General features: G+C 37.7%; 2 protein-coding genes and 4 long non-coding RNA genes across 8 annotated transcripts; 1 reads left to right on the top strand and 5 right to left on the bottom strand.

The window, feature by feature from the left end:
* Positions 1-4,798: 4,798 nt before the first annotated feature.
* LOC129450154 (uncharacterized) lies at positions 4,799-8,881 on the top strand. The gene is made up of 4 exons (XR_012368901.1): positions 4,799-5,169; positions 5,899-5,938; positions 6,065-6,212; positions 7,899-8,881. It is a non-coding gene; the product is annotated as an uncharacterized lncRNA (long non-coding RNA).
* Positions 8,882-11,852: 2,971 nt separating this feature from the next.
* LOC141363388 (NLR family CARD domain-containing protein 3-like) lies at positions 11,853-135,562 on the bottom strand. Of its 3 annotated transcripts, XM_073866055.1 has the most exons (10): positions 135,468-135,562; positions 133,886-134,041; positions 131,744-131,851; positions 131,577-131,637; positions 130,962-131,166; positions 128,671-130,432; positions 81,436-81,609; positions 25,532-25,705; positions 12,288-12,461; positions 11,854-12,146 (listed from the first exon to the last, which is right to left on the bottom strand). In XM_073866055.1, the coding sequence occupies exons 2-10, from the start codon at positions 133,939-133,941 to the stop codon at positions 12,140-12,142; spliced, it is 2,721 nt and encodes a 906-aa protein (XP_073722156.1). In that variant the 5' UTR covers positions 133,942-134,041; positions 135,468-135,562; the 3' UTR covers positions 11,854-12,139. The 3 variants fall into 3 exon arrangements, with proteins under 3 accessions (XP_073722158.1, XP_073722156.1, XP_073722157.1); XM_073866056.1 differs by lacking the exon at positions 25,532-25,705; XM_073866057.1 differs by lacking the exons at positions 25,532-25,705; positions 81,436-81,609 and having other exon boundaries at positions 11,853-12,146.
* LOC141363392 (uncharacterized) lies at positions 30,400-40,080 on the bottom strand. Its single transcript, XR_012368899.1, has 6 exons — positions 35,451-40,080; positions 34,803-34,892; positions 34,666-34,712; positions 34,465-34,515; positions 32,427-32,494; positions 30,400-32,299 (listed from the first exon to the last, which is right to left on the bottom strand). It is a non-coding gene; the product is annotated as an uncharacterized lncRNA (long non-coding RNA).
* Positions 135,563-165,735: 30,173 nt separating the features above from the next.
* On the bottom strand, positions 165,736-168,236 carry LOC129437513 (uncharacterized). Its single transcript, XR_012368892.1, has 4 exons — positions 168,151-168,236; positions 167,426-167,589; positions 166,840-166,956; positions 165,736-166,187 (listed from the first exon to the last, which is right to left on the bottom strand). It is a non-coding gene; the product is annotated as an uncharacterized lncRNA (long non-coding RNA).
* Positions 168,237-175,488: 7,252 nt separating this feature from the next.
* Positions 175,489-176,487, bottom strand: LOC141363349 (uncharacterized). The gene is made up of 3 exons (XR_012368866.1): positions 176,441-176,487; positions 176,240-176,260; positions 175,489-175,627 (listed from the first exon to the last, which is right to left on the bottom strand). It is a non-coding gene; the product is annotated as an uncharacterized lncRNA (long non-coding RNA).
* Positions 176,488-206,105: 29,618 nt separating this feature from the next.
* LOC141363402 (uncharacterized) lies at positions 206,106-210,056 on the bottom strand. The gene is made up of 12 exons (XM_073866073.1): positions 210,036-210,056; positions 209,611-209,935; positions 209,210-209,495; positions 209,087-209,110; positions 208,801-209,010; positions 208,417-208,508; positions 208,223-208,327; positions 207,957-208,150; positions 207,654-207,818; positions 207,312-207,555; positions 206,870-206,922; positions 206,106-206,761 (listed from the first exon to the last, which is right to left on the bottom strand). Exons 2-11 carry the CDS (start codon positions 209,932-209,934, stop codon positions 206,911-206,913), a joined length of 1,656 nt encoding a protein of 551 aa, XP_073722174.1. The 5' UTR covers position 209,935; positions 210,036-210,056; the 3' UTR covers positions 206,106-206,761; positions 206,870-206,910.
* Positions 210,057-210,065: the final 9 nt, after the last annotated feature.

Below are 210,065 nucleotides of genomic sequence, written 5' to 3'. Positions count from 1 at the left end.
AGACTTCAGTCGCTCTATAGATCCACTAACCGGCTCCGGCTGATCCATGCGAATCAGCCGGTTAGTGGATCTGTAGAGCGAGTCCCATGGTCTGCGAGTCTGCAATGTTTCCGGCTCTGAGAATCTTGAGTCGCGTGGATCAGCCGGTTACAAGTGGGTCTGTACTGAGTTTCCTTGGCGATTTAGCAATACTGACTCAAGTGATTCAAGTGACTCACACAACCCGGATCACTTTAGTGAGTGACTCACAATAACCCGGATCCTTAAAAGGAGTCGAGTTTGCCAGGCCTAATACAGGGTGTAGCACAATGACTTTACTAACTTTACAGGAATATGTAGATACAAACCCAGAAGTCATAAATAAAATCACTGAACTAAAACGTAAGACAATTATTTGACCCAGTAGTATAAGCTGTTGCCAAAACAACATTGCTGCAGTTTTTAAGATGGTAAAATAGTATTTTTGTAATATCGTTTGTTCTCAGGTTAAGGCTGTTAAAAAAATGGGAATGTTCAATATGTAAAAAAATAACAGTATGTCATTGCTGTTTCTAAATGCATTGTTCAACAAAATTCAACAAAAAAAAGACAAAATCTTTAAGAAATAAATAAGTAAATGTTTTGCTGCACTTCAAAAGTAGTGTACTATGATGACTCTTATTTTATGGTCTTAATAGTTAATATAACTAACAGTTGCATATGTATATGTATACTATGCTATCCTGTGTAATAACTAAAGTAAAAAGCAACACTTTATTTTACAGTCCTGTTTCCAGGCAGTTACCATGGATGTACTAGTGAATGTAACTAGTAGTTAATGCGTATGATAGTCAATGGTTGGGTTTGCCTCACAGTGACATGTATATGATGCTATATCTTAGGTGGTAGGTCCTATATAATAACTGTGTAAAAAGCAACACTTTATTTTACAGTCCTGTTCCATGTAGTTACAATAGACTTACTAGTGAATGTACCCAGTAGTTAATGCGTTACAGTAGTGTTTCTTGTTAGTTACAGTTTACATACACCATATGTGCCGGTCATTAATTTATGACCTACAGGTACCACACACTTATCATGTATATACAATTTGTAAGTTAAGTAGTGTTTGATAATAGTTATCATATATGTACACTATAAATACCTGTCATTTACCCTAACTTGCATGTAAATACTAAATACTTATATTGTACATTCATTTGTAAGTACAGTAATGTTTCTCATTAGTTACAGTATACCTACACTATAAGTATGTATCTGTTATTACCCAGTACTTATCTAGAGTTACATAATTACTACCAAGTAGCCTATGTACTACTGGTAAGTACAGTAATGATACCAATTAATTACCATGTAGATACCTAAAAGTAAGTACCACACATTTGTCAGTAAGTACAACTTATTTACCTTATATGTACACTGTAAGTACACATACTCGGTGGTGTAGTGCAGGGTATACGCAGGTATACGGAGTATACCCACCTCTTTATTTGATGGAATGGGGTATACCCACTTCTACTGGGGGCATACATTAAGAGTATACCCACTTCTCCAGACACCACTACACCACTGCACGTACTATAAAGTAAACCAACGTGTAAAAATCTGATTTGAACTAAACTCATCTGAAACCATCTTGTGTAATAAACTCATGAAGGCAGATTAATGCAGACTCTTGTCATTAGATTTTGTATCTTTACCTTAGACAGGCGTCTGGTTGCAGCGCTCCTGTAGTGTTTAACTTCAGGAGCAATGTGCAGACCAATCAGTGTATGACATCAAAATATCGCGAAAATGTTTAGAACTCAGGGCGTCATTTGAGGAACACACTGCCACCAACTGGATGTGACTAGGAATTACATTTAGTCAAGTTGTATGGGCAATCTGCCAAAATGGCGTTCAGATTTTTCTTTATCCTGCTTAAGATTTTCTCTGTCAAAGACTTTTCGTTCAACGCGACCAAACACACACAAAAAGACACACTAAAATTGCCTAATCACAGGCTTGTACGTTTCTTTTTGCTTTTATAGCAATAGCACAAGCACATTTTTTCCCTCACAACAGACTAAGTACTTAGGGAATGTTAATGTACGTCACCGCAGTGTTGCATTATGGGACGTGGGCGCCATGTTTAGAGGCACCGCCGAGTGCTATGCCATTTAAAGCTATGGTCTACGATTTCAAAGATTGTTCATTATTAATAACCTCGTTTATATGCTGGTTATGGTTCTACAGTAACATCCTAACAATATGAAGAGAAAAAAGAATTTAAAAAATCCATTCAGTCTTTTGGGTGTATGGTAGCAGATAAGTTGACCAATGTAAACTGTCCGGCCGGACAGCTTACATTGGTTAACTGCTCTCATCCAATCCCTGCTACATTTGAAAATTCACCTCGTGCTCGCGTCTCCACCCCATCGCACACCACCCCGCCCCTCTCCTGCCTGCGACATGAAATTTGTGTCAGTGTATGGTAGCTAGCGAAGCAGCAACATCTCACTAATGGAAAAAAAACTAAACGACAGCATCAAGCAGCCCCTGCTTGTCCCTACAGTAAAGGTTGGAAGAAAAAGGAAGTCTGTTGAAGAAAGAGCAGAGGTTAAAAAAATTTGAAAAACGCCGGACTCTAAGTAGAATCAATATATGGTCCGCCATTGACTGTTGGAGGAAGCTTCAGGGAGATTTGGGGCTGAAAACCGACGCCGACACGGCAGACTTTTGTTGAACAGGTACGCATTTATTTATACTTTTATTGTGTGAGGTGTTACATAAATATCTTTTTATGAGTCTGACAGCATGCTGTCGGTCGGCATCGGAATGTTAGCCGTTTAGCATCGCGTATCACGGGTCAAAGTAATTATATTTACAAAGATTGTGTGAGGTGTAACTTATATAGTATTATCAATCTGACTACATGCTGATGCTGCCGGTCGGCATCGGAATGTTAGCCGTTTAGCATCGCGTATCACGGGTCAAAATAATTATATTTACAAAGATTGTGTGAGGTGTTACATAAATATAGTATTATCAATCTGAGAACCTGCCCATGCTGCCGGTCGGCATTGGAATGTTAGCCGTTTAGCATCGCGTATCACGGGTCAAAATAATTATATTTACAAAGATTGTGTGAGGTGTTACATAAATATAGTATTATCAATCTGAGAACATGCTCATGCTGCCGGTCGGCATTGGAATGTTAGCCGTTTAGCATCGCGTATCACGGGTCAAAGTAATTATATTTATAAAGTCATTTCTTGAAGCTCATGAGGGGAAACGTATGCCAAACGTTGTGAAAGTAAATAACGTCAATTACAATCATAATTGTAATTGTTCATTCCTTCAAGCCTTTATGTGTTTACTGCTCTGCAAATCTCTGTTCTGATGTTTACTACCAGTGATCACAGCTTGAATGAGTGACGTTGTTCAGGTGGTTTCCCGGGGGGAGGGATCAGGCAGCACAGAGGGGCGGGATGAGTTTTTTAAAACTTACTAACCGTCTCAGGCTTTCTAGACCGATTTTCAACATCGTAGACTACAGCTTTAATTGTGGGTGTGTTAAGCTAAAACTAGGTAAAATTTAAGAAGAACGGAAGAAATCGAAAAGTTGAAAGAAAAAGAGAAGGGACCCTATCGGGAGAAACTAAATGCTACTGCCAAAAAACGTTATTTGGACGAATAAACAACATAAATCCATATGATTTAGCAGCCCAAACTGGATTACGGATCCAGACGCACTACCTCCGCTTACATATCTGGTAAATTACCTTGTTTTTGCAGGACTTTATTTACACTTTGCAGGAGTTTAAGAGCTATAAATCCCTTCAAGCTTATAGTAAGATGACACTTCTTCTTTTGGAGTCATATGACAGTTGGCAAACCAGCTATTTACTGACAATGTGTTAATACCTACGTATCTTAATGATTCTATAAAAAAAAATATCCGTTGTATTCTGTGCGATGAATCAACACATGTTCATAAGATGGCACTTCTGTTTTGGCCAAGTTATTAAAACAAACAAAATGCTAAATGTTCAGCTAAGGTAATGTTATTTAAAGAGTCACAAGCAGTGGGTTTGAGCAGTTGCATTTAATAAAAAATATGTGTTACAATCGTCAAAATTGTCTAAATATTTATTTTTATAACTCATGTCGTTAGGGTGATCAGAAATGAATAAATGAATCAATCAATAACTTACATTTACAAGTTAGTTTGACAGTGTTAGCATAAAAACAAGACAATTTAAGTGGTTCAGCTTTTATTAATCACAAATTACTGAATGACTGAAAATGCAGCGAACACACTCTCGCTGATGCAGGTTTTTTTTTTTTAAAAGAAAATGTTTTTCTCCTGATTGCAGCAGGCAAACCACGCGATCCGGCGTCTTTTCGTCAGCTCCTGCGCCGGCTTCCCTTGTTTTTTCCACAAATAAAAGCTGAAAAAACGTATTCCGTTGTTCAGTTTCCTCCCTGAACGATCGAGTGACCTGCTTGATCGAGCAGTACTGACCAAACATATCGAAGTTTATTAAAATCTCGACAGAACATACAAAAACCACCTCCAACACATGAACTCAAATACAGCGGGATAGGACGTGATCCTGCAAATATGGCGGATTACCCATAATGCAACACCGCGTGACGTCAACTCCACATTCCCTATACAGTCCATCACCTTAAATCTGCACGGTTCGTGAAGTTTCCTTAAAAACAGTGGTTTTCTCGTGGGTGTTTTTTTAAAACTCTACAACAACAAAACTAACAACAATAAAGTTGACCAAGCCACGTAATATACCGCATTATACACTGAAAAAAATGGACTTAGTGGGTCTTTGAATTTAAATAAAATAAACATGTATATGCAACACAAAATATTTATATTCCTTGTGTAAACATAATTTAATTGATTAGGATTAAAATGTTTTGTTTGAATGTAAAATGAACACATTATTCCCACATTGATTAAAATTGATTGAATTGAATACTTAAAGCAATAAAATTGGGTTTGCACACAAAACGGCACCTCCTGAGCAGCAGGGGCAGTATAGCTCAATGAGAAGGACGTCGATTGCCATAAAAGAAGAATAAAGATCGTTTGTTTTGGGCGCCAAAATGAAGACTCAGCAGCAGTCAGTCAGAAGAACTCTCTCAGACGGACACCACGTTATTAAAGTAAGTTCTATTATTTATTTATGTTCGCTTCATACGTGATATATCTTCACTGGATAGACTATTTTTGTTAACAATATGTAGCCATTGCAATGACTTGCAGTAAATATTAGTTTGGAGGAGGTTGGTGGAGTAAGTTAACAGTCAGTCAAGCTCATAAAGAAAAACACAGCGTTTTAAAAACGTCAGCTGTTTAACGTTATTTCACGTTTGGTAGCTTTATCTGAGTTGAAAACTGTCAGCTTTGAGTTGACTTTTGAGGCACTTTTTACTCAGCTGTTCTATGGAAACGTGTCAGGACAAATAAAACGCTAACCAAAAGTTATTCTGTCCAGAGTAACGTTATACATGTAATTTACCAGATAATATCAATTGACTACATTAATAATGACATTGCGTATTAAACAAACTGTCTGCTTAATCAGATTATCAGACCCGCGTCAGTTATTCGTGACTTCGCTGCGCCACGAGCAACACTTGATTCAATTAGAAAAAGCTTTTTTAAATGTCTCGCGTGACGTCTGGTATATTAACTGAAAAAAATATCGCTTTGAAGTGACCACACCTTAAAGCTGACGTTTTCAGAAGAGAACCTTGTTTTAAGGTCTAATTTTGTCCAACATTGCGTCCTATGACAGATATTATACTTATTTCATTATTGTTCTGTGTATGTGTGACCTTCATCATTTGAGGTTATGTGTTGATTTCTCCTCTGAATATTTCCTCTTATAGGTCTATCATCCTTGCATGCGCTACACACTCAAAAGCATTGGTAAGTCATTTCTTTCACTTTTCTACTGCCGTTAGGAGCTATATCTTATTTTTGTAACTAATATACAATTATTATTCTTTTACTTGCAGTACTCAAATATACAATGGTTGGTTAATTTGTTTTCAGATAAATGCTGAATTTAAAAGAATCACTACTGTCTTATGTTCCTGCGTGTCACCTGGACCTCCAATCCAAAAACCTGATGAAACTCTTCTATCAGAAAGGAGGACAGCTAGCAAAAAGACTTCAAACAATTAATGATCAAATGACAGAAGTAAGTAATATAGATTCATAGACATAAAAATGTGTAAACATTGTTGGAAGTACAGAACGTTTAGTATGTTTTAGTTACATCTTTTGGCACACGGTCATTAAAACACCTGGGAAGATTTAAAGGGGTAGTTCACCCAAAAATAAAAATTCTCATCACTTACTCCCTATCATGTTGTTACAAACCTGTATAAATGTCTTTGTTCTGATGAACACTAAGGAAGATATTTTGAGGAGTGTTTGTAACTAAACCAATCATAAGCCCCATTCACTTCCATAGTGGGGAAAAATAATACTATTGAAGTGAATGGGGCTCATGAACAGTTTGGTTGCAAACATTTCTCAAAATAAATATCTTCCTTCATGTTTATCAGAACAAAGACATTTATACAGGTCTGTAACAACATGAGAGTGAGAAAATGAGAGAATTCACTTTTGATGTGATTGTCAGGTGTGTGGTAGCACACACTCGAAACGTGGCCTCTTTATTTAACTCATTCCAGTGTAGTGAACACTAGGGATGCTCCGATCAGGATTTTTGCAGTCGATACGATCACCGATTTGTAATCTTCGTGATCGGCCGATACCGATTCTGATTTTTTTAAAGCTGATATGCAAGCTCTTTGATGACTGTAACTGTTACATTTTTTCTAGATAAAATAATACCACGGATGTTGCCTTTGTTATATTACTTGCAGTAATTAGGTATATTATTGTTTTAATAGTGACTCAAATAAATAAGCACAACAAATATTTATTCTGCATAGAGAAATTTAATATGGCTTTAAAAAGGCTTATGTCTCCTAATAGTACTGAAAATAAAACACTTCACAGTCTTTACTGTATTAATTAAATATACACGCATTCGTATGAAGTATAAAAGTTCTTTAGTCAAGAGCAGAGAGTGATTTTATTGAGAGATGAATTAGGTTACTTCAGCTTTAAGACGTGAGAGGGAGATCGCTCTGTTCACGTGCACTGATGACAGGCTGCTGTGTGTGTGGGCGGCGGCTGAAAGCAGACAAGCAGCTGTGAGGAAAATAAAAGTTTAAGCGCTCAAAACTTTAAAACGCATGCAAATAATAAACTTTTGGCATGAGGATGCAATTGTCCGTGATAGATATGTGTTGTATACGCTGTTTGATGGGGATGTGAAGACGCCTCGCGCTGTTTACCGGAGCGCGTAGAAAATACGCATATCTCTGTAAAGGCAAAGAGAGACATACAAATCTGCACGCTGCACATGAGCAACAGGTTGTAAAAATGCTCGTGCTACGTAAAAAAAATGTCTTTAATTGCAGCCACATTCAGGATCCTTTTGATGACAAAAGTAAACAGAAAGATCGGTTTATGAGATCGGCAGATTTAGCGAGCACCGATCGAGTCATTTAATGCCATTATCGGCCGATCGATCGGAGCATCCCTAGTGAACACACACACACACACACACACACACACACACACACACACACACACACACACACACACACACACCCAGAGCAGTGGACAGTGCAGCTGCCTTGCTTTGTAACCCATGTATTTGTAACCAATTGTAACATGCTGTGGCAATGCACATGGGTCTGTATACTTACATTTATATTTGTTTGCATTGTACTAATTTCCAATGACACTTTTATTGTAACAGTAACTTTTTTCTGTTTCTTTAACTAAATTGGTCTGTTTTGTACAGGGCATGGATGAAGTCAGCATCAGCGTGGTCATTTGAAGACACCAATGTTGGGATTTGTGCTCTCAAACAACATGCTTCTTGTGATGAAGAAGAGGATCTTTGTATAGTCCTGGAAGGCATGAAGGTGTTGCAACATCTTGCCATGTTGTTTGAGCTGATGTATGCCTTAAACCTGAGCTATCCTGATCTCCGCTTTATTTTTGAGGAAATCCAAAAGATTTTAATGGAACTGCATTGAACTTTAACAAACAGTTTCTTTCAGTGAAAGGATCAGAAAGACTGTGCTGCTCATTTATGTTCTTTTTATTTATCTGTTTTAAGTGTTTTCTCTTATTAATACATTAACAGTTTGCTGCTCAGAGTCTATTTTGGAAATGGTTGTTGTATTTTGTTTTTGATGAATTTTTGATTAACAGTTTATACAAATGCTGTAGCTCTGACTTTCTTAAGGATTGATATTTTCCAGTTTGTAAATCCATTTTAAAAATAATAGTACTTACTGTTTTGCATGTCTCTTTGGAATGCAGTGTTTGTGCTTTAGCACTTCTAAATCTACTGTGATAGTAACTATTTTAAACATTTGGGTCAGTTTCACAGATGGGGCTTTTCCTAGTACCAGACTTTTGCAATGCCATATATCAGTGCCATTGTTTTGTCTAAAGATGTACTCCAGTGTTGTTTTTGTAAGGTAGGTTTGTTTGTAAACTTTATTTTTGTAAAAATATCCTAATATAACTAGGGCCTAGTCATGGATTAATCTACAACCTGTTTGGGAAATTGCCCCTTTATGTATGTACTGCATGTGCTGATTGTTGTAATAGTTATTGACTGTTATTGAATTAATGTGTAGTGATTTAAATGAATTGATGATCTGAAAGCAGTGGTTTGCCTCAATATCACTAAACATTTGTACAAAACTCTTTGCTTTTTATGCCAATGCAAATGTATTTTGTATTTAAAAAAAATAAATAACATTTGGATAATTATGGGTGATTATTCTGGTGCCAGAGACATAATGAAATTGCTTTAGAGTTACATAATCCCATAATATAAGCATTAAAAAAGCATGTTGGAATTACAGATGAAAATCTAGTCCCCTTACATAATAAAATTACTTAAACATTACAAAATAAATGTGTTATAGTAAAGAGAAATATCACTTTGAGTCAACATATTTCTATTAGACTACTTAAAATAATAAAAATGTTTTGGTCTGACACATAAAAATTATTTGAGGAAAATAATTTTGGTTTTAAACAATCGGATCATGTGGGACCGATGTACACATTAAAATTACGTAAATTGAAAGGATTTTTTTTTCAGTGTATATGAGCTCTCGATCTCATTATGTCCACGCAACACAAGCTCAAACGCGCCACAAAATTTCATGTTGTGCACGTCTATCACGCATTCATATAGAGTATAAAATGATAAACAGGCAAAAATATACAAATCGGGACTTACATGATATCCAGCTAGCCAACTCCGTTTGCCATGAGAAGCAGTGGAGCGTACAGACTGCCATCATTTGACTACGTTGGTCGATTTGGTCCAAGCTTCTTAATCCTTTATTAATTCATCAATTAAATACCTTTTATAGGGTGATTTTCATCTCAAAATATTTCTTGCTTTCATTGATCAGTACTGTAGCTATCAGTTAACACAGCAATCTGCAACAAGGTATGAGACTTTGAGAATGGTCAAATCACAGGAGGTAAAAAACATTAAAAACAATATTGATTCACTTACAACATAAGTCGGAGGATTTGGGGTGCACAGTCCTGCGCCCTAGGGTGGATCCGAAACTAGCTCAGCCTCAGGTCACATGTTTTTACCCTTTTTACTGACCTACATAGACACTCATTAGGAGTGCACTCCAGACACACAAACATGACAAACACAACAAACTCAGTTTTGATTTTTTATTTTTTTTATAAATTATAACATGACTAACAGTGAAATAGTATAACTAAACGATTTTATTTTGTAAAAATTTGCACTATATATTTAACTTTTTGGTAACATCTTAAAGTAGCTTTCCTCTCTGGCCAACTTTAAGGGGGTGGCGCCCCCTAGTGACCAGCCGCCACTGCACACTAAACAAACTACACAATCAGAACTCGATACGTATTTCTGAAGGATGGACTTCAAAGAACAAGGAAGACATCAGCCTGTTTTGAGGACAGTGAAAACAGCTCTATACAGATAAGTCAATTGTGTGAAAAATACAGCGTTTTTGTTCCATGTGAAACATGAACACATGTTATATTGCCCACTGACACAATCAAAGCTTCAAAAACACAGAAAGAACGGGAGCTTTAAAGGTTCTTTTTATCACCATGGGGATAGTTCACTTTAAAATGAAAATTCTGTCATCCTTTACTCATCCTCATGTTGTTTTAAACCGTTATGAATTTCTTTTTTCTGATGAACACAAAATAAGATATTTTGAAAAATGATGGTTAACACAGCAGTAAATGACTATACACTTCCATAGTAGGAAAAAATATTTTGGAAGTATTGTGATAAATGACTAAGAAAATGTTTTGATAAATGATGGTAAGCACACAGTTGACGGTAACCATTAAATTACATCATTTTTTTATTCCTACTATGGAAGTGTATGTCACTTACTGCTGTGTGTTTACCATCTTTTCTTAAAATATCTTCTTTTGTGTTCATCAGAAAAAAGAAATTCATACAGGTTTAGAACAACATGAGGATGACTAAATGATGAAAGAATTTTCATTTTGAAGTAAACTATCCCTCTAAGGTTCTATATAGCACTTTTTAGGGCAAGATTCTACACAGAACTGTCTAAAAAGAGTTCTGCTATTGTTGAAGAAACCTTATTTGGTACTATTTAGAACCTTTGTGTTGGATTTACTCAATAGACTGAAAACTTCAGTATATACGCGTTAGCATTGTCTGTTTTATAATCATCTGTATATAAGGTAAATAGAAAAAGTAAACTCGCACAGCCGTGGGGCGCTCCTGAATAAGTGACAATATAATTTGAATTCATATGATTGACTCAGATAAGGGTTAAATCACTTTTGAATCATTTTTGTCAATAGAAGCTCTGGTTGTATGGTATTAAATGCAGAGGTAAAATCTAGAAACAGGGCTCTGATTTAATTGTTTAACTCCTCACATGCTGAACCGTGATCTCAATCCTACTTGACCCCTCTAGTGTAACTGAATTAATAAAAGTCTTGCTCTTATCCAGAATATTCCCTTTATCAAATCTACAAAAAAGTAATTCAGATGATTCACAAACCTCATCTCATTATTCTCTACTATTGGCCTTTGTGTGGTTGATAATCCTGTCATTCCCTTCATAGTCCAGACCTGCTTTGCATTATTACTTTTGAAGGCATCTTCTAGTTTGTATGCCCTTCTTGCAATACATATTTTCCCTTTAACTCCTTATCCAAACACTTAATTTGTTTTGCATACTTCTTCTTAAAGGCACTTTTCCTCAAATTCATTACCTGTTTAACATTTTTAGTTACATATTTCTTGTTATTCAGATAAATCTTTAACTTCTTAGAAGTTATCACTGTCTGCACATAAAAATATATGTAATGTGTTATCACTTTAGAAATCCAGGGAGTCATGATTGAACACCTCCTATAGACCGTTTCAGCAGTAACAACATAAAGAAGCGGCTGTCGCGATCCGCACGTAACTTCTGGTAAAGTCCGCTAAGAATAAATAACAACAAAGTTCTTTAAACGTAGTTCATTTATATAACAAGCAAAAAAAAAAAAACAACAACACATAGATAACATTGAAAACCAAAACATATGTTATTTTCGATGAGGCATTTGCTCAAGAGATCAGTTTAGCAACAAGTCAGACCATTAAAAAAACGAAACCGGGAGTACGGTTCGGATCCAGACCTGTATCACGTGCGTCCGATGAAACCGTCTAAAGTAAAACATGCTTTAAGTTCGCAGCTGTGCCGCACACCGTGTGCTGATACAACATCAATTAATTATTAATTAACAAAAAGAGAAACCAACAAAAAATTAGGGTAAGACTCTGAAAGCACATACAGTAGATATATTCAAGTAATTTCTATCTGTGTTCATATAAAAGAAATCTTTAGCTTGTAAATGGATTAATATAAATGTGCTTGTTCAGGTGATCGTGTTGTTCAGGACACACAAAAGATATTTTGATTCACCAGCTGAAGGTCTTGGAGTTTTCACCAGTGAGTGTCTGACTGTTAGACATCAAATACTGAAATATTAAAGAGAAAGATCAGACATAATAGACCATCACTGATCTGTTGTAAAATGAAACTCACTTTGTTCACTGCATGATAAAAAAATAAAATAAAAACATAACTAACTAAATGATGAAAGAGTTTTAAAAACTTACTATAATTTCTCCAGTTTACAATTTGGATCCATTTTGAGATCAGAGAGCATGTTCACTTCTGAATCTCCTGCTTTATTATAGCTCAGATCCAGATATCTGATATGTGAGGGGTTTGAACTCAGAGCTGAAGCCAAAGCAACAAAACCTTCATCTGTAATACCACAACTGGAAAGACTGAAGAAAAGAGAAAACCCCTTAGCTGAAACACTAATAAATTAAACATAAAAATTTCATTTCTATGTTTAGCTTTATTTTCTAGTCCTTGTTGATGGTTAGGTTTTAGGGTAACACTTTACAGTAAGGTTCATTAGTTAACATTAGTTAATTACATTAGTTAACATGATCTAATAATGAACTGCACTTAAACAGCATTTATTAATCTTTGTTAATGTTAGTTTCAACAATTTCTAATGCTTTATTAAAATCTTGTTAACGTTAGTTAATGCACTGTGAACTAACATGAACAAACAATTAAAAGCTTTATTTCCATTAACTAACATTAACAAAGATTAAAAAATACACTGTAAAAAATAATATGCCCTATCTTCTCAATAAAATTGTGGCAACATATTACAAGCAATATCATTCATTACATTCAACAAATAAAAATTGAGTTAGATTTATTCAGTAAACTCCTTAATATTAACCTTTTCAAAAAGACAAACTGCAATTTGCAATTAAAACATTTATTAAAATGTAAACAAAAAAATTAGTATACTAGACAAAGAACTAGCACTATAAAATAAAAAATATTATGCCATATCTACTCAATAAAAGTGTGGCAACAGATTACAAGCAATATCATTAATTAAATTCAACAAATCAAAATTGATTTAGATTTACTCTATAAACTCCTTAATAGTAACCCATTCAAAAAGGTAAGCTGCAATTTGCAATTAGAAATTAAATTTAAACAAAATATTGGGTATACAGGACAAAGACCTAGCACTATACTGTCATGGTCTTGTCAGACTTCTGTGCTAGATTTAGGTCTGAGTGCATCTGACAGGACCATGGCAGTATTATGTTCTGTGTGGGTACATGTGGAGTCATATTGTGTGTGTGGCTTCCACGTGTTCCCAGTGTCTTGTCGCTGTCGTGATCTTGCCAGACCTTAGTATAGGTTCAGGTCTATGTTCTGAGGGCAAGGTCAGGGCAGCATTGTGGTTTATTCTGGGGACACGTGTTTTTTCACATCATGTATGTGTGACACGTGTTCCCAGTGTCTTGTCACTTTTACCCTACTCCTTTATGTACTCGTGTCTTACGTAATTAATTATGTTCACCTGTTCCCCATTGATGTGGTGTCTTTATTATGCCCTCTCGTTCTCTGTCGTGTGCGCGTTCGTTGTCGAAGTTGTTATTGCTCTGTGTTCATGTGCTTCGTGTTAAAGAGCTGTTCCTGTTGTTCCTGTGTTTTGGTTTGTGTTTTACCACAGTGTTTAGTTTATCTTCTGTTTTACCCCCACGTGGGTGTTTCTGTTCTGTTTTAATAAAATCATAGTTTATTTTTGTATATCTTGTCTGCGTTTGGGTTCTCCTTTAGTTTTCCTTTTTCGGTGTTAAACACACCGTGACAGATACAATAAATACTATTCAATTATACTATTTTCATTTCACATTATGATTTAAAATTTAGCCATTAATATTATTATTAATAATAATGAGTATTATATCTGATTTTAGAAAGACAGACAAAGATTAATCAATTCTTATTTTATTGCAGTCAAAAGAACAGGAAAGCATCTCATTTTAATGGTGTATTTGAACAGTGTAAACTTCTAAAAGTATTTTATAGTCTTTAAAGAAAACCGTCCACATTTCCCGACTACGAAAGGTTCCATGTTTGTGTTCTGCTACATTGATTCACACCCAGAACATCAGACAGCAGTTTAGACTTACTGTACTGTAATCAGTTTATATTTGAAGAATCCAGCTCCAAGAAAAGTTTCTGAAACACCTGAAAAGATGCCTGGGATACTGGAGATTCAATGCATAGATCCAATCCAATCCAGTGAGGATAAAGCCTGCCCTGGGCACACTTTTAAGGCCTCAATAACAATCCCAGCATCCTTTGGGCTGTCACACCTAGAAGATCCATTCTTTACAATTACAGCCATCACAAGCTGCTAAAGTCCCGCCTCTTCATCTTTATCCTGCAACATTAAACGGCAAATATGTCTTAAAACCTTTATAAATGTATACAGCTTGAATATTGAACACACAATTTACAACCCCAAAACAGAAAAAGTTGGGACATAGAAGAAATTGTGAGTAAAAAAGAAATGAAATAATTTACAAATCTCATAAACTTATATTTTATTCACAGTAGAATATAGATAACATATCAAATGTTGAAAGTAAGATATTTTGAAATGTCATGCCAAATATTGGCTCATTTTGGATTTCATGAGAGCTACACATTCCAAAAAAAGTTGAGACAGGTAGCAATAAGAGGCCGGAAAATTTAAATGTACATATAAAGGAACAGCTGGAGGAGGACCAATGTTTAGAAATAGGAATGTTGTCCCATTCTTGTCTATTACAGGCTTCTAGCTGCTCAACTGTCTTAGGTCTTCTTTGTCGCATCTTCCTCTTTATGATGCACCAAATCTTTTCTTTGGGTGAAAGATCTGGGCTGCAGGCTGGCCATTTCAGTACTCAGATCCTTCTTCTACGCAGTCTTGATGTTGTAATTGATGCAGTATGTGGTCTGGCACTGTCATGTTGGAAAATGCAAGGTCTTCCCTGAAAGAGACGACGTCTGAATGGGATCATATGTATCTAGAACTTGGATAAACCTTTCAGCATTGATGGTACCTTTCCAGATGTGTAAGCTGCTCATGCCACACACACTCATGCAACCCCATACCATCAGAGATGCAGGCTTCTGAAAAGAGCGCTAATAACAACTTGGTTTGTCATTGTCCTCTTTGGTCCGGATGAAATGGCGTCCCAGTTTTCCAAAAAAGAACTTCAAATTTTGATTCGTTGGACCACAGAACAGTTTTTCACTTTGCCAAAGTCCATTTTAAATGAGCCTTGGCCCAGGGAAAACGCCTGTGCTTCTGGATCATGTTAAGATATGGCTTCTTTTTTGACCTACAGAGTTTTAGCTGGCAACAGCTAATGACACGGTGGATTGTGTTCACTGACAATGTTTTCTGGAAGTATTCCAGAGCCCATGTTGTGATTTCCATTACAGTAGCATTCCTGTATGTGATGCAGTGCTGTTTAAGGGCCCGAAGATCATGGGCATCCGGTATGGTTTTCCGGTCTTGACCCTTATGCACAGAGATTGTTCCAGATTCTCTGAATCTTTGGATGATATTATGCACTGTAGATGATGATAACTTCAATCTCATTGCAATTTTTCTCTGAGAAACTCAGAAAACTATTTTTCTCCGCAGCATTGGGGGAATTGGTGATTCTCTGCCCATCTTGACCTCTGAGAGACACTGCCACTCTGAGAGGCTCTTTTTATAGCCAATCATGTTGCCAATTGACCTAATAAGTTGCAAATTGGTCTTTCAACTGTTCCTTATATGTACATTTACATTTTCTGGCCTCTTATTGCTACCGGTCCCAATTTTTTTTGGAATGTGTAGCTCTCATGAAATCCAAAATGAGCCAATATTTGGCATGACATTTCAAAATATCTTACTTTCAACATTTGATATGTTATCTATATTCTACTGTGAATAAAATATAAGTTTATGAGATTAGTAAATTATTCCATTCCTTTTTTACTCACAATTTCTACAGTGTCTCAACTTTTTCTGTTTTGGGGTTGTAGTTAATAGGTCGCGGAATTAATAATGTTAATTTTACATTATGTAGAAAGCTTAAACATTTAAAAAAATAACTTATACATTTAATATCTTCCTCACCTTTTGTGGAATTAAATGAATAACGTTACATTTCCACTCAGTAATCCTTCAAGTTTTGGTGGGCAGCAGAAAACTCCAGTAAGAGGCCTTTGTCAAACAATTCAGTCAGCAATGGATCATGTTTCCGCGGAAAAAATTCAACACAGGGCGTCGCAATTGAGCACACAATTAATTTAAAGCGGGGAATATAGTTTTACATTACCATTTTAATCGAATAATTTGTGGATATAACTAGTGCTGCCACTAACGACTAATTTTCTAACGACTAATCTTTCGACTAATTTTTCGAATAGTCGACTATTCTAAACGACTAATTAAAAAAAACTCAAGTGTTTGTTATTTCATTGTGTCCATTTTATTTTGAACCCACCGGTGTCATAAACAATATGAATAACTTAAATGTTACCAAATAAAAAATTACAATGTAAACAATATAAATAATAATAAAAACTTCCAGTGCAAAGTAGATGCTTAACAGAAATATGAAATGTTTCACTTCTACTCTTTGATCTTATATTGCATTTTAACACAACTGAATGCTATTTTACATATTATCTGTTCTGTTGTAGCCTATAAAATAGTGACTAAACATGACCCATCACCTCGTTTTTTATCCAACCAGCTGTTCCTTTAACTGCTGCTAAAATCCTGATTTAGATATGCAAAAATCACCATACATTTACATTGTAGCTTTACTGCTGTTGCTCTTCTCATAATTGTTATTGTGTTTTGAGCCATTTCTTGATTTTAAATGCGAGTGATATAGCGCAGACAATTCGGCGCAAATTCAGAAATATAAGAGAATACACTGTTGTTGTTACATAGACTACAGAACACGGCATACAGCATCATAGGGAGGGAGAAAGCTCGCACACAGACTCACACTACTGCTAATCTTTCTTCAAGTCATGTTAACTCGATCAGTCGTCTTTGTCAGAGACATCTGTGAATGTTGACGTTTACGCAAAAAAGAAAGTACATTAAAAACACTGCCACCTTTTCACTGTCACGTAAGAGAGAGGCGCGCGCGGTCGAGGTGCTGCAAGCAACATGAGTGATAGAGAGAGAGAGAGAGAGAGAGAGAGAGAGAGAGAGAGAGAGACGCGCTGAACACTCGCAACAATGAATTGAGCCGTTTAAAATAGTAAAATAAAAATGTAAATGGGAATCATGAAAAATCTATTTGTTGCGTCCAGTGTTGATTCCGTGGCGGAATCACGAGCAAACACTGATAGCCTTTAACATCCAAAGACAGAGTCATTGTACTTCTCAAAAGAGTTAATAAAACAGTACTGACTAGCTCGCCGTTTCATTAATAATCATATAACAGTTACTTACGTTGTCCTATTCTCTGTGGGTGTATCGTCAATAACTCCCGAGTGTTTTCGTTTGAGATGCTCGTGCATTGTCGTTGTGCTCCCGTGATAAGCCAGCGAAGTTTGGCACGGTGTAACAGACCACTCTTTTATCACAACTTGGCTTAAAATACTTTCATACTTCGGAAGCTTTCCGACTCATAATTCCATAGACTCACCTGCCACCGCCAATTTTTCAAAATTAAAGCAGTGAAGGCAGGGGGAGAGGGAAGAAAGATGATAGCGTAGCAGATTAACCAGCAGGGCGCGCACAGCGCACAGACTGGTGTGGAGGTGAATTACATTGAGCCATTTGAGACATGAGACAGAATTACAGTGGGCCGTTTGAGACGGAAAAAAATAAATATGCGACTCCTCGACTAAAAAAATTGCCGTCGACAAATTTTCATCGTCGATTACGTCGACTACGTCGACTATTCGCGGCAGCACTAGATATAACTAACACAAAACTAAATAAACCGAAAAAGACTGCAGTAAAGTCACATTTATCTTTTAAAACACGAACCTCAGAGCGAGCGAGCGAGCGGAATTTGTCATAATAGATACATACATATCTATGAAAGTTAGTAATAAGAGAACCCACTCATTCAGAGGAACAGTATGATTGGTCAGTTTTTCTGTCACTCAAAAAGAGTTACAGCTGGACCACCAATCGCAGGCCGTTTCTGAATCCGAAGGGTGCAGACTGCGGAGGTCACATATGCAGACTGCATACGCCATTAAGCCTGGTTTGTTTAAGTTAACTAAGTATTACATTCGCAAGTCATACGCATATTACAACAATTTACGATTAACTAAGAATAAAAGTCAACTTGTTAAAGGAATAGTCTACTCATTTTCAATATTAAAATATGTTATTACCTTAACTAAGAAGAGTTGATACATCCCTCTAATATCTTAGTGCGTGCACGTAAGTGCTGGAGCGCACTGCTACACTTCGATAGCATTTAGCTTAGCCCCATTCATTCAATGGTACCACTCAGAGATAAAGTTAGAAGTGACCAAACACATCAACGTTTTTCCTATTTAAGACGAGTAGTTATACGAAAAAGTTTGGTGGTACAAAATAAAACTTAGCGCTTTTCTAAGCGGATTTAAAAGAGGAACTATATTTTATGGCGTAATAGCACTTTTGGGAGTACTTCGACTCGGCGCAGTAACACTCTCCATCTCCCATTATGAGAGGGAGAAGGGGAGCGGATTTTTCAGGCGAGTTGAAGTACTCCCAAAAGTGCTATTACGCCATACAATATAGTTCCTCTTTTAAATCCACTTAGAAAAGCGCTACGTTTTATTTTGTACCACCAAACTTTTTCGTATAACTACTCGTCTTAAATAGGAAAAACGTTGATGTGTTTGGTCACTTCTAACTTTATCTCTGAGTTGTACCATTGAATGAATGGGGCTAAGCTAAATGCTATCGAAGTGTAGCAGCGCGCTCCAGCACTTACGTGCATGCACTAAGATGATAGAGGGATGTATCAACGCTTCTTAGTTAAGGTAGTAACATATTTTAATATTGAAAATGATGACGAATGCAACCTCCTAAGGTCCTAAAGCTGAAGTTACGTCCAAACCCAGTTCATATTAATCCTTATTGTAATTAATATTTACAAATTACAAACAAATTATACAAAGAAACATTGCTTATAGACTTATAAGACCAAAGATTGCCCATTAAAATTACCTGAAATGAATTTTATCCACAGTTTAAACACTACATTGACGTCACAGCCAGCATTGATTTTCAGCAAGACTGGCCGAGGGAAGGCCCCGTTGTCCGGTATATATAAGCACGGAGCACCCGCTGATTATCTGGAGCTCCCATCGCCAAAAACTCGAAGGAAATGTTAAAATAGGCGATATCTTTATGAACCTACTGCAAATTCTTGATTTAAAAAAAATACATTCTCGACTGAAATGCTTTCAAAACTTTGAATTTTGGCACAATAACAGAAATATTTCCTAAATCCGTCTGCTCAGCGCTCAAGACCTGCATATTAACCTGAAATGTTTTTTTAATTTAAAACAGCTGATTTGTATTACGTTGGATTTATTCAGTATTCGCTCCTTTGCAGATACACAATAAGAAAAGCTAAATCCTTCACAAAAACAATAAGTTGTTTTTATTCCAGTCATTTTTAAAGAATTTTAACACAAAAAAAATTACCAAACTACATGAAATTAATTTTATGAAATAAAGTTTACATATTCAATTTCATCAAATCTACAAGCCTGCAGAATGACTTTTTACAGTGTACTCTAACAAATGTATTGCTCATGGTTTGTTCATGTTCAGTAATACATAATCTAATGTACTAAACGAATGAACCTTATTGTAAAGTGTTACAGGTTTTAGTTTTATAATCTCATCAAATTAATAAATTAAAATCTTTTAAGTTTTAGGATCTTTGAGATGAAACTTGAGTGCAGCTGAATGTTTAATTCTGACCACTGTGTTTTGCTACTCAATGAATGCTGCATTAGACTTCCAAGGTGTTTTTCAAATGTCAAGGAAGGATCCTCGGAAGCCAGAATTTCGAGGATGCTACGTCATCGATATCTGTCAAAGGACTGTTCCAATGTCGAGGATCCTCAGAATTTTAACCAAGGACTGAGTCCTTGAAGTATTGACATTGAGAAACACCTCCAGACTAAGGTGACCAGATGAGATTGACTGAAATTCGGGACGGGATGGGGGGCAGACGTTACGAGGGGGGATAGGTTGCGGATCATCCAATACTAGTTTCATTTATTTATTTTATTTAATATTAAAAGATAATGAATTTCAAACTGAACCAATCTTATTAATATAAGTACACACTGTAAAAATCCAATTAATGAAATGTTGGAAGGGCAAAAATATATAAGTTAAACCAATTTTCTTGTTTGGGCTTAGTTGAGTAAACATATTATTTCAGAATGGCTATGTTGACTGAACTAATTAAGACAAATCTGGTCAATATGTGGACTTATGACAGCTATGTTTCCTGACAACAAAATGCTCATAATATTACTGTTATTTGGTAACAAAATGTAATTTTAAGAGTTATTCAGGCGTGAATGTATGTGCTTTAAGTTTAAATATGCGGTCGGTTAATATAGATAGCGTCTATTTAAAAATGTGCTCGGACACTTTCGGAGTCGGACGGAGAAGAGCTCCAGATGAGCTCCAGAAAATCACAGACACTTAAAGGATTAGTCCATTTTCTTAAAATAAAAATCCAGATAATTTACTCACCACCATGTCATCCAAAATGTTGATGTCTTTCTTTGTTCAGTCGAGAAGAAATTATGTTTTTTGAAGAAAACATTGCAGAATTTTTCTCATTTTAATGGACTTTAATAGAACCCAACATTTAATACTTAACTCAACACTTAACAGTTTTTTTCAACGGAGTTTCAAAGGACTATAAACGATCCCAAACGAGGCATAAGGGTCTTATCTAGCGAAACGATTGTCATTTTTGACAAGAAAAATAAAAAATATATACTTTTAAACCACAACTTTTCGTCAAGGTCCAGTCCAGCGCGATCTAACGTAAATGCGTAATGACGTAGGGAGGTCACGTGTTACATATCTAAAACGCACATTTGCGGACCATTTTAAACAATAAACTGCCACAAAGACATTAATTAGTATCAGTTTACATACAACAATGTAGGAACGGTCCTCTTTCTCAACACATGTAAACACTGGGGCGGAGATTCGCGTTCGTCCACTGTGACCTCTTGACGTGATGACGTATTGCGGTGACGTAGTGGGGTCAGCTGGCGCATCACGACCGGATCTACACGACGAGAAGTTGTGCTTTAAAAGTGTATATTTGTTATTTTTCTTGTCAAAAATGACAATCGTTTCGCTAGACAAGACCCTTATGCCTCGTTTGGGATTGTTTATAGTCCTTTGAAACTCCGTTGAAAAAAACTGTTAAGTGTTGAATTAAGTATTAAATGTTGGGTTCTATTAAAGTCCATTAAAATGAGAAAAATTCTGCAATGTTTTCTTCAAAAAACATAATTTCTTCTCGACTGAACAAAGAAAGACATCAATATTTTGGATGACATGGTGGTGAGTAAATTATCTGGATTTTTCTTTTAAGAAAATGGAATATTCCTTTAAGCGCTCACACCCCGCCCAGCGCAGCCTCGCCTCGGCAAGCCCATCAGAAATCGACTGCTGGCTCTGATATCTCTGTGGCGTTTAAACATGCGATTTAATTCATTTTAATTTCTTATACTTAATAATAAAAGGTTTACCGGTATGTTTTAAATCATATTTTAGGATTGCACTTAAATGATATCGCTGTTGAATTATATTTCATATCTTTCACATTTGTTATAACTGGGCTGCGTACTGCCTGCGAATTTGAACTTCAGAGCTGAAGGTGCGAGTGGAGAAATAGTCCCAATATCATAACAATCTTAAAACTTCTAAATATACCCGTGTGTGTACCCGTGTGCGTGCGTGTGCGCGCGTACTCGCGCGTGTGTACGTATGTATGTATGCGCGTGCGTCTGTGTATTTTGAATTTAAAATGTTATAACTCGGAAGGATCTGGATCACAGGTCATTTCATCTGAGATCAATCCGCACGCAACAGCTGGAATCACTTACTGATTCACACAAGGAAGGACACAAGTCAGCCGTTTCCTCAAGTTCACGTCAGGTAAGTGTTTGTAATTAAATGTTAATTTTAGAATATATTAATTGGCAAAGACGCAAATACTCGACGTTTTTGTAATGATATTTTTGTAAAGATATATTAGAAGTGTGTTATGTTGTGTCCGAAGTAAAGTGGAGCTATTTTAGTTAAGATAGCCTGGATATAGGGTTGGTTTACCGGACAGAGTTTAGAACTCGGTCTTTATTATAATTGGGACATTTTTACAAACAAACCTTATATAATACAATACTGGCGTGCATTTTGAGACAAAACAATAGCACTCATATGTTAAGAGATGTCAGTAAGTTATTTTAGTCAGTGAAAAGCCCTGTCCGAGAAAACCGCCCAATAGTGTTTAATTATGTGTGATGGCTGAGGGAAATTTGGCCTAACATTAACGTTATTAAGGGAATAAAGTCTTTCACCGTCAAACTTTATTATATTAAACATGTTATTTATGTATGTGTGTGTGTTTATATTCCTCTGTTTATCAAACCAGAGCGGAGATGATGTGAGAGAGGCAGACCAGAAGGATACATAGCGAGACAGTCTCCGCTTGGACTGGCTGAGGAAAGTCTCCTACTAAATGGCCCTGGAGATGTTCTGACTGACTTTGGAGGCTTTTTGGACTGTTTTATGCCCTCTATTTAAAGAAGACTTGATTCTGTATGTTCAGTCTGTATGATAAGTGAATAAGTGAATAAAAAGCTTTTGCTTTTATGTGACTGAAGTTAATTATTTTGTTTACAACACCAGCATAAATTATTTGGTAAATCATTTAAAAATGTTATTAAAAAAATCCCAAATAATAAATATTAATTGAAGTAACACATAAAACATTGAGTAAATACTTAAATTTTAATTGACAGAGTCTTTGCTGTAAGTTTTTAAAGATTCAACTGATTAAAACATTTTAGCTGAATGAACTATAAAGCTAATTGAGCCAACATACTTTTTTATATTTGAGTCAAATTTGGGCCAACTAAAAAACATCAATCCAGGTAACACTTTGGAGACAGAAATTGAGTGAACGTAAAATTTCTGTGGAACTAGTTACTAAAAAATAATTCATTGAGCCAACAATTTATTTTTTACAGTGCATAATGATATAAATAAATTGATATAATACATAGGCTATATAAGTATTATACTTTATACAATAATAGTTAGATCATCCAATGTTTTTTTATTTAATTAAATTATAAAAGACAATGAATTTTAAACTGAAGTTACTGAAACAATCATATTTTTATAAATATACGTAAGTAGATATGCATATAAATTTATATAATAGCCTACGTATTGAAGCATTTTTTTGAACACAGTGCCTTGCCCTCAACCAATCTGACTTCACGCGACTGTCACTGCCTGCACTGTTATGATCATATAGGCATTTTTATCTTCATAATGTTTTACATTGTAATCCTTTCATTTGTAATATTTGTGCTCTCCTGAGCGTCTCTCTGTGTGTAAGCGTGTTAAGGAGCTTGCATAGCAGGTATGAGAAGTGCAGCGCCACGTGTAGGACAACTCGCAGGTATCGCATACAAGACGTGCACATTAAATAGCCCGATCTGAGTCAGACGGTGTCTACTTCCAGATGCGAAGTATGCATTAGCAGCTTATGTCAATTGTTAACAATTGTGGACCAATAAGATGTTATTTAATGTTAAACTATGTGAATGGTGCGGCAGGAATTTGAACAGCATCCAGAGTCACAGCCGCTGTAAGGAGCCCCCGGTGTGTGTGTACATAAATAGAAAAGTAATTGTTCAATTTACAGATACATGGAGCAACACTGCGCTGTGCTGTGCTTCTCGCCCAGGGTGCGACCCACTTTAAAGTTTCTGCACATTGTGAACTCGCCTACTGTATAGGCGCATATCACGAATATAGCCTTTAAATAAAGAAAAAATACTGCAGTTTAACAACACGCCAGCAATGTGCCTGAACACACCACATTTTCTGGCCAGCACATCCATAGGCAAACAGATGGGCACAAGTGCATTAAGGAGCGTGGTGTTGGAAGTGAAAATAACTGTTTCCATCCACCTATTTTTATGTGCATTTCTGGGGTATCGCATAAAAAATGTTGGATGGAAACGCCAAGATGTGCATAAATTAAAAAAAATTGAGTCTGATAAATTTCTAATGCGATAAGAAAAAATGCACATAAACTACGGTGGAAACACTTTAAACAAATAAATCCCTATGTGCGCATGTTTTTTAACACGTATGTATTAGCCTACAAATGAACTAATCAAATATTTTTTAAATAATATTTTGTGTTCAGTTATTTACTCATAGCAATCAGCTGAAGCGGGATAATGTTCATCCAACCGACTGTTATACAAGTCCTGATCATCCTGTCAGCGTTTATTCAGTGATAATAACCGGCTGGATGTACATTTCCCCTTACTTAATATTTGGATTAAATTAAAGAAACTGATCTTAGACCTGAATTTCAAGCAGAAATTGCATAAGCACTCAATGTACTGAAAACATAAAATAATGTGATGAGTAATTTTTGTTTAATGTATTTAATTATTTTCTAATAATGGCTTAGTTAACATATAATTATTAACATTAACTCTTTCCCCGCCATTGATGAGATATCTCGTCAATCAAGAGAAAACGCTTCTCCGCCAATGACGAGTATTTCCGTCTTTCCGCAATACCACTTTTACCCACTAGGTGGCCGCAACTTTTAAAACCGGAAGCATTGTCCTATGGCAAGCTGCTCCATGTCCATGTCTGTTTTAAAGATCGCTCTGAATGGGATCTCTATGAAAAGTCCGTCACAAAAATTGAATTATCTCTGCTTTTTGCTCAAAATGTGGTGTTTTGCAGAAACCTACCCATATTGAAAAGCTGATTACTTAAGAACTACTGAAGGTAGGATGAAACATTTTTTTTTGTTTGAAAGCAGGGGGTCTGTTCTTACATTTGGTATATTGTATGTTTATATATTTGAAGAAGAACATTTTCTGGAAGGCATTAAACGTTTGTGAAAATCATGAAAAATGGCGCTGGCTGGCAACTTTTTAAAAAAACGCTGGCGGGGAAAGAGTTGAGTGTTTCCTGCATCACTTTTCAGTAGATAACAAAAGTTATTATGTATTATTTTTTATGTATGTATTATTATTTATGTTTTTTAATCTATAAACTAAATTAAATCATTGAATCAGTTAAAGCTTTTATTGAAAAAATTATTAATGTAGTTAAGAAATAATCATCTTAAATCAGTATTATCACTGACAGATTTATTGTCCTCACAAACACTTGAAAAATCATTTAAATAATAACACTTACTCTAGTTTCTCCAGTTTACAGCGTGAATCTTTCAGTACATCAGAGAGCAGCTTCACTCCTGAATCTCCTGGTTTATTAAAGCTCAGATTCAGATGTCTCAGATGTGAGGGGTTTGATCTCAGAGCTGAAGCCAAAGCAATAAAACCTTCATCTGTAATACTGCAGTCCCACAGCCTACAGAGAGTGAAGAACATGAATGATCTCTCGGATTTCTGTCTAAATTTCAGGATGAGTGTTTATGTGGTCTGAGGAAAAACTATCAACTTGTTTCTATGAGCATTACTTTGTATTTACATTATTCATTGTATATCAGTAGGAAAAAGAAAAATTATAAATAAATCATTATATAAATTATTCACGAGTTTGCAAATGCTTGAGCATAAGGTTTAAAAAGCTAAATCAAGGGTCTGACCAGGAGGACTGTCACAGCATCTGATGCAGTCAAACTTAAATGCTCGAGTATGAGGTTTAAAAAAGCTAAACATTTGGTGACCAACCGGGAGAACCCTCGCAGCGTCCAAAGGGAGCTTTAGCTGAGGTGCTCGCAGTATCAGACGGGTAGGTCCGTGCTCGGTAAAGTGTGACAATGCGTGAAAATAAACTGGGTATAAATATACGAATATACATACACATTCTCAAAAGTATAAACACACAGACAGATATATACACATACAATTATTTATTTATTTCAATGAGTGTGCATGTGAAGCAAATAAACAAACTAGAGATACATGAGCTTTTCTGATATGAAAGTGGTTGAATCTAATGTAGGATTTGAATGCTTCTGACAACCAGCGACTGAAGTAGTTTATTTTAATCCAAATATGTGTATCATGAGTTCACAATTATAATCCAGCTATGCATCTACCCCATAGTTTAATGTGAGTTTATACATGAGTTTACTATTATAAACCAGCTGTGCATACACCACATAGTTTTATGTCAAAGGTCACAGAGGGTCTTAGTATAATGTATAGATGAGGGTCAAATAGGTCATGGGAAAGAGACACTGGTCTGAGGAACAATGACCTATGGTGACCCTTACAAAAGTGATGTCATGTGGTTTTTCATATTACAAAGCCTGAATAGTAACATATTGTTTAAAGCATGGAGGGGAGGAAACCAAAACATACATATATATATATATCAGCTATATATATCAGCTATGGTACAAGGAGAAGCCAGTAGATCTTGCAAGATCTCCTCGCGGCTTTACTTCGCTAACAATAAAGTCCATCTTTGAAATCAAAACCTTCATTTGAGGAAAAAGGGGACCTCATCATTCTTGGTGCCAAACCCGGGATTAGAATAAAAGCTGGACAGTTGAACCCTCTGGGCGTACCTGACGAACAACACCCCAGATAGCAATTTTACGGAGCCCTTCTGATGACATGGTAAAATTTTTTTTTAAATCGTGGCCACGAATTAGCAATTCGTTCCCACGAATTATTAAATCGTGCGCACGTTTTAGTAATTCGTTCCCTCGTTTAAGCTAAATCGTGCGCACGATTTAGTAATTCGTTCCCTCGTTTAAGCTAAATCATGCGCACGATTTAGTAATTCGTTCCCTCATTTAAGCTAAATCGTGCGCACATTTTAGTAATTCGTTCCCTCGTTTAAGCTAAATCGTGCCCACGTTTTATTAACTCGTTCCCTCGATTAAGTTAAATCGTGGCCACGTTTTATGAATTAGTGCCCAGAACTTCATTTAAACCATCTGGACATTAACACAACGCTAACAAGATCAAATTCACTCTAGCCATTATTAATGACGCATACTTAATGCAGTTTTATAAATTCCTGCCAAGAATTTCATTAAAATCATCGGAATAGTGACGCTTATTGCAGCTCAATGCATTAATACATTGCTATTAAGTATAAAATTCATACACCTTATGGCTTCTGTATAAATACAGTTTATTAACTCCTTCACAGAATTTCATAAAATATATTGGGACATAACGTGAGCTAACGCATTGATACAGTGCTATATAAGGATCAAATTCATACATCTTGGGTCTTAAACCGTTTTATTCATTCCTGCCCGGAATAATAAAAAAAACAATAATCGGGAAATTAACATGACCCTTAACGCATAAATAAAGTGCTATTTAAAGATCAAGATTAATCTATATACCTTATTAATGAGCCATACTTCATATACAGTTTTATTAATTCCTGTGCAGAATAAAAAAAACCTTAACACAACCTTTAGGACATTAACATGACGCTTAATGCATGCTAATGCATTAAATACAGTGCTTTTAAGATCAAAATCACTTTATTAATAAGTCACATATTCCTGCACAGAATTAAAAAACATATTGGGACATTAACGTGAGGCAGTAATTAATTTTGTCATTTATTTTGGTTTGTCCAACTAAAAAAATCACCCAAGTGACATAAAGAGATTTTATTAAGTTATTTTATTTTAGTGATATTTAAGCCCCTGAATTATTTAGTTTAATTAATTCCTGCGTCACGGTAATGTCCCAATATGTTGGGACAATATATGGGCAGGAATAAATAAAACAGAATATGTATATGACTTATTAATACTGATTTTGATCTTTTACTGTATTTAATGCATTAGCATGCATTAGCATCGCTGGTCAAACTTTGCAGCGTCTTTGCTTAACATAAAAGTGCTCAACCTGTTCGGCAGGTCCAACCATAGGGATTTTTAAAAATATATGGGGATCATTGAACTGTCGGCCTTTGATGTAAAAAGCTGCGCCGCTCAATGCATGTTTATTGCAGTACATATGCGGTCGGATTGATCCATCAAGCAGATAGACTATTTGATAGAAAGTGTGGATTAAGGATGTTTAAAATCTCTAGCTTGGTGGTCAGTACATGAATGGATCAAATCAGCACATTTGCAAAGGTTTGTCTCCATATGGCTATATAATAAATACAAATAAGAAGGATAACTTTGCAGTATCACATTATATATTTTCTACTAAGTGATTTTCATATTATAAACGAGAGTATTTAACTGCAATATGGCAATATCCTCACAACATTATTATTTCTCAAAACTTTGACAAAAATTATTTTCAAAGGAACTGTATTATTGCAGTTATTCAAAGATGCACACATTATTCCGCAATGATTTAAATATTAGTCGAGAGTATATAACAGCAATGAACGTCTTATATGGCAATAAATATCCACATAACTTCAAATAACAACATAATGAAATTAATAAAAAGACAAGGAAGCAGGATTGGCATGTAAATTGTATTATTATTACCGGAAAAACAGCAAAATAACTGAAATAAACTCTGAGGTAAATGAGCAATAACAGTGGAAAAAACGTTATTATCTATCAAAACTTTATATGACAAAAATTATATTTAAAGTTATTCAAAGATGCACACATTATTCATGAACACGTTCATCTCTGGCCTGGCTCTGTTATGTAATAGCTGATTGACAGGTGCGCAACTCCGTCTTTCGAACAGGTATAATTTTGTATAGTTACTCATTTAGGAAAATTATCCATGATTTAATGATTTTATTATTATTATGAAAATGTTTTTTTTTTTTTTTTGCAGATTGATTACGATTTTTATACCCTAGTTTAAATACAAGACCTTTTTTTTACCACGGAGGGCCGGTGGTATACGGAATTTCCCGATAGATTTTTTGGTCCCACTCCGCCCCTGACTGTATTAATGCGTTAGGCGTCACATTAATGTCCCTACTTTTTAATGGCCTACTGGGCAAGAAATAAATAAAACTGTATAAGACCCAAGGTGTATGAATTTGATCCTTATAGCACTGTATCATGAGCCAGCTCACGTTAATGTCCCAATATGTTTTTTAATTCTGTGCAGGAATAAATAAAACGGACTATGTGACTTATTAATAAAGTGATTTTGCATTAAGCGTCATGTTAATGTCGGTTGTGTTAAGTTTTTTTTTATTCTGCACAGGAATTAATAAAACTGTATATGAAATATGGCTCATTAATAAGGTATATAGATCAATCTTGATCTTTACATACTGTATTTATGCGTTAAGCGTCATGTTAATGTTTATTTAGGTTTATTTTTTATTATTCCGGGCAGGAATGAATAAAACGGTTTAAGACCCAAGATGTATGAATTTGATTCTTATATAGCACTGTATCAATGCGTTAGCTCACGTTATGTCCCAATATATTTTATGAAATTCTGGGAAGGAATAAAACTGTATATATACACGAGCCTAAAGTGTATGAATTTTATACTTAATAGCAATGTATTAATGCATTGAGCTGCGATAAGCGTCACTATTCCGATGGTTTAAATAAAATTCTGGGCACTTATTCATAAAACGTGGGCACGATTTAACTTAATCGAGGGAACGAGTTAATAAAATGTGGGCACGATTTAACTTAATCGAGGGAACGAATTACTAAATTGTGCGCACGATTTAGCTTAAACGAGGGAACGAATTACTAAAACGTGCGCACGATTTAATAATTCGTGGGAACGAATTGCTAATTCGTGGCCATGATTTAAAAAAAAAGTTTTACCATGTCATCAGAAGGGCTCCGTACAATTTTGTTCCGGCCCACACAACCAGTTTTTCCTCGGCCCACATACAACGAAGAATGACGGCCCTACAGTGGCCCAGTTCTGAATTACAGACAAGGCCCACAGATGGGCCATAACTGGCAGATGTCTCTGCCAGATAATAGCCCATAATCGGCCCAAACCTGGGCCAGACCAGGTTCTCACATCGGTACCAGTTCTCAGCCATAGGTCAACCATATTAAAACCAGCATTTAACCAGAACTTCCATAACTGAGCCATAACTCAGCCTAATCTTTCCAAAATTATATTAATAAATAAATCACACAAAAAATTATTTTCAAATTGTTTGCCTTTTTATTAATCAATAGCACACAAATCAATAACACTACAACATTGTATGTGTTAAAACTCTTCTAGTATACACTGCCAGCAATAAACAAAAATACTAGTTTGTTCAAATACAATATTGGAATGAATCTAACACCAACAACTTAAATTACAAAGCAATTTCATCCTCAGTAAACAAACAAAAGTTTAGAACAAACTGATAATAAAAAAAAAACTTTGTGACAGTTACATTGATGTGTGAAATGTAGTTTGCCCAAATTACCAGCTATACACAAATACAGAAGTTTTCATTGAAATTAATACATTAGCATGAATTGAAATTTAAATGAATTACCATGGGTAAATACAAGTTTAAACCAAACTGAACTTAAAAGTTAGTTAAAGCTATGGTCTACGATTTCAAAGATTGTTCATTATTAATAACCTCGTTTATATGCTGGTTATGGTTCTACAGTAACATCCTAACAATATGAAGAGAAAAAAGAATTTTAAAAATCCATTCAGTCTATTGGGTGTATGGTAGCAGATAAGTTGACCAATGTAAACTGTCCGGCCGGACAGCTTACATTGGTTAACTGCTCTCATCCAATCCCTGCTACATTTGAAAATCCACCTCGTGCTCGCGTCTCCACCCCATCGCACACCACCCCGCCCCTCTCCTGCCTGCGACATGAAATTTGTGTCAGTGTATGGTAGCTAGCGAAGCAGCAACATCTCACTAATGGAAAAAAAAACTAAACGACAGCATCAAGCAGCCCCTGCTTGTCCCTACAGTAAAGGTTGGAAGAAAAAGGAAGTCTGTTGAAGAAAGAGCAGAGGTTAAAAAAATTTGAAAAACGCCGGACTCTAAGTAGAATCAATATATGGTCCGCCATTGACCGTTGGAGGAAGCTTCAGGGAGATTTGGGGCTGAAAACCGACGCCGACACGGCAGACTTTTGTTGAACAGGTACGCATTTATTTATACTTTTATTGTGTGAGGTGTTACATAAATATCTTTTTATGAGTCTGACAACATGCTTGCGGTCGGCATCGGAATGTTAGCCGTTTAGCATCGCGTATCACGGGTCAAAGTAATTATATTTACAAAGATTGTGTGAGGTGTAACTTATATATTATTATCAATCTGACAACATGCTCATGCTGCCGGTCGGCATCGGAATGTTAGCCGTTTAGCATTGCGTATCACGGGTCAAAATAATTATATTTACAAAGATTGTGTGAGGTGTTACATAAATATAGTATTATAATCTGACTACATGCTGATGCTGCCGGTCGGCATCGGAATGTTAGCCGTTTAGCATCGCGTATCACGGTTCAAAATAATTATATTTATAAAGTCATTTCTTGAAGCTCAGGAGGGGAAACGTATCCCAAACGTTGTTGTGAAAGTAAATAACGTCAATTACAATCATAATTGTAATTGTTCATTCCTTCAAGCCTTTATGTGTTTACTGCTCGGTAAATATCTGTTCTGATGTTGACTACCAGTGATCACAGCTTGAATTAGTGACGTTGTTCAGGTGGTTTCCCGGTGGGAGGGATCAGGTAGCACAGAGGGGCGGGATGAGTTTTTTAAAACTTACTAACCGTCTCAGGCTTTCTCTACCGATTTTCAACATTGTAGACTACAGCTTCAATTAGAAACAGCCAGCAAAGATACAAGTTTCAGTTAAAGTATTAGCATGAATCTAACTTAGGTAATTTCAAATAAAATGAAAAATTAAAACAATACAATTAATAAAAAATGAAAAAAAAATCAAACACTAATAATAATCTAGGTGTATGAGAAAGTGTTCCCATTCAGAATTTTCCTCAACAAGAAGTACTGCTTTCCAGCGTCTCTTTTCTTCTCAGCTCCTCTTTCCATAGATGTAAACATTACAGCAGCCCACTGTTATATAAAAGAAAACAGATGCAAATCAATAATTGTTATAAAGCAAAAGCCATATAATAAAGTAATTAAAAGCATAATGAAATACTTTTAAACAGACAGTTAGATAGAGAATTAGAAGATTAACCTTTAAGGATGAACTGCTGCTGTTTTCTTCCTCAAGTTGCTTTGGATGAAAATGTCTGCGCTGAATGTCTAAATAAAATGAAACATAGCTTAGACCTTAATAGGGTTGCCAACCGTTCCGTATAATACGGAATTGTCCCGTATTTGACACATAAAATTCTTGTTCCGTATTGAACTGATACGGGACGCAGTTTGTTCCGTATTTTATGAAAATTAATTCAGTGCAAATACATGACAGACACATAGCTTATAATATGTCAGCCATGAACGAAGACCGCGTCATTTGTATAAGAAAACCCTGACGGTGCGGTAATTTCTCCCTCTGTTTGTCTATCAGCGTATAGCGTTTTAACATCTTGCAGCCCCATCAGGGAATGCCCTTTTAATTGGTCGTTTCAGTCATTGTGATGTCACGTATCATAGCAACGATGACGACAAGTGACAACAGCGGGAAATGTAAAAATGACTGCATCCGAGCAGCCGGCGAAAAAGAAACAAGCACAAAAATATAGAATTGAATGGGAAAATGACTACCCGTGGCTGAAATGCGTGAGGGACAATGAATACAAGGCCAATTGTACCATATGCCGTCGCGTTTTTTCTGTTTGTCACGGCGGAGTGTGTGATATTAAGCAGCACGCACGAGGAGATAATCACAAGAGGAGCGAGAGGCTGCGGGCACAGGATGGAGCAATGTCAAGGTTCATTGTCCGTCAGTCGTCTCCAGAGGCTCATATGGTATGTAATTATGTGGATTTTTAAAACTCAAATATAGTTGATAAGAAAGTGATTATAATTAAAAGAGATAGTACAGGTTTAGCCTAACATATATATCCACATATATATCTCTCCAGTGCTCTCCCTCTGTTCCTGTGTCCCGCTCCCTCCCGTCTCATAATGTGTCAATCATTTCTGATGGGTTTCTTATTAAATAATTATGGATTTAGATAGCTCAAGGTTTAAAAAAGGGGTGGGGTCTTTGAAGAGGGTGTATTATAAACTTAAATAAAACCATGGTGTTGGCAAAATGATCATGATAGCCTTTATATTTCACATCTATGTGGTTCAGTCTTGTATACTTATTAGGCATACTTTGCTATTCATTAAATATTTAGGCCTAAGAAGTTGTATGAAATATATTTATCTAAATGTATAAATTAGTTTCCACTATTTTCACCAGAACTCTTTATTTCAGGGGTTATTTTTTTCAAAATTCTACTCCGTGGGGGCATGTCAGGCAAACCCCCCTGATTAATGACTGATGATCAGTTTTGTTTGCGTGACAGAGAGAGAAGAGCCGCGCGCGCACGCTTTCTGTCACCCTGCTTTTATTACTCAAAACAAAACTGACTCGATGGCGAAAGGTCGGAAGACCAAATCATATCCACCGAGGAAATGTTTTTCGTGTTGTTACAGTAACACTTTGTTTACAGTTTTGCGCTGCTCAGCCTGGATTACAACACAGTGCGTCCGATTCGCGAACTGACTCCTTTGAACGGATTCGTTTGAATGAACGGTTGAAACAACAGATCTGTCCCAACACTAAACTCACAAGACGTCACTGTCAGCACAATCATTCACTTATAGCGTCTCAGAAATGAGAATGTAAATGTGTTTAGAAAGATTTGCCCTAAATAACAGTCTCAACTAAAAAACATAGACATTTACTATGTTAACTTTATGACAAATAAACATTTTATCAGGTCTACCAAATAAGGATTTTATCCTACAAAGCAATAAAAGCCATGGTAAAAAACTGATCAAAGATGATGACAGCAGAGTGTCAGGTAATATCTGTGTCTGATAAATGCATGGTGCAGAGGAGGTTGTAAAACTCTTCAGAAAGACCAGTCATTTTTTTTAAATACTTTGACTTAAATAGTGACATTTTTACATTTAAAATATCTGCTAATGATGAGAACATTTTGATTATTATGTACATATAGAAAATCGGCCAAACATATCGGCTGCCCTGATTTCTAAAAATCGGCATCAGCCAGAGAAAAGCATAGGCTATCGGTCGACCTCTAGTCACTAACCTGAATGTCACCTCCTCCTGTCCTGTCAGCATCATTGTCCCACCTCTTTACCTGAAGCAAACACAGCAGATGATTAACAGAAAATAATTTCACAGTATTCCATATATTCAAAATATTTGTATTTTTACCATTTTCCTTTGTATTCAACAATGCAATTCAGGTAACTAAAGTAATGTTAGGCTATTGTCAGTTCTTACTCACCTAATGAATGAAACCACTGTCCAGCCCTCTGTATTTATCAGCTTTCACTGAAATCACAATGTGACTATTAAGCCATATAGAGCAATCTTTTAATATAAACACAAAGATGCAAACATGAGCCTCAATATTTAATTTACCTTAATGTGTCTATTGGAATATACACCCCATCATCCTTCTTTTGTCCCACTCCAGAGTCTTCAGGTCTTGATGAACACAGACCTGATACACTTTCACAAAAAATAAAATTAAACATTACAGAAATACATTTTTAAATAAATATTATTTTTTAAATAAATGTTCTAACATCAGGAAGACAAGATAACCAAGTTCGATTACTTCATTATAATATGATCACAGTAATTCTTAAATTGATATTAAATTAGCTGTTTTCTATAAGGTTATGTCACACGGACAATATAACGCATTACATTACACATGAATCACGTAAACGTTTGCATCCCTTTATACGTTTGTTAGACATTTAGGGGCGGTTTCCCGGACCAGGATTAGCTTAATCCAGGACTAGGCCTTAGTTTAATTAGGAAATATAACTAGTTTTAACAAACATGCCTTACTAAAAACATTACCTGTGTGCATTTTGAGGTAAAACAAAGGGCACTGATGTATTTTAAGATATGTCAGTGCAAGAATTTGTTATTTAGTTTGGAGAGCTCTTAAAAGTGTTTAAGTCTAGGTCTAGTCTAATCCCTGTCCGGGAAACCGCACCATAAACAAAAAAAAATTTATGATTGAAAAAGTTTAAATATTTAAGTTCAGGTACTTACTAGTTATCTTTCATCCTTCTGCCTTTGAAATCTGTGTCCGTTATGATTGATTGACGCGGCGTAACTGTTTCTCCTGTCCTGACGGTAACCCTGCCTATTGGTTAATTTGATTGGCCGCCGCTCGGCTTGCGTTAACAGGAAAGCTCGTCTGCTGTTTTGTGATTGGCCAGTGGCATTTGCATTTTTTAATTTGATTGGCCATCTCAATCATTTCTGACAAGGTGTTTAAAGAAATGCTGCGTTGCAGGAACTGACAAACGGATGACTTTAAAATACCGCGAGAGCGATTTAAAATCAGAATCCTGCCCATGATCATTCCATTCGCTCTCGCAGTACTTTGATGTCATCCGCGTGTAGGTTCTTGTTGCACTGCATAAATAAACTGTGCATCCTAAACGTAACGCGAAGGTTAACTGGCACAAAGATTTGATCTTTTTTAACCCTTCGGCAGGCAAAAGCACAGTGAAACATATTGTGTGAAAACATACACAATGAAAATCGCGCAAAAGCAAGTCGAATCGATCCATTGTGCTTCTCAAAGCAACGTTATCAAAACTTTTAAATTCAGAAAAAAATCTTCTGGAAGTTCAGGGTCATTTGAACAAAATAATCTTGACCCATGATCTGAAGGCATGGTTATGTGATTAAAATGTAGACAAACATTATTTTTTCCAATATTAACTTCTTTTAATACAAAACTAACATTTTATTTAATGAAGGTTAAATTAACATTAAAATTAAGATAGCCTGAAAATCCTTCAATTAGTATAATTATTTATTATAAAACACAGTATTTCAAATGTGGCTTACAATCACTAGACTGATCTGGGCCACAATCACTACACTGATCTGGGCCACATACCTCCCACCCACAACTGGCCCAAATGTTATCTGCCATCATGGATCCAGTGCCATCATTGCCACACCTGGCCCATACTTGGCTGACATGTTGCATGCCGTTGCCGGCAGCACGCCAGCAGTGCCATCATGAGGCCACATTCGGGTCGAGTCCGTCTGCTGTCTGGGACAAACAGAAAATGGCCATATACTAAGGTAAGCACTTTTTGCTTATTAATTAGGTTTGTGTTGTTTGCCAAAATTTGCTCAAAGTGGTGAGACATTTAAGCTCTTCTAAATTTAAGAACCACATTTGTGAAATGGGGTTTTGATTTCAAGGGTACAATCTAACTAAGGCATGCATGCATGAATCTGTATTAACTTACTGATGAGTTGGCTTTGATGAGACCACAGTGAATTGAAACAGATTTTAAGTGAAAGAGAACGCGTAAGAGTTTGTATGCAGGGTTGCATATGTCTATGTCTGTCGGGGAAGTGAATGACATAGAGAGGCCTATGTCTGTTGGGGAAGTGAATGACATAGGTCAATGTCGTGTTGGGGAAGTGTTTATCGATATTGACGGTATACCGCGTTAAAGTGGTATACTTTATTTTATTTTTTGACCATGTGGTTGGAGGTGCAATGATCACTTTGTTTTGGTATATAAGTTAATACCGTGTTTTTTTATTGGAACTATGAGTATGTTTGCAGCTGCAGTGTGTGAGTGAGTGAGAGAAATATGAACTTGCATCTGGTAAGCAGGGAGAGAGTTTCCCTTGGGCAGTCTCTGCAGGCTGCAAAGGGGGGTGTAATTGGTGTCTTGCGGGTGTAGGGTGAAATGACTGTCTATAAGCCCTGGAGATAAAGGGTTAGAGTGTGCAAGAATGAGCCCTAAAAATAAAGGGAGCCCAAATAAATAAAGGGATTGACATGAATGCTTTTTTGATTTTTGGTTAACAATTTGGTTTATAGGTTATCAAGCATACATTTGAAATTAAAGGTTTGGTCAAAACAATTGACACCAGATGGGACATCAAAAAGAGCACAGAACCAGAGACCACAGCCAGCTTTTTCAATGGGCAATGCAATCAGTTGGCCACCTCAAAGAGATAAGCAGATTTGGTTGTTTAAAGATTGTATTGTTCACCTGAGATTGTTCACCACGCCGCAAACTCTTTATTTTTCAATCACTCCACAAAGAGACTGAGATAACTCTGCTGATTTTGGACATACAGATATGATTTATACATCATTTAAAACGTTAAAGTGTCTAGTTTTTTTTCTGTCCACTCCCAATAAAAACAGAATTTTGATATTTTCGCAAAATTAAGAAAATAAACATGATGCACGTTTTGTTCTCTCTCCCTCAGTGAAGTCATTTCAGAAACGCGTCAGAAAATTAACTGTAACTTCACAAATTCATGTCATAGAAACAAAAGATAAATGTCTACATAATGCTTGGAATGTCAGCTTTTAAATGATGTAAGTGAGATCGAAAACATATATTGTCATTCGATGTAAACTGTATGAGAAGTAGGAGAGGGACCGTCTCTCTAATGTTATCTGATTATCTATAATGAGATGAGATCGCCACACCCCCGCGCCATTGAAGTGAATGAGCAGAGACATCCATATGCATAACTTGAGCCTCCTGGAGTCAATGGATACGCAATCCACAACACAGTCTCTCCATTCCTTGTTGTTTCATCCGATTGCACCAAAACATGACATCCAAATCCTTCTTTACTTGCGTATGTGTGTCAGTATCTCCAGACGCGAGTGTTTCTTTGTTCTTCCGTCAAACATTTCACGCGAGGGGAAATGCACATACACAAACACACGAGTCAGGAAACTCGACGCGCTTTTTGGTACTCTTATAAAATACACGATTGCAAACAATACAATTTACTTGCGTATGTGTGTCACTATCTCCAGACGCGAGTGTTTTCTTTGTCTTCCATTAAACACTTTATGCGATGGGAAATGCACATACACAAACACACGAGTCAGGAAATCGACGCGGTTTATGGTATTCTTATAAAATTGTACTGCAAAAATTGTACTGCAAACAGTACAATCCTTATTTAGTTGCGTCTAAGTGTATATCTCCGCACACCGGTTTATTAAACACAGGATCACTCGCGTGCGCAAACATTCCTTTGTTACTGCTTTCATGATCAACACGTGAGGTAATGGCGGCGGCTGTTAACAAACATTGATAAGTTTATCACGCTTGTCCCTTGTTGTGTTTCTACTATAATGATTACAAAAACACAATTAAGAGTCCAAACAACGATAGGCAGTTGTTCTTTTTAGCTTTTTACTGCACAAAAGTAAACCTCTCGCTGGCCAACCAAACACAAACCCTGTGTTCACTTTACGATGGCCAAACAGTACCTTTACCATGATTAGGCTACTATGGTTTTTAAAAGGTAACTTATACTTGTGAAATTAATATAATATCAATATATATATATATATATATATATATAATGTGTGTGTATTTACATTATATTGAAAAGTAAACCTTATCATGGTTTTACTACAGAGAAAGTTACATTCCTGTTGAACATCCCCACAAGGCTCATTATGTGGCTTATTATGCAACCCTTTTGTCTCTCAGCTGTCAATCACTGATTATTCAGGAGCTTTCCCGCCTCCACGCATACAGCCTTTCCCAGGAAAAAGTGTCTTAGAAATTGTAAATCAATATCTTGCTTTATGTGAATGAGTAGGCCGAATGATTTTCACATCATTTTGAAGAAAAAACTCTAGACTACTAGATCCTGTTTTAAAAAGTCTTGGGAAAACATGTTTAGAATTAGTTTTGTGGACTTATATCAGTGACTTAAAATTGTTGCTTTTTCAAAAACCACGCATAAACATTTTTCTCTCAAAAATACAAACATGTACATACATGTTGATTATATGATATTGTAGCCCAGTTTGTGATGAACACAGTGTTATGAGACTTTTGCCATTAATATGTTTTTAAGCAACTGAAAAAAGCACAAGTGTCAGTGCATGTCAGAACTTCCCCAGGGCCCTAAAACCCCTTAGACCCCAGAGGGTTAATTGGCCGATTTTTGGCATATTTAAAAAATCGTCTTTGGCCGATTTAGCTGCAAAATTAGGCTGATTAATATGCAGGCGCATCTGCGGGCACCTAAGCGCTGTTGTAGAACTCGTGACGCTGCCTCTTGCTGCAAGCAGATCGCTCCCTTGTGTGTGCAGCCGTGCCTTGTTCACAAACAGCTTTAGTAAACGATTGCGCGAATTAAGCAGCCAGGGGCCCGTTTCAGAAAAGTGGTTAAGTGAAAACTCTGAGTTTGTTAACCCTGAAATGAGGGAAACTCTGAGTTTTCTGTTTCAAAAAGAGAGGTAGGTTAAACCTGAGACAGCGGGGTAAGTCAAGCCTGTTTCAGAAGGAGAGGTAACTTATACTCAGAGTCTGTTTCCTGGGTAACTTACTCTGTGAATCTAACCTGGTCGGGAGCAGGTTTTATCCTGTAAACTATGAGTTTCTTGTGGTCTCCTCCCCTTTTCTAAAGGAGTAGCGGTGTTTAATCTTGTTAGTTGCTTTAGTACATTCATTCATTGCGCACATTTTTATTATGTACACTGTAAAATATTTTTAGCTGTCTTTAAGTTATAATTAAATTGCCAGTGCAAACCATTTTAACTTACTTATATTTTTATATATTACACTAAACTTTCAACTAAAAAATTAAAACAGTAAATTGAAATGACTTGTAAAGCTATGATATACTTAGGTGCATAGATCGTCTTAGTGACTAAAACAGGCGCGGAGCTATGGGCGGGCCTGGGCGGGCCTGGGCCCGCCCAGATTGACAGCTGGCCCGCCCAATCAGAAATGTAAAAAATACTACTCTGTATAGTTAGACATGTATACTACTTTATGTGGTGTAATTTATCTATTGCATGTTATGTTAAAAACAGTAAAATTATAAGTAAGCCTGATAACTATTTAAAAACTATTAAAGCAGTTGAATGTTGCGTTATAATGAAATATTCCCGAGCAGCTTTCAGCCATGATCACTTTGAGAACTTTTTTTGCAAGCAAGTAGAAAACGTATTTTGAATAACAACACGTTATAAATATGTGCTGCGCGCTTTCCTCTCAATAACATAAACACACAACAAATATGACAGCGGGGTAAAAAATAGAAAGAAAACATCTGATCATAGTGATGTTGTTTGATATAGCGATATAGCAGCACTATAAGTCACGCCACGTTTATTGCTACACTTTATACAATATAGCCTATTGCTTTTAAGCAACAAATAGCCTATCATAACAACATATAAGCCTGCTGTGTAATTGAGACATTAATTTAAGAAATGCATTAAAGCAGAAAGACGTAGGCTGCGGAAATATAGTGGGTTCACTTCAATCCACACCACAGACGTTCTTGGTTTGCTTCTTATTTATTAAATCGAGGCAATTGTTTGATCAAACATTGATTAATATTAACGTCCATTACGGGCTATGGCGAATTCCTGTCGGGCTAAAAAAAAATGATTCGCCTTGGCCGTCGGGCGGAGGAAAAAATATTGTAATGTGTTTGCATTCTCTCAGATTTAGTTAGGTAATTATGTTGTATGTAATTCGGCGTCATCTTGTTAGCCATTACTATCCTCACTAACAAGTGAAACTGTCAGAAAATGAAGTAAAAGCATTAAATCCATTATTCCTTTCGTTCACGTCTGATATGCGCGCTCCTCGGCTCCGCTCTTCACGAGTAGGCTTGCTCTTGTGCTCATCAAAAAGTATATTAAATGTTTATTTATTTGTTATTTCGTTTAACCCCAGAGTCTAACATTATTCTAGCAATTCCCTTTTTCTTTCTTTATTTAGTAAGTTAACCTAAATATGTGAGAACGAAAATATATTTTTAGTGATTTGCATGAAGAGAATATGATGTTAGAAGCTTCATTTTAAGCATTTAGTAGCCGTATTTATTTAAACACTTTAATAGGTTATTTAAAAAAGTATAAGGTTTTTTTGGGTTCATTTATATTTCCTGTCACTGTGTGCATGCAGGTTCTTTTTTGTAGGCTATGAGAGCCCAATATTTTTTTTTACCAAAAAGGCTTAATAAATGTCACGTTGCATTACAATTTAAAGTATCAATAATGTCAAAAATGTGACGTGCAGTTCGGGTGTGTGTGTATGCTGTTTAAATTAGTGTTCTGAAGTTTTGACGAATTTTATAGACTTGTTATAGTTTCTTATTCAAAAGTGACACCCATAGATTCAGGCCCACCCGGACTTAATCCATGCCCACCCATATGTCACGTTCTGCATCCGCCACTGGACTAAAATGTCAAGTACTTTTATAGAGAATCCTGTAGATGATGATGATGTTGCATTCATTTGTAGAAAGTTAGATTTATGTCGCGAGAGGATTTTGAGACCCCGAGTGGTTTTTTTGTCATATCCACTTACATTTATGTGAGCGAAATTATTATATTTTGCAGTCATTTTAGTGAGTGCAGTGATTAGGGCAGATGTATTGTCGACGTTTGGAGTTCGAATCCCGACTCTGCGAATTTTAGTTTTATTCATTACAAACATTTGTAAGGTTCGTAGCCTTATATGACAAAGTATTATGCTTAATTTCATTTTTAGCTGAGCTGCTGTCATCTTATTGTCCATGGGATTGCATGTAAATGTAAATGAATATAATAACGTACAGTCCTCAGTTTATTTACTTCGGATATTTTAACTGTGATGAAAAATTAAATGTACGCATTTACTAGAGTAGCAATTTATAAACATCTCTTTTTTAAATATATGCTCGTAGTTGCTGTACACTTGCAGTAACACTTTCAGTTGTAAAAATGATTAAGACCTCTTTGTCACGTGCTGTTGCCATGATAAATCGTAATATCTGATCTCCATTGATGATGGCTTTTCATTGTGGCTGTGCACGCGCTTAACTCAGAGTCAACCTACTCAGAGTCGATTGAACTAACTCAGATCAGCTTTTCTGTAACCGAAAACTCAGAGTTTACTATCTCAGAGTAAATCAACTCAGAGTTCAAGTTTAAACTCAGAGTTGGTTGAACTTCCTTATTGAAACGGGCCCCAGTAAAAGCGCGACGGTCTTATGTCTCGCGGTGCACTGTCCGTTCAAAGATTAGGCTCATTTCATGTGATTAATGAGTGATGATGATCTTTGTTTGCGTGATAGAGAGAGCAGAGCTGCGCGCTGTCTCCCTGCTTTTATTACTCAAAACAAAACTGACTCGATGGCGAAAGGTCGGAAGACCAAATCATATCCACAGAGGAAATGTTTTTCGTGTTGTTACAGTAACAGTTTGTTTACATTTTTGTGCTGCTCAGCCTGGATTACACCACCACGCATCCGATTCGCGAACCGACTCCTTTGAACGGATTCGTTTGAATGAACGGTTGAAACAACAGATCTGTCCCAACACTAAACTCACAAGACGTCACTGTCAGCACAATTAGTAATTTAGAGCGCCTCAGAAATGAGTATGTAAATGTGTTTAGAAAGAATTTGCCCTAAATAACAGTCTCAACTAAAAAAATATAGACATTTACTAAGTTAACTTTATGATGAATAAATAATTTATCAGGTCTATCAAATAAGGATTTTATCCTAAAGCAATAAAAGCCATGGTAAAAAACTGATCATAGATGATGACAGCAGAGTGTCAGGTAATATCTGTGTCTGATAAATGCATGGTGCAGAGGAGGTTGTAAAACTCTTCAGAAAGACCAGTCATCATTTTTTTAAATACTTTGACTTAAATAGTGACATTTTTACATTTAAAATATCTGCTAATGATGAGAACATTTTGATTATTATGTACATATAGAAAATTGGCCAAACATATCGGTCGCCCTGATTTCTAAATATCGGCATCGGCCAGATAAAAAGCCATATCGGTCTACCTTTACCTGAGATGGCTCGTGGTGGTAAGATCACAAATGCTCTTCCACATTTCAGAATAAAAAGACTAAATTAAAGACTATTAGACTAAATGATAAGAACAAAGGGTTTCATTTTCAAAAGAAATGTGTGCTAAGACAGATGATGGTTTATTGTGTGAGTTTTTATTTTTACATTGAGTGGCTTTGATGAAGATTTAATGTTAAGTTGAGAAAACGCGTAAGTTTCACGCAAGAGGCGTAAGGAACCTGAGAGTTACTGTGTCTAGGCAGACACGTTGGGGTTCCGAGAGAAGAGTACTCAAATGCTGTAGGTCAGGTGGCTGTAGGTATATGTGTTTGAGCCACGCCCCTCCCTAAGTTCCACCTCGAGGAGGTCCCCAAAGATACCCCAATGACCAAACACATGAGAGGATAAGTAAAATTTAAAACAATCTTTATTTAAGTTAGTTAAAATTAAGGTGGGAAAGGGAAAGGGGAATCTAAAATAATGATTTCTCTCTAGTTCCTTCTCTTGCAGCAGAGGAAGGGGCCAGGCACCAGGTGTAAGAGCACCCACAGGGGGAGAGAGAGACGGAGCTCCTTCGTTCCTATGGTCGGTAAGTATTTCCTCCTGGGGGATCCTTGATCCTCCGCCTTGTGGTTTGTTGACACGTGGTACCCTCCTCTTCACCTTGTTCCTCTGTTTTCCTCTTTCCACAGGATGCTTGGATGACGTCTCTCTGTCCGTGGACCCGAGGTCCTCACAGCTCGACACGGAGGCCCCTACAATCACAGGTAAAGGACAAAATAAACGTAGGCTTGTAACTTGGGCTGATAATGCTCTTCACCAGTACTGGGCGTTCTGTCCTAGGTTTGCAGGACTGATAGAATAAGTATGACTTTTTGTGTCGTTTCAGGGTGCTTTAGGCCATCGTGGGGTCACGCTGGGCTGGACTTACGGGGTTGTAAAGTAAGTATAACTTTTAACTCGATTCAGATAACCCTCTGTATCTCACTAGGGCGTGCTGTTCTGGGCTTACAGGACTTTCCAGGTAAGTATAGCTCTTGGCTCGGTTTAGGCAACACTCAGTGTCTCGCTGTTCTGGACTTACAGGACTTTCAAGGTAAGTATAGCTCTTAGCTCAGTTTGGGCAACACTCTGTGTCTCGCTGGGGTGTGCTGTTCTGGGCTTACAGGGCTTTCAGGTAAGCATAGCCTTTAGCTCAGTTTAGGTAACACTCTGTATCTCGCTGGGGCGTGCTGTTCTGGGCTTACAGGGCTTTCAAGGTAAGTATAGCTTTTAGCTCGGTTTAGTTAACACTCGAAGGTTCCACAGCCAGGTATTTCGCACATGGATAAGAAAACCATACGTCCCCTTGGCTTTGTTCAAGGGCTAGGGAGGGCGGTCTTTACCCTCTTCCAACTGCTACTCGTTGGACCGAGTATGGCCGATATCGTCCCGGGAGAGGGGCGTAGATGGAACCGCAACACTGAGTCCGTGCGGTCAGCTGGACAGGTCCGCTTCCCGTTCCTTTCACAGGCCAGACGGGCACCTTAATCAGTGGGGCAGGCAGCTGGACTTTCTCCACAATACAGGACATACACACGGACGGTTAGACTGGTTTGTAACAGTTTCACCACTCCCCTTATTACAGTATGGTCTTTCCCACAATACCTCACTCGATGTACTCACTCACTTCCTTCAAACCTGGGCACAAGGGCGGGGGTTGTAGATAGATAAATACAAGATGGTGGTCGCCGCCACGGCAGCTCACGTAACACCCACAGTGACTTGCTTGACCTAGAAGCGGGTATAGGCAACAGGAGACACGGCACAGCACTGCAATACTTCAGGTGCACACACGTCAAAAAGCACACTCACCCACTGCAATTCACACACTTTAGTGACTGGTAAGGCCAATACTCCGCGCTAAGTCAAGACCCACCCTGAGGGAAATGTTGAGATCGCTGCCACGGGCAGTGGTATTGGTGTTTCGAGTCCCCACACAGCGATATGCATTGCCCTTCGATCCTCTGGCTCACCCACCCGCTTTGTTCTCCACGGTGGGGCCACTAAACAATGACAATACTCCACACGAGGAATTAGTCTCCGTTTTCTGGTGTCTCAATGAAAGTAAAACAAACCGCTGTACTCACACTCTCCGTCACGTTTGTCCTTCTTCCTCCTTGTTGCTCTTTCTTCTCCAACGGCCCTCCAGAAAGCCAATAATAGTGTAGTATTTCCGTCCAGAGATCGCCTCTCTATTCAGCCTTCAACATAGCATACACACATAGGTAAGTATTCAATTCTTCAAATGTAGTTTCCTTCAAACCTGTTTCGATGGTTCATATCCAAATACTTCATCCGATTTAGCGAATCCTCTCAGTTGCCTTTGCCTGTTTGCCTCATCTCTGCAACAACACACACACAGCCTCGCCCGCAGTGTTTCCTTCCAACCATGCACAACACACTTCCTGTATCTTACACGCTTCCTTTATACTCCTTACAGTGTGCGAGCTGCCCAGTCAGCAAGTGCCACATCATCGCACACACCTGTTATCCATTGCCTTTGATTTGGTTGCCCGGGGTTACCCGGAAGTGACGGGTGTTCGCTCAATTCAGTCCGGGTGGAACTTTACCTCACATTTTCGGTTCCGCCCTCGAAGTCACTCGTGACATGTTAGTTGTCTTGTTGTTTTGAAAGGCCCGGGCTGATGAGAGATATTGTTTTAGATTTATTTGTCATGTCGGATTGGTAAATTGTGTGAGTCTTTTTCATGTTGATGGAAGTGAAGTGGAAAGACGGACTTGGCCAGGTATTCTAGGTAGAGTTGTTTTATTTGATTTGTGTGAGAGTGTAATGTGTCTGTGATAGCATGAGTCTGTGTGAGCATGTCTGAGATGGAAAGCGTGTGGGCTGAGTGAGGAGTGGGTGTGTTTCCCTTCTGTGGCACTGGACAGAGAGGTGTTGTTTTACACTAGAGGAGTAAATGATTGTTTAAGACTATAGAAAAGGGGATAAAGTTTTAAAAAATGAATGCGAATATGAGTAAGAATATGAGTATGAATAAGAGACAGGTATAAATGCTGAGTATTAAAGATGAAATTTGAAGATATTGTGGTTATGAGTTATTGTAGCTAACAATATTTAATATTATAGTGAAGTACACAGCTACTTCTAGAAATTGAATAACTCATTTAAATGATTGATGAAAAAAAACGTGCTCAATAGGAAGTTTGCTTGTCCAAAAAAGGACAAATGTTGGTGATGGTATTTGACATTATTTGACAAAATATTACAAAATATTCTAAAGGAAATCTTATTTTAAAGACACATTGGGAATCTGAGTAACTATTTGCAGAATATAATTGGAAAAATAAAAAACAATACGTTTGTGAAGTGGTTAAGATTAGAAACAATTACAAGATAAGATCTTGGCAGTCACATTAATGGAAGAATAAGGATTGAACAATTACTGTGTGGAGAATTAGTAAATAGGATGCTTGGATGTTCAAATGAGAAAACATTTGATGTGGCATTGTGAGAAGAAATATTACTAAAAAAATATAAACTTAAAGAAAGAAAAAGAAGAGTTAAGAAACAGACAAAGAAATGCTTGAAGAGAGAGAGAGAGAGAAAGAGAGAGACAGACGGTCACCGGATTTGACATGTAAAGGTCAATTTTTATTGCTTGAGGGAATTGTAGTTTTAAGGCAAAATCTAGCAGAAAGACAGAGGTGAAACTATGAAAGAGAAACAGTATGTTAGAAGGAAAAGAGTAGAGGCCAAGTTATTAACCCTCTGGGGTCTAAGGGGTTTTTAGGGCCCTGGGGAAGTTTTGACATGCACTGACATTTGTGCTTTTTTCAGTTGCTTAAACACATATTAATGGCAAAAGTCTCATAACACTGCGTTCAGCACAAACTGGGCTACAATATTATATAATTTACATGTATGTACATGTTTGTATTTTTGAGAGAAAAATGTTTATGCGTGGTTTTTGAAAAAGCAAAAATTTTAAGTCACTGATATAAGTCCACAAAACTAATTCTAAACATGTTTTCCCAAGACTTTCCAAAACAGGATCTAGTAGTCTAGAGTTTTTTCTTCAAAATGATGTGAAAATCATTCGGCCTACTCGTTCACATAAAGCAAGATATTGATTTACAATTTCTAAGACACTTTTGCTTGGGAAAGGCTGTATGCGGGGAGGCGGGAAAGCTCCTGAATAATCAGTGATTGACAGCTGAGAGACAAAAGGGTTGCATAATGAGCCACATGAGCCTTGTGGGGATGTTCAACAGGAATGTAACTTTCTCTGTAGTAAACCATGATGGTTTACTTTTTCATTTAAATGTAAATACACACACAATATATATATATATATATATATATATATATATATATATATATATATATATATATATATATATATATTACATTAATTTCACATGTAGGCTATAAGTTACCTTTTAAAAACCATAGTAGCCTAATCAAAGTGAACACAGGGTTTGTGTGCAGCAAAAAGCTCAAAAGAACAACTGCCTATCGTTGTTTGGACTCTTAGTTGTGTTTTTGTAATCATTATATCATTATAGTAGAAACACAACAAGGGACAAGCATGATAAACTTGCACGATAAACTTGCTCAATGTTTGTTTACAGCCGCCGCCATTACCTCACGTGTTGCTCATGAAAGCAGTCGGCTTGTTCGACTTCATGTGGCGCTGCAAAGATCGACAGCCGGGTGACGTCAAACTACCGCGAGAGTGATCCGCGAAATCATATGGAAGAGTTTGCTTTTAAATCGCTCTCGCGAAACTCTGACGTCATTCGGCTGCCGGTTCTTGTGGCGCCGCATTAAGTCGAACAAGCCTATTAACAATGTGTGCACATGCGAGTGATCCTGTGTTTAATAAACGTGCTGTGCGGAGATATATGCTTAGACGCAACTAAATAATGATTGTACTGTTTGCAGTCGCGTATTTTATAAGAATACCAAAAACCGCGTTGATTTCCTGACTCGCGTGTTTGTGCATGCGTTTCCCATCGCGTGAACTGTTTGACGGAAGACAAAGAAAACACTCGCGTCTGGAGATAGTGACACACATACGCAAGTAAATAAGGATTGTACTGTTTTCAATCGCGTATTTTATAAGAATACCAAAAACCGCGTCGAGTTTCATGACTCGTGTGTCTGTTTATGTGTGTTCCCCTCGCGTGAAATGTTTGACGGAAGAACAATGAAAACACTCGCGTCTGGAGATACTGACACACATACGCAAGTAAATAAGGATTTAGATGTCATGTTTTGGTGCAATCGGATGAAACGACAAGGAATGGAGAGACTTGGTTGTGGATTGCGTATCCATTGACTGCAGGAGGCACAAGTTATGCATATGCATGTCTCTGCTCATTCACTTCAATGGCGCGGGGGCGTGGCGATCTCTTCTCATTACAGATAATCAGGTAACATTAGAAAGACGGTCCCTCTCCTACTTCTCATACAGTTTACACCGAATGACAATATATGTTTTCGATCTAACTTACATCATTTAAAAGCTGACATTCCAATCATTATGTAGACATTTATCTTTTGTTTATATGACATGTATTCGTGAATTTAGAGTTAATTTTCTGACGCGTTTCTGAAATGGCTTCACTGAGGGAGAGAGAACAAAACGCGCATCATGTTTATTTTCTTAATTTTGCGAAAAGCACAACATTCTGTTTTTATTGGGAGTGGACAGAAAAAAACTAGACACTTTAACGTTTTAAATGATGTATAAATCATATCTGTATGTCCAAAATCAGCAGAGTTATCTAAGTCTCTTTACGGAGTGATTGAAAAATAAAGAGTTGGCGGCGCCCGCGCCGCAGTCGACCCCAGAGTGTTAAAGGTGGAAATAAAGAGAAAAATTTAAAAGGACAGAAATTATTAAAAGGTAAATGACACAGATAAATTATACAAAGATAAAGCAGACTATTACAAAATGAAGAGGAATCTTCATCTGATGATTGAAGGTGGTCACAAAATAAATTTTATTTTAAATCAAAGGGCAATATTTTGCATGGATCAAGCTAGAGACCCGCACTCCCGCGGGAGTACCGCGGGACCCGCGGGACCCAATGCAACCAAGTGCGGCGCGGGACAAGATTTGATGGGTAAATGCGGGTGCAGGCGGTAACAACGTCATATGTGTGCGGGTTGCGGGACAATACATTTATTTGCAGGACTCCCGCAAAATGAAATATCTCAAAAAAATTAAATTACTAACAACAAATACGCTGTTATTTATTTATAATTTATTTACTGCACGAAAGCAACAAGAACTAAAATAAAATAGATTTACAGAAACAAGGTCGGGAGGTTAACTATCACGTGGTTAATGCGCGCAACGCAAACTATAGTACACCGACCAGAGGAAAAATGTCTGACTCTGAACCGCATGACACAGCTGGATCACTTAGTGCTACAGATGTTAGTGCATTATTGAAGAAAGGAACATACAAAACTACCAAACCAAGTAAAGGAAAATCTGATATTTGGAAATGTTTTTCGGTAGTATGCGACAAAGATGGAAACCGCCTTCCTTTTGCGAGCTGCGACAAATGCAACAAAATACTCACATATAGTGGGCACAAGTCTGGAACCTCAGGTCTGAAGCGACATGTGTGCACAATTTTGAAAGGCCAAACATCCCTGACGTTTATGCCAAGTCAGACGAAAGTGTCGAGTGCGCTAAAAAGTGAAACGATCGATAAATGTGTTAACCTTGTCTGTGCCGACCTAAGGCCTTATGACATCGTCTCTGGTCATGGATTCATTAAACTAGCGCAACACCTCGTTGACACAGCAGCCAAAATTGGAAAATTCGATGTGAAGGACATTTTGCCTCATCCAACGACATTGTCAAGAAATCTGAGTGAAAGGGCACAAGCACAAAGAAGAGTTGTTGTCAGTGACATGACCGATACAATTCTGAAATATGGTTGTGCAGTGACAACTGACATCTGGACCGAAAACTATCGGAAAACATCCTTCCTATCAGCCACAATACACTACACAGATGCAAATTATGACTTGGTGTCAAGGGTGCTCTTTGCAACACCATTCGATGCAGGTGCGTCAAAAACTGGCGAGAACATTCGAGCATTACTATTTCAAAATCTCAGAGTATTTGGAATAGACAGTTCAGAGGCAAAGAAACTTGTCTTCGTCACTGACAGAGGAGCAAACATGGTCGCAGCTCTCCGTGGCTTCACAAGACTAAACTGCAGTGCGCACATACTCAATACCATTCTTTCGCATGCATTCTCGTCTGCTGTGATGGACAAAACACCCGAAGTTGGCCAACTTTTGAAAGACGTGAAAAAACTAGTCACCTACTTTAAACATTCTGGCCTGCAAGTGAAACTAAGTACGTCTCTAAAGCAGTCGGTTGAAACAAGATGGAATTCTAATTTCGAAATGCTTGATTCCGTGTTTCAACAATATGACGACATTGCAGCAATCCTGTTGGAAAATAAACAGTATGATAAAGTAGGATGCATCAACAAAAATATTCTTAAAACCCTGGTGACTTTTTTAAAGCCGTTTAAAGATGCAACCAACGATTTGGAGTCAGACAATACAGCCTTGAGTGCATCTCTAGTTCTACCCTGGGCCGTAAAACTAAGAAACCACTGCGAGGCAGCCACGACTGACAGCATTCTCACTGAAATTGCATCGACTTGTGTGCGACGCCTGGATGAACTAATGTCGCCGAAATGTTTGGCACAAAATGGAATTCACATGCTCTACAAAATAGCCACTTTCCTCACTCCCAAACTGCGTCACTTAAAGATGATTGATGACAATGAAAGACAGGCGGTTATCAATGCCGTCAAAGCGCTAGTTGAAGAGTTGGGGTTTGATGAAAACACAGAAGAAAACCCACCGCCACCAGCAAAAAAGGCTTCTTTTCAGGACTTCGCGGAATGGGAGGACGCTGATGATACCATGGACAGCGACGTGTCCATTGATTCCGAAATAGCAGGATATGTAAAGGTCAAGTTGGATGGATCAGAAACACACGGGCCCAAGCAGGTCCTCCACTGGTGGAAAAGTCGATGTCAGGAATTTCCGAGACTAAGCAAATTAACACGCCATGTACTTTCCATTCCGGCTTCCAGCGCACCGTCGGAGAGAGCTTTCAGTATTTGCGGACGCATTCTCGAGCAGAGACGCATTAATCTGAAGCCCTCATCGGTGAATGACATGTTATTCCTGCATGGACACTTTAAGTAGGCCAACCTTTTTTTATTTAAGTTAATTTTTATTTATTCTATTTTTATCGAGGAATAAGGCTATTTTCAGTTTAATGTTTAGGTAGCCTATTAAAAAGAAAAGGCTAAAACAAATGTTTTTCTGTTTCTGTTTGAAAGCCTGAGAAACGCGGATTTATATTATTTTTCATTGCAAATTTTTTATTAGCCTATTTTCAACCTTTTTTTTATTTAAGTTAATTTTTATTTCTTCTATTATTTTCGAGAAATAAGGCTATTTTCAGTTTAATGTTTAGGTAGCCTATTAAAGAGAAAAGGCTAAAACATAAATGTTTTTCTGTTTGAAAGCGTGAGAAACGCGGATTTATATTATATATTTTTTAATTGCAAACTTTTTATTAGCCTATTGTCAACCTTTTTTTATTTAAGTTAATTTTTATTTATTCTATTTTTATCGAGGAATAAGGCTATTTTCAGTTTAATGTTTAAGTAGCCTATTAAAAAGAAAAGGCTAAAAGATAAATGTTTTTCTGTTTGAAAGCCTATGAAACGCGGATTTATATTATATATTTTTTCATTGCAAATTTTTTATTAGCCTATTTTCAACCTTTTTTTATTTAAGTTAATTTTTATTTATTTTATTATTTTCGAGAAATAAGGCTTTTTTCAGTTTAATGTTTAGGTAGCCTATTAAAGAGAAAAGGCTAAAACATAAATGTTTTTCTGTTTGAAAGCGTGAGAAACGCGGATTTATATTATATATTTTTTCATTGCAAACTTTTTATAAGCCTATTTTCAACCTTTTTTTATTTAAGTTAATTTTATGTATTCTATTTTTATCGAGGAATAAGGCTATTTTCAGTTTATTGTTTAGGTAGCCTATTAAAGAGAAAAGGCTAAAACATAAATGTTTTTCTGTTTGAAAGCGTGAGAAACGCGGTTTTGTATTATATATTTTTAATGCAAAAATGTTATTAGCCTATTTTTGACTGTTCTGATTGTATTTCTAAAAAGTTCCTTGATCATTTCATCATTGAAATAAAACGAAACATGTTTGTGTATTTTCAGTTTCTTTTTTATTTATATTCAAAATTGATACAGCTGGAATTAGTAGTCAGTACACTTAAATATTAACTTTTATGTAACCTGTGGGATTTTGCGGGCGGGAGCGGGACAAAACATGAATATTGCGGGCGGGAGCGGGAGAATATAACATGCATTTTAGCGGTAACGGGCGGGAGCGGGACTAAATCTTGCGGGACTGGACGGGAGCGGGACTGAAAAATATGTCCCGCGCAGGTCTCTAGATCAAGCTGAACCTTGTTAGGCTGAACACTCACATCCTCTGACATTCAAGAAAGTAAATAAAAAAGCTGGCAAGAAACAGACAATGTCAAAACTGTTTGTGGCATCAAAGTGTTTGAGTGGCTGAAAGAAGAGCAACTCTGGATAGAGGACTCGACTATGATCTCAAGCAGTGAGGGGGCACTGCAAGCATGCTGTGTAAACACAAGACAGACACAGAGAATCCAGTTGTATTCAAAGACAATTACAAAGACAAACACCAGAGAGACTGAGTGGAATCCAGAAGGAGACCCACAAAGACAATAATGGTCTTGGAGACAAGAGAAAAACTGGACATCTTTATACAAGCCTTTGAGTGAAAGAGGAGAAAAGTGAAACAGCCATTCAATGTTTAGTTCAATTCAATTCAATTTTATTTATATAGTGCTTTTCACAAGTGTTAATTGTTGCAAAGCAGCTTTACATGAGAAGATGTAGAGGAGAACACAGAAAATCAATAGATAATATAAGAAGTAGAGATAGCGGTTAAACCGTACAAGCGAGCATATTAATAATGTAACGTATACAGTAAAGTGCTAAGTTAAGCCAAAGTTGGCTGACTCTCCCTGGGACGAAAAAACCCCCTAGGAAAAAAACCCAATGGGAAAAACTCCTAGAAGGACAAAAACCCTTGGGAGGAATTAATATATATTTATATATATATATATATATATATATATATATATATATATATATATTTATATATATATATATATATATATATATATATATATATATATATATATATATATATATAGATAGATACGGTAGGGATAGGAGGCGGGTAAGCGAATAAAACTGGTTTAGCCGGTGGTCGTTGGTCGGGCATCGGCTGGTCATCACGTTGAAGGACAGCCAGTGGATCAGTGATGCGATGATCTTCACAGCAACAGGAACTGGGTCTGTTTGTCTCATTGTCCTCGTGGTGGAGGACGAGACAGGGAGAGAAAAACAGAATTTCTATTAGCGTAGGGGCCGTCGCATGTAATGCAAGTGTCAAACATTATAGTGGTTCAAGTCAGCTCGGTTCCAGACAGGCTAACTATTGCGGCAATAGTGTATTACCCATATGAGGTATGTGAGTGCTTTGTTCTAGACAAACTAACTACTGCAGGAAAAGTACATTTACTGGACATTTTATGTGAATGCTTTGTTAAAGAAGAATGTCTTAAGTTTAGATTTAAATTGATCGACTGTGTCTGATACTCGAACATTATTTGGTAAATCATTCCAGAGCTTAGGGGCTAAGTAGGAAAAGGATCTACCACCTTTAGACACTTTTGATATTCTAGGGATAATTAAGTGACCAGAATTTTGTGAGCGCAGTTTACGTGATGGATTGTATTCTGATAGTAGTTCTTTAATATACGAGGGCGCTAGGCCATTTAAGGCTTTGTAGGTGATTAGTAATATTTTAAATTGTATGCGATATTTAACTGGTAGCCAATGTAAAGATGCCAGAATTGGACTGATGTGGTCATACTTTTTAGATCGAGTAAGCACTCTTGCGGCTGCGTTTTGAACCAGCTGTAGCTTATTTACCTGATTTGCATGGCATCCCCCGAGTAACGAGTTACAATAGTCTATTCTAGAGGTCATAAAAGCATGGATAAGGTTTTCTGCATCTGATGCAGACAGCATATGGCGTATTTTTGAGATATTTCTAAGATGGAAGAATGCTGTGCAGCAGACGTTGGCGATATGACTATCGAAAGATAGATTGCTGTCGAACATTACGCCTAAATTCTTAACCGTGGAAGATGGCACCACTGTGCAGCCATCTATGGGCAACTTGTAATCTGACATATTATGTTTGTAGCGATTCGGTTCAATAATAAGTATCTCTGTCTTATTGGAGTTTAGCATAAGAAAGTTATGTGCCATCCAGTCCCTAATATCACTAATGCAGTCTGTTAGCTTAGAAAACGGGTGGGTTTCGCTAGGATGCGACGAGATGTAAAGCTGGGTATCATCCGCATAGCAGTGAAAACTTATGTTATGTTTCCTGATAATGTCTCCTAGAGGTAACATATATAACGAGAATAGGATAGGGCCTAGAACTGATCCCTGAGGTACGCTGTATTTAACGGGGGAGTGATATGACTCTTCCTCATTTACATAAACAAAGTGATATCGATTGGTTAGATACGATCTGAACTAGGCTAACGCCTGACCACTGATGCCAACATAGTTTTCTAGTCTATTGAGTAAGATTGTGTGATCTATTGTGTCAAAGGCTGCACAAGGTCTAGTAATATAAGGATTGAGATTTCACCACGATCGGATGTTAATAGGAGGTCATTTGTAACTCTAAGCAGCGCTGTCTCTGTGCTATGGTGGGGCCTGAATCCTGATTGGAACTTTTCATATGTATTATTATTTTCTACGAATGTGCGTAGCTGGCTTGCCACTACTTTTTCTAATATTTTAGAAAGAAAAGGTAGATTTGAGATTGTTCTAAAGTTATTAAGATCTCCCTGGTCAAGGTTTGGTTTCATAATGAGCGGTCTAATAACTGCTAGTTTGAAAGCTGTTGGAACGTATCCTAATTCTAGAGATGAGTTAAAGATATTAAGTACCGTGTCTGACACTACATGAAATACCTCTTATAGTAATTTTGTGGGAATGGGGTCTAGTATACAGGACGATGATTTGGATGATGTTACTAGTTTAGAGAGCTCTTCTATTGTAGTAGGATTAAATGACTCAAGATGTTCGTTTGGTAATCTAGTGGAAAATGTACTACTGGGTAGAGTGGTGGCTGCTTGCGTAGTTTCCATGTTTTCCCTAATAAACATAATTTTGTTAGTAAAGAAGTTCATGAAGTCATCACTATTGTGCTGGAGTTTACTATTGGTTTCTGTTTGTTCTTTGTTTCTAGTCAGTTTCGCAACTGTGCTAAATAGGAAACGAGGGTTGTTATGATTTTCTTTAATAAGCGTACTGGGATAGGTAGATCTGGCAGTTTTAATAGCCTGTCTGTAGTGTTGAACACTCTCTTTCCATGCTGAACGCCATACCTCTAACTTTGTGCTTCGGTAGTTTCTTTCCATTTTTCTAGATACTTTTTTAAGGGCTGCAGTATGATGGTCATACCATGGAGCTGGCGGTTTTTCTTTGATTCTCTTTTTTCGAATGGGAGCAACGGCATCCAACGTGCTAGAGCAGACGTTGTTCAGGTTTTCTATTATAATATCTAGATCTTCACGGTTATCTGCTACATGTTTCATTTGAGACAGGTCTGGAAGAGTGCTAATAAAGCTATCTTTAGTGGTGGAAATTATTGTTCTGGCTAATCTGTAGCATGTTGTAGACCGAGCGGTCCTATCTAGAAGTATTGTGTATGACAGAAGGCAATGGTCTGAAACGGCATCGCTCTGGGGTGATATTTCGATGTCATTAATATTGAGTCCGAGTGACAGAATTAAGTCTAGTGTGTGATTACGAGTATGCGTGGGCCCCGACACGTTTTGTTTAATGCCGAGAGAATTTAGAACATCCATAAACGCACGTCCTAATGCATCTTTTGGATTATCCACATGGATATTAAAATCACCAATGATAAGAGCTTTATCTACAGTGACTGTTAGCTCAGATAGGAAGTCTGCTATTTCTTTAAGAAAATCTGTGTGGTGGACCGGAGGCCTATATATGGTAGCTAAAATGAACGAAAGCCGTTTGTTGTTGCGATCAGTTATTTTCATATTTAACAGTATTATTTCGAACGAATTAAATTTTAGGTTGGATTTATGGTTTACTTTGAATATTTTATTGTATATTGTGAAGTAGTTTATTTTAATCCAAATATGTGCATCATGAATTTACTAATATAATCCAACTAAGCAGTAGTCTAAAGAACCATCTGGACCAGCTGTGTGTATTCAGGTTTCATGGTAGTTTAAAGAGCCATCTGGACAGGCACAAAGGGTTTTAGTATTAGCAAATAGCCCAGGGTCAAATAGGTCATGGGAAGGAGACACTGGTCTGAGGACTGTCATGTGATTCTTCAGGTTACAAGCCTGAACAGAAACATATTGTTTGAACCATGAGGGGAGGGAACAAAAGACCCATATATTTACCAAGGCCGGGCTCAGAGGGTCAGTCTGATTTGGGGGATCCTCCCAGGACTGCAGACTGGTTCTGGGAGGATTCACCAGGGCGGCCTCGGCTTCTTATTTTGTCCGGAAAATAAAAGTCTATCTCTTGAAATTAAAACCTAAGACTGAAGAGTGTTTCATTGGAGGAAAAGGAAAACCACAACATTTGGTGCCGAAACCGGGGATAGAAAAGAGCTGGACAGTCACACCACCTGGGCGAACCTGACGAGCAACACAAACAGCATATGGCCATAAGGTAGGCACATTTTGCTTATTAATTAGGTTTGTGTTGTTTGCCAGAAATTTGCTCCAAGTGGTGAGAAATTTAAGCTCTTCTAAATTTAAGAACTATATAAGTGAACTGGGTTTTGATTTCAGGGGTACAGGAATATCTAATTAAGGCATGCATGCAGGAATCTGTATTAAGTTACTTTGGCTTTGATGATCAAGGTGAATTGAAACAGATTTTAAGTGAAGAGAACGCGTAAGAGTTGCCTGCATGTATGATACAGAAGTCTATACCAGTGGTCGGAGGTGCATGGTATAGAGGTCAATGTCGTGTGGTTGGAAGTGTTTATCGATATTGACAGTATACCGTGTAAAAGTGGTATATTTTATTGTTTTAGTTAACGACCGGGTTGATGGAGGTGTACTGGTCATTCGATTTGGGTATATAAGGTGATATCAAGAGGTGGCATACAATGTTTTATGTATGAAAATATTTGTACTCTGTGTGTTTGAATTTTGAGTGTGTATGCAGCTGCATTGTGGGAGTGAGAGAAATGTGAACTTGCATCTGGCAAGCAGGGAGAGAGTTTCCCTTGGGCAGTCTCTGCGGGCTGTTAAGGGGGGTGTAAGTGCGGTCCTGTGAGTGTAGGGTGAATGACTACTGTGTTAGAGTGTGGAAGAATGAGCCCTAAAAAATAAATAAATAAATAAATAAATGCTAATTGGTTATTACTGAAAAATGGTTCGATTAACAATTTGGTTTATAGGTTATCAAACATACATTTGAAATTTAAGGTTTGGTAAAAACAATTGACACCAGATGGGACATCAAAAAGAACACAGAACCAGAGACCACAGCTGGCGTTCTTAATGGACAATGCAATCAGGTGGCCACCTAAAGAGATGAGTTTTGCTTGTTAAAAGATTGTATTGTTCACCTGAGAGGGCTCGGGGTGATCAAATCTCAAATGCTCTTCCAAATTTAAGAATAAAAAGGGGAAATTAAAGATTACTAGATTAAATGATAAGAATAAAGGGTTTCATTTTCAAAAGGAATGTGTGCTAGGACAGATAATGGTTTATTGTGTGAATGAGTTTTATTTTTTGTCGTTGAGTGGCGTGGATAAAGATTTAATGTTAAGTTGAGAAAATGCCTAAGAAGTTTCGCGAAAGAGTCATGAGGAACCTGAGTGTTACCGTGTCGGGGCAGACACGTTGGGGTTCGAAGAGAAGAGTACTCAAATCCTGTAGGTCAGGAGGGTCTATGTGTTATTTGTCTTGTTGTTTTGAAAGGCCCGGGCTGATGAGAGATATTGTTTTTGTTTTATTTGTCATGTCGGATTGGTAAATTGTGTAAGTGAATCTTTTCCACGTTGATGGAAGTGTAGTGGAAAGATGAACTTGGCCAGGTAGTCTAGATAGAGTTGTTTTATTTTATTTGTGTGAGAATGTAATGTGTCTGTGATATAGTGAGTCTGTGTGAGCAGCTCTGAGATGGAAAGAGTGGGGGCTGAGTGAGCAGTGGGTGTGTCTTTCTCCTGTGGCTCTAAAGAGCCCACAGAGAGGTGTTGTGTTACAGGAGTGAAGATTGTTTAAAACTATAAAAAAGGGAATAAAGTTTTAAGGATGAGAATATGAGTATGGATAAGAGACAGTTATAAATGCTGGGTATTAAAGATTAGATTTGAAGACATTGTGGTTCTGAGGTATTGTAGCCAAAAATATTAGTTATTACAGTGAAGTATACAGCTACTTCTAGAAATAAAATAATTCGTTTAAATGATTGATTAAAATAAAAAAATTGTGCTCAATAGGAAAAGATTGCTTGTCCAAAAAAAGGACAGATGTTGGTGATGGTATTTGACATTATTTGACAAAATATTACAAAATATTCTAAAGGAAATCTTATTAACTATTGGAAATCTAAGTAACTATTTGGAGAATATATAAATTGGACAAATAAAAACAATAAGTTTGTGAAGTGGTTAAATGAGAAATAATTATAAAAAATGAGGTGTGTTATATTGCAAAGAAAATATTATGGCAGTCACATTAATTGAAAAATAAGGATTAAACAATTGTTGTGTGGAGAATTAGAAAATAGAATAATTGGATGTTCAAATGAGGAAACATTTGGTGTGGCATGGTGTGAGGAGAAATACAACTAAATAAAAATGTAAACTAATGAAAGATAAGAACAGATAATTAACAGACAAAGAAATGCTCAAAGGGAGAAAGAGAGAGAGAGAGAGAAAGGGAGTGGGTTTTAAATTGTCACCAGATTTGACCTGTAAAGGTCAACTCCCATAGCTCGAGGGAATTGTGGGATCAAACAAAATCTAGCAAAAAAACAGAGGTAAAGCTTTGAAAGAGAAAGAACAAATTAGAATTAGAGAAAAAAGAGTAGAGACCAAGTTATTAAAGGTGGAAATAAAGATGAAAAATTAAAAAGGACAGAAAAATTATTAAAAGGTGAATGACACAGATAAATTATATAAAGGAAAAAAAGATTTACCAAAATGAAGAGGAGTCTTCATCTGATGATTGAAGGTGGTCACAAAATAAATTTTATTTTAAATTGAAAGGCAATATTTTGCAATGGGTTAAGTTAAACCTTGAAAGGCTGAAAGCTCTGATCCTTTGACATTCAAGAAAGTGAATAAAAGCTGGCGATGCAAAGACAATGGCAAAAACTGTGTGACATCAAAGTGTTGGAGTTGCAAAAAGAGGAGAACTCATAAACTAAGCCGTGGACACATCCTACTGTACATGAATGGGACTATAACTGATTTCAAGCAGTGAAGGGGGCACTGCGCATATGTTCAGAGACAATTACAAACAAACAACAAAAAGACTGAGTGGAATCCAGAAGGAGACCCACAAAGACAATATTGTTCTTGGAGACAAGAGAAAAACTGGACTATACTTTTGCTTCTTCATACAAGCCTTTGGGTGAAAAGGGAAAGAGTGAAACAGCCATCATTCAATGTTTAGCTAGGACCTTATCAGCTAGACAAATTTAAAGGCTGATCAAGAACTTATGTTGTTAGGTGTGACTACCTGTTCTGAAATCAAATCAGACTCCTATTAATCTGACAGGAAGAAATGCATAATGAAAATTGGGTTTTTTTTAATTTGGTATCTACAGAGGAAGTTAGAACTCCAGTGATGGTACTAAGCTAAAAAGCAAATATAAATGGCATAGAACAGCTATGGCAGAAAGGAAAATAAAATAGATAAAAGAAATAAATTGAAAAAAAAAACACCATAGGATACTATAAAAGGTAAACAAGAAAAAGCTGTGAGAATAAAAAAAAGAAATAACTAATTCTTATAACAAACTTAGGATTTAAGGAAATAAATCTAAATTGTATCTAGTCACGATATAAGAGCAATTAATGGCAAGAAAAGATTGATGATCCAAAAAAACACATACTTTGCTTACAAGTGTTTCTCCATTTGATAAACATTTTTACTGTGAATTATGATTTGCATAAGAAGTAGATACTTGCATTTACGTATTTAATTATAAGGGAAAATATTATACAGGTTTAGAATGGATGAACTACTATTCCAACATGCGGAAAGTTAATTTGGTTGATTAATGCTAAAAAGTTGATAAAATGATTGGTTGTCATTGAGTTATAGGGACAAAGGAGAACAGTTGATTTTGCCAGCATGGGCAAACCGATGTGGAAGCTAAAAAGGGCCTCAGAGTGTCAGGAGATCTTTTTAGATTGTATAGAAGTGAAAAATCTCAGTCATAAATATTATTATCATAGATGTACATGGGGCAAATAAATGAATGAAAATAAATAATTTGATTGATGAGAAGAATAAAGATTTTGAGTTAAGATAAAAAGGGAAAAACTGATGTGACGGATAGGGATGTAACGATTCAATCACGATTCAATCGTGGTCCTCATTAAAAATGCCTGTCTGAAATCGATTCTGAATCGCAAGGCTGCGATTCTTTGTTTTATGCACAGCTTGTGCCTGTATTACGGCATTTGGTCAGTAGGAAGTCCTTATCAATCTAAAATCATTATGAGTCGGAGTCGTTTATACTGTGCATTTAAAAAAGCAACACTCGTTAAACAAAATCATTCAAAATATTTTTTATTATCATGAAAATACCTGAAACAATTTGAAGAACAGCGTATAAATATTCATGTGTAGACATTTCCTGGAATAGCGTTTGTAATGCTACTTCTTGTGTGGCACAAAGGGAGTTTCTGCACGGGAGCGCCCCCTGGTGTTCGGATGTGCCTGGATTTCACCGTAATTCATTCAAATTCATTCATTGAGAAAACGCGCATTTGCACGATGAATCGTTACACCCCTAGTGACGGATAAGAGAGAAGAAAAATTTGACTATCATCTATAATCACAAAGGATGGTAGATAAAAAGGTATAGAAAAGGAATAATCATCAAAGCCATACTTAACAAAATGTGTGAAAATACTAATCGTAACAGAAGTTATGTTTTACCTTGTATTAATGAGCATGTAAACTAACAAACGTACACCTTTAACACTGCATGAAATATTCGCCGACAGACCTATGCGTATTGTAAAAATATCTGGAATTAAGTGTTATATGAAGAAACTAATTGTCTATGTATTGAGTTATTTGTGTACAGAAAAAGCTGAAAGGAGTTGAGGAGGAGATGAGACAACATGACTCATTGTGCGAGATGATCTAGCTTATCTGAGGGTCGAGAGGTCGGGGGAGCCTAAACACGGCCACAGGGGGCCTAACTGAAGGATGAGACCAGCCCCAGAAATGTCCAAAGTGGGAGGAGCAGCCAATATAGCAGAGCTCGTAGGAAGGAGAGAAGGAAAAAGAATGTCATGATATGAAAGAAGAAACATCAAAACCAAATCAAAGTAAAAGCAATTCAAGTATACCGACGGATGGAGAGCAAAGTTGAGCACTGAGAGGAAGAAGTGAAAAAGAGAAATTGTCAAAAGAAATTGAATTGAAAAGAACGAAACTGATTACTACAGAAGATTTGCATTGCTACAGTCAATTAAAGAACGAAGCCGATTACTACAGAAGATTTGCATTGCTAGAGTCAATTAAACTTCCTGGCGATGGACTTTTAAACGAGGCCCAGTGAAAGATCTGCAATAATAATACGCTACATAGCTATAATGATAACTGTAAGCGCAGAACCAATTGCGCACAAACTGTTTAGGGCTTAAGTTCTTTTACTTTTACATTCAAGACAAAATGAGAATGCAAAGACGTTTGTTCTTAATGTCCATAGTTCGAAGTGCTGTGGCATAATTGGGTAATTGGTAATGTATAGTGGCTTTCTTTAGCCACAAGATAGTAGTAATAAGGGAGATACTGAATTATGAAACAGCACTCCGGATTAAAATAAATAAACAGGAAAACTGAGGCTAGGTAAGCCTCAGAGCGGGGATTATGAAGTAGTTTATTTTAATCCAAGTATGTGCATCATGAGTTTACTAATATAATCCAACTAAGCAGTAGTCTAAAGAACCATCTGGACCAGCTGTGTGTATTCAGGTTTCATGGTAGTTTAAAGAGCCATCTGGACAGGCACAAAGGATTTTAGTATTAGCAAATAGCCCAGGATCAAATAGGTCATGGGAAGGAGACACTGGTCTGAGGACTGTCATGTGATTCTTCAGGTTACAAGCCTGAACAGAAACATATTGTTTGAACCATGAGGGGAGGGAACAAAAGACCCATATATTTACCAAGGCCAGGCTCAGAGGGTCAGTCTGATTTGGGGGATCCTCCCAGGACTGCAGACTGGTTCTGGGAGGATTCACCAGGGCGGCCTCGGCTTCTTATTTTGTCCGGAAAATAAAAGTCTATCTCTTGAAATCAAAACCTAAGACTGAAGAGTGTTTCATTGGAGGAAAAGGAAAACCACAACATTAGTAAGGACCTTGGTAACTATAGGAACACAGACAATCTTTATAAGAAAATAACTTATGTTGTTAGGTGTAACTACCTGTTCTGAAATCAAATCAGACTCCTATTAATCTGATAGAAAGAAATGCATGATGAAATTTTTTTTTTTTTTTAATTTGGTATTCTACAGAGGAAGTTAGAACTCCAGTGATGGTATTAAGCTAAAAAGCAAATATATATGGCATAGAACAGCTATGGCAGAAAGGAAAATAAAATGGATAAAAGAAATAAATTGAAATAACACCATAGGATATTGTAATAGGTAAACAAGAAATAGCTGTGATAATAGAGGAAAGAAATAACTAATTATTGTAACATACTTAGCATTACCATAACTCAAGCAAATCAATCTAAATTGTATCTAGCCTTATGATTTGAGAGCAATTAATGACATACAGCTATAGAAGATTGACGTTCCAAAACCACATACTTTGCTTACAGGTGTTTCTCCATTTGATAATATTTTTTACTGTGAATTCTGATTTGCTAAAGAAGTAGATACTTGTTTGCGTTTACGTATTTACCTATGAGCAGGCACGTGCAGAGGGGGGGCGGCGGGTGCCCAAGCACCTGCCCCTTTACCCCTGGATGACTAAAGTGCCCTTTTTGTCAAGGCATTTTTTTGTAATTAAACGCCCTTTTGTAAAGGCCTGCCCAATCTAACTATTAGTAAAATTAATAAAAAATAATTTAGCCGTAAATAAAATTAGTCACATGATGACGTATTGACCTTTCATTGGACAATCTCTTTAGGGACGATCACTAGTTCACAGCGCTAGCGGCGCGCCCACACATGCACGACAAGGTGCGCAGAACAGGGAGGATCCCCCTCCAGCCGGCATTGAACCGAAGCGGTATGCTTAATGTTAACCTTACTTATTATTATTATTTTACAAGAATGACGTGAGGAGAGCATGCATAGCTTTTGTTTATTGCTGTCTGTGTGTATTAACATCTTTAGAACGTTAGATGCAAACAGGGCTCTCAAGTCTAACGCATTCGGCGTGAGACACACGCATTTCAGCCAGTTCACACGCCACACCTTGTATTTCCACGCTGAAAATAAAACATTCTTCCCATATAAAAACAATGGATGAGGCAAAGGTAGGGACGTTCTCTCAACTTCACGCAGCAATGCAAGAACCGAAACGCACATGACATCAAAGTACCGCGAGAAATATTCGGGAAATCATACGGAGGAGTTTGATTTCAAAACGCTCTCGCGCTGTTCTAATGTCATCCACCTGTCACGCGGAGTTTGTTGGAAGAGCAAGATCCGATAAATACGGTAAAAAACACTTAATTTTTGTATCATATTGAATTTACGATTCCTGGACTCGCCTTTGATAATAGACAATGTGAGCTGATGTTGGGTAATATAGCCATACATGTGCTAAATGATAAACTCAGTCAAAAACTCTCCAGCTTTGCAACCAGTTAGTTTAGCTGAAAATAAAGAAAGTACTAGAGGCTTCATGAAATGAATGAAAGGTGAGATGAATGTCATTATTTTATTTCCCTGTCATCAAGGCATCAAAGTGTGCAAAAACACAACACAAACACGATTCAAAAGCTAAAATATGTAGACTACTCTCTTTGTATACAAATTTCGAACAGGATTAGAATATAATTATATTTTAAATATGACAACAAAAACACAAGCCTGTAAACGTAATAATATCTTAACTGCATATACTGTTGACACACACAAACACAAAATGTAATGCACTGTAGGTCGCTTTGAATAAAAGCGGTTGCCAAATGCATAAACATATAGATATAAAACTCTGTATATATAGATTTTTCTGTCTCACTCTATTTGCAAGGAAAACAAAGTAAAACATTAGACTTAAAATCGTCTTTCTATTCTGTATTACTTTATTATTTGTTTCAGTTGTGTGCTTGCGTATCAGCGAGCAAAGTGCCCTTTTTATTCTTTGACCTGCCCCTCCAATGGTCTCTGCATGGCCCTGCCTCTGAGGGAAAACATTCAGCATGTTGGAATGGTGTTTTATCCATTCTAAACCTGTATAAAGGTTAGTCTGGTTAATTACTGCTAAAAGGTTGATATAGTTGATAATTGGTTGTCATTGAATATAGGCTTACAGGAGAAAAGTTGATTTTGCCAGCATGGGCAAACAGATGTGGAAGCTTACAAGGGCCTCAGAGTGTCCGGAAATCTTATTAGATCGTATAGAAGTGAAAAATCTCAGTCATGGGGCAAATAAGTAGAATGAAAATGTATTATTTAATTCGTGATAAGAATGAAGATTTTGAGTTGTGATAAGAACAAAAAAATAGATTTGACTGATAAGAGTGAAGAAAAGTTTGACTATCATCTACAATCACAAGGGATGGTAGATAAAAAGGTATAGAAAAGAAATTATCCTCAAAGCCCTACTTAACAAAATGTGTGAAAATACTAATCCTAACCGGATTGATGTTTTACCTTGAATTAATGAGCATGTAAACTACCATAAAGTACACCTTTAACACGGCATGAAATGTTCGCCGATCGACCTATGCGTATTGGAGAAACCATGTTTTTATTTTTATTTTTTTATTTGACCTTTATTTAATCAGGAAAATCTCTCTGAGATTCAAAATCTCTTTCACAGGAGAGTCCTGAAATTAATGTGAAATTAAGTGTTATATGAAGAAACTAATTGTCTATCAATTGAGCTATTTGTGTACAGAAAATAAAAAGGAGCAGAGGAGGAGACGAGACAACATTCCTTATTGTGCCAGAGGATCTAACTTATCTGAGGGCCGATAGTAGGCTTGTTGCGATAGTCTGTGAAACGGTGCTTAGGGATCGACCGATATGGATTTTTCAGTGCCGATGCCGATTTTTGTTTCATCAGCCTTAAGTGCGATTTATAGTCGTGCGTAGGTCCTACGGCGTAGCTACGGCGTAGGCTATCCGTAGCCTGTGCGTAGCTCTGCGTAGCCTGACGCGCACCTCACAAATTTTCTAACAGCGCGTCGGCTCTACGCGGACCGTAAGCGCTGTGATTGGTCCACCAGAACCCCTCCCGTCAGGTAAAAAAACTGCGTCATAGGTATTTCCGTTTGAGACGGTGAAAACAAAGACGAGCCAAGTTGAGAAGTGATTTAACTCAAACTGAAACATAAGTCGCTGTTTATTTACTTCCATCATTGCTGTTCTTCTCAAATTATACACAACAAGTTGCTATTTCTTCTTCGTTTGTGGGTTTACTTGCTTAGCTTCTTCTTCTGTGACGACTTCTGCTGCTACTGTGGTTACACGCGTGATTACTGCCAACCAGCGGTTTCGCGTGTGTTTGCACGTCGACGCGGACGGCGACGCACAAGTATAAATGAAAACCGACGCGGAACCTACGCCGTCGCTGCTACGCCGTAGGACCTACGCACGACTATAAATCGCCCTTTAGCCGGGCTTACAGGCTGCTGATTTTCTTGAGCTGATATTTAGAGCCGATACTGCTTTTGCTCACTCAGTTTACATCATAAAAATTCAACAATGATTGTGCCAAATGTTACAAGTCTCAATTAGTAGTCTCTTAAAAAAGTAACATTTATTGAACTTTAAAAAAATTATATTTAACAAATAGTAAAAACAGGTGAGGGTGCTATGGAACCATGAACTGCACTCTCCACAATGATGAGGAACAATCAGCAAAGGATATTGATTTCTAGCACTTTACTACTAGAAATATATATAGGGGTGGTTTCCCAGTCAGGAATTATCTTAAACTAGGACTAGAGCAAAGTTTAATTAGGAAATATAACTAGTTTTAACAAACATGCCTTACTAAAACATTACCTGTGTCCATTTTGAGGCAAAACACAGGGCACTGATGTATTTTAAGATATGCTAAATAGAGATGTTTTAAGTTTGGACAGTTCTTACATTTATTTTAGTCTAGGACTAGTCTAATCCCTGTCCAGAAAAACCGCCCCATAGAGATGAGAAATAAAATCCGCTTTGACCAGCTATGATCAGCTGTTAGGCCGAGCTTTCGATGTTGTCATGGAAAGGTTAGTTGTTTTTAGTCACATGACCTGCATCGCTTGCGGCTTCCAGCACTCTGTCTGTAAATAATGTCGGAAAAAATTGCCGAACACGGCAGCCACGTATCAGCCAATGCCGATACACATAAAAGTCACAAATATTGGCCGGATATCTCGGCCGGCCGATATATCGGTCTATCACTAACAGTGATTACCGGTGCTTCAGCCTCTCACCAGTTATATCACTTGCCCACCGCAACACATTTTAAACCGTCATTTTGATATTTTTTTTATATTTTGCAGTTGCTTTTTTATGCTTTAAACTAAACCAGCTTTTAATAAGGTAATAACATTTTCAAGTCCTCATATATGATAAGGGTAATAAATTCAAGAATTCTTATGGATAAGAGAAAAAGTTAAAGGCGGAGTCCACGATGTTTGAAAAACGCGTTGGAAAAGGAGACGGGCCGACTACCAAAACACACTTATAGCCAATCAGCAGCAAGGAGCGTGTCTACTAACCGACATCCTTGCCGGGTTGCGTATGTGTGGGGCGGGTCTATTAACAGAAGGTCCAGATTCTATTGGGGTAGGGGCGTGTTTGTTTAGGTGATTTCAAATATCAACATTGGCTTTCAAACATCGTGGACTCCGCCTTTAAGGTCAACTTATCTGGATAATATTTAGGTCTTTTGGGAAATTCTGGGTTTAAAATACATTTTGCAGGCCACAATTTGGAAATTTGTGTCAATGGTAGTATAATAACAAAGCATTAAAAATAGAAAAATGAAGGATAGAGATTTCAAAATGATACAGTAAGAAAATGTCAACCTTATGAAATTATAGACTTAGGAAAATTCAATAGGAAATGCTTTATAATAGGAAGCTTGAACGAATCAACTATAAAAAACCTATCTATCATGAAGACATCAAATAGTCTATCTTAAGTGTAAAAGTGAGAAGAGAAAGGATATTAGAAGAATATTATAATCAAATCATAGCAACATATACAATGAAGATATTTGAAGATCAGACAATATCGTATGGAGAACTATTTTGGATTTGTAGAAAAAGAAAAAGTTTCACCTCGTTATCATTAGGATGGAGAGAAAAGGTACTTAAATATGACGGAGACAGGAAATCACTACAATAGAAGGGAATTTATAATCCTAATTAAAGGATGAACAAAACAATTAATCATAAAATTATATGTAGATTCTGTTGATCAAAAAATGTATACCAAATTAGATTAAGGCATGGGATTAAGCTAAATAAGGAATTTAATAAAATTTTGTCAGAATAAAAATACAGAATAGATATTTATGTACAGTAATACAATCAAAATGTATTATTAAGTATACCAATAAGGCGTCAATTTCTCTTAGGAGAAAAACTAGATGCAGCCAATAGAAATACATAACAACATATACTAAATCAATTTTAAATATAGCTGCAAGCAGCAATTCCGGGGTCAAGCCAAAAAGGGCACAGAAGGATGTAAAGTTGCGTTTGGATAAGCAGACTAAAGAACCTAGGTAAACGTAATGATTTCAGATGAAAAAATGCAAAAGTAATCAACAAAAATAATCTATGTTCTTGTCTACTGCAATCGTCCTTCTGTTATTGACAATCATGGAACATTAGAGCACTAAAGGACATGTATGTGATGTTTGCAGTGGCAAAACATGGGTCACAACATGTTACAACAAGTTAAATTAGTCAAAAGAGACCATCCCCATGTCTCTACGATTTTCTGATGCAGAGAAAAAGCTCTTGCAAAAACGGTTGATAAGGTATTCTCATTGGTTGCTAGAGAGTAAATTGACATCCACCAGTGATTATACTCCAAGCCATGAAAGGAAAAATCTATGATGACTCATGATTTAAGACGTACTGCTGCAGTAGTTTTAGGCAAAATAACCATTTTCTATCTCAAAACCACTAGGGGGCGCAATGACAAAATTGTGCCTGCACCCTCAGTTCCTGACTGGCATCACAAGTACCAAGTGTCGTGTCAATAGGCCTTAGTTTAACGAAGATACAGCCTAAAATCTGTTTTTTTTTGCACTCTACGTAAAATTCGTTAAGGCGGTATACAACAAGGGATTGCTGTATCGACATTTTTTTGATAACTTTTTGCCATGAGTGTGTCTAGATGATACATACCAATTTTCGTGGCAATCGGACAAAATATCTAGGACGAGTTCGAAAAAGTAGGTTTTACGAATATTTCAAAATGGCGGAAAATTTTTCATGACGGAAAATGACGTCATAGGGTCCAATCGAATCGTCTTGAGCCATGGAATCAGATGTAGTGAGTTATATGATTGAATGGGGTTCAGCAAATTGAAAATAGACAGTGTCATTTCCTAAATTGGAAAGTCTTACTTTGTCTGATAAAAAAAATTAGGTCATGTCGGCCCACACATGAAGGATCATTATCTCCAGCTAAACCTTGCTAAGACAGAACTGCTTGTCATACCATCTGACCCTAAGATTCAAGACAATCTTTCAGTTCAACTAAGGTTCTTCGGCCATTACGTCTTCAAGAACAGCCAGAAACCTGGGAGTGGTCATTGATAATGAGCTCAGTTTCACGGATCATGTCACCAGCACCGCCCGCTCTTGTAGATTTATCCACTACAACAGGGGTGTCTAATACAATGGTTTTCAAACTGGGGGCCGGGACCCCCAGGGGGGCCGCAAGATGGTGCCGGGGGGCCCCAGTTTTATGACATTTTATAAAATACAATAATTTATCATGAATTCTGTGTAATTAAACCTAAAAAATAATAAGCCAACTAACGTCTCGGTTACGTATGTAACCCTCGTTCTTTGAAGGAAGGGAACGGAGACGTCACGTCGTGACCGACGAATTGGGAACCGCTTCGCGGGTGACTTATCTACTTCGAGAAACTATGAAAACGCCAATGAACTTGGCATGCAGGTATTTGCATAATGCCGGCGCCGCCCCGCCAGGTGCGTATATAAGCCGCAGGTGCACAATACCAAATCAGCTATATTATTGCTGAGAAGCCGAGCAACAGTGCCCGGCCTGAAAACAGCAATGGAACAGCAAACTGTAATGGTGCAAATGTGCAGCACCAAAATAGAGGCTCCAAGCCGACACACGAGCCGACCCTCTGTGTTCTTAACTAGTTAACAGAAAGAACCCGAGTGGATACTGGCTCGACACGAACACAATAGTATCTTGTGAACGTATTAGGTGTCGCCCAGCCTGCAGCTCTACAAATATCCGTTAGCGAGGAACCACGAGCCAGTGCCCAAGATGATGCCACACTGCGTGTATAGTGAGCACGTAAATTAAATGGACGTCTAGATTAAAGGCACGTCTTGCTTTTGATATGCAAGGGCTATAGTATCCACAATCCAACAGGACATCCTCTGCTTGGTGACAGCTTTCCCTTTCTGCTGACCACCGTAACAAACAAAGAGCTGATCTGAGGTCCTAAAGCTTTGCGTCCTGTCTATATACACACGTAGTGCACTAACAGGGCACAACCAAGCCATGGCTGGGTCTGCCTCCTCCAAAGGCAGCGCTTGCAGGTTCACCACCTGATCTCTGAAAGGAGTGGTGGGAACTTTGGGCACGAAGCCGGGCCGGGGTCTCAGTGTTACGCTGGATGCAGCTGGCCCGAACTGAAGGCACGAATCATCGACCGAAAATTCATGAATATCCCCTATCCTCTTAACAGAAGCCAAAGCAAGGAGAGTTAAAGTCTTCATAGTAAGAAATTTAACACTCACAGTATGCAGAGGCTCAAATGGGGCTTCCTGGAGTGATTTCAGCACCAAGGACAGGTCCCAAGGAGGAATAGAGGGAGGACGCGAAGGATTCAGCCTTCGAGCGCCTCTGAGAAATCTAATGACCAGGTCGTGCTGACCCACTGTCCTACCGTTTACGGGTGAATGATGAGCTGATATCGCAGCGATATCGACCTTAATAGTGGATGGTGACAGCCTATTCTCCAAGCGACGCTGGAGATACAAAAGCACAACACTAATCGGGCATTCTCGGGGGTTCTCACATTGGGAAGAACACCAGTCGACAAACCGGTTCCATTTAAGCGCGTAAGCCTGTTTCGTAGACGGCGCTCGCGCTGCAGCAATAGTGTTAGAAACCTTTTGCGATAAATCACTCATGTCCTCTGTGCCCCGTCCAGAGACCACACATGGAGGTTCCACAGGTCAGGGCGCGGGTGCCATAATGTTCCCTCTTGTTGAGAAAGAAGGTCCTTCCTCAGGGGAATCTTCCAAGGAGGGGGTGTCGCGAGGAGAGAGAGTTCTGGAAACCAACTCCTGGTTGTCCAATATGGTGCCACCAACAGCACGCTTTCCTCGTCCTCCCGGATCTTGCATAGGGTTTGCGCAATGAGGCTCACTGGAGGGAACGCGTATTTGCGCATGTTTCGTGGCCAGCTGTGTGCCAATGCATCCACGCCGAGCGAGTCGTCGGCTAGTGAATAGAACAGGCGACAATGGGCCGTCTCTGGGGAAGCAAACAGATCTATCTGCGCTCTGCCAAAACGTCTCCAAATCTGCTGAACCGTTATGGGGTGGAGCCGCCATTCGTCGGGACGCGCAGCCCGAGAGAGCACATCCGCCTCTACATTGAGCATGCCCGGAATGTAAATGGCATGAAGAGACCTCAAATTATTCTGACTCCAAGTGAGGTGGTGACGGGCGAGATGTGACAGGTGACGCGAGCGTAAACCGCCTTGGCGATTGATGTACACAACGGTTGCAGTATTGTCTGTGCGAACTAATACGTCTTTGACCCGTAACTCATTGCTGAAACAGACGAGCGCAAGATATAGAACCCACATTTCTCTGCAATTTATGTGCCAATGCAGCTGGGGTGCCGTCCAGACCCCCGAAGCCGCAAGCCCATCGTAAGTGGCCCCCCACCCCGTGTCCGAAGCATCTGTGCATACATTGCATGCCTGTAAACCTGTCTCAGAGGCAAACCGGCTCGGAGAAATGCACGGTCTGACCACGAAGTGAAAGTGCGACGACACACAGATGTAATGATAACACGGTGAATGCCGCGCAGCCACGCTCTCCTCGGGACTCGGTCGTGAAGCCAATGCTGAAGCGGTCGCATATGAAGCAGCCCGAGTGGTGTCACAGCCGCAGCTGCTGCCATATGCCCCAGGAGCTTCTGAATTGTTTCAGCGGGACCGCGCTCTTGCTCTTGAATGTATTCAGGCAAGTCAGAATCGACTGTACACGCGCTTCTGTTAGACGAGCTGTCAAATCGACCGAGTCCAGTTTCATCCCGAGAAAAGAGATTCTCTGCACGGGGCAAAGCTTGCTCTTTTCCAGTTGACCCGAAGACCCTAACTAGTGAGGTGTTTTAGAGTTAAATCTCTGTGATCGCACAGCGTCTGACGTGTTTGAGCTATTATGAGCCAATTGTCTAGATACGCGAGAATGCACACACCTTTCTCTCTCAGGGGTTTTAAAGCCCCCTCCACTACTTTGGTGAATATACGGGGTGACAGAGAAAGCCCGAATGGGAGGACTTTGTACTGGTATGCTCGCCCCTCAAACGCAAAGCGGAGAAACGGCCTGTGCCGGGGGAGAATCGATACGTGGAAGTACGCGTCCTTCAGGTCGATAGATGCGGACCAATCGTTTGGACGAATGCATGGAAATATGGGTTTGGACGTCAGCATCTTGAACGGCATTCTGTGAAGTGCACGGTTCAGCGAACGCAGGTGAAGGATTGGTCGCAAGCCGCCGCTTTTCTTGGGTACAATGAAGTAAGGGCTGTAAAACCCCGACCTCATCTCAGCTGGAGGGACCGGCTCGATCGTGTCCTTCGCCAATAAGACAGCGACCTCCGCACGAAGGGACGTGCGCATCGGCAGCTCTCACCGCAGTGAAACGAAAGCCGGAGAATTTGGGGGAACGCCGGGATAATTGGATCGCATAGCCGAGACGAATTGTGCGTAAAAGCCAATGCCACGGGCTCGGCAGCTGTTCCCACGCCCCCAGATACCGTGCGAGGGGGACTAAAGGCACGATCGGTGTACCTGCGGCGGGCGCAACGAAGGTGATCGCCGTTGTGTGCGTATTGGCCGCACAGACAGCAGTGTTGTGTATGGTAACACTCATCTGAGTCCGCTGCTGGGTGGGTGAGTAAGGGAGGCTCTGCTGAAGACACCTCACGCCACTCGATGCACCCTCTGGCGAAGGAGGAGGAGGAAGACGATGGGTTATGAGCCTGTAATTGTCTCCTACCGCCTGAGAAGTTGGAAAGCACGGTGGGGTTATGAGCCTGTGCGTTGCTCTCGTACTTCTCTGATGAATCGGAGAACAATAGGGGGTTATGAGCCCGCTCGTGTCTCTGGCGTTCATCTGAAGACCTAGAGATGGAAGTGGAATTCGCTCTTTCTGTGATTGTGTGGGTGCCGACTAAAAAGTCGGCGGAACAGAAAAATGAAACAAAGGATTCCCCAACCGGCCCTCCTCCGGTGGGGGGAGTGGTGCCTTCACCATCTCCCGAAGAGCGATCCCCTCCATCTCTAGGTCGCCCGTCTCAGGGCCGCTTCGACTTCCTTTTTCCACCCTTTGAAGCGGGCTGAGCAGGCGGGGCGGACTGCTGATGACCGGTTCCTCGCTTCTTAGAAGAGCCCCGGGGAGGAACGGGGGCGGCCGCCGCAGGATGCCCTCGGCGAGGAGCAGGCTGAGGCGCCGACGTAGACGGGGCAGGCGCAGGACGCTTCCGACGTGGCATGATCTGAGCGATTGCCTCAGTCTGCTTCTTGGCCGCGGAGAATTGCTGCGCAAACTCCTCAACCGTCTCGCCGAACAGGCCGGCCTGGGAAACCGGAGCATTCAGGAGCCGGGTCTTATCAGCATCCTTCTTGTCCGCCAGGCACAGCCAGAGATGGCGTTCCTGGACTAACAGGGTAGACATTGCACGCCCGACGGCCCGTGCGGTGACCTTGGTCACACGAAGCACCAGATCAGAGAACTCCGCCAAATCATGACCTCCCGCGTGCAGGTGTCTCAGAGCAGACCGACCCAGCACCGCAAGTCTGGTAGCTGCGCCCTTAGCAGCACCAGATTTGGAAGGCGGGGGCCGTTGCCGGAGGAACGACACCCGTCCTCGCAAATCCGCCATAGTCATGCCCTCGCAGATGGAGCATGAACTATCACGCAATGCTGTCTCTGCGTGCTGGAGCCCCAGACACGAAAAACAATGCTCGTGGCCATCCCGGCGGGCGATGAACACACCGCATCCAGAAACTGAGCACGGACGGAAATCCATCTTTAAAAAGACGATCCCGACCGGGACACGAATTAATGGCTGTCTTTAAAAAGACACAAAGCTCAAACGTGCTGCTCTTTAAGGGAAATCACTCTTTTGTGCGAGCTGGTGAAACACACAGGGAGAGGCAACGCACTCACTCGAACTCAAGTCCTAAATTAAAGAGAGAGAGAGAGAGAGAGAGAGAGAAAGGGTGGAGAAAAAACACTGCGAGCCTCTGCTGAGGTGTCTTTGCCCAACCAACTTCGGCAAGCTGAGAATATTTTCCCTTCAGATAAAGGATCTACAAAGATCAGTAAGCTTCTCGTGACCAGATATCTGCCGGCTTCGAAGCAATAAAGCCGATTTGGTATTGTGCACCTGCGGCTTATATACGCACCTGGCGGGCCGGCACCGGCATTATGCAAATACCTGCATGCCAAGTTCATTGGCGTTTTCATAGTTTCTCGAAATAGATAGGTCACCCGCGAAGTGGTTCCCAATTCGTCGGTCACAACGTGACGTCGTAGTGACCGACTGAAAGGGAACCAACAGCGCTACTACGTATAATTTTATGTTTTGTTTAATTAAAATATTAAATGTTTTTGTCATAAATTTTCTTTCGGGAGGCCGCGAAAAAATGCACTGTACACAAGGGGGGCCGCACGCTGAAAAAGTTTATGAACCACTGGTCTAATACATCGATCGCGATCGACCAGTCGATAGCAAAGGCAATGCCAGTAGATCGCACATAAGTTAGCTGCTCCACGTGTGAAATTGGCATTATGGTCTTAGAGTAATTGTGAAACACGCAAGTCTTTTTGAGTTGCTGCGTATATTTTCTCAAATGTGTTTTTATAAATCTTATGACAGGCTGCTGCAGCTCACAGCAATCTAACTTCCGAAATTTACCAGGACGCGCATTCTTGCCTTCACACAGGAGCCGATTCACCCGCATGGTGTGTGTGTAAGTGCACGAAAGAGAGAGAGAGAGAGAGGGCGAGCGAGCGAGCGAAGCAGCGTAGTACTGAGCTACATGCTTCTGATACTGTTGTTTTTTCTAGTTTGTTTCCGCAATCTCCGCTATTTTAAGGAGTATTCGACATGTACTCAAGGATTTTGTTTAACTCCTAAAAAAGAATAGAGTATAATGGTGACAGCCCTAAATTCAATGTAGATATATATGCAGCATAGTTCTAACAAGCATTAAAAGTGTTATAAAAAAATTAACAGTGTTTAGCAGGTAGATCTTGCCGGCTTTATCATTTTCAAAGTAGACCACCACACAAAAAAGTCTGGACACCCCTGCTCTACAACATTAGGAAAAATAGACCTTTCCTATCTGAGCATGCTACACAAGTCCTAGTTCAGGCTCTTGTCCTGTCCAGACTGGACTATTGCAGGGTAGCCAACTCTCACGCATCTGGCGTGACAGTCACGCATACAGCCTCAATCTCACGCTCTCACGCTCAAAAAAGAAATCTAACGCTAAAATAGACATTCTTCTCTGCTGTATTTTTTTCACTCATGTGCATGGTCGTACCCACCATTGATGTCTTCGTCTTATTTAACCCAACGTTCAGCGCTCGTTTAGCTTCTTGCGGCACTGTACAGACCGATCGGCATGTGATGTCTTAGCACCACAAGACCGATTCAACAGTAAATGACTCTGTATGCTTTTAAATCGATCTCGCGGTAGTGTGATGTCAAAAGCCAATAGATCTTCGCTGCGCCCCATTAAGTAAGATAAAGTCAAAATGATTCCAGATGACAAATCAAATCACAGACAGAGGTGCAACTCAAAGGAGGACAGCTGTGCGATTCCTCAGAAAATGAAAGTACAAGAAAGATGTAAGTATTCAAACGCTAACTATTATACAGCTGTATAATGATTAGATTGACAGCCTTGAACTTGTAAATCCGACGCATCATGAGTGGCACAATGCTTCATCCACCGGTAGCACGCATGCACATAGTTTAAATGTTAACATTTTATTGCATTCTGTCTAAACCCTGCCTAATAAACAGTATACCTGTTGAAGTCATTAAAGTTAAACAAAAGAAGAGAAAATCACTCACTGGTCTTGACTGTAACTTTGTAAAAAAGGATTAATCCATATTAACTTTTAAATAAATTACTTTTTTGCCAAAAATTCTTAGTGTTGAGCTATTCTGTTGAAGTAAGTATAAGGTTTATTATGGAATTTTGATTTCCTGAACAACTTTTACTAAAATTACTTCTTCATTAACAGACAGTAAATCAAATGTGAAAAGTTTAAAATTTAGCATTGCATTGTCTCTTACAGCAGGTAAGCTCAAAGATAATTATTTGTTACACCTGATCTAGAAAATAAACATGTGAATATTAGCCAAAGCAAATTTCTTATGACAGACAGGAGGGTAATGGACCATTGTAAGGGCCCAATATATAGTAATTTCCTGAATATAAGCACCATGTGTTGTTTTATTTACCGTCTTTTATGCAAACAAAAAACTGTTTACTAACACAACCTATTAAATCAGATCATTAGTTGACGATAAAGTAGAATAAATTTGAAACTCCAACAGATGATCACAAATTCTGCTGCAAAAGTGGCCTTCAATAAGCCAAAGAGGGTGCACATCACTCCTCTCTTCGTCAGGTTACACTGGCTTCCTATAGCGGCTCACATCAAATTCAAAGCTCTTCTCCTGGCTTTTAAAACCACCACTGGGTCAGCCCCCCCTACCTTCAATTGCTTTTACAGACTTATGTACTATTCGCACGGGATTAGTATTATCTGGGGACCTGTGTGATTTAGAAATTACATCCCTACGTCTGAGTTTCGTGTGGCCGGTTCGCACGGAATAAGCAAAGCCTGTGATTTCACTTAAATTTACTGACTTATCTCCAGATATACTGTTGAAGCTTTGCATAACACTATTTACGCAACACCGCGACATGCTGTAAAAGGTACCTAACCAAATCATATTTCGTTAAATCATACAGTGAGTGAACGTGTGGGGAAAAAAGTGAAACTGGGATGACAGAATTAGCGTCATCTAAATGCAGTTTTAAAGATTTAAAATTACTTTAATCTTACTGATCAACACAAATACATAAGGCATCAAAATATAACTGATTGTTTACCAGCATTAAATAAAACCCTTTATCAAGATAGACGAGAGGACGTTTGAAATCTGAAATATAGGTACTAATAAAGCCCTCAAGTTTCCCCATGAAAGCAAATTAAAAATCGGTATCTTGTATAGTGTCTCTGTATGTGCGCACAGGTAACAAATGCTGGCCAAATTACAGAGATGCCAATTCCCACGCGGCTAAAATTATCAGAGGAGCTCGTGTTTCGGCGAAATATGGTAGGTGATTTGCGGAGGAATTTTTACTTTACAAATTAAAGACATGGCCGCTTCGCACGGGATTAAGATCACAGACAACCTCCGCAATTATTACAAATCACTAGAGGTCATCAGGTAATACTAATCCGGTGCGAATAGGGCTTTATACGCCTTCTAGATCCCTGCGCTCTGCCACAGATCGACGGCTTCTTTGGAGAGGAAACCAATTTCATTTGTCATTACAGCAAATAGGAACTTCTAAAACATACAATTACTATTGTTACAAAAATTATCTTCATAATTTTTTACATTGTAATCCTTTTATTTGTAATATTTGTGCTTCTGAGCATCTCTCCTTTGTAAGCGTGTTAAGGAGTTTGCATACCAGGTGAGAAGTGCAGCGCCGCATGTAGGACAACTCACAGGTATCGCACACCGCACAACATTTTTGGACAAACAAGATGTTATTTAAAGGAACAGTATGTAGGATTGTGGCCAAAACCGGTATTGCAATCACAAAATTTGTGGCTAAAACTGGTACTGCAATCACACAACTGGTGGCCAATACACAAAATGACAACATAAACATCAGTTGAGGGCTGCAACTCCACTTTTTACATGACAATATCCTGGCCAGACCACTGTTGTGAGTGATATAAGTATTTGAAATGAAGATGGTTTCTTAATGTCTAGTGACATATCAGGGCCATTTTATGATTAATTAATATAAATTTCTTACGTACTGTTTCTTTAATGTTAAACTATGTGAATGGTGCGCCAGGGATTTGAGCAGCATCCAGAGTCACAGCCGCTGTAAGGTGCCGCCGGTGTGTGTGTACATTAGGGGTGTCCACGACTAAGGATTTACATATTCAAATCAGAATTGTCGAATCTTTCCATAGTCGACCGATAGTCGAATCATCTATGTGTGTGTGTGCATGGGTTGGGAGGGGGCCAGACCAGGTACAAATTGGTAACTTTTATTTTCTTTCACAAGCAGCACACATAAACAACTTTCTGATAAAGTGACCAAAAACTGTCTTTCAAGTGATGAACGAAGACAAAACAGACGATACATTTATATATATAATTTAAGGTAAAATGTTAGGCAACATTTGTTTAATTATTCCTCATAACATTTTAAACCCACGATCTACAGAACATCACACACACAAAAAAAAATTTTGATAACTAAACCTAAAAAAATAACAAAGGTGATCCTGCCTTGGAAACCCCGGCTACAATTTAGTATTTTTATTTCATTTGGAGATTAAGCGCATCAAAGCCATGACCAAAAAAAGACAAATGTCAAATAATGTGTGATTGTTACTGTAAATGATAAAAGCTAAGCTTTATATACAATTCATTAAACGTTAATTTATAACAAGAAAATCACTGAAATTAATGATTTTATAGACACTATGCATTATTATTTAGCACAGAAATACCTGCTTGCTTGCTTTGACATTGATCATCTCAGTATTCACTTTAGATACAGAAAGACCTGATGATATTATTTATTTCAGTAATCTCTTTTCTATCATTTGAAAGTGAACACCGACCATAATATTAAATCACAAGAAAGACAGTCGTGTCAGGCATAAATATAGTTTCGGTGCAGATATTTCCGTGTAACATCACTGAAATCTAAAAAACGGCTTACCTGTTTTGTAGTTTAACTTTTGACAAGATAACCACTCTGTTTTAAATACATTTTAAAACTAATACCCGTCGAAAAACATCAGTCTTTTAATGTTTAGTTTGACAAACTTCAAAATATGAGATGCAGAGCACCTAGCACGTTCGGCTAAATTGCATGCGCAAACATGGCCAGAACGCAATAGCGCAACATCGATAGAACAAAAAACAATCCAAAATGTACAGACTTAAATTATATCAGAATTTACGTTTATAATAAATACTTTTTTTAATAAAATAAGTTCAGAAGTAACAAAGTGCAGAACAAATGTGCAAAATGCCTCAAGTTCAAGGAAACAAAACACAAGCCAAATAGATAAATCAGATAACCCCGAGTGATTTATAAATAAAATAAAGAAATTAATAAAAAACGAAAGTATTGCCAGAATTGCCAGCTTTGTCTTTTAAATGTAGAAACAAAGATTCAATGGTTTATTAACACAGAAACCTCTTATGGACGTGTAGCCCCAACACAGGGGTTGTTAGTTGGATTTAACACATTTTAAAAATATTTATTGAAAGCTGCTACATCACATATTATTTTCAGCATTATAATAATATGCTGTATATTAATATATTGGGAGAAAGCTGTTATATGTGAAATCAGATCATGTGTGCACCCATATACGGCCAAAATTGAATGATCCTCATTTCATAACACATCTGCGACGATTCGACTGTGAGATTGGTAGTCGAATCAGGCTTCTCCTATCGATGCATCGAATCTTCGACTATTCGGGGTCACCCCTAGTGTACATTAATAGAAAATAATGTGTTCAATTTGCAGATACATGAAGCGACACTGCGCTGTGCTTCTCGCCCAGTGTACCACCCAGTTTAGAGTTTATGCACGTTGTGCACTCGCCTATAGGCGCATATTGCTAATATAGCCTTTAAATAAAAAAACAGCAGTTTTCAATTGCCTCAAAATAACAACACGCCAGCAATGTGCATAAAAGAGTGTGGTGCTGGAAGTGAAAATAACTGTTTCCATCCACCTATTTTTATGTGCATTTCTGGGGTATCGCATAAAAAATGATGGATGGAAATGGCAAAATGTGCATAAATTAAAAAAAAAATATTGAGTCTGATAAATTTCTTATGCGATAAGAAAAAAATGCACATAAACTACGGTGGAAACACTTTAAACAAATGAAGAGTTTCGTTGCAAAACGAGATAAATTTATGTTTTAACATTTTTGTCAAAACATGTTTATTATTATGTTATCATGTTATTATTTTGTTTTATGGTGCTACTTAGCTGTATTTTTGAAGTTATGAAGGTTTAAATCAAAACAAACCAACTGCAGTTGCATTGAAATTAATTGGAATGCACAACCAAAAAATGAGATTTCTGAACAATTAAAAAAAACGGTGGTTCTCTTGTTTTGCAACGAAACTCTTCAAATACATCCCTAGGTGTGCATGTTTTTACACATGTATGTATTAGCCTACAAATGAACTAATAAAATATTTTTTAAATAATATTTTGTGTCCAGTTATTTATTATAGCAATCAGCTAAAGCAGGATAATATTCATCCAACCGACTGTTATACAAGTCCTGATCATCCTGTCAGCGTTTATTCAGTGATAATAACTGGCTGGATGTACATTTTCACTTACTTAATATTTGGATTAAATTAAAGAAACTGATCCTAGACCTGATTTTCAAGCAGAAATTGCACAAAGCACTCAATGTACTGAAAACATAAAATAATGTGATGAGTAATTTTTGTTTAATGTATTCAATTGTTTTCTAATAATGGCTTAGTTAACATATAGTTATTAACATTAAGTGTTTCCCGCATCACATTTCAGTAGATAACAAAAGTTATTATGTATTTTATTATTTTTCATTATGTTTTTTAATCTATCAATTAAATGAAGTCACTGAATCAGTTAAAGCTTTTATTAAAGAAATTATTTGTGTAGTTAAGAAATATTAATCTTAAATAGTATTATCACTGACAGATTTATTGTCCTCACAAACACTTGAAAAATCATTTAAATAATAACACTTACTGTAGTATCTCCAGTTTACAGCGTGAATCCTTCAGTACATCAGAGAGCAGCTTCACTCCTGAATCTCCTGGATTATTACAGCTCAGATTCAGATGTCTCAGATGTGAGGGGTTTGATCTCAGAGCTGAAGCCAAAGCAACAAAACCTTCATCTGTAATACTGCAGTTATTCAGCCTACAGAGAGTGAAGAACATGAATGATTTCAGTCTAAACTTCAGGATGAGTGTTTGTGTGATCTGAGAAAAAATATCTAAATCTCATGTTGTGTATGTTACCATTCAGGGCCGGCACCACGAGGGGGCGTCGCCACGAGGGTGCGTCGCCCCCTCACCGGCACTATCCCGCCGCTCAGATCACCATTAATGTTGAATGGGATTTTAATGATAATATTTTATTTAAAAATCACATTTGCCTTGTGTATTGTCTTCCTAAAGTGAATTTCATAGTCTAATTATTTAACAAAACAAAAAAATTAAGTGTGCATGTATTCTACCGTGGCTTGTTACACTTCAAGCGGCGCCACTAGAACTGTGAGGCGATGACTTCAAAGCGCCGCGAGAGCGAGACGAAATTACACTTTGCATGATTTCTCGAATCGTTCTCGCGGTACTTTGACGTCATCCGGCTGTCGGTTCTTGCAGCGCCACATAGTTGAACAAGCCTTTTGTGTTGACGGCTTGACGCACATCGACAATGAGCTCGCGTTCTCAGTCTCAGTGGGAAATCAAGATGTCGAAGTGCGAAAGTATATCAAAAGTTACAGAAAGGAGTGGGAGAGTGACCCGGGCCTGCCCTGTAGCAATGGATATATGTAAAATAGCACTGCAAATTCTGCAAACCGGACTCCGGATTATCACACATAAATAATGCCGTGGCGTAGATTATTATCGGAGCATTTCAGGTGCACAGATCCAAATGTTCGGCTGTCATGTCAATTCTGGCACCATGAACTTCAGCAAGACTGTACATAGTTTTAAAAAGTTCAGATGTTTATGTTCTTCAGCATCCTTGCAAGTTAAAATACAACCACCTATTATTGTTCTGGATTTAACATTAAAGGTAAGCATTCGATCTCTCTCTAACACACACCTGTTTATCAAAAGTAAAATCGCTTAGGTTACTCACGTAACCCCGGTTCCCTGAAATAACGGGAACGAAGCATTGCGTCAGTTGCTGACGCTATGGGGGAAACTCCTGTTTACTTTGTGATTGAAGCCTATCGGTTAACGTCTATACAAAGTACAGACCAATGACGTTTGAACCCGTGCGCGGGATGCACACGTCCTTATATAAGCGCGGTTCAATCGTCAAGAGCTCATTATTATTCGACTGAAGCGCGTAGCCGAATAACACTCGCTGCGTAGACGTTTGTAGCACGGCAAGAGACGCAATGTTTCGTTCCCGTTATTTCAGGGAACCGGGGTTACGTGAGTAACCTAAGCGTTCCCTTTCAATACGGTTCACTTCGCATTGCGGCAGTTGCTGACGCTATGGGGGAGCGTAATCCCATCACGCCGTGCATACACAACGTACTGAAGTGCCTTACCGGAGAGACACTGCGTGTGGCCCTATACCTGGCATATTCACAGCTTTAAGCAAAGTGTAAGCACCATATAAAATGTTGACGCGCATACAGTGGGGTTTTAAACGCACCGGGGGCACATAACATAGCACAAGACGGCAAGATACCGAGCGTGCCGCGGGTGTGCGAGATAAGTAAATTCAGAGTCACGTTGGTGAGCTCGCTGAGCGCACCATGGTGTACACATAAAACGCATGAGCGTGCATGATTGAGCCGAGAGAACCTGCGCTCGTAGGGCAGGGAGGTCTAAGCTGTACAATCTGACAAACGTAGACGGCGAAGACCAGCCGGCCGTGTAGCAGATATCAAATATAGATACCCCTGTAGACCAAGTCCATGATAAAGCCAAACTCGCACAGAGTGGGCTCTAACCTATAGGAAATAGCTCATAGAGGGGCGTGAGCCAGTGCGATGGTTTCAACGATCCATCTAAATAACCACTGTAAGCAACAGACATACACAGTGAGTGATCTGCGAAGCTCACGAACAGCCGATCTGACTATAATATGCGGCAGAACGGTTCGTAGCGTGGGATTATACAGATACCACAATAGTGTGAACCCAGGTGCGCCCTCGAGCGCATCGGGATGCACATAGGTAGTGTTATAGTGCACAGATCGGTGAGCTTTCCAAGCGCGCCGTAATGTGTATTGACTATAAATTGCATGGGCACAGGTGAGCACTTGAGTACATCGTGAATGCATATAGATGAGTGTTATGCCGTCATGTGTCCTGATAATAAATTGTGCGCACACGGGTGAACCCTTCAGTGCACCGTGAATGCGTATAGATAAATCAGTGCACAGAACGCGCCGTGAATGTGTACAGATATGATTGATGAACGTAACGGTGGGCACCCAACGCACCGTGAACGTACACAAATGAACAACAATGTATGTATGTATGTGTCACAGCCGTGTATACAGATGAGCTTTCCCGAGCGCATCTTTAGTGTATACCGAAATGTTATAGCGTGCATATGTGAGCTTCTCTAAGCGCACGGTGGACGCATATAATTAAAACCCATATCGTGCATACAGGTGAGCTTACGGGCACACCTTTAATGCAACAAACCTCAGTAGTGCGCGAAGCAGGGATGTCGAAGCTGTAAACTGACAACATGGATGGCGGGGACCAGCCGGCCGTGTCACAAATGTCAAATGAGAAACCTCTAAGACCATGCCCGAGGATCTAATCCATACATGGAGTAAACTAACCACAAGTGAGCATCATTGTCACGGGAGGTGATAACGTCAACGATCCACAAATAACCTGTATTGACAGGTGCGCTAGTGAGTGATCTGTGATGCAGATGAACAGCTGATCGTCTGATGTACGTCAGACGTATCTGTCATACAGGACCTTGGACAGTTCCAGAGCGCTGCGCCTCAAACACCGTCCGCATCTGAGAAATGACAGGCTTATGAATAAAGTGAATGGCCTGTAGTAAGAGCGTGGTTCGCTGTTATCACCACCAAATAGATAGGTAGGGGGCAGGGCCGGAGTGGGACTCATTTTCAGCCCTGGAGTTTCATGCCTTAGACCGGCCCACTTTAGTTCACGACTGAGTATTAAAATAATATCTTTAAACCCTCAGTAGTATAAGTCTGCAGTAGTGCACTGTTCTCTGCAGCCTTGCAATTCACTGTATTTTTCAAATATATAATTTCATATTCCGTGCAAATGCAGTAAACAATTATAATTTTTGCCATAATTATGCAGCCCTACCATAAGACCATATATTACTAAAGTAAACTTATTCAAAAACTAAAGGAAACAAACGTGTTTGTATTTTCCTCTATATTTCTATTTCTAAAAAATGGTGAGTCTTGAGATTAACTGTTGGGTTGATAACGTTTGGAAACCCCTGATATACAATACACAAGCAAGATTTATCAAGTATGCATTGGAAACAAATGGAAATAATCTGTATCTTTTTTTTAGTACTTAGATCATGTCTATTGCTAAATAACGTAGGCCTACATTGTGTTAAAAAAAGAAAACGTCATGGATATACTTTTGAAACTAATGAGTTTTGCATCAAATAGATTTTTGTTCCTCTTGCAATAAACGATGAATAATGACTATTCATAGAGAATTCATCTATGACTTGGATAAAAAAAATACGTTTAGAGGCCAGCCCGTTTGTATTAAGACGCGCTCAAGTTTATTTAAAATATAATAGACGCGCGGCCGGCATGCGCACTCAAAAGACGCGACGCGCTCAAGTTTATTTTAAATATAGACGCGCGGCTGGCAAGCGCACTCAATATAGACGCGTCTGAAACAAAACTCGTGTTCAAGTAAGCGCTTTGAAAACCAGAAGACAGCAGCACGTCCTGCGTTTCCCATGCGTTTTAGATGTCAATGAACCCTAATGCAAGAATTCTTCCAATAAGTGGTCGGGACACAATCAACTTGTGCATAAAGCGGCGGGGACATCTCTCACCCGCAAATACGCGTCATCCCGGTGGCATGACAACACCGGCCCTCGTGGCCAAAAAAACAGACCGGCCCACCGGGAATCCTCCCGGTTCTCCCTATGGCCAATCCGGGCCTGGTAGGGGGAGAGACTTTGCATAAGGACGCCTCACGAAAGGGGTCCTAGCAGCTCGTGTCAACGTGTCATAAGGCACGTAATGTAGGTCGTGTCCCACGGATGCAATCTCCGCACGCCCATCGTAACGGGTTAATATGTCTGCATCTTGGTAGTTTAAACACAAGATGCGTATCACTCTGATTGAACATAGCTTATAAAGCGATGCAATGAGTTTATAAAGGAGATGACTCGCCAGCTTGTACAGGGGGCGAAATCTCAGTCTGGTTCCGTAAATAGTGAAACCACCGTAGTTTGCCCGACCGCATTATTACAATAACACGGTCGAGAGTGCTGCAGTGCTAAAATAATCCCCTTAATGGACCGTATGTACAGTACAAGGTGATTGATATGTGACAAACGGGCATTCCACGCGCCGAAGGCTGATTGCCGTCGTAAAACGTGTTCAACCCACAGCAGATGCTGGCAAACTCGTAATGGTAGCACTTCATGCAGCCGTGTTTAACTTAAGCATAAGCTTCCCGGCCGTCAGCTCGGGGTGGGACCTTTGCTTAGTCAAACTGAAGTGGTCTTATGAACAGAATGCCACGATATTCAGCTTTCTGGGGCTCGTTAGAGGGGTACGTGAGCCCGTCTTAAACGAGATGCTGCGCGTCTGACTGTGCGCGCTCTTTGAGCGTGCTTTCCGAGCGTCATAAACGAAACTTATTGTGGCGGGTAGCAAGCTCACTTGAGGTTGATATTACCCTTAATATCTCAGAGTATTGGAGCGGAGCGGGGGTGTGAGCGTCTTCGGATCCGCTGATATAAATCAGCTATATGGCCAAAAAACGTCATAAACCGCTTGGCTGTAAGCCTTTGAGTGGCCGTCCGGAGAGGGCACGATTCAAACGCTTGGAGCCATGAAAAGTCTGAGGCTGCCGTCTCTCTAGGAAGAGAAAATAACAGCCGTAAGACCGTGCTCGTTTGCGCCGTCAGCATCGTAGCGGAGAAACTGAGGTGGGCTGCGAGCGAATTTGGCAGAAAGGTGTTAGAGACACCGTACAGCCGTGGGGTGTCAATACACAGTACATGGCCAAACCGGGGTTTTTTTCGACAAGCGTTGATAGAATTATGGACAGCTGGCCGTGTGTGCGTATTACTGATTGCTTGTCAGTAAGGCGAAAAAGTGTTTAGAGACACCGTTCAACCGTGGGGTGTCAATACACAGTATAGTAAGCACGGAAATTACTCTTTTTAGAGGAATTCAATACCGTTCGCCACTATAGTGAGGTCGCATAACTGACAGTATTACACAGTATGTTTTTTGGATAAACAGCACACAGAAAACATTTTAGGGCAGTCCAGCCGAGGCGCGACTTAACCCCTCTTCCCCCAGACAGTTCGTCGGGGAGTGATGGTGACCCAAACGGCTCACGGAGCAGAGCAGTATATCTAGGTGGTTTAATGTCAGACTGGACCCATCACAGAGAGGAAGTCTGCCGTGAGGCCCGCGGTTTTGCCGTTTATTAAAAAGGCAGAAAAAACGGGTATATAAGAATGTACCAATATTCAGCGCACTGATATAGGACGGGACTGAATAAAGGGAGGTATTCGGGCCTCAGTATATTATAAACAAATTCGTTCTGCCTCTGATTCCATCTAAACCAGAGAGAAATGACCGGGCAGACGAATAGTGAGCTCCCTGAAGTGAGATAGACTCAGGCCGGTTAAGCTCTATAATAAGTGTTCTTGGTGCTCCAATAGAGGCGTGTCCGCCTTATCGAGCAGATGAATGAGATCGCGCCGCTTCGGGGGGGAGGGGCATGAAGCTCTGTAATCGTTGAACACTAGACAGCTGCATTTAGAGGCAGCGAGCCATAAGACCGCGTGCTAACTCTAAAAAGCCGTTAAGAGACCTCACCACTGCGGGGAAAGAAGCGAGGGACTCCGCGAGCGTGGAGCACGAGTGGCTGTGCTATGACAGGGAACAGGGGCAGACCTGCCCGTGTTTGCTTGTTGTATGCATCTATCTAGTTCTACGGTTCCCCGCTTGTTCCTCTCAACAAGAGAGGAACGGCAGAGGGGAGCAGCAACACAGACAGAACAGCCATGCGTCATATGAACGGTATCACACGATGCACTCGGGGGATTCATATATGTGCCAGAGATCTCGCCACGGTTGCGATGTGACAGAACACAGGTTGGGTTAGTCCGTGTGTACTTGTCTATTGATCCATCTAGTCTCATGGCTCGCCGTGTGTTCAGGGGGAGCACGAAACATGGATATGGCAACCGATGAATATAAGCGCGATCCTGGCGTGGGAGGTGCCAGACCGGTGACGCGCTTGGGGAATTCATAGCAGAGAGGCTCACAAGCCGCCGTGCTGGACGCTATTACAACAGCGCCTGCTCTTTTAGCTTATAGCTTTATATTAAAAATATTGATCTTAGCAGACGTTAACCAATAGGCTTCAATCACGGAGTAAACAGGAGTTTCCCCCATAGCATCAGCAACTGACGCAATGCGAAGTGAACCGTATTTGAAAGGGAAACGTGTATTATTATTAATATTAATAGATAAAAAACAGACATTGAATTTATAATTAACGAATTGGTATTTGAATTAGCCTATCCTAAAGCATAGCTAAATGTGTAAACGAGTTATTGTCATTTTGCTATTGTGGTTCTCTATCTGCTGGTGTTTAATCGCTAGCTTATGGTGCATTACTTGTGGCAGTTAAAATAACTACGTTAAATGATCAAATTGAACCAAAATGTTGATAAAATGTTGCGTTTGGACCGTTTTTGCGCTAGAAACCATTTGCAAACACTGTCCCCCACCATTACGTAAAAATTATTTGCACTACGGAAAGCAAACACGAAGTACGAACATTTCATAATTTCAGGGTATTATATTGCATTAACTAATTTCACAATGGACAGTCGAAATGGATTAAAAAGTAACTACCTCTGGGTCTGAACTTCAAATGAGCAGTGTTGTGCTGTTAAGTAACATTATGTATGCTTTTTTGTTGTTGTCTATAGTAAAAGTGTTCAGATCATGTACGTAGCTCACTATAGCTTTAGTTTTTGTGGTTGTATTACAGAGATGTTTGTTTATAACACGTTAAAGCTTAAGGGACGTACCAAAGCTTTGTATTTTCTAGCTTGGTGAATTAAATGCATTTTGTGTGATCGCCCCCTCTGGTATTTAAGACGCCCCCTCATCAGCGCTCGGCTGGCGCCGGCACTGTACCATTATGTACTATTATGTGAAAACTTTTCGAATCTAAGCTATACTTGATAAATTTAACATTTCATTGTGTTGGATGAAAACAGATTAAGATTATTAATGACTCATTTTCCACTACACAAACTTTTATTCAAACAAGTGCTGTATAGAGTGAGACGACTCTGTCAATGATCAGAAAATAACAAATCCTGATTCATGACTACATAACTACAGTTAAATTCATGAAGTTTCTGACAATGTCTGTGATTTTCAAGTAATCCTGAAGATCTTCATCAGGTTTAGTCGTGTTTTATTATTGTTAAAGGGGCCCTTCCACATAAAACCGTTTTTACTTGTATTTTTTAAAATATGTGTTAGGTCCATATGTGTTTGTGTTGTGTCGTGAATGTGAAAATTTACTTCTACACTGTAAAAAATAATATGCCCCATCTACTCAATAAAGTTGTGGCAACAGATTACAAGCAATATCATTAATTACATTTAACAAATCAAAATTGATTTAGATTTACTCTATAAACTCCTTAATATTAACATATTCAAAAAGCCAAACTGCAATTTGCAATTAAATTTTTTATTAAAATTTAAACAAAAATATTGGGTATACTAGACAAAGATCTAGCACTATAAAATAAAAAATATTATGGCATATCTACTCAATAAAAGTGTGGCAACAGATTACAAGCAATATCATTAATTAAATTCAACAAATAAAAATTGAGTTAGAATCACTCCATAAACTCTTTAATAGTAACCCATTCAAAAAGGTAATCTGCAATATGCAATTAGAAATTAATTTAAATTTAAACAAAATATTGGGTATACAAGACAAAGACCTAGCACTATACAATAAATACTATTCAATTATACTATTTTAATTTAACATCATGATTTAAAATGTATCCATTAATATTTTTATTAGTAATGAGTATTATATCTGATTTCAGAATAACAGACAAAGATGAATCAATTCTTATTTTATTGCAGTCAAAAGAACAGGAAAGCATCTCATTTTTAATGGTGTATTTGTAACAGTGTAAACTTCAAAAAGTATTTTACAGTCTTTAAAGAAAACCGTCCACATTTCCCGACGAAAGGTTCCATGTTTGTGTTCTGTTACATTGATTCACACCCAGAAAATCAGACAGCAGTTTAGACTTACTGTACTGTAATCAGTTTATATTTGAAGAATCCAGCTCCAAGAAAAGTTTCTGAAACACCTGAAAAGATGCCTGGGATACTGGAGATCCAATCCAAGGAGGATAAAGCATGCCCTGGGAACACCTTTAAGGCCTTGATAACAATTCCAGCATCCCTTGGGCTGCCACTCCTAGAAGATCCATTCTTTACAATTACAGCCATCACAAGCTGCTCAAGTCCTGCCTCTTCATCATTATCCTGCAACATTAAACAGCAATTATGTCTTAAAACCTTTATAAATGTATACAGCTTGAATATTGAAATAATCCACACATTAAACTTGTATATTAAAATGTTTTAAAGAAAACTGGAAGATATGTGCAATGGAGTTCATCTGAGTTTGTGGCTTATTAGGTGTGTTTGAAATATGCAGTAATATTGAAAACTGATAATAAATTCTCATTGGAATTACAAATAATATCAAAAAATGTTTGAAAAGATATATAATCTATATTTATAATTAGGGCAAATCTTTTCCCTACATTTTTTTCTGTCACACGATAGGATACAGTCACATTTATTTGTTAACCAAGTTACTCACATGTGTATATACACACACACACATACACTATATACACAATATAATATGTACAATATATTTATTTAATAATATTCCTCACCTTTTGTTGTGAATAAAGTTCTCCCTCAGCAATGTTTCACGTTGCCTGCAGGAAGCTGCAGTACGTTACAGGCCTTCATGAACACTCAATTTAGATAATAGGTCGCGAAATTAATAATAATAATAATAAATGTTCAATTTACATTATGTAGAAAGCTTAAACATTTTAACTTGATAACCTGCGCGAGGACGTGGATGTACTGAAGAGCTATTTATTTACATAATTTAAATTTCTGTTAGTTTAAATGTACTTACATTAAACAACTATACATCATTAAAAAGTGTTTTGATTTAAGATTTAGTTTTTGACCTTTATTTTAATCTGAGAATCCTAGTAACAGTAATTTCTTCATTTTTGTCAGGCGTTATGAAAATGAAAAACGGTACATACCTTTAATTTGAAATATAACCCTCAGCCGCACTCATTGATAAAAATACTCCTCCGTGATCGTCATGAAAGCACTCGATAAAACAACATCTATCGGGGCTTTTAATTCAAAGTATGCATATTTGGAGAAATATTACTTAAATTTTATATGTTTACTTCAAATTTCTGCAGTGGGGGTAATATTTCACCCATTTTTATTCAAAACATGGCGATATGAGCAAGCTGGAGTCCTGTAAGCATTCACACTCAGTTTGTTTCATTCATACGTGAAGCCGGAGGGCGCTAAAGTCTGAAACTCTTTCATAAACTTTCATAGAAAGAATAAGACGTCAGTCAGCTCAGCAGCAGCAGCTGTCAGTCAGACGTGAACTTGAACAGTGACCTGCAACGAGCGATCGCTGTTTTTATAATAACATGTAAATAAAGATGTTTTGATGTTTTAAAACCATGGAGACAATAAACACGATTAAGATTATATATGGTTTGTCTGTATTTTTAACGCTATGTCTATTATTTTTATAACAGTACTGTATATTATAATGCTATGCTAAGCTAACAGCATAAATAACATAAAATTGTTTATTTTCGGTCTTATTTTATGATCCAAAGCCACATCAGATCACGCATGATTGTTTAAGCACTCGACTTTTGATGTTATAATGTGAGTTTTATTATAAATGCTTTTATTTGTAGTGTTTTGATGGTATGCTAAGCTAACGTATAGCTGTTCTGTAAACATCTGCTGTCTGGAGATATGAGATATATGTTTCTAGGAATAATTTTGACTGGTAAAGCTTCTTTAAGGTAAGTTTCTTTTTGTAAGAAAGGACTTTAATAAAAAGAAAGTGAATTGAGACAAAAGGAGGAAATAAAACACTAAATAGAAATTATGAGCAATTATTATATTGTTTATAATAATAAAATAAACATTTAGACAGCCATATCCCGGATTAAAAGTTGTTAATGACTCATCCGGATGCTTATTTAATGAGTCTGTTTAAAACACGGAGCAATAGGACAATAAACTGAAAGGATGTTGTTGAGATATAAATAAACAAACATTAGCTTAGCATTTTTGCTGTTTTCTCTAAATAAATTTACATGACATGGGTCTAAAAAACATTTCATAAAATACAGAGTTTTAGAGGTATCATCTTCAGATTTAAAACAGAACATGGTCAGACCTGTGGCTTTAACTGCAGAGCATTTCTAGATTGCTCCAAGGCCAATTTCATTTAGATTTTCATAACAATATTTCATACATGTTTGGTGGAGTTTATAAAAAAGAATAATTTAAGCTCTCTATAACAACTTTTTTCATTATGAAAGTAACTAATGTTCACCTCTTAATAAACTTCCAAGTGTCTGCTTTCAAATGAGACCAAACTTATGCTTTTAGTGCAAAGACTTTATAAACTGTATCTATTTTAGTTTGGCTATGACAGTTTTTGTGGGGGGGTTCGGAAAATGGAATGAGGGCTAACAGGTTAAAAAGACAACTTATACATCTAATATCTTACTCACCTTTTGTGGAATTAAATGAATAATGTTATATTTCCCCTCAGTAATGATACTGTACTCCAGTAAGAGGCCTTTGTCAAACAATTCAGTCAGAAATGGTTCAACTTTTCCGCAGGAAAATTCAACACAGGGCGTCACAATTGAGCACACAATTAATTTACAGCGAAGAATAGTTTTACATTACCAATTTATTCGAATACTTTGTGGATATAACTAACACAAAACTAAATAAAGCGAAAAAGACCGCAGTAAAGTCACATTTATCTTTAAAACACGAACCGAGCGAGCGAGCAGAATTTGTCATAATAGATACATACATAATACATATCTATGAGAGTTAGTGATAAGAGAACCCACCCATTCAGAGGAACAGTATGATTGGTCAGTTTTTCTGTCACTCAAAATGAGTTGCATCTGGACCACCAATCGCAGCATGCGAATTAACGAATGCATCCTAGATATGCTACCTCCTAGGTCCTTAAGCTGAAGTTACGTCCAAACCCAGTTCATATTAATCCTTATTGTTATTAATATTTACAAATTACAAACAAATTATACAAAGAAACCCTGCTTATAGACTTATAAGACCAAAGATTGCCTGTTAAATTTACCCGAAATGAATTTTATCCACAGTTTAAACACTACATTGACGTCACAGCCAGCGGAGATTTTCAGAGAGACTGGCCGAGGTGAGGCGCCGTTGTCCGGTATATATAAGCACGGAGCACCCGCTGATTATCTGGAGCTCCCATCGCCAAAAACTCTACAGAAATGTTTGAATAGGCGATATCTTTATGAACAGGGGCGTCATGCACCAATTTTTTTTAAGGGGGCACAGTGTCAACAGCTCACAGAAATTTGTGCATACACAGACATCAAACGAAATATAGAGCTTTCAGTCTTTTCCATGGCACTTACATTTCTAACAATCTGAAAACACCTGCTTTCATGCAAAAAACTTTAACTTTGACTTTAATATCAAATACTATTCAATCGTAATAATGACACATTTGCATCATATTTACATCTGAAACGGCATGTTTTATTTTATTTAATGGCTTGTTTAATTGTGTCATTAATGCATTTTGCACAACAACTACATTATCATATAAAATTAATGTAATTTTAAATCCATAAAGTATATTAACAACGAAAATGACATAAGCTATACCCACGTGATTGATTTTAATGTTCAATAATGATTTTAAAAAATATGTTTAGATAAAATTATTAGAGGAACGGATTTTTGCATAAAATTTTACCTCATGTGAGCATGTGAGATTCCGCGCCCGCGTGAACTCTGGCGAACTTTGGCGTTGTGCCAAGAAGATGAATCTCTACTAATATAACGTTGAGACGGTCACATTTAAAACCATACATATTCTACACAGAGGAGGTTAACTGCACATGACCGTACTGGGGTTTGGAAATGTTGTGAGCGTTTCTAACATGTTTAAATTCCTCAGATAGCCAAATGCAGCAGCAAGCCAGCAACAGCATAGAGCTCGTGAGCGCGCCCAGACGCTGATGACGTCTGCGACTGCGCTCTGACTGCAGCGCCAGCTGCCGCCAGAATAAAAGTAATGTAACATGATCAAAACACTATCAAAACGGCGAAAATCTCCGAAAAGTGACAAGGATGCATCACAGAATGTATAATATTGTGCATATTAAACAGATTAAAAGTCAAATAACAGATTAATGGACGCTTATTTGATTTTGAGGTTGGATGCAAAATCCATTGGCTCAAAAAAAAAACCAAGGGGGCAGGTGCCCCCTCAGTTTGAATGGGCATGACGCCTCTGTTTATGAACCTACTGCAGATTTTTGTTTAAAAAGCATACATTCTCGACTGAAATGCTTTCAAAACTTTGAATTTTGGCACAATAACAGAAATATTTCCTAAATCTGTCTGCTCAGCGCTCAAGACCTGCATATCAACCCGGAATGGTTTTTGATTTAAAAGAGCTGATTTGTATTACATTAGATTTATTCAGTATTCGCTACATTCGCAGATACACAATAAGAATAGCTAAATCCTTCACAAAAACAATAAGTTGTTTTTATTCCAGTCATTTTTAAAGAGTTTTAACACAAAAAAATACCAAACTACATGAAATTAATTTTATTAAATAAAGTTAACATATTCAATTTCATCAAATCTACAAGCCTGCAGAATGACTTTTTACAGTGTACCTCCTCTGTCAGCTCTAGCCAATGAAAAGAAATAAGCGGAGAAATCAGGTCAGTTAGTGGGCAAATTACCCAAATGTAAATAAAATCTCTTATTTTAATTTCAAACTTTTAAATTGTTACCTAAATTTTAAATTGAGATTTGTCTTACCTTAAAGGATAATTCCGGTATTTAACACTTTGAGTCTCATTTCTGGTTTGTTTTGGATGAACTACAGTGATGGACACAGAAATTTTGACAATGGGTCGTGTCTTGAGTTTTTGACTCATTTAGAAGCGTCTCTTGACTGCTTCAGAATGGAAGTCAATGGCCATGCACAAACATGTCATTAAAACAACACTTAACTTTCATTTTTAAAACTGTCCTACTCACCGAGTGGTTTGTGGTGTTCGTTGATGATTAAAAACAAGTTGTGTAGCGAAATACAGTTTCTGTCGTGTTTTATTTGGCATTTTGTAAAATTCCATTGACTTCTCTTGGAAGACTCATTGCTCGCTGATATATCACTCCGCCGCCGGGAAACAGAAAAGGGTCCGTTTACATGTGGTTGTTGTTTTTTCGATCGGTTTCTCTCAGAAGAAATTTTCCCCATATTTGTAGGGCTGGACCAGAATATTCGAATATTCATTCTGTGTTGACATTCGATTTTCAGTTTTGAGATTCGAATATATATATATATATATAAATATTTTACAGCGTTAATGCAGAGCTTTTGCCAAGCAGGAAGTGCGCTTCACGCTCCCGCTCTATAGGTGGCGCAGAGAGACCAACATCCATAGCCAACAGCCACGTTCATTTTCAAAACTGTACTTTTCACCGAGTGGTTCATGGTGTTCGTTGATGATTAAAAACAAATATATTGGCGCAATGTATGATTTCAATCCGTGTTATTTGCTATAGTGGAACTATTTTTTCAGATACCTCACAACCGCATATATACTTCCGCTCTATATTTGAGTCTGAAGCATGAATGAACATAGTCCAACAAACTGTAATAAAACGGTAGCATACTTTCAAAATCAAGTTTATTTATAACACTTACACCATCCAATATGTTTTTTTCATCGGCAGAACAATAAAGAAGATATTTTGCAGAAACCCCAGTGCTCCGTCATGCAAGTCAACAGATCCGCACACTTTAAGAGCTAAAGCATATATATCTAATACAACAGTAATCCCCCATAACTCCGTGTGACATATTGACGTCTTGTGAAGCAAATCAATCAGTTTTTGCAAGAAACTGAATGTTATTTACAACATTATTAGCGTGAATGTCAAAGCAGGAAGCGCGTTTTCCGTTTGAGGCGATCTCTTCCACTGGTGTGCGTTTGGTGGCTGTTGGCTATGGATGTTGGTCTCTCTGCGCCACCTATAGAGCGGGAGCCTGAAGCGCACTTCCTGCTTGGCAAAAGCTCTGCATTAACGCTGTAAAATATTTATATATATATATTCGAACCCCAAAACTGAAATACGGAACGAATATTCGAATATTCTGGTCCAGCCCTACAAATATGGGAAAAATTTATTCTGAGAGAAACCGAGCGTAAAAACAACAACCACATGTAAACAGTCCCTTTTCCTTTTCCAGCGGCGGCGGAGTGATATATCAGCGAGCAATAGTCTTCCAGAGAAGTCAATGGAATTTTACAAAATGCCAAATAAAACACGACAGAAACTGTATTTCGCTACACAACTTGTTTTTAATCATCAACGAACACCACAAACCACTCGGTGAGTAGCACAGTTTTGAAAATGAACGTTAAGTGTTGTTTTAATGACATGTTTGTGCATGGCCATTGACTTCCATTCTAAAGCAGTCAAGAGACGCTTCTAAACGAGTCAAAAACTCAAGACACGACCCATTGTCAAAATTTCTGTGTCTATCACTGTAGTTCATCCAAAACAAACCAGAAATGAGACTCAAAGTGTTAAATACCGGAATTATCCTTTAAAAAAGACATTATATAACCGTGAGACCGAGGGTTATAGTTGAACACCGTCATTAGATAACCGCCAAAACCGTGTTATTAAAATATATATATATTTTATTTTTTTAATAAGAATTTTTAAATACTTAATAAAAACAACAGTCTGTGTTACACGCCCCCTCACGTTCTCACACCTTGAAAAATACAGAGCGGAGCAGACACTGACAACGCGCTGACATACATGACAAAGCAGGTTACTTCTCGGTTACTTTTGAGATTAAACATATTAAACAAAGTCTCACCTTTCAAATCATCTCTTCCTCCTAGTTAATTTAAAGCATCGAATAAACATGAATGACCATGAGAAGGAATGTTGTTTTGACCGCGGGAAGGCGTCAGTACACTCTGCTTTTCAAGTTCAAATCCTCCCATGCTAATCTACTAACTCTCTTGAATGCACATTCACTGCTAGTTGTCTTGCTGTTAATTTTAAAGAAACGTAGAGCAAGTAGCTAATCAGTGTCTAGTTTATTCAAACGCCGGGTGAGCACTGTGCAGCGCGTCTGCGGAGAGCGTTTGCTGCGCGTGGCCATTGTGCTTTTACACCGGCTGCGTTTAATAACAATCTCAATTTCACATTACTTTCTTTTACCTGCATTTATGAGCAAAACCTCTTCAATACGCTTTTAATCCACATTGTTTTCGTGCTGTTCTGGTCCGTGTAATGACAGATATAGACACAATTACAGACATAAAAAGCCCAAATGCACAAATCTGTTTCTCTGAAGATTATTAACTCATTCACCGCCATTGACGAGTTATCTCGTCAATTATGAGTTAATATTTAACTTATAAATAGGCCTTTCTGGACGAATTTCAAAGTGAAAGTGTAATACCGCTTTTATCCACTTGATGGCGCCAAACCGAATTTATCAAAAACGGAAGTTAAAAAGGTTTAATGATTGATTTTAAATGCCTTTATGTTTGATAGTCATTCTGAGTCTGATCTGAACATAAATTCCTTTACAAAAACGCAATTTTTTAAGCTTTTTGCTCAAAATGTTGTATTTTTGAAGAGAAATATCCATATTTCAGTGGTTAATTAAGTGGAAAAAGTAAATATATAATGAAACGTTTTTCCCCATGTTGTTTATTTGTTTGTTTGTTTATTGTTTGTTTGAAAGCAGAGGGTGTGTTCTTTAATTTGATATAATTTGTATGTTTATATATTTATAGAAGATAATTTTTCCTGCAAGGAATTTTGTGAAACTTTTGTTAAAATCACAAAAATGCAGGTGGGCAACTTTTCTCAAAAAGGCTGGCGGTGAATGAGTTAAAATAGATGATAGATGAGAGAGTGACAGCGCAGTCTTCTGGCAACAGTGTTTTTTTTTATATTTCATTGCTTTCTGTTAAATTGTTCAAAGTTATTACTGTTTAAAACACACTTGGCATCACATTAGTGATTTTATGGTAAAATGACACTTTCCCGTCAATCCACGAGCATTTAAACGAGCAAAACGCCCCCCACAGACGGTTATGTTACAAACCGTCACATTTGACTCACTTCATAACCGTCATCACCAATTCTGAAACCGGCACACTTCTAGGTGGAGCCATACCTGGATATCACCAGCTTCAGGAACATTACCTGAAAGCAGTATATCAGAAAGAAAAAGAGCAACTTAAAACACTTATAGCTAAAAAGCCTGTTGCTGTGATTTTTGACAAAACTCTAGACGTAGAGTGCAAATGTGTTCTAAACATCCTAATTGCACCGCTGGAGAAGGATGATTCGGAGAGAATATTGGCATACCTTGCAGACACAGTGTTCCTTGAGGAGTGTAAACAACCCACAGTGTCTATGGCGGTTGTCAAGTGTCTACAAGAATACAACATAGACAACGATGATGTTGTGGTGTTCAACACTGACAACGCGGCCTATATGAAAAAGGCCTACAAAGCTGCGTTGCAGTCCTTATTCCCAAACTCAATTCATGTGACATGCTTGGCTCATATAATGAACCTGATAGGTACTGCTTTCCGGAGACCTTTTTACCAATTGAATGCATTCATGCTGTGTTTCTCACAAATGTTCTACCAAACTGGCAAGATATATTCATATATATATATATATATATATCAGGGTGTATTTTATAAACTATAGGCTATTGTTTTACCACTGCTTATGTGTATTTAAATGTCTGAAATCTAAAATAAACATTATGAAGTTGAAAACACTCAATAGTGTTGATATATAGTATGACACCGTTGAGCTCATCCTTCTGGCTCAGCGCCAAACAACGCGAAAGACGTTTGAATCTGGCAGTAATGTCACGTCATTGAACATTTTAAATCCCATATGGGGATAAGGTTAAATTATTATTTAACTCAAAAGGATGAAAATTTTATTTGTAACCAGGAATATAAAAATAAAACAGAGGGGGCACAAATTAGATCTGAGGGGGCAATGCCCCCTTTTGCCCCCTCGTGGCGCCGGGCCTGTGCTCATGGTTGCATGACGCAACAAACACATTTTAAAAATATAAGCACACGACACTCCGAAAACTTATTTTGAATTTGCATCCCTCGGATGAGCAGTCATGAGCCGCCACTGCTACATTACATTGTACTGCTTTAAACGTAGTTTTCATTGTTTCTTACATTTTGTTATATTTTACTCTTATATTGCTTTATCTGTCTGTATCAGTTTAAGAAGTATTGTTTATGTATGCAACTTTTGATATTTGTGTATAAAATATTGTTTTGTGATTTTGACAATTGTGGATTGTTCAGTTATTTTTTTTTATTAAAGGTATAGCGGAAGATTTTCGTTTTCCGTGTGGATCACCACTGTTATTGGTCATCCCAGATGTCAATCATTCTGATTATATGTTGACGTGTAACCGTCGTACGCGCTCGCCTCTAGGTTCGCTTTCTGCACATGCGCACTTTCACGTGTATGTGTGTTGTGCTACGGTTTTAACCATTCGTTGCAGGTAATAGTGTGACAGGAGGTAGTAGAATCTTACAGTCAATGTTTCTTGACGAAATAACTGAAACTGAAATCTTAGACATTGTGAGGAAGTGTAAAACTAAAACCTCTTGTGATGGGGATGGAATAGATATGACCATTGTAAAAAAAACAATAGATTGTATACTCCAACCTTTAACTTATATCTTTAATCTTTCCTTTAGTTCAGGTGTTTTTCCTCAAAAGATGAAGACTGCGAAGATAATACCTATTTTTAAGAAGGGTGACAAACACGAGTTTAATAATTATCGACCTGTTTCAATACTTTCACAGTTTTCAAAAATAATAGAAAAATGGTTTATTTATAAATTGGATTTATTTTTGGAAAAAAATAATTTACTTTTTGAGTATCAATACGGATTTCGTTCTAATAGATCTACCGCTGTTGCATTAATTCATTTAACAGATGAAATTCTAGCTGCAATGGATAAAAAGCAGTATCTTGTAAGTATATTCCTGGACTTACAGAAAGCGTTTGATACTGTCAACCATAATTTATTGTTGTCAAAATTACAACAATATGGATTAAGGGGTCCGGTATATAAATGGCTTGAAAGTTATTTAAGTAATAGAAGTCAGTATCTACAATTTAAAAACTATAATTCAAATCATAAAACTGTGGTATGTGGAATTCCTCAGGTTCGGTAATTGGTCCTAAGCTTTTTATATTGTTTATTAATGATATATTTGAGGCCTCCAGAGACATGAATTTTTTTTTGTTTGCAGATGACACAACAGTGTTTAAGACAGGGGCAGATTTAAATACATTAATGGTTACTATTGAAAGAGAAATGACAAAATTAAAGAAATGGTTTGATTATAACAAATTGTTTTTGAATTGGGATAAGACAAATTATATGGTTTTTGGAAATAAGGGAAAACAAGAATGTACAAATTTAGTTATTCAAGATGTAAACATTGAACGTGTTTCAGAAATCAAATTCTTAGGGGTTATTTTAGACAGTAAACTAAGTTGGAAGTCTCATATAGATCATATCAAAAGTAAAATAAGTAAAAACATTGGTATTCTTTATAGAGTTAAATATATACTGGATGAAGCCTCATTAAAGCTTTTATATTTAACTTTAATTGTCCCATATTTAACATATTGTACTGAGGTGTGGGGTAATGCATGCACCAGTTTTACAGAAAGGTTGTGCTTACTCCAGAAGAAAGCAATAAGAATTGTGACGCACAAAGGTGTTTGGGACCACACTAATAAATTGTTTATCAAATTGCAGACCTTGAAATTTTATGAGTTGGTCAAATTTAAAATATTGCAAATTATGTGGAGAGTGAAAAATAATATGGTGCCAATACATATTCAAAATAAATTTAAGTTAATTATAGATAGTAAAAATAGAAGAAAAGGCAACTTTTGTGTACCATATTCACGTACCTCAAAAAAACAAAAAGGGTTTATGGTAATTGGGATCAATTTATGGAACTCTTTGGATAATGAGGAAAGATCATGCTATACGATTGTTCAATTTAAAAAAATATATATAAAAAAGGTATTTCGAAAATATGAAGAAAGTGAAATATAAGAATCAATTTTTGATAAATATGGAATTGTTAAAGGGATACTTTACCAATTTAGCATTCAGCTTTGTATCTGTAGAAACCCGGCAGTATTACTGAATGACCATGTTTCCCTCCATCATTTCCCCCTGAGAGGAGAGATATCTGCATTTTGGTTCTGCAAAAAAGTCCTCCGATGATGCAAAAATCGTCATATTACATCATCGGAGGACTTTTTTGCAGAACCAAAATGCAGATATCTCTCCTCTCAGGGGGAAATGAGCGAGGGAAACATGGTCATTCAGTAATACTGCCGGGTTTCTACAGATACAAAGCTGAATGCTAAATCGGTGAAGTATCCCTTTAATTATATACATGTGAAGTAAAATTGCACTTTGATATAGAGAATGGGAGCAATACGAGCTATATATTCTGTGCTAGACTAGATATTTGGGAAAAGGGGCATTTATAAGACGATGTCTTCCTCATGCTCCTATTCAGCATTGGAAGATATTATTTAGTTGTGTATGAGATTATTTTGTGTTTGTAACAATATGATGGCTGAATAAAAGAATTTGATTGATTGATTGATTGATGACGCAACAAACACATTTTAAAAATATAAGCACACATGACACTCCGAAAACTTATTTTGAATTTGCATCCCTCGGATGAGCAGTCATGAGCCGCCACTGCTACATTACATTGTACTGCTTTAAACGTAGTTTTCATTGTTTCTTACATTTTGTTTTATTTTACTCTTATATTGCTTTATCTGTCTGTATCAGTTATTGTTTATGTATGCAACTTTTGATATTTGTGTATAAAATATTGTTTTGTGATTTTGACAATTGTGGATTGTTCAGTTATTTTTTTAATTAAAGGTATAGCGGAAGATTTTCGTTTTCCGGGTGGATCACCACTGTTATTGGTCATCCCAGATGTCAATCATTCTGATTATATGTTGACGTATAACCGCCGTACGCACTCGCCTCTAGGTTCGCTTTCTGCACATGCGCACTTTCACGTGTATGTGTGTTGTGCTACGGTTTCAACCATTCGTTGAAGGTCGCGTTCTCACTGTGTTTTTTTCAAAATGTCTGAGGGTCGCAAGAGAAAAAGTGTCTACGAATTGTGTGACAAGAAGAGAAAGGACTATAAAGAAAGAAACAAGACCAGAGTGTTTATGGGAGACTATTTCACACGCTGGCGTGAGCTAAAAGGACAGGTTGGGCTTCCCACGCGAAGTTTCTACTGGAAAGGTACATTTTGTCATGCTATTTGGAGAAATCCATTTAAAAACACTGCTAGTAAAAGTTGATGTAAGCTATGATTAGCGATGCTAGCCCTGGCACAAGTCACGAACCGCACAGACACGATAAACATGCCGACAGCAACTTGTAAACAGAGCGAAGAGAAGAACTGAGCTCCTGCATGATCTCTCTCTGTCTCTGTCTCGTGCACGCGTTTAACAGGCGTTCCCTCTCGGGAGGAGGGAGGGAGAGTGTTGCATGTGCATTTTTTTAAAAATATCGAGGGGCGGTTCTTTTAAATAATACGGGAAAATCTTCCGCTATACCTTTAAATAAACATTTCAGAGTAAATTCAATTTTTTTTTTTTAAGGGTTTTGGGGGTGTATAGTAGTATATAGTGTGGGGGGGAGCGATGTAGTCTATCTGCTTATTAGGCAAATAACCAATCAATTCACTAAGCTATGAGGGCTTGCGTTGGGCTAAATAAAAAGTGTAACCAATGAAATCATCTCAACAGGAAAGTTTCAAAGTAGTGTCCCAATAGTTGTCAGAGTTTTGGAAGGGTTTTTTTAAAGCCACCAATCAGTGTTGAGATTACACACCAATGGGGACACCAGAATTGCGCAAAGGTGCGAAATTCCAGTACCTCTGTAGGTGTGAAAGTGGCCCTTGCCAAAATCTTCAATGGGATTATTTGCCATGGCAACAAATGGCTGCATATACCACGGGAATATCCTTTCAGCAAAATACATCCGAATTGGTATCATTACGGGAGTATCCTAACTTGGTGGAATTAGAAGTGGAACTAGTAGATAGGCTACTTCTGAAAATCAGTGGTGTATACAGGAATTTACGGATACACCTCTTTTCATGCAGTGTGTTTTGTGATTACACTTGTCTGTCTGTTATGCTTTTTATTTCTAATAGTACATGATTTTAATAAACTGTTTTGGGTAGGATGTAGGCTATTAGCGGTTAAAAATATCTTTTAAATTAAATATTGTTACTAATATTTTCTCTGGTTCACAAAATGTATTTTTAAGATAAGTTCAGGCGAGAATATATGTATAATGTTCAAATTTGCAGTCAATTTGTAAAGAGAGCGCCAATTTTAAAATTTAATTACACAGTCGGAATGTTCCAGGCGTGAACACCGGGTGTCAGTGTTGTTCTTTCCCAGAGAGAACTCCTCCCATCCCCCCACACAGACGCGTCAGCTGAACTCCTGCTTCTCACTGCAACGTTACCTGACGCGGGAGTTTATCCCCTCAGGATTTATGAACGGTTTTTCATCGACTTATCTTTGATTTATTTGAAGGAACAAGGTTTGTATCATTGTTTTTAATCATTTAAACTATTTCTGAATGCAAAAGTATGGTTCACATGACTGTTATTAAACTAGTTTTATTCGCTTCCGTTGACTAGTCTGTAATGTCCAGTAAATCTAAACTATGTTTATGCTTGCTTTTAAATGATTTAAATATTTCGTTTGATCAAACGTTTTATGAAATATGTCTCATGGCTTGTTTTAATAGAAACGTAATTTTAGATAAAGTTAGAAGGTAACGTTAACGTATTCTAATGGTTTAGAAATCCAGTTTAAAACAGATAACGTTAATATGAGGAAGAAACGTGTACGTTTTAAATAAATAATCATTTGTTGTAAAAGTTAAAATCAAACTGATGTTTTTAATCTCATGTTTAGATTATGAAACTTTAACCTTGAGTTAACAGACACGGTCACATATTGTGAAGTCTCATTTGGTCTGTGTAAGTAACAGACATTTTTGTCTTTTTCAGATGTTTTTATTTCTGAGAAATGGTGCCCACTTAAGTCACAGTTCTAGCTCTTTTTCCACAGACCCTGTAGAGACGGATAAAAGATGGATAATTTTGTCCTGGAGAAGCTTAAACAATGGAATGTGGAGGTTATGATACCAGCTTTTACCAAGTTCTTTACAGGTAACATGAAAATGCATTTGTTTGTCTTTTACTATTCAAAGTTATATGTTGATATTACAATGAGGCATATCAAAGCATTTCTTTATTAAGAATCCCTGATTATTTTGCTGTGAGGAGTATGCCATTTTCAAAAGTGGCATGTAAGGTTGCACAATTAAAGGCATAGTTTGGCCAAAAATGAAACCCATGATTTACTCACGCCCAAGCCATCCACGAGGCATATGTCCATAATTTTTTAGACAAACTAATTTTCAGTTATTTTAGAAAATGTCTTAGATCTTTTATTTAATCAAATGGAAAGTTACGGTGTCCACTCCTTCAAGTTAAAAAAATGTGCATCCATCCTTCACAAAAGAAATCCACACGGCTCCACGATGATAAACAAAAGGGCTTCTGAGGGTAATCCGCGCCGTTTTGTTGTAGAAATATCCACATTTAAAACTTTATAAATGAAAATAACTACCTTCCGGTAACACCGTCATCTTAGATTTGGACGCAACCAAGATGGCGGCGTTACCGTAACTTTACATTTGATTAAGTCTCAAGTCTCAATTTATTTATAAAGCACGATTAAAAACAACTCCAGTTGACCAATGTGCTGTACAATGAGATAATGACTAATTAAAAAAACAGAAATATACAAACCACATCAACATCAGACAACAAATATCATCACGAGTCATAGGCCTTAGTAAAAAAGTATGTTTTTAACTTTGATTTAAAAATATGTAATGTTGGGGATATTCTTATATGAAGCGGTAAAGTGTTCCAAAGTTTAGGTGCGGCTATGGCAAAAGCTCGATCACCCCTAGATTTTAATTTGGACTTTGGAACAGTTAACAGATTCTGGTTGGCAGACCGAAGAGTTCTTTCTGGACGATATTCACACAACAAATCCGAGAGGTAGAGGGGCGCGAGTCCATTTAACGATTTAAAAACGAGCAAAAGCACTTTAAAATCAATTCTACACTGTACCGGAAGCCAATGTAAAGACATTAGCACAGGAGAAATATGTTCGTATTTACGAACGCCGGTTAACAGCCGCGCAGCGGAATTTTGAACCATTTGTAATCTCGCTATTAACGAGCTATTTATTCCCAAATACAGCGCATTACAATAATCAATTCTGGACGAAATAAAAGCGTGGGTTGCAATTTCTAAGTGTTTAAAAGAAAGAAAGGTCTTTACTTTAGCCAGCATGCGTAATTGGTAAAAACTCGCTTTTACAACTGCATTTATTTGCCTATCAAATTTTAGTGCACTATCGAAAAATACACCTAAGTTTTTTACACTTGATTTGATCGAAGAAGATAAAATACCAGAATTTCCAAAAGAATTTTCCAGAACATCAGGCGAGCCAAACACAATGATCTCCGTTTTCTTCTCATTCAGATTTAAAAAATTCAAGGACATCCAGGCTTTAACATCAGAGAGACAGGCACTGAGGGAGTCTATACCATTTTTTTTCTTTAAAGGCAAATAAAGTTGTGTATCATCTGCATAGCAGTGATAGTATAAGCCATACTTTGCAAAAATAGACGCTAAAGGAAGCATATATAGAGAAAACAATAACGGTGCTAAAATAGAACCTTGGGGGACCCCACACGTCAGGGGAAACACCCCAGAGAAATTACCTCCAATATTGACTGAAAAACTTCTATTTTTAAGATATGATCGAACCCAGCTTAATACTGTTCCACTGAGGCCTACAACTCGTTCTAGCCGGGCAATCAAGACCTCATGGTCCACTGTATCAAATGCCGCACTTAAATCTAATAATACCAGCACAACAGAGTCGCCTGAATCAGTAGCCATTAAAATATCATTTAAAACTTTTACCAGTGCTGTCTCTGTAGAATGAAACTTTCTAAAACCTGATTGGAAAACATCAAAAATCTTGTTATCATTCAAAAACTTCTGCAGTTGCTGAAAGACCACTTTCTCCAAAATTTTGGAGCAAAAGGAAATATTAGAGACAGGCCTAAAATTAGATAAAATTAAAGGATCCAAATTTGGACTTTTTAAGAGTGGTTTCACAATTGCATGCTTCAAACAATCAGGTACCATTCCTGATTCTAGACACTTATTAATAAAAACCAGGAAGACAGGACCCACCACATCAAAAACTTCTTTAAAAAGACGAGGAGACATAACATCACCAGGAGACCCAAATGGTTTTAACTGCTTCACAATGTCCTGAAGACAAGAAAATGAAACTGGACTAAACTGGCTAAAAATGGCTTTGGGATTATAATACACAGCAGGATCATAATTAGCAGGACTAATATTCTGCCTAATTTCCCTTATCTTCTCTACAAAAAAAAGACCAAACCTCTCACACATTTCAGTCGTTTCAAAAAGGTCCTTATAAACAGGTGGATTCACCACAGCATTTATAGTATTAAAAATCATTCTTGGTTTATGAACATTCTTCTCAATGAGCTCCGACAAATACATTGACTTAGCCAGTCTTACGGCTTTCTGATATTGAGATAGCGCCGACCTTAAGATTTCAAATGAAATCTGGAGCTTATCCTTCTTCCACCTTCTTTCTGCTTTTCTAAGTCTGTCTCAGGGCACGTGTAGCATCATTAAACCATGGTACAGACCTAGATTTAGATTTTCTAAGCTGCTTAGGAGCTACACAGTCCAGGATATTAGTGCAAACATCATTAAAACAGTGTATAAGCTCATCAGCACTTTGATCAGATGGAAAAGAGCCACGTGGTTGAGAAAACTCATTAAACATTAATGAAAAGGTCTCAGATGTAGTGGAAGATATCATACGAGTCATATAGGCTGGTTTACATGATTTAACAGCAGGAGAAGACAGTGAGAGAGTAAATAAAACAGGCTTATGATCTGAAAAACTGCATTCACCTACTTCAATGTCCAGCACTGAAAAGCCGCGGCAGAGCACAAGGTCAAGTGTATGGCCATGTGAATGAGTAGGACTGTTCACTAGTTGCAGCAGATCAAATGAGTCTAAAAGACTAATAAAATCCTTTGCCAACACATTGGTGGGACAGCACACATGAATATTAAAATCCCCAAGGATTAAAAGTCTATCAAAAGTAAGGATGATACCACTTAAAAACGCAGAGAAATCCACCAGAAAGTCTTTATGAGGTTTTGGGGGTCGATAAATCAATGCAATTACCAATGGATTTACAGAGCCCAGTACCAGGAGTTGAAGTTCAAAACTATTATATGCATCCGTCTTTAAGACCCGACTAGAGAAGTTTTCTTTGAAAATGGTTGCCAAACCACCTCCCCTTCTCGCCGTTCGCGGGGAATTAAAAAATGTACAGTTGTCGGGTAATAGTTCGGAAAATGGACTCACATCCCCAGCCGTAAACCAGGTTTCCGTCACAAATAAAAAGTCCAGCGAATTTGAAGTGAAGAAATCATTAAGGATGAAAGTCTTATTCACCGCTGATCTTGCATTTACTAACGCCATTCTTACCTGCACCGAACCATCCGCCGCTTGTGTTGTCCGACATAGCGAGCGGAGATTGTGTGAACGTACACCGCCCCGCCGAAGCCGAGGTGGACGTGGCCGAGATAGCTGGGCAGAGGTCGTCGGTAAAACTGGTATAATCCCGGAACAAACAGGATCCGATGGACGCCATATGACAGAGCGTCTATAATCCACACCATGATGATTTAAAACATCCAAACAGGATCTAGAGTCTCTTTTTGCTAACAGTAAGAATTTAATCTTTATAGCTACGCCTCCTCGTTTTCCTCGTCTTTTCCGGCGTCTTTTTACAGGTAAAAAGCACGACGTTCGGCGTAAATTTGCCGGTAGAGATGTTAGCCAAGGGGGAGGGGAATAATATGGACCTCTTTGACCCTGTGTAAAAACTGCGTCCGTAGAGATTCGCAAATTTAAAAGGGTTTCACGATCATACACTAATAGTGGTGAAACAACTTGAAATAAAAGCCAGAGACACAGTAACATAGACAAACTCAGAGACACAGACGGGAGCAGACGGCAAGCCACACACAACGGCGCCATCTTGCTTTAACTGAAAGATCTAAGACATTTTCTAAAATAACTGAAAATATGTTAGTCTGAAAAATGATGGACATATGCATCTCGGATGGCTTTGAGGTGAGTAAATCCGGGGTTTCATATAATTTTTGCCAAGCGCATCTCATTGGTAAAGCCGGTTCTGTGATTAGTAGTAAATTGCCATCATCTGAAAACAGGTGAAGCACCATTTACTACACGCAGCCGTAGTTCACTGACAAGCTAAGCCATAGGCCTATAGCGTTCATTAGTGCATAAATTAACATTAAAGTTTTATTGAAAATGAATGCATGATTTGTCATTTTCAGAGTTCACAAGACTTCTCTGTGTTATTTCCTGACCATGCCGAAAAGCTATTTGAAACTTGGGCACTGCATTTTACAGACAGAATCCTGCAACTTCCCATCCAGGAACATCAACAAATCACCTCCAGGTAAACTTGATAATACAAAGTTGTTTGCTGAGTATTATGACAATGAAGTTACTAATTTAACCTAAACATTTTTCTCTACAGAACCCCATGATGATATTCCAACTCCTGTCTACAAAAGTGGGAAGAAAATCTTAAATCTACATGTACGTAATGGAAGTATTACACACCTTGCTTTGAAAGCAACCTAAAACACTTTTTTTTGTAAACTAGCAAGTAGACATGTTTACAAGTAAGAATAGAGTTAAAGGATAATTCCGGTATTTAACACTTTGAGTCTCATTTCTGGTTTGTTTTGAATGAACTACAGTGATGGACACAGAAATTTTGACAATGGGTCGTGTCTTGACTTTTCAACTCATTTAGAAGCGTCTCTTGACTGCTTCAGAATGGAAGTCAATGGCCATGCACAAACATGTCATTAAAACAACACTTAACGTTCATTTTCAAAACTGTACTACTCACCGAGTGGTTCGTGGTGTTCGTTGATGATTAAAAACAAATATATTGGCGCAATGTATGATTTCAATCCGTGTTATTTGCTATAGTGGAACAATTTTTTCAGATACCTCACAACCGCGTATATACTTCCGCTCTATATTTGAGTCTGAAGCATGAATGAACGTTGTTCAACAAACTGTAATAAAACGGTAGCATACTTTCAAAATCAAGTTTATTTATAACACTTACACCATCCAATATGTTTTTTTTCATCAGCAGAACAATAAAGAAGATATTTTGCAGAAACCCCAGTGCTCCGTCATGCAAGTCAACAGATCCGCACACTTTAAGAGCTAAAGCATATACAGTATTGTTCAAAATAATAGCAGTACAATGTGACTAACCAGAATAATCAAGGTTTTTAGTATATTTTTTATTGCTATGTGGCCAACAAGTTACCAGTAGGTTCAGTAGATTCTCAGAAAACAAACAAGACCCAGCATTCATGAAATGCACGCTCTTAAGGCTGTGCAATTGGGCAATTAGTTGAAAGGGGTGTGTTAAAAAAAATAGCAGTGTCTACCTTTGACTGTACAAACTCAAAACTATTTTGTACAAACATTTTTTTTCTGGGATTTAGCAATCCTGTGAATCACTAAACTAATATTTAGTTGTATGACCACAGTTTTTTAAAACTGCTTGACATCTGTGTGGCATGGAGTCAACCAACTTGTGGCACCTCTCAGCTGTTATTCCACTCCATGATTCTTTAACAACATTCCACAATTCATTCACATTTCTTGGTTTTGCTTCAGAAACAGCATTTTTGATATCACCCCACAAGTTCTCAATTGGATTAAGGTCTGGAGATTGGGCTGGCCACTCCATAACATTAATTTTGTTGGTTTGGAACCAAGACTTTGCCCGTTTACTAGTGTGTTTTGGGTCATTGTCTTGTTGAAACAACCATTTCAAGGGCATGTCCTCTTCAGCATAGGGCAACATGACCTCTTCAAGTATTTTAACATAAGCAAACTGATCCATGATCCCTGGTATGCGATAAATAGGCCCAACACCATAGTAGGAGAAACATGCCCATATCATGATGTTTGCACCTCCATGCTTCACTGTCTTCACTGTGTACTGTGGCTTGAATTCAGAGTTTGGGGGTCGTCTCACAAACTGCCTGTGGCCCTTGGACCCAAAAAGAACAATTTTACTCTCATCAGTCCACAAAATGTTCCTCCATTTCTCTTTAGGCCAGTTGATGTGTTCTTTGGCAAATTGTAACCTCTTCTGCACATGCCTTTTTTTAACAGAGGGACTTTGCGGGGATTCTTGAAAATAGATTAGCTTCACACAGACGTCTTCTAACTGTCACAGTACTTACAGGTAACTCCAGACTGTCTTTGATCATCCTGGAGGTGATCATTGGCTGAGCCTTTGCCATTCTGGTTATTCTTCTATCCATTTTGATGGTTGTCTTCCGTTTTCTTCCACGTCTCTCTGGTTTTGCTCTCCATTTTAAGGCATTGGAGATCATTTTAGCTGAACAGCCTATCAATTTTTGGCACCTCTTTATAGGTTTTCCCCTCTCCAATCAACTTTTTAATCAAAGTACGCTGTTCTTCTGAACAATGTCTTGAACGACCCATTTTCCTCAGCTTTCAAATGCATGTTCAACAAGTGTTGGCTTCATCCTTAAATAGGGGCCACCTGATTCACACCTGTTTCTTCACAAAATTGATGACCTCAGTGATTGAATGCCACACTGCTATTTTTTTGAACACACCCCTTTCAACTAATTCAACTAATTGCCCAATTGCACAGCCTTAAGAGCGTGCATATCATGAATGCTGGGTCTCATTTGTTTTCTGAGAATCTACTGAACCTACTGGTAACTTGTTTGCCACATAGCAATAAATAAATATACTAAAAACCTTGATTATTCTGGTTAGTCACATTGTACTGCTATATCCAATACAACAGTAATCCCCCATAACTCCGTGTGACATATTGACGTCTTGTGAAGCAAATCAATCAGTTTTTGCAAGAAACTGGCATTCACGCTAATTGTGTTGTAAATAACGTTCAAAGCAGGAAGCGTGCTTTACGTTCGAGGAGATCTCTTCCACTGGTGCCGTTTGGTGGCTGTTGGCTATGGATGTTGGTCTCTCTGCGCCACCTATAGAGCGGGAGCGTGAAGCGCACTTCCTGCTTGGCAAAAGCTCTGCATTAACGCTGTAAAATATTTATATATATATATATATATTCGAATCTCAAAACTGAAAATCGAATGTCAACACAGAATGAATATTCGAATATTCTGGTCCAGCCCTACAAATATGGGGAAAATTTCTTCTGAGAGAAACCGATCGAAAAAACAACAACCACATGTAAACGGACCCTTTTCTGTTTCCCGGCGGCGGAGTGATATATCAGCGAGCAATGAGTCTTCCAAGAGAAGTCAATGGAATTTTACAAAATGCCAAATAAAACACGACAGAAACTGTATTTCGCTACACAACTTGTTTTTAATCATCAACGAACACCACAAACCACTCGGTGAGTAGGACAGTTTTAAAAATGAAAGTTAAGTGTTGTTTTAATGACATGTTTGTGCATGGCCATTGACTTCCATTCTGAAGCAGTCAAGAGACGCTTCTAAATGAGTCAAAAACTCAAGACACGACCCATTGTCAAAATTTCTGTGTCCATCACTGTAGTTCATCCAAAACAAACCAGAAATGAGACTCAAAGTGTTAAATACCCGAATTATCCTTTAAAACTTGGACAAGAAAAAATGTCTTACACTTCTACATCTTAAACATTAACTTTAGGGACAAACTTTAATGTCCAGCCCTGTATTTGTTACATAATATATGCTAATAAAGTGTTGGCTATATTAAGTCATGGGCGTCGGAACCATTATACGTGGGTGGGACAGGACCCACCCACTTTTTAAGACCAATGATAATGGACCCACCCACTTTTTCTCTAATTTAGCACATTTGTTTGTTCACTTATCAAAGCGCTGTTAGTCAAAATCCATTCCACTAGAGCAGGGATCCCTAACCTTTGATTTTTTTTACACCACAGACTAGGGATGTCCCAATCCGATCACGTGATTGGAAATCGGCCCAGATCACGTGGTTTCAGACTCGATCTGAATCGGACGTTACCTCCCGATCAGGACTCGGATACATATGCAGGGTTTAAAATTCATCAAGGTCTCGCTCTGCTCCGCGCCAGTGTACGCGCTGCGCTGGTGCGTGTGAACTGAGGGGAAGAGAATAGGCTTGTTCGACACAAGAACCGGCAGCCGAATGATGTCAAAGTTCTGCGAGAGCGATTTAAAAGCAAACTCCTCCGTATGATTTCGCGGATCACTCTCGCGGTAGTTTGACATCACCCGGCTGTCAATTGTTGCAGCACTGCATGAAGTCGAACAAGCCTGTTGACGTGTTTTCATTTATAGGCTTCACACTGGTGCGTGCAAGGAACCCACGACAAAACCGGGTTTTTACCGCTTATTTAAACGACGCGTTGATCGTTTTTGTCACCATGTGCTCAGACGCAGCTCCGCGTTTCACTCAGAACCTCAAGAATGCGCATTCGCGCAGAATCATTTCTGTAGAGATGAGAGATAGAGAGAGAGGTAAGAATGGTGCACACGTCGAAAAAACTTAATAGAAGTCTGGAAACAAAGTATTAAAGTATGTATAGCCATGTCACTCATCTCATTACAATATGTTAACTAAATAACTGGATACAACTTATGGTATAGTTTATTAAAGGGACACCATGAAACTTTTGGCCACTAGGGGGTGCTAGACACGTATTTTTCACTTCTAGCGCCCCTAGAGCCCACAAGCGCCGCAGCACTGTCGCAAAGGAAAGGAACTGGCCAACCTTAAAACTAAACTAAAAACTAAACATTTAAAATGCTAAACGATCAACATTTTGAGACAACAGGGAGAAACGCAGTCATGTTACAACTTTCTGATGAGGAACTCGTCGTGGCAGAAGCCATTTCTCAATCTGAAGGTTGCAGCCTCCGGATGTCGTATTTCTAATACGTCATCAAGACTGTCTTATTTCACAATATTAACAATTACAAAGTTGAATATTATACTTAGTTAATCGTAAATTGTTGCAGTATGCTTATGACTTGCGAATGTAATGCTCAGTTTACCTTAATAACCCAGGCTTGATGACGTGTGCAGCCTGCATATTTGACCTCCGGAGGCTGCAGCCTTCCAATTCAGAAACGACCAGACGTATTTCCTTGCCTTTTTCCAAACAAATATTGTTGCATCCTCTCTCTCTCCCTCGCCACCAGGATTTTCCGCAATGGCGCTCGTTATTCCTCTTTTTTGTGTGAAAATCGCTCCAAATCCAAGTAAACCGATGCGTTTAGGTCTGCCGCTTTGTAATACGTCACGCGAGTGACAGCGGAACGCAGCAAATGAGGAAGAGAGAAGAGAGAAACGCTCGGATCTGATTGGTGAATGAATAGGGTTTGGTTTTACACTGTGAGCAAGTTTGAGTGCTATAGCATCCTGGATTGTAATGTAAATATCATAGACACAGTAAAAAGAAAGGTAAATACGTGAACACAGCATCTGAATACAGGGAACTATATGCAATATAATCGCCGTAATTTATAAAGAACATCGCATTTATGTATGAATCAACACTTTATATAAAAAATTGCCTTAAAGGGGAATCGAACCCGGGTCGCCCGTGTCATAGGTCCGTGACACTAAAGACTGTGCCACAGAGTCATATAATAGAAGTTGCTCTTTACACTCCTTAAGTAGCCTCCAGCAAAATTCACGTTAAAAACAAATTGTGTGGAGGAAGTGACGTATGCCGTAAAGCAGTCGAATTTTGTAGTTTTTTTTGTGCTCTGGTTACTACCACAAACCCTAAGTTTTAAAATACGAGTAAAAGTGATACAGACCCCGTCAGGCTATGGTAGACATGTCATTCAACCTATTTAAAGTCGATGTACTATCACAAGGGTCTTGAAAATGTATTATGAAGGTTGAAAAATTACATGGTATCACTTTAAAATAATGTATTTTGATTATGCAAATTAACTACAACCTTACTATAGGTATTTTTTAACTAACTGCTGACCAGCTTAGGGAATATTGCTGAATCAGTATGTTGTTTTTCTTGTTAATTGAGTCTTTTTGGTAGCCTATCTTATGCCTAGAATTAGTCAAGGAGGTTGATTCTTAAAACTTCCTTAAAAGTTTGATCAATTGTGCATAATGACATGTGCAACAAATGCATATAGTGTGTCAGACTCATAGATTTGCATAATTTAAAATTCAGGTTTTAAAGTTTGGGTCAACCTGTGGCAAAGCTTTAAAACTGAAACTTATAAAATCCTATCAGAGGTACAAAATGTCATTGAAACATACCAGTGGCTTTGCTGTCATCAGGATTAAACATGTTACCCCTCGAACTCTCCCTCCCAACAGAGCATCCCCACAAAACAAACCCCAATTTAACCCCTGTACATATACTATATATATTCTCATTATTTTTTAACACATCTATAGTTATGCGCTGGCACAGAGTTAGACTCTTTTGACTCCACACAGAAACGGCAACACGTGCTGCATGACATAAGGAACATCCTGGTTCTGTTTTTTCGCTCTTCTTTATTCTTTTTTTATGTATTATAGAAGTATCGGATAGGGACTCTGTATCGGCAGATACTCAAAATCAAATGACTCGGACTCCGACTCGAAGGCAAAAAAACCTGATCGGGACATCCCTACCACAGACCCGTTTCAGCTTTTACACATAATTCGTGGGGGTGAGTGGTCGCTGAGTTGCTGTTCGAACAAAGTGCTGACAATCCTCCTTTGCCAAATGTATAACGTTTTAAACAGAAGTAAAGGTCAAACAACCATGCATTAGGAAAATTAATAACTGCTTTATTTATAGTATATTTTCTATAGACGTGTAAAACCAAACATATTATAGCGGATTGTTTTACTTTCATTGTTTCACGAGTGCTCATTTAGTCTTAATAATTAACGGTAAACGAACTTAGCTTGCTGTTCTTAAAGGCAGCTCGAACCTTAGGTCGGACTTGAGCCCCAAGTTCAAGACACAGAAGAAAAAAGGAGGAGATATGAGGAGGAGAGATGCCAGAAGAATTGCGTCTGTGCGCAGAGGCACGGAGACTCACGTTTTGCTTTTAATGATAATTGACACAGCACTAAATGTGGTTCCTTTCATACGTTAAAAGTGTAGGCTACTCGCTAAAATATTATTACTGCAGTAAAATAGTTTATTTTGATTATGGTGTACGATCGCTGGATAATTGTAAAGTTTTTTTACAGAAGCCTGCGATTACTTTTCATTTGCGATATCACAGAGTTGAACGTCTTCACGTATTGACATTATTTGCGAGGTACATTTGCAAATAATTCATAAAGTCATACCTCTGTTTGATTGATTGTGTTTTAGAAGTTCACATGCTCAAACTCTTATGACAGCATTGTTTCCCGACGGATACCATTAAATAAATTGATCTCATTTCCAGAATCTCACATTTAGATTTCTCTAAGAGAAAGTGAGATTGGGTATAACAAATAAAAAAGGTTTACCTTCATTCGTTTTTCTTACCTTTTATTTCCTCAAAATAAAACATTGTAGCCTACTGTCAGCAGAGTAGAGAAAAAAATGTCACAAAGAAAGATAAATGAAACATGACATCTGTCATTATTTGCTAAATATTTAAAGGGCATATTACCAGAATTCCGACCGCAATAGATTACTGTCTTTTATTTAATAAACGCAAATGTTCAGGCTAATTAAAAGGAAACATGAAAATTGTATAGACCCCTTCACGGTTCACGTCACAGGCTGTTCCCACTGCGCATGTCGGGGTCAGAAAAGTCATTACAGCAGATTCAGTTGCGTATTATTCGGTATCGTCAAAAATGCCTACTTACGTCGTGGGCTGTGAAAATCGCACCAGGTCTTCCGTTAAGTTTTCGCGAGTCATGCAGAATCTCAAAAACAAAAAAATACAACATCTGCGTCTGCAAGCAATTAACGTGCAGACTGGGACAATGCAAAGATCAAAGAGGCTTGTGTTTGTAGTGCTCACTTCATTTGAGGTAAGTCATCATTTTTCAGCACTGTTAGATTAAATTATAAAGCCTAAATGGTATGAACAGTTCGACCCCGTGCTGCGCGCGCACCCGATAGTCATTCAATGTTTACAAACCTTGAAGGGGTCTATATATTGCAGTAAATGTCATTTTCGGGGTGGGGGGGTTACGTGGGGACCCACCCACTTTTCATTTGCTTCTGACGCCCATGTATTAAGTAATAATGGCAAGGATGCAGGTTGTTGTGAAATCTGAAAATTGGGCTTACTGCCAGGTAAAGTGACGTGGCAGTATCTGAAATTACTGTGAATCTGAGTTAATGGCGTGAACAAAGAGTATATTGCAAGGTTATTGAAATAAAACATAAATTTATACATTTCATTACAATTAAACTAGATGGTACATTTGTGTGTATGAAATATGAATTGTTTGGTTTTGTATAATAATGCTGCATCATGCATTTAGAGTCTTTGCTTGCATTCTAACAAGTGTTTGTCTGTTTTCAACAGTTGGGACCAACATGGTTGCATTCTTGTGAGAGGCTGAGGTGACAAAACCATTCCCTTTTGTCCTTGGCCTGGAAGATGACGATCTCTGCCATCAAGCCTTCGTTGTTTTTGACAGACAGTCACTCCAGCAATACGCCCTCCTTGGTGATGTTGACATGTTTTAAACTTTTTTTATGTTTTGGACATTTAATGTTTTGGAAGCAGTGCACATCAGTGTGGGTGTTTTTGCAGACCGTTGTTTACAAACTCCCAAGAACGGAATTCCCTTTTGTAAGAAGTCTGTGTAGTTATTTGTCATACTAAGATCATATGTTGACTGTTTGTGCAACTTTGTGTTGATCTTATTTGTTACATTAACTATTTCTTATTACATGGTTCTCTAAAATGCTAGATTCTGATTGTTCAGTCGTGACATTCTACTACTGCTAAAAACTCAGATGCCGCAAATCATTTTGACAGGTACAGTTTAATATTAAACAAAAATTAAATGTCAATTTCTATTAATAACATATCCGACATTAAATTTACAAATGATTAAACCAATGTGTTCGTGATAGTTGTCCTGAAGAAACTGTTGGGGCTTTTTTGTGATAACCTGCTGCCAATACATTATCCCTTACTTGTACAACTTTTTACTTGATCTAATTGTAATGTTAACTGGGTATCTGTCATTTAAGATTATGAGATATGAAATATACAATTTTTTTATCAGAAAATTGATTGTTTGTGTTCGGCTATGTACTCTTCTATTGTTCATGGGCAATAAATATGCTTTTTTAATGAAATCTATGCTTTGTTATTTATAGACACCACAATGAAAGGTATGAAAGCAATTTAAACCACCAAAATTTCAGCTTTAAACACATTAACCAAACATTGGGTTGTTTCATAGTCTAGAGTTTTTTCTTTAAAATGATGTGAAAATCATCCTGCCTACTCATTAACATAAACCAATATTTTGATTTAGAAATGGTAAGACACTTTTTGTTTAGAGGGGCCGTATGTGAGAAGGATTGATTGACAGCTAGCAAACAAAGGCTCGCATAATGAGCTGCATAATGAGGCAGGAGGGAACTACAGTAAAGAATGTGAGGACAAATGTATACATGTTTGTTTGAGGTTTATTAAGAAGTTAACAATATAATCAAAATAGAAATGAAGGTCAGTAGGACATTTTCAGTTTATTTGGAAACTAACCCTATTTAAAAACTTAACTTGTATAAGAAACTGATAAACAATAGAGCTGTAAACTTCATGTGGCTCATGTTACCATATAACTTTATGTCCAAAGAGTGTGAATGTTTTTCCACTTCATAGTTTTGTACTGATGAGAGGGATGCAGACCTGTAAGAGAGTTATGAACAGCTGTTAGCATAAATTGTCCACAGAAATACCCTTACATACATAACTGATGGGTAAATGATAGCACTACATTCAGATAAACTATCATAAACTAAATTAGTATCTCAGATAAACATCTGCAATGATTAGTTTTATAAAAAGCTGTTTTCAGATGACTGTTTTCAGATGCCCATCCCCTAATCGTCTAGCTTCTGTTTTAAACGCGTTTCTGTAAGCGAGTATGAACTTTAAAAACTAATCGCACGTGGCGTCCGTGTGCGCGAGCTCGCGTCTCCGTGTAAACAACGCGGAGCTCATAATAAAACGGCATTACGTGATCACGCGCGTACTCGTTTGTAAATAAGCATGTAAACATGGAATCATATTACAGCACACACTTAAAAGATACAGCAGTGCAGCATTACTCAAAGTTGCCATGAAGGATACGAAGTGAATAACTGTGTCTAACACTGTACAGCATGTAACAATGCAATCCGCCATTACGTGATCACGCATACTCGTTTGTAAACAATGCGAAAGTTTTTCAATCCGAAGCGTGCAGTCTGCTAAGGTTGCTTATGTAGGCTGAACTGCACAAGCCATAACATATTACATGATACCAAATATAAATGAAGACAAATGACTTACAGTTTCTTCAGGAATATATCTTCCTCCATTGCTGCGTCTTCCATTGTTCTTCTTCTAAGGTAACGTTAAAGATAAACGCTTCTCTTCCTCAATGTCCATACATAACGTTAAATGAAGATATTCCTCACGTGTGTGTATAAAGTTTATAGTCCAAACATGCGGTAAAGTCTTTAAATCTGATAAAACTTTACGCTTTGTTTATTATTGTTGGAACTGCTCGTCTCTTCATTACCATGTCAACAGCGTGTGGGCGTGACCGAATTAGAGATAATGAGCTCAGCCAGTAAAAACGGTACTCTCTTTACTTCAATGCAGATTATATAAACAGGAAATATTTGTTTTTGATTATAATTAGCTTGTTTAAAAGTAGACATTTCAGGCTTTCTTTGGATATATGTATCGTGTTTGTGTGACGAGTATTCGCGGAGTTTCAACTAATTTTTGTAACGTGATTTGAGAGACAGCTGGCAGAGACAGAAATCTTTGAATGCACACCCTGTTTATTTTCTTTATTTGACAAAAACACAAAGATCTCTTGTTATTGTGAATGTACACTAATTAAAGAGGACCCTTCAGAGTTTCAAATGATGTCAAACACGTAAGTGTTTGATAATTAATGATGGAGTATTTTGGGGGGGCCGACCAAGATGGCGGTGTGAGTAGACAAAACTTTCGAGCTCTCGGCATTAAAGTTAGGTATACTAGGGTAAACGTGTTGTAGAATTGTTTTTTTTTTACCCGGTGCAGCAGTGCAGTACTCTGGAACAACTTTTTGTTTCCACAAAGATGAAAAAATTCCAAAATCTGCTCAGAAACAATCGAATGTTCAAAGCAAAGGAGCGAGCAACGATAGCACAATGGCTAACACTGATCACGACTACGATGACGGAATGGCTGACTATCTGGGAAATGAGGAGGAATTTCCCCCACTTCCAATAACTCCTAGCAAGCCACCGGTAGCTAAAAAACCATCACTTTCCAACAGTAAAAACAGTTGGAATTCGGATGAGATTGTTAATAGGCTGGCGAATCTCATTAACACCAGATGTGATGCTCTAGGAGAGATGGCGAAGTCGACATGTGCAGAAATCAAGGATCTTAAAGAGAAAATGGATATGGAAAAACGTATAGAGAAAAGTGAACATATCCCTTGACCTGCATGAATCGCGTTTCTGATTTGGAGCGTTATGGCAGACGATGGAATTTGAAACTTTACGGGATCCCGGAGGTGGCGAGGGAGAATGTGCTCGCTGAAGTGATCCGCATCTGTCAAGAAGTGTTACCGCAGGAGAAAGAAAAGTTACCAGATGTTATTGATGTTGCGCATCGGCTGGGCACTAAGCGCTCGAATGAGTCAAGACCACGAGCAGTTATCATCCGATTTGTCGTTCGAAGATACAGGGAAGCAATCTGGAAAGCTGCAAAAAACAGTCCATTCCTTCAAAGCCACCACCTGCGCTTCGCTGAAGATTTGTCGAAAGAGGATAGAGAATCGAGGCAAAAACTTTGGCCACTGATTAAAAAGGCACGAGAGGAAGGCAAGTCGGCTTACTTTGTTGGAGGCCGAGCGTTCGTCGAAGGCTCAGAAATTACATGACCTCTCGCTCAGATGCGTAAGCTTTGGAAATATGCTGCGTTGTGAATTTTTTTTCTTTCTCGTGTTTCGTCGTGTTTTTTATATTCTTCGGAACATGAGGTAAAAAAGACACATTTAAAGTGAAGGTATAATTCAGTTACCCTAATTTGTTGTTGTTATGGATGCTGATCTCGACTTAAATAGGTTTATTTCTTCCATATTTCAAGTTTCTTTTTTTGATATTTGCTATTGTTCACTTGTTTTGCTTAATTTATCTTTTATTTCATTCAATGCTAGGGGGTTACGTTGTAATAATAAAAGGAAAGCACTGTTTCTTTTTGTTAAACAATTCAGGGTTGATTTTTGTTATATACAGCAGTGTTTCCCAACCCTGGTCCTCAGGCACCCCCTCCCAGAAAGTTTTAGATGTCTCCTTATTTAACACACCTGATTTAACTCATCAGCTTGTTAGGGAAACATGTTTACCATTTTAGAAGGAGGCTGATGAGTCGAATCAGGTGTTTTAAATAAGGAGACATCTAAAACTTTTTGGGAGGGGGTGCCCGAGGACCAGGATTGGGAAACACTGATATACAGTATGAGGAGCTCATTCTGTTAAAGATGATGCTAAATTTTGGACTACCCAGTGGGGGAATTCCTTATGGTTCTCCCATGGATCTGAACATTCAGCTGGGGTTATAACACTTAGGAATAGGTTTAATGGTGAAGTTTTGCAATCGGTTAATGATCCAGATGGACATTTTGTTTGTTTATTACTTACCTGTAACGATTTTTTTATTATAGCTGTCAATTTGTATGGGTATAATAGGAAACCAGAAAATGACAATCTTCTGAAAGCAATAGAAAACATACTTAAAAGTTGGTTGGAAAAATATCCAAGAGCTTATATAAATATGGGTGGAGATTTTAATATTGTTCAGGACTGTGCTGTAGATAAATGGCCACCAGGTCGCCCAAAGTCAACGGATAATACTTTAAAAAACTTTATGGATCAATTTGACCTTAATGATATCTGGAGAGAAAAATTTCCTAATAATATAATCTTTACCTGGAGTAATAAGTCTGGAACAAGTCAGTCTAGAATAGATTATTGGTTAATCTCTAAATCTTTCAAAAAGATGGGGTAGAGGTTAGGGGTGTAACGGTACGTGTAGGGGAGAGCGGGGTAAGTTGTCACACGGGTAAGTTGTCACACTGTTAATAACTCCAACACTAGAGGCTCTAGCTCAAAAATCAAATAGCCACTTTATGTGACTTCTTCTTCTATAGTGAACTTCCTGTTCACATGTGGTCAAGATCACTGTAATCTGAGGTTAGCACAATTTTCTTATTTTTCTGCTTAAAAAGTAAAAAAAAATCACTTTACATTTTATGCAATACAACTTTGTTAGGTGTGAATGTTTAAAATGATTATTTTGCACAAAATAGAGGAGACCGTAAAGTGTCTTTTGATACTTTAGCTAAAGTGATATGATGAGCTAAACTTGAGATTTAGACAACATTAGCACACAAGTAAGTATGGGGCAAGTTGTCTCAATGACTTTGGGGCAAGTCGTCACATCTGACAACTTGCCCCTGTACAAACAAACACATCGAACATGCTCAGAAAACATGATATAGAAAAGAATAAGCCTCAATCTAGCAAAAAGCTGTTTCAAAAGAAAGGGAAGCAGAAATCTGGACCTATGAAAAACAAGGCAGCTAAAAGAAGAAAAATCATGCAAGAGTCATCATCAGATGATGAAGAGTGCTTCTGCCTCGTCTGTGTAGAGCCATTTTCAAAGAGTCGTCCAAAGGAGACCTGGGTAAAATGTGTAAAATGCAACAATTGGGCCCATGATGCTTGCACCTCAGGCCAGGCAATTTATGTGTGTCAGAATTGTGATTCTGGAGATGAGTCCTATTAGTCATACAGGGCATCTGTTTTGTTCAGAGGTTAAACATGTTAAGTTAAGCAAGTTATCTGCAGCGTTCCATTCAGTTATCTGGTTTTATGTGAAAGCCATAGAACATTTGAACCAAAGTTCAAAGTAAAGTGGTCTTGCCACTTAATTGAAATGTGCATTATTTGAATTGAAATAATTGTTTTTCCAGATTCTCCAGACACGGATGTTTATATTTCCAGTTTGGTTTGAGTTTAAAAATTAAAATCAATATTCACAATTAAGTAGTTGTGTTCTTATTTTTAGATAATCTAGTGTGACAACTTACCCGCCCTAGTGTGACAACTTACCCTCCGATGGGGCAAATTGTCACAAGTGCACAGTCACTATTCAACAGTCTACAACTCTGTAATGAGATAAGATATAAAGATGTTATGAATACAACATATGTGCCCAAGACTTCCTTCTTTCATTTGGTATGAGATTTATACCATTTTGATGTATGGTGCTCAGTAAATGTTAGACAGTGTGAAAAGTGTGACAACATACCCCGCTCTCCCCTATTCGAACCGGACCGTTTCGGTTCAGGGCTTTCGGCACGGTGCGCACGTGCACCGAAAGGCCGAATGCATTTTGTGTGCGCCTGTGCGGAACATAATACGTCCGTTTCCGCACGAACATATTAAGTGGCGGAAGTCTCCGCGTTCAGCGCAAGTCTTCTGTCAAACATATAACATAATTCGGCCCGCAGAAAGATTTTTATTTACTTAGTTGTATATCCGTTTGATTATTGATGTAAACGTTTACGTGTCGTATCTAAAAGCGCATGTTAAACGCGTGTCAACACGCTGCTTTGTTCTTTCAAAAGTGCGTGAGAGGATGCACGTCTTTCGTTGCTACGCATTCATGAGACGCGCTTTCTGTGACAGCAAGAATAAGGAATGCGTGATCAGATTTTTCATCTGCATATCACGTCAATCATATCATTGTCACAATGCGATCAGCTGGTCGGGACAGAGAAGAGCTGTAACCCGGGCTTACTCAGCTGTTACTCAGCTGCGGAGGGGTTCGTAAGTAAAGTCACAGCTTACATTGATGACACAAGCAAAGATTAGGAGAAACGTGCAAAAGATCAAAGATGGCTATGTATGCAGATCACTAATCTCAAAATGAGTGTATAATAAGTATATCATCATGTTGCTTGCTATGCAGTTACACATAGAGCAGTAATATTATTTTTATACAGAGATGGTACATAGCCAATTCAATTCTGTGAGTTAAACAATCCAAAATAAATCAAAACAGAAAATTTTTAGTGGCAAAAATGTAGGCTAATAGTTCATAAATGTATTCAGGAATTGAATTTGTTAGTTCAAGGTTTTAGTAGAAAAAGTTTAAGAGAAGGTTAAGATAAGAGTTACCTTCTGTTATAAAATAATGTAAAAAATAACTTTGCAGTAGTATTTTATTTATAATTTTTTTCATTTTATATATATATTATCTGTTATATTTTAATAAAGTGTTTAAAAAAGTGTAAAAAAATTGTAAAAAAAAGTTTAAAGTAATAAACAACCTGCAGTTTAATGTTTGCATTTCTCCCTTACTGTACCGAAAATGAACCGAACCGTGGCTTCAAAACCGGGGTTCGCACCGAACCGTGATTTTTGCGTACCGTTACACCCCTAGTAGAGGTAGATATTTTACCAACTCCTTTATCAGATCATAAAGCCATTTTTATTAATATCAAGCTGCATGTGAAAAGCAATAACGCTACATCTTCCTCTTACTGGAAACTCAATAATTCACTCCTGCTTCATGAGGAAGTTCAAAAGAAGATAAAAACTTTGATTGCTAGTTTCTGGATTAAAGCTAAAATGGAGAATGCCTTCAGTACAAATTGGGAAATTTTAAAATATGAGATTGGGAAATATGTAAGAAAGTTTGGTTCTTTAATGGCCAGAAAAAAGAGAGAAGAAGAAACAAGAATAATATCAAGAATAACAGAGTTGTCTCAGAAACATCCAAATCTGATTTTAGAGGATGAGAAAGTAGAAATGACACTGTTGATGACTGAATTAGACGAATTCTATAAAAGAAAAGCAAAAGGTGCCTTTATTCGTTCAAGAAGAAAATGGATTGAGGAAGGGGAACAAAACTCCCATTACTTTTTCAACTTGGAAAGGAGGAATTTTGTGAATAACACCATATCTAAATTAAATATTAATGGGATTATTGTTGATGATCATATAATAATCTCTAAGTATTGTAGTGACTTTTATAAAAAACGATATACTTCTAATTACTCACAGGTGACAGCTGATGCCTTTCTGGACTCGTTGCAAGTTAAATCTATTGATGAAAATCAAAGGGATTTATGTGACAATCCTATTGTACTCAGTGAATTAATGGATGCAGTTACTCATCTTAAAAATTCCAAATCGCCAGGTACTGATGGACTGACATCAGAGTTTTACAAGCAATTTTTAGAAGATTTAGCAACATTTCTTTTAGAGGTTTTTGTTGAAAGTATTAAGAAACAATGTCTTCCTCCCACTTTAACACAGGGGCTTATTACACTGATTCCCAAACCGAAAAAAGATAAATATTTTATTGATAATTGGCGCCCGATCTGTTTATTAAACAATGATTATAAATTATTGGCTTTAATTTTAGCTAGAAGATTAAAATCGGTATTGAGTTCAATAATTGACTAATCACAGTCGGGGTTTTATGAAAAATCAACACATTTCAAATAATATTAGACTAGTTTTGGATATTTTAGATTATTCAGAGTTGATTAATGATAATGCTTTTATTTTATTTTTAGATTTTTATAAAGCCTTCGACTCTGTTGAACATAAATTCATTTTTGATACCCTTAAAAAATTTGGTTTTGGGAATTTTTTTTCTGATGCAATTAAAACCCTCTATGAAAAAGGTAACTGCTCCATTAAGTTGTCAAATGGGACTTCTCCTAGATTTTCGGTATCTAGAGGAATTAGGCAGGGATGTCCTGTATCACCATATCTTTTTTTGTTAGTGAGTCAGCTTCTCTCAGCTCATATTATTTCAAGTCCGATGAAAGGCATTAAAATTGTTGATAGAGAATTCAAAGTAACTCAATTAGCCGATGACACAACACTCTTCATTCAAGATGAAAGCCAGATTTCTGTAGCCATAGATTTGATTGATGAGTTCTCAAAGGCATCTGGGGTGTTTCTGAATTTGAATAAATGTGAACTTTTGGCCATTAAGGAGTGTTCTGAGACTTCTTACTTTAATATTCCCATCAAAACTGAAGTTCAGTATTTAGGATTGTTAATTACTAAAGACCAATGTAGAAGATGTTCGGTTAATTTTGAGGTTATAATTGAAAAAGAATTTTGAACCATTGGCTTATAAGGGATCTTTCCTTAAGGGGTCGAATACTGATTACTAAGGCAGATGCTATTTCTCGTTTAACTTATGCAGCATTGGCTTTACATCTTGGTAAAAAAGAATGCAAAGAGATTGACAAAATGTTGTATAACTTTGTTTGGAAAAACAAAACGCATTATATAAAGAAAACTGTTATTATGAATACTTATGAAAAGGGTGGCCTAAATTTTTTGGACTTTGCAACATTAAAAAATACATTCAAAGTTAATTGGCTTAGACAGATTATCAGAAATCCCAATTCCATCTGGAATTTTATTCCCTCCTATATTTTTTCCACCTTGGGTGGCCTTCAGTTTTTCCATGGTTGCAATTACGATATTGATAAAATACCATTAAAACTAGCTGAGTTTCATCGCCAGGCTTTTCTTTCATGGTCTTTAATCTTCAAGCACAATTTCTCACCGCATAGGTATTATATCTGGAATAACAAGGACATTGTGTATAAGCGTAAATCTCTTTTTCTTGAGTATTGGTTTAAGAATGGCATAATTCTGGTAGATCAATTGTTTAATTCTAATGGTTTTCTTTTCACTTTTGGCGAATTTTTGGCTTATTACAAAATCCCTGTAACACCAAAGGATTATGCCAAAGTTTTTGATGCCATATCTCCTAAAATCTGTACTTTATTTAAATATACAACAAGAATAAATACTACACTTTGGTCCCTACCTAATATTGTAAATACCTCTGAAGGTAGGATATGTTTGTCGTTTAACTCTCATAACAGTTGTATAAGAACTTTATTTCAAAGAAATATTGTATCCTTGCCTTATTGGAAAAAGGTTTGGTTACTTCCTAATCAATATTTAATAACAAATAAAATAAAGGAAGTTTCATTTAAACTAATTCATAGGATCTATCCAACAAAACATTTTCTTGTGAAATTTAAAAGCGATATAGATACAAATTGTACTTTTTGCAATAACAGCTTAGAAACTATGGTTCACTTATACTGGTACTGCCCACATGTAAAACCCTTTTGGAAAAATGTATGCGAGTTTATCTGCAAGAATATTGATGCTGATTTTATGTTATTTTGGAAATCTGTGCTTTTTGGTATTTTCAAGAATCAAAGAGACTATCATGATACTAATAGTATTTACATTATTAATCTGATCCTTCTGTTAGCGAAGTTTCATATTCACAAATGTAAATTCTCTGGAAAAAAACCCTGTTTTATATTATTTAAAAAAGAAATGGAACTGTATATTGATTCTATAAGATTCTCTTTAAAGCAAAAGGCACTGAAAACTTTAAAAATGTGTACCTTATTTAATATTCTATTGTAAATTCCCCCCTAGCATACCCTGTATTTGTATTGCTACTGTCAATATTTTTTTGTTGATATCTGTTGTTCATTTATTCAAAAAAAAAAAAAAAAAAAAGATGGAGTATTTTAAGTTGATTATGCTATGATAAGGAGAAAACACGTCAAAACGCGTCCCCGCGTTTTTGGACCCCTGGGGGTTAAAATAACCCAGCGTTGGGTTGGTCCATATTTAACCCAGCGTTGGGTTGCAAAACAACCCAAGTTGGGTTAATTTTAACCCAACGTTTTTTAGAGTGTGGGCTTCACAGGGGATGCTCATTAGCAATCGCCACATACGTATTTGAATATTTTTGGTAAATATTGGTGGTAACATTATCAATAAAATTAGTGTTGTCACGGTACCAAAATTTCAGTAGTCGGTACCGATACCGGTACAAATTTGCGGTTCTCTGTACCATTTTCGGTACCAAAGCAAAACACAAAAAACATGCAAATTAAACACAATTTTATTAATAAAGTTACATGTTAATATAAAATAATAATATAAAAGCATTGCCATTCTGTATAAAATGCATTTGTTGCTGAAAGGTTTTAGCAGCTGTTGTCTGTGTGTGTTTGCTGGTGCCCTTCATGCTGATAAACATCATCCTCTGATGCTTTAAAAGACAAATACAAAAAATTCAGTAAGAACATAGATGCATATACAACATTAGATGACTGACACTAAATAGCTGTTTTTAAATAACAAAACTGAGATATTACATTTACAAAAGACTACATAGATTTAAGTAAAAGCAGGCATAAAAGGATATACATTGCTAGCCTAACATTCATTACTTTCTAACACAAGAATTTGGTATTTACATTTTGTTTTCTCATTTATTTTACCCATGTAAAAGTTTTTAAAGCATTAAAAGGTTAATAAGAACACTTGACAGAATGAGCATTAGCCCCGCTGGTACTGTACTTACTATTAAGTTTACAAACGGGGGTTAATTTCATTCCAACATTAAAATGCTACAACACTCATAATGCAAATGTAATAAAATCTGAACCTCACCTGCTTGAACTCCAGCCAAATTAATCCAGCTGGCGCCTTTAATGTTTTTCCTCCTTTCATCCGGACACTTCACTCGTTCTCTCGGTGATGCGCTTTACATATGAAGTATTCCTGTAAGCGAGTAACGTGACTCTGCACATCTTCAAATGATTTTGTGGAGTTCAGTGACCCTGCGTTGCGACTCGCATCGTTCACGTCTTCTTGTTGCGTCTATGAAAAGTTTCCGACTGACAACCTGTCAAACAGCGCATTAGTTCCGGGTAGACTCGGTTGGACCCGGTTCTGCGGTTGTTCCGGTACTTAAAAAAATAGTACCGAAGACTTTACGTATAATGAGCATGTGAATGCAAGTGTGTGTGGAGAGAGACCTTCAAAATATGAAATCCTGGGAAAAATACTATCCTATATAATAAACGACAATAAAAACACACAGTAAAACACTCACTCAGCTTTTCTGGATGCTTTGATCACTGGCAGGAGTCTCAGTAGACATTCTTCTGATGGATCATATTTACTCAGTATAAACTCATCCAGCTCCTCTTCTGAGTTCAGTAACACAAACACCAGAGCCGACCACTGAGCAGGAGAGAGACTGACACCAGAGAGACGACTGACACCGGTTCTGCTCACGAATATTTGGACTTCCTGCACTAGAGATTGATCATTCAGTTCATTCAGACAGTGAAACAGATTGATGGATTTCTCTGGAGATTGATTCTCTCTGATCTTCTCTTTAATGTAAGCAACTGTTTCCTGACTGATGTGAGAGCTGCTTACTGTCTTTCTCATGAGGTCTTGTAAGAGAATTTGATTAGACTCCAGTGTGAGACCCAGAAGAAATCGAAGGAAAAGATCCCAGTGTCCGTTCTCACTCTGTAAGGCCTTGTCCACTTCTTGCTTCAGTGAATCAGTCATAGTTGAACTGAACATATTGCAGAGTCCTGTGTTTTGTTTAGAAAACGAAATCATCTTAAATAAAGCAGCTAGAAACTCCTGAATGCTCAGATGTATAAAGCTGAACACTTTCCCCAGATGAAGTCCAGGCTCCTCTCTGAAGATTTGAGTACAAACTCCTGAATACACGGAAACTTCTTTCACATCAATTCCACAATCTCTCAGATCCTCCTCATAGAAGATCAGATTCCCTTTCTCCAGCTGCTCATAAGCCAACTTTCCTAATGAGAAAATGCTCTTTCTAGCCTGATCAGGATCTATTTCATATTTCCCATCATACTTTTGACTCTTTAGTTTGGTCTGAAAGATCAGGAAGTGTGTGAACATTTGTGTAAGAGTCTTGGGGATCTCTTCAGTCTCTGCTTCACTCAACATTGTCTCTAGAACAGTGGCTGTAATCCAACAGAAGACTGGGATGTGACACATGATGTACAAACTTCTTGATGATCGAATGTGTGTGATGATTTTATCATACAGACTCTGATCATTTATCCTCTTCCTGAAATATTCTTCCTTCTGAGGGTTATTGAATCCTCGTACCTCTGTGATTTGATCGACACATTCAGGAGGAATCTGATTGGCTGCTGCTGGTCGAGAGGTTATCCAGATCAGAGCAGATGGAAGCAGATTTCCTTTGATGAGGTTTGTCAGCAGCACATCAACTGAAGCCGATTCTGTTACATCAGACAAACTTGGATTGTTGTGGAAATTTAGATGTAGTCGACTTTCATCCAGACCGTCAAATATAAACATGACTTTATAGTCATCGTAATCTGTTGATGTCAGTTTTTTCGTTTCTATGTTAAAGTGATTAACAAGATCCATAAGACTGAGATTCTTCTTGATCAAATTCAGCTCTCTGAAAGGAAGTGGAAATATGAAGTGAACGTCCTGATTTTCTTTTCCTTCAGTCCAGTCCAGAATGAACTTCTGTACAGAGACGGTTTTTCCAATTCCAGCGACTCCTTTAGTCAGCACACTTCTGATGTGTTTGTGTTGTCCAGGTACAGCTTTAAAAATGTCATTGCATTTGATTTGTCTCTCCTGTGTCTCTGATCTTCTGGACGATGTCTCAATCTGTCTCACCTCATGTTCATTATTGATCTCTCCACTCCCTCCCTCTGTGATGTAAAGCTCTGTGTAGATCTCATTTAAATCTGTTGAGTCACCGTGTCTGAAGATCCCTTCATTAACTCTCAGATATTTCTCCTTTAGTCTGGATTTGTGTTTTTGTTGATACACAGGCATCAGTTCTGATAAACAAAAGAAAATAATTTATTTTATATATGAATAATGATGGAATAAACAGAAAAATACAATAATAGAGAGACAACATTAGTTTACTCATAGCTGTATTTGACCTAAAGCAATTATTCACTCAAATATTAAAACACTGTCATCCTTTACTCAACACATCTCAGTTTGTAAAACATTAATTATAAAACTATTATAAAAGTAATCTACAAAACTTGTATGCTATATTTTAAGCCTGCTTGATGTTATTGAGAGAAACAGTAATTACTTACTGATCATCTTCTATTGTGTTGCACAGAAAGATAATGTCAAACAGATCTGATACGAAACACGAGTGTGAGAGTGACTGAATTGTTATTTTTAGGTGATCTGTACCTTTAATATATTTTACCATATATGCATCAGATGTACATGTACGTGATAAGTAATACTTTACAGATAGAGGTTTATGTTTAATGATTAGATTGTCCCATCATGAAGAAAACCTTACTAAATAACTGTAATGATGTGATGATCGAGAGCTCTTACTGGTCTGTAATGTGTTTGCAAGGTTTTTCTGGTTCATCTTCCTCAGGATGTGCAGTGTGATCTTCAGAAACGCCTCTCTGACTCTGATATGACTTTTATCATCATCCTCCTCTCTCTCGGTGCATTCTGGGTAATCTGGACTCAACAGTCTCTTAAAACTGTTCAACTCATTCTTCATTACAGAGATGATTTTCTGCTCAACTTCCTGAATCACAGTAAATTTTAGAAAACACAATTCTGAAAACAAGCAATGAAATGCAACTACTCATATAAACATGCACAATTAAACAAACACAGACAGCAAAATAAATAACTGCATGGAATCTGCACGACTCATTGCAACATTAATACATTTCAATGTTTCAATGTTGAATTTGTTTTTTTTAATAAATAGTTGTTTTTATTGCATACAATTGATATTTCAAAATGTTTATCCTGAATCAAAATAACTTGAGAAGCACTGTAAGCATGTGGGAAAGTAAGTGTGATTGTAACACACATGATATACAACTGTAGCAGATTGTTTAAAATATAATATAAAGAGATTGAGAATCAGAGGGATGTTATGTTGGGCACACAAACAAACACACACACATGCAACCCGCACAGACTTACTTTAAAAATAGAGTCCAGGTTCTCCTTTATAATCTGTGATTCAGTTTGATCTCTTTCTTTACTGTAGTTAAAACATCACAATTTCTTGTAAATATATATTCATGTAATGAATAACAGTAAATAGAAAGAAATGAAGTGTAGTTTACAGTATGAGAAATATACAACACCTCAGATCAGCAGAAGAGTCTCTCAAACTGAATTTTATTGGAAGAGGCATTGACGCATCACTCTTCATGGACACACAGCTGGGTTCAGCCGATTCTTTCTGACACAAACTAAACACAACAACAAACATTAAAACACTGATTTAAAGTTTAAAGCATTCAAGCATTAATGAGAATCTCCTCCTATGTGACTTCTGCAATGTTAACTAAATAACTCCAAACTCCACTGAGCACAACTGTGTTGTCCCTGATTTCAATTTGTTATTAAAAATAAACTTGAATCCCTTAAGCTAAAATGTTTGCATTAAACTCCTGACTTTTGAAAAAAAAACCTTGTAGGTCTTACTGTCATACATAACTGTAATTCACTCATGAATTTCCAAAAGATCAGGTTGGATATGATATGTTTTTAACTGTATGTGGCTAATTCATATACATTTGAATGAAGTGAATTGCACCAAAACGCATAATTATTAGACAAAAAACAGCAATGATACCCCACCCCTAACCCCGCACCTTAACCCAACACCACAGTGACAAAAACTATTTGATCAAATTCATATAAATTAACTACTTTATAAAACAGGTAGCAACTTTAACACAATAGTGTTGTAATATCTCATCTGAACTCAGCAGAGGAGTTTTCCTCATGCTGAGGATTCATTGTTTGTCTTCTCATCAGAGACACATTTTTGTGTTTAGGGCTGGACCAGAATATTCGAATATTCATTCCGTGGGTTGACATTCAATTTTCAGTTTTGAGATTTGAATATATATAAATATAAATATTTTTACAGCGTTAATGCAGAGCTTTTGCCAAGCAGGAAGTGCGCTTCACGCTCCCACTCTATAGGTGGCGCAGAGAGACCAACATCCAACAGCCACCAAACGCCACCATTAGATGCTTTAGCATTCACGCTAATAGTGTTGTAAATAACATTGTTTCTTTCAAAAACTGCATGATTTGCTTCACAAGACGTCAATATGTCACACGGAGTTATGGGGGATTACATTTTTTATTGGATATATATGCTTTAGCTCTCAAAGCAGATCGGTTGACTTGCATGACGGAGCACTGGGGTTTCTCCAAAATATCTTCTTTATTGTTCTACTGATGAAAAAAACATATTGGATGGTGGAAGTGTTATAAATAAACTTGATTTTGAAAGTATGCTACTGTTTTATTACAGTTTGTAATATTTATTTTTGTTGTTTTATTTAAATGGCCTACCCTTTACTTTGTCAGTAATTACTGTGCTGCTAATTTCTGATATGGGAGTGTTTGTTTGTTAGAAAAATGTTAGTCTACCTTATTAAAAGTATTGCTCTTGTGTTTTGTTTCACTAATGCTGTTCTCGCATGACGCGTGATGGGCACACCGCTTCCGGCTTGCGCTGTTCTGTAGTATTTTTAAAGTTTATTAATTCTAAACGTGTCACATGTCCATATTGCACAAAAAAAGGCACTACACTGCTTTGGGTCCGCAGCAACACATCCACCACATAATAAAACTGTAGACAGACAGACAGACAGACAGACAGACACACACACACACACACACACACATTCCTGCCTTTATTAAAGAGAAAAATATGTTCAACCCCTCCTTCCGAAGCTTCGAATATTCTATTTGATTTCTACTAGAGCTTCGAAGCTCAAAAAATGGTATTCTGAACAGCCCTAGCTGTGTTCAGGTAAAACGGATTGACTAAAATAAAAATACCATGATATTAAATTATTTGTAACAAATGGGCTGCTTACACAAAGCGAGTGAGAGACGAATCCACATGCAGAGAAGTCTATTTACAAATTCCCAAAATGGCCGGCAAACACATCCAAAGGGGTAATCCAAAACGTAATTTAAATAAACAGGCAAGGATCAAAACCATGAACAAGAATACCAAACAAGACGATGACAAAATCCAAAACGCTTGGTAAGGCAGGTGTTACACTGGCAATACTTCACAAGGTGTGATGGTGGCTGAACAGGCTTTATGCAGACAAACAGGAAGTGAAATGTGAAGTGTGACATAACATGATATCAAAATAAAAGACCAGAGACATGACTTCAAAATAAAAGACCAAACACAACACAACACAAGACAAAACCCTCACATTATTGTTTATTAAAAAGTTTTTCCTCACCTCTTGTTTGTTTTTGTGTCTGTGTGTTCTTCAGAGAGATTCATTGTGAAGTTCATGCTATCATCTAAAAGCAGATGCAGATACTGAAGTTCACAGTGAGTTTTGTATCATCTCAGAAATCTCTCTCTGTCTCAACAGTTAATACACAGTAATGACCTGCAGAAATAAACAGAAAATTTCATCACATCAGTAAATCCACAGAATCAAATCATTCACAGATAGCAGCAGTAATTCACACAAACACTGTCTTAAATAAAAGTGAAAGTAAAATCAGTCGGTGTTTTATCTGATGTACTTTAAACTCCTTCAGACCTGAAACTCATTACTGCTGTCTTAAATTTGGTCTCAATTGTATACTTGTAATTGTTAATGTATTGTCTTCTCTGTATGTCTTATTCAGTTTTATTAGGAAGAGAAGCAGAATAGAGAGAGTTTGAGGGAGGAAAGATAAACAAACTAGTCAGGGCCGTGTTTCCCAAAAGCATCGTAACTTAAGTAGCAGTTGAAAATCATCATAGATCTACGAGTGCTCTGGAGTGATCATTAATTCATAAGTGCATTGTAAGACAACAAAGTTACAAGGTCACCTGCAGGACAACCAGCAAATTGCACTCCTGCAATGACTATAATGTAATGTTTTAAATTTATATTTATTTATTGGGTTCTTTGTTTATTTGTTTAAATTACTTTAATATACACATAAATTAAAGAAGGAAAACGTATTTGGTACAATTTTGGTAAAAGTTGGTAGCAAATTGATAAATGGTTCCTACTAATTGCTGCTATTATTCATCTACATGTTACACAGTTACTTTTAGTCATTTTTATTGCAAAAAACATGAAAACATTTCATTTCCTGTGTTAAAATGAAAACCTGAAATATTTTAACATGTTATACTTCAATAAATAAAGATTTAATATACCAAACTATTTTATTATGATTATGTTTCTAAAAATTAAGTATTATAGTTCATATTTTCTCATTTCCATAGTATGTGTTTAAATTCTTTAAGTGACATATCAACCATTTGGTAGAGGCCGATTTTAAAAAAAATGATGGGAGTTGTTGAAAAAAATACATTGAGTGTGTTTACAAGCGACATAAGATGATAAGAAATGCCAACAAATTTTTTTTCAAATGCCTTTTTCTTGGTGTGGCAATTAAAGGGTTAGTAGCTCGAAGAAAGCGCTCTTAAGTACTAAGTTCAATCGTTATCGGGAAACCCAGCCCAGGTCAGTTTTAGATGTGAAATGAAAAGGTCTAATGAAAAACAAGTCAAGTCCAAATATTTTAAAATGCATTTCCTAGCACTTGTTTCAGTGTAGGGGTAGCAAGTTTTGTACAGAATTGTAATTTACATTGATGATGTGATCAAATACACTGAAGTTTAAACCTCTGATACCAAAGTTAATAATCATAATGTGCCATAAAACAGACAGTGCAGTTTCTACTCTGTACAATCTGAAAAAAGAAACAGGTTAATACATTAATTGAAAATGAAATCTATGAATCCTGTGAAGGAAAATAAAAGTTAAATCAGAGTATTTACAAAGTCAGTAATGAAGAAATAAAGACACTCACTGTGTTTTTCTCTCTTAATGTTGTTTATGTCCTTACAACACGAAATGGATCCTGATAAGATGGTTTCACTTTCATATCTCACACCTGAGGAGGAGGAGGAGGAGCCAAAACTGAAAAAAGACTTTGTGCTAAATCCACAATCATGACCAACAGGGTAAACAAACACCAGTAATATTTTACCTTTATGTCATTAAACCAGTAAATCAAAACTTTGAGAAACTCAAAGTGACAGATGTAGTTTATAATCTTATACTTTGTCATTTCTTTATCTTGTAGGTAAATCACACAATAGGAAAAACTTCGCCCTCTAGAGGCAAGTAAAGATACATTAAAGCTCACGTAACACACGCTGTTTCTGCATTTCTGATGTTAATCTGGAGTACCTATAGAGTAGTATGACATCCTTTATATCTCTGAAGAGTCTTTAGTTTAATCAGATTTATAAAAGAAAGATTAGCTTTACCGAATCTTTCCGATAACGTACGAAAAAATGAAGGAGGAGTTACTACCATACTACCATTATCCGCTGCTACCCCGGATAATAAACTATATCCATTGTTTCCATAAGGCTGGATGTCTTCTCCTTACATCCAAAAACACACTTCTTCTTTCGTGCCATTGTTGACTTTTGAAATTAAACAAAGCTGAGTGGCGTGATAAGCTGTTAGCAGATCTAGCGTCTCCTGCTGATAGACGGGTGGGCGGGTTTTTCCGGGGGAAGTTTTCCGGTGGAAGCCCATATAATGAAGTGATACGTATCGAAAACCCCTGAAACGTCAGTTAGAACTTGCCGAAACTTGTACAAATCCTGGTGAAGTGTGTTCGGCACAGAAATACTCTGTAACACGTCCAACTGCTGTTTTGACACTTTGCCTATGTTTAGCATGAGGAAACAACTCTATAACTGTGTTAATAAGTCAGAATGCTTGAAATACCATTAAACCCCCCCTTTAAAGGACAAGTTCGTTTTTTACACTTAAAGCCCTGTTTTCAGATTGTTTATGGTGAAATAGAACGTTTTTGACTCAAATTTCGACATATGCGGATGCCCTGGGAATTTTCAGGTGTTTGTGTTTCACCTCACACCTCTACAATGGGTTTAATGGTGCACTGGAACAATCCTTCCTAAAATGCATTAAAGCTCCACTGTGTAGGATCTACTCCCAACTAGTAGTGAAATGCTATATGACAACCAACTGAATATTACTTTTTTTATCCATTTTCGACCGCTTCTCTCCAGACGATGGTCTGTGGACGAGTCCCTCTCATGTCATTTAATCATGAGCGGGAGTAATGATGGGTTTAAACGGACGCGAACTAATATTATGTCAGAGTCCAATGCTTATGTTTTAAATAAACGTTACATGTCCGTGTATATGTAAGAGCTTTCTCTGATATTGGTGAAAAAAGATCGCTCAACTTTCACACGCTTGTAAAATGAAATGAAAGACGCGCAGATCAGACGCTTTTATCAATGAAAGGCTAAAAATAGCGCTGTACACCGTGTGTTTGTGTTAGAGGTTAGAAAAGATGAAAAACATTTATCTCAGTACCTCAGATTACATAAATGGGCGGAGAGATGACGTGTGGCTGTTCCAACACATTAAACCACATGCGTGTTACACTAAACAAGTGTTATGCATAACCATGCTATAGTTAGCCAAAGACCTATAAAAGTTCAATTTTACAACATAGACTGTATATAGATTTAAACGAATATGCTGAATTACCTGTGGAGAAGATAGAAAGTATGCAACTTCTGTGTCCCTTGAGCCTCATGATCTTGGTAAACTAACTCCAATATTGACTTTGGTCTTGATGTTTTTCCTGTCGCGTTGTCGTTTTAAATCCCTGTTTCGCTTCCTTGGCGACATGTTTTAATGTACTCGAGAATAGTTCTTCAACAGGCTATCAAATCTGCCTCAAATCAAAGCATTAGATCGTGAGATCATCACGGTACGTGCAGCTGTTGTAAAATCCGAAGGATTCACTCTACGCAGGTCGCATATCCGGGCTGCATACGTCATCAAGCCTGGTTTATTTTAATTAACTGAGCATTACATTCGCAAGTCATAAGCATATTACATCAATTTACAATTAACTTAGAATAACTGTCCGCTTTATAATTGTTAATATTCTGAAATAAGAAAGTCTTGATGACGTTTACCGCCTACACATGCAACCTCCGGAGGCTTTAGCTAGCGGCCAACGTGAGTGTAGTCTGAAAGCGCTTGAATTTCAGGAACGTCCCTCGTCGGCGAATGTATTTCAAAGATGGAGGCACAACATGGATGTCCAGTCGAGCGACTCGACCGTATAGCAGATTCTACACTTACGAGAATACTTTGATTAGTGGGTGAAAGTAATTACACATGAATGAGCACATACTTTTGAAAGAAAACATGGGTTTTTGCTAAGAATTAACTCAAAAAAGTACACAGTGGAGCTTTAAACTTTCGTTTACAAAGACGTGAAACTCAGCGAGTGGTCAGGGGTGTTCACTTATTTGTCACACAAAAATCGCTGCAAAAGATGCTTTCCAACAGCTGTTTTAGCATTCGTTGTTAAATTGTGGACCTATTTTTCCAAACGCCTCACACCCGTATATTCTTCCGCTGAGAGCTTGAATAATAGACACTCCAGCCGAGGTGTTGGAGCTCATCCGCCTTTGTCAATTGCAAGAATAGAAACAAAGTTCCCGGCGCGGAGTAATACCGTACCTCACAGGACATCTAATACAAGTCAATGGAGTTGGACAAAAACTATGATAAAACCTGTTGGAATGCGTATTTTGCAGCGATTTTTGTGTGAGCATACCAGTGAACACCCCTGACCACTCGGTGAGTTTCACGTCTTTGTAAACGAAAGTTTAATGCATTTTAGGACGGATTGTTCCAGTGCACCATTAAACCCATTGTAAAGGTGGGAGGTGAAACACAAACACCCGAAAATTCTCGGGGTAGCCACATATGTCCAAATTTCAGTCAAAACCGTTCTATTTCATCATAAACAATGTGAAAACAGGGCTTTTAAGTGTAAAATACCGAACTTGTCCTTTAACACATATTAACCTTATACACCACACATTCCTTCCTTAAAAAAATCAAGACTTCACTCTGCTTAAATTAGTAGTTATAACCTTATAAAAGGGGTGGGGATCTGATAATTTATCGGAGGAGAGCCATTATAATGCAAAACGGATCTTGAGGCTTGCATTATAAAAACATTTTATTTTATTTTATTTTTGTTTATTTATTATATTATTTTTTTAATTAAATAAAACGCACAAAAAATAAAATTCCAAAATTAAATAATCTTCCCAAAGACATAATTTTCCACAGACATACAATGAAAAAAAACATTTCAGAATTTCATTGGCAATATACCTGTCACGACAGGGTTGGAGAGACAGGACGCAAACGCAAGGTTCAAAATAAATAACATTTAATAATAAAAACACAAGGGCAGACATGGTGAAGGCAGGAACACAGGAACATTAACACAGGAACAGACAGGGTATCAATGACAATGATCCAGCAGTGAGCAAACAGAAGACAGAGGTATATATACACACACAGACTAAATGACAAACAGGTGTGATGAGGCAGGTAATTAATCAATGAATGTCCAGGTGATAACAATCGGAACAGAGACAAGACATGACACGGATTAACCGTGACATTACCCTCCCCTCTACGAGTGGCTACCAGACACTCACATAAAACAACAAAAACAAAGTCTGGTAGCGAGAGTCCAAGGGAGGGGTGGAGGGCTTGGGGACCCTGGCGAAGCCGGCAGCCGCCGGGATGAGACCAACAGGACGGTTGGCCGGACTGCGCCAGGAGAACCGGAGCGATCGCTCCGAGAACCGAGGCAGACGAATTACCCCCCTCCTGGGAATTGTCGACGATTAGATGCCCCCGGAAATCATCTCCCATCCCCTCGCGGAAACGGAGACCCTCGGTAGCCACCCCGGGGAAATGATCGGGCGTGGTCCGTTCCGGATCCCCCTGCGAGCAGGATGGTGGTCCTCCGAGGGACCGTCGACGACAACTCAACCGTTGGGGGACCGCCTGGGCCGATCCTCCTCCCGCAGGAGCGAGCGATCGCTCACGGTGGTCCCCAAGAGACATCGGGGCTGATGGGGAATGAACCCCGATGTCACTACTCCCCCTTGACGAAACTCCTGGGGGAGCCGCCCTCCGTGAACCTGCTGCGTCCAGTTTGGCTGGATCATTCTGTCACGACAGGGTTGGAGAGACAGGACGCAAACGCAAGGTTCAAAATAAATAACATTTAATAATAAAAACACAACGGCAGACATGGTGAAGGCAGGAACACAGGAACATTAACACAGGAACAGACAGGGTATCAATGACAATGATCCAGCAGTGAGCAAACAGAAGACAGAGGTATATATACACACACAGACTAAATGACAAACAGGTGTGATGAGGCAGGTAATTAATCAATGAATGTCCAGGTGATAACAATCGGAACAGAGACAAGACATGACACGGATTAACCGTGACAATACCACAAACACCCATAACAGTTTATTAAAATTTACATACTTAGGGCAATATGAAATTAAATTTTTTCACAATTTCCGTTTTATTTAATCTCAAATTCTGTGTTTTCCGTTTTTATTTTTCTGGATTTAATGGTTAAATTAAATTTCAGTCATTAAAAATCATATCATATCAATTGAAAACATTTAATTACATATAAGCCGATGTATTTTGAATGTCACTATAACAATGCTACTGACACAAGCAATCAAATGTTTCGGTTTTTTTTCTTTTAATCATAAGACTATACTCATCTTGTTTTACTTTTCAGGCATCTGTATTAAATATAAATATATTAGTTATGAAATTGTGTGTCAACCATCTATGATTTAACATGGCAATAAATACAAAAAAGTCCTCACTGTATAAAATAAATGTGCAGCTGCAAAAGTTGTTAAGAGTAGTGAGTGATTTTCACTTTTGATGTGTAATGAACATTTCTAATACAGAAAGCAGCAGGCTCCTGTCACTTTAAGACCCAAGACAGCTTTATGACTGCACTGTTTTAATATACTGAAAACATCCAGCTGTTTATATTCTCTTAAACAAGAATGAAAACTTAGTTCAGTGATCATGCACGTGTTGACTGCCAGTGCTGATGCACTCATGTCTGAGGAACATAATACAAGCTATATACATGCTGTTAAATAGATGTCAGGAGCACACTCATACAGTGGCTGTGTCTGAAAGCTCTGAAATGCTGCTTTCAGCTTAACAAAGGGTCAGTATAAAGCAAAAATAGAAATAGCTTATAATTGCTTAATTTAGTAAAGATTTAGTTAGAGTTCAACTATACAGCACTCAACTAAATGTTTCTGTCCTGCGCAGTTGTTGTGATGTTAAGGCAAGCCCTTGTTATATTTGAGAAACATTTACAGCTTAACAGGACAAGATAGGTATGAGCAACCATTACCTAAAATGTAAACCCAGTTGTCAGTGATCCAAGATTCCATTTGCTGTTTTAAATAAGTAAATGATAATATGTTAACATTTAGACAATGCAGTAGTCATGTTATACATTGCCTGATATGACAGCTCATTCTGTTTTTTTATGACAAAATCAGTCCACCTATATTAGTTAACATGGGGCTACACAAATACAATACAAATGTTTCAATAGAAATTCTATCAATAGTTTTTCAAAGTAATATTAAACTTAAAGGGCTGGTTTTCCGGACAGGGATTAGTTTAAGCCAGGACTAGGCCTTAATTTAATTAGGAAATATGACTTGTTTGAACAAACATGCCTTACTAAAAACATTACTATAAGGACACTGATGTATTTTAACATCAGTTCAAGTTGTTTTCAGCTCGAACAGCTCTTACATTTATTTTAGTCTAGGGCGAGTCTAATCCCTGTCAGGGAAACTGCCCCAAAGAGTCAGAGGTAGAAGATTACTTACATTTTGCCAGAATATCACGTGAAATAATTTAGAATTTAATTTGTAATCTGGGTATCTTGTGAAAAATGCCCTTGACTTACTTTTAGGGCCTTTTTACACCTGGTTACTTCATGTGTTTTCTCTGATCGGATAGCTATCTGATTTGTTAAAACTGTTCCATTTACATTCGGCCACATAAATGCATCTTGGCAAAACGAATATGAATCCGATCTTTTACCCCCGCCTAAAATGCAAATACACTATTTTTTACTCCGCCTTAAAAAACTTAAGATGACGTTTATGCTACAACAGGCAGCACTTACTGTATGTTGTACTGTATGTTGGGCAGGGGACGTGCGTCTCCTTGCTCGGCATGAGCTAAAGCTCGTAGTACAGCGCAGCAGGAGAGTGACAGCGCGGTGATTTAATGCAGGTCCATGACGGGAAAATCATTCACAAAACTTTCTCTTAGTTTTTTTTTGTTTAATATCATTTGAGTTTGTCATTAGATATTGATTCTAGGAAGCTTTTTTACCCGCTGTCATCACTCCATAAAGCAATAAGCGGTTCGTCTTTATTTGTATGGCGCTCTTCCAGCTTACTTGCGAGTGACGTGCTTACGTTTGGGAGGAGTTAAGCGCTGACGTATGTGGTTTCATCAACCAGATGCATTTACACTTCTCTAGTTTCGTCTGAAATGCATCCCGACCACCTCCTGAAGTGGTGCGAGCGATTGGATTTATATCCGTTTCGAAACCATTTCAGAGGGCATTTAAACCTTGTCTTTTTACGATCAGATAGCTATCCGATCAGAGAAAACGTGATAAAATAGTTATTCAGCGCTAGTTATTCATATCTCACACTGTAAAATATTGTAAAATAAATTACAGTATTTCTGGGTATTACTGGCAACTAGCTGCCAGCAACTTACTGTAGATTTTACATTGATGTTATTTACTTGCAAAAGTTTGTTCAAAGTTAAATGAACATGAAACATTTTCAGTCTTTATCTTCTACAGTAAGTTACTGGAAACCAGCTGCATAATTACAGCGAATTTTTTACAGTGCACATTTAAGCTTTACTTTATAAACTCACTGTATACACTACATTCTCCAGGCTCATGATGTTCACGACGCCCCTTTAACAATTCATAAAAGACTTTACTTTTAAAAGACTTTACTTTTTGGCCATCTGGGATTTTGGTATTGAAAAAAATGAGTTAGGAGATCATTCATTTTCAGTAGTTTTCGGCACACCATGAGTGTAAATTAGTATCATTTGTTGTTTGCTTAAAGGCATCTGATGGAGCACATGGACCCATAGCTTTGGTGTTTGATGTCAGACTTAACAAGATAACAGCTTGAAACGTACAGCATTCATAAAACGTCAAAGCAATTCAAACTTAAAGCACTCGTTCTGCCTTCTCAAACTGCTATCCTCTTGCTCCTTGTTACTTCCTCTTCTTTAATAACCATAAAATCTAATGTTTAGGGATCTTTTTATGGTCCTTTAATTTTTTAAGATAAAGTGGGTACAAAGGGCTTTGTAGTAATGCAACAGAACCTAAGGGAACAGCATTTAATAGTTTACTTATTTGCCTCGTATACACTACAGCTAAATCTGGTTGTCACTTCACATTTTTATGCTTAATCCTGTTCTGTGTACACTGTGATGTTGACCTAAAGCTGTGTGATTTAATCTGGTTTGCCCACTAGGGGTCAGTAGAAATAAACTTGTGGTGGAGATGAGGAGAGAAACTTAAGGTGTGGTTTTACAGACAAGATTTATTTACAGTAGAGCCAGGACTAGGCCTTAGTTACATTAAGATCTTTAAACATATTTTATATACGGGTGATTCTTAGACTATGGGCACTTTAAAGGTTCTGTATGTAGTTTACAGCGGCCTCTAGCGGTGATGTTTCAGATTGCAACCAATAAGTTTAAAAGCGCGTCCTCGAACTCATGAGCGACGGCCAGACTGACATTTAACACACCGGAGAAAGCATCACACAACATGCTGGAAACTCAGGTAAACTCCCACTGCAACGTTTAATTGACTGCATTTAGCCTGTTATGTGGTGTTACTTACATTTACGGTAAGATAGCGAAAACGATTAGTGAACTACACTGAACAATTTCAGTATTAACAGTAAAGCCCGGTATATACTGTGCTATTTAAAATAGTCCTTTAGGGTTGTTGCTTGCCACACTGTGCGATCAATATCGTAGTTTAGTCCATGTCACACTGTATAATCTCAGTTTCCATCAATGTCAGACCGTACGAGTTTAAAGACTTCTAAAAAGCGGACGCATGCAAACAAACGCGTCCGCAGTTTTACGTCATCGATCGACGACGGCTGGGCAAACACGTTAAAGCGAAGGCTAGCAAACCGAAATAACGTCTAAATAACTAAAGCAGATAATCAAAATGTATTTGACATGCTTTGTAGTAATGTTAGCGTACCTGTCCAAAAGGATGAAAGCAAACTCCGGATCCGTTTTTATACCCAAAACAAAGCGGAGGTTTCTCCATAATTCATATGCCCTGCCAATGTTAATCCGTGTTTTTGTCCTTGGTTGATCCGATTCACGTTTGGCCTAACGAACTTCAGCAGATAACTTTTCTTCACAATATGTGGAGTTTGTGTTGGAGTCTGTGTTGTGCTGGGAGCATGTCGTTTCAGTCTGTTATCAGACAGTGTCGTCGCTGTTGAGCGCAAAGTCAGTAGACGAGGCGAGAGGCGAGTGGCTCGGGAGCGCGCATGCAGGTGACGTCACTGGATTTCGCGCCAAATCCGGCCCGGTACTTTCACATAAAAATAATTATATTTTTTTTCAGAGGTAATAGCGAAACCCGCAAAGTGGATCATTTTATTGTGAGATTACAACACATTCGCACAAAGGCAATTGAAAATGGATTAGTTTAAGTAGAAACGTTACGTACAGAACCTTTAATGTACTTCGGTCATATTTTTAAAAATACATATAAACCACCTTAAAAAATGTACTACCTTTCTATTATGATTTTTTCATACTTTTTAATGTCCTTATAGGTGTCAAAATCACTGTTTTCTTCTTGTCGCACACCCAGACTTCAACAATCCAAATACAGTTTAAAAATTTGACTTATCTGGTTTCAATAATTATGTACCTGAATTAAGCTCTGGTAAAAGAATTAAAATATATGATCATATTTAATGTGAAACCACTATCAATATTACTTTTTATACAAAATACATCTGTCACACAGTAATGTTGTCATTTCCACCACAACACTGTAATGTCCCTTTAAAAAGTTTGTGTGATAGATTGTTGGGTGGAAATGACAGCATGTGGTGGAAATTACATTTATGGTGACAAAGTACAATTTAAATATGGATTGCAAGAGTGAACATTATTTTTATTTCTAAATTATATTACTTCTGTATTAATTGATTTGATTCTATTTTTAAGATGCCACCTAAGACAGCAAAAGAAACGTCACAGGGCTATAGGGACAAAATTAAAGCTCATCCTATAAAATATGAAGAGAGACTTCAAAGAGGGAAAAAAGAAAAGGAAAAAAGAAAAAGGAATAGTAAAAGCAATTGCAGATCTGTCAAAGCGGAAGGAACGCAAACAAGAAAACAATGGAGAACCAATTAAAGAAATAGATGAGAGGAGATTAAAAAAAAACTCACAATGCAGGCCTACCTTTTCACCACCACACTCTCCTGATGTTGCTTTGGAGCCAGAACAGGATGTTAACCTGCCCCCTACAACACCACCAGGCCGATCTCAATCCCAAAAACAGAGGGTAAGGAAAAGGGTAAAAAAAATTGTTGAAAAGTGTATGCAGCACTGTATGAAAGTAACAACAATCTCAAGAAAGCTTTGCGAAAGGCACAGAAATACAGCCAGCGGTATAATGGACTAAAGAGAGAAATGAGTCAGGCTGACTCTCCAAAGACAAAATCCAAGCAGCAAATGGCAACAGCACCTAGCACACTACGAAGAACTTTAGTTTTTCACAACGCTCTTATCGCTGAACTAAGAGACAGATATCAGAAAAAGACATACACAACTTCTAAAATAATGGCAGGAAAACTCCTTAAGAAGTATTGACTGCTAAAAATGGCCCAAAGGGAATTTGGCTTTTCACCCAAAAGAATGAAAAATAATAGAAAAAGGACAACAGCACTTACTTACACACGTAAGAAACAACAGAATAGCATTAGCCCAGCCACAGAAGAAATAATCAAACAATTCTTAGAAAGAAATGAGAATAGCACAGCATCAACTGGAAAAAAGGACACTGTGACCAAGAAAAAGACAAAAAGGATTCCTTAATGAGCCTCTCGAAAAACTCCATAAGAAGGAAGGAATATCCTGACATCAGGATTTCTAGAAGTGAGTTCTGTAAGAGATGTCCATTTTGGATTGTAAAGCCCACAGTTAAGGATAGAGACACATTCCTCTGCAAGACCCATGCCAATCTGCAGTTAACATGCTATAATAAATTATTCTACACCAGTGGTTCTCAAAGTGTGGTACGCGGTGTTTGGTAGTGTGGATCTCCCCTAGTGGTACATGGAGGAATCAGTGAATTTAATGTAAATAAATTCACAAGTTTGCCTGCCTGATAAGTCTTAACATCAAATGGTAAACTAACTTGGTTTGCTGTCTTCGCTGTGAAAGCAGAGACAGTACTGAATGTTAGGCTCCTCCCGAGCCTACGTTTAAAACTTTATTAAATGTTAAAACTAGGGCTGTCAGCATTAACACATGCAATTCTTTAATCATTAACAATTTAAAACAAGTCAGACCTCAGCACTGCGCGGGCACAAGAATTGTTTTAGTACTGTGAGAACCCTGTAATGACGGTCCGTGTCCACGAGTGTCTTTTGAAAGAATACAGAGTATCTTGCAGAATGTTGGCATCAACAGTAATCCGCTGCGCATTAAGACGAACAGACAAGAATGGGCGTGGATGTGGTTTGCCTGCGTGTGTAAAGGGCGTGGATCTGGTTTGCCTGCGTGTGTGAAGCGCGGGGCTCTGAATGTGACCGACGCTTTGCCAAAACAACTATGCATGTTACAGTATAGCTACGTCCGATGTTGTGAAAATTTTTTAAGTTTGTTGCACCAAAACTTATATTTACTGACGTCATGACAATAGAGAGCTTTCCATCCTCACACCACAGACCCATCAAACACGTAAAGTGTATTTTACGTCCAGACTAGTCTTACCACCGGGTTCACGCCCAGTTGTGCAACTGGCCCCTGTAGTGTGCAGACCATGGGTCTCCAACCCTGTTCCTGTAAGGCACCTGTCCTGCATATTTTAGTTCAAACCCTACTCCAACACACCTGCCTCTAATTTTTAGGTAGCCCAGAACAACTTCATAAGCAGGTTCAGGTGTGTTTGATTGAGGTTGGAGCCGTAATCTGAAGGACAGGTGCCCTCCAGGAACAGGGTTGGAGACCCTTGGTGCAGACTGTACAGTGTATGGAAAAAGTGAACCCTTTAAAATTACTTTCATTTCAACATTTATTGTTCATAAAATGTAATTTGATGATGTCATTGTTATTAACAAATGTTTCATTAAATGGAACATATTATGCAAAATCAACATTTACAATGTGTTTGGACTAGGGCTGTGACGGTAAGGGATTTTTACCTTGATTGCCATTTCTTTAGACACTGTTTTCAGGAAACAGTCCGTGTGATAACCCTAACTCCAAACGCAACTTGAATGAAACGTTGAATAATTTATTGTACACAAAATGGGTTCCAATGACAAAAACTGTTCCATGATTTATAAAAACTCAAAAGTTATCGAAAATATGTATTTTTTATGTTATTATAGTTCATATGTTTAATTAGAATTTTTAAAAGCGGATACGAAACGAAATAGCCTATTGCATCATCCCATTAATAACTGCGCAAATCGTATAAATACTCCAATTAATGCTTTGAATTTCTGCTGTCCATTTACATAATCAAGAAGATAATAAGACTTTTTTTATCCCGAGCTGAAGAAATTGTTTTGTTACAGCAGCTCCAAATATACACACAGCATTCAACCAAATAACGAGTCAGGCTGTCAGTAAGCGCTCGCCTGACTGATACTTTGCTCCTCTCTCAAAGGCCTTGGAGATTCCTATTTGTCGCTGCTGGCCTGAAGTTTTGGGCATTAATAAGGTAGGTGTGACGCTCCATGTCTGACAAACGCCACAAGATGGTTGATTTTTAGATATGATTTTAGATTAGTGGTATTTCCTTGTGACGATACTCCGACATATACTCCTATGGCCGACAGCGCTAGCCTTCATAACGATAGTTGGCATGTTTGCCGATTATAGTTTAAAATTATTATTTTATTATATTATTATAACGCCTATTGCATGCTTTTCCCTGCACGAGAAAGTTCTAATGCCCTTGGCTCAGACACCTTTTAGCACCTGAACTTGTAATGCGTGTGACTCTGACTTTTCTTTGCACTAAAGATGTTATGCGAGCAGGGGTTTAAAACCAGTAAGTGAGTGAGTTGGTACTTCTCCCTGGCACGCAAGAAATATCAGAGCACCTGAGCATGATGCGCTCAAATTAACGGTGTTATGTTTATGTTTTAAGATTGCGGCCGTGACAGTGTTTGTATGTATTTAATTCACAATTTTAGACACCAAGACACCAACTACTGAAATGTCACAGGGTGACTATATACAGGTGGAATTAAGGTGTTGGAAATAGTTCCGCCCGGGCCAATTTCAGTGTAACTGAACCCCGGGCAATGAAATCACACAAAATACGCATCAGGTGTGTGAAGAGAATGTGGCAATCGATGATTGGGTCATCAAGAGGGAGGAGGACTTATATAAAGGGCGTTTGAAAAGCAGGAAGGGGTGAAGTTTGCTCCGTGTGTCCACCGGGAGCGATACGGAAGTAGCTGGTGTGGTGGTGAGAACGGATGTTTGGACTTACAGGCTGTGGTGGAAAGAAGAAGGAGATTTATACATGAAACACGGAAGAGATAGGTGACAAGCCAGTTGTTTACATTGTGCTTTCATGACTGTGTGGTGTGTCTTGAAGGAATACTGGATGTTTGGAGGACACAAAGAACGGAGCTTATATCATTTGCATCAGAAGAGGAAGAGCGAAGCGGATCTGGTGGGTTAATGTTTTTGAACATTTGTCATGTATTATGAGAAGTGAAGTATAGATATTTAAAGGGACAGTCCGACATTTTGGGGAATTCCCCGTTTGTATGCTACCACTAGTAATAGTGCTGTCTTCTTGCCAAAAGCTCAAATCCTCCTAAACAACAAAGGTATTGCCCTGTGTTACTTCGAACTGAGGTGAGAAGACTGCTGTTTGGTGTGTTGATTTCTTTCCCTCGATGCCAATCTAACTACCAGTGTCTGTTAATCACCCAGTCTGTTTATATCCGTGTTTCCTTGTTGGGGGTGGTAGAGGAAGAGGAAGGAGTTACCCGGTTCGCGACCTTAATACCCTCTGTGTCTGTCCCACGCCTAGACTGCACTACTGGCTAGGACTCGGAACCCGGGTTGGATACGTATTACTGGCCTTATATCACCGTGTGTGTGTGGAGTGCAGTGGGTGATTTCTTTTGACTGTATACACAAGGAAAATTGCAGTGCAGTGCTTTTATCAGTGTTTGTCAGTGATTGTGTTCTAAACCGAGGGAAGAGCTCTGCCTAAGAGCAGCAGAGTACTGGTGCTTAACAGTATTCCAACACATGCCCATGACTGGGGGACTGGTCGACCTTCCTCATCGCCTGGTGGTGGTGCTGTGGCCGTGGAAGTAAGAGTTGGCTTTGATTATTGTGCCTTGTGTCAAGAGAGGGAGTGCCTTCACTTGCATACTGCTGTTGGGAAACTCTCTGGTTATCTTCACGTTTAACAGCTCTATTGTTGAGTGTTTCCAGATGCCAGTTCATGCTATATTGCCACGCTCACCTGTCTGAGAAAGGAGATTGGATGTTGCTTGCCTCCCTCAACCAGTAAGCCAGAAAGTTAAAGCCTCCACCCTTACCTGCATATCGCCGTGTATCCTCTATCAGCCACTGGTCTGTATGTTTGCCTGTACACTGAAGAGCTAAAGCTCCGTGTTCTTACCTACCTCCTCGCCCATATGCCGAAGAGCTAAAGTGTTGAATCTTCCACTGTATGTCCATCCGAGTCAATACTTGTGTACTCACTTGTGTGTCTTCTTCCACCAGCCTGTACGCTAAAGAGCTAAAGCTCTGCATCTTTACCTGCCTGCCCTCCTGAATGTCTAAGAACTAAAGCCCTGTGTACTCACCTGTGAGCGAAAAGTTAAAAGCCTTGTATTCTTCCCTGTACTTCCTCTTCAGCCATCTGGAAGCAGAAGAGCTAAAGCTCTGTGTCCCCACCTCCACGTCCACCTGTAAGTCAAAGAATTGAACCCTGTGTACTTACCTGCATACCCACCTGTACGCCCAAAAGCTAAAGCTCTGTGTACTCACCTGTATACCCACCTGTAGTCCCAAGAGTTAAAGCCCTGTGTACCTACCTGTAAGCCCAAGAGTTCAAGCCCTGTGTACTCGCCGCCTGTATACCCACCTGTACGCCCAAAAGCTAAAGCCCTGTTTGCTTGCCTGTATACCCACCTGTACGCCCAAAAGCTAAAGCCTGTGTACTGACCTGTAGACCTACTCATAAGCCCAAGAGTCAAGCCCTGTGCACCCACCTGTATACCCAAAAGCTAAAGCCCTGTGTACTTACCTGTGTACCTACCTGTATGCCTACTTGTGAGCCGAAGAGAGAGAGCCCCGAGTACTTGTCTGTATGCCCACCTGTGAGCCAAAGAGATAAAGCCCTGAGTATTTACCTGTATACCCATCTCTATGCTGAAGAACTGGAAACTCTGTATTCTTACCTGCATGTCTACCTGTGAGCCAAAGACTTAAAGCCCTGTGTACTTACTGTTACGTGCTAGATGTATTTAGTATGGGATGTTAACACAACATTTAAAGGAGATATTATCCACACAGTGTAACAATAAACAACCAGAGACAATGGATAAGTTGTAAGAAAAATCAGGTGTTTATTATAGCACTCGCACACGTGCTCCAGGGTAAATTAAACGGGAAAAGGGAAAAAGGTGAGTGATGCCAAATAAAAGAAATAATCAAAACAAAACCCCAAATAACTAATACCCCCAAACTATACTCACTACCAAAAAGAAAATGTAGAAAAGAAACCGAAATCTTCGGTTTATAGCGCCCAATAAATGCCTCAGGGCATTCGTAAACCACCCCTCAAATACAAGAATATGAGCATTTGGTTCCCAGACCACGTCTCATTCTCTAAGAGACTGGTCTGGTGTTAGCCAGGCTAATGGAAGACAGTGAATTATGATAATGATTATTGTGTATAGTTCCACCAGCAAAATAAAAAAATCATTAAAATATAAAAATGTGACGTGATGACGATGACGACCTCAGCACCGCATTTGGCATCTTATTACTGCGTTGATGCGGTTATCGTCACAGCCCTAGTTTGGACATAAATGGACCCACCCTATCGTTATTTTTTAAATCCCCATTAAACCAAAGCATTCTCATTAGAAAAGCTGTTTTGACTTTCTTGTTAATGTAAGGTCACACTCATAAAGTTTTACGCAAAAAGCTAATTAATTAAGTTGCGTAATTAATTTCACGCAAAAGCTTTTCTTAATGTGTTTGTTATCACGTTGCAGCGCTAATGTGACTAAATATACTATTGTCTCAGACTGTATTCACATATTGTCTGTTAGGAAGTGAGGAGCAGTTGCTCACTTGCATTTAAAGGTATACGCATAACAGGACGTTTTTGCTTCCACCCAAATAGGGGCATTTTGGACATGTTATAACAAATTATATATGGGGTGTTTTTAGATAAAACTTCACAGACACATTCTAGGCACACCTTAGACTTTTATCACAAATGGGCATAATAGTACCCCTTTAATGTCCACATGCCGACAATGTGCTTGAGCTAAGAACACACAAACAATTATAATTTTTCATGTCTATATTGAACACATCAAATTTAACATTTACAGTGATGTGGAAAAGTAAGTGAATTTTGAAAACGACTACCTGGTTGTTGTTCCCTAGATGACCCACAGCTGTTTTTTATGTTCATGAGTATCTTGTTTGATCTGAGCCATTAAACTGCCCACTAATCTGAAGAAAAATCTTTCAGGTCCTGCACAATCTTTCTTTTTTAAAGCATCATATGTATATGGCAGGGGTTCTCAAAGTTTACATTCAAAGGTCCAAATCTGAATTCTCATCATTTACATAGGTCCGGAAAAACTTTATGTAAATCATGTGTTTATATAACAAATCAACACAAATAGTTTGGGAAAAACATAAGTGTATTTTGCATTTAAACTAAAAATAATTGTTTAAACAAACACAAGAAATAATGCTTACTATGCTTCTCAATGTCTCAATGAGTTACGGTGAAATGACGCTACATCCATAAGCCAGGGGGCGCTCTCGGGCAGAAACTTAATATGCGCTGCAGACGAAGAACCAGACACACGCAGCTCCAGGAAATGTCTTAAGGATATATTTATATTGCTGTTCTTCAAACCTTTTCAGGTATTTTCATGATAATAAAGAATATGTATAGTGATTATGTTTGACGAGTGTTGCTTTTTCAAATGCATGTTTTAAACAACTCAAACCAACAGTGATTTCAGATTGATATGGACTTACTGATCAAAAGCCGTAGTGCATGAAGTAGCTGTGCATAATATCTGGGTGTGATGGCTACAGCGTCACACAGGACATTTTTAAATAACTCGTTTTATTTTCGGACCAGGAATACACTTAAATCTAAAAAGAAAAAAAACGAAACAAATGGTTTACAAGTTTAATATTACACACATTTAGCAATCACATAGAAATTAATGCACTTGTAATATGAAGTGGACGCGGGTCCGGATCAAGTTCCCGTCGGGTCCGGATCCGGACCGCAGTCCGGACTTTGAGAACCCCTAGTATATGGGAATATTTTCTACAGACTGTATGATGTTGATATTCACTCAACATGTGCCATAGTCATGCCTGTGTTTGCTAATTTTCCTCATGTTTGTTAGTTAATTTTCCTGTTAATCGGTTAACTTTCTTGCTAATTGTTCATTGTCTCTTCTGTTTCTTGTGCTCAACACAAAATATGATATGAATTCTGGGAATCAAACGGTTTCTGAACCCCATTGACTTTTCCCCATATTCTAGAAATCATGAGGCTTACGATGTGCGTGTGTGACAAAGTCATTATAAGACATAAAGAATGACGTTTGCATTTACACAAAGGCTAAGCTACAAAACTCTTCGGCATTAAGGTTTGTGTGTTTGGGCCAATGTCACCCATTATTGTGACACATGAAAAGCGCAAATGCGCTTGTAATCGAGTGCCAAAAGTTACACTTCAGTATCTTTACACTGCAGACAATAATCATAAGAACATCAAAGATCATAAAAAACAATCCATATATGGTCACAAGATAACTTTCCTTACTTAATGTAACAGTAAAAGGTATTTTTACGGCTTTCAATAGGATTAAGATGTATACGCGCCTGTGCCAATGTAGTAAAGAAATGATCACTGCATCGAGAAGACCCCAAGAATGACGTTTGCATTTACACATAGGCTAGGACAAAACAACTTTCACAGATTCTCCCACTTTAAGGTTTGAGTGACTGTTCACGCCAATATCCAGTAGCGGTTTTAACAAAGTGGCATTGCACTTGGCCATTGGAATGTGCCACTACCTTAAGTGACACTTTCGGGTTCCATCATTACAGCTCCGAGAGTGACTTACTGTGTTTTATAATTGTGACACAAACATTAGCCCCGCTTTCAGTTGTCATGCAAACTATATGATTTTCTGTCACTGCTCTGCTTCCGCTCCAGACTTCCTCCACACCTTCTGATTCACCAGGCTCCTCCTTCCCTCCGCTGTTGCCCAGGTCTGCCAAGACCTGCGGCTTCACCTTGGGCTTCTGAGAATTTGACGGCTTTGTGGTTCCACCTGGTTTCCACTTCTGCCAACTCAACCTAAAAAAAACCAAACGTATATTTGAAGAGTTTGGTTCCAAAACACAATAAATCCATTTTGACTCATTTGGGTAAAAACGTGTTTTCTATACCAAGAAAGTGACAAGATGAAAACCACTATTTTCTGTTACAAACTTTCATATAGCATCTTTAGGTTATAATAACATAAAAAATTCAAATCCATAATTGATTTTCAAAGATTTATTATAAAAACTGATTATTTTTCCACAAAAGAAGGTTTTTTTCAAAATGCTATAAATCTATTGAATCAATATATAAATGTGCATTCATCTTTGTCATGTTTTATTCCTTTAGTTGACTAGTGGTATACACTGATTAAAAATAAACATTAATGCCATTAATCAAAACACTTACTTTGTCATATTAAGATCACTGTCATTGCTGCTGTCATCCTTGGGATGTGTTGCACTGAACTTTTTTGACAACGATCAGCTGTAAAAATTTTGGGTCCTGCACGATTTTCGTTGACTTCAAGTAAAATAATGGAAAGTTTTTCATAAGATCCCCTGGGGTCAATGTGTTAGCATGAGAGTAGCTTGATGCTGTCGTGTGAGAAAAAGCAACAGCCGGCATTTTTCCTTCGCCCGAGTGCCTCTCACGTTAAATATTCAATTTTGATGGCTTATACCAGGGCTCGAAATTGCGACCATTTTGGTCGCATATGCGACCAAAATTTAATCTGTGCGACCTTAAAATATATTTGGGAGCATTTGTGCGACTGCCCATTTTGTTGTGACGCGAGTTGATTGTGATCCTGCGTGCTGGCGCTGTCCCAGGTTCAGTGTTCTCTCTAACGATACATAACCAATCAAATTTCACCATTAAGTGCTTGCGTTTAATGAAGACCGCAGATTGGCTAATATGAGCGTCAGTCATTTGTTGCCGTGAAGCGCGGAAATGTGAAAAGACGAACGCGTCGCGAGCATGACGAGAGCGAGCCGATTACAGCCAAGGTTACTGTATTTTTTGACGACGATCCGGATTCAAATGTAACTCCACCACCGGAAAATACGAGTTGACGTTAAACCTTTCAGAGAGAGTGGCTTAAAGATTTCGAGTGTCTCCGCTATGAACATGTTACTGTGTTTACTTTAAATCCTGTAAAACGGCGTTAATGGCGGAATCAAAACATTTTAAGCGCCAGACGTACCTTGCTTAAACATGGCGAAAGTGCCAAAAACACAAGACGTGTCATGACAAATGTGTTTATTATTGATGGAGACACCGACCTGTCTGTCAAAGTGTGTTTGATGGTGTATGTGCGCATGCGCTGGTGAATGGACATTCGACAAACATCCTTGTGGTCCATGTTGCTGTGGAATACGACAATGCTGATGGTATGTTTTTGTTGTATTTTTTAAAACATTGCCTATTTAGTAGTAAAAGCATCCTGGTAATGCAGTAACCAATACCAATATATATTAGCCTTCTATATTAGGGTCACTTTTGTAATGTCACAATTAGTCAGTGTTTTACGTGTGTGCTAGATTTTCTATGTAATCTTAATCATGTTACCTGTAATTGTTAAATTATTATTGCTGCTATACTATTTCAACAGCATTTGGGTATTAATTTAGGAATTTATGCAGCAAAAAATAAAATAAAATAGAAGACCAACTTTTAAATGCTGGCCATAGGATGTGTAAAGCCCGGTGGTGGTGTTTTATTTTTAATAAAATAAATCTATTAACATTTACATTGTAGTTGTGGTGCTTTTTAATTTTTGGATGGATGCACCTAAATTTTTGATGGTGCTCCTAACTCTTTAAAGTTGGGAGCACCAGTGCTACCAAATAAAAAAGTTAATTTTGAGCCCTGGCTTATACGTTTCTTCCCCATCACAGAAAACTACCACAGGTTTATCAATGCCAATAAAAAGTATTTTTTTACAAAGTAGATGAGGAAAACTAGGATTCTGTTTGTATTCAACACACCGCCATTGGTGTTTACAATGTGGGGAATGGTGCACTGTGTTTTGTTGAGCCGAGTTATTGCATTCTGCAGATTAGGAGGACTGTCGGTTATCGCGATTTGGGGAAAAAGGGGAAGAGATGACAGAAAAACATGGAGGATATTGTATTTTGCCTAAAATTAAGAATTTACATTTTATACTTACCTAATAAAATACTGATTTTGGCGGTAACTGATTTAAAAAAAAAACTGCGTTTAGGAACCAAACTCTTCATTTAAAGTTTAAGCCTTATTAGAGAAAGGATAACCCTAATACTGAGAATATGTGTTATACTGTATCAAAATACTGAAATGAAGCTGTAGACTAGACCTTATGTATCAAGTCTGAAGTCTGGCTGAGTGAGAGTTACTGAGGTTGCCCCAGTAGTCTGAGGGGTGGCACTGTTACGCAGTTCTTCTTAAATTACGAGTAAGGTTATTTACCTCCTCACACAGAAAAACATATAGCCATGTTTTTTATGGTCTTGGATGCTCTTGGCCAGCTGATGGATTTTATGGAATAGTCACACTTAATCCATCCAGCTCCACAAGGGTCACAAATGTGGCTAATGTAGTGACCTATAAGACAGATGACCTTATTTAATAGCTGAGAAGAAATTAAGAATAAACATTATATTGTGTCAAAGTATACTTATCATACTGTAAACTTGACCCCAAATGAGACACAACACCAGTGAATTTATAGGCTGCATTGCCCATTGTGGTTTGCCACTATTAGAAAAACAGAGATATTAAATACAATGCAGACATGTTTTAAGAAATGTTTCTAAAAAAATAATTGAAGAGCTCATATGTAAACCCATCTGTAAATGAGCATTTTTTATCAGACTCTTAATGAATTTCACTGAATTGCCTGAGACCGGGTTAAAGGGAAACTGCACTTTTTTTAAAAATATGCTCATTTTCCAGCTCTCCATAGGTGCAATGATATTACGAAGCACCTGAAAACAGTCCCCTTAGTATATTTGAATAGCAGGGGACTATTTTCAGGCACTACGTAACATCATTGTACCTCCTGCAGCCATGTTAAGGCAGCAAAGTCCTTGATAATTATATTATTAAGTGTGCTTGCAAAAGCACACTTATTGTTCTTCTTAAGTTTTATTATTATTATTTTTATTATTTTTCCCGGGTAGATTTTTTTGGCCAGCTCTAGCGACCAGACCGTTTGACGCAGAGACACCGTTCAAACTTTAAAATGTTCGGGCAGTACCGGTGTAAGTTGCTTGAGAATATGAAGTCACAGATCCATGTCGTTCGGCCACCATATTGGATAGAACACAAAACCTTTAAAAAGTTTCACAGGTCACAAATTTTGTCCAAACTTCAAGAAATTCCACGTACACGATCCTTGGACCAAGCCTCACAAAAGTTACTAGAAGGATTTTTGATTTTCGGAAGCATTTGCCCAAAACAGGTCAAAATATACCTATGGCGTAGTCCCCAAACAGGAAGTAGTTCATATCTCAGATTGTCTGTAACATATCTTTATAATTTTTTTAATATGAACTCGGAACTCCAATGTGAACATGGCCAAGATAAAAAAACATTGCAGTAACATGTCTATATTATGTTATTTTCACTTTAAAATGTCCAATAAAATCCTATGTAAAAATAAAAATGTCATATAGCTTTTACCACTAGAGGGCAGCCCAAGCGTGTTTAATTGCCTTGCCTTCACACGTGACTAGACCGAAACTTAGTCCGTGCCTATTGAAAACTATATATACTGAGGATTATTTGATACTAAATCCAATGGAATATTAATATTTCTCATATACATTTGTGTACAAAACTGCAAATGGATGTTAAATTCTGAAGGCGTGAATCAACGCGAGCTCTCTGGAGAACGTGCAGTACAGGTAGGAATGTTTCGGGGATTCAGACGTAAAACCCTTTCTTTTATTTCAGTAATATATAACATGACAAGTTTAATTCCGTTTTTCATCAATGTAATACATTGTAAACGTATTAGTTTGTAAAGACGTCAATTTCGCGTCCTCGCGTAGCAGTGATCGTTTGGCATCGGCTCTATAACAGCTGCATGGTTTAAATGATTGTGAATTGACGCGAAAAAGTGTCACTTTACCTTAAATCATGCATGTTATGCCAAGTGTATTTAACGTAAACAGTCATGACTTTGAGAAATGTATGAGACATTAAAACACAGCTTGCCACAGCTAGAAGACTGCGTATATTTACATAATCTTCAGATAAGAAAGTTATATATCATCGTATGCTTAACTAACGGGAACACGATCGATTGCATTATGCTGTCAATCATTATCCCAGCCAACATTTGTATATAGGGCCCATATGGGTATGAACTGGGCTGAAAAATGGGCCCTATATAGGATTGTCCGCGGGTTCCATAATGGCCTCATGCCAGTTGCCCACATGGATTTCATGCAGGATTGCACTTGCTACTAGGTGGGCCCCACCTGGGCAACATGCACGACACCCATATTGGGCCCAGATTTGAGTTTTATATGGGTACTACATAGGGACAACATGGTCATGAAGTATGGGTTGTAAGTGGGATTGTCCACGGGTTCCATATTTGCCCCTTGTCAATTACCCATGTAGGTTATCTGTAGGATTCCACTGGGTGTTTGGTGGGCCCCAATTGGGCAATATGCATAATGCCCATGTTGGGCCCAGATTTGAGTTTTATGTGGGTACTACATGGGGACAACATGGTCATGAAATATGGGTTGTAAGTGGGATTGTCCGCGGGTTCCATGTTTGCCCCTTGTCAATTACCCATGTAGGTTATCTGTAGGATTCCACTGGGTGTTTGGTGGGCCCCAATTGGGCAATATGCATAATGCCCATGTTGGGCCCAGATTTGAGTTTTATGTGGGTACTACATAGGGACAACATGGTCATGAAATATGGGTTGTAAGTGGGATTGTCCGCGGGTTCCATGTTTGCCCCTTGTCAATTACCCATGTAGGTTATCTGTAGGATTCCACTGGGTGTTTGGTGGGCCCCAATTGGGCAATATGCATAATGCCCATGTTGGGCCCAGATTTGAGTTTTATGTGGGTACTACATGGGGACAACATGGTCATGAAATATGGGTTGTAAGTGGGATTGTCCGCGGGTTCCATGTTTGCCCCTTGTCAATTACCCATGTAGGTTATCTGTAGGATTCCACTGGGTGTTTGGTGGGCCCCAATTGGGCAATATGCATAATGCCCATGTTGGGCCCAGATTTGAGTTTTATGTGGGTACTACATAGGGACAACATGGTCATGAAATATGGGTTGTAAGTGGGATTGTCCGCGGGTTCCATGTTTGCCCCTTGTCAATTACCCATGTAGGTTATCTGTAGGATTCCACTGGGTGTTTGGTGGGCCCCAATTGGGCAATATGCATAATGCCCATGTTGGGCCCAGATTTGAGTTTTATGTGGGTACTACATGGGGACAACATGGTCATGAAATATGGGTTGTAAGTGGGATTGTCCGCGGGTTCCATGTTTGCCCCTTGTCAATTACCCATGTAGGTTATCTGTAGGATTCCACTGGGTGTTTGGTGGGCCCCAATTGGGCAATATGCATAATGCCCATGTTGGGCCCAGATTTGAGTTTTATGTGGGTACTACATAGGGACAACATGGTCATGAAATATGGGTTGTAAGTGGGATTGTCCGCGGGTTCCATGTTTGCCCCTTGTCAATTACCCATGTAGGTTATCTGTAGGATTCCACTGGGTGTTTGGTGGGCCCCAATTGGGCAATATGCATAATGCCCATGTTGGGCCCAGATTTGAGTTTTATGTGGGTACTACATGGGGACAACATGGTCATGAAATATGGGTTGTAAGTGGGATTGTCCGCGGGTTCCATGTTTGCCCCTTGTCAATTACCCATGTAGGTTATCTGTAGGATTCCACTGGGTGTTTGGTGGGCCCCAATTGGGCAATATGCATAATGCCCATGTTGGGCCCAGATTTGAGTTTTATGTGGGTACTACATGGGGACAACATGGTCATGAAATATGGGTTGTAAGTGGGATTGTCCGTGGGTTCCATGTTTGCCCCTTGTCAATTACCCATGTAGGTTATCTGCAGGATTTCACTGGGTGTTTGGTGGGCCCCAATTGGGCAATATGCATAATGCCCATGTTGGGCCCAGATTTGAGTTTTTTGTGGGTACTACATAGGGACAACGTGGTCATGAAATATGGGTTGTAAGTGAGATTGTCCGTGGGTTCCATGTTTGCCCCTTGTCAATTGCCCATGTAGGTTATATGCAGGATTTTACTCGGTTTTAAGGTAGTTCCCAAATGTACAACATAAGCAAAACCCATCTGGGACCCATCTTACAGCTCTAAATGGGTGCTACACGAAGACTACCTGATCTAAAATCTGGGTTGCTGGTGGGATTGTATGCGTTTCTGCTACATCTACATGAGTTTCAGCTTTGAAAAGCTGTGGCAGAGGTTAAACCAAAAAAATTAAAATGTTAGTCTGAACTTGCATTAAACTACACAAGAAAAACTTTTTGAGTCTGTTACCATAAATACATTTGTTGCAGAATTGATCAAACTTTCAGAATAGGAAGTTGTGAACCAAAGAATCATACAACCCCCTTGACTATATTTAGACAAAAAATACCCCAAAAGACACAGTTCACAACAAAAGGTACAGCAAAATATAGATTTCTTTAAAATTATAACTATAAATCCTAGGTCAGCAGCTAGTAAATACAATAACTATAGTTAGGCTGTAATTAATTTGTTGCAGGTAAATACATTATTTTAGTAAACTGCATATTCAATAAGACATCCAGTGTTATCCAGTTAGCGTATTGTAATGAGAGGAGTGTGATGACGCCCTGTATTAACAGGGCAGAAAGAAGTAAAGCACACAGTGACACTGAAATCCTTTCAAATTCCATTTTTATTTAACTAACCATCATGCCACATTTGTTACAATGGCACAAAACTATTTTAGAACCTTTTAGAGTCTTGAGTGTTTTGAAAAGAAGTATGTCCTTCAAGAAATACAGTAACAAGATAAAGTATATTAACCTTTTGAAATTTCATAGCTTTCTAAATAAATTTGTCATAAAATGTGATCTGGTCTTCATCAAGTCAAGGGTATTGACAAACATAATGGTTCTAAAAAAACAAAACAATAAAGACATGAAAGAACAGAATTATTTAAGAACAACCTAAAAACTCATAGTGCTTGTGAAAAAAGTATGTGAACTTTTAAGCGAACGAGACCTCGAAAAAGCAAAATGGAGTCAGGTTTTATCACACCTGGAGTCTCTTTAAGATAATGTATTTGGAGGTGTGGACTACAGCTACTTTAAAGTTTACTTTTGGAGTTCATTTTTTTATATGGGCCATGCCTCACCAAAAAGAGCTATCAAAAGAGCTTTAATCAAGAATTGTTGCTTTACATGGAGCTTGAAAGGGTTAAAAGTTATGTCAAAGACTGTAGAAATTCACCAGTCTACAGACATACAATCTACAAATGGAGATGCTTTGGGACTGTTGCTACTCTACCAAGAGATGGACACCCAGTCAAAATGACACTAAGAGCACCACGAAGACTCATTAAAGGAATAGTCTACTCATTTTCAATATTAAAATATGTTATTACCTTAACTAAGAATTGTTGATACATCCCTCTATCATCTGTGTGCGTGCACGTAAGCGCTGGAGCGCACTGCGACGCTTCGATAGCATTTAGCTTAGCCCCATTCATTCAATGGTACCATTTAGAGATAAAGTTAGAAGTGACCAAACACATCAACGTTTTTCCTATTTAAGAGGAGTAGTTAAACGAGCAAGTTTGGTGGTACAAAATAAAACGTAGCGCTTTTCTAAGCGGATTTAAAAGAGGAACTATATTTTATGGCGTAATAGCACTTTTGGGAGTACTTCGACTCGGCGCAGTAACACCCTCCCTCTCCCATTATGAGAGTGAGAAGGGGAGCAGACTTTTCAGGCGAGTCGAAGTACTCCCAAAAGTGCTATTACGCCATAAAATATAGTTCCTCTTTTAAATCCGCTTAGAAAAGCGCTACGTTTTATTTTGTACCACCAAACTTGCTCGTTTAACTACTCCTCTTAAATAGGAAAAACGTTGATGTGTTTGGTCACTTCTAACTTTATCTCTAAATGGTAGCATTGAATGAATGGGGCTAAGCTAAATGCTATCGAAGTGTCGCAGCGCGCTCCAGCGCTTACGTGCATGCACACAGATGATAGAGGGATGTATCAACAATTCTTAGTTAAGGTAATAACATATTTTAATATTGAAAATGAGTAGACTATTCCTTTAATGAGGTATAGAAACAACCCAGAATGACAGGCAAAGATTTGAAGGCATTATTGGAACTCTCTGTATTTGAGTCTACAACACGTAAAACACTGAACAAGCAGTGTATTCACGGCAGGACACCAAAGGAAGTCACTAATTACAGTACTAAAAAGAACATTGCGGCACGCCTGAAATTTGCAAAAGAAAAAATTGACATTCCAACAGTGGTATTTGGCAAAATGTTTTGTGGACTAATGAAACGAAGATTGAACTATTTGGAAAAACACACAGCACTACATCTGGAATAGAAAGGGCACGCAATATCATTATGAAAACATCATCCCAACTGTAAAGTATTATGGAGAAGACCTGTTGATTTGGGCCTGCTTTGCTGCATCAGGGTATGGCCAGCTTGCAATCATTGAGGGGAAGATAAATTCCCAAGTTTATCAGACAATTCTTCAGGATAATGTGTGAATGTCTGTAGGAGGAATGTCTGGGTGATGCAACAGGACAAAGACCCAAAACACCGGAGCAAGTCCAGAGGAGAATGGCTTCAGAAAAACAAAATCCGCCTTTTGGAGTGGCCAAGTCAAAGCCCAGACCTCAACACAATAGAGATTTTATGGATTGACTTGAAGAACGGCATACACATGAGACGTCCAAATATTGAAGCGTGAGCGCTCTTTTGCTGTTAACTGTCATATTAGCAGAAACTTTAAAAAGAGGGCGTTTACTGTGACCTTGTTTGAGGGTGAGAGGTGCACAAACACGCAGGAGAGAGTGAGAGAGTCCGGTTCTTCAAAGCACTGTAAACTTCCCTCACCACACCGTAAGGCCTGCCTCTCCCCTCATTCGATTGGAAAATGGAAAGACGCGAATGACGTCGTGCGCTTTTCCGCTCTCAGCGCTCCTTCAAAAGCGAGTGCTGCGACTGGCAGCAAAAACTGCAAGCCGTTCGGCACGCATAAACGCTCCCTGCCCAAAAAATATCATTCAAAAAAAGGCGCCTGCAACTTCCATAAACACGTTTGATGTGGTTGGCCACTAAGTGTGTTCAATAAAGACATAAAAGATCAGAAGTTGTGTTATTTTTTTAGACACATTATGTTAGATGGAGATCAGATCACATTTTATGAAAAAATTATTAAAAAAAATGAAAATCTAAAAGATTCACATTTTTCCTTGCCACCATATATAGTATAAGGAGGTATGTACTTTGATAAGTATATTGCGAATACAATTAGAAAAAAAATTATATTTAAAGGGCCCATAGCATGAAAACCTGGTAAAATGTTCGCTGCAAGCATGTCAAAAATAGGTAATATAAATGTGGCTCCCCTTGTGATATCAGAAGGGGATCTTATTATAATAATAACACTCCTTAATCTGCACTATCCAAACATGGCACTGCCATTTAGTGCAGAGAGTGAGAAAAAATAATTGACAGAACAACTGAGTTTCAATTTCAACAAACCACCATCATTGTGATCTGTATTTGCATTTTAAAGGACACGTTTAAAGGACGCAGTTTTGCTTGGACCTACAAAGTGGCAATTTCAACTTGCTATAACAAATTATCTATATATACGATATTTTGAGCTAGAGTTTCATATATGTACTCTGGAGACACCAAAGATTTATTTTACATCTTAAAGGGGCCATTTCACAAGACCTTTTTAAGATGTCAAATAAATCTTTGGTGTCCCCAGAGCACAAATGTGAAGTTTTAGCTCAAAATACCATATAAATAATTTATTATAGCATGTTAAAATAGCGACTTTGTAGGTGTGTGCAAAAATGTGCTGTTTTGGGTGTGTCCTTTAAAATAGGGGTGCACCGAAATTTCGGTCGCCGAAATTTTCGGTCGAAAATGGCATTATCTGTTTCGGCCGAAATAAAAAATCCAGCCGAAAAAGTCAACCGAAAATGAATGTTAACTGCGCCCCTCCCATCCATGCACTAGCGCTTAGGTTTCACTCACGGTGATCAGTCGTCTCCCACCCCTCCCCTTCGTGCTCAAGCAGGTTTCACTCACGGTCGAGCTGTTTGCACGCGTCTGCAAAGATTAAGCATGTCTTGATGTGTAAACTTTAGAGAGAGTCGCGCTAATATGTCTCATACTGTAATCCATTAACATACATTCGGCGAATAAAGCAACGAAACACAACGTAACGTTTTTATGTGGAGCGACTGTTGCGCTGTTTGGGATCCACCCTCGTTCTCTATGTGTGCGCGCGCGTTTAATAGTGCACATACGAGAGAAACGCGTTTAAAAAAAAAAAAAACAAGCAAACATAAAATCTCTCTGTTATTGATAGGGCACATACAAACAAAAAGATCTCCACAGTATTCTTTTTCTAATAAAAACATTTGTTTATGTCTTAAGTGTATGTATAGATTACAGTCAGATTAACCTACTTAAGTCTGTGTCATTAATGTTAATCAAACAACCCATGAGAAAGAGACAAATAGCTCTAAAAATAATAATACATTTAATGTATTGTGTTATGATTCATTTAATTTGATTTCTGTACCTAATGCTAATTTTAGACCTTATTAATGTACAACTTTGTTCTTTTTTGTAAATGTTTGCAATTTCTTTATTGTTTATTAGATTTTTTCCCACCTGCTTTTTGCTGATCCGAAAAATAATCTGATCTGTGCCTCAAAAACTGTAATGTGATCCGAACTGTGAGGTTTTTTTTATCCATCACACACCCCTAGTAAAGTTAGTACACAGTGATAGCCATAAATGCAATTGTACTTATAATTGGCATAATAATTTCTTTCGGTGTTTCGGTTTTTCGGCCTTGGTTTCCTTTTTTCGGTTTTGGCCAAGAATTTTCATTTCGGTGCATCCCTACTTTAAAATGCAAATGAGCTGATGAAATTCAAACACTGATAACAATGATGGTGGTTTGTTGAAATTGAAACTTAATTGTGCTGTGAATTTTTTTCTCTGTCTCTCCCTCTCTGCACTAAATGGCAGTGCTGTGGTTGGATAGTGCAGATTAAGGTGTGGTTTTATTATAATAAGAGCTCCTTCTGACATCATAAGGCCAAATTTCAACTACCTATTTTTTCACATGCTTGCAGAGAATGGAAGTTACTGGGTTGATCTTTTTCACATTTTCTAGGTTGATAGAAGCACTGGGGACCCAATTGTAGTACTTAAACATGGAAAAAGTCAGATTTTCATGCCATGGCCCCTTTAAAAAATTATTGAAATGGGGCCCTTAAAAGTAAATGAAAGTAAGATAATTACAAACACAGTTTTTCAATATTTTACTATGTTCTTCCATCAACTTAGCCGAATAAATACATATCTCTCTTTTCTCAATGCGTACACTTAAACTTAACTTGATATTTCGCAGAGTCTGCTCAATGTACTAACATTAGTACAGGCGTGTTGGTTATGTTGACTGTAGTTTAAGCAAGAGGGGGAGTAGTCAGGAGTGATGATGTTACTGTGCCCAAGGTCGAGTGCTACAAACTAAGTGCTCTTCCGCCATACAATATAGTTATATTTTTTTACCATACTTCCTCGTGTAACTACTCATGTAACAGTCTTTGAATAGGGAAAACATGGAAGTGTTTGGTGGCTATTAAATTCATCCCTGTTTGGATCCTAATGAATGAATGGTGCTTGGCTAAATGCTAACACATTCACGCCACACTTTACAACAAATAAAGGCAGGGTGCATGAAAGCCAATGTTGATATTTGAAATCATCTAAACAAACACACCCTTACCCTAATACAGTGTTCTTCACTCCCAATCCTGGAGAGCCGGTGTCCTGCAGAGTTTAGCTCCAACCTTAATCAAACACACCTGAGCAAGCTAATCACTGTCTTCATGATCACTAGAAGATCACAGGTAGGTGTGTTTGATTAAGGTTGGAGCTAAACTCTGCAGGACACCGGCTCTCCAGGGCTGGGAGTGAAGAACACTGCCCTAATAGAATCTGGACCTTCTTTTGATAGACCCGCCCCACACATACGCAACCCAGGCAACGATGTCATTTAGTAGACATGCTGCTAATTGGCTACAAGTGTGTTTTGATAGTCGGCCTGTCTCCCTTTTCCAAAACGTTTTTTTTTTAGAAATTGTGCACCCCACCTTTAAGTGCACACATTGAGAAAAGAGAGGTTTGTATTAATTCATCTAAGTTGAGGGAAGAACATGGTAAATATTGAAAAATGATTGTGTTTTCCTTTAAGAAAAATTAAAGAACTACAACAGTTCAAATCAACAACTGTAGTTTTAACCTTTCTCAAACAGACATCCTTTTCTGCATTCTTGATGCTCTCTGTCCTCCTCTGTCCCTTGCCCCAGTAAACCATTTTGGCAGTGCCTTCTCAGCTTCTTGCTGGTTGACCTTGGACATCAGGGCGTTGTTCTTAAGAGCATCTGCAAAACCAAATACTTTTTTAAGATAAAGAAATATTAAAAATGGCACATTTGTACTTTTTACAATGACAGTCTTTGGCATACAGTAGGTATTAAAGGATGGATTCTCGAACCGAGCCAGCGGGACCCGACGGTACCCGACGGGCCGGGTTCGGATAGATATTTAGAAATTATGTTCGGGTTGTGCTCGGTGCAATAAGGCATTGAACATTTGAAATTTAAAACAGCTTATTATAATATGTAGGCAGCCAATGGGCCTGTTTATAGCGATAGTTCATCTTAAAATGAAACACGCGCATTTACACATCACCTTCTTATTCATCTAATGTTTAATAGCGGGTTGCAAAACAACTTCATAGGTGCATACTGCCACCTACTGTATCGGGTGCACAGAATGAGGGCGTAGGGGCTGCCGTTTCTCTGGGGATAATGTTGTATTAGAGGTAAAAAATGATATAAATACCGAAGGTTTTGTGTCTTAAGTAGGACACGGATGTGTCGTCACGAGCTGCAGGGTTTTATTTGGATTTGTCTGTGCATGTTTTTTTTCTCTTTCGGTTTTTGTTACCATCCACTTATACAACTGACAGACTGAAACTGTTGGAGTTAAAAATCTACATTTGTGTTCTACTGAAGAAACAAAGTCACCTACCTCTTGGATGGCCTGGGGGTAAGCTGATAAACATAAGTTTCATTTTAAGATGAACTATCGTCATCCATCTTCATGTGTGCGGAAATGTGTTTATGTTGAATAACAGCTACTCAGGATCTGAAAAAAATCCATAAAAATGACAAAATTATATGAGTTAACAGCTACTGTTAAAGTTCACTAACCAAGTCTATACTATACAGTATTTACGCTAAAAAAAATTCATGTAAAGGTAGGCATAGAAGTCAATAGTCTTGTTATAACGCTGCACCTAATTGCTTCCCTACATCCAAAATTGACATTAAAACTTGTAATAGATATCAGTGATCAAACTGAGCAAACAAAATAGTGCTCTTACTAGATGCAGCCAAACGAAAACGTGATTTCCATAGGAGGGGACAGCAGTCAATATTTTACTTGAGTAAAAATACAGTAATTCGTGTTATCTAATATTATCAAACTAATGTGTCACAAAAAGCACTCACATCTGAACAAACATTACTTTTTAGAGCGAATCAGACGCCAATCGTCGATGGATTTTCTTCCTGCTGTGATTCAAGTGAACATTTCTGAAAGCGCGTTAACTTACTTTGTCAGCTCGCGTGCGTTTATCCGGGTCTGACGCACAGGTCGCGCGAGCATTTTCGTCTTCGAATACATTTCCCGCTTCTGTTTCAGTAGATTGATAGTTCACTTGCATCCACTCCTTGGCGTGTTTTTAAGTTTCACGTTACGAGCGAGAAGTGCTGCAGCCTGCAGATGTACAGATGATTCAGATCTTGCAGCAAACGGAACAAATCATTCAAACTGATTCAAACCGTTCAATCAATAGCTAGTTTAGAATCGACCCGGTACAAAACAGTAATTCATTTGCAATATTTTGTGAAGAACCGACTCGTTCAAAAGAGTCATTCATTCACAAATCAAATGCTTCGGCAAATTATGAAATAATAATAATAATCTGAAGTTCGCATTTCGTACTGCATCGTGCGTCGTGCAAAACTGAGGGCATGTCAATAGAAATATCATCGAGTTACGAGTAAAAGTAAAAATACCCACTATAACTGTTATCCTAAAGCGCTTCTTAAGTAAATGTTACGTTAACAGAGTAAATGTAATGTTTTAAAACTCTAACAATTTAAACACAAGGTTGATTTTCGCAACCTCGACCGTACGCATTCACCAAACGTTATCCCGGCGAGCTTCGCCACTGATTTAGAATAACATCCAAGAATATTTTAATGTTTGACTACTTGAATATACTTTTTATCAACAGTTTAATGTCATATATTGTAATAAAACAGATCTACTCACCACACTTCGAGCTTGCAGCACTCCAGTGAAGACAGCAATGTACCAGCTCTACGTTAACTGGCTCAGGAAAACAATGCGCATGTCCTTTCTTTCTTGGCGCCGTTTTTTTTAAACGAATACAACATAGTGATGATGCAGGACAAATCACTTTTTAGCATTAATACTGCATTTTCTGTAGGATACACATATAATTCGAGTTTATTGCAATACACGTACACACACACAAACACACACACACACACAATGTCTACGGTTTAGAATTTGTATGGGCCTGTATCTGCATAAATATACCCCAAAACACAATGTGCATATAGCCCTTACGAAAATTTACCATGGTTTTATTGTGGTAAAAGTGTAAACATGTTTTTTTGGTGTATTGGTTACTAGCAAAACCATGGTTCTACTATGTTTTTTGTTTTTGTTTTAACTATAGTAAAACCATGGTTAATTTTCTACATGAAAGTATAATAGCCCATTGAAAAAAGAGACAGCATAGCTAACGAAAATAAAGCATGTTTTTTTGTGGTACAGTAAAATGTTTTTTGGTATTGATAAGGCCTACTATTGGCAAAACCATGGTTTTACTAGAGTATGTTTTTTTTTTTTTTTGTTTAAACTGTAGTAAACCATTTAATTTAATTTAATTTAATTATTTAATTTTCATAAGGGTATATTTTGGAAAACTGTAGCCCATAGACCCCAAATAAATAAAATCCAGTAGCCATTCACGCAGTGACGGCCGCGTGGTGACTTCTTTATCGAGGGCACATGATGCAAATCTCATCACAACACGTAGCCTGTCATGTGTGTGGCATGAATTTAGTGTAGTGTCTTGCAAGTATTTTGTGAGCGCCTCTTTAATTACAAATCCTTTCGATGTGTGTCCAGCAGGCACGATGCATGATGCACATGGTTCACATGACGCAACAAACACATATTTTGACATGATGAGCAACACACATGACACCCCAAACACAAATTTTTGAATCCTTCACAAGAGAAGTCACCAGCCACCCCTGCACCACACCATAGTTGGTGAAACAAACTGTAAACTTATTTCTGAAATCTGATTGGTTGATTGAAATGTTACCCCCGGGTCAACATAAAGTTGCCCTGAGGACATCAACCACTTGGCAAAATCAGGAGAGCCTAGTTGCTCAATGCTCTTCTCATGGACCTAAACTCATGGACTCAGCATGACTCAGCTTGTCTCAATGTTGGCTAAACATTCTAAACACTTTCAGTATTGAAGGTCTGGCCAGAGCATGATAGAGGCCTTTGGTGTATGGTGATAATTCACTTAGTATCTATCAAAACATAAAATCAGTTCTACATATGAACAAATCCTCTCAGTATAGCAAACATTGGAGACAATGTAAATAAAAGATTTTTGTGCAGTTTTGACTGTTTAATTTATTAAAATTACACTCAGACATCCCACCCTACAAAAACTGATTGGGAAGGAAGCTCACCAACAAGCCCCCGCAAAAAAAAACATACATTTAAAATAATTAAATCATCAATATAAATTATATATTATTTTGTGTTATATTGTTTATTAGCCTACTTTAATATGGTTGCTCTTTTAACAGCTATAAAATATATGTACAATTATGAAGGACACCTTAAACTCCTTTGACCCTATATTTATAAAAAACTACACATATTTAAAATAAGATAAAAAGGAACAAATAAAGATAGGATCAAATGTTTTTGTTTTGTTTAAAAGCAGAGGGTTTACACACAGATACACTTTTATGTACTTGAAAAATAAAGTAAATATTATATTTTCCAGTGTTTTTTTTTTGGACACTCTGTCATTTACTGTACATTGTAAATAAACTACTGTACAGTGGTTTACTGAGCTGAAGAGAGAGGTTGATTGTAAGCCTGCCCACAGTGAAAACTGATTGGTCTATATCAGAATACGGTGAATATGGTCTGTCACTTTCTCACTTTTGCTAATTATGTTAGATCGCTTTAGACTTGCAGGAAAATTTTAACCTGAGCCTGAACCTAACTAATTTTTGCAATGTTTTGTCATCATATTACAAATAACATTTTAAATGCACTAATACCCATGCAAGCTTTGGGTAAAAAATGCAAGGCTTCTGTTACATTGATGCAGCCGTCTTTACTTAGAAGTTATCCTGCAGTCCTTTGGGACTTCATAAACTATTAGGCTACATGTCTTGCTTTTAGCGTCACCATGGTTTGTGAAGTAAGACAGTCTGAAAACATAGGCATAAACCTTTCAGGATCCCTGTTTAAAACAGGGCATGAAATGACAATTACATATGGGGGTCCATGTCGGGAGCTTGTATGGGACTGATTGTGTTTGCCCATTTTGGTCTAATATGATTTGACAGAAAGGGTCCCATAAGTGTTTCCTTATTTAGAATCCATATACTCATGACCTATGTGGGTCCCACTTTGGGCCCATATAAGGAGTCTTTATAGGAATTATTGTGTTTGCCCATGTTTTACCCATATGGCTTGGCCCAAAGGGTCCCATATGTGTTTCCTTATTCAAAACACATATACAGGTGTCCTATGTGGGTCCCACTTCTAAACCATATAAGAAGCCTATATGGGAATAATTGTGTTTGCCCATGTTGTACCCATATGGTTTGGCCAAAAGGGCCCCATATGCGTTTTCTTATTCAAAAGACATATACAGGTGACCTATGTGGGTCCCACTTTCGGGCCATATAAGGAGCCTATATGGGAATAATTGTGTTTGCCCATGTTGTACCCATATGGTTTGGCCAAAAGGGCCCCATATGCGTTTCCTTATTCAAAAGACATATACAGGTGACCTATGTGGGTCCCACTTTCGGCCCATATAAGGAGCCTATATGGGAATTATTGTGTTTGCCCATGTTGTACCCATATGGTTTAGCCAAAAGGGCCCCATATGTGTTTCCTTATTCAAAAGACATATACAGGTGACCTATGTGGGTCCCACTTTCGGCCCATATAAGGAGCCTATATGGGAATATTTGTGTTTGCCCATGTTGTACCCATATGGTTTGGCCAAAAGGGCCCCATATGTGTTTCCTTATTCAAAAAAAATATACAGGTGACCTATGTGGGTCCCACTTTCGGCCCATGTAAGGAGCCTATTTGGGAATATTTGTGTTTGTCCATGTTGTAACCATATGGTTTGGCCAATAGGGTTCCATATGTGTTTCCTTATTCAAAACACATATACAGGTGACCTATGTATGTGGGTCCCACTTTCAGCCCATATAAGGAGCCTATATGGGAATAATTGTGTTTGCCCATGTTGTACCCATATGGTTTGGCCAAAAGGGCCCCATATGTGTTTCCTTATTCAAAACACAGACATGTGACCTACGTGAGTCCCACTTTCGGCCCATATAAGGAGCCTATATGGGAATAATTGTGTTTGCCCATGTTGTACCCATATGGTTTGGCCAAAAGGGCCCCATATGTGTTTCCTTATTCAAAACACAGACATGTGACCTACGTGGGTCCCACTTTCGGCCCATATAAGGAGCCTATATGGGAATAATTGTGTTTGACCATGTTGGACACATATGGTTTGGCCAAAAGGGCCCCATATGTGTTTCCTTATTCAAAACACAGACATGTGACCTACGTGGGTCCCACTTTCGGCCCATATAAGGAGCCTATATGGGAATAATTGTGTTTGACCATGTTGGACACATATGGTTTGGCCAAAAGGGTCCCATATGTGTTTCCTTATTCAAAACACATATACAGGTGACCTATGTGGGTCCCACTTTGGACCCATATAAGGAATCTATATGGGGATAATTGTGTTTGCCCATGTTGTACCCATATGGTTTGATTAAAAGGGTCCCATATGTGCTTCCTTATTCAAAACACATATACAGGTGACCTATGTGGGTCCCACTTTCAGCCCATATAAGGAGCCTGTATGGGAATAATTGTGTTTGCCCATGTTGTAACCATATGGTTTGGCCAAAAGGGTCCCATATGTGTTTCCTTATTCAAAACACATATACAGGTGACCTATGTGGGTCCCACTTTGGACCCATATAAGGAACCTATATGGGAATAATTGTGTTTGACCATGTTGGACACATATGGTTTGGCCAAAAGGGTCCCATATGTGTTTCCTTATTCAAAACACATATACAGGTGACCTATGTGGGTCCCACTTTGGACCCATATAAGGAGCCTATATGGGGATAATTGTGTTTGCCCATGTTGTACCCATGGTTAAAAGGGTCCCATATGTGCTTCCTTATTCAAAACACATATACAGGTGACCTATGTGGGTCCCACTTATAAGGAGCCTGTATGGGAATAATTGTGTTTGCCCATGTTGTAACCATATGGTTTGGCCAAAAGTGTCCCATATGTGTTTCCTTATTCAAAAGACATATACAGGTGACCTATGTTGGTCCCACTTTTGGCCCATATAAGGAGCCTGTATGGGAATAATTGTCTTTGCCCATGTTGTAACCATATGGTTTGGCCAAAAGTGTCCCATATGTGTTTCCTTATTCAAAAGACATATACAGGTGACCTATGTTGGTCCCACTTTTGGCCCATATAAGGAGCCTATATGGGAATATTTGTGTTTGCCCATGATGTATCCATATGGTTTGTCCAATAGGGTCCCATGTGGGTTTTCTTATTCAAAACACATATACAGGTGACCTATGTGGGTCCCACTTTCAGCCCATATAAAGAGCCTATATGGGAATAATTGTGTTTCCCCATGTTGAACCCATATGGTTTGGCCAAAAGGGTCCCATATGTGTTTCCTTATTCAAAACACATATACAGGTGACCTATGTGGGTCCCACTTTGGACCCATATAAGGAACCTATATGGGAATAATTGTGTTTGACCATGTTGGACACATATGGTTTGGCCAAAAGGGTCCCATATGTGTTTCCTTATTCAAAACACATATACAGGTGACCTATGTGGGTCCCACTTTGGACCCATATAAGGAATCTATATGGGGATAATTGTGTTTGCCCATGTTGTACCCATATGGTTTGGTTAAAAGGGTCCCATATGTGCTTCCTTATTCAAAACACATATACAGGTGACCTATGTGGGTCCCACTTATAAGGAGCCTGTATGGGAATAATTGTGTTTGCCCATGTTGTAACCATATGGTTTGGCCAAAAGTGTCCCATATGTGTTTCCTTATTCAAAAGACATATACAGGTGACCTATGTGGGTCCCACTTTTAGCCCATATAAGGAGCCTGTATGGGAATAATTGTCTTTGCCCATGTTGTAACCATATGGTTTGGCCAAAAGTGTCCCATATGTGTTTCCTTATTCAAAAGACATATACAGGTGACCTATGTGGGTCCCACTTTTGGCCCATATAAGGAGCCTATATGGGAATATTTGTGTTTGCCCATGATGTATCCATATGGTTTGTCCAATAGGGTCCCATGTGGATTTCCTTATTCAAAACACATATACAGGTGACCTATGTGGGTCCCACTTTCAGCCCATATAAAGAGCCTATATGGGAATAATTGTGTTTGCCCATGTTGAACCCATATGGTTTGGCCAAAAGGGTCCCATATGTGTTTCCTTATTCAAAACACATATGCAGGTGACCTATGTTGGTCCCACTTTCGGCCCATATAAGGAGCCTATATGGGGATAATTGTGTTTGCCCATGTTGTACCCATATGGTTTGGCCAAAAGGGTCCCATATGTGTTTCCTTATTCAAAACACATATACAGGTGACCTATGTGGGTCCCACTTTGGACCCATATAAGGAGCCTATTTGGGAATAATTGTGTTTGCCCATGTTGTACCCATATGGTTCGGCCAAAAGGGTCCCATATGTGTTTCTTATTCAAATACATATACAGGTGACCTATGTGGGTCCCACTTCGGGCCCATATAAGGAGCCTATATGGGAATAATTGTGTTTGCCCATGTTGTACCCATATGGTTTGGCCAAAAGGGCCCCATATGAGTTTCCTTATTCAAAACACAGACATGTGACCTACGTGGGTCCCACTTTCAGCCCATATAAGGAGCCTATATGGGAATAATTGTGTTTGCCCATGTTGTACCCATATGGTTTGGCCAAAAGGGTCCCATATGTGTTTCCTTATTCAAAACACATATATAGGTGACCTATGTGGGTCCCACTTTGGACCCATATAAGGAACCTATATGGGAATAATTGTGTTTGCCCATGTTGGACCCATATGGTTTGGCCAAAAGGGTCCCATTTGTGTTTCCTTATTCAAATCACATATACTCATAACCTATGTGGGTCCCACTTTGGACCCATATAAGGAACCTATATGGGAATTATTGTGTTAGCCCATTTAAGACCCATATTGGTTGCCCAAGAGGGCCCCATATGTGTTTCCTATTATGAGCCCATGCCCTCATTTCCCATTAACATCCCAACTAGGACCCATATAGGGAGCCTATGTTTTTTAACCCATGTGGGGCCTACTACACTAACCCAAGTGAGTCCCATATAAGATGCCCATAATAGGACCATGCCCACTTGGTACCCATGTAGCCCAAGTAAAACCCATGTGGGGCCCACATATACATGTTGGCTGGGATGCTGTCAATCACTCAGCGAAGCATTGATTTCACATGGAAAGCAAGAGGACAGGGTCGCAATCTTGATGCGCGTGCATATGTTGTTGCATGAGATGCAGAGCGCGAGTCACCCCTTCACGTGTATTCGCGCTTTGGTCTGCCCGCGTCAAGATGCAGAGACCACGGACTCTATGGCTGTTTTAACTTTATTTATTGTATTTCCAGCTTACAACAACTCCTCTTCCGACAGTTGTTGTCTGATATGTCGGCTCAACGATCACAATGACATTAGATGTTTTAATAAAGGAAACGATTTTTGTGAACTAGATAAAAGATCCTGGCGTTTCTCCGAAGTTCAAAGCAGACAAAGGCTCAAATATTATGCGAGTCATCGTTCTCACACAAGAATGCAATTTAAACGTGTAAGTTAATCGCCCATCGCTCACAGCCCAGCACCTGCACCACTGCATGCGTATCGCGCTGACAAACATACACGTGATTTTACTGCCCTGATGAAATCTAAAAGTATAATTTCTCTTATTAGAAGCTAGCTTAATGTTTGCCAGTTATTAAGATGGCGGATGAGTTTAAATAGAGGTCGTGAAATAATTAGCATTGCCAAAAAGTGCATAAAACAATGTTATGTTCCATATTATAAACTTTTGGTTATGTGTACTTAAGTGAGTAAATAAGTTAAATTCTCAATGAGTGTGATATGGCTCTTATTTACCCCTTTAAGAGGTTGACCTGGCATTTGAAATTGTTTACCTTTCAAATTGCTGTGGATAAGCACATCCAGTGGGAAAGCAGCCATTAAAAGAACACGGACCATTGAAGTGGCCGTTGGGGCATGCAGGGCTGAAGTCCATTGATGCCTCAAAATTTTGATGCCTGTGCCATGACCTAACTCCACCTGTGGTTGTGATCACATAAAAATAAATTGAAGTTTTATTACACAGATCTTATGATACTGTAAATTCATATATTTAATAAAATTCCCTTCATGTTTTTAAATAAAATGTTACTTTTCTTATGAAAGAAGTTAATATGTTTGGCAAAAGTAAAATTGTAATTATTCTCTCCTAAAAATGTTACCTTTTTAATTATATACTCCAAATTAATATTTTCAACTTTGTCTGGTGATAAGTTGCGGTAACTCTGCTGTAACATTTGCAAACAAATGATGTTACATGTTCACTTGACGTGAAAAACTGTGTGGTTTGTGTAAAAAAACACTTAAAGTCAATGTTTTCTTTTCATTTTGTTGAAGAGGAGTGAAATTTGTTTTAGCCAAACTGACATGGTAAAATTTATTAAACATATACTTCAGATCTAAAGCTTTTTAAGATCATGAAAAACATTATACTGAATGATCCCAACCACCATCTGATGGCCCCCAGATTGAGAACCACTGCTTAAAATCCTTTTCAAGCTTTTATTTAGGCATTCTAAGATGCATAAGGCAAATGCATAACAAATCTGTTTTTATAATCTTAAAACATTAGCAAAATGTTCAAGTACTTACATAGTCAGCATCACTAGAACACTAAAAAACAAAACAGAATTAAAGTAAACAATATTATTATAGACTGCTGTTGAAGGTAAACTGTTACAAAAAGGATGGAAACAAGGATGAGCTTAAAAACATATTCTACACACTTCATCCAGAATTTACACCAGTGCAACTACACCATGTATTCTTGCAAGGCGAAAACAATATACTTACTTGAGCAGCACCAGACGGGGGAGTCTTGAGTGGAGCTTTCAGCACCTGTAGAATATTCATAGATTAACACAATACATACAATGCTGTAAAACACTTATTTTATTCCATAAACACTACTCCATAGTCCGCATTGTATGTCTATATGCATAAATCGTATAATCTCATATCTTTCTGATCCACTAAACATAAAAAGTAATGAAAAAAAAATGCAAAACTTACCTCAGTGACATCATCATTTGATTCCACAGGCTACAATTAATACATTAATCAATATGTTAGTACTATAACAGTATTCATATTGAAATTGTTATTCTAAAATAAGCTTTTATTAAAAATCTATGTGCTATCTAAATGATAAAACAAAATGCAGATATAAGTAAGAAAATACATAGTATAGTTTGCATGTACAGTAATTTGTTCTGTGTGATTATTTTACTCATACCAATAAATTGTTTTATTATTAATGTAAGCTACTTTTTAGCAAACCTATTAATCAGCAAACATGGCTAGTGTCTGGGAAAATCTGTTTAAAAACAGTCATTAATACACAGACATTAAAAAAGGATCTAATACTTACTTTAGGAGCAATTGAGACAGGTTTCAGAGATGAAGGCTTTGGCATCTGTTAGTAAAAACATGTTACATACACATACAATACATACATACTTAAGTGTGTGTGTGTGTGTGTGTGTGTGTGTGTGTGTGTGTGTGTGTGTGTGTGTGTGTGTGTGTGTGGTTTGGTATATGTGGTTTATGAGGAGTAGTGTATAACGACATGTTTATACAGGTGATTATTTTATCATGAACAAATAAATTGTTTTATCATAAATGTAAGTTACTTTTTAACAAAACTACTTGTCAGCAAACATAGCTAGCTAGTGTCTGAAAAAGTCATTAGTCATTAATATTTATGCTGTAACACAGACATTACATAAAATGTATCTTATACTTACTTTAGGAGCAACTGAGACAGGATTTAAAGATGAAGGCTTTGGCACCTGTAAGTGAAAAATTCCTATACTTGTCAAATATACATATTGTACATACGTGTGTGTGTGTGTGTGTATGTGTGCATAAGTAATTTAAAGTTACACCATTAACAACATTACATGTACATCATGGATACTTGCAACAAATTCCCCAGGAAAAAAATATTGTGTGTTCAATAATGCAGTGAGCAGCACACTGGGACAAAAAAGACAAACTGTGCAATTATATTTATTGTGGTGTGGACTTAACAAAGCCTGCATTGAATGTATGCATTTTATAAAAGCATTAGGTTTTACAGACAGTAAACTGGGTAAATGTGTGTTATGGGTGGTTGCTAAGCTGTTGGATTAAGAAAATACACATAACGCTGAGTGTTATAAACACTTTGTACTTTGGTGATTGTTACCCTGATGCTTACTTGTGTAATTGTAAACTGCTTTCAAACAACAACAATTAGAATACAACAATAACTTACAATAGTAAAGTGACAATTATTATACCAAACAATAAATTAGATTTAAAACTTACATCAATTTCATCTGCACTTGATTTAATGGGCTAAAATGAATAAGCAGAAATGTTAGTATGGAGCATTGCAGTTAATAAGTTAAATTTTGTCTAGTTATCTAAATGCATAACTGTGTTTATATTATGTAAAGTAAATGAGCATAATTCTTACCTTCCTAAGTAAGTGCTCTGTAGCCAGAAGGAGAGGGGGGATTTCTGTGAAAGTAAAAATAAACGTGAATAGACTGTTATAAATAAAGCAGAAAGACCAAACTGTGGTAATTTGTAGACACACAAACACGCACACACATGCGCACACGTTTATATATTATTATATTAACAGTGTTATTACTTACTTTCAAGTATTTTATTTTTCAGTCTCTCATTCTCTTTTCTTATAGCCATGTTCTCTTCTCTCAGCTCCTTTATTACGCGCTGTAGATGCTCAATTTTTTTTTCATTCCACACCTTTAGATCATGTACGTCTGGCGTTAAGTGTGCCTTTAACACATGTTTTACAATAAAGAACTACTATTAATTTGTTAATGTTTTTATAAACATTATATGTGTATGTGTTTTGTCATGAAAAGTTCAACTGAGAACTAAATTCTAGTCAACACTGACCTTTTTCTTAGCTACTGGTTCCTCTGTCATCTCTGTCTCTGCCGCCTGTAACAGCTTCATTGAAGGTTTACTTTTTCTCTTAAGATTATGTGGCTTGGGTATCTTGGCTTTAATTTCCTGAAGTTTTATTTGTAAAGTCTTTTCCCTTTCTGAGGAGGTAGAATAAGGCTTAGACTGTCATGTGTACAAGTACATAATATGGCCCTGATAACATGATGAACTCAAGGAATATTTTACTGGCATCTTGTTTTATGTCTATAAATAGTATACAGAATGAAAATGACCATGAAACATAATAAAACAGTACGCTGGTAAACAGAATAATGAAAACCCACACCTGCTATCTTAATAATGGAAGCCTCATTGACCGGCCACCCGCCTTTAGGCTCCTTGCCTTGGCGCCATTCCACCAAATATACGTCCTTTTCCTCCAAATGCATGGCATTAGTCTGGTAGGAAGGGGGGGTTCACCTGCACCCGAAAGGTATATTTTTTTAACCTAGTTTTTTGTAATCTTTAAGGTGTCTAGTAAAGGAATTTTGATGTTCCCCATGCAAATTATTGTCCCATATGTGATTTTTTGTACCATCTTTTGTGACCGTGCTTGATATTCGGCTGTGAAAAATGTAAACTTTAAATCTACATAGAATCTGAACAATACATTCTACAGACACAATCCATCCCATTTTCTCTTAATCTTTGCATAAGGAATTGATAGATATGAGGATTGTCATGATTAGATGATGTATGGTACATTAAAACTCAAATAAACACAAATAATTAAAAAAAATCTGTGACCTTGGATCAGTGGAACTTCTCCCCTATGGACCCTATTGATATATGTTTTCTAACTTTTGTATTTTTACAGTCTTTAGGATGTCTAAGAAGCAAATGTTGATGATCCCTACTTAAAATATTGTCACATGTTGGTCCAACTGAACATCTTCCATAATAAGGAGTTACTATTCAAACCGTTATTTTGGTAATATATTTATAGAAACAAAAGAGAAAACCACTCATATAGTCAAATATGTGTATATATAGGGTATAACAAATCCCCATTAGAAAAAACTGAAATAGAAAAAAGTGATTCTAATCAAAGGTCAAAAGGTCAAGGGCAATGAAGTCTATTCATCATACAGCAGGGCTTTTTCTCAATATGCGTTCTTCAGTGATCTTGCGTTCTCGTGTCCTCGCTCTACGTCATCATTAACAGTCGAAGTTCATTCCAATTCTCAAGAACGCAAGTACAAAGGACGCATGAAAATACCCGGATGTGTTCTTGATATCGAGGATGCATCGAGTGCAGACTTGCGCGCTGAAATCGATTTACGCCCAAGAAGTCATTGAGGCAAAACAATGGCAGAGGTCAGGTGACCAACAGGAAGATCGCACACATCTCAATTCTCATAAGTGCGTTCTGTGTTCTCGCGACCTTCTGAGTTCGTTCTTCCGAGGTCGCCTGGCAAGTTCAATCTCCACAAGGATGCAAGTCCGCTCTTTGCGTTCTTGGAATTGAGATACAGCCCAGGTCTTCATAATCGATCTCTTGCTCCTCGTCGTCTTCACCATCTCCATCCATCTCCTCGACTGTTTCCTCCAGCAAGCCAGTGAGTGAAGTGGGGAGGATAGGTCCACAAGACCACACTGGTTCCAGAGTACCCTCTTCAGTCTTTTCCCAGCCTTGGCCAGGATTATGGGGCTTGGGACACCAGAATATCGATGTGGCTGCTCTCTTGTAGAGGGCCACATGGTGGTTGACACAGTTGATGTGTGGGACCAGGTTGTCTCTGCAGGGCGGGAGCCCGGACAGATCCACCTTGGATCTGGTGGTAAGCGTCTCGTCCTCTCCAATCATTCTTTTCAGCATGATTTTGAATGTGAAATGAACTGCTTTGCCCAGCTGAAAGTTGGTTAGGAGAACTGTGTGAAGAGTTTTGCAAAAGTGACCTATGTATTGAGAAATGTGTCCTAGCATCTGTAAAAAACTGTAATTGCCATTACATGCTACAGAATATCTGCCTTGAAAAAACTCACTTGAAGGCTGCATGGTACTTGGATTACTCTGCAGCTTTTTCAGAGACCCAACCTTCCCTTTGCCTCTAAAGGTACTTGTAAAGCTTTCCCTGTGAAGATGTAGAGGCCGAGTATTGTGCAGTAGTCTGCCCCCTTACATTCTGCCAGTTCGCTGACATTTAGGATCTGCCTGTGCTTTCCGATCCCAATGTCGACGTAGATGGTCAGCGGGACGGATTGGGCGTGGTGTAGGAGGATGAAGAAAATGTCTGTGTCTGCAGTCCTCACCACAGCCACCTTGTGCCCCAGTTGAGCGGCATACAGCAAGTACAGAACAACCCGGTTGTCAGTGTCTTCCTGGGTTGAATCCAACTGGGGTATCTCACATAGTACTTCTCACATGGCCATCAGTGTGGTCCTTCGGATGAGACATTAAACCAAGGTCCTGACTCTCTGTGGTCATTAAAAATCCCAGGATTTCTTTCCAAAAAGAGTAGGGGTGTGCCCCGGCATCCTGGCCAAACTTGCCCGTTGGCCTACTAATCATCCCCCCATACTAATTGGCTATATCACTCTGTCTCCTCTCCAATAATAAGCTGGTGTGTGATGGGTGTTCTGGCGCAATATGGCTGCCGTCGCATCATCCAGGTGGATGCTGCACATTGGTGGTGGTTGAGGAGAATCCCCCTTTCATATGTAAATCGCTTTGAGTGCTGCCGGAAAGCGCTATATAAATGTAACAAATTATTATTATTATTTGACACCATCATCTCTCTTGGATTTCTTTGTAGCAGGATTAAACTCTTCAGACTCACTATCATTTTCTTCCTTGTGTTTCTTTGACTTGGGCATGATTAGCAATGACCACCAACTAGCCAATTAGCTATTATAGTATAACAGTGTTGACTTTATTTTTCCTTAATGTCTTCAAGGCAGCTTCAAACTTGGTAGAGGAGTATATTTTTCAGACTCACCATCGATATCACTCTTCTCTTTTTTGAGGATGATTAGCATGCATCAATTGCAAAGAAAGAGAAGCTGGGAAGATGGGCCGGCACTGATACAGTGTGGCACTGGATTACTCCAAACAGCTTTTTTGTATTTTGGGCTTGCTAAGTCTGGACTTTCTGAAGGCCTTCAGAGTTATTAACTTTAGACCACACTTATTGCTCTATAAGTTTCAAATTGATTCCAATCTAAATAAAAAACTTGGCACAATATTTTAATGTGGAATATGTTTATCAGACACCTGAAGCATTACAAATATATACCAGTTTGAAAAAGATATTATGTAAATGTTCTTTTTTGCTTTTTTTGGAAATCCAGGGAGGCAACCAATATAGCCAGAAAAGACATACACGTGACAATATTTCAGGTGTGGATCATCAACATTTGTTTATTAGACATCTTACAGAATGTAAAAATACAAAAGTTAGAAGACATATATCAATAGGGTCCATAGGGGAGGAGTTCCAGTGATCCAATGTCACAATTTTATTTACTTTTTTTGTGTTTATTTGAGTTTTTATGCATTATACATCATCTAATTATGACAATCCTCATATCTATCAATTCCTCGTGCAAAGACGAAGAGGAAATGGGGTGGATTGTGTCTGTAAAATGTATTGTTCAGATTCTATGTTGATTTAAAGTTTTCCTTTTTCACAGCCGAAAATCAAGCACGGACACAAAAGATGATACAAAAAAATCACACATGGGACAATAATTTGCATGGGGAACATCAAAATTCCTTTTCTAGACACCTTAAAGATTACAAAAAACTAGGTTAAAAAAATATACCTTTCGGGTGCAGGTGAACCCCCCCTTCCTACCCTACTACATACTTAGCTTCATCAAATTCTCTGATATGTTCTGTGGGCAGAATTGAAAATTTCCCATCTTCCACCCATTTAATTAACGCAAACATACTGCCTAACGTTACTCCAATCTTCAGTCCAGTCAGAATTCGCGCTTCAAACAACGGTTGTTTAAAAAAAGTTATGACGTCATGAAATGCGTTCTTAAATTAACAAATTTTTTAACGGTAACTACACAACCTTACATTTGTAGCATTCTTGATAATACTAGACACATAATTTATAATTTTAAATTGCAATTACATATTTTAAAATCCCTAAGGCGTTGCACAATGCGCATGCGCATACATTGTTGCCCGCGAATCTCGTAAGGAGACTACGCACTTTTTGACTTTCCTCAAAAATTGCTTGGTAAGCATAGATTTTTTCTAAAAGTAACAATATTTTTTATTTTAAATGTTTACCATTTGTGTTTCACAATTAATCCTTCGTTTTACATTCATTCCACAGATAAGATATGATTCATTTTGACGTGAACACGGGAGATTCACTACCACAATGAGCGAGCCTCCACATAGGATTTCGTATAAACGTTATCTAACTCATCCTGAAGAAACAATTCCTGCAAGAACCCAAAGAAGATGGGGACAGAAAAAAGGTGAGTGGATAACATAAATGTTATCTTTAACAGCTTCATTCATAGGTGTAACGAGAGTATTTTTCCCAATAATTATACTTTATTAAGCACTTTTTCATCGACTTTCATTTCTAAAGACGTTACATTTCTTTCTGTTATCGCAATCGGTTTATGGACAATAATATTTAGTCACTTCAAATCATGCAAGGGAAAGGGTGTGTGCGACTACCCGCTGCACATACCGAGCAGCGCATGACATTAAGATCTCGCGAGAGCAGACTGCTCCGTATGCTAGTTTTCGCTCTCGCGGTACTTTGATGTCATACACTGATCAGTCTAGGCAGTGCAGTATGAAGTCATACACGGCCAAACTTGCGACCTCAGTTTTTAGTCAAGGAGGAAGATTAGTGGAAGTTTCGTGGATGCTTACAGTATGTGATTATGTCGTGTCAGCTAAACCATTCTTAATATAAGCGTTAATTTAACATTACATTTGAATAAACATATCGAGGTGAGTTTAAAGGATATGTGTATGTATGTATTTATGGTAAGCTCCGTCGTTAGATAGCTATTACATAACTGGCCTAATGTTTATGACTCAACAAGCACTTTAGTTCGCTCTGTCTGTCAGTACATTATGTGAGGAAAATGTAAGTTACTTGTTCTCTCAGTGCGATTTAAAATGATAGTCCCCAGGAGTATATGTATACTACTGTAGTCTATATTATAGTAATATTAGTTGATAAACATTTTACCACCGTTTACTATACTAAATCATACTACAGTATATTTTCATGTGGGCATGTATAGCAAATAACATATAATAAAAAATCCTTGAAATGCAAGAAAAACTTTTCTTGCATTTTTCAAATATTGCAGTGGGTGGAGTCAGGCTCTGACCAGGAGTTTAGTTATGCTTTAAATTATTTGATTGCATGTCTATTATATTAGCAGTTAAAAAGCTGTTGGTTGACTTATGTTTTTGTTATGTTTTTGTTCTTTCAAGAATATATACATATAACCAAATGACATTGGTGCAGCTATATTTTAAATTGCAGTGTGCTGTTTTACAAGTCGTTATAACATTCATAGTCATAGTTACATTAATAAAACTTATTTTTCATGACTACATAGTATACAACGAATGGTGTATGTTGTTTAATAACGTAATGTGTGTAACCTGCAAACAAACAATTACAACCTAACTAGGCTAGTTGTTTTGTGGTTAATTTTCCTTAATGTGATGTCACATAATTGTTTATTTTATAAATTTTTTCCAGAATTAAGGCAGCAGAAGAGCTTGAGGATGTTCTCGAGGAAGGTCAAAAGGTATGCTTTTTAAAGTTTAATAGATTATTCATTCGTGAATAATTAGGTAAATAGTACAGTAAATAAAAAGGTTACTATTGTGTGCTACAATTAATACAAATAACCACCTTATTGATCTGTTTTAAATATCAAGGTTAGTGTCAACGCACTCTAGGGGGCCAATCACACCAAAAGCATTTATGGCAGTTGCAGGCGCCTTTTTTGAATGATATTCTATGGGCAGGGAGCGTTTGCGCGCTGTTTATGCGCGCCGAGCGCCTTGCGGTTTTTGCCGCCAGCCGCAGCACACGCCTTTGAAGGAGCGCTGAGAGCGGAGAAGCTCCCGACGTCATTCGCGTCTTTCCATTGTCCAATCGAATGAGGGGAGAGGCGGGCCTTACGTTGTGGTGAGGGAAGTTTACAGTTGCTTTGAAGAACCGGACTCCACTCGCTCACTCTCTCCAGCACTTTGGTAGCATACTTCTCTGTGTGCTTTTACTCTCGCAGAACTGCACAGGTCTGCGCAGCATGAAGTCAAACACAACCCCTGTCTTTACGTGCCTGTAACCCTAACCAGTCATACCAAAAATTTAAACCCAGACAAACATTGTTTTCGTGATTGATTGTTGATGTAACATTTGGTACTCATGCCAATCCCTAGCACTGTACAGTTGGTGGCACCGGGATGCACTAATATAATGTCAGCTGAACTGGACCACATTCATTGTGTTCAATGCAACATTACCCATGATAAAGCCAATAGGTTAACCAATTTTTTTATATACCTCTCACTGGAAGATCAAATAAAAAAACTTTTAGAAATGCCAGGAATTATAGACAGCATAGTACAAAAGCAAACAGAATCGTCAACATCTTTCAGTGATATTACTGATGGACTTTTGTATCAGAATGCTATAAGTGCTTCAGACAAGCCCCTTCAAACACTTACCTTGACATTTAGCTGTGATGGTGTGCCTGTTTTTAAAAAGTCCCCCTGTAGTATTTGGCCCCTTTTATGCACAGTTAATGAGTTGCCAGTGAAAATGAGACAGGATAATGTACTCCTTTGTGGACTGTGGTTTGGGGATGAGAAGCCTCATATGACAACATTCTTAAAACCTTTTGTAGATGAATGTGTTAAGCTAGAGGACAGTGGCTTCAACTGGGAAAAAGAAAAAGGAGTTTTTATCAATACAAAAGTCATCCCCCTAGTTCTGGTCAGTGATTCTGTTGCCAGACCTTTATTACAAAACATCAAACAGTTTAATGGTGAATATGGCTGCTCATATTGCCTTCACAAAGGTAAAGTGGTTGAAAAGGGTAGAGGATCCACTCGTGTATATCCTTTTCAACAAAACCTTGAGCTCCGCAATCAGGAACAAACCAATGAATTTGTAGAAAATGCACTAGAGACAGGTCAGCCTGCTTTTGGTGTAAAAGGACCGAGTATTTTGTGTCGACTTCCCAGTTTTGATGTCATTGAAGGGTGTGTCCCAGACTACATGCATTCGGTTCTTTTGGGTGTTGCAAGAACTGTAACAGGGCTGTGGTTAAACAGTGAAAACCATGAAAAGCACTGGTATATAGGTAGGTCTCGACACTTGATTGATGAGTTGCTCTTAAAGATCAAACCACCATGCAATGTACCTCGTGTCCCAAGGTCAGTCACATTGAGGAAATTCTGGAAAGCCCATGAGTGGTACATGTGGCTCTTTTATTACAGCTTACCTGTTCTAAAAGGTGTCTTGCCAGAACCATTGCTAAATCACTGGTCCAAATTAGTTAAGGGTGTATCACTTCTGTTAGGTGAAAATATAACCAGAGAGCAGATTACTGAATCTGAATCACTTCTAACAGATTTTGTGAAAGACATGGAGGTTTACTATGGAGAAACCAATATGTCTTATAATGTCCATCTTTGCCTCCATTTACCAAGAAGTGTAGTTAATTGGGGGCCTTTGTGGGCTCATTCTGCCTTTGTATTTGAGTCCTAATGCAAAACTTCTGGACATGATCAAAAGCACTCAAGGGGTTGCACTACAAATTGTCAAAACCTTTTGGTTACAAAAGGCTTTACCATTTTATGGTCAGACTATTATGCAAGATGCCTCCAATAAATGCAAAGATATCTTTGAAATTCTGACAAGACCAAAACAGTTAAAACATGTGACTCGCACATGTGATATAACTGCACTTGATCGCCCTAAAGTACGAATACTTGGCAGAGATGACTATATAGCACTGAGTCGTTATCGGGTTCAAAGAGCCAGGGTCAAGTACTTTCAAAGGATTGTTGCAAATGGTGAAGTGATTCACTCAGAAGATTACAGTTGTGTGTTTAAACGCAACTCCTTCACTGTTATGTTGAATGATGACGATCAAAACTTTTTCAGTATTAAAAGTTTTGTGATTTGCCAAAATGAAAATGAGGAGATGTGTTATGCCATTGGAAGGTTTTATGAACGAGCAAAGCACAGTCTCTGTGCCTCAAATCCAAGGTACTTTGAACCAGTCTCAGCCATTCCTGCTTCTGATATCAAATGCATGATCATTCACACTGAGAAACTACAAGTGGATTACATTTGTATAAATATTAACCACTGTGAATTCCTTAAATGAGGTGTCGGTTGAAGCCAAGAGAAATCTGTGTCAGTTTTGTTTTCTGTAATTTGTATCTTTTTTAACTGTGATGATGAATTCATATGAAAAAGCTATGTATCCAGTACAGAAGCAGTTTGTTATTTTGTACAATGTAATATATATTTCCAATGGGATTGTAAAGCAATTTACATTAATGATTTTGAACTTTGTAATTGTACTTTGTTATGCTTATTTATTTCCTTTACTTGGTGTCTTCATAATTTTAGGATGACATACTTTATTGAATATTTAATAACAAAAAGTAATGTACAGAGCATGTCCATTAAATTACCAACCTTAAATATAGTGTATTGTTGTTATTAATGTAAAAATCAGATGTACACTGCATAAGTATTGAGGGATTAATAAAGCTGTAATTTTTCCTAATTCTTACTAAACCTTTGCAGTTGTCACATTTTTTTATTTATCAATGTAATTCTAACATATTTTAAGTGGTTAGTAAAAAATTTAGATTTTAGTAGGCTCTTACATCTACATTTGCATTTACCTAATTGTATGGCTTTTGTAAGGTTAGAAATATATTTTCTTATCCCTAAGATGCATTTTAAAATATATTTTGAGATATAAAAGTTGAATATAAATATATTTTCTTACCCCTCAAATACATTTTAAAATATATTTTGAGATATAAAAGTTGAATATAAATATATTTTCTTACCCCTCAAATACATTTTAAAATATATTTTGAGATATAAAAGTTGAATATAAATATATTTTCAAGTTCAAAAATATATTTAAAAAAGCTTCACCGTTTCTAAAATATATTTACAATATATTTAAAATATATTTTGGCCAAAAAATATATATTTTTTTGCCGTATGGGTACATTGCGTGTGTGTGTGTGTGCACTATATTCATGTGTTTTGTCTTTTTAAGTATTTTAACATAATTTTTCACACAAACAGGAGGAAAACATAGGCTATAAGATATAAGGTAAAAAGAAATAATAGAAAACGGACAAATTATGAAATATTTAATTAATGGTATTATAGAATACATGATATTATTGCTTTTTCTGTATAACCCATTCAAATCTTTAAACGCTATAGAAACACACATGGGGACCGACTTCGACAGAACACCGGAAAACTTCTCTAATTATTTTCTATTTTAATTATTAATAGAGTTCTGGGTGATTTCATCACTCCAGTCTAAGGGCTTGCAACCATAAGCGCCTACATTTATCTTCAAAATTAGCCATTCCTTCCTTACCTGGTTTCCAGGTTCTTATGTCCTGAATTGGAGTCTGGTTCACTTTCACCACAGGACAGGCATGTTAAATTATGGCATAGTGAGCATTGTCAATTCCCAATGTGTCATTTTTACGTGTGTAACCATAGTTCCCTGAGATGGGGAATGAGACGCTGTCTCTCTTTGCTGTAACTCCATGTGTCTGTAGCGTTTGCATCATTTTTCGAAGCTGGCATGCTTTGCTTACACATCCCTTTTATACCTTCTGGTTTCACTGCCACTCGTGACATCATCACTCTGTGCTTTTATAAGGACTTGGAATAGTTGTACAAAGATTTCACGCTGTTGGTGTGTTCCCAAAGTGTTATTTCATGACGCAGTGTTATTTCATGACCTCTGAGTGAGTGACTTGACTGTTCGTAAAGTCTACATAAGTTCTCATAATCAAAACAGAAGTAGTCTACGCAGAAACAAATACGGCACACACGTCACACATTAACCAACGTTACAGTTTCTCACAAGCAAATATACACACACATGCTAGTCACACATGTTTGTCTCAATCGTTTTCAGCTCCAGGGGCTAACGTTTAAAGCTAACGTCAAAATGAGACCCATTAACCACAGCCTCATGAGTTGAGTATGAGCTTTTCTAAAATAGAAATAATGTTATGTTAATTGTTTTGATTCGCCTCAATTTCATTATGGAATGTCTTGATGTCTTTTAAGGTTTGTGTTTTTTTTTCTCTGATTTTAGGTTGCTTTCCCCCAGTTGCATCTTAAATAATTTTGTGAGAGGGGCTTGAGGAAGTGATGCGACCTGATGCAGTCCCTGACGTGAGACACAGAAAAAATGCAAAATAATAATGCGACTAAAATAGATGAAATAGCGTTGACATTTCGTCTTGTTTTGGTCAACAAAAATGAAGAGACATTTTAGATTTTATTTTGTAAACCAAATTTAGTCTAATTTTTATTTACATTTAATTATAGTCAGCGTCACATGACTAGCATTTATGTTGTGTCTCATTTTCGTCACGTCATAAGGACACTTAAAGGTATAGCGGAAGATTTTCTTTTTCCGGGTGGATCATCTAGATTATTGGTCATCCCAGATGTCAATCACTCTGATGATAGGTTGATGTATAACCGTCGTACGTGCTCGTCCCTATGTTCGCTTTCTGCACATGCACACTGGGCTACGGTTTCAACCATTCATTGAAGCTTGCGTTCTCACTGTGTTTTTTTCAAAATTTTTGAGGGTCGCAAGAGAAAAAGTGTCTACGAATTGTATGACAAGAAGAGAAAGGACTATGAAGAAAGAAACAATGTTTATGGGAGACTATTTCACACGCTGGCGTGAGCTAATAGGACAGGTTGGGCTCCCCACGCGAAGTTTCTTCTCGAAAGGTACATTTTGTCATGCTATTTGGAGAAATCTATTTAAAATCACTGCTAGTAAAAGTTGATGTAAACTATGATTAGCGATGCTAGCCCTGGCACAAGTCACGAACCGCACAGACACTGTAAACATGCCGACAGCAACTTGTAAACAGAGCGAAGAGAAGAACTAGGCTCCTGTACGCTCTCTCTCTCTGTCTCGTGCACGCGTTTAATAGGCGTTCCCTCTCGGGAGGAGTGTTGCGCACGTGCATTTTTTTAAAAAAGTGGAGGGGCGGTTCTTTTAAATAATTCTTTTAAATAATCTTCCGCTATACCTTCAAGTAGACACTACTTAAAGGAACAGTATGTAATAAATTTATATCAATTTATCATAAAATGGCCCTGATATGTCACTAGACATTACGAAATCATGTTCATTTCAAATACTTATATCACTGACAACAGTAGTCTGGCCAGGATATTGTCATTTAAAAAGTGGAGTTGCAGCCCTCAACTGATGTTTATGTTGTCATGTTGTGTATTGGCCACCAGTTGTGTGATTGCAGTACCAGTTTTAGCTACAAGTTTTGTGATTGCAATACCAGTTTTGGCCACAATCCTACATACTGTTCCTTTAAGTGTCTATCTTTTCATGTGACCTATAGCTTTACCATCAACAATGTTATTTTCTATTATGAATGCTTTTCCTTGAACATAATGTTAACTACAAACAAAAATGGCTTAAATCCCCCTGTATTTTCCATTTACTTTTTCTTGCTGAAATTAGATCCATTGTCTCCAAGACTTATAAAGAACAAAAAATGTACACTATTTTTGAAATCCTATGATAGATAATTTTTTAATATTTAAATTTTTAAATATGCACTTATTTATTGAATTCTTATTGTAAATTTTAGTTTATGCAAACCAAAATTCATCTTGATAAATGCTTTCATTATTGATAAAGGAGGGTGTTTTAAACTAAAACTTTTGCAGGCTGTATTAATAATAATAATAATAATAATAATAATAATAATAATAATAATAATAATAACAAGACCTGTTATGTCAAAAAAATCAAGGCAAACTTGATTATCACCCCTTTAAGGCACAATGTGTAATTGTCACTGGTAGAGGTTCCTAAACAACAACAGTCATAGGCATTTAGCAGTGGTGTCAAAAGTATTCACATTAATTACTCGGGTAGAATTATAGATACTACACTGCAAAAAATGATGTTAATTTTTAACACATTGTGTGTGTCATGCCATTTAAGGTGTTATTTCATGTTAAAATAAATGAAAGGGACAACACAAGTTGTGTTAAAAACAGTGATGGGAGTAATGGTTACAAAGTAATTCTGTTACTGTAATTCCACTACTTTTAGCGGTAATAAACATGTAACGAAGTATTTTTTTTTTTTAAATCAAGTAACGCAGTTACAATTAGTGAAATTTAAATGAGTTGGTTACTCGATTTACACTATTTTGTGATAAATGAACACTTGCAGACAAGACATTTCTGATCTAATTAAAAATTAACACATCATTTGTTTAAAAATGCTGTAGCATCAACTCAAGCTTTTTACTCAAGTAAAATGTAAAAGTACTGGTTTCAAAACGACCTAAAGTATAAAAGTAAAAGTAATGTAAAAAAATGCCATTAACTCTTTCCCCGCCATTGACGAGATATCTCGTCAATTAAGAGAAAACGCTTCCCCGCCAATGACGAGTATTTCCGTCTTTTCGCAATACCACTATTATTTTTATAATAAAGATCGCTCTGAATGGGATCTCTATGAAAAGTCCCTCACAAAAATTGAATTATCTCTGCTTTTTGGTCAAAATGTGATGTTTTTGCAGAAACCTACCCATATTCAAAAGCTGATTACAAAAGAACTACTGAAGGTAGGATGAAAAGTTTTTTTTGTTTGAAAGCAGAGGGTCTGTTCTTTCATTTGGTATATTGTATGTTTATATATTTGAAGAAGAACATTTTCTGGAAGACATTAAACTTTTGTGAAAATCATAAAAAACGCTGGCGCTGGCTGGCAACTTTTTTAAAAACGCTGGCGGGGAAAGAGTTAAGGACAAAAGCTTAGGCCGCGCCACAGGGGCCTATTATGCAATACCCCACCTCCTTTTCTAAAGGCCATAATGACTATAGTGTTATATTAAATGTTAAAGGACAAGTTCGGTATTTTAGACTTAAAGCCCTGTTTTCAGATTGTTTATGGTCAAATAGAATGGTTTTGACTGAAATTTCGACATTTTCGGCTGCCCTGAGAATTTTCGCGTGTTTGTGTTTCAGCTCAGACCTCTACAATGTGTTTAATGGTGCACTGGAACAATCCTTCCTAAAATGCATTAAACTTTCGTTTACAAAGACGTGAAACTCACCGAGTGGTCAGGGGTGTTCACTGATATGCTCACACAAAAATCGCTGCAAAAGATGCTTTCCAACAGCTGTTTTAGCATTCGTTGTTAACTTGTGGACCTATTTCCCCAAACGCCTCAAACTCGTACATTCTTCCGCTTAGAGCTTGAATAATAGACACTCCAGCCCAGCTGGTGGCGCTAATCCGCCTTTGCCAATTGCAAGAATAGAAACAAAGTTCCCGGCGCGGAGTAATACCGTACCTCACAGGACGTCTAATACAGTCAATGGAGTTGGTAAAAACTACGATAAAACCTGTTGGAATGCGTCTTTTGGAGCGATTTTTGTGTGAGCATACCAGTCAACACCCCTGACCACTCGGTGAGTTTCACGTCTTTGTAAACGAAAGTTTAATGCATTTTAGGAAGGATTGTTCCAGTGCACCATTAAACCTATTGTAAAGGTCTGAGCTGAAACACAAACACGCGAAAATTCTCAGGGCAGCCGAAAATGTCGAAATTTCAGTCAAAACCATTCTATTTGACCATAAACAATCTGAAAACAGGGCTTTAAGTCTAAAATACCGAACTTGTCCTTTAATGTTAAAAAATTTGGGATGACCTAGGCTACCTGTTTTAGCCACAATAATATTAATCCAAATTATTATTGAAACAAACCTTCTGGCGTAGCCCAACTATGCAAATTAGGCAGTGTAAAACAAAGACAAAGTTTTCCTGCTCAATCAACAACCTTTCACATTGTCTGTTTTAACTATAATGGGTTGGACTCATCAAAGGTCAAAAGGATCTCTCCCCAACTCATCTTGGCTAACAAACAGATTGGCTCACCATGAGCTAAGCTCACAGCTCAACCGAACAACCAGTCTTCACTTTGGCAAATTTTGATCATCTCCGCAGATTAATCCAGTCAACAGAATAACGCAAAGGAACAACGCAACGGAACAACGTCAAAGACTCTGTTACGTGACCACAAACCCACGTGAACTCTCTCCCTTACGCTCTTACGCGCGCACACATCTGGATCTCGCACTGCCTCACAAAGCCAATGCAAGTATCGTTCATTGTTTCTCTGATTCATAAGTTATTACCCCTTTTTATTAAGGCAATTTTTAGTTGTTCTAATGGTTTGTGCAGAAGTTAAGCCTATAGTGAGATGGCCCTTCTTTTACTCTCTGCTATTTTCCATGCTATTCTCTCTCTCTCTCTCTCTTTCTCTCTCTCTCTCTCTCTCTCTCTCTCATATGTTCATTGTGTTAGTGTGTTTAGTTAGTTGTTGTGTGTATTTCGTATTGTAGTTAATAAACCACTTTTTGCACTTCACATGTGAGTCGCAGATGTGTATATATATATATATATATGAGTCGCAGATGTGTTATGAAAAGATAATCATTCAATTTTGGCCGTATTTGGGTGCACACATTATCTGATTTCACATATAACAGCTTTCTACCAATATATTAATATACAGCATATTATGATAATGCTATGCAAATAATATGTGAAGAAGTAGCTTTAAATAAATATTTTTAAAATGCGTTAATAAATCCGACAACCCCTGTGACGGGGCTACACGTCCATAAGAGGTTTCTATGTTAAGGAACCATTGCCTCTTTGTTTCTACATTTAAAAGACAAAGCTGGCAATTCGGGTTATACTTTCGTTCTTTTAATAATTTATTTTATTTTATTTAAAAAATCACTCCGGGTTATCTGATTTAACTATTTGGCTTGTGTTTTGTTTCCGTGCACTTCAGGCATTTTGCACATAATTTGTTCTGCACCTTGTTACTTCTGACCTTATTTTATTTTAAAAAATGATTTATTATAAACGTAAATTCTGATTTAATTTAAGTCTGTACATTTTGGATTGCTTCTCGTTGCATTGATATTGCGCTGTTTGCGTTCTGGCCATTAGGCTGGCGCATGCAATTTAGCCGAACGCGCTATGTGCTCTGCGTCTCATATTTAGGAGTTCATCAAACTAAACATAAAAAACGGATGTTTTTCGACGGGTATAAGTTTTTAAAATGTATTTAAAACAGAGAGGTTTTCTTGTCAAAACTACAAAACAGGTAAGCCTTTTCTTTAAATTTCGGTTATGACACGGAAAATATCTGCACAGAACCTGACACGATTGTCTTTCTTGTGATTTTTATATTATGGTCGGTGTTCACTTTCAAATGATAGAAAAAAGATTCCTGAAATAAATAATATAAGAATCATCAGTTGTTTCTGTACCTAAAGTGAGTAGAGATGATCAAAGTCAAAGTAAGCAAGCAGTATTTCTGTGCTAAATAATAACGCGTAGGGTCTATAAAACAATACATTTCAGTGTTTTTCTTGTTATAAATTAACATTTAATGAATTGTATATAAAGCTTAGTTTTTATCACTTACAGTAACAATCACAAAATGTCATTTGTCGGGTTTTTTTTGTCATGACTGCTTTGACGCGCTAAATCGTAAAATTAAATAAAACACTGAATTGTAGCCGGGGTTTCCAAGGCAGGATCACATTTGTAATATTTTTTAGGTTTAATTATCCAATTTTTTTGTTATATCTTTGTGTGATGTTTTGTAGATCGTGGCTTTAAAATGTTATGAGGAATGATTAAACAAATGTTTATGTTGCCTTACATTTTACCTTAAAAAAATGACTGTCACCGAATATTAATGAACTCTCATGCGAAGATGACAGTTACGCACAAAAACATGACATGAGCTAATCCAATCAAGTTTGAAAATAGCTGCGTTTTACTGCGCACCATTTTGATTGGTCAATCTATCAATCAGACTAAGAAATCAACATTTTCTTATTTTATTTTAAGCAATTGGAAATCTGAGGGGGCCGGACATGTAAATGAGGGGGGCCAAGGCCCACTCAGGCCCCCTCGTGGCTACGCCCCTGGTGCTCAAAAAATGTATTTGCTTGCTTGTTATTATATAATAACGTGCAGTAATAACCCCTTTCATGCAATTTACTCAGGTGCTCTCTCACAAACTTATTCTCTGGGTTTCTGTCAAGTCTCTCTCGCTCTTTCTCTCTCTGAGGATTGTGGGTAGCGACAAGAGGGTTTGGATAGGAGCACATTTTGGGGTTTTTCCTTGTTTGTTTTTGTATTTCTCTTAATATTTAAACAGTTTTGTAAATCAAATTGTCAGTTTAATTTCGAAGCGCCGACTACGGTCAGTGCAAAAGCGCATAGGTATGGAGCTAGGCAGTGATTTTTCATGTTTGACTCTCGACCACGGTTGCAAGTACACGCCGGATGATTCCATGTCAATCGAGGATGTATTGATAGCGATCAGCGAACAGGTCGGTGGTTTAAATATTAAATCTGCCTCAAGAATGAACAGAGCGCTTGTTATATTTCTTAAAGAAGTTTCAATGGTTGATGAGCTGTTAGAGATAGGACTTGATGTGAAAGACAACTTTCTATCGGTAATGCCTTTGTCAAATCCTTCCGGGAAAGTTGTTCTTTCAAACGTACCACCCTTCTTAAAAGAAGGGACTTTGAAAGAAATCCTTGAACGGTATGGAAAATTAACTGCTTTGATTAAGTTGATTCCTCTGGGTCTTAAAAATCCAAACTTTAAACATGTTATGTCTTTCCGACGTTTTACATACATGATACTGAACTCGCAACATGAGCCACTTAATCTGGTGCTAAAAATAGCAGTAGAGGGTAAAGATTATTCAGACCATATGCTGTGTTTTTTATGCGGCGAACATGGACATCAGAAACAGACATGCCCTAAACAAGAAAGTGCTAATACTTCCGCAGATTTACAAAGGGTTTCAAAGAATAATGTTCATGAGAATAATACTGCCGTTCATGAGAATAATACTGCAGTTAATGATAATAATTCTGTCGTTCAGGAAGTGATAGATGATGTATTTGAGAGAAATGTAGAGGGAAACATTGTAAACAATGGAGTTGAACAGCCAGTAGATGGTGCCACATGTGCTGATACTGCAGGAAAGGAAAGTGAAAGTGTAGCAGTACAAAGAGTATCTTCTCAGTCTAAAACAGAGAAGATGAAGAGTTATTGATGGAGGATGTAGAAACAAATGATAAAAATGATGATAATTCAGATGAAGAAATAAATGACAATTGTAGTCAGTTGTCTGTAGCTGGCCCTAGTGCCGTCAGGTCTGATAGTGATTCAGATAATGAATGTGAGAGTGAAGGGAGTTTCTTTATGGGAGACATTGATTCTCAAACAGTCACATCAGAAATGAGTGGCTGTGAAGCAAAAGTCTATTCTGTAAGAGAGATTAGTGCTTTCCTTGATGAAACTAAAGGTGTAAGGAATCCACAGCTTGTTGTTTTTTCCAGATTCAATAAGATTTTTAGCATCCTGTAGAGACGTAATGATGAACGCAACAGTTGAGGAGTTTAGTAGACAAAAACGGTATCGTCTTAAAAAAACTATAACTAAAGTAAAAAGACGATTAGTCAAGATATGAAAAAAAGTAGCCGTTAGAGTTTTGGTAAAAGGAAGCTTTGTGTAGATGTCACCTGCTGTATTAAGATATTATGACATCCTTAAATATTGGATTTTTAAATGTAAATGGATGTCGTAATGAAGAAAAGAGAAGTGCGCTTTTCAAATTTTTGGCTTTTAAAAAGTCAAGTGTGATATTTTTACAAGAAACACACACAGATATTTTTAACCAGGCAGAATGGCTAAGTGAATGGAAAGCACTGGCTTTTCTTAGCCATAGTTCCAGTGTAAGTGCTGGAGTAGCTGTTCTTATATCAGGAAGTGTGCAAGGAAATGCTTCCAATATGATTCCAAATATTCCTGGAAGAATGCAGCGGGTAGACACTTTTTTTACAAGGTCTGTCTTTTTCTCTTATTAATGTATATGCTCCAAACGTTGGGCACGAACGAGTCTTGTTTTTTAAGAAATTACAGGACGCTATGACTAATATTCCTCATGACAACTTGGTTATTTTGACTGGAGATTTTAATTGCACTCTTGACCATACACTTGATCGGAATCATGATGAACCGTATCCTAATTCTGCAGAAGCTCTTAAGAGAATAATACATTTTTATTCATTTGTAGATGTGTGGAGAGAAGCTTTCCCCAAAAGTAGGCAGTACACGTGGTTGAAAGTGAATTCCAATATAATATCAGGGGCTAGATTAGATATAATATATGTTCAGAAATGTAGAAGGGGAAAATTCTTTGATAGTAAAATCAGTCCTACACCAATTTCTGACCATTTATATGTCTCTGTTATAGTTACAACATCAAGTACTATCTTAAAACCTTATTGGCATTTTAATAATATTCTGTTGCAAGATCGTACATTTGTGCATTTATTCGGTTTCTTTTGGAGAGAGAGAAAGACTGAGTTTAAATCCCTAAGTCAGTGGTGGGACATTGGGAAAATCCAAATCCAGTCTTTCTGCCAGCAATATGTAAGAAATAACACAAAAGAAATTCAGTAGAAAATCGAACAGCTGGAGCAAGAAATTGAGAAGCTCTATAAGTGAAAGCGGCGGAACAAGTGTAGATCTGCTCGAACAATGTAATTTTCTCCTGAAAAATTTACATGAAGAAAGAGATCATGGAACAATAGTACAAAAAAGATTTACTCAACTTAATGACATGGACTCTTCAACATCCTTCTTTTTTGCTTTGGAGAAAAAGGTTCGAGAAAAGAAGTTGATTAATCATCTTAAGTTGTCTGATGGAAGAGAGACAACGGACGAAAGAGAAATTACTTCACACGTCTTATCGTTTTATGAAGAACTTTATAGTGCTGAATTTTGTGATCCTGAAGCAACGGATATTTCTCTTAATGAAATTCCAAAAATTAAATGAAGATGAGAAGATCCAGCTAGAAAAACCTTTAATTTGGAGAGTTGAGTGCGGCTGTTAAACTGCAGTCTGCGGGACGATCTCCAGGACTGGATGGACTGACCGCTGAATTCTACAAGGCTTTGTGGTCATTGATTGGACAAGATTTGCATTCTGTGTTTCTTGAGTGTAAAAAATCAAGAATTCTTCCTCTCAGTTGCAGAAGAGCGGTAATAACGTTATTGCCAAAGAAAGGAGATTTAGGACTTTTGAAGAACTGGCGCCCTATTTCTCTTTTAGTAATAGACTACAAAATACTTTCGAAGGCATCAACAAACCGCTTGGAAAAAGGTTATGACTTACATCATTCATGAAGATCAGTTTTATTACATTCCAGGGCGTTCCATCTTTGATAATCTTTTTCTTGTGCGAGTTTTATTGCACTTCACTGAGATCTATGGACTTGATGTGGGCCTCTTGTCTCTTGACCAGGAAAAGGCATTCGACAGAGTTGACCACGGATATATTTTTAATGTCTTGTCAGCCTTTGGGTTTGGAGAACAGTTCATTACATGGATTAAGATGCTTTATACAGACGTTTTAGTATGTTAAAGATAAATGGAAGATTAACGAGGACCTTTCCTGTGCATAGAGGTGTAAGACAAGGATGCAGCCTCTCAGGACTCTTATATATAATATCTATAGAACCTTTGTTAAGAGTTCTAAGAGAGAAGCTACAGGGTATTTCAGTCCTTAATTCCGATGTATCTGAAACTACTACAGTAAGACTAATTGCCTATGCTGATGATGTCACGGTCATAATAAGATCTCAAAAAGACATTTTACAACTGAGCAAGTGTCTGGATTTGTTCCAAAAAGCATCTTCAGCTAAGGTAAATTGGAATAAAACTGAAGCATTACTTCGAGGCCAGTGGCGGGAAGAAGTTCCACCTCTCCTTCCACAACAATGCCACTGGAATACAGATGGATTGAAAATCCTTGGAGTTTTTTTCGGTTCCCAACAATATATGGCAAAGAATTGGGATGGAGTAGTCGACAAGGTATTAGGAAGGTTGAAGAGATGCAGTTGGATTCAGCCACAATTATCATATAGAGGCAGAGTTTTAGTTATAAACAACCTTGCTACTTCAATGTTGTGGCATCCGCTGACTGTTTTAGACCCTCCAGCTGGACTTTTGCAGCTACTCCAGAAACATTTTGTGAACTCTTTCTGGGGAGGACATCATTGGCTTCATCCAGGCATACTAAATCTTCCTGTGTTTGAGGGTGGTAACAAGGGCTCATTGATCTAACTTCTTAATGGAAAGCTATGAGATTACAATCGGCTCAAAAACTGCTGTATAACACTGATCCACAACCATGGATTATGTATGGTTTAGCAGTATTACGAGCTATTAGTAAAATGGGACTCGACAGACAATTATTTCTAATGTCTAACAACGGAATTAAAGGTTTGGCCATTAATGGGTTTTATCAGTCTGTATTAAGAGCATGGAGTATATTTAAGGTAAAAAGAGAGAATCATTTTGGTCTTGAAGAACCACTTTTTCATAACCCATGGCTATGTCATCCGTCTAATTTGCCAAGCATTGGGATTAATACCTTCCTTTCATCTGTCATTTTAAAATTAGCAGATTTAGTGGATATAGAGCAAAAAAATGGTTTTCTGTGCACGAAATAACAGAACAAATGGGTAAAAAGTCAGAAAGGATAGTGGAAAATATTTTAAATAAGTTAAAATTATCGTTTCCTACATCATTTAACAGTTTTCTTGAAGAATGTTTTGCTAGTGGATTCAGTCCAAGTTTTTTTTCTGAATTGTTTGTTACACCATATAATTTGCAGGATAATGAGGATATGAGACAACTCCTTTCCTTAACCCATTTGCGCCTGATGCTGCGCGCACCGGTGGTAGATGTAATGTTTCGGCACAGCATCAGACGCAAATTGGTTAAAAGACCTCCAATATGTGTCCTTTTTGGAAAGTAATAAGCAACACTTGTATATAGCTTGTGTGAAGTCAAGACTTTGTGAACTGTTTAAAAGTAAGTTTTCATTTTTGGTTTTAAATATCTTAAGTTTCAAAGTGAGTCCTGCACCTTTCCAATTTTTTAATTGGTCAAGCAAAGTTGACTATTTGGAAAGCATATAAAATCGAAAATGATGACAAAAGATTTATTAATATAGTAGAACTGTTTAAAGCTTTGGTGGAATCCAGAGTAAAATTAGAGTATGAATTTTATAAAATTAACAATGATATGTTAACTTTAGCATTTATACACCACCTTTTTTTTTTAATTTTATCTCTGTGAATGATGATGATAGTTTAGTGCTTCAATGGTAAGCCTATTGTGGAAGCTTGACAAAATTAATATTGAACTGAAAATATGTATTATGTACTATTATTCATTGTTATTTAAGTAGTGTTATTTAATACAAAAATTTGATGTTTTTCTTATAACATGTTGTAAAATAAAGAAGTGGTTAAACGTCTCGCTCGCTCAACAGCGTGATGTGTGTCACAAAATTAAAAAAATTAAAGGTCAATTGTGATTGGCTGTTGGTCTCTCCAATCACCATGCAGGACACATAAGACGAAAACGGGATTTTATGGATTTATGTCTAATCTAGCCACCATCAAACATGACAGTCAAATGGTGAAAACGGCAACAATATGCCACAATGTCAGGTGACTTAGCAATTTATAGTTTTGATATTACGGTTTTCTATGACTTTGATAAAAAAAATGCAGTTTGCTAGCTAGCTGAATTTATAACTTAAGGTAATAACCTACTTGCTAGAGTTAATGACATCAAGCATGGCAGCAAGCATGGCTGACTCTTGTAGAATATTTCTTGTAACTTATTGTGATTTTAATGATTTAGGGTCATGGTACATGATTCAGCAGCCAGAAATTTGGTGTCTGTGCTGCTAAACATTATGGCCACAAACTGCCCAATACAGCCGTCAGAGAAAAAACTCTGTGTACCTAGAAATGTGCGTTATTCACCTACAGTAATGTTATATTCAATTTTCAAATCATGATGAATTTTTTCAATGCAATTAGGTAACGTCCAGTTGGTTTAATTACTTGGATGTCTACTGTCCCTACAAAAGCTGATAGCAGGTTTTAGCTGGTTTAAGGTGGCACTAGTTGGTTTAAGCTGGTCCTCCAAGTCTGGCAAAGCTGGTTAAGGTGGTGGGTCAGCTGGTCTTTCAGCCTGACCAGCTAGACCAGCTTAAAAAGTCACCAAAATACAGCTAGACCAGCATAAAAAGTGAGCAAACACAGCTAGACCAGCTTGCTACACCAGCAAAATCAGCTAAAACTAAGATTGGAGACCAGCTAAAACCCGCTCACCAGCTTATGCTGGTCTTAGCTGGATTTTACAGTAGGGGTATATTCAAAATAGGCGTTATGATTCACCTTGAGACATGACCTTGATTTTTAGGCCAATTGCCATGTAAAAAATATGCTATTTAGAATATTAGCTTGATTGTTATATTTACTGTATTTATATTAAACTAATATAAAGCTATTTTAATCCACAGATCTTTTCCAGGATATTTCAAATCAAACTTTAGTTGTGGTAAAAAGAGGTGTTTGACTGCCACCAAGCAACTTGTAAAGACAAGCAAAAACAACTGCTCTCAATTCTTATCTTCCCAAATATACATCCCACACACCGTTGCCAACTGAGGAGCTTGAACTCATCCAGGCGGGTATGGGAAGACAAACAGTTTCTCTTCCAGAAGATGGTGACCACACAGAGGTAGGCTATATATCCCAGTCCAGCTTTTTGACTTGAATGAAAGATAGTTATTGTAAAATAGGGCTGACTTCTTATAGTCGAGGATTCGATGATTTGATTCGGAGAGGTCTGATTCGACTATGAACCTCATAGTCGAATAGTAGGGAAGTGTTATGTAACCAATGAGCAGTAGCACTGAGAAGCTTAAACGCATGGATGACAAGTAACCGCAACAACCGCGCTTTTCACGTTAAATTCATATATTGCTATGCCCTTCTTGTTTTTCACATCATATGTAAAATAAAGGCAAAATAGATTGTCAAGAGTTAAGAGAGTAACTTGTTTTTCGTACATTTCTATTCAAAATGTAATACTATACAAAAGTGAAACTAAGATGACAGAATAACTGTAACTTAGCGTCGTCTGCATCTAGAGTAGAGTTTTTAAAAGATTAAAAGTTTTAAAGATTAAAATTACTTTAATTTAACTGATTAACACAAATACAAAGCACCATAATATAACCAATTGCTTACCAGCATTAAAACCACTTAAAATAAAAACCTTTATAGGTTTTTTTTCTTTGTATACAGCGTCCTCTCCGTGAATAAGGGAGCTGCAGCCAAAAACGCTGATGGCTTTATTATTAACTGACTGAACACTTGACTCTTACCTGGACATTTAGATATGAAAGTTTTTCATCAACATTATCTGTATGAAACATTAGAAACATTGAAAATCACCTGCGACTCGACTGTTTCAGCACGTCCACTATGTTGCAGAGAGTCCGCTTAATTAACGGCTTTTCGTTCAGTCCGCGTGCGCTAAACATTTGTTCTGTAATTTTTTGCTCGCATAGACTATATTTCTACATATTCTTGACCAATTAACACTCGGATATAATGTAAGTTGTTTTGTAATGTAAGTTCATTTTAACTTGTTCTGAAATGATGACAAATCTTTCTGACTAAAAAGGATCTATCCAGCTTAATTTAGCCAAAATAATGATTTATTCGTTTTCATACTTTATAGATACACATTAATTTATCTACTAATATACTATTGGAAATGCCATAAATAAATGTTCATTGCCTTTTGTACAGGTGCATAAATACTGTCTTAATTTTAATTTCTTTTAGACACTGCTTTGTTCTGTATTTACCGATGCTCTGTAAATTTGCACTTAAAAAGCCTTCTTGTTAAGAAATTGTTCTTTAATTTATTTGTGTTTTAAAAAATATATATATTTAGCTGTAGTATAGCTTGTTAATCTTTTTCTCATAAGGGGAAATACATGTAGCCAACCCTGCTTCTACACCGGTGCAAGTCTTTGTTCTGGATTTAAATAATTTTATTTTAGTCAATGAAGGCGGTTAAACGCACAGCGCTGTTGAGTCACGCAAAATCACCGCAAGGGAAATTCCTTCACCGCAACAGCCCTAGCTGCTATCTTAAAAAAAAAAAAGTGTTGACTATGGCAAAATCTAACGAATCAGATTCGACTATGAAAATCCTTAGTCAGAAACAGCCCTATTGTAAAATATACTTGGGTCTTGTCACTGTCAAGGATATTTTGTGGGTGTCTTTATTTGAATTTTACTTTCTTGTTAACAAAGATTTCAAAGCACCTGGCTAAAACATTTGCAAAAATGGAGGGTCTTTGTGGGGGATGGCTCTTGCATAAGGCAACAGGTCTGTAAGTCTATGATTGTTTAGTTGAATTGTCATATTTACTGTTAATCAAATGCCAATCTTCTATTTATTTTTTGTGCATGTAAACCCTTATTGTGTATTAATAACTTGCTGCGAGCATTAGAGATGACAGACGGACAAAATGTAATTTTTTTTCTTCAACAAAATAGATAATTTTAAGACATTTTTTCCTCTCTCTCTCTCTCTCTCTCTCTCTCTCCTCCTCTTTCCATTCTGTCAAAGCTCTGCAAGCTGGGGGCAAAGCCACTTTTTACATCGTACCACTCCAGGAGACTTTAAACACCCCTCCTCTGCCTTATGACTCAGAGCATTTTTCAAAAATGCCAAAGAGGAATGAGGCAATGCCTTTGCATATGCTTGCAGTACAAGTTAAGACATGCAAGGGAAAACTCACCTCCAATGAGACTGGTGAAGAGGTGAGAGCAAGTTTGTTTGTAAATGAAAATAAAAAATATTATGAATACTTCACTTCAAATACTGTTTTGTAAATCTGCAGTACTCTGAGTTGTGGAGAACAAGTGCAAGGTAAGGCCATAACTAAAATCACTTTAATTGCCTTTTGCACCAGTAATCTTTGTTTCAGTTGCTTGTAACTTGGAGCGACTTTCTTTCCAATTGCAGGTGATTTTTCCAATTTGCACCAAAAAATTCCAAGAAGATGAGATCACATTCCATGCTAGCCTTTGTGGAGAGAGGTAATCATTGCATTGTTCAGCTCTCTGTATAATGTTTTTTTTTCAGGTTAAAGTCTATGTATACATATACAGGTGTTTGAAACTGCATTTGTTCATGTACAGCTTTGAATCTATAGTGAATCTATAGTGACATTCTCAAACTCGTATGTAAATCAAATAAGGTATGTTTTATTTAGATGCCTTCCATGCGAGTTTATATCAAATACAGTAATATTTATTTACACAATACATGTTTTCATGTTTTTTATCCATCTTATCTACACATCACATACTATCAAATTATTTAACACAGCACATGGCGCAGTAATTCATAATCACATCGTCGCTGTCCGATGAAAACCACGTATGTCCATTTTGCCGATTTTGAGATTTTTAGATGGATTGAATGTCCAGGTTCATTTCCGTATACAGTATGCTTCACATACCTAAATGGCCAATGAAAAGTTGTGAAATCATATCATCTGATTTTCACGTATATCCATTTGGTGTCAAAGCTGTCAATCACGCCGCTCTGCCGGTAGATCGCACATAAGTTAAAGCTGCAGTCCGGCGTTTTCACTCTTTGTCGCCATCTCTGTTCGAAATCTGCAATTGCAGCTATTCGCGGAATAATCAACTTTACGTGGGTTGTACATCGGCACAAAACAGCGCGGATGAACACAATGTATGAAGTGAACCTGTCAATCACCGCGTCGCTGTGGATACTATCATCCGCAATCACGGAGTATACTTTTTGAAAATTATAACCAGAATAAGAATTTTCATCGGAAAATGTCATCTGAACAAGTAAGTAACATCCACTTTTGTTCTTACCAACTAAGGAGGAAAAAAGCATTGCAGTAAATCACGCTGATTAAATCAAACGATTGCATATCATATCACGTCAAACCGGGCAAAATATATATTGTTCTCAAATTGCTAACGTTTGTTAACATCATTATTGCGTGACTACATTGAATGTATATTAGAGCTACCTGTAGTTCAGTTTCCATTTCTGTGCAGTTTAATTTCTAATGGTCATAACAAATTAATGTTCCTTATAACTGGTTCTATTTGAAATAAAACACATGTATCTGTAATCAGTGGCCGGTTGCATAAACATAGCCGTGACATTAAGACTGCGTCTTAAGAATGATTCTGACTAACTAGCAATTAGTTAGAGCTAATCAGTCTTATTATTTGGATTTAAATTAGACCAATCTACCTTTCTATGTAACATACTTAAAACAGTTATGATCAGTCTTGAAGAAAAAAATTAATGACTAACTTTAAAGACTAGACTACTATTTAAAACTGTAATATAATCTAATTTTAGTCACATACATGTCATTACCATCATGCACTGAAACTTCTTTTGCAGGACACAAGCTTTGACCCAGAAATATCTGATGATGATGATGTGGGCAGTGGAAGAGGGAGAGCGAGAGGCAGAGGGAGAGGCAGAGGGAGAGGAAGAGGCAGAGGGAGAGGAAGAGGGAGAGGAAGAGGGAGAGGAAGAGGGAGAGGAAGAGGCCTGGTTTCAGAAGATGATGCAATGAGAGCTGCAGACCTGTCACAGCAGAGGTTAACAGAGATACAGGTTTGTTTTTGTTTTTTATTGTACACTTTAAAATATTATTTTCCCCATATGTCTTACATCACATTGTTTTTTTTAGTCTGCAGTGAATGACCTAGACTTCAGTCAAAGGGGAGAGATCCTTCAAGAGGTTTTAGTACAGCATCCTGCAATATTGTTTGACGTTTTAGCCCATGCTACCCAAGCAACAAACCTTCCTTCAGCATCATCACTACACTGGTGTACCTGCAACAACTGCAGAGAGATGCCCACAGACCTGGAAAGAAAATGTTGTGGCCAGCGACCAGAGAGGTGTATAAGCAGGACAGCTACATTTGAACTTCTGTGTCTCAATCCAGCAGTTTTGAGGTTGGTCAGGGACACACGTAATGATATTCTGGCCTTGGAAGACTCGGCTGAACCAGGCACAGACAATCGAGAATCTCGATATGCTGCATACAGGCAGTATGTAGTTTGGCAGTATGGTGCGTTAGGTAGGGGCCATAGAGTGGTCATACCAAGTTGTTGTGTTTGGTGTATTAGAGAGAAATATCCTGATCCTCAAGGCCAATACACAGGATTTATACCAAATAGGCTGTAGCACATTACTTTTATTTATTTTTAGTTACATTTCTTTTGACCTAATAAATAATACATAATAATATTGCACTATAAAGATATTCGAATATGCATTTATACTTTAAAAATTCAATGCCCTACCTCATTTAAAATAATAATAATAATGCAAGATATACATTTTGTGTTACTGTATTAATGTATATTGTTTTGGTGCAATATCATTTGTTATAAGCATCATTTCGTGCAGTTTATTCTTTAAATATCATTCAATTCATTGTCTGTTACAAGTTATTAGAATACGAAAATTGTTCTTTTTTGTATTTAGTATTCTCTTTTTTTTGTTACAGGATTGCAACTATAGTTGCCAATGTGTACTAGTTTACATATTTCAGGAGGCTACAATAAAGAATTAAAGAAATCTTGAGTTCCTATCGAATCTTTTTATTACACTGACCAAATCAAACAGATACAAACTGTACTTAAAAATAGGCATTAGGATTTTTTGTACTATTTGTAATGCTAACATCTTTACTAAGCACTGTTCAAACTACATAGATATTTTACACTAATGGTGCGATGCACATGTCCTTCAGTGTGTAAATAAATTAATAACAAACTTTACAAAGATATGTTTATCCAGTAGTGGAGTATAACAGCACACCACCTATGAGATATGATAGAAGGGGGGACAAAGTAAGGAAAAAGTATATTTGTATAACCAAAAACACAATGATATTACATAATATAAATTAACGTCATCAGTCCTGTTTACCTTGAAAACTTTTTTAATAGATGATTACAGCTGTGAGTAGATCATGCAAGATCCTGAAAGAAAGACAACATTAAAGGGATAGTTCACCAAAAAATGAAAATTCTGTCATCATTTACTCTCATGTGATTACAAACCTGTATAAATTTCTTTGTTCTGATGAACACAAAAGAAGATATTTTGAGAAATGTTTGTAACCAAACTGTTAGTTGACCCCATTTACTTCCATAGTATTCTTTATTCCTACTATGGAAGTCAATAGAACATTTATCAAAATTTCTTCCTTTGTGTTCATCAGAACAAAGAAATTCATGTTTTTAACAACATGAGAGAGAGTAAATGACAGAATTTTCATTTTTTGGTGAAGTATCCCTTTAACAAAGTGAATATTGGTCCTATGCAGCAAACAAATTTCAAGCAATTTATGTAAGTATGTCATACTTACATCTCCTCTGTGAAGTTGAGCTTGAACTAACTCTGCAGTTGGTGGAGGAGGAACGTCTGGTAAGTTGCCCAGGGCTCTGGGGTCATCAGCCTTCAATGGCCTCCTTCTTGACAAACCTGAAGCAGAATCTAGTCTTTTCCTAACAATAGACCTCTGCAGTTCTGGGATGTACATGTAGTCTTTGGTTGTTTTTAATGCATAAACACACCACCTTTTTGATTTTTTGTTGTACAGCCTCCTGTACCTAAGACATGAAGGTAGAGTTAAATCAAAAGTTCATATTGGCATGCTACAGACCACAATACATTTGTTATAGACAATTTACCATTGAAGTTTACTCACATTTTGTTCCCCTCTGCATTCACCAGTATTGGACGATGATTGTGATGATTGTAGTCCAGCGCAGCAAGTAAGGTTCGTGCCTCATAAACAGGTGGCGAAAATGCAAATCTCTTGCTGGCGTACATCAAAATGTGATTTTGAAATGACTCTAGGTCAGCAGTTGTCCTGCAGTACATATAACACAAACATACAATATCTATTGAACTTTAACAATAAGTGTAAATAAAACACATGTGAACACAAGATTGAGTTCATAGTACACAAACTTATTTCAAAATGAGACATTAGTACATGGGTAATAACCTGAATCGAAGATACTTGTCAATTGCTTTGAGCCATCTTGCATCAAGAACAATCTTGGACAAGGCCTCATGTGCAACGGACCCAGGTTTCATCCATTCCTTATTGTGGTCAGCCTCAACACTGCCATGTTGACATTGTCCAAAGGCCCATGTATGTTTGTTAATCACATGATGAAGCACACCAGTCCAAAGATCCTAAAAAACACAAATACTGTCAGTAATACGAAATTATTATGAAGAAAGAAAAATAAATCACATAAGTCTTACCATGAACTGTTCTCTGTGATCTGCTGCTTTACAACAAAACCAGAAATGGTTAACGATGTCTTTTATCCAGATCAAAATGATGTGCTGGCCAGCTATCATCCCAGCCTAAAAAAAAAAATCTTTAGTAACCGGTTTTGTAAACATCAATGTGACTAAAGAACAGGGGTGGCAAACGTTGGTACTCCAACACTAACAGCATGCAGTCTTTTTGCAAGGTTCTTTGCTCCATGCCACATGTCCAGAGAATGTACAATCCCATTATCCTTGTACCTGCCTTTCACTGGATCTGTACATCACATAATAACAATATGTAATAATATTATTATTTGCCTTCAAAAGAGGTGTCCAGACTCGGTCCTGGAGGGACACTGTCTTGCAGCGTTTAACTCCAACTAGCTCCAAAACACCTGCCAGGAAGTTTCTAATGTGTCTAGTTAAGCTGGTTCAGTAGTGTGGTTAATTGTGGTTGCAGATAAACTCAGCAGGACAGTGGAGTGGCCCTTAAAGACTGAGTTTGGACACCCCAAATTTAAACAATTTAATTGCGTAATGCATCACAAATGGTAGACATTGCTTACCCATCAAAGCAGATATCTGCCTGTGTGCATCTGTAACGACCTCCTTCAGCTTCAGTTCTTTCGAAAGCTGGTCGACAGTCTGAATAAAAGCCTCTTTTTCCATGATAACAGAGTTTCTCTGGGTCTCTCTTTTATCTATTGTTATCACATGAACTATGTCCTTTGAATCATTTTCCATAGTTGTATAAGTGCAGTACTGTGCACAGTGTCCTGGAAGCAAAAATATAGACATGCAACATCCACACACTTTTTCTGTAAGCAGTATGTTGAAAAAAACAATTATTACCTGGAGAGTCCATTCTTCCATCAGCTGTCATTTGTACAAACACATGATTAAGTGAATAAACAGGTAAATTCTGATTGAAAGGTATCAACAATGGCAAAAATGTCAGCCCAGGTTAAAACTTACCTAGAACCACAACCTCATCTTTGGACTGATGGCGCTGAATCACCTCAGCTCTCCTAATTGTCCAGAATTCCTTTACAGCATTTGTGCAGTATGCATCTTGAATACTGTAAAATGTGTTTTTGGCAACAATGCCCATGTTCATGAACTGGAAAAGAAGTTTTATCTTTGCATAGTTGTTGCCAGAGAGCAAGATGTTGCTTGCCAGCATGAAATCCCCTCCTTGCATACCATACTTGAATTTTGGTTGCGAATTCCATGTCCAAACATTGTGACCTCTGGAACAGAACTAAGAAAAGGAAATGAGAACTGTGTTTTAACTTAAAACTTTTAAACATCTATCATAAATTCTTTAAATATACTCTGTGGATTAATAGTTACAAGAAAACAACCAGCAGTATTACCCATTGCAAGACTGTAGCAGTTCCTCTTGATGTTAGTTTCATTGTGAAGGGTGGAGAAGCATCACATTTTATATTTAGGGTGTGATCTTTGAAAGTACACGCGTTCAATGGAAACTGAAGAACATTTACAAGCAGTTTCAAATTGTCATCGTAGACAATAGAAGCATGCTTTCCCACAAGGTCATCTTCACTAAGAATTTGTTCCTGCTCAGTGAGGGGCTCATCAATAGACTCAGTACAATCCACTTCGTCATGCACGGTTTCATCAAGCCCAATCACAGGGAACTCATCAATGTTGAAAGGAATACTTTGTGAACCACTCATTCTGAAAAGAAAAAGCACACTTTTTAAAATTTCCTGTTTCAGAACTGAAATAAATGTGACACTTTTTTGTTTTAAAATCATAAACGATAAAAAGAACATACCGCAAACATAAAGGTGGCACATATTCCTCA

This window comes from Misgurnus anguillicaudatus, unplaced genomic scaffold, assembly GCF_027580225.2.
Source record: "Misgurnus anguillicaudatus unplaced genomic scaffold, ASM2758022v2 HiC_scaffold_34, whole genome shotgun sequence".
Lineage (NCBI taxonomy): Eukaryota > Metazoa > Chordata > Actinopteri > Cypriniformes > Cobitidae > Misgurnus > Misgurnus anguillicaudatus.
Note: the sequence above shows the minus strand (reverse complement) of the source record. Positions and strands in the feature narration are given on the sequence as shown.

Bases quoted from the DNA above. Each gene is read 5' to 3' on its own strand.
- LOC141363388 (XM_073866055.1), bottom strand. From the start codon at position 133,941: ATGAACTTCACAATGAATCTCTCTGAAGAACACACAGACACAAAAACA. The intron at 131,638-131,743 runs GTGTTGTATATT...TTTTAACTACAG, and splicing joins GACTCTTCTGCTGATCTGAG to TAAAGAAAGAGATCAAACTG. The intron at 130,433-130,961 runs GTAAGAGCTCTC...TTTGTTTATCAG, and splicing joins TGCAAACACATTACAGACCA to AACTGATGCCTGTGTATCAA.
- LOC141363402 (XM_073866073.1), bottom strand. From the start codon at position 209,934: ATGAGTGGTTCACAAAGTATTCCTTTCAACATTGATGAGTTCCCTGTG. The intron at 208,328-208,416 runs GTTAGTGTTGGA...TTTTTTTTTTAG, and splicing joins TTGCAAAAAGACTGCATGCT to GCTGGGATGATAGCTGGCCA. The intron at 208,151-208,222 runs GTAAGACTTATG...TGTGTTTTTTAG, and splicing joins ATCACAGAGAACAGTTCATG to GATCTTTGGACTGGTGTGCT.